General features: G+C 35.8%; 2 protein-coding genes and 1 long non-coding RNA gene across 7 annotated transcripts; 2 read left to right on the forward strand and 1 right to left on the reverse strand.

Moving 5' to 3' along the window:
• Nucleotides 1-109,420: 109,420 nt before the first annotated feature.
• KCNT2 (potassium sodium-activated channel subfamily T member 2) lies at nucleotides 109,421-241,230 on the reverse strand. Of its 4 annotated transcripts, none has more exons than XM_065072334.1 (30): nucleotides 240,792-241,230; nucleotides 208,065-208,144; nucleotides 202,116-202,215; nucleotides 199,671-199,727; nucleotides 198,757-198,805; nucleotides 198,054-198,113; nucleotides 193,713-193,787; nucleotides 193,147-193,230; nucleotides 192,453-192,547; nucleotides 168,966-169,146; nucleotides 166,630-166,794; nucleotides 164,963-165,099; nucleotides 161,839-161,902; nucleotides 154,530-154,638; nucleotides 147,765-147,873; nucleotides 145,207-145,263; nucleotides 143,895-144,044; nucleotides 142,584-142,813; nucleotides 141,652-141,868; nucleotides 140,401-140,506; nucleotides 139,954-140,126; nucleotides 137,873-137,944; nucleotides 134,623-134,757; nucleotides 129,448-129,559; nucleotides 125,387-125,488; nucleotides 122,418-122,501; nucleotides 120,974-121,102; nucleotides 120,031-120,331; nucleotides 118,386-118,470; nucleotides 109,421-113,579 (listed from the first exon to the last, which is right to left on the reverse strand). In XM_065072334.1, the coding sequence occupies exons 1-30, from the start codon at nucleotides 240,884-240,886 to the stop codon at nucleotides 113,468-113,470; spliced, it is 3,525 nt and encodes a 1,174-aa protein (XP_064928406.1). In that variant the 5' UTR covers nucleotides 240,887-241,230; the 3' UTR covers nucleotides 109,421-113,467. The 4 variants fall into 4 exon arrangements, with proteins under 4 accessions (XP_064928406.1, XP_064928408.1, XP_064928409.1 ...); XM_065072336.1 differs by lacking the exon at nucleotides 240,792-241,230 and adding an exon at nucleotides 237,949-238,011; XM_065072337.1 differs by lacking the exon at nucleotides 143,895-144,044.
• Nucleotides 175,935-240,310, forward strand: LOC110362438 (uncharacterized). The gene is made up of 4 exons (XR_010474312.1): nucleotides 175,935-176,120; nucleotides 177,760-177,901; nucleotides 210,632-210,754; nucleotides 237,715-240,310. It is a non-coding gene; the product is annotated as an uncharacterized LOC110362438 (long non-coding RNA).
• Nucleotides 241,231-250,815: 9,585 nt separating the features above from the next.
• On the forward strand, nucleotides 250,816-280,958 carry CFH (complement factor H). Of its 2 annotated transcripts, XM_065072338.1 has the most exons (24): nucleotides 250,816-251,096; nucleotides 255,086-255,271; nucleotides 257,265-257,370; nucleotides 258,355-258,431; nucleotides 259,329-259,523; nucleotides 261,054-261,224; nucleotides 263,921-264,100; nucleotides 264,615-264,815; nucleotides 266,001-266,180; nucleotides 267,780-267,956; nucleotides 269,063-269,242; nucleotides 269,397-269,570; nucleotides 270,820-271,002; nucleotides 271,791-271,973; nucleotides 273,341-273,511; nucleotides 274,551-274,730; nucleotides 276,233-276,439; nucleotides 277,053-277,229; nucleotides 277,841-278,017; nucleotides 278,152-278,328; nucleotides 278,993-279,175; nucleotides 279,862-280,062; nucleotides 280,284-280,478; nucleotides 280,619-280,958. In XM_065072338.1, the coding sequence occupies exons 1-24, from the start codon at nucleotides 251,027-251,029 to the stop codon at nucleotides 280,630-280,632; spliced, it is 3,945 nt and encodes a 1,314-aa protein (XP_064928410.1). In that variant the 5' UTR covers nucleotides 250,816-251,026; the 3' UTR covers nucleotides 280,633-280,958. The 2 variants fall into 2 exon arrangements, with proteins under 2 accessions (XP_064928410.1, XP_064928411.1); XM_065072339.1 differs by lacking the exon at nucleotides 280,284-280,478 and having other exon boundaries at nucleotides 250,889-251,096.
• The last annotated feature ends 789 nt before the right edge of the window (nucleotides 280,959-281,747 follow it).

Consider the following 281,747-nt stretch of genomic DNA (forward strand, 5'->3'; position numbering starts at 1 on the left):
GTTTATGACAAGCCTTGTCCTAACATTAAATATTGAGTATCTTTAGTTACAGTTGGCTTTTAGGCAAAAGCTGCAGCAAATATGAAATTATAGTCCTCATCTGAAAAATTTAACTTGATTTATAATGCTAACTTTATTTGTATTTAATAAAATTTCACTGATAGATTCTACATTTGTGTTGCAATGTGAGACAATTGCAAATTAGAAATTAGGAATCTGCTGGTGCTTTTGCTGCAGCTATGGACAAATGACCTTTTTGAGTACTCTTGCAGTAGTAGAGAGCAGACTTCTCTTGTCCTCAAAACTGATATTCAAGCCACTGGATCAGTAATTCAGTTTAACATCTGTTAATGTGATATCTCGTTAGAAATCAAGTAGAATCCGAGGCCTAACTTTTTAATTTATATATATTTATAAATATTACATATATATATATTTGTATATTTTATTTATTTATACATTGATTTAAATTCTGAATCAGGTGCCTCGATTTCAGGACTTTTAAATTGGTTATGTTTTCTTGCTCAGTGAGAACATTGGCACCACACCAGAATGCAGGATTTTTAAGAGAGCCTTGCTGTCTTATTTGCGTTAAGTGTCTTTTTGTGTCTCTCCGTTCAGCCAGGACAAGCTGCTTTTGGTAACCAAACCCTCTACTGCATTGGCTGTGTAGATTAACTCAGTATAGTTCCAAGCAGAAATACCTTTGCACTATATTTTTTGTTGGTGCTGAGATTTCATAGCATAGTATGTAATGGTTGGTAATAAATTTCTTTAAAAAAAGAAATGGCATCAAGCATTTGCTGCTCAGATGCCTTCTTATTAATCAATACTATCTTATCTTTCTTGTCAACAAGTCTACATAGAGAAATATCTTGTTTAAGCAGTGCAACACGTATGCAATAGTTTTGTCTGAGAGATAAAGAATAAGTTATGTAGCTGAAAGTTTCAGGGAAACTTGGAGGCAGTTTATGATTGGCATGTAGAAATATAAAGACAGTAATGATGACTTATTCCAAATGGTAGTTCTTGTTTGAATTGAAAGAAAGTATTTAAGTGTAGTAAAGGAAATTCCTATATAGTTTGTGTCCATTTATAAAAACTGGTAAGCATAAATGTGAATTTTACTTTGCATATCTCTAAATCCAAGGAATTTAATGTTATACCATTGCCATTAGCTTAAAATATATTTCTCTGGGTGTGTTTTTTACTGCTCTACACTGTATCAGACAGATTAAGAAAATTATTGTAGAAAAAAAAAGATATGTCTTACTGTCAAAGATAAAGGTTGAATCTATCAATTATAAAATGAAGCTGCAAGAGAGAGCACACATAGATAATAGGTATTTATCATTTTTTTCTAGTAGAGTGCTCTAGTTTGCCCTTGATTGCACAGTGCTGGCACAGGGAATAATTTTCAGATGAGAAAGTACATTTAAGTCAATGCAATGAAGTTATTGTTGTCATTCAAATGCTTTGCCTACATAATAGCATGGCTATTCTCAGTTTACAATGTATGGGCCAATTTTTATATAACTACTTACACTTCTGAATACTGTGTTATATTGGGGGGGATGTCCATGTCAGCAGCTACAGGATTCCAAGGTCATTTCATAGTCTAGCAAATATTTGTAACCATGGCAGAGATGAAAATATGTGGGTTTTCTTAGAGATAACCCTTTCAGTCTTATCCACAGTAGTTATCTCTAGTATCATCTTTTCTTGGTGACCATAATTCAGAAAACATTGTTTCCTATCTTTGCAAGCTAGAATAAAGTTTAGATCTTAATGCAGAAAAATGCTGAATAACTAAAATACTACTGGCCTCAAAAGGAATGTGACTGACCACTTCATTTTTAATCTTTGTATGTGGTGTGAAGCACTAAATACTATTGTTAAGGCAAAAAGTATCATCTTAAAAGCAGGTATTAATACCATGTTTTTAATTCTTTGCCTTTTTGTTTCTTTTAAATTTTTTAATACTTTATGCAATGGAGTGACAGAGCACTGGCTGTCTAGTATGCTACTATAGCACATGTTTTCTGCACTCAGCCATTAATGCAGCTTCCTTCTGAAATGCTCTAAATTTGCTCAGTCAAGGTGTGTACTTTACTAAAGGAGAGTTGAACAAATCTTACAGAGCAATTATTGTATCAATACAAAGTCAAATTCTACCCAGTAAACTTGACTGCCAACCTGGAATATGTGAAACAGCATTGGTCAACACTTTGAAATATCTAACGGTTATGTTTATGGAGTTGCTATTAGCATGCTGTGAAAAATAAAGTGGCATCCTACATTTTTGAAAGATCTTCATTATGTGCAAGAACACTTTTTTTTCAAGGAAGAAATACCTTACCAAAATCAGCTACAAGTATGATTCAGAGTTCTTTACATTCAAGATAAAGCAGAACAATAACAGTCGAAGATTTCAGGTTACTATATTTAAATACTTTAAAAGTATTTATTAGAAGATGTGTTTTGGGAAAGTCTATGAAATATTCTATGAATGAGTAAAAAATCAAAACGTGACTGAAATTGAACAAGAAATAATAGCAACAGATTATTTATTTTTTAATCTTTCTAGTTGTTGGTGGTCCAAAATTCTAAAGTGATGAAGGCAAATGGCTGCTGGAGTGTAAGATGTGTGGTTGACTATTACAGAAATGTTAATTTAAATTTGAGACTAAACCAGATATAATTAGATGCTAAGTTCAGGGTGGTAGGTTTTGGTGGTGGTGGTGATTTCTTTGTTTGTTTTTTGTTTAAATATTTTATTTTAAAAGTTGCTTTTAGTTCAGTTTATTCACGCCCACGTACTGTCACACAGAAATAGATTTGCTAGGTTGGTAAAAGAAGCTTTGGCTGACTTAAGCAAATTAGCCATACTGAGCAGAACTGTGCTCTTTCTAGCTAACCTGTTTGACGTGTGACCAGTTCAAGTGTGTCACTGAAACTGGTACCCTTTTGCAATACCATTTTCTTTCTAGAAAAAATGACTTTACAACAGACTGTTTAAGAATATGTGTTCAGAAACTTACTAGTGAGAATAACTTTCTGAGAGAATGATACCCTACCCAATGGTCTAAGAATCACCAGATGTGGCATATGTAAAACAAAGTTTGTGGCAAACTCTTGAACTCAGCTTGTTTTATCTTATTGGACTTCTACAGTAGATTCATATTTCTGATAAGCTAATCTTTGGTGAGTCAATGGCTGTAGCATTTTGACAGCTTAAAAAGATGTTGGATAAAATACTGGATGTGTTAAAATCAATGACAACCTTCTCTGTTCCCAGATTTAATCAGTAGGGTCATCTGAGTTACTCCTTAGGGCACACTCAATACTGTAGGTACATCTGGATGCATCTGCTTGAGGGTGTCACCTTGTTGGCATTTAACAAAGACCTGAAACAGAATGGAACAAGGCCAAACCGTAATAAGCGTGGCCAAAAAAAAAAAAAAAAAGTTCCTACTTCGTTTCTTGTAACAGTGAAGAAAGCTACAAAAAACCTTATCCAAGAAATTCACTTCTAAGCCTGCCCAAATAATCATGAAAGTTGAAATAGTAATGGATTTTACAGTGTTGTAATACACTGGAAATAAGTATCAACTAGAATGACATTTCTTTACTTGCTTCACAGTGTGTGTGATAGGAAATGCTTTATAATCTCATGTATTTTTACAAATAGGGAATGCAAGTGTATTTTCACGTTGATATGAATTAGAGGCTGTCCCACTGAAATGTGTGAAAACCAGTGTATATCAAATGGGAATTCGTTTTGAACAACAGAATGAAAACCTTACAAAAGAGCCTGCTTACTTGCAGGTAATATGAAGCAGTAGGTTATTTTAATTACATTCCTTTTTTATAGTCAGTGAGGGACAAGGGAAATTTTGCTGTCCACCCTCTGGAGTTGTTTCTGAGCTTCAGCAACCAGTCAGTTTTTAATAAACTGATATTGAAAAATTTTGCTTTTAACAAATATACAGTGACATAGAAATATTAACTTGTTTACGATAAGCACATCAAGACAGCAACAATTTTCTCTTTGATCAACTTTCCATTCCTGTAAGTATATTAGGAATAGTTTTGTGTGATGTTAACTACTTTAGATTCAGATGTTTTGCTTTATTGTTTGGCTTATTTTGGAATATCACATTTGCCTTTGGTTGTCAATTTATTTGCGCTGAAGAATATCAAGCAGCCCAGGTCACTTAGTTCTGAGCTGAAACAGGGCCAGACAGCCAGACAGTAGCTGTGACTATATATATGTTTTGCTGTTATTTTTTTTTTTTTCCTAAACAGGGATATACTCCTCCCCTTTCCTAAATAGGGTAAAAGCTCAGTCACTACAATTCCAAATGTAAAATCGTGCATTCTGTTTCAATCTAGGGTAAATTAATGAAGATCTGGTGCTAATACTATTTATGAATCCTTAGTTCTCAACCTTCTTGGAGTTCAAACAAACTGAGCATATCCAAGGCTGTACTAAAGGGTATGACAAATTGAAGTCCTCACTAACAGCACTTCCTCTGACAGTTTTCCCTTTGTTATTTTCTTAATGAAAGTAGAACTAGTTGAACTTTCTGAAAAATATCTTCTATTTAAACTGCATTTTTAATAAGAACAGGAGTTTACATCCTTGATATTCATGACTGAAAATGAGCAGTGAACAAGAATGGCTTAATCAAAAATCAATTTTTCATTGCATGTGACCAGATTTATCTCTTATTTCACAGTAACTATAACTAGCAGAAATTAGGGCAGGAAAAAAAGAAAAACGTATTTCCATAACACTTTGATGACTTAGCGATAAATATGAACTTCTGAGTAGATTTTACTCAGTGAAGGTCAGCTGTTCCTGAGTCAATCAGGCAAGTTGCATGTATGACTTTTTGAAAGAAGAAAGTACACAAGCAAAATCCAGTGTTTGCTTACAATGTTGCTTCTAATTTCATCTACTGCAAATCCATTGTTTTGACTGTGTACAAGCATTGACTTTCTCACTTCTGACCTTAAGTTGTCTTTATTGATTTTCTTTTGACTTGTCTGCTTAGTTGACTGTCACTCACTGCTGAAAAGAGAAGTGGTTTTTAAGAGCTTCTTTTAATCTTCAAAATATTTACAATAGTAAATGAGTTATCACATCCTACAGATTAAAAAAAAAAAAAAAAGAAAAATACACCCAAAAATCTTCAAGAGGTGTTAGTACTGTCTAAACGTCCATTAGCTCACAGAAATGTTATTGCATTGATAAAGGTAAGACTTGCCATTGACAAATAAAGCTTTCAGGGAGCTTCTAGTGTCCCTTTCAACATCAAGAACAGTTGAATGAAAATTGTTTGCCGCCACATCCAAACATGCAATTTAGCAAATATGTACATTTTTAGAATAAATTATTTTTATGTAAAATGCTTAGGTTTTTTGCTACTAGTATTAACGGTTTCCTATGGTTCGGAACGATGAAGAACTTGGATCAGTGAATTAAAACTAAATATGAGTTCAGCTTTTGTTATGTAAATAGTCTTTGCTTCACCATATGTGTGTATTCTTTGTCACTTTCTGTCAATGAAACAAAATGGTTGCAAAGTGTTTGAAATGTGATTTAGCTTATTATTAGAAGAACGTTTTCTGAGAAAATCCTGCTAAATATAGTCCTATGTCTGTAAGGATAGCTATAGAAATCTTAGGGAAAGTGTTGTCTGATAGGAACTGATGTTCCAACAAGTACAAAGACACATACTCCAGTGTTTGATTCTTAAGTTTCAATTTGCCTTGTTTTATATAACTGACATGATGTTCCTAATGACTAATGACTTGCTAATGGCTAATGACTTGCTTTGTGAATGGGTTCCATATGTGTGTCTATACATCTCTATGTCTACATAGTATAGAAGAAAAAAAGTACAATCTCTTCCTTACAGATCTGTGCCTATCTCCCTTGCTGTTCAAATCCAACTATTGCAGCATTCTTACTGTACATTCTTTGCAGATTTACATCTGTTGGCCCTCAAGAAAAAGGGTGGAGGGTGGGAGGGTGTGGAGTCAAATTGCCACTGTGGTGCTGCCGGTAGTAATTACTGAAGGGCATCAAAGAAGAAGGTCTCAGACAGCTCTTGACATTGTGTTTTTGTCTTCTGGGTTGTTTCTGTGATATTGTTATCAAATTATTCAGGTGGACATAGACCTCAGTTCAGAGCATCACTAGAGCTTTCCAGCTGCTTGTTTCATAAATAGCTCTCATGACACTGCTGAACTAACTTCCTTTTGTTCCAAAACATTATTAGAAATAAAAAGAATCGGCAATAAATCACATATAATAACTATAACTTTTCTTTATAGCGCAGGTATCTAGTTTGTTTTGAGGAAAAAGTTTGGGAGGTGGCAATTTCCACAGCTAATCTTGCAAGTTTACTTTTAGATTCTTGGGATCAAATGTGTGAAGAAAAATGTGAGTTGACAGTTGCACACTTAACATGTGCATCTTACATTAGAGCCATTAATAGTCTATTTATGACTATTTCATGCCAAAAGGAATGTTGTTACTGTAGCCTGTGGCATCTGTGACTCACTTCTATTTTTCTAAAACCTTCTTTATTCTGTTGCTCTCTGTGCCTGTGTATCCTTGGCTCTTCACTACTTTGTCAAGTTTCAGAGTTTCAAAGCACAAATGTGATACCTGAGTTAGATCTGTTGTCCCCTAACATAGTTCTGCTTTGAATATTGGCTAAGTATGTGATGACAACAACAATTGACAAGATTTGCAAGGTGTTTTCATCCTGATGAATCAAAGGTTTTGGCAAACACTCATTAAATGATCTTGAAAATAAGCTTTAGGCTTGGATAACTGAATTTACAGTATTTGGGTTTGTATCTTAGTACTTCTCAAAGTTTCAGTCGAACATTTAAGTATGTAGCAAGAGCTTAAATCATAAGTCTGCAGAACAAATGCTTTGTTAACTAATGCTTAATTTGAGAAATACCTTCTCAGTTAATGGCAAGTGAAATAAGCCTGAATGGTGCTATTTCATTCCACCAGAAGCCTGAATGGTCCATTTTCTCTGCACCTTACAGTAAATGACACAATTACTATTGCTAGCCCTGAACTAGTAGTACAGAGTGTTAGCAGCAATTTGCAAGCCTTAATAAAGCTCATGAATGTTCACAACAGTCCAGCCAAAGTCCCAAGACTACATTTGCAGTATTTATGCAATACAAATTGTTAAAGAGGAAGATTTTACTTCAGTTCATTGACAATTCTTTTGCTGCAGGAGGACTGCATTGCAGTTGGGCCTTCTTGCTGGCAGTGGAGCAAATTCACTATTTCCGAATGTGCCCTGTAGACATGTTTTGTTTAATCCACGGGGATTTAAAAACAAGCTTTAGCATAATGGGGTGATATAAAATGGCAAGTCTATCGCTGGTATAGTTCTATTGCTGAATGTCAACTTGGAAATGTAGCAGTTGTATCACTGGAGAATATGGCACTAATATGCTAAGGCCCTGAGTTGCAGTGAACATTAAATGTGTGATAATTCAACAGTCTATGTTCTATACAGTTGGACAAGGCAGCAGGAAATAGAATTCGGGCCAGCTTTTCCTGTCAATTACACCAGTGTTTTATTGTCTTATGCGTGCCTTAAGCCAGCCGACTTGTTACTATGGCCAAGTCTGAATTCTAAGAGGTTACAATAATCCGGGTGCCTTGTCTGTCCTTTGGTTAGGCTTACTCCTGTGGTAGGAAGGCTGAAAGCATAATGTCTGTATCTGAGCTACTCTGATTCCATTTAGCATATTAACTCACAGTCATTGAAAGCATACACCTCTGTAGAATACGAAAAAGTGTGTTGTAATTTGCAGACTTGGGTAATGCAACAATGAAGAGCCAGGATCAGTAATGTATTCTGTGACTGACTGTAAATGTGAGTCAACCTTCAGAATAGAACTCATCCACTATTTTACAAGCTGCACAAATTTTGTTGCTATACAATCAAATGTTACAGAAGAATGGGATTTGATAGATGTCTAAACATCATTACAAAAAAGAGACAAGGAGAGATGAATGCTGGAAAACAGTACAAACAGGTGGAAAAGATTGAGATTGGAAACTAAAAAGTGCCATAGATGAATGAAGAAAAGAGCACTTTTAAGAATGGTGGAAATGAAATGAGAGAGGAAAAGGGATTTGGTAAACAATTACATGTGATTACTGTAAAGCTGGGCAGGTTATATTCTCTCAGATATGTAATGATAAACTTCAGTGTATTCTGTTTACAAAGCACTAAACATTGAAAAGATATACATATCTTCTAGGCAAATGTTCTAAAATGGCAGTAATGCAATCAAATAACAGCCTGATGTGCTATAAGAAGCATCAATTGTATACTAATCCCATGCATGAATTGTGATAATAAAATAATTTGTCTGAACTAGAGACTGTCAATTGAAAGAAGAAAAAATATTATAGAACTTGAAGGTTCTATAAACTGTTCCAAGTTTCCAGTGAAAAGAAACAAGCTCCTCCCCCTGCTAATTGCCAAGTGACACCTAGTTTTTTCATAAGTAACAGCGTGGGGAAGAAGTACTCTAGTTTTGTAATAGTTTCACTCACAAGAATTCCAACATTATAAACTCTAAGTATTTCTTTTCTTCCCAAAATCTATAGTTTGTGAAATGGATGCAAATACTGCTTATTGCTATTACTTTACTTCTTCCTAGGTATTCCTGTGTCTAGCTTTCACATTTTGGTGAACATTGCTGTGCAATTCAGGTTTGTCATTGGTGGTGGACTTCTTAGGCTCCCTCTAACCTGGATTGAATCTTGAATGGTTTATGTATGCAAATAGTGTTCTTGCGTTTATAGTCTTTGTTTTAATTGAAGCTTTCCCCAAAGCTTACTCTGTCCTTTTTTTGTTGCTGTTGTTGGTCTTAATATGATTCATGAGCTTATTTTGTGAGAGTTCAACCACATTTCATGTCCACAGCTTACCTAACATTATGTGTAGTGAATTCACACCCATTTGTCTTTTATTTCTGACTTAAGGATTTTTTCTTTTAGACTTCTCTCCAGCCCACCTCCCTGCTGCTACCACCCCAAATTTTGCAGTCTTAAAGAGCCAGACTGGTATTTCAAGCATTCTCCTTTTTTTGCACTGCTTGTATTGGTTGCCTTGCAAGCCTGCAGCAACATGAGATGTTCTGCATGAAGTTGTGAGCTGTGCTATTCTGAGACTTGCTTCTTGTTCCAGTAGTTGCATTTAGGTTCATGTGTTCAAACTGATCTTTCCTTGTGCAATTCAACCTGTGCTCCAGAATGAATATGCAGATTACTGTGCACAGTGTTTTTCTGTATACTTGCTAGAGTTGTGATTTTAATGCCATTCTGCAAACTTTGTATGCAAGAGATCAGTCCCTAATAAAAGCCTTCCTATAATACAATGGTACATTATTAATTGACTTTGAGGAAGTGGAATTCAGAGTACCTATGTAGTGGGCAAGTTACTTTTTATAAATTTGTTTTAACTATGCAAAGTTTGAAAAACTTTGAGTGGGAACTGGAATCTCAGTTCCATAGTGTAGATGCTATTAAAGCTGTCTAATAAGTTTTGATTCTCTTTTGTTGATAATTTCCACATTAACCAGTGTCTTAATTATCAAAACGGTGATTATTTGCCCCTTTTCTTCCACACCTGAACTCAAAACTCAAGTTAGCCTGTGTTCCAGAATGCAACCCAAAGAAAGTCTGAAGGTTGGGAGGCAATGCCACTTTTGAGAGGGCTTCTAAGGAAATGAAAATGCATAAGTTGTGAACCCCTGCTGGAATAGCAAAATGCCCTGCAGTATTTTTTTTAAGCCAGCAGTGTGCTAAATACAGAATTTAATTATATCTTTGGCAGTCACAGTCACTTGATTTGAAATACCAACCTCCCAAAAGGCTTCTTTGAACTATATTTCTTTGGCCTTGTGTATTTTTTTGTTCTTCACTCAGAGTGAAGAAGGTACTGTATACATGATTCTCTTTTTACCTCATAAATATTTTCATTCATTGAAAATGTATGTTAACTTGAACTATTTTATCTTTTTTTTTTTTTAATAATAGCACTTGTCTTTTGAAAGGTATAATTTTAGCATCTGTAGGACTACAAAATTGCACTTACATTGCACCGAGTGCATAAATGAAAATTGTAAATTAATGTGATAGATAAATGGAGGACTAAGAGGAAAACCTGATGTGCAGTATGAGAAGCGACCACTTAAAAAGATGGTTAAGAAATCTGTATTGTTTATTATGTGCCTTGCAAACACATAGTATAGGGAATGTTACACTGATACACAAAAGAAATGAAGACGTATTTTCATTTATACAGAGACAATGCATAAAAAAAACAAGTTCTAATTTCACATGATTTATTTAAAACTCAAGTGTAAAACTTTATAATCTGAACTATTTTGATTTTTTTTTTGTTTTGTTTGTTTGTTTTGTTTGTTTGTTTTGGTTTTTTTTTTTGGAATGGTAGAACTTGTAAAACATAAAAATTAGGATATTAGGATGCAGAGTAAGTAATTCATGCAGACTGTTGAATTTTTCCAGTTGAGAAACTTCTTTCCCCAAAACTTATCTGCCTTTTATGAATAGTCTACATCATGCAAAAATTGGTATTGTTGTCTCTTCATTTATTCTAACCTTCCCATTATCTTGTCTGTCCTTGCAACACTTCTGAGAAATTACTAAAGCCCGTGAAGCACAGACTAGACTCCCACATCAGATTATTTTTATGTTAATTGTCTTTATTAGACAATCCCATTAGAGCCTTGCCAGTGACAAAGGAGGGAAACATGATGCCATCAGCCCCCTTAGAATGCTACACTCGCCAAAAGTTACTGGCATTAGTAAACTCATCTTGCTGCCAAAACATTTTAAAACAGTCTACACAGTAATTTCACTGACTTACAGAACTATTTGTACTAAGCAATTCATTTTACGTTATGCACTGTGGAACAAATTCTACCTTACGTTGAAGATGACTGCATTGCTGTGATACTACCCTGAGCTAACTTTCTATCTATTTTTGTGCCCCATAAGGATCTCATTAACATAGTGGAGCAGTCTCAATCAAATATTCATAACCTGTAGTAAACTGAAGTCACATTCTCCTGTTCATTGTAGTTCGACACAGATGCATGTTCACAGCTGGCATCACACGCACAGATCCAAAAATTCCATTTTTACCAGTTGGAATTCTGCTTCATAATATTTCATGTATTGCTGTTTTTTTCTAAATTTTTGCCTAATGCAAAGATTTGCTTTTATAAAATCGAGCATCTTCCCAAACAGCAGTATGTGATTACATATATTCATATATATGTTTTCTGCACTTTCTTAACTTTTTTTTTCTATTCCAAGAGCTTTGTGGAAATATAATGTCATATTACTTCACCTATAACTCAGGATTATTTGTCAGGGATACAGAAACCTATGATCTTCTGAGAGGTCCAGAAACGTGAAAAATTACATGGTTATAAGAAATAGCCCCAAATAACCATACCTGGAGCTTGAGTATAAGGCAGTACCTCTCTAGCGCTTCATAAAGACAGTAGAAATCTGGAATTCAGTTACGTACTCAACTACATTTCGGACTACAATTTCAGGAGCAGGCTCTTTGAAGTAGGTGTATCTGATTCTCATTTGCATTTTGTATATAAAGGTGACATAATGCAAATAAATCAAGCTGGCCTACTTCTATGTTTGAAGTTAGGTGGGTGTTCCTGCATCTTGCTGAATAAGATCCTCACTCAGCAGTTCGTTGACTTCAAAGCCCTTCTTCTGAATCACTCAGAGCTTTTCAGCTTCTGCACTGTTTTCAGCCTCTGCCAATTGTGAGTTGTGATCTGAGTTGTCATTATATTACTTCAGGTTTATGTTGTGACTCACCTGAACTCTAAAATGTGCTAGCACAGAACTTGAATAAGATGAGGAAGGACCATATGTTGTATAAATAGCTGTTTTGCAAATTGTCAGAATGCATTATACATTATAGTATGCATGTCTCACAGAAGTTTACGATGATGTTTCTTTATAGTATTTAGGATTTTCTCATTGAGAGTTATGGTTTGTTACATGAGAGCAGTGTTGCACCTGAGGCCAGAACCTCGGTCAGCTCAGTGTTTTTCAAAGAGCTGTACATACGTGAACGATAGGATAACTATCACCAAGAGAATTTAGTTTTGCTCCCAAGAATTAATGAAGAAATTTATATCTGTTCTTATTGTATTTAGATCTTTCTATAACTTATTTACACTGTGCAGTATGCTATATCTGTTCAAAAACCTAGAGATGAAATGTAACTTGTGGAAACTGCCAAGTTATCTCCTTTGAGTTATCCAGGAGACTAGCTGTAAAAGTGAAAATTAATGTAGGAAGAAAGGTTCAATATGTCATATATAAATCAAAGTAAGCACTGTAGTATCCATAAAAACTATGTGCTCTCCAATAAACAGGTATTTTTAAGCTGCGCTTCTCTTGACTCATGACAAAATTGTTAGTGTGGAGACTAGATGTAGTTGACACAACATTTTAATCCCAGGTATGCTTACACAGTATAATAAATAACTTCCCTGTTCTGCAGAGGTGATGGTGCACTTTGGAAGGAAGGTCAAGCAGGTCAGCAGTGGTTGCAGCTCTGCTACACAGAGACAGTGGGTTGCAGGGTTCCCTCTGTGTATACTCTGCTACTCAAGTTCTCTCTTAGGGTCTCTTTTGAGTCTCTCTCAGAGTTACTCCTGAATACATCAGTTATAGGATGAGGTACAGAATACTAAATTCTGACTTGTTTATTTTTTTGCTCCTTAAATCTGAGACATAACTGATGGAGATGGTTGTAATGTTGATTGGTAAGGTAACACATCTGTACTAAAAAAAAAAAAAATAAATCCTCAAACCAGTCAACCAACAAAACTCCCAAACTGAAACAGCATAAGAAATGACTATAACTGGCTAATTTCTTGCAGATTTGCAGTGCTTTTTTCCTTATTTCCTACATATTCTACACATGGTTAAATCCAAAGCACTGTAAAATGGCACAAATTTCAAATTTCTGTTTTATGCTGAATTATGAGATGCCTACATAAGAAAATGCCTCTTATTTCTATCACAAATCAATATTTGTGTAAATATGCAGAGGGTAATGCCTGAAGTCTTGAACTAAATGAACTCAAAAGACATTTAGAGGGATGGCACATAGACTAAAGGAATTATATCTGTGTATAGAGACAGGAAAAGTCGTGGTGATTAATTGGAATGCATCGGAGAGTGTGGGACCTAGGCATGATGCAGATGGTATAGAATAAGGGGTGGATGCAGTCCTGGTTTTGGCTGTGATAGAGTTAATTTTCTTCCTAGTAGCTGGTATAGCGCTGTGTTTGGATTTAGTATGAGAACAATACATTGAAAATTACAAAATGTCCAAGTAGCAGAATTTAAATACCAGAAAGTAATTGTTGCTTACTTTAATAAAATAATAATAAATACTCCTATTATGGTAAAAAAATGTAATTGTTCTGCTTGTAGGCACAAGCAGTGTTGAGCTTTGTGACTGTTCATCCAACACTGCCCGCATTTCGCTGACCTGGCTCAGGCTGAGTCTGTGACTGGCGGTGCCATTGGGCAGCTGGGGAGCAGCACACAGGCAGGGCGGGAAGGAGCCCAACTGTTGTTACCACCTGTGATCGCTGGCAGCCATTTTCTGTGGGCTGGCAGTCTCGTCTGGGACCGCTAACTTACGGAAGTGCTATTGACCCAACCTCCAAGGTGGAAGTTGGGGAAAGGTATAAAATATCAGTTTACCCAAAAAGCTTTTGAAGTGGATTCAACAGCAGCTGGAGTGCTGCAATGAAAAAGAAATGGTGTGTAAGGAGAGCAGGAGAGATGCCTTTGTTTGTTTGTTGAGGAACACTGTTACAGGTTTGGGAATCACGGGGAGATGAAATAATAACATATCAGGGTTTTGTAGGACAGCAGCTTTAAAGACATCTTACTAATAGGTGTACTCTATACACCAATGCAAGTGAAGTGCCTCAGGAATATAACATTGATGATAGATATTGACTGTTACACATATCATTTGCATCAGCAGTGACACAGATGTGCCTTGAATTAGGACTGATGCATTTTCTAGTTTTTCTACTGAACAGCTATCAGAAATAACATACCTGAGTCTGCCTTTTGAAATGGAGGCAATAAAAAGTGTCTTTATTTCAGAAACAATATGTTTCTACTACAATACAGTAGTGTGAGGTTAATTCTTATACTCTCCAGGGTTTTAGCATGTGAAATAGGCTCATCTGCTTATGCCCAGAGTCTCTAAAGCAGTGCTAGTTGGAGAATGGCAACAAGAAGTTGTGGCAGATGCTATTAACCCCCACCCTTCCCACTAAGGAAAGGGAATAGGAGGAAAAGAGAGACTTACAAGTTGGAAAGTTAAACACAAACAAACACACACACACACACAAAAAACAAAAACAAAAAAAAAAAAAACACAACAAAACCACAAACCAAACAAAAAAAAACAAACACCAAAACACATACACACAAACACACACACACACAAAACAAACAAACAAAAAACTTGAGCCAACTATACACAAATAATGAAAGAAAATAATGCAAAATAGGAAAAACCAATATTGAATTTCCCAGTGTAGAGCAGTGGCTGTGGCAATCTCTGGAGCTAACATTGTCTGAAAAAAAAAAAACATGTAGCCAGCTTCAAGGAAATGCAGTTACTTAGAAGAACCGAGGTGAAAGGAAAATCCACTAACAGATAATTGGTCCTGTTTTAGCCCAAACCAGGACAGGTAGTTTCATAGTGTACCTTGAATGTTATTTTTACCATCTTCCATTTCACTTTTTCTGTCTTTTATGTTTGTTCCTATAGCACTACTCTGTCAAATGACATCAAGACTATTGTTACTGTTAAGACCATCAAAGAAATCAGAATTGTGACTCAGAAAAACGTGGGCCACTACTGCAGGAAAAATTCATCCCAAGTTAGTTGCCAACAAGCAACTTGTTGGTTCTGGGCCCCAAACAAGAACTGTGTTTGTCACAAGCCTTGCCCAGTCTTCCCAGTTGTACCTCCGTGTGCTTGGAAATGGCTGGGTTCTTTGGGAAGATGGCAGTTGGAGTTCTGCCTGTTCTGTTTCCAGCACAGACCATTATTACTGCTTCCATTTCACTCCAGCTAACTGTGGCAGCAACAGCCAGCCTTCCTCCTATGCAGAAACAAGACAAAAAGGGAAGAAAGGCAGCATGATGAGAGCACGTGTCAGTTGTACTTAACAAGTACTGCTTGCGAAAGCCTTCAGCTGTGAGGGTATTTGTGGTCTGTGGTACATTTTTCACCATGTTATATCAGCACTTTTCCATTCATAATTACAAGTTATCCCAAATGTTGTTTCAAAGTGCTGGTTATTTAGACTAGTATCAGCTTTTAGGTTTAAAATGCTAAAAATCTTTTCTATTCAAAACTGCCTCTGCCTCTGGAAGGTTGAAATCTAACGCTTGATAATTCCCGCTCTCTAGCACACTCTATTCTCTTTAGGAGTAGTCACTAGCATACGACTTCCTGTAGATTAAAAAAAAAAAAGGTACAAAAATATAATTTTCTTCTTCTTTTCATAGGTGCTCTGAACTTAATTTAGTAAATCTTTCTTCCTGGACATGCAAGTCTCCCCAAACTATCATAAGCTCTAATTATTGCCATCTATTATTCCTTTATTTTCATTGAAATTTCCTTTTCTATAGTAATAGTTGCACTGTACATATAGCTGCAAGATTATGGTGCTTATCTCTCTCTATGGACCATGCAATTGCCACTTAAAGCATCTACTTTCAAGGAGACATCTGTGAGTGATACAGCCACCTCTCTCCTGAGTCTGCATACTTTGTCATTAAGAATCTCAGGGTTGATTTGCAATGTAATAGTAGCGAAGTCTCTCGGTGTAATACACCTCGTTATTGCATACAAGTTTTTATCCCTGCAAAATGTCTCAGTGTTGTTAGTATACGCATCTAAGAATACCAGAGTGTGTTAAAGTGATGGAAAGAAAATAACAATCCATTACTTTCTACTGCAGTATACAGGCAGAGTTTCATGGTAGGCATAGCAAAAAAAAAAAAAAAAAAGAAAAGAGCAGTGAAGTTGGTTATATTATGTTAAAATATAATTAAAAGCGTGACTGACACATTTGCAATGTTCTGTATATTATTTGCTGAACATTTCCTATTTATTTAATCTGCAAATCTCAACATAAAAGTTTTTAGAAGTATTTTTTCTAAAGTGATATGATTTTCCTCCTTTTAAAGAAAGACAAGAAGTGCAAAAGCTATGCTGTTTAGCATGTCACAATATCCTCCAACAGTGCAGAAACAATTTGTCGTACAGACTGTCAATATTCCTAACTCTGAAGGAGCATATTATACATTCCTCATATTTGTGACTTTATTGATCTTTTGTCATTCCCATAGAGTGAAACTGATATTTTCTAACAAAATGTAATTTGCTGGAACAAACAAGCAGTCAAGTGCTGATGAAAAGAATTCTAGGAAACAGTCACTCTATCTACAAATGAGTTATGTTGGCTGATTCTGCGTGTTTGACATCTGCTTTGTATGCACTTTCTGATGCTCATGGTCCTTAGTAGCACTGTTCCTTTTAATTAAAAATAACTACATTTACACTTATTTGCCTTAACGTTCCCCAGCTTGTTAGTTGGAATTTTCTGAAGTTCTGATAGGAATTAGTCACTAACTTCCACTGAATTTTAATGATCTTTTGATGCCTGCCTGCAGGCAACAAATATTTCCTGAGACTGTGAACTGATGGACCTGTTTGTGTCAAGTGTGTGAGTTCTTTGTGCTGCTCAGGCACGAACTGCATTAAGGACACTAGATTTTCAAATCTGATAGTTAGTCCAAATAATTTATAAATTTCTGGTTTGTAGGAAAATTGGGGTATTTATTCTAAAAACTGGGACTGCATGCCTTTGACCTTTGCCTAACATATTCACTAAGGGTTTTGAGTATTTAAGTCAAACTAAAGAGAGAGGGGAAAAAAAAACAAAACACCACAAACATTTTTACAAGAATAATTCCACTGGTTTCTGTAAAGTACTATAGTGTGATAACTCCTGTTAGTTGACTTGAAGAATATTGAGCAAATTTTCCATTTGCCCTGAACACAAAAACTAAACAAATATAAGAGAAGAACTTTTTTTTTTTTGTCCTTTGGGCCCTTTTTATTAATTGTATTACTGTGTTTTATTTCATCATTACCTTTATTTGAGTCCTTTTCAGGCTTCTTTAGCATTATTAGTTTCATTTGTAGTCCTACCTTATATTTGTATTGCCTTTTGTCATTTATCATGAAACACCTTGAATTTCTAGAAATGGCAACCGACTGGTTTCTCTGCTAGATTTTCTTGGTTCTCCTCCGTATCTACAACATTATTGTCTCTCTTTAAGATTTTAAATATTTGACAGCAAAAATAAGACCATTAAGCCTCATCTCTTTGTAACTGCTACTAAGCCCACTGTAGTTGATGATAAGGTTTGATTTTACGTTAGTTACTCATTAATCTAAGGGTAAAGAAACTTCAGTTTTGCACAGGCAAACTCAAGACTTACAGCCTGTTTCTGTTTTCATTTATCGTTGCTGGAGATCTCTGCAATGTTAAAAAAAATCTTGCCATCTTCTTTTCTTTCCATAAAATGACTGAGGATAAGAGGGGACCTAGGGAGGTCACCTGGTCTCCGTATGTCACTTGTTCAAGCCTAGCCTCTAACCACCTCTTCTTTCTTAGATCACGTAGCCATTGCTCTTACCCTATGTAAGTTCTCTGTAAAGATAAATTTAAGGCCAGGTCTGGCATCCATTTGTGTCTGATGTCTCTGACATAACTCTTGTAAACACAAAGGATCATGATGGAGAACAATACAAAACATTGACCTGTTGCGTGTACCTTCCTAAACTGAAAATTTGTGAGATTATATTCTTCCATATAAAATAGAAAGGAAGTAGGAATTTGTGGTTTGGTTTGTTTTGGTTTGTGGTTTTTTTTGGGGGGACGGGTATTTATTTTTGTCTTACTTCCCTGTATATACCTGTTACATTTAATTTCATACAGTGAGGGCAAACATGTATTGCTTTAGGCTTCTCTGAGACCGCAGGTACCAGTTGGAACAAACAAAAATGAATTGTCACTTCCCATTTGTATTATCTCACCTATTCCCACGTTTGCTTAGTTAATATTTGTGTATCATTCCAAAGCAGGTTGTGAGTTTTGCTGTTGTATTTCTACAGATTTCTCTATTTGATATGCAGGTTAAGCAATATCACTTTCAATAAACAAACATGTTTACTTCAGGCAAACTGCAGCAAGGAGATAAAAATCAGCTATGGCTTGATTAGATTTTGTTTTAAGCTAAAAGCTGAGACATGATTGAGTCACAGCAGGGCCAACTTGAAGCATCACAGCACGCAAGGAAAATGTGGAGATTTGATCAGATATTTAAATAAGTGTTATTCATGCAAAAGTGATTTGAATAATCCTCCTTTTCAGAGGTTAAAAGAGCTTTCATGACAAACAAAAATACCCATTCCCCCTCCCCCACTCCAAAACACCTCAAAACCCCAGAAATAATCAGTGGGTATTTACTATCAAGCCTAACATCATTCTCTGGGCCAAGTACAGCGTATCCTGCCATAAATATCATCCTCAGTGAGTTCTGAATGAAATATGCAATGGTGTCACCATGGTGTCCTGTCCTTTTCTACATTTTTCATCTTCTTGTTTTTGCTTCTTAGAGGTACATTCTAGAATCCAGTCCTATTGCAGGTTGAACTAACATATTACTAATGTATTTACTCAAATTTGAAGTTAAAACAAACAAAACAAAACAAACCACACACAACTTAAAATCTAAAGTTGATTTAAATTACTATTTATCTTGCAAACAATAAGAATTCCAGGAAAGAGGACAACTATTTTAACTGACTCAACAAATGAAGTCAGCAATTTGCCACAGTGATTGCACTGTGAAATTAAGAAAAATCTCAAAAAAATCATACCCAAGAATTGTGTCACCAAGTCAGAGAAGTGCTGTTGAATTTCTTCAGTGAATGGGGCGGGGCGGGGGGAACCACAGTGCTTGCCTAACTATATCCCTGGCGGTCTGTTAAGTTAGGAATATGATTCTGATTTTGAAGTAATTAAAATCTGATGAACAGATTTTTTTTTTTTTTTTTTTTTTTAAACTTAGACTTCCAGTAAAGCAAAACTTGAGGAAATTGTGACTCAAGTGGAAGTTTGTTTGTTTGGGTTTTTTTCCTACTTTCTATGAAGCTGTGAGTTCATCTTTCACCTTTTTTTTTTTTTTTTTTTTTTTTTTAAGAGGAGCTCTACAAATGTTCTCATGTAATTTGTCTTCTCAGGCTTGTGTTTTTGTCAATACTCTAGCTATACAGAAACTGGAGAAGTGGAGAGAAAGCATCTGGAATGAGGGCACATAGTCTGACTTAAGGATGTGGAGAAGGTGTTCAATAGGAAGTACCTGACAGGAAATACTTGAGAATGGAGAGAGATGGAATTTTCTAATGTGACCTAGTTCAGCAAGGGACAGGACTTTTTATGTTGTAGCAACTTGTTTTGACCAGAGAAAGACTAACATAGTGAAAGGTTTTTGGTAGTATGGTACAACCTCATTAAATGCTTTACAAGGATTACACACATCAGTATATTAGATATAGAGTTCTGTAACTTTTTTGTGATAACTACAGATCCTATCTTATAGTTTTTGTTGCTTTTTTTTTTTTTGATTCAGCCATCTGTTGTAGGACAACAATGTATGAAAATGTCAGCAGAAAGAGCAGAGTGTTGGTTTTGGCATGTTTATGAATTACAAACGCATGTTTGACTTGAAAGTGGTCAAAGTCATCTTTTACAAAGTTAATTAAGAAAAAATAAAAGCTCCCTAATGAATAAGAGACAAAGCATTAAAGCATTAAATTAAATTTGCATACTTTGTCACAGTTGGCATTCTCCACACAAGAAGGTGAAAAGGAGCATGTAGCTGCAAAGATCCTCAGAAAGAAGAGTTTATACATTGCCACTTTTGCTGCTCCCGAGTGCAATACCACTAAACATAGATAAATGAAGTATAATTTGCATTCAGAATAGTTGGAGTTCAGTCCAAGGTAGTCACCTACACTCTTTCTTCCCTTAGAGCACAATCCATACTAGAATTATGATAGCATAGCTTCAGCACAGGAACTTACTGGAAATATAATCAAAAGAGGCTTTTCCCATGTTGACCTTGGAGAAGGAGTACCCTTGCCAAAAGTCTACCCAGCTCATGTGAACAGAAAAATAAAAGTCATATTCAAACGTAACAAGCAACAATGTCAAAACTGGACTTCTGTGGGGAAAAAAACAAAACCACAAAAAACCACAACACACACAAACCTCTCTGTGCAGTACTTTCCTGATCCTCCAGTTTGGGAGTAAAAGGATCTGATTGGTTTCATAATAATGCAGCTTCATACGTAATAGGTCCTAATTTAATCAAAAATCTCAAAGTCTGTTGACCCTTTAAGTAATCCTGAATATTACTTTTTATTGACACTTCTTTTGACAGCTCGATATTATATCTAACACTTCTGGTAGAATACTTTCTTCTGGCGGTTCTGTGCTTTTTGTACGAGCCGTTATCTATTCAGAGCTCAATCTATTTCTATTAGAATTAAAAAAAAGATAGACTCAAAATTAATCCGTGTCTTATCAGTACAGTTTTATAGCCACAGGAAGGACTAAGTCTGCTTAAAAACCTTCTGTTAGCTAATGCTTGAAATGGCAGTTGCAAAAAAATTGCTGTAGATAATTTGATTGCATGGGAATGGCTGCTATCTATATGAGCATACTGTGTCAGAAAGAGTAAATAAAAGAAAGTTGTGACCAGATATGCCTTAATATGCATCAAGTTTGCCCCCTATGGAAATTTCAAATGCAACTGAATAGAAAAGGTTTTAAATATTGGACACTAAGAAAACAGATGTTTCTGTAATTTTTATTAGAATAAGCAACATCAGCATTTCTTTAAAAAGTTGACGATGGTTTCAAATCCTGCATACAATAGAGACACCAAAAACTGGGTGCGTTTGACATATACATATCACAGGAATTATATTGTTTTAAAGAGTATTAGTCAGAAAAAAATGGAATCAATGCCCTGGTGATTCAGAGCTGCTTGTTCTCTTCATACATGTGCACAGATTTGTGTTCAGGCAGAGGAGACACCAGTCTAGACATAATTCATTTATGCATACATTCCTGTTCAGCAAGACTTTTAAATATCTTAGAAGTCCTGCTGAAGATTTTTTTTTTTTTGTAACCATAAAGTGATCACTGCTCAATGTAGTGACTTTGAGTATAGTTGTTGTTTATAGATTGCAATTTTTTTATTTGGAATACAAAGCCTGTACACTGGAGTTGTTGCCTAAGTTATTTGGCTACTGTTGTTTTCTTTATTACCTAAGTCTCAGTTATATTTATTTTATAATAATGTTTTTTTTTTTTGCTTTCTTAATACTGATTTGTAGAATCTTATTTTTAATGGAGCCTAGATTTCAAAGCCTTCATAAGTGTATGTTTAATGTCTGATCTTTGAAAATTCTTCAGAGAAGTGTGGCACATTGAATATAATTTTTGGAATTTGTACTCATATTGGAAATTCAAGTCTATTTTCTTTTGTTGTCAAATAAGGCACATAATTTTTTTTTCTCTGTTTGTGACTGAAAAAACCTCTTCTCAGAGCTTGCATGATAATGTTTTTCACACCATAGAAACAGCTTCTAATCTATGATTGTGCACCTTACAATGAGAAAGATTTATTTATGAACATCTGATGAAATGCACTTTTATTACAGATTTTTATAGAATAATGACATGTAAAATTATCTTTGAATAGAAAAGATTTAATAAGCCATCGTGTTGTCTGCTGTTAAGCCTTTAATGTTCTCTTTTGTAATCTCACTTGAAAAAATTTTCCATTCTGGTTTGTTTTGTGAGCCTTACTAAATGTTGGGACATCAGATACAGCCTAGCATTTTTGGGGGTTATCTCATCAGTATTTATGTTTTACCTTCCAAATGAGAAAAAGATCCTGAGGTGTTTCCAAGAAATGCCCCTTCCCTTTTGCATGACTGAGCTGTGTTTGGTACATTGTATGAATGCACATGAAATGACATTTGGGAAAAGTGGATGACTGAACTGTGAAAGTTACTGAGAAAATCTATAGCACTTACATCTGACTTGCCCTTGTGTGCCAGTTAATCAAAATGTTAGTGTCTGGTTTCATTCATAACTTAAGCATGAATTGCTTTCATTTAAACAAAAAAAAAAAATATTGTGTCTTTGGCATTATTTGATAATCTTGGAATACAATTTTAAAAGGTAGCACTAGGAATTTTTCAGTAACAATGAAACAACATTCTTAATTCATAGGTGAAATGCCCCAAGGCCTCTAGTTTCTATGAACAGAAGTAAACAGAAAGCCATAATTTATTTTTCTTTTTCCTGCAAATTAATTATTAGAGAGACCTAGTTTCATGTTTTAGTATTCCATCAACTACAAGAATAAGCTTATGGCATGCTTTGTTGCAGAGCTAGAGGCCTATCCTTTAGTCAACTGATGATATTGTCTTTTGAGAAGAGGTAAAACCTATTGATTGTGCTACAGTGAAGCCACTTTAAAAGGGTCTGAGAACACAGAAGTAATGTAAACAATGCAGCTTTCATGAAAAAAATGTAAATGCATGAGTAGTTCTTATTTATGTGACTAGTTCAGCTGACTGCATTAATACTACCTATGTGAAAAAGAGTTATTTAAAGAATCTCAATAACTGAAGTAGTAAAACCTCATTCCATTAAAAGCATATATTCTTTTCTGCTTTTTTTAGGTAGTCCCTGAGTTATGCTTTTTGTTATAGTTCGATGTGATTCAGTCTCCTTAACAAACAATCATTTTTTCTATTGATGACTTGGGGTTGGAATCAGTACTTGAATTAACATAGCTACTGGGTCCTGCTCTGAGCATCACATCAGCTTTATGGAAATTCACCAAAGTCCATGGAAATTTTATTATCTAGGCTTAGAAGAATGAGTCCTCCAGAACAGCTTGGCTGAGTAAGGAAACAGGAGGTCTGAACAGCAACTTCCTTACACTGGGGAGCACCCTAGATTTGAATGACGTGAGAAAGGATTGAGTGTAACTCAGCTTTTTACCAGATTGCATGTTTGCTTTGTGTTCTCTAATCCATGTGTATCATTTTTACTATCTAGGACTTTTAAACTGGAAAAGGGGGAGAGAGTCAAAAAAAAAGCCTGATCTAGAGGAAATCAGGAAATCGCTTTTTAGGCAGCTTGGGACCATGAGTTTTGTCCTTGAGAGCAGTGGAGGTTTTTTGGACTGTAAAGACAAAATTACCTGTAACGGAAAGTGTTTTTAAACACATGTTATTCCAAGCTAGGCAGCTGCTCACTGCATGAGTCCTTCACTCACTGCTGTGCTCAGCAGTTAACTTTGACTACTTAAAGGCAGTAGGAAATGGAAGATAACTTCAACACATTGTTTTTCTGTTCTTCTTTACTCTCTACTCAGTATTATCAAAGTGACTGTATTTTAATAGCAAGAAAACCAACATAATGTAGCTGAGTGGATAAAGTTTAATCTCCAAGGAAACACTTATTTTGTAGATTAATGTTAATACAAACCACACTGGAAGAAAACTCCGGGGCTGTTATTTGGAACAAGAATGACCACCTTACTGGGATATGTAACAGTATCCTTTTTTTTAGTTAGTGTATTAACTTCCTTCTTTCAACATGCTCTTTCAGTTCCATGGAATGCCAACATACTGTTGTAATAATAACAAGTGCCTATTATTTCCAGTAATATTTCTCGTTACAGAATTCTAGTCTGGCAGTCTACTTGAATTTTCTTAACTAACAAAATAAGTGCAATTTAAAATGCCATCTAAGCAGGGGTTAGTGAGGGAAATTCGGAATACTAAGACTGAAGGAACAGCTTAAAATATCTCTGAGGTAACAAAAAAAAATAGAAAACTAAGTATACTTTATAAATACCACATACCTATGTAAGCTACTGTGCACTCTTGTTAAATATGATTAAACTGCAGAGGTCAGCAGTTTTTTACTTTTTTCTATCTAAACTCGGAGGGAAAAAAGTGATTAAAGTGATTATAAAAAATTTTCTCAAGGCAGTATTGTTTCCAAGTGATAAACTTGCAGCATTCTTCTTGGTATCATCTTCAGAAACCCACTATAGGTTGCTGACTTCTGTTCTAATTGCTAAGCCTAACATTTGATTGCCTAGTTCTTAGATTTACCAAAAATATATGGGTTTTGTATATTGAGTAATGCAGGTTTGTTCCCTTAAGGAAATTAAATAGATTTTTTAATATATGCAATAATTTTGTAATCAACATGGTATCTTAAAATTTTACAAAAACATTCATATAGCATTCAAATTAAGAAACATGCAAAAATTTCAAGTAATATATTTATCACAATGTTGGTGTCATGACCAAGACTCAGTTCCAGAGAAATGTTTCAGTCATTTAGTGGACAATCTATTATTGAATTGTATCATCACCCATTAGTAATCGTAGTGTTTCTCATCTAGGAAGTTGAATGATCTCTTCAAGAAGTTTGTATGTTCATTTTAGAGAGCAAGCAATCTTTTTTTTTTTTTTTTTTTTTTAAATAAATAAACTGTCTCCTAAAGACCAGGAATATGCTCTTGAATGAATAAATCAGTATCTTTTAAAATTTTTAGCACACCATCAGCCTGATTTCTGAGAACTTTCCAAACACTTATAAGGAAATATTATCTCACTTCTTTTCCAGTTTTAGATGTTGGTGGTTGTTTTTTTGATTGAACAGTACAGAGTGCTCATAAGTAGCGTGTCTAATACAGTTTCTCAAGGGAAGGCTGAGTTCAAGAAACGTCTATGCATTCCATGGTTTCTGTGGTCATTCATAGTTCTTCCATAATTGAGACACTGAGCTTTAGTTTTGTCCAGTTTTCATCTCTTTGTGTCTGCTATGAATATTCCATCAGAAATTAACAATTTTGTAAGTCATATGGAGTATACCTTCTTAAAGATCATGCTTACATAAGAGGTAATATTTAGTCCAGTGCAGCCTGCTCTAGGTGACTTTTCTTGAGCAGGAGAGTTGGACAGGATGACGTCCAGATGTCCCTTTCAACCCCAACTATTCTCCAATTTTGTGATTCTATTTAGAATACTAAATAGAATCACAGAATTGTTTGGGTTAGAAAGGACCTTCAAAGCTCATCTTGTCCAACTTCCTGCAATAAGCAGGGACATCTTCAACACAATCAGGTTGCTCAGAACCCTGTCCAGCCTGGCCCCTCAAATGTTTCCAGGGATGGGACATCTACCACCTCTCTGGGCAACCTGTTCCAGTGTTTCACCACCCACATGGCAAAAAAAAAATCTTATATCTAGCCTGAATTTCCCCTCTTTTAGTTTAAAACCATCACCCCTTGTCCCATTGCAATGGGCCCTACTGAAAAGTCTCTCCCCATTCTTATAAGCCCTGTTTAAGTACTTAAAGACCACAATAAGGTCTCCCTGGAGCCTTCTCCAGGCTGAACAACTGCAACTTTCTCAGCCCATCCTCACAGGAGAGCTGTTCCAGCACTCTGATCATTTTTGTGGCCTCCTCTGGACCCTCTCCAACAGGTCCATGTCCTTCCTCTCCTGAGGGCTGGATGCAGTAGTCCAGGTGGGGTCTCATGCTCAGATCTAATTCACTTTACAAAAGTAAGATTCTTTTCCTGCCTTGCTTCTGCAGTGAGGCAGAGAAACAGCCACTTGACTTGAAGAAGAAAATTGCATGTGATTATTTTTAAAATTTCATCTTCAGTTATTTGTGAATTGTTTACTTAAAGATCTGGTAAATTAAGAAGTAATTAATTTTTATTTTAAAATAACCTGAATGATCAGTCTTCCAGAAGTATGTTCTTGTTTTCTGGGAAATGTTGCATATTTACAAGGGAATTTGTTCTACCTGTTTACTGAGTAAGTTGGGAAAATATATTTATTCTGTGTTGTTTTTATTTATTTTTTTTTTAATTGCAAGTGTGCAATACTTACAGCCTCAAGTTTGGATCAGTTAAAATACATGTGCTGTTGTATTTCTTTATTTCTTTGATACTTACAAGAATGTTAAGTTAGATAGTATTTACATGTTCTTAGATTTTTATACCAAAAGGTGAAGGGGTATCTAAAAACAGTTGAGCTGACTAAGAATGTAGTGAACTCATGAAGTCAACACAAAAACACAAAAGAAAGTGCTGAAAATTACTTCTTTTTCACTTACATCTTCTGACTTCTGAAAGATTGTGAAATGTTTTCTTTACAGAAATAATAAAAATGCTACACCTTTACCATCTCTGAAGTAGAATACCTGAATTGACAGTCAGGCCATTTGAATTTTGAAGGTGACAGACTAAATGCTCAGCTGAATGAGTGCTTTGTCCAGTGTGCCCAGCATGCTCATTAAATAACTGTACGTCTTTGTTTTTGGAAAGAATATATTTTCTCTATTTCTGAGTACAAAAGAATAACATTAAAATTTTACCTTGCCTTGTCCTTGCTGACAAGCACTACTTTTCTCAATGGTAAACCGTGGAAAAGGAACAAATAGCTACTAAGCAAGGAAAGCTTCAAACAGGCAGCTTGTAATATAAATGCATTTGGGTTTTGCTAGTAGGAAAATGTTTGTTGTGAAGGAACTGACTAATTCTCAAGTGTAGTAAAGAATTCTGTAGGCTATGGAATTACTTAAATATGTGATATGTCCCAGGCAAAGGAAAACACTTCATGTAAAACTTCTGTATGCTTAGGACCTTAAGCTTCTATCCATTCACAGGCAAAAGAAAGTTAAAAAGTTATGGGTGGCCAGATGAAGGTGATCCTAAGGTGGTGCCATAGACTTTGAAAAAGAAGAGATAAGTTTCTCAATGCAGGTACTTTGTAAAACAGGAGTAAAATAAGTAAATAAAAGTTCTACACACCTTTGATCTGTAAGTGTAAGGTTAATTGGACAAGTGGGATTTTTCAGGTAGTCTAAAAATTATAGAACTCTCTCACCTGTTACACTCAACAATTTTAATTGGTATGACTAAGAGAGTGATCTAGGAGATGCTGAGAACCACTATTTTAGCAATGCAGTAGCCTCCCAACTTCTGATCTTTGAAGATGGCTTTTAAACAGCTTGCAAAGTATATATCATATTCTCATCAATTCTTTCATGTTTACCTAACATGCTACATATTTTGAAAGAAATTTAATACAAGCTATGGCTAGATATAAGGCAACAGGGCAAAGTTGAATTTCATCCTTATATTACAGTTAAACTTAAATTCCATAGATTGTGCCACAACTTTATTATAGCTCAGTGAAGCACCTCTCCCTTACAGCAAAGCATGTAAATTATTGCCTTTCAGTTAATTTGTCAGACAAGTGGGAATTTCAGATTATAGTTTAGTGCAGTTTTGTCAAATCCTATATAATCAAAATAACCTCTTCTAATAAAAATATCTAGTAGTCTTTTCAAGATTAATTTAGTCCTCATCAAAGATTTTGCATTGATAGCTTTTGAAACAGTCCTGCTCTCTTATTATTCAGTACAGTTTTTTCTAGAGCTTCTTCTAGTGCTTTTCTTTCTTGCCTCAGGTTGACCAAGTGAGATTAGCCCTGAGATAGGGAAGCATGGTGCATATAGGTGCTGAGACTTGGAGATTTGACACACAAAGGTATTACACAGTATCTCAGTGACAGTTTATATGAAACTGTCAAGGAATTTGCCTTGATACAAACGAAAAAAGTTTATACGCAGTCACAATTTTATAAACTCTAGACTCTTTTTACAAGTGATTAAACCAGAAAGCATATTTTTCCTTTAGCTTTTTGACAACTCCAAAATTTATTTCATGTAAGCTATTGTCAATTTGTTAAGATTCAATGAGTTAAATTTTAGCTTTTATCAAAAAGTGAAAGGATCTGTGATGCTTTGTTTTGGGGGTTTTAGTTTGTTTGTAGGTTTTTTTGTGTTTTGTTTGTTTGGGTTTTTTTTGGTGGTTTTCGTTTGGTTTTGGTTTGGTTTGGTTTTTTGGTGTGGGGTGGTTTTTTTCCCTTTCCTTTCCTTTCCTTTCCTTTCCTTTCCTTTCCTTTCCTTTCCTTTCCTTTCCTTTCCTTTCCTTTCCTTTCCTTTCCTTTCCTTTCCTTTCCTTTCCTTTCCTTTCCTTTCCTTTCCTTTCCTTTCCTTTCCTTTCCTTTCCTTTCCTTTCCTTTCCTTTCCTTTCCTTTCCTTTCCTTTCCTTTCCTTTCCTTTCCTTTCCTTTCCTTTCCTTTCCTTTTCCTCCCTTTCTGTGATACTGTTTGAAATTAGTTACATAATTCAACAGGATGAATCATCTACTCTTAGATTTATGTTAAAATTAGAGTTTTTTCATTTGATTAAATGTCTGTTAAATTTCCATTTTTTGTATCAGTAGGCTTAGGTTGTGAAGTACATAATTTTTACAGGCTTACTGGAAATTTTGTATATTGTTAATTCTCCTTGAAATAACAGTGATTGAAAAAGAATACAGACCTTCCTGAAGTTAATAAAATATATTTTCTTACGGTAATACAAAATATTTCCTGAAAATGTTTACTGTTTTTTTTTTTTTTGTGAAACTGTGTGTCACAGTCCAGCTAGAAAAATTTTATTTGTCGGCTTTGAAATGCCAATAATTTCTGCACTAGTGTACTACATAATTGAGCATAGGACTATGAATAGTGGTACTGTCCTAAAATCTGTATTCTAAATATTTACAGTCAAGATTATGTTTGACATCTCAGAGGTAGATTATATAACCCTTACAACATAGCAGTTTCTTTTCCCACTAGTCCTACTGAGACACCTACTTGAGTTATTATACGATTAACATTCTTGTAAAATCAGGCACTTTTTTTAGCTTTTCAAGACATATATACAATGATTTTGCCTAGTACTAATGCAATAGGATGTGTACTTGAAATGTCATTAAAATTGATTGATTAAACAAGATATTAAACTTGTGAACAGGTTTCTGGTAGTTTGATGTTTGTATTGCAGTAGCTATGGGAACTGAAACTCCAACCAAGATCTGATCCTTGTATCTCATCTCCACAAATAAATCTGCTAGGATCATAAAAGCCTTGACATTACCTACAACAAAATCCATTAGAAACAATCGTAGGATATTGAGAGCTTGTGTCTCTCCATATAGTTGTAATTTCTGAATTTTGACTCCCGCACATTTGCTGACAGCATTTTCTGGTGCTAGCTCTATGTGCTAGCTAGTATTTCATTAAGCTTTAAAAAGAAAAAAAAAAAATAAAAGGCGTGAAAAATAGTTGTTTACTGAAGTGTGTCTTTTTCTGCTGAGCTGTTTTTCAACCACTTATCCCTCATCATGGACTGGTGCACAGGGATATTTCTTGCTGGGTGCTGTATTTCTCTTTGACCTTTGTGAGTTCCTGTTTGCCCCTTTCTCCAGATTGTTGAGGTCCCTCTGAATGGCAGTATAACCATGTGGTGTATCAACCACTTCTCTCAATTTTGTTTCATCTACAAACTCCAAAGGTGCACTCCATCCCATTGTGTGGGCCATTACCAAAGATTACTACACAGTACTGGATGCAGTATCAACCCCTGGTGTACACCACTTGTGACTGGACTTCATGCCACTGGTTGCAGCTGTTTGACATCAGCAAGTCAGCCATTTTTTGGTCCACCTTACTCATATTTGAACCACAAATACCAGTGTCCGTGAAGCTGTGATAATGGATTTTATGTGATTTCAAACCCATAATGCATTTCCATGTCACAGGAAATAGGAGCTTATTTATTGTGGCTCTACAAGGGCAAGTCCTGCATCTGATAGCACTGTGCAGTCCAAGAGCTTACAGGCACTGCATGTATTGTAGTTCCCTTTGGCTGCAACAAGTATTTGAATACTGCAGTGTGGTTCTTCCAGCACGAGTCACACATAGGTTGTAACTGCAAAGCTATATGTATGTTACACAGTCTTTTTCACCCTTCATAGAGAATGCTGCATAGTCACTTTTGTAACTGCTTAGATGTGCGTCTTCTTTACATGGAGAGGGTGCCTGAAAGAGAGGCAAATTTGACATACTTCCTATACACAGCTGAGTTTATAGTTGTTTGGATGTGAATCAGAGCATGTAAAAGTTGCTGGGGTTTCAGATTTATTTTTTTCTGCCTCTGATTGTAAGCTCATGATTTTAATTAATTGCTTCTCTTTTCCTCAGTAATTAGTTCTTTCTTTTCATTTTATGACCTAAGAGTCTCATCCCCTATTTTTAGTTTCTTGTAGTACATATGTAATTTTATCCTCTGTGATGTGCATACACAATTTGTAATTTTGGTACTTGTCCAAACCCTCAGTTAGGTAAGCCATGTGTTCAGTAAAGCAGCTTCAGAGTACAACAGATTGAGAAATCAGAATCCTGAACTAACTTTCAGCTTACACAGTTGTTGTTGCTGCCTGTCCTTCCTTTATTTGGATACAGTGAAGTCCAGGACAACTGTGGGTACCTCATAAATTCTTCTGCACAGTCCCAAAAACCTTAATCTCTGTAGCTAGTAAAACTGTGCACTCAGCCAATAGGCATTTATTATTATTTATTATTTGAAGGTTGTTACATGTACTTAACCAACTACAGTTATGTGTGTCTTGGTGGTGACTAACCCCCTGCATTGGAAGTCAGTTCCCAAAATACGAAGGTGTCTGGACCGTTAAAAGTATTTTTAATTTTTTTCTACATGATTCAATTTTCAGAAAAAAATTGTATAAACAAATGTTTATTTCCATGTATAACAAAGAACAGAAATGAGACAGAGACCTGTGTACCTGAAATATCATTAAAATTGGTTGATTAAATAAGATATTAAACTTGTGAGCAGGAAAACAGCTATTTTATCATTGCATGACAAAGTTTAACTTAATTAGCAGTCAGTCTTGGGTAAAGGCTCTTAAAGAATCATTCCTTAGCATGGGTTATGTAAATTACTGGTTTTTTATTGCATAATTTTCTGTTGTTCTTGTCAAAGTTGCTCTGACAAGCTTTTATTACTGAAGTAATGGACGTCAATAAGTATTTCTGACATAGAAAAAGCAGAGAAACTCTTGTGGTGTGCTGAGCAGTTTCAGCTTCCTGGGACATCAGTAGCCTTGATTAAATATTTTACTGACTACCCAGATGTTGAATAACACCTCTCTTTTTAAAATACAACAATATTACCTAGTATATAAGTGCCTTGTAAAACAGAGTGCTTGCCCTTTGATCTCCCACACTAGCATTGTGCATGGTAGAGAATACTTGGGCTCTCCTTGCTGCCAGAGATAGCAGATGTATCACAGAGCTCAGTATATGGAGTGCAACCGGGATATATCTTAGTAGTGCTGACTCCATCCTTTGCAGTTTTCAGAACACGTAACTGAATGATGGATGTGATACCTTTATTATACACTTTGGTGGGTGACTGTCCAACAGCATAAAGATGGAAAATCTTATATATTGTCTGGTGCTATGTTGTTTCCTTAGGGAATTTTAATGAATAAAATGAATGTACAACCAAGAACAAATGGATGTAACTAATCTCTCTTCCAATCCCAGAGCAGCAATGATTTCTGTAATTTTTCAGAAACCAAGCTGAGTTTCTTTAGCAGAAATTTCACTATCTCCTGTCAATTAAATGAAAGAAAAGGCCTACATCTTCGTATTTTACAGCTGTTACATCTGCTCAAAGTATACAAACAATAGTACTATCTTCATTTTATTGCAAAAATGCATTCATTTTACGCTCAAGTTATTGACTAAAATAAACAAGATTAAGAGAGAGTGAGTTTTAAGACACCATCTCATGAAGCAGGGAGCAGTCAGATTTTTCCAGCCAAGGGCAGACCCTTTTGCAGATTCTGCACATTTTTAATATGTTATATCTCCTTTAGTCTCCTGTCTGCCTTGTAAACTGAAGCAGAACTCTCATGATTGCAGTGATTTTGAGCAAGGTGACTGCTAATCTTTTTTTTTTCTCTTCAGTTCATTTTTCATTGTCCCATCCACAGTTATCACAGAAAAGGAAAATGTGACTGCAAGTTGTCATACTACTGTTGTAATTTTGAACTGGTACTGAGTACAGTGTTCTGATAATATTAAAACAGGACAGTGATGGAAGTTCTAAACTTAGGCTCATGAGAAAGCCTAATCAGCCTGACATCTCTCTGCCAAAGGTGTGCAGCTGCAGAAGGTAATGCAGATCTTGACTGTAGAAAGAACTACGATCATCAGCTCTAAAATTTTGTTACCTATCCAAATGTAGTTGGAGTGAAGGCAGCTCATACAACCTAAACAGACCTTCGCTTTCTCAGTGATCTCTAGATGTGGAATGAATCCAGTGGTGATTCTGTGTGGATGAAGTATAATAATTATTAACTTGCTTATGTGTTAGGAGATTTTCAGTAATGTGCAACACCATTTAGTCGCATGCAGTTTCTCTAGACGAATCAGCAAACAAAATGTTGGGGAATAAGTGTTCAATGAAAAAAATCTAGATAATGTGTGATGTGTTAAATCTCACAATTTAATAATTGCATTTCTGACATAAAGACAAACAGAAGTCCAAAAAGCAGCTCTCTAAGGACACCTCTTTACCCATGAAAGAGAAGTCATATTTGAACTAAAGGGTGCCTCATTAGTATACTTAAATAGACAAAAAGGATAAATAAAAGCTGTACATAATATTATAGGACATTTCAGTTTATAAGGAAATTAAGGCATCTTGAAGTATCTTTAGCTGTATTTGCATTGAAAACCAACACTTCAGGAAAAGGAACAAAAGGTTATCCCCGTAAGAGACAGAATACTCTTAAGATGCTCCCTGGAGTGTTATTATGGCTGTTAAATGCCCTGGCAAGTTTCTGAATGTGATGGCAAGGGCAAGAATTTGATTTAATGTTGGTTCCAGTTTTATTTACATGTATTTTTCTTATATAATTTTGTTTCCAGTTTTGTAATGAAGAATCACAACCATTGTTTGATAGAATAAGATGTTAAATTTGTTCACAATTGGGACACTTGCACACAGTTTTCTACAGTTATGCATCTGCTAATCTAGAAAATGCTACTGAAGTAACTGGTGTTAAAGAAAACTTCTTGGGCAATCTAAAGCCCATGGAAATCTTGGAAATCTTATTTATGGAAAAGGGGACGTGGAAGAGATGTTGATCTGCAAAGATCACTTTGGAAGTAATGGCATAAAGTGCCTGGACTAGTCTCCCTGGGTTCTTGGTTTCCAATAGGAAATGGAGAAAAACTTTCTTCACTGAAAGTGTTGTCAGGTGTTGGAACAGGCTGCCCTGGGAGGCTGTCCAGTCACCATCCCTGAAGGTATTTAAAAGACGTGTACATGTGATGCTTAGAGACATCCATGTGATTCTCTTATGCAGGACCAGTGTCATTGAGTCAGCGCAGGATTTTTATTACATGTTGCATCAAAGCATTCAACAGCACTTGTCTTCTACAGAATATCCTGTGCTTCACTTACATTCTGTGTGAATATGCTATTTATGATCGTATATTCTAGAAAGAGATGTGGGGTTTTTCCCAGTACAACTGGATAAAGAAGATTATACTTATCTTTTTTGTGCAAACATAGAAGAATTTCTATTATTAATTCTATTTTTTGGGGGAGGAAGAAAAAGGAAATTCTGTAGAGTGCAGCTTACGTCAGTACACTAGAAAGGTGAAAGTTTGACTTCTTTATCTTATGGAGTATTTTAGATAATGACATTCTTTAAATTCCTCTAAAATTATGAGCTTTAAATGATCTATCAAATAATTTCTTTTCAGAAACAGTATTTTATATGTCTGCCTGGTATAATTTGTTCCTCTTTTAACCTCATTAAAATCCAAGGAGATCTCCTTTGTATGGCCAAGGGAATAGTTAGTGAAGGACAAAGTAATTTCTTGTCTTTTCAATAAAGGAAAGCAAAAGAACCCTGCAAGTCATTTCTACTGGGAGATCTAATTGGTATATAGTAGGTGTCATGAGTTACCATTGTTGTGAGAATTAAAGGATATTGGATCAGCTAATTAGGATTTATACAAAAGCCTTTCTGACAGAATAACCCAAAAAATTAATTGGAAAAATATCTATACGATAATGTAATACTAGCATATTCACAGATCTTCTACTTACTTCCTTCACTTTTTTTTTTCTTTTTCTTTTTTTCTTTCTCTTTTTTTTTTGCTTCCTCAGCAACAGAGTTTTCAATTGCAGTTTATTCATGCCATTTCTAAAAGGTGCTGATGACATGGAGACAGGTGTGTTGTATTCAGGATGGGCATATTTTACTGTTAAAATTTAAAATGTGAACTTCTTTTATAGTGAAGTTATATCTATTATTGAAATATGGAGATGGAACTTAAAACTCCTTGATATAAATGTTTTTGTGGATTAAAAATAAATATGCAAAGGTACTGTTCTTTGTTTGGTTTTGGTTTTGTGCCTCATTGCATAATTTAAATGAAACTCTTAAACTACTTCAGAATTCAAACTTTTCATGTCTCTTCTATTTCTTTTAAAAGGAACCTAGTATTAATGAAAATGAAAAATACGAAAGACAGTTAAAGTAGCTAAGTGACAACAGTACACGTATCTGTCATATAAGCATAAGCACTTAAAAGAAATACAACTAGTTTTTTCTTATCAAGTATTTGAATGAATACTTTGTCAAAACACAGTAATCTTAACTTCAGCTTGCATTTTGCAGTTATTATTTATAGAACATTAATACAAATATATAGTGTTTGATACTGGATAGGACAAGCCAAAAAATCAATTAAGGTGTGTTTTTTGGAAAAAAAAAAAACAAAAAAGCACTATATATACAGCATACCCGTCAAGCTGTGTCAGTGTGTACTCCAAGCTTGAAGAAATCTGTGAGCAGGTTGAACTCTGGTATTTTACTGCCACCAAGAAATAAGGCAAATAATGCAGGATTGGTCGGTGATGGCAGCAAGGATTGACATTGAGATGGGAGAAGCTAATTGGAGAAATAAAATGAGAGCAAATGCCCTGCACTTTTGCAGTTGGTATCACTACCTTTCCTAAAACAGTTTAGCTTGTTAACTTTTCTGTCTACTGTAACAGGTAATACTTGTTTTTATTTGTTTACAGGGATTGTTATGCTGTGCTCTTGGTAGAACTATGGCTGGCTGGCCAAGAGGGTGGGAACTGCCTCTGCACTGCTCTTGGTGCCTTCCTGGGAGAACCTGGAGACAGGCAGACTGCAAAGCTGCTGCCACGTGTGGTGTGGCTGGGTGAGTGAGCTGAAAAGGCAGATGAAGGAGGGAGCTTGCAGTGTGAGCTGGGGCATCCTGCAACAACAGGGGTACACTGCAAGGACTTTGCTTGGTTCTTGGGTAGACTGTGCTGTTCTGAAATTTCGGTGTTAAATGAGGAAATCTGAAAGGAAGGGCTTGTTCCAGGGTCACAGCAATGCCAGAGTGTTTCCCTCCCCACCTTTTTGTTTCATTCCAGATGGTTTGTGTCGAGTGTTTGTGTGTGTTTTTGTTGTTTGGTTTTGTTTGGTTGGTTTCTTTGTTTGCTTGTTATATTTCTCTCTATTTCAAGAAGTTCATACCTCAAGTTTGTCATTGTGAAACTAAGCTTTAGATTTTCAACTTTGGTTGTTCTTATATATTAAGGAGAAAAGCAAAGGCACAGAATATCAACATTAGAGATTACTTAAAGTTGCATCAGAGAGACTTTCTCCCATATTACTAATTGTTTGAAGTTAGCTATAATTGTTGCTTTTTTATAAAGGTCAAGAGGTTGATTCAGATTACAACAGTTGCCTTCCTTTGAAGAAAGGTTTTATTTAGTACTGTTTACTGTGTATATATGTACAGAATCAATCTTAGAGTGTTAAACTGTGACCTCAGTCTAAAAGTGTAGCTGTGCACTTGCTTAATTTTAGCTGTGTAAGTACTTTTTAAGACTTAAGTGGCAATATATAGCTGTTTAAAGCATGCAATTAGGAATAATTAATGTAGCATAGTGATTAATGAAAAGTCTGCATCAGAAGCTTATAAATCTTATGAGTCTTTAATAAACGAAAGTTAATTTAACAAAAAAAAAAAGAAAATCCTACTAGGGAGATGGATTTCTAAGTATGCTTTGTCGATATGCTGCAGCTGGTTATTAGGGAACCTAACAAATTAAAAGGCTAATACAGTCTAAAAACATTGTGTGTGTTAGTCTGATAACATGTGAGGAAAAGAAAAGCAGAAAAAACAAACCAAAAACAACAAACAAACAAAACTACCAAAACCAACACAAAACACAACCAATCCTCCATCCTCTTAGCTCGGGGCCAATAGACTTATGTTGGGTCAGGTACTGTGGTTTTTTGTTTTTTTTTTTTCCAAAGTCTCACCTGCTGCCCACAGCTTTCTTACTGGTTTCTTTGACCCCGCATCACAGGCTGTGGGTTGGAGTAGTGTCTCTCTTAAATGAAGGTTTGCAGCCCAGTCTATGTGCTTTCTCTTTGAATATTCTCTGCAACCGGATCTTTCTTTCCAAGCCATTGAGTTCGTATCCCATTGTGCATTTAGCGCTTTGTGTGCTTTAGACTTCCTTTCTTTAAATTGTTCTCTGCCATTTTGCAGAAGGCTTCTGTCTCGGACCTTTGCCATGTCTTGCTGTGGCCATGGCATCCAACTGCTGATGTGACAGCATGATCCTGTCACCAAGCCTGAAACAGGCCTTAAGTCAAGTTGTGTATGTTCGTCACTTTCCCAGCACTTAGTTCTAATAAACACTGGAGACACCCCAAATGTTCTTTGCATGTTGTTTCTCAGTCCAAAGCACTTATTAGGCCATTTATCCTAACATTCAGTTTCTTTCTGCTGTTTTAAGAAGTTTAAAAACATTGAAGGCATTTTTTGAAGTCTAGCATTCTGGCCTGGCCCTCCCTTTGGGAAGTTATTATTTCCTAAGAATCATCCATGCATTTGATTTTGCACAAGACAAGGGAGTTGATGATCATCTTGTTTAATGGTCAAGGAAATACAAAGCCTGATAGCTTCAGAGACCTGAGAAAAGCCCTGTGTCAGAGAACACATACTATTTTTCACTTGTTGAGATGTAGGCATAGAACTCTTTTTTACTTTTTGTTTTTCTTCCTGGTTTTTACATTGTCATATATTTGGACACTGCTGAAAGAACCTGTTTGGCATGTTCTGAAATGCACAGCAGTTTACACAAGGTGCCATAATACAATGGATTGCTTTGCAAAACTTAATTTTTGTGATCTCATTTATAATAGGAATTTTGCATGTTTGTTGTCCATGCAGGCTATTGGCATTTAAAGAATGGTCTAAGAAATTTAAATATTTATTTTCTTGGCAGTGCACTGATCTGTCACTTGGTGTCAGCTCAGGGAGCCATTTTGTGAGCTTGTGACAATTTTATCTGTTATACTTCAGTTGGCAAGAAGTCTTGCTGGGCCACATTATGATTCCCTTGTGTGTCACCTTGTCATCTTAAAGTATCACATAATAATGCAACTCCCCATGTTCTTTTCCTGTGACAGCCAGCTGAAAACTCCTTTAATCTGAAAGATGACTTCTACAGTGCAAACGGTCAGCTTAGTAGGCAAAACATTTTGCATTTCCTTTAACAACTTTTTTGTTTTCTACTAATTTAAAATTTATTTTGTGTTTTGACTAGGAAAATATCCTGAGTAACAGTCACTGTTGAAACATTTATAGCATGTAACCTATGGAACCATATTTTAAGTAAGTTCACTAATTTATATTTGACTTTACTAAATGAATATTATTCAGTAATACAAGCTGGTACATACTGCTTACAAAAAAAAAAAAAATATGTTTCTCTAAGCTTTTGAAGTATATCCAAGTGTGTGTGTACCTCTGTCCAGACTCTGAACTATGCCTCTAGACTCCTTGTATGTAAAAGGTAAGAGGAAATGTGACTGAACTAACCTCATGTCAGAACTTAAGTTGCACATAAAGCTTGCATATTGCCATGTCCCAGTCTGCTGGGGTTTGGTTTTCAAGGCAGTTCAGATGATATGGTGAAGGATGTGAGAGACAGCGAAGACAACTCCGGTAACTGTCCTACAAGTGTCAGTGTTATGTGCTTCAAGGACAGATTGGGTTTCCATGCAAAATTACAACCAAGAGAAGCACTGATGATTGTGTTCATCATGCACTTGCAGTACAGTTACTATTCCTGTACTGTTCCTGTGTGTAGAAGGTACCAATTATTCCACATTACCTAGAAGTGCAGAAGAACCAGTGTTGTTATTTTTGTGTAGTACGATGCAAAGCAGCAAAGCTTTCCATGTGCTCAGGAGGTGAAGGTTGTGCAAGTCTACTGAGTAATCTAAGCTGCTACCTGCCTGCCTGGCAGCCCTAGGAAAGAACACTGATACAATACAAGCCAGTGTGAAGTATAGTGTGCTCTTGAAACAGTACTTCTGTATTCATATGAATAATAACAACTCTCATGAGCAAGGATTTATTGGATCAGAATTAAAAACTGCAGGTGTAACCTTTTTAGCTAGGGAACACCTATCTGTGTTATTCCTAAAACTAAATATGTTAATAATGTGATGATTTTTTTTTTTATTTGCATCAACATATAAAGATGTGTCTACATCATTTCCAAGTAATACATAACAGATGATCTTGATCTTTTAAATTGCTTGAGGCTAGAACATCATTGTGTTTTTATACAAGCAATTGGTAGCTAGGGAGAAATGAAGCCCGTTTGGTTAGGAAATGCATCTCCAGATAAAACTAAATTGCATTTAACTTGGCTGCTTGAATGCCAGTAACATATGAAACAAAAGACAACAATAAAAAATAGATTATTTGTGCACGTATTTTTGGTGGAAAAGAGAGAAGGAAACGGTTTTGGAATTGTTTTTTATCTGCAGCGCTGCTGTAGCTCAATGAAGAGTAAAATCAGATACAATTTTAAGAGAACCTTCGTACTTGTAAAAATTTTATTGAAGATGAATAGACAGAAAATGCTAATCAAAATACACAGTTTTTAGCAGAAACATGCCATAGCATGATTGTATACTGAAGTGCTATTGAGGAATTTTTTTCACATACCCCATAAAAAAAAAGTGATACTAGGTAATAAAAACCTTCTCTGTTAAATTACTTCTCTGTCCTAGATACAGATTCCAGGAAAACAATTTTGGTCATTCCCAAACTAAGAATTAAGACACAAAGTAAGGGCGAAAGAACAATGGCTTCTATTCTCTCTCCTGCTGTGATTCAAAAAGATGTCACACTGTTTCCCTATCACAGGTGTGAATCTAGTTTATTGAGACACATGAGATGTCTACAAAAGAGGGACATATGTTTGACATCAATTTCCCAGTCTACAGTCAGGGGACACCAGGCACCAGTCTGATACAAAATAGCCACTGGATCAGGAAAACAAGCTCAAAAAGAACAAAAGTTTGCTAAAGTAATTTTTAAGTTTCAACTTCTTAAATGATTGGAGCACTTCTCAGCAAGTCAAAAAGACTTGATCTTCTCACTCTATTGCTGAATGAGGTAATTAAAAAATAGAAAAAAAAAAGAGCGAGAATTGCAGATAATAACATGGTGCATTTTATATTTTTGTATTTCAGTTGAAATTCTGCACTGACCGTTACCAATCAGTGATAGTTTGGTTACATGCTGGTTTTTGAACACCAAAAAATAGTAGTTAAGTCCATACACATACTTTTACACTCTCTTAAGATCAGAATATATTTCTTTCCAACAGTTATATCATGTTTTCCATTGTATAAATAAAGAATGACTCACTAAAGCTGGGATTTTTCAAAAATAATGAGTTAAAATTTCCTGGAAATTCACTGAGTTGAGTACCAAACTTTTATATCTGTTTCTATATACATTACAGCCTGATTGACCAAACAGACCATAATAAACTTGGACTGTTCCAGTGAATTGTTCCAATCAGGTAAATCTTAGAGTCCCTGAATACTCCTTAGATAGTAAATGTCTAAATGAAGTTGCAGATTTACATGGTAGGTTGTAATAGAGCTAAAGGAGATATTATAGCCTTTTTGTTGTTGTTAAGATTGGTTAATAGTACTTGCCTCTATAATTGAATGATTGACCATGGTATAGGAAGAGCCAATCAGCCCTGCATTTAAACCTTGAAACAAGCCCTGTAGAAATCTAAGAAAAAGACCTCTCAGTGACTTTTGTGGGCCTTCAGGTTCCTTTTCACTCTCAAACAATATGCAGAATGTTCTGAAATTCAATAGATGTATAATTATTTCTCATTTTGTGCCTCCAAAGTTATCCTGGGAGAAGGAAAATCATGTAATTCCTTCATATCACAATTGTGCTAGAATATACACTTATAGGAATGTATTAATTGATGTAACAAAATAGATTTTTGGATGTATAAATATCTTCCAATATGCCTCTTGAGAGGTGCAGTTATTTCACAAAATAAGCCATGCATAAGGCATTGCCTGTCCAGCCTTGGGCTGAACTGGGTGAATTAAGAAGTGATTGTTGTGATGAACAGAGTCCTTACTTTCCCAGAGTTCCAAGAGAATACAGTGTGGTACAATGCATATTTTCCTCAAATACACAGGTAATGAACCCTGAAGGAGCGATTACATATACGCAGATATTCTATGGTTAGGTATGCCCATAACAGAGTACCAATTTTGTAAATTGCATGATAGTTTTGTTCTCTGCATTACTGTGTACTTGACATTGAAAGGAGATAAAACATAATTTACTTGTTGCCTGAGGCAAATTCATCTAAGCTCCCTATAAAGTAAAAATTCAGTACAATGTTGCCATTGTTCCTGTGCTTTAGATGTAATGAAGTATATTCACCTCTTAGAGTTCTGTTGCGGCAGACAGTCACTTCAATGCTTTGTTTTAAACTGATGATGCAGTATAAGCAGCTATTTTAATGGGTGTGGATATCTTCATACAGAACTGTTTCTCACATTGTTGAGGCTTCTTTTTTATTTAATATTTCCATATATTCCATATATGGAGTTTCCTTGATTGTACCCAGGAGGGGAAAAATGTTTTCAGAGAAACTGATGGTCTTTTTTTGGTAATTTTATTCAAATTGATATTTTCTTCATCCTGAAACAGTGACAAGAACAGATATTGACAATAGGTACTGGGAAGCAGGACTATGAAATAGGCAGAAGTATGAAGAAAAATAGGACCACTGTTCAAAAAAGGTCAGCTGTCTCTTCCAGTTTTAATCATAACTCAAAGAACTAGATTGTAGAGAACAATGAAACATGTACAGGGAACCTACTGCTAAGAGAATACTCTGTGTACCCAACAGGGCTGCTGCAAAATAGGGAGGCAGGTGAACTGATTTTTTATTGGGAAATAAGCCCTCTGAAGCAGTAGAGTTAGTCAGGGAGCTGGAATATCATGGACATTGGGGTACAGTAAAATCTGAGAAAACAGAACTTTCTAAAGTTAGAAATTAGTTTTCTCACTATGCTTGTTGTCAGGGTAAGACATGTTTCCCTAGTAAGGAAGAATATGCATGCAATCAAAAGGGTTATTTTCGCTTTTTCACTTCTGCTGAAACAAAGACCCAACCTCAAATTTCTATCCACAGAAAGTGACAAGGCAAGACTGGATTGTCCAATCACCTTGAAGTTGGCTGCTCTTAATGTTCTTAGCTGTTCGACTTATCCTTTGTACCTCTACTACCTCTGGGACAATTCATTAACATCACCCAATATGCTATCCTGTCCTCTTCCTTTTCATGCTGTAGCTGGTTTCAGCCTAATTCAACAAAAGATTCATGAGAGGATAGCTATCATTATATAAGCTCTGTGTCCAATTTGAATGTAGTAGTTGGAAAACTGAAGCAGACTTAACAAAGATGCAGTTAAAAGTGCTGTGCCTTTTCTCCTGACAAAGCTTGACAGCTGACTCCTGATGAAATGTTGCCATCCTTATGCCAGGTAGCTTTGAGTCAGGCTAGGATGAAGGAAAAACCTAAATAATAAACATTAAACTTGAGTTCTTTTTCCTACTTGCAATGTCTACTGTATTTTTCACCATGCCTTGGAACATAGACAACATAGAAAGCAAGGTAATGATGCATTTTTCTCTACATTGATTAATGTTTTTAAATGGTGCAATGACAAGAAAGTGAAGGGAATCAACTGACAAAAAATGAGTGACAAAAGTGCTTAGTGATATTCGTATAGTAAGGGCAAGTACATCAGCAATACCATGAAAAATATTGCTGTCATTAACATCACAGTGTGGGAAGATATGAAAATGCTCAGAATCTTAGAACTTTGGAAAGAAATACATTATTGTGGCATTGGACTGATAATTCATTTTTATTCACCAAGGAAAATTATTTTTTCTCTTGCAATTGAAAATGAGACCTAATAGTATTGGCAAAACCAGGGATTGTTTAAATAATGAGACAAAAATTTGTCCCTTTAATCATAAAATCCTCATTCTAATACAAAAAATTCTTGATGCTGCGCCAGGGTATAGTACCATCTCTCTGTCATCTGCAGTGCTGGGTCTGATGGAAGTTGGTGTGGTCACTTCCAGAAACTTCCCACACATCTTTATGTTAAATTAATATGCCCCAAATCAATTTGCATGCAACCAGCAAAGATACAGCTAATCCACCTGATCCTTCCTAGTCCTGCCTGCTTTATGTAGCTATTTAGATCAACGTCCTGTCGCTGCATCTACTGTTCAACTTAGGGGCTAAATCTTTAAGTCTTTTAAATAATGAATTTTCTTTGAAAGGTGAACTAGTGACTCCAAGGCCCAAAACTTGGGGATTGTTTAATACATTTCAGGAATTCATTTACAATAGTTATCTTTGCGTCCCATGTGCCCTAAATACATGAGCTTAAGTATAATGAGAGCTAAATGAAGAAAACAGAACTAAAATAAGCATACCTGTGAAACAGGATATACTAATTTGGTAAATGTAATTGTAATGTAAATGGTAAATGTAATTTAGTAAATGTAATTCCTAAAGATGTACCTGCAGAAAGAAACAGTCCTCAAATGATTAGGACCTAAGAAAAGAGTGGGAATTAGTTACTTTTTTTTTTCCTTTGGATATAATAATAACTAATGCTGAAAACTACTAATTTCTTGAATAGGTTTTATGGAGTTCTGATATAGAACTGGCAATATTTTAATCTGATTTTCTTGTATTGTGAATTCTTTATCTTCCTCGTTATTTTAAAATTCCAGGATAGTACTGAGAAGCAAATGCCAACACTTTGATAAAGAAAGAGTTTCTGTGACCCAGAAATTAGGATTTAACATGATTTGATGAGGTGCTTTGCTGGTGTACTTTCAGTAGGAACGGTTCTACCTTGTTGAAGCACAAAACTTTTGTACTCATGACTTCACAGTAGCAAACTTCAGCAGTATCTAGAGTGTTATAGCTCTGGAAGTAACAGTTGGGACATGCTGTTCCCAAGTAACTGATGCTTTTTGGTGAAAAGTTTCTCCATTGGTTTAGAGTAGCAAAGAACAGAGACAGAAATTGCTGTGGGCAAAACCCGGGAAGTTGTCAGAAAGGTTTTGGAAAAAAGCAGAAGAGAAGTGTCTGTATTGCCTTCAGGATGCTGCGACCATAGGGCAGATGTGACTGCAGAATGAAATGGATTAGTTACTTGCACCGCAGGTGCTTTCAAAAATTATGGTAATGCTTCCTCTGTCAACATGGAGGTGGAACAAAATTATTTGTTAGTATTTTTTTTTTAATTTTTCACTTTATAGAGAATGCTCAGATTATTTTATTCATTTACATAACTGAAAATATACAAGATGGGCAAATATTTTCAGGTACTACACAGGTAGCAGTGTTCACAAACATTAAGTTATAGACAGTTTATTGTTTAGAGGTAAACACTGCACTCCCACAACAAAATATGCTATGTAGATATATTTACTGAAGATACAGTTTAAATTTTGTATTAATTTTCACTCAAAAAATCCAAACTTTGAAAAATATCCTCTGAGCAACCTCTGTTATGAATTGAGTAGAAATAAAATGTTTTCACTGCTTTCTGTTGCCAAGATTTTTGTAAAGTTTTCTATAAGTGCTATTTCATGATCATTCAGGTGTTACCCCCTAGGCAGCAGATAGTAGTGTAGATAGTCTGGTTTTCGTTAACATTTTCAAGGCAGAGGCAGGAGGTAGATGGGGCTTGCAAAGGACTTCTCCCTAATAGTTAGGTATATTACATTGTAACAAATACACTCAACAAAGAGTACCTTGCATGAAGCTGGGAATGGAAGAGATGATTCCAGTAGGTTTTCTCTAGAGGAAAGGGAATTTTATAGAGGTGAATTTGAATAAATATTTGTATAGTCGGGATTGCAGTCTTGTAAAGACAAATATCTGACCAGGAGACAATGATTAAACATCTTGGATATCCATCACAGTGAAGGATTCTTTTTCACTCTGATGCCTCTGTTCATCATCATTCAATTTATTGCTATTTTATTTATGAAAAAAAATAGTGGTTTATGATGAGCCTTAAGATTTTGGTGGCTGCAGTATCTGTGTCCGCACGATCAAACAGAACATTTATAGAATGTGTCTAAAAAGATGGAACATTAAAATAAGTATGAGGTTTGGTTGCACGTTACGTTAGAAAATATTACTGAAATGGGCATAAAACCAGCTGTGGTTGCTGGGCGTTCTATATGGGACTGAACTTCTTTCTTGTGCTATTATGTCTGGAATTCTTTAGAGGACTTTGTGTGAGATTTGTATACAGTACTTTAACAGCTTGAAAATAGGTTCTTTCCTTCTTTCTTCGATAGACTGATTTTTGACAAAGCTGGATCACTCTCTGTTTTCTGGTAACAGCTTTGTGCTACAATCAAAGACTGAACATTTACCTTCTGTAAGTTCTCTCAAAATATATTCTATTTAAAAACCTTAAAATCCTATAGCTTTGGTTAAGTTGTTTACACTGATATTGCTATAAGTGATGTACAGCCTGTCTGATCACAGGTGTTTCATTTACATTCACCTGACTTTCTTGCCTGTAGTATTTGTGGCTACCACACAGTTGTGTGCTGAAAAGCACTTACATTTTGAAGAGCTACATAGTGAAATTCTGCAGCTTTTTTTGTTGTTCTTACAAATTGCTACTAGCATACCAGTTTTATGAATAGATAATAATTTCTACAAGTAGGACAACCTGAAAACAAATGCTAAAATCTGTGCCTGAAGAAACAGAGGTTCACTAGAAAGAAAAAAGAGACATAACCAAAAGAATTACATCTGTGTCCACTTTTTGTAGTTAATACTAGGATGAGCTGGAAAAGACAAACTCCTGTTAAATATGCAGATCATCCAGAATTTTATTATTTTAGTGCTTAATTCACTATTCAAAACTGAGCAACAGCAAGTGCACCATCTGGATAGTTAATGACTATAATCTTTTCTGAGTTCTGTTACCATACTTCCCAGAGTATATTTTTCTCATTTATGTTCTGTTTTCAGTCAGTGTTAAAGTTGAACAGTCGTGTGGTTAATTAGGACTTCATTTTGGTGAGGAAAATTATAGATAACATTGCTCACTTGCTCACTCTTCTGTCCATTGTTAACGTTTCAGTATGTGCCACTTAAGTTTTTTCAAGATCTTCCAGAAACTATTGAAAAAATGAGAACAGAACTGGGCTATGTATGAATCTCTCATTGAAAGCTCTGGAAATGAGCTATGATGATTCCAGTACTGATTCATGACCCGTTGTGTTGTGTTCACTTGGTTCAATTGCAGTGACGTCTCTAATTTGCCGGGGGGAAAGGATACCTGGTAAACCTCACTGAGAGCACCACATGCAGAATATGATGCATTTTGATATATTTTCCTTGGCCAGAGGCAGGTTAAAATTGTTCTCTAACAGCAATGGGAAACAGCGTAAGCCGGGTGACTGCCACACTGAACAAATAAGAAATATGTAAAACAAAAAGATATATAATCAAAAGGTGGCATCTTTACCAGTGGCAATGTCTTTTCAGACTTTATATATGACAACATAAAATAGATCTCAAAGATAAGGTCCATGACTTCTGGATGCTGCTTCCAGGATTGTGTGATTCACATTTAAAACTTCCCTAGAAATTGAACCCAAGTGTGCAAAGAAATCACAGTATCCCAGTATGTTTGGGATTGGAAGGGACCTCAAAAGATCATCTAGTCCAATCCCCCTGCTGGAGCAGGAACACCTAGATGAGTTTACACAGGAAGGCATCCAGGCAGGTCTTGAATGCCTCCAGAGCAGGAGACTCCACAACCTCCCTGGGCAGCCTGTTCCAGTGTTCTGTCACCCTCACTGAGAAGAAGTTTTTTCTCAAATTTAAGTGGAACTTCTTGTGTTCCAGCTTGATCCCATTACCCCTTGTCCTATCATTGTTTGCCACCGAGAAGAGCCTGGCTTCATCCTCGTGGCACTCACCCTTTATATATTTATAAACACTAATAAGGTCACCCCTCAGTCTCCTCTTCTCCAAACTAAAGAGACCCAGCTCCCTCAGCCTTTCTTCATAAGAGAAGTGTTCCACTCCCTTCATCATCTTTGTTGCCCCAAATTGGATTGATTGGAACCATGGGTAGAGATAACATGAAGAATTAGATGCAAGGTTTGTCCTGGAGTCAATTCACATCTAAAGACTTTCTAAAAATTAATTTCTGAAAGCATGCCTTTTATGGTACTTTATTTTGTGTGGAGAATGGTATTCTGGATCGACCTGTGTAAGACACTACACTTGACAGAATTATTCTGGGAGTCTCATTTAGCTTTCCCTGATCTTTGAAGTGTTTGTGATCCATGTGCAGTACATTTTGGCTGCTGTGCAAACATTAAGACTGTTGCTTGCATACAGATTATGTATTGTACGTTACCTGCACTCTGGGGTTTCTGTTGATCTCTGCTGGTTACTTGTTTGGGTGTGTTAGGAATGAAAATTTCCTTCATTCTCTGAGTACAGTTGTCAGTACTTTTTTACTAGTCTAGTCTATCGGTCTAATAATAATTCAAGAAGTTATGTGCTTTGGATTAAATAGAAATTAATAGAAAGGTCTGACAGTTTATGTAATTTCAGTTTTTAGGAAAGGAGCTTGCTTTGTCATTTCAGACCTATTAATTACTTTGGGTGCTAGCTCCTAGGCACTTAGATTGTTTGGCTCTGGAAGATTATAAGAAAAAAAAGGATCCTTTCTGCCTACCAATTGTAATTTTCTTTGCTTCAACTAAGCAAACATTGTGAAATGTTTGAGCTAACTCTCTGTTGTGCAGAAAGGTCACATGTGACTGATGGAGAGACAGGACTGATTATATCACAGTTTAAAAATATAATTAAAATTGAGAATTTTCAAGCCTGCTGGCATTTTACTGCTACTTACAGAAGCAGAAAAAACATATTTGCTGCTAACATGTAATTTTTACCTGAGAAATTAAACCTGTATGACTATGGCCTCTGTCTGATTTTGCTAATACATTTTCAAGCCGAAGGAGGAAAAATCGATAATTGTTTCTTTTTTTTTTTTTTTTTAAGATACATGCTTGCCAAAGCCTATGCAGGTATTTAACATATGGTGTTGTGGCCTTCCTTTTTTCTTTTTTTTGTTTTCTTTAAGGCTTTTACCATTTCTGCTAATAGTAAATGTACAATCCCTTAGCCACCAGTCCTTTAAATAAGTCAATAACCTGAAATTGAAACATCAGAGTGTACCTAATACTTTCAGCTACCATTATAGTCTGCAAGATAGTAGTTTTCATGAAGAATCTTTCAGCAGTACCTAGTGCCCGAATCTGGTAAACATTTACTCTCCTGCATCTATGAACATCAATAAAAAAGTATGTGAAAACATGAAGGATTGTGAGAGTGTTGTTGCATGAGGTCCTCTTATTACGGAGTAGATTATATATTTATGTATACATATTCTGAAATATGCTACACCACAGTGTGTTTATGAAAGCCTGAAACACTGTAAGATTCTAGAGGTAGAAGCAAAGTTAGATATCATCAGATGTGATATGCGCAGTTTTGACTGAAAATATTGAGATGGTTGACTAACTGGACAAAATGCTGATTTAGAGTGTCAGCCTTCTGTGAGATTTCAACTACTTAGTCATTTTTCTAGCTTGTATAGTTGGCTTTGCAGGCCTCTAGAGATTATCTAAATCAAAGACAAACTGAAGTCTCTGAAGTATTTTTGTATTTCTACTATCCCAAACTTATATAATAGTTTTACAAACAAGCTTTTTCTTTTTTTCTTTTTCTCCCTCCCCTGGAGAGAGGCATTGTTCAAGGCTGTGTGGGGAATCTAGCTTTTCCAATTAAAGCTGTGTTTCCTCCAAACCATTTGACAGCTAGCCAGGGACTTGAACTGCTTTGCAGGATTTTACCAGTTCTAGAGATAACCCCTTTGCCTTTAATGTGAAAAGATCCATCAAAGTCTTTCGAAATATTAGGTGTTCTTAGAATCACCAGTATAGATTTCCTTCTACCAAATGACATGCACTATATGGACTTAAGCTTCAGTGTGGAAATCGTAAGTTGCTACACATTAATGAAAACAAGAGCAAGAAGCAAGGATGGAGGTTGTCAGCAGAGGTAGCAATAAAGTTCTCGAAAGAACTATAGTGGCCTTTTTTTTTTTTTTTTTCTTATATCCACAGTAGAGACTCTCAGTTCTTCATGTCACCATTCATCCAGGTATGCAAACAAAACCTTGTATTGTATACATGGCTTAAGGCCAAGAATATAGGTAGGGCGGACTGCAGAAATACCAGGATTGTGTTCATGGGATATAAATTTGTTATCCTAAACTTGTGCTGACTCTTTCTCGGGCAGCTCCGACACGGGCGGTCTGGGACAAGCTTGGAACTAATTCAAGCAATACAAAAATTTAAGATAATCCTCTAATGCCAAAATATGTATAATAGATCAGGGTTCTTCAAATGGTGGTACTCTGTATGCAGACCACCAGGACATTTTACCGGTGATTTCTGACATGTTTCTGGGGGGCTTTCTAATTTTTGGTGTTCCCTTGAGAAAGCGGCTGCAGTACTGAGCAAAAGAGGCCATGCAGAATGCACAGGTGTGTTGACACAGGGTGACATGAAATGGGACTTCTTTATAAATCTTGGTAAAATTACTCTGTGAACCTTTGTAAAAGTGATCTTGGTAGCCTGATTTAAATGAAATGCCAACCATTTGAAATGCCTCTGAAGTAACTAATGGATTCAGTTGGTTACAGACTAAGAGTGAATAGTGGAGTAAGTTTGATTTGCTGTTCCCTGGTAGGTGCCTTGGAACGATCTGTAGGGAAAGACAAACTATGATACTGAGAGGCAGTCTAGAGCACATACTAGATTAATGAAATAAGCAGAACTTAATAAATGGAAAATTCTTCTGCTATTAGATAGAACTGACAGTTATTGGAATCATATAGTAAAGCTATTCAGTTGGAAATAAAATCATAAATAGCCTACTGTTGCCTCTAGCATTTGTTGCATTGGATTGAAATGGTTCCTCAGAAAATTATAAAATATATTAAAGCATAGAAATGACCACACACAGAAACCATTTTACTTGGCATGCTGTTTATAGCCTGAAAAAAAAAGAAACTAATGAGTTTGGTGAGCTAAGTGACATCTGTATTTTAAATATTGTTGTTCCTGTAATTTTTTTCCATTTGCCATAATCCTTTGTTACTTAGGAGAAACTAGAAATGAATACTAATGAGGGACACAATGATTATTTCATGTATACTATTCTTTTCCTTTTAAGACATCTTTGTGTGTTTTTTCTTTTTCCCAGATGTGATATTTTCTCACAATAGCTTATATTGTTTGTTATGACTAAAAGTAGTAGTATTTTTTGACAATACCTCCCTTAAAACCAGGCTAACACGTATGGTCATACTGAGCCTCATAAGCCTTCTTCCTTTTTTTATAAGATATTTTGCCCCCCTGAAGGACACGTGAATCACCATAAAAGAAAAAAGAAAAAATACACCAACACAACACAACATGCAAAACAAAACATCTGTAAAACTTATAAGAAAGTCAGTAGTGACAAATGAAAGGCAATGCACTTGAATAGGAGTAATCAGCTTCACAGATGTAGTTTGAGGAGGAACCATCTAGGTTGCTTCTCAACCTTGTTAGCTCCGTAGGATTTTTTTCCCATTCTTTAAAAGCCTAAAACATTGTGGCATCTGTCACAGGTTTTTATTGCCATGCTTTATTTTAACAATTGGAAAATTCAGAATCCGTAGCATTATTATTAAAATTTTGGGAGGCAATGAAAAGGAGGAGAGCAATTTTCACTAATAGTGTGTTAGCTAAATTTTATGCTTACGTTTCCATTACAAAACCTTTTAAAAAGTTTTATTCAGCCATGAAAATATTAGATGGTGAAATTCTTTCTACATGCTCTCAGCCTAGGTTTATTTAAAAAATCAGTTTAGCAATATTGCATGTTTGGTTTGGGGTGGGTTTTTTTTGTTTTTGTTTTGGTTTTAGCAAAGCAACAATCATCATAAGCTGTAGTGTAATATGCACTTTGTGCATACTACAAATAGTATTCTGAATACAAATAGTATTCAGAATACAAATAGTATTCTGCTTGGAAAAACTGAATGTAAAAAATTATCCATTTTTGTATACTCCCATAGAAAAATAGGGTTTTGGTTTGGTTTTTTTTTTAATTATTTTGGTTTTACTCACTGAGTGCTGTATGAGATGTGGGAAGGAAGATGCTGTGCCTTTCTGGTAGATATACTGAAATGCAAAAATGAACTGTTAGTCTTCTTCATGTTTTTAACCTGAACTTGGTTAGGAAAACGGAAGAATATTGGTGCAAGCTGGAAATGACCTAAAAATGTATGAGCGTTTTGGGCCTTCTAATTTTGGTAGTTACAAATATGAGCTTATTACACTTTCTTGCTCTGATTTGTGATATAAGCTTAAAGCAAGATCCATAGCTTGTGTTCTGGTGACTTCACTCTGTGTCGCCTTTGGGAATAAAAAGAGAAAAGGTAATGAATGAGGACAGCCTCACTTCAGATGAAGGATGACCAGTGCCTCTACCCGCCCCAGTGTACAGAACTGTGAAAGTCAGGGAAGTAAAAGGCATTTTTTGGACTATGCTGTGTCCAAAAATCACTTTCTTCACAGTCTCTATATCGGACTTGTTTATTTGCTTATAATTTAGAGTTGAATTCACCTTATTGCTCTATACAATTACCTGAAAGGAGGTTGTAGCAAGGTGGGTGTCAGTCTCTTTTCCCAAGTAACAAGTGACAGCATGAGAGGAAATGGCATCAAGTTGCAGCAGGGAGGTTTAGACTGGATATTAGGAAAAATTTCTGTGAGTTTATGTCTTTACACATGAATATCTCTAAGTAATCCCTGCTAACCTATAAGGCACTTTTTCCTTGGCAGATGAGGAGGTTTGAGTGTTAATTTCATTTGGTAGTATACGTTTACTCTGAAGTTGTTAATAATACACTTTATGTAACCTTAAATTGCATGCAATTGCTCAGTGTAAGTGATTTTTTACAATAAAAACATTAACAGGAGAACTTTCCAAGTGAGCTAGTTTTATGAGGTCAATAAATTCTTAACCCTGTCAGACTTTCCTTGGTAAAGTAAGGATTTCAGTACTTCACAGGAATATGTCTTAAGTGAGTTGAAAAAGTTGAGTTAACATTAAAGATTTCCAACACCATTTGTAGGAAGGAGAAATGTTGGGTAGCAAGTTTAAAAGATTTTTTTTTTTCTCAAACAACAATATTTTTCTTCTATTTTTTAAAGAAAAACTTCTTTTTCAGCCTCACTGTTAAAAAAAAAAAAAAGCAATAACTACAGTTTCAAGTAACACAAGTAACAGTTCACTTATTTCAAATTCCAGTTCTATCATTGATCAAAATATTGGTCAATGCGTATTACTTGATATTAAAAATTAAATTAAAAAATAGAAGAAAACTATGACAACTTCTGTTTATTTGAAAAGCTATTTTAGTTGAACAAAAGTGGTAAGTGCGTTCATTTAAGTGTCTGTAGAAATATGTAGTTTCCAATATATAATTTCTCAAGAACTTTAGTAGAGGCAAGTGATACAGTGAGGAAAGAGCTTAGAATTAGGTAAAGATAACCATTAAAATCACAGAATCATAGAATCATGTGAGAAATCTGAGCACACACCAACCTTGCTTTGTCTGCTGTGTCACTGTTTTATTACAGCACCTGGTGATGAAGCCAGACTGTTCAGCAGGATCTGATAGAGTCTTTTTTCTTTGTTATTACACACTGGATTACTGTCACACTCCTCAGTAAGACCAAAAGGTTGTGTTAGAGTACTGCATTTTGAAAGGCCTAATCTATGAATTGTCCATCCTTGCAGGACAAAAGCACTGAGCAAAACCAAAATGTTCCAAAACTGACTTATACAACAAACAGGAGCAGCCTTGTGTGGAACCATTGTGTAAGTGCTAAATCAGCCATAGTGACAATAAAGAACACAGGGCAGAATCAGCTTTTCTTCAGGACAAACTTACAAGCTTTTTTTTTTGTTGAGCAGGTTTTTTCGTGGTAGCTACTGCTAATGCTGTGTTGCAGTGCTGCAACATACTTTCTCACCTAAACACGTGCTCCTCAGTCATATGTTAACTATGTCCCTACTAATTCTGCCACGGTATGTTGATATGTGGGCAAGTGCAGCTTTGATGGACCTGTCGTTACTCTGGGGACAATTGCTTATCATCCCATTTATCTTCAGATTGGTGTCCTGTAGTAGGAAATGTAGCTTTGTTCTTGTGGAAAGAAGATTCTTAAGTTACCGGTAAACTTCCCATGCACTATTCTTTTTCTGGGTCTGTTAATTGCACACCTCATAGTATTCCTGAATCCTTGCCAGAAGAAAGAAATTCTTCGTATTTCTCTGCTTCTTTGGGGCACACTCTGTTAAATAAATAAAACTGTAGATAACAACTAATTACTGAAGTGTTTTAAGGCACACGTTTGATTTAACTATGGGCATTACTTGTTGTGTCCAATAGGAACAGTATTTCTCCCAGTTACATAAGAATAATCAAATAGTATCTACTTTAGATAATTAAGTGAAATCGTACCTGGGTGCTTGGGATCAGAATACTTCTATCAGTCTTTTCAACTTCAATTTATATCATAAAATCTCACTTCTCTAGGAACTGCTGTCAGAAGTAAAATTTTTACAAGACTGTTTCACTCAGGACCCTTACTTTTAAAGGCCATGTGGAGGTCTAGTAGTAGAAGTGATTGCTACAGTTCTTCAAAATATAAAGTCCCTAAAGTATAAGGAACAGAAAGTCTCCACCTTCTTGCAAACCTTTTTATGCAGTGTTCCTAGGTAAAAAGGAGCCTTTAAAAACAAAAATAATGTACCTATTCTAAATGGCACACACATTTTTTTTTTCTATTAAATTGTGTTCTGTATAAGGGCATTTTCCAGTTGACGTTCAAGCTCCTATTTTTATGAATTAATGCAAAAATCACGATTGATTAAAAAACAATTGCCTTATATCTCATACTTTATCCAGTTTAAAATGAAAATCTAAGTACAGAATGAAGAAAGAGGTGAAAAATTAATGGAAGAATGAACTACTGATTTAAGTTAATATACATGAAATTTCATGAAAGTAAAAATCAGTCTTACAGATTTGAGGAAGTACAGGACATTTGAACCAGCCTTTATTTCTGTCTCAAATTTGCATTATGTTGCCAATATTTTATGAAAAGTAAACTTCTGCCACATCTATGTTTAACTCCACCAGTGAATCTTCGAGAATTTGTGAGAAATTCTAGAAAAAATATGGAATATGATTCTTTAGTAATAGGAAGTCCTGCCCTGTTTTTATCTTCTGTCTCTTCTGGCTCTCTCCTGTGAAATTAAATCTTTTGCTGTCACTAATAGAGCTATTTATTTTAAAATTGATTAATGCTACATATATTTACCAACATAGTTAATCCATAGAGATATGTAGATATAGATAGATATATGTATTGTGTTGGTATGTATTTTCACTTTGGGCCAAGAAGCATCCAGAATTATTAGGTGACTATTAGAAAACCATTAGTTCAAATTGGTGTGTCATACTATCACTTAAGCCTGAGTGTCCTAATTACAATATTTATGGGAAATAAATTCAACTGAATACAAAACCTGATGACCACGTCAGCTCCAAGCCATCATCTTAGTGCTTGTGTTCCTGCTAATTCTGATATTTGCTGTAAACCCAAAACAACCACTGCATACATGTTAATCTAATTACATCACAAATAGGCAATTAAAGTGTAATTAAACACAGCTCGGCCCTGAGTTCACAATGCAATATTCACAGTCCTAGAATCAACTCCCACAGCCAGGAGGAAAGGAGCTCAAAGTCAGTTTACTCTGCCTAATGTCTCTTCTGCTTTTTGTTTTCAGTTCTTACTGATATATTCACAGAAATACTGCTTAATTCGTGTTGAAGAAGTGTCCTGAAAATAACTGTCTTCTTAGATCTTCTTTGGTAGATCATGATAAGTCATGTGAGAGAAGTTTATTGCACTGAAGAGCTTACAATCAAGATAAAGATAACCTTTAAAATAATTCAGGGTATAAAACCTGGAGTCTATAGATCAGCTCCTTCTCTTCATTCAGATCCTTATATTTTCAAGGAGAGTTGACAAAAGTGGTGGCTACCTTGTATGATTAATAGGGAGCATGTTAGTAAGTGTTTTGTTTGTTTTGTGCTAAAGTCTTAGAATAGACAGGTAAGAAAAGTTGTTTACAAGCAACTTTATAACTTTGCTAATTTATGAGGTATTCCCTTTTGGGTCTTAATAGTAGTCTCTTAAATTAGAGGTTTGAACATACAGCATTTGTTGAGCTATTTCTAATTTCAGTTTGAAATGGATGTGAAATTAATATATAGTCTTATTATAAGGGAAATGGAAAATTTAATTTTAATGGAATGGAAAACATCTTTGGAAGTAACTAGTATATCTTGATTTGTGATTTCCTTTCTTTATTTTTTAGTTTTAGAGTTAGATGTGATTTTATCTGTGTTATTGCTATGTTTATTGAGAGAATTATAATTTCATTTTTCACTTGGCTGATAAAGGTGTTACATCTCATCCTCCTTTACCAAATGTCTTGTTTTCTCTTAGACATTTCATTCTAGTTTCTTTTTTTAAATGCCATACCTTTCATTTGTCACTTTTCCTACTAACTTCAGCATTACCCATCTCTTTGATTAAGTTTGTCTACAATTTAACTCTGTTTCCCCTACTTTTTGGTTTCCCGGTGGCTTTAGTTCTTGTCTACTCAACCACTTTTGATTATTTTCTTTTTATTATTCTGTATTCTCCTGCATCAACAGTGTCTTCCTCCTTGTTTCAAACTCTATGGCTATTTGCAATATTGAACCTGTTGCAGGGACCGGTTCCTTTGAGATACTAACTTATTTTCAGCACTCTGGTGTTTTCTGTGTTTATTACAGTTAATGGTTTGGTATTAATGAGATCCAGATGATTTCTTTTTGCTAAGTATTGATCAATTGAGTATTTAGTGAAAAAATTCCCTTTTGTTATCATCTTACTGTAGTCACTACTGTGCTTTGCTCTTTCATTTTTCTGTAGCCTAAATCTTCAAGGTGATGAGAATTAGTACAATAGGGAAGATTCATTGTGTCTTGTAGGAATGGAGACACTCAGTCCTTTACAGGACGGTTTGCTTGATTGTTCATATATTTTCAGTTACAGAATGGTGGAAAATTGAACTGTCTCTTTGTCATCATATGTGTGATAATGTTGTGCATATGCCATTTTTGTTAGAAAAAATGAGCATAATTTTTCCAACTGAAAGTCATTAGAGTTAATTGTTAATTGCCAATTAACAATTATTACAGAGTCGTATTATTGTCTTTTCTACCCTGGGGCTGATTTTAAAATCTTGATTTTTATGTACAGTGTATATTTCTTCGAGCACAGAAATCTCTCTTGGTAGTTGAGTGTTCCTCTTATTTATTTTCTTAACACATTGTGTGTGACACACTCACTGAAATGCGTTCCTCCCTAGTGAATTCTTGTAAATTCCTGCCTTCACAAATAACAGTATTATTTATCCATTTGCTTATGCCAATGAACTTTATTATATTTTTCAATAAGGTGGAAAAATCATTATCAGTTTTCCATATCTTTTCACTCAGAAACTCTCTTGATGCTGGTTAAGTCCTTGAGATCTTAAAATGTGGTGTATTTATTTGTAATAAACAGGTGTATATTCTGTGCTGATCAGCCTATTTTTTTGCCTAGTCCTTATCAGTATCTGGGTTTTTCTCATGGGACAGGCAGGATTCAGGCTGATTAAAACACCTGATACTATAATATTTGCGTAGTACTTAAAGACAAAATATCAAGCACTTCTATGTTGAGTAGATTCTATACTTATCTCTATTGATATACTTGAAAGTTTTTTTTTAAAAAAAAAAAAGGTAAAGCTGCAGGCATTTAATTTTAGAAGAGGAAAAAGCCTACTTAAAACTGTATTAGCAGCTATGCAAATCTGTGTTTCTTCAGAATAGGAAATTAATGGTTATTTCCAGAAATGTCAGCAAATGCTGTGGAGATAAACAGGTAATGCATAGATTTTCCTGACTGACCAGAAGTCTGTCTGTTGCATCAGACTTCAAAGGAACAGTTGCAAGGTTATCAATTCCTTATCCTAGGCACTACTTTTTCTCACTGTGTGGAGTGTCATTATGTCTTCTCATCCCTCTGCTCTACAGTGACCCCACGATGATGATGTTCCAAATTGAGGATGATACTGTGAAGAATTATTAGACAAGGTTCATTCATGTAGCCCTTTGAACATATGGAGCTTCATTTGTATGAGGATAACTCTTCCAAGCTGGTCTCAGTCCAGTTCTCAGTGGACAGGTGTCTGCAGTCTGTAAATAGCAATGACGGTGCTTAATAACCCATAACAATAGTCTCAGCAAGAAGACCTCATTTAATAAAGACAGTGAATCCATTGATTAGTTCATTGAAACTCATGCATATGATTGTGCTTGTTTTATGATTTTTTTTCTATTTCTTATTTCCATTTGGGTTTTTCCCATGCCACTGCAATAATTTTCAGTTTAATCTTTTAAGTGGCAGCTGCCTTGCATTTTTAGAACTTAAGAATGACAAATTGTACAGTGTACAAAATTTTAGGACTGTGGTTTTCATCATATATGGGAAAGATATCTTTTAAAAGTACATCTTTCCTCGAAATAAAAATGATTATAGATATGCCCCCCATACACAAAAATGCACCATAAACTAGTTATATAACTACTTGTTTGCTGCCTTTAACATAATGATAGATGGAAAAAAAAAAAAACCAACAACATAGGCGCAATATTTTAAAAGGTTTTGTGCATATGCTTCTTTCCACTTAAGTAAGCCTACCTGTAAATTAGCAGTGCACTCTTGTAATTTTTTTGCATGATGGTATCTTCTGCCCCAGATAATGAAATATTACCTTCTACCGTCACAGGTAATTCATATCTAGTCCAGTGAGCTCCAGAGAACAGTAGTACATAGAGCAGCTATAGCAAGAGACCAAAAGCAGAGATGAGGGAGAGATAGAGAATATAGCCAGGGAGATTAAGGAAGGTCTAAGACATTTTCAGTGTCCCGGCACCCTTTAGCAAGTACCTGGCTTGAACTACACCAGTTTCATCTGAAAATGCAGCTGTAGGTTTGTATCTTTTGGTGTTTATTTCACCTAAAATAATGTGATTTGGTGTAGTGTTCACAAATAGTTGCTGGATGTGTACACTGCTTTGTGCATCATTTTATTTTGCATCCATGTGTGTGTTTAGAAGTACAGCTCAGTATTAGTTTGTGACAGATGTCCTTTACAAGCAAAAGTAGTTTGCTGTTTTCAAAGACGATCTCAAATTTGCCTGTGGAATCATTTTTATTATTACTATTATTGTCTAGCAATCTGGATTTAATTGTTCTTTGGTTTTCCTGCTTCAGAGACTGAACTTAAATGTTTTTAAGAAAATCAGTGAGGCTTTTAACTTGAGTAAAACCTAGAACTATGATTAAATGTTTAGAAGCTAAGTGAAACATTTTAATGAAAAAAATACCTCAGAGCTCATTTTGGAAGGCTTATTTTCTGAATAAGAGGCCTAATTCTAAAATCCTTTATTTTTTCCCCAAAAAAGTGGAATGCTTTTCTAAAAGCGTTGGCTAGATTCAGGTAGAGTCTTTAGTTTGGTATTAGGTATTTGCTTTTTAAGTGCTTTCAAAGTTTGTCCCTTTAGAGTGAAATTGGAAAAAAACACAGACTTTTTACTGAGCAGAAAACCACTGAGAAAGAATTAAAAAAATACAGAGCTGTGAAGACTGAAATGTACTCTCTATCATGCCACAGCAGGATGGCATCTTTTTCCAGTTGTATTTTAGGTCTAGAACTGTCTCCTGAAGGAGACACCTAAAAGCAAGTTTGTCCTTTGAAGGGACTGTAGAAAAGTTACTCTTTTAAGCAATATGTTTGGAACTTCTTTATGAAGTATGAGAGAATAATTGAACTGCAGTTCTTCTCTCCTATAGCTGTACACCTTGGAAGAGAAGAAAAGGAAAAAAGAAAAAAGATTCCTTCAGATGGAGATAATGGAAATGTGCAATCACCTGTCACCTAACTTTAGAGCCTTAATGTTTGAAACTGTCCCTTGAGTGAGAAGTTGCATGACTCCACCCCTACCCCAGCTTATTGTGTGTTTTATTTAGTGATTGTTTAATGTAAAATACATTGTTTAAATTACTAGCAGAGGAACAGTGTCCTCATTCACAGATCAGTACTCAGTCTGCTCATGCAAATGAATCATAAATGTTTTTACTTGCCTACTGCTACTATTGAATAGATTTAAAGAAAGATGGAGAGTGTCACTTTTGCAGAATGGCCTAAAGAGTTTGTGATATTCTCTAGTCTCCTCGGAGATCTGTGTTATTCTGTGCCTGGGTATATGCATGAATGAAACCAAAGTACTCTGAGTATTATTTGTTTTATAGGACGGCTTTTACCTTTTCTTCTTACCTTTCTTTTCTATCCCCACACCGTGTATTTCTGAGAAAGAGTTGAGCAATTTAAGCAATTTTTTGAGCAATTAAAGAATTCTAGAGCAATTCGGTGTGACAGGTTGATAGAACCTGACCGATCTTAAGCACTGAGTTATTTGGCCATGTCAAGATTTAAAGGTTACCTGAAAGTAGAATTTTAGTTGTTGGAAGATATTTAAGACATATTCCTGAAGTACTTTAGGTACCTCTGAGGCTTAAATGGCAGCTGAAGGAGGACTTGCAACAGTGGTTTTGAATTTAAGAGTTTAGATTCCTTTTCTAATCCCTTTTTAAGTGTTGAAATCCCATTTTTGCATTTAACAGAATATGAAGATACGGGCTTGTATAATGCCTAGTTCTTACATTTATCCATTAACTATAAAAGCAGTAAAGCAATACTGACTGCATCCCATTCTACTGTTTAGATGATTTGTCCCTGAGCTAGAGACGTTTGGTTTCTTGCTCTACTAGGAAAAATAATTTACTTCATTTTTATGGCCCTTTTATTTTTTTTCACCGAATTGTATTCAATTTGTAAAAGCAGGATTTTTTTATAATGTAGAGATTTATATTCAGTATGTATGTAGGACTTAAAATCCAGAGAAGGGTCCTTTTATTTTGATTTCCGCTGATTGTTTTTGATCTGGTGCAACTCTAAGAAAACACTAAAATTAATCAGGATTACATATTGGCAGCATGGAATTTGATAGGATTACACTAGTAATCCTAAAACATAAACTGCCTATTAAGAGAGACAGGATAATGTACAAATTCTCAGCTGAGGTGACTGTGTTGGTCTAACTGCAGCAGCACAGAGCATAGCGGTATAAATTAGCTCATAATGAGTTTCATGCTGCCCTGACCCATTTATTGTCAGTGCCTGAAGTAGATAATTGGAAATGTGCTTTCGATTAAAGCTTCTCTACAGTGTACTTCAGTCTCACTGACAGTATCTAACGTAGGCTAACTCGAATTTCTCCGGAAATGCGTTGTCAAATACACCCCCCAAAAATACTTACATTTTGTGTGTTGTGGGGGTTCAATTCTGTGCCACCTCTGTTGCATTCTCATGCCTCTGAGTCTTGTGGCTCAAGAGTGGCATTTTCACTAGAGCTACCACATAAATGGCTGCAGAAATTAGTTGCAGTTCAAATACCCGTTCTTCCACTTCTGCTTTCTCCACTCTCAAAATGAACTCCTTAAGCCATTATGATTATGAAACACTTTGTCTTATTCTGTTTATTTAGTATATGTTCTTTTACTTGGTGGACAGGCTGGAGAGTTGGGCAGGGAAAAATTTATGTATAATATCCATAATTGTTATTTTCTCGGCAAGAGTGCTATCAAACTGTGTGTCTATAAAATAGATAATCTATTGAAAAATTTTATTTGTTGTCAAATTATATCTATTATATCTCTGCAATGTCATTTAATCACCATGTTATGCGTGTTAAATATATCATAGTTGCTCCTGCCACTTTGGAGTGAATCTGTATTGGCAATAAGACTGTATTGGCAATCTGTATTGGCAATAAATTCCTTTAAAACTGTAATGCTTAACCTGGAAAATCTCTATACTCCCCTGGGCATGATGCAGTGTCCTGAACAAAAGCATCTAGTGCCATTTTAGAAGTACTAGGCTATATTACCTGTCTTGTAGCTATTACTGGAAAAAAGTGTTGTCTTCTACAGGTCATGTCATGTCCATCAGCTGTGTGGAGATGTCATTGATACCCTAAAGCAACACTCAGTTCTTGTGTTGGTGCATCTGAATTGACCCCTTTCAGTATCAGATTTTGTCTGACCGAAACAGTGTGCCTGCTTAAGATAGCTTTTGCCTCATGCCAAAGTCATGGAGTCTCTGTTGCACAATTGACTATCTGAGTAGCCTGAGGGTTTCACGACAGAGCAGAATACGTTGGGATGACACCAGCTTGGGCATGAAATTGCTATATGTACAACTATATATACTACATACATACTGAATCCAAGCTAATAACCCATGAGCCCCCATCTGTGCGATGTGGTTTTAATTTCTTTGGGTAGGTCTTTTACCATACAGAATAGAAGCCTACATTCAGAATTTATGCATGAATTAGCAGAATTGACTATTTGCTGTTTTAAGCCAGAGGGACTTTGGTCCCTACACCCCTGCAGACATTTCAGATTTTCATCCCTTGAACTGAGGTTAGATTAGGGAGACTTAAAATCTTGGTATGCTTGGTTTTGCCTTGGTACTATCTGACAGCAACTAGATGCCTACATGTCACCTTCAGAGAAGTTTTCTGAGATTCATTAATGCCCTGTTTTCTACAAGATACGAGCAAAACTGTTGATGGTTTTCCATTACTGCTTTTCAAGGGTGAAGCTTCATTTTGAGATCAAATTTGATTGTTGCTTTAAAAAAAAAAAAAAAGGTGTGATTGCAATATTTTGAAAAATATTTTAAGAATGTCACATCAGGTTTGTGTTCATTAACTTCAATGTTTAAGAGGGTTTTTTTTGGTAGAGCAAAGTTATATTTTACTGTCTCTTTTTTGATAGGTTTCTGTTCATTTAGCCTAAAATCATTTTCTTTAAACAAAAACAATCAATTTTGTACACTACATCTAATGCCCAGGCTAAGGTTATCTTGTCCTTCCTAAAGAGAGTATAGATCTTAGTGTGTCTCATTTCTGTAGGGCATTCCAATGTCATGTAATTTAAGATTCTTTTAATTAACCTATTGATTTGGGAGGATAAAGGGTAAACTATTTTTCTTTTTATTGTCTTTTTCCATGATCTTGCTTTATCCTCATGAGTAAAAGAAGACATAGAAGTTTCCAGTGTAATTTTTTCACTGCCTGTTAGTATTCAAATGAGTTCTCTTGCTCATTAGTAGCAGTAGTTCATTTAAAAAAAAAAAATAGTTTGTAAACTGGTGAATCCTTAAACAGCTAATGAATTCACTAGAAATATTTTTCATAAATACTGAGAATATGAAAGTATTATGCTATAACTTGTATATTTAATGATCTATTGCCAAAAATTACAGAATTTCCTCTTGAGCATGAACAATGTGTTACCAGCTTAGGGCGGTTTTAACATGTTAATGGAAAGCCTCTAATGAAAAGAACCATTGTCTTATTTTGATTTGAAAAAATAATATTTACGTATATTAGCATTTACAAATGGAAATCATTGGAAGACCAATTCAGTATCCAAAACTGAAATGCTGACACTTTAATTTCTTAGAAATAAAAAGTTTGATTTTCAGAATTGAAATTTAAAAATGCTGTCTAAATAATTTTTTGCTCCTTAATTTAAAATCTCTATTCTAGTGTATTGTCTCTGCTGTGCTATTATTAAAAATTGCTTTGTTCTTCATCAGTAATATTTTCATGTGAAATATTCTGGTCAGCACTTCTTTCTCTGAAAATTTCTGTGAAAAATAGGTTGTAATGCATCAAGTTTTGCACCTGTGCAAGGTGGAGATTTAGCTGGTTTGAAATTTTCCATAAGTGGAGTTGCTCTGCTTTGTAGCGTGAGTTAGCTGGCTATTATTCAAGCCTGCAATATTTTGCTGCTGTTTGCCTAAAAACAGGAAGAAGTTTGTTGCTTGTAAAGAAGCTTCTAAACTCCTGTGCTTCAAGAATCATAAAACGGTGATAGGTTTTCATCTGTGTTTACTGTATGTCTGTGTTGACTAGGTAGAACCATTTAGACCCAAGGTACAGACTATCATGCTTGCTGTTGGAATACCTGGACAGTAACTTTATTTATCAGAAATACAAGATTGTTACAGAAGTAGTTGGAGTCACAGTATGTTTGTTCATGGGCAACCAGCTGGAAGGTAACTACAGTGAAAATGGCTTTTTTTTTTTCCATTTGTGTGCTCTTTATGCCTCACTGAATATCTTTGAATCTGCTGAAGCATAAGACAGGCAGACTCAGACAGGTAGACTTGACAGGCTGTCTAGCTCCAAGCCTCCATGATTTCCATGGAAGATACCTCAGTAGGTATCATTACTGAAAACCGAGCAAGTTCATGGAAGATTGGAGGAAACTTTAAGTTCAAAATCTTGGCCGAGATTGCTACAGGGTCTGCTGTATTAAAATTCAGTTTGTAGGATCCAGACTCTTAGATAATCTATGTAGATCTAGAATGATAAGTATATGTTTCAAACACCATCTTCAGAGTCTCTGGAAATTGTAACTCTGCTGTACAGTAGATAAGTTGCATTATTTTTATAATTATGTGACTCTTACATTTAAGCAATATTTTCTTTTTAATTACTTAATCTGAATATTGCTCCCAAGTTATTTGCCCCATACAGAAATTGTAATTCAGAATACACCTAGAATACATCATATCCAGAATACAGTTATATTAATAGTAGAGTATATATTCAGAATTATTAGGAAGAAGCAGAATTAATATTTTTCAAAGTTTATTTAGAAAAATATTTATTTAGAAAATAATAACTTGCTAATAAAAATATTTATAAAATAATAATTTAATAATAAAAATATTTATAAAATAATAATTTGTCTATAAAATTTTGCCTGATTATCAACATGTAGCAGAATAATTCAGGTATCAGTAACCCCATATAAGCATGGCATAAATTAATATGGAAAACAAACTAATTAAACAGAACTAAAATGAAAAGTGTTGTTTGAATTTGTGGGATTTTTTTTTGTTTGTTTTTTAAGTAGAAGAGAAGCATAGAAGAGTTTGTATAAGGGAGAGGGTAACAGGTGTAGGAATGGGCAGTAGTCATTTTTCAACATAAAAAAACTGTAATGGTAACATCAAGACGAAAATTTTGCTAATAGAAGTCATGCCTCATAGTACCATTATTACCTGCCTGTGATACATGAATGATAATGAGAATTACATCACTTCTTGAATTTCTAAATTGCTTTACAACCTGATTGTTTATACATTACATTCTGCTTCACAGCTGGTAGATTTTCAGTACTTTCCAAAGGGTTTAAATTGTAGCATCGTACATCCTTTGCCTTAATTATACATGCAGATGTTGCTTCATGTTTCCATAAAACTCATGAGCCTTTTCCCTGAGGTTTGTCCCCATTTGTTCAGCTACAGGGGCCAGGAATTTCTGGTACAGAAAGGTGAGACCACCTTTCTGCCTGTGTGGAAAACTGACTTTCCTGCTCATTCTGTTCTTGTGCTTTTGTTTTCCTCATATGTGAGCCCAGCATTGGACCTAAACTGCACTTTTTTTTCTTGATAGGATTTGTTAACATTTTTTTTCCTAATGCTATTTTAATTTCTGTTTCCAAATATACATTTTCTTTTATTTGGATCACAGCAAAAGAAGTGATAAGACATACATTTTGGAAACTTTGATTTCACAGCCTTGCAATTCCAAAGTAGTATGCACAAGATTTTGTTTAATCTAGACCTAATATGTAAATCCTACATATCTGTTTCTCTGAGTTGTGTCACAAAAGATCCAAAATTATTTTGAGGATGAGTTTAACAAGAGTAATATTTGGAAAACTGTCAGATTCTGTAATGATAATCTGTTTAATATCTGTATGCATAAATGCTCAATTTTTTTAAACCAAATAATTTCAATTAGCCTATTTTACTAAAATTCTTGTAAAATATTTTCTCATTTTAATTAATCCTTTCCTTAACACTTACAATATATACATAACTGTCATCATTTCAGTGAGGCAATTCAAATGACTCACTGTAAATGTAGAGTAGCTGGTGGTCATTTCTGTCCTACCATATGGCATTCCTGGTTAATTCCAACACAAGAGTTTGAGGTTATTTGCTTTTTCTTCTCAGAAACTAAGAAATTTTTTTTCCTCCCCTCCAAGCTCTTTTTCTGTCATGGTAAGTGCAGTGCTCATTGTTCTTCTCTTATCTAAACTGATTCTGGGATTGTAACTACTAGTTGTTCCATTTTTGTACTTCCACATGACTATGAAATACTGTTTGTTGGTACTGACTGAAAAATAACATCATTTCTAGTGGAATCAGTGTCAGCCTTCTGGATTTCTGGGACTGTGTCTTGGAGATCCTTGATTTTCCTCTTTGTTGCTTTACAATTTGGCCACTTGACCCTTTCCTCTTTTATTTTCTAAAATTGTCTGTCTACTTCAATGTGTGTGCTAGTGAAGCAAAACCACTTCAGCCTCTAAAACTTATACATTATAATGGAGGACCTGGCAAGAACATTTACTGGCTTTGCTCAGCTTCTGGATAAGCTCACAGTGGAAATTGCAGAAGGCCCAGTCTATTTACCCAGAAAGTAAAAGGTGCTTTAAAGAAGAGAAGTCCACCAGTCCGCTGAGAAATGAAGTTACTTGAGTAAGTTATATTTACCCTTTTGAAATTTACAAGATAAAAACGGCAAAAAAAAAGTTAATGACCTGTCAGTCTCTTAGTAATTTTTTGCACCATACAAGGAGGTTTAAAGTCAGGTTCTAGCACTTCTTTTCACTTCCTGTCATTCATAAATTAAATGATCTGTAATTTAAGAGGCATGGAAAACTTTCGCTTGCTGAGAGCAATCTGTTCCTCTCAGATCCTGATGAAACCTATATTTTAATTAAAAACCTTTCACACTGCATCTAATCAGTTGAATCATGCAGTTGAATAATTCATCCTGAACATGCTTAACATATGCAAACCCTGTCTTAAAACACAAAGTATTTGCTTAAACCAAAAGTAATAAAAAGGTCTTGGTATAGCTCAGAAATGATACAAAAGAATAAACAGGTCTCAAGGTAGATCCTTTCCCAATGTGAATTGGTGCAGGTCCATTTAGAGTCAATACAGTTTGATTGTAGGTGTCTCATTAGCCAAGCTTGTGGAAAGGTATGAATTTGTAACACAGTGATTTGGTGATACATGCAAGAAAATACCTACCTATAATGGATGGATATACTTGCAATGAAAAAAGCATCTTAATTTTGAATCTACTTTTTTTTATGTTTTTCAAAGCATAACATATTCTTGCTGGAACATAATGCAGATCATGCAGTAACATTTTTTTAAGGTTTCTGTCCTGATGCACAAATTCAGAGACAGGCATTTTGAATAATTAGAGTCACTTTGGAACTTCAGATGAAGGCTTGTCTGTGCAGAAACTGTACAGAGCCAGCTGTGAATTTACTATTCACTGCATGGTCCTCAGTACTCCCTAGCAAATATTTTTAGTTTTTACCAAGAGTGCATTCTTGTGCTGCAGCTGTCTACACGAGTGAAATTAGTCAGCGTATTATTAATTCATAGCCTGGCTTGTCATGTGTTATCTTGCTATGGACAATCCTGACTTCTTTTTTTTAAACTCTTTTCCATTTCTGGAGTTAAAGTGAAACTGCTGAACTTTATTGCTGTACATATTGCAAGAAGCAGTATTCTTTACCAACCTGATTGTTCACCTGCGTGTGAAGAGTTCTGGAAATGTACAACTGTTCAGCTTCACTTAAATTGTGAATAGCAAATTTATGTTATTATGGCTTTACAAATCCTCAGTATCCTGTTAATTATGCTTTATGGGTCTCTTAGGTGTTTGATAATCCTTGAGGTAGCACCGTATATTTTTCTTTATTACAATATGTTGCTTAGTAATGCAGAAATCTCACTTAGAATGCAGCTGTTTGCTTTTTTTTTTAATAGTTGTCTGTCTTTACTTAAAGAATGGCATCAGTAATATGTCTCTTTCTTTGTGCCAGCAACGAGGATGATAGTTTTATATCATACTTGTCAAAGTTGCCGCCATTAAAAGGGTGATAGCTCTCTTTATATGTCTTTTCAGACAGTGGAATTCATGAATCAAAACGCCCCAATAGAAGAGGAGGAGGGGAAGCATATACATTATCTAGGAAGCTAGCAAAAAAAAAAAGGGGGGGTTGAGGGGTGGGAATAGGCAAAAGTGGAGAGAAATTATACATTGGTCTTTAATGATATGCAGCTGGATTCAGTCACCCTTCCAGGCTCAGCACTGGCAAGCACTGGGCATTCTAGAGTGCAGTTTCACAGCTGGAACAAAACACTGTGTCTCAGCAAGCCAAAACCATTAGGGATGTGAGAAAGGACTGTTTTGGTTTTAGGGCTGGAATGCTCAGTTGACATCAAGATTTCAAAAAAATGCTAATTTCATTGACCAGTTCTATTAAAAAAAATTAAACCATTATGTGATTTATTTTTTTTTTCTTTTTAATGGGGCTCCATGAACAAGTGAAATCACAAGCAATATCATCCACATATAAGCTACTTACAGGAATGACTGGCAGTTTTAGTTTTCACATACAAATGAATCCCTTTTCCTCACTAAGAACCTTTGCACAGACTGAGCTCTTCCCCTCTGGATGTTATGTCTTATTGTAATTAGCACCTGAACTGGTACCTTGTAAGAGAAATACAATGCTGTTTTGAAGCACATTGACAATTTCTCTCTCTTGCTCTCAGAGATGGATAGCCAACTGATAAATGGTGAGTACCAGAAACTCAACTTTTCATTCTGTGTTTGCAGAATAACTTATATTTTAAGAATAACGTACCTTTGTTAACCTGCTTTTAAATCATGCTTGATACCTCAAAAAAGTGTTGAAAAACTACTCTGCCCAGCTACTTCTACAGATAATATATTTAGATTCTGACTGAGATAACTTTATTTTCAAACTGCTGCTAGAAATCTATGTGGTAGTTTGTTGCATAAAATAAAGCCTGATTCTGCTAATAGATGTCTGACACAAATGAGCTGGGCTGACTGCTGTCACCTAAGCCATGGTTTCCTATGAGAACTACATTGCTGCTGCTGTGGGTGTTTCCACAGTAGCACTGGCATATCAGTACGACACTGGCTTATCAGTATGACACTGGCTTAAAGCTCTTATGGTCTGAAACAAAGTTTGCAGAAAAAGGAAAGTGATGGCAGGGTGTGGAAAGAAGGTTGCTAAGTTAGGACAGAGAATGTGAACGGTCTTTATTGCTTTGCTGTTCCCTAGAATAGGGGTGACAACTTAGCTAGGGAGGGTCTGTCATGTTTCTGTAAGGAGGGTCACCATTCTCTATAGCTCCTGATCTGTTCCTGCATAGTTATAGATGTACAAATGATTCAAGTCTGAGTAGTTTGTGAGAAAAAGCATTCACTAGTTTAGTTGTAGATTGTAAAAAGTTTGAGAGAGAGTGGTTATAGACAATGGCATGAGTGATTAGTAACACAAATTTATAAGCTATCTGGCTAGGGAGAAGCTGCTTTTGCCTTAGACAAAAGAGGGAATATTTTCTTTGTGTACCTGATCAGCTGGCTCAAGTAAGGTTGAGAGGGTCTTTCGGTTCCTTAATCACTAGCACAATAAATGGAAGGACTTCACAATGAAATCTTTTGTGCAGAAATATTCATAGTTTGAAAAGAATCTGCAACTGTGACTCTGGTCAGGCTTTGGGTATGTGATAAGGTCCATGAAGTTTTAGAGCATTAACTTTACATTTGTGTAATGCTTTCTTTAGTCACAGGTGGAACTGAGTTTGTTTATCCCAGAGTAGATAATAGCAAGAGGAAGTCTTGAATTTCATAGGTATTTCTGCAACAGTTGTCTGTGTTTGACAATAATCTGTGCCCTTGTGTTCATGGAAGGTAGGACAGGAAATAACAGACTTAATTGGCTAAGGCAAAAAAGATCTAGGTTAAATTGTGAAAAAAATTCTAATGATAATGGTATTGAAACACTGTAATAGATAACACAGAAGAGTGGCAGAGGTTTCATTTCTGCAGCTTTTAAAGACAAATCACATCACTAGTTGGAATGAAAGGTATGAATTGCATAGGTGGGAGAAATGTTTCCTCTTTGATTCTCTGTGTGTGATTATTTTCTGAAAGTGTAGCTGTTCCAAAATAAAAATGACAAATTTGATATACTTAAGGCTTTTGTATATGCAACTATCTCAAAAAATAATTTTAAAATTACATTCCTGATAAAGTAGTTTAGAGGCAGCCTTATCTTAAAATCAGGAAGTTCAGAAAAAGGAAAAATCTGGAGGATTTGTGTTGGAGGGCAGTCAGTGAATATTTGTAAGTGTGTATGTAACGTGTAAACATCCATAACATGATGAAGGTTTTAAGTGTTTGTTAGAGGTGAGAGAGAATCATGTAAGCATAGCTATCCTCAGGAAAAAGATGAAACAGTTATTTGGAACTTGCAAGATGTTTTTGTCTGTCCTATAGTTTTTATCAAAAGGTATGTGCTCATGTAGTATAACAAATTACTTGAAATTCCTATTCGGGCTAAAATGTTATTTTAAAGCAATTATATGTAGTAATAGGAAAGTGTGTTAGGTGCCATATTTAATTTCTACCTCATTAAAATTATATGTGATCATGAATAATTAAAATAAACAGAAGAAAAGCATTGGTTTTGAAGGTTAAAATCATATTGTCCGCAAAAAGCTTTTTGAACTCCACTTTGAAACTGTGTTATGATGTAAAGAAAACATAAAATCAAATCCATTTTTCCCCTTAAATTCAGAATAGAAAATATGCAACATACATTTAGATCATGTTTAGACAAATTAACTTTGTAGTTCAGTGCAAGCTACAGGCCAAATTGGTAGAACTACATCAAGTTAATTGCTGTGAAATGAAAGCTTGTAGCTGTTCTCAAAGCCTTTACATTTATACAGTTTCAATTTGTGCAAATCAGTTTAAATTTAAAAAGGCATTGTAATTGTGAACAATACTTCAATTTTTAACTATTTTCTTTTCCTTAGAAAACAATTACACCTCTGAAGTTATATAGCTCTCCAAAATCTTGCAATGAAAAATGTTTCTCATGTGATTTTCCTCCGCCATTGTCATAGTCTATGGAAACTATTCTTAATAGTTTTAGAAATTAATTCTATTATTTTCTGCCTTACATTAAGGTTTTCTTTATTGGTCTGACTTCTGTAAAAAAAACCTCACTCTGGACCTACTTATGCAGATGTTGGATGTGAATCAGTGTTAATGGAGGTAATGGATCTTGTGAAAACATGAGAAATACATCCACTAAATTTACACTGTTTCTTCCTTCAACTGTAGGGTTTTCTACTATTAAAGTAAAAAAAAAAACTAAAAAACCACACACCACTGCCTTAAAGCTCTTAAAGATAAAAAAGCCATCATTTAATAAAGCAGAAAAAAATCTTTGGAATGACAATTCTCAGCCTGTCACTGGTTCTTCTCTTGCAGCACAGAATCTCCTTACAGGTACTTACCCAGTACTTATAGAAAGAAAAGGAGACGGGGATTCCCTGTGCAAAGGATCGGCTTAGCTTTGGAATACATAAGTCCCACCTTCCTTATGGCTTAACTTTCCTTATAGGAAGTCAGAGCAGCAGGAGACTGAACTGTTGAAAATTGTTTCTGATGAATTCTGGAGAAGGATAAAAAGCAAAAGGAATAGCACATTCACTTTGTTGCTTCCCCTTCCATTACATTCTCTCTTAACCGATATTTTTAGATTTTCCCAAAAATGTTCAAAGTCAAACTGAAATCTTTACATTAGCCTTCAGGGAACAGCTATTTGTTTTTAACAAGGTTCAATATTTCTTATAATTTATTATTAATTTCTTTCAGTGATAATAACTTTTCAAGGTAGCCATAGAGAAAAAATTTCAAAAGAGGTTGAAACTACTTAGATCACATCAGAGGAGATGAGCAAATGGCTGAGTTAGCCTTTATTCCTCTTATCCTGAGTAACCATGTCTTTCAGGTGAACCAAAGTATAATTGTTTCGTATCAGAAAAAGATCATACTTTATTTTCTTCACAACATTGTGATCTAGATTCACTTTTACGATAAAAGGATATTTTTGAATGCTGCTCAGCTCTATTTTTCTGAGATCCAAAAGATAAAGCATTGTCATACATTGTAGATTACTATAGCTCTCATTGTATAAAATGCTTTAGATATGGGAAGAGGTATAAGCACACCTTTCCGATCTAAATGGATTTCAAAATGTTTTCCATCTTTCTTTAAAAATTTCTAAAGTGTTGGTCTAGAAAGATTCAGGGTTTGCTCCAAAGCTGACTGAAAGCTGGTAGGCATTTTCTCATTACAAGCTTGAAAGGGAGGAAGGGAGAATTTTTTGTTAATGTATGAAGGGAACCAATTATATGGTTTCAGGTAATGACAAACTTTATACCTATTGCCATCAAAGCTCACAGTGATTAGTTCCAGGCTTTTGAAATTATTTCCAATAGCAACATCAGAATATTTCTATTATTGTAAAAAAAAAAAACTTTTTTTCCAATATTTTCAAGATAACTTAGCCTGCCCTGGTAGCCGAGATGATGCTGGAAGCTTTTGATAAGAGAATTCACAGTGACCACCCAAAAAAGAGGAACTTCCCTTCATCTTCCTTTTAAATTTGACTTTCAGCCTTGAAAATAAAAGCTGTTACAATTTTTTTCTGTAGGAATGGGACAAGGATCTCACAGTTTCTACAGCAGAATGTGGCAAAGAACAAGGTTTTTATCCTCACTGCACTTGTGTTTGGAGTTCTTCACGAGGCTGTCAGTCTTTTAGCAAATCCTGGCTTGAATTGGCCTATTCTGTTTCCTGTGCCTAGAATTCATAGATTTCATGCTTACTATGAAGCACATAAAACTGTGTTAGGAAATTTTACTGCAGCCACAGAAATGTTTTATCCTAAAGTAGTGTGTAGCAGAATAGTGCGGCATGAATCATACCTGATGCACCAGAGCAGGATCGTGATCTATTTATATGTTTTTGCTTTATGCCTCAATGAATTTCAAGCCTTTTCACTTTGTTGCTCAGCCTTACTTGTACTGCTCCACAATATTTACAATAGGTGTTCTTTTATTTATCAATAGAAAGCAGAAAAACACAAGGCCCCTACAAAAAAAAAAAAAAAAAAGTTTTTTTTCTGTCTTTCCATGATAACAAACTCTTGCTTTACCCAAAGTGACTGAACCCATGTTTAATATTTGATGGCATATTTTGTCTCATATCTTCTCTCACAGTTTATGAAGGAAGGTGAACTGCTAATGTGCTCTGCATAATGTTTTGGCATGAAACATCCAGTAATAATAATGCTTACTTTTCAGCTTGAGAGGAGATTTCTAAAATACAAATATTCTATTTTAATGCAATGATAAAACACCATAAATACTTTGGACACTGGAGAAAAATACATCCTCTATTATGTCATCTTTGATTTTGAAATGGAGTTAGCAGTTATAAAGAAGTTCCACTACCTAAAATACTGATTTTAAAAAAATAGATATCTTAGTGCTAATTCCTTAATGTACCATTTTTGTATATTAGAACTATGTACTGTAAGAGTTCCCATTTTCCTAAATAACAGAAAGCTTTTGATTGATAATGCTATTCTAAGTATTGCCTCTGGTTCACCGTAACTAACTTCAGAGGTGGGAAGAAGAGTTCCTTGTCTGCTAAGATATTGCTAGCCTTTTTTTCAGTAGGTGAGGGATGCTCTTAAATTCATGCTACTTGCCAGACCATGTCCCACTACCTTAGTTGAGGCAAAGGGATATTGATGACATATACTGGAAAGCCTCATTAACAATGTCCTTACGTATCTTCTATAACAATGTGGAAGTGAATTAGCAATAAGTATATGAATTCAGTAGAGGAATTTTAGCTGTTCATACAAGCTGGAGATCCAGACCTAAGGTAATAAGGGTAATATGGGTTATAATTAATATATGCACTGATTTTCAAAGTGCAAGAAAGATGTTCCTTTTGAGGATACTAAGAACACTGTTTTGAGACATGAGATACTGGTTAGTTAAGGTCTGAGATTACAGGATTAAGGGACAAAGTTAAATCTAGTTAAACAATTCTCATGTTTTAAGATTCAAGAAAGGCCTAAAAAAATGAAAGCATGATTCAATTGCTAGTGTTAAGAAATATGGGATCCTGCCCTCTTTGAGTCTTTAAGAAATTCTAAGGTTGAGAAAGTGGTGGAAGGAGGGGTAGACAAGTATGGGGATTTTCCCCCTCTGCCCTTTTAAAGGAAATGAGATAATGAACTTCGTATGAGAAACCATCTTTCTCCCAGAAATGTAAGACTTACTTTGGCTAAGGCTAAAATTCAGCCTGCCTCAATTAGCTTCCACTTAAAACAGTAGTTTAGTAATGTGCTTGAGACATCATAATTACCATGAGTTCGTGTGTCACTGAATGCCACACTCTGAGGTAGACAATGGTAACTTTTATTTGGTGTATTAAACATCAGAACTCTCATAGAAATACCATAGCAGCTGGGTTGCTTCTTAAGAGCATGAGTTTTATATGTTTCTTGAACTTATGGGCTATTTTACAAATGCTAGCACCTTGGCAGCATTCCATTTGTTTGAGATGTGGATCAAGTTTGAGGGAAATCCTGAGCACCATTATTACTTCTTTCCTCTCTAGTTATGCTTGATTTCATGTCAGAAACAACAACATAGCTACTGACCAGAAGCTTTTTGGTTCCATATCCAATTTGTTTCCTTAAAAGACAAAAAGAATCTGATCATTCCTAGAAAAAGGTATTTTGTCTTATGAATTTGTTCTGAAATGTCAATTGTTACGGTGGCTGATTTCTACCATGGAAAGGCAGTCTGGTATAATAGAGCACAGCATATAGCACAAAAAGATTGTTTGGCGCACAGAAAGATTTTTTTTTTTTTTTGTCCACATATTTTTCACACTCTACAGGCTGTGTCAAAATATGAACCCATCACGTTACAATTACACAAAAATTTGCAAACAATTTAATGAGTTATCAAGTTTTAGTAGCCTTTTTATAATGCTGTATGTTCCCTCCACCTGCTGTATGGACTGTAAGCATTTCATTCATGGGCGGTTCATGGTTGCAGAGACACAGTGACTTCAAATTGGGTCCATCTTTTTGAAACACCCTCTATCATGTTAAGTTCTGCAAGTTTCGTTTTAGCTCTAACGGTTTTTTTTGTACAAGATTTTAATTGCTTATCCAATGATGAACCAGACCTAAGCATGCACACTAACCTGTGATTATTGGTAGACAACAATCAATGTATTGTCCTATGATGAGACTATTAACTCCATCTTACAATTCCACTTGTATCCTTATCTAGCTTTCTGCTAAGGTCTTATCGTATTAGCTGAACCTACTGTGTCTGGTTAAGGAAATAGTTATCACTTGAACCCTGGTGCCTGAGCGAGCTTGAAGAAAAAAATACCTTTGGCTTGTATCCAGGAGGAAAGGAGAAGTATTTTTCTGTCTTTCTCTTTTACAGGAAGAATATCTCAGAGTTCTATTTTGCTCACATCACATGAAAAGTCTCTGGGCACTTAATTCCAAGATTTGCTGCAATTCTGGGCAAAGGCTGTTACTGAAATACATTAGGAGGTACAGTCAGTAATTTTTTCTTTCTTTGATCTTGGCCACAGAAGCTATCCTACCTAAGAGTTGGTATTAAAGACGTAGGAGGCAAACATCACAATCTGTATAGGTCTAGTGCTATGATAGAAGAATAATGTTTGATAGATCATTGACTAGAGATTACAGGTTTTCTCATTAACTACGTGGCTATATTTAGAGAAATATGTTTTGACCTAATATGAAGAAAGTATGTCTGTGTTGCCATATAGGCACATCAAACCCTCTCTCCACTGCAATATTTAAGTCTATCCAGAATTAATGTTTGGTAGACATGAAAAAGAAAAATGAGAAGGGAAGCATGCAACTACTCAAAGCTTGTTTTGCTGACATCTAATTAAAAGCTGTATTACCACACACTACCTCTTGAGGGTCTGTGAGGCTACTATACAGTCAAGTTCTGGTCCTTTTCTGATCTTGGAAGAACTCTTAAACAAAACAAAACAAAAAACAAAACACAAAACAAACCCCACACCACACTGAAGGTTTATTCCAGTAATCGTTGCAAGAATTTGTTTCTTAGATATCTCTGTATGATATTTTATTCAGGACCTCAAAAGCCTTTTTTCTGCTTTTTGTGGGAACAAAACAAGGGTAACATAGAACAACTAGTTAAAGTGATCCATTCAGAAAACACACCTTTAAAATGATACTGTATTTCCTGCAGCTCACAACTCAGGCAGCTGCACATGTATTTACCGGACATTGACTGCCTCTGTTACAGAGTCTTTTAGGGGAAGAAGCTGCTTTCTACACTAGCTCAAAAAGCATGATGGTAAAATCCACCAGGGTGCACTACAGTGCCCCTAAGACCATGTCACTGTTATTCATATCTTCCCATTCAATTTGATCCTTCTTATTCTACTGTATGCTTCAAGGGTCTTAACTGGGCATGTTTTATTTAATCAAAGTAAAAGGTCTATAAATCCAGTTGAAACAAGAATATTATAAAAAGAAAAAATGAAGTATTACAGGATTACTTTCCTAACACCTGACAAATGTTCTCTGCTCTTCTCTTTCCCCCATGAGAGAAATAGAAATTAAAAAAAAAAGAAAAAAAAAATCATATAACCAGTGTTTATTTACTGGAATACATTCTGATTTTGCCTCCATTGGATTTCTAATTCAGAATTGTGCCAGATATTAGTGGTGGAATATAGCTACAAATTTTCTTAACTTTTTTTTTTTTTTATCAGAATATAGCAGACCAAGCTTTATATATTAGTGTTTATATTTTAAAGTGATGACAGTTTACTGTATGTAGTCACTTTGATATCATTGAAACACACAGTAATGCCTTGATTATTAGAAGTCTGTATGTACTGAGGTATCCTTGATGTCCACTTCCCAGGCACCAGATCTCATCATTTAGACCTGTTACAGTGTGACTGACTGCTAGAATACCTGAAGTTTGCAAAACATATTATCATATGAAAGATCAAGTTATGTAAAAGTTGGTAACTTCTGAAGAAAAGATTATGCTTAGTTTCTGTGGCTAAAATGGGCCAACATTGTAGTATTCTTTCTAGAAGACTGAGGATAGTTGGGTTTTGGGGGTTGTTTTTGTTTGTTATTTAAGAGAGTTTTAAGGTATTTATGTTACAGATGAGATTTCCAGGTTCAAACCTCTGTATCCCAGTTCTGTTAATCTAGATACCTAAACATCTGCCCTCCAAGGAAATGCATCTGAAATATATTCAGCAATGTAGCTCACCTCAAAAGTCTTTGAAATTTAAAATAAAAAGTCACCATAGTGTAACCTGCTACTTGTTGGGAAATGCATATTTAAGTAGTTTTTGTAGTTGTTCATGAAGCTTTTAGACAGATGTTCCCTCAGGTATCTGTGAATTTCAGTGCAGTGTGTGATGTTGTTGTTTATGCAGATCACATATTAGCATTCTTTACACTTCACTACTACTTTAGACATCTGGGACTTTGTATAATTGGTTCTGTAAACTTATTTCACTCGTTTATGAACTTATTTCACTTGCCTTCAGTGTGGAAATGATTCTCTGCAATATACTGTCACACGTTACTATGGAATGAAGTAGAAGTTATGCAATGACAGTTTCCTGCAGCTTACAGTACCTCTTGCCATTGCTGGGCATGGCAAGTCCTCTTGAAATTCAGAGGCTGATTCCAGAAGTTTTGTAAGCTGACATGCCAGTAGTGATGTCCAAAATTATTTTGCTGATGAACATTTTTCTATTTCACTGATCTGAAAAGTCCAGTGAATTCCTTTGGTTTCACCTTGCACTAAGGTTTGAACATACCTAATTTTATCCTATTACATGTGATAAGAAAACATCATATTGGTCAAAAGAGATTCCTCATCTTTTATAAAGGTTGATGCTACCAAGTTCCTTGTCACCTTTCCACCTGACCTCTGATCCATTTGGAGTTACTGGTTCTGGAATGATGTTTATTTATTTATTTATTTATTTCAAAAAAATATGTTTGGGATTTTTATTAAGAGTAGTCTGAGCTACTCAAAATTTTTCACTGCTGGAAAGGAATCCACAGCTTCCACAGCTGACAGGTTGTTTGTTAAGGACTACACATCCCACATGGTAACTCACCAGAAATAAAAATATAGTCTGCAATTTTCTCTACAATCAAAAACTATCTATTTTACCTTTGAACATTGTATTTTGAGTAAAGCTAAAGATGGCACCAACTGGTATGATTATCCTGAGGTAATTGGACCCAAGGGATTAGAAGCATTTGGCTACAGGTTGTACCTGTAACAACCCAGAATGTAAATTATGATAATTACTTCACAGTAAAACTCCATATAACTGCACTTCATTTCCCAAGTAGCCTGAGGTTGGCAAAATATTTTTTGATACCTTCAGCAATTTCATTTCCTTTGTACCTTAAGGTTACTTCTATTAACATCAGTTTGATGAAGAAGTGAAATGAAAAAATGCAAATATACCTGAATTTTGTTCTACAACATATATGCTGTTTTGTAAAGAAAATGTTTATGCCCAGTGTTGTGTCAGTATTCCTATTAAAAAAAAAAAACAAAAAAACACACACACAAAAAAAAACCCAACATTTTGCTGATATCTTGTGTCTTACACGAGTGTTCAGTGGTTATTATCTGTAAAGTCACATTACACTGATATTTTTGATCAAGCTAGAGAATTTTGAGGCATTACAGTCAGAAGCCAAAGAGGTTAGGAGAAATCTATGAGGTAGCTTTAAAAACTTAACCTTTTTACCCTGAGCTTTAAACATCTTGGATATTTTATTTTAGTTAGTACTACTATGCTCGTCATACCTGTGTAGTCTCAACTGCTGACTTTATGCACTACAAAGTCTATGCATCACTTAGACTGGCAAATGTATAGTAGCCTGACCAGGGGAATGGAGAAATCTCTAGAGTCATAAAAATGAAAAGGGTGATTTATAGCTTATGTAATGAAGCAAGTAGTTCTAGCTCTGATTACACGGCCTGGTAGAAGAAAAGGACACGTTGAAGTTTTGCGAATGTTCTCTTTCACTTCCATGTGTCAGAAGAACTTCCGTAGTAGCAAGTTAAGGAGCAAATGTCCTTAACCTGTCCAGGCATCTGTATGCTACTTATCATTAGTAAAAACTGTGTATGTTCTCTGCATTTTCAGGGCCTAAAAATGGAACAATCTCAAGACATGATTAAAAAAAAAAATAATGGCTCCGTCTTTGGCCTTTCTGGTACCTCTCTCACAGAGCTGAAGTTATCCATTGGATAACACTAGTACCGTACCCTAGCCAAATCTCTGTATTTCTACACATCTCACAGTAAAATTTCCTATAGCTCTATCAACTCCAGTAGTGAGAAACACTAATGTAACAATTTCAGAGAATTTCAATCTCATAGTACTTTATCACCACTGATGTAATAATTCCACAGACACTACTAGTGGGAGAAGGACCTGTGTTTCTAAGGCCATTACTCACAAACTTTACTTGCCACACTGAATTACCATGGGGTGTTTGTATGCATATTAGCATATATATGTTAGACTGGCTGTTTCACAGTATCCACCTGCATTTGCCTCCTCTCTCTTTCATTTATTTTCCAGTAAGAAGCAAACTTTTAACTGAATGACTACCTTGAGTAAATTTGAACAGCCTGTCTTTTCATGGATTCTATTACTTCATAAACCTTGCCTTAGAACTGACTTGTCAGTGTACTTGGGATACTCAGTGTATCCAAGTTTAGTTTATCTTCAAGTGTATATTTTATGTGTGAAAGTATCAATGGAAATATTTCACTTGTAAAGTAGTTTGAAAAACTAGGTGCCTGGAATAGTTGGTAGGTGACTGATTCCAGAGTGTGTCTACCTCCATGCTAAGCATAATGAAACTTATATTAGGGAATGTTTCTGCATGTATTCCTTTAGTAGGAGACCTTATAAAGAAAGGGATTTGGTGAGAATTCCTACTTTCATTAGATTTAAGGCTTCAGTGGAGCTAATGATACTGTAACTGATGGGGTGAAGGGGAAAATAACAATAAAAACAACCCTTTGTTTGGTGGTTGTATTTTTCTTCTGGTACTTAACAACGTCTTCATCCTGTTAATCTGCTTCGCAGGATGCTGTTCAACTCCATAGATGACGACACTGTTTTACAGGAGTAGCTGTGAGTTAATGCACTTATCTACCTTAATCTTTTGTTAGAAATTATGTACTTATCTGACTGCACTTCCTTGTGACTAAAGGAAAAATTGAACCTAAAGTTTTTAAGAAAGACTGAAAAATAAAAGTTCTGCTCTGATACAAGGCCTGCAAATATGCAGGATTTTTCTTTTTTCTTTCTGAAAATATGGATTTAATTTGATTTACCCTCTAAAACTTAAATATGTGTAAGAGTACAACTGAATAGCGTTTGCTAGCACTGTAGTGACCTAAGTTGTGCAGTCATTAATTATTTCCGTCACAGAAATATATAATGCCTTTAGAACAAAAGCAGACTGTCTTTATAACTCCGGGAAATCAAACATCAGCCACCCAAAACTAATAGCCTGTCATTATGTTTCTATTTATCAGAGAATAAAATTTTGTTCTTGCTGATTTGAGAAGGTTCCCTGGAGTAAATGCTTCTGTAACATACATAAATCATATCCTCCATCAAGTAACCTAATGATGCTTTGGGGGTGGCATCATTAAGCTTCCACATAATATTTTGCCTGACAAGTGGTAAAAACTGTCTTCTAATTATCAAGGAACTGAACAACAAGGACAAATAATAATATTAAATGAGACTATTATATTTTCCTGAAAAACAAACGAGAAGAAAACATACCTTTTTGGGGTCTGATTTCACTAAAATCCTGGCACCAAAGAGTATGATCTTGCTTTCAATAGGAATGGAACTAGATTTTATCAATTTATTTATTTATTTATGTATTTACTTGCCATGATTATGTCTGCCCTCATAGATAGGGAGGATAAAATGTTTGAGGTTTGTCACTGCGGCTAGATCACTGATTTTTCTTCATGTTTCTTGAAAATTTCTTCAAGACATTGATCAAAATCTATTTGATTTTATGTGTACTGTATCTGCAACGTTGTTTCCTTGAAAACACTTTTGCTTGTCTTTTTTCTAGATGGGTAATGCAGTGTCTTTCCTTTCAGGAAATGTAGTAAGAGGCATTAATCATTTCCATATTGTATTTCTGGAAATACACCAGAAAAAAAGCACCAAATGTTAAATGCTCTTAAAACAACCAGAACTGCTAATCCGTATAGAATGTACTAATTAAGTTTATTAAATACATAGTAAAAAACTGTTAAATAGGTCCTACCATGAGAGAACATAAACTAAATTTTGCATGTGAAAAGAATATGATTTTTCAAGTTGTGTCACAGAAATAAGGTTGCCAGACTTGCCATTTCTGCTCCAGCAAGGGAGGACAACAAAATATCTCTTGATCATTTTAAGCTGCCCCATCACAGTGGGGAGGAAATATTTCCTTGTAGGAAGGATAATTTTAACTTCTGCTGCCTCTTTTAAGACTGATTTCCTTAGAATCTACCTGAAATTTGAATCCAGCATCCTCTGAAATTCATGACTGAGATACCCATCTTAAGAAAGAAAGAAAAACTATGAACAGGTAAGCATCAGATCACTGTTCCAATGAAACCACTTCGTACAGGCTGATTTACTCTCTCACATAGAGAAGGTGGGGATCAGGCAGGATAGAAAGTTTGGGCTAATGATATGGATCTCATATCTGAATTATTCATCTCTATTGGTAATGAATTAGTTCTTCACTTATAGTCTTCCAAGCTGAACCTAACTCTACGAGTGCTGAAACGTATTTCTGCTTAACCATAGTACTGTTGTTATTTTTTTCCCGGTGAGTTTAATCTCTTGAAATCTACACTATATTCTCCTTTTAGGGTTTGAGCAAATTTAACAGTCTCCTTTAGAAAAGAATTGAAAATTAGAAAAGAAGTAGATTGTGGAATAAAGCCCTGCTAAAAGCACATTAGGTATCTTGCATTATCATGATAAATCTTTCTGTCCTATCTATAAATCATATAGTCTGGGGAGTAGAATGAGCAGTCACAGTATCATGAATCATTTCCTCCAGTGTGCCTGATTGAGATTATTTGAGGATGTTACTAACTTGTACATACACACTTCTGTGTTTCTGCGTGCACCTCCACGCCAACTAGTTTTATGAAATCAGAATCATCTAATGCTCTATTAGCCTATAATGACAACCATTCATGGTTTGTTACCTTCTACTCTGCCAGTTTTCTATCTTCAGTTATAAAATTAATGAAATCTCTGACATTTAACTATCTTTTTATCCATACTCCTGATAATTACCTGTATATACTTTATTTCCTCACACACTTCATTCAATTAAAGGCATAAGTAATTTGTCTTTCTTCTAATACCTTTTGAGGAAGCATACATCTTAGGGCTATTCATGTCAAAATGTTATTTCGGTTGAATCATTGTCCTCTGTAATTCAGAAAGTTTCCTAATATGATATCCTTGGAGTATCTGAGACTAATTTAACCACTAAAAAAAAATTTTAAATTTGCCTAAGTTTTCTTTTGAATTATGATTTTAATTGAAACTGTTCATCTGTATCAATAAAGTGGCACATCTCTTCAAGCCTAGAAGGAAAATTTTAGATGTCTTCTGAGAGTAAATAACTTGATACATTTTTAGATATCTCTAAATCTTCTGTATTAATCTTCTGTATTAAACAGAAGCTGTGTAGATATTTTGATGACTGTAACTTCAGATGTGAGTGACTTGGTTGTGCCAGAAGGCATATATTTTTTTGGGTCTGGCCCTGTGAGACTTTTTGGCTGACAAATGACCTTGTTGTCTTTTTATAATTTTCTCCATCAAATACGATGGGATTTTTCATTGCATAACTTATCGTATTGCTTCTCGTCTTGGTTGTTGCTTGCCCACATCTTCTGTCACAGATGAGTGGCAATGCTGCAAAAAATTTTGGCATAGATAACCACGTGGTCAAAATATGCACTAAGTTAGAATGAAGTTTAACTTGCTCTGGTACTGTTTGGTTTTGATGCCTATTATAATAGGTGCTGTTCTGGGCTGTAGGTCAGGACTTGGTAATAGGATTTCTGTAATATCACTATTTGTTTTTTCTTTCTTTTAGAGAGATGGCTGAAATAGTATGTAAGAGCCATTAAATCAGATTCATTTATTTCACAGTGTTGTTACTTATAATGGACCAGTGTGACTAGGCAGGAAGCCAAGGAGATCACGTTCTTCTGCCTCCATTATAAGAGCATTCTTGTTCTACAGCTTAAGGCTAGTGGTTGATAATCACAGCTGTTTTAGCTTCAAGGTAATTCTTTTCTGATGATTGTTGTGTGCTAAATATTGTTCTACTACAGCAAATAGGAGCTATTAATAATAGAAGCTATTATTTTAAAATTTCTATTATAATTTCTTTCAAATCATATAAATCAAAATATTGCATATGCTTGCTTTTTTCTTGTTGTTGATATTTCGGTTTGTGGGTGTTGTTGGTTGGGGTTTGTGGTTTTGTTTTGTTTTGTTTTTTTCTTTAATTTCAAGTTCAAAGCTCATTAAACCTATGTTACTTCTATTAAAATTCATAGCAGGACTAATAGTCAGTGGCTGTGATACTTAGTAATGAGGACTGTCTGTTTTCTATCATAAATCAATAGCCAACACTCATTCATTTCACAATGTCCGTCAAAGAGCCCCTGCATGGTCATAATGTTTTCCTTTATGAATTTTAAGCAGTAAGTTGAAGACTTTACATTCGAAATTTGTTTCCAGTCCCTTGAGCTGTTAGGCTTCCTTATACAAAATAAATTTTAGTGTCATCATATGTCTTGTTACCCTTGTTCGATATCTGTAATGAGACAAGCCTTCCTTAGATTGTTAGCTGGACAAGTTTCTAAAGCTGACCAGTCATCTTTGATCCTTCAGATAGGAACAGGAAATGTCGAAGGGGCTTTTACTTACTCTGATATTGGCACATAATCACAGAAAAAAAACACCCTTTTTTTCCCCCTCCAATTCACATTCAGCTGGCTTGTGTAACAAATTATGCTAACATTTCTAAAGTACTTTGAAGTTATAAAATGTGTATAAAAAGTGTGTTCAAATAGTTGTCACACAATAGCCTTTTTGTTTCTATGATTTCAGATCCCATTGAAACACTTGCTCCTCACTTCGCAGTTTTCTCAGCTTCAGTTGTGCCCAGAAGCCATGAATTTGGGGACTCTGAATTTTTAGAAGTTTCAGAAATTTTCAGCAAAGGGTCATTTTGGGTTTCATGAAAATGGATAAAATGGTGGGTTTTCAAATGTTGTGTTTTAGACTAGACTGTAATCTTTGGTGTTACAGGAAGATTATTTCTATTAGCTCAGTAGTTCAATGCTATCTAAATTCCGTCTACGGGAGATGTTGTTGCCACTTGCAAGACAGACCTCTCCAGTTATTGCTAGGATCATAAATTTGATTTAGTACTCACTCCTTTTTGAAAATTTGTATATGAGGCTGGTATGTATGAAACTGGCTCAACGACCAAGCCCAACAAGTGGTGGTGAATGGAGTTAAATCCAGTTGGCTGATGGTCACAAGGGGTGTTCCCCAGGGCTCAATACTGGGGCCAGTTCTATTTAGTATCTTTATCAATTATCAGGATGAGGGGATCGAGTGCACCCTCAGTAAGTTTGCAGATTACACTAAGTTGGGTGTGCGTGTTGATCTGCTGGAGAGTAGGATGGCCATACCGAGGGATCTGGACCGACTGTATTGATGGGCTGAGGCCAGTTGTATAAAGTTCAAAAATGCCAAGTACTACGTCCTCCGCTTGGATCAACAAGCCAACAGCATACGTATTAGTTGTTAACATGCTTTGCAGTGCTTCTGGTAGTGAAAGATGTTACATGGCAACTCATTCACCTTCAGTTTATAGGAAGAAAGGTCTGTAGCACAACTTAGATAGTACTATGTACCAAATTATGTTACTTGAAATAATAAAGTCATCCTATCGATGTAAATTATTCTTTGTTTACCAAGGCTCATAGACACTTCTTTGGATTAAACAATTCTCTATTCATTTTGAAAAGCTATCGCTCATCTAACGTACAAAAGCATTCAGTTTCTCTAATTGCGACTTGAACTGGCTGACAGGTTGTTAAGCTTTCTTCTGTTTAGATGCTGAAATCTAAGTGATGCCTTTGCCTTTCAGATGTAGCACTTCACTAGACTAGTAAAGTTGCTACTTTACAGCAACTTTTTTGTTGTCAGCTGCTTTTTTTTCTGTGAGTGACATGTCTGTTTTTTTCAGAGTACTATTTCCATTCAACCATCTTTGACATAAAATTGCATAGCTTAATTATTGGGGAATGCAGTCCACTGTGTAAGATAAAGGATCACAAAATGATGCCATGTTTTCCCTCTACTGTCTAGTTTGGGGTTCGAATTCTGCATTACATAATATGGTAAATTACAGAAGTTGTAACTAAATATTGCATGGTGCTATGGGGAAAAAGATAAAATCCTTGTAGACTACAGCACTTTTCAAGAAAGTATAGACAAATATTATTTGCATCTCAGGAGATATAAGCTGGCTCAGCTGGGACAGAGTTGACCTACTTCAGCCAGGGAGAATTATACTGCTTCACTTCTATAGTTTCTAATTATATATGATATTTGAATTCATGACATTATTGAAATATAACTAATGGTGTGACATTTTTTTACAGATTTTGCATTAAATAAATCAATGTACATTAGAAAAAAAATGCAAAAAATTGCTTTATTGAACACAGTATTACATAATGCAGTAATCTTGTGAATTTTCTGTGGAAGTTGCTCTCTGGAACATAAACAGCAAAATTATCTGCACTGTTATAAACAATTAACTTTATGCCTTCATGATGTGCTAAATAGATCACAAAGCTTTTAGCTGTTGAGAATCTTTTTATAGAAATGAATTGGTTTGACAGAAAGTTTTGAGGTTTTTTCAAAGTTAAGAGAAATAGAATTCACACAAAAAGGTTTGATTTCTCAAGTGCTGCTTTTGCAACTATCTGGAAAAGGGGAGGAGGGCCTGCTTTTAATGTCCTGGGAAATTAGGCACTGTTTAGTATTCGAAAAGTATCTCTAATGTAAAAAGTAGCTGCTACAACTTCTACTTTTTTTTTTTTTTTTTTTTTTTTTTTTTTTAACCAAGCCTAAAAGTTTCTATTTCCTTGTTTGATGACATTGAAGAATGGCTTCTCTGCTGTCTTGGTGAGGCAAAGACAGCTCAGCTGGGAAAAAAAGGTGGAGTCTCCTTTGGCCTGTGCCTCAAAGGTTTTCCAGTATGAGATTCAGTTCTGAAGTTCTGGTCAGGTTCATCACCTTCAGTGTCTTGGTTCCTCCTTAAAATTCTTTGACATTGTGGGGACTTGTAAAACAATAAGCAGACATGATGACACTCATGACTCATGAGCACAACCTGCTTGAGACCAAATTGATTTTTAGGGCTTGGATAAGGTCTTTGCTAAATGAGGAGTACTGCAAGTAAAAGGGGGACCTTTGTTATTCAACTTTGAATTTAAAACTTGCAAAACCAGACTCATTATAATGGTACATAGTTCTAGCTAATTTTGTTAAAAGTCATAAGTTGGGTAAAAAAAGTCCTATAACTCTTCAACAAAGTGGTAGAAAATGCAGGTTTTTGATTTGTAACTATGCATTTGTGGGAGACAAGCAGTGTAAAAGATAGACATTCCAATGGAATCTGCTTCTAATAGTCAGCAATTATGCAGCAAAATGCTGCATCATTCAGATATAACCTTTCCACATCCTGTCTGGACATACCCTCTAATCTTAAAAGCACGTTAGTCACTATATGTGGTAGGTCAAAGGATAATGTTAAACTCTAAATCAGTTTCTTTTCTAATCTTTCTATGCCTTTAATGGCTTCTTTCAGAAAGAAACGCAATGGCTGAAAGGATTTTGTCAGTGTCAGAATTTGCAGGAATAGAATGGACAGTATCTTTTCACACTTTTTGCTTATAATCATTAAAGAAGAAATGTCTGTAACCATTATTTTTCCAATCCAAATAGATTATTATACCCAATGAGAAAGCGCAAGTGGTATGTTGTGACCTCATTAGAAATACTTGCTATCACTACCATGAATTGCACGTTTCTTACCACCAGCTTGCTAATAATAGTGTTTCATTAGCAGCTTTCATCTGTAGCTCTTTAAGAGGTTTAATTATTTAGTAATAGTGGTACATTAAATTAATTAGTTAAGCCTCATTATATACCTTTGTGAAAAAACCAAAACATTTTAAATCTTAAGTAGGGAGAAAAAGTGTCACAGAGTCTTTAACACTTCCCTCATAACGCATGTCTGATAAACCCAAATATGGGCACTTCAGATGACTGACCTGATTTTCATGGATGTTGCATATGTGAAATCTAAATTGACTGTCTGATTTACAGAAGAAAGACTTCTAAATTATTTGCCCACAGCTGCTCTATGACCCAGATAATTTAATTCTCAGTCCCTTGCTTTAATGATACAGCATGCTTCACTCTAATGTGAAAAGTCTGTTTTCCATTATGGTTAAGACCTTTCTGCCATATTGTATGTGATAGTACCAGAAAAAAAAATCAGTAGTAACTCATATTGAAATAAGAGAATCCAGCAATGTTTGGATGGAAAATCTAATCTACCATGCTTCACTGGTGAAATTGAATCAAAATAGGGAATAACTATATTGAAAATTTAAAAAATAGGAAGAATGGCCTTTCAACATCAGAATATATTGCTGAAAAATAACGGGCCAGATGGGTGGAAAAGAACCAGATTTTTGCCAGTCTCAGTTAAAACATAGGTGAATTTGGCTAAAGTTGATCTAGTAAAATGTGCTTTAGAATAAAATCACTGCTACTGAAGCTAATGAAAAAAAATTCACATTTTTTCAACACAGCTAATGAAAAAAAAAACTCTCAAATCAATGTGTCCTCTATTTTATCTGCAGGTTTTGTACAGTGTAAGAAGGCTATGAGAATAAAAGCAGAACTGTGGTCATCAAGAGGTCTGATAGTGCAAATCAGAGGAAAACTGAATCACACTGATAGCAAACAGTGCAGTGAAATGCTCTTTCAGTTGTTTGGTATATTTTTACTCATTGGACTTGCAAATTCTGTGACTGGGTGCAGTAACTTAAAAATAGAAGTCATGTCTTCTGCAATTAGCATTGGACTCTCAAAGAAGTTGGGGCTGAGTTATTTTGGGGAAGGAATGGTGGGAGACCTTTAAGGATGTTTTTTTTTTTCTTTGGTAAAAGAAAGGGATGATGAATGGTTGTATCTATAATATCTTGAATATATAGCAGATGACACAGAGAAGCGTGGTTTATATCGGCAGTGGTATAAACCCAGGGCACCTCTACCCTGTTAATTACTTTGCCTGGCTTACTAGAGAAGCTCTTTTACTGCATCTTGTGAGAGGCTTTTCAATAATACATAACAAATTAACTAGAAGAAGGTTAACAAAACAGTATGTATCAGCACATAAACCTTTTCCATTAAGCACTAAGTGCATGAATTGCCCTCATTTATTTTCTTTTAGAGATAAGAATAGATTCATTAAAGAATTCTAAATATTTTATCACCTTTAATGTATTCGTATAGACAAGACTTAGCAATACAGTCTCAGACATAATTTGTAAATGAGCTCTTCATAAAATCTTTCATTAATCTGTCTATAATAAGATGGATGACTGTCTGCTCAACAAGTATTGTGAAACCTGGAATATGTTGGTTTATATGTAATAAAATAAGGTAGCCAAAACTATTTAGATAAAAACAGTGACACAAAATTATAATTCCCATAGCTAGCTGAAAACCTCCCTCGTTTTCTATGGAGAAAGAAGATTCTTATTTTTCAAGGTGATGAGTACCTCATTATTAAAATGAATGGCCATAGAGTGCACTCCTTGCCCTTCGGAAATAGAGGGAAATTCTCCTGTTAGTGACATACTGCCATTCTGAATTTACTTCCAACTCCAAGGATGTAACAGATGAGCCATTGTCTTTGGAATGACTAATAACTATTTAGATTACAGGTGCTACATTGATAACTGAAAATTACCTTCTCTTTGAAAGACTTTGTCACATTGTGGCATCTTGTGGAACAAATCACTCCTACAAAAAAAAAAAATAGAGCATTGTTATTGTGCTTTCTAACAGAACTTGTGACTGAGATGGCTGTAAGGGTTAAACATCTTCAAAAGCAGCATTCAGTTCAGCTAGGAAGGCTAGCAGCGGAGATTGCCTCATACGAGTAGTACTTCATACCCCTTCCCAAATGTCTTGGCGACTCATGAGACATGAATCTCACTTGGTTCTGAATGTTATTATTTTTTTCAGGAACATTTGGGGGCAAAATAGGGGTTAAAGCAGTTGTGAGACCTAAATTTTGGAACATTTCAAGTATCTGCCTTTCAAAACAAAGTAGTTAAATTAAGTTCCAACTATCCTTCATTTCTAATTCCTCCTCAATAAGCAGGACTGCATTTTTCCCAACCAGCAGCACACCTGCACATCTTCTGCCTGCTCATGTTCACATGATACCCAATTAACAAAATTCTAAATTTTCACACCTACAATACCTATATCCTTCAGGGCACTGCAATGTTAAATTTCAGTCTGTGCTTCTATTGGGTGAAGCTACCACATCAGTAGGAATCTGGTAAATAACTGACTAAGATCACAGACTAACTTATTAGTCCACTATGGAACTGGAAAAAGGAAAATGACAGAGGACAAGGTAAACACCATATGTTTATTATACAAGTGGACTGAAGAATTAAGTACACCTTTTCTGAGAAGCATGAAACCCAGCTTCACTCTGACTCCCACGTAGCTGAAATGGAAACACAACTGGAGCCCTTCTCTCTTTCTTATCCTACAGGGGAGGAATGCAGTTCAGCACTTGGCTGTACTAAGTCATAAACTAGATAACTGCAGAGTCTGATGGTCCTCTGGTACTTGCTAGACATTAAAAAATAAGAATATTACATCTTACTTTGAATTGTGTGCCCTGTACACTGTCCACTGAAAATAAAACCAAGGTCAACAGCTGCCAAGCAGCTGTAGGAGCAATCCACTGTCAACTACCTGTTAGTAGTAAAGAACAAAGCAACCTCTATCTAAACCACTCTTTTTGGAAGCATGTAAAGCCATAGTATCTCACAAGTATGTGTGCTCAGTCAGCTCTGATACAGTTAATTACATCTTCTATCCAGTAAATGGACAGAAGTGGCTGATCCACTTGAGACTGTATCTCACTGTCTCAAATACACTGTTGTGTGGTGAAGTGGGCTGTTACATTTGTGAGACAGTGAAGGCTCTTTTTATCATAAATTATGAGTAAGCCAAGAATGAAGTTATGTGCCAGGGGCATGTCTGCTCCTTAATACCCTTTTTCCATAGATTTGTATTGATAAATTTATAGAACTGAACTTGAGAGTATATTTGTACTGATTGAAGAAAAATGGAAAGAAATGGAAAAACAAACTTCTTCCATGTTTTCAAACTTTACATCAAAATTCTTTTTTTTTTTTAAATAAAACTTTTGATGTTAGAGAGTTAATTATGATATTTTTATAATGGAGGAAGTAGTCTGAAAAAGCTTACTTTTTTTTTTTTTTTTTTCCAAAAGAAACTAAACCTTAGCTTGTGCTGATAGTTTTAGTGGTGGTTTTTTAGTTTTCTTCAATTTTACAATTTACCAAATGAAAGGCGAACTGAACTGCTTTGGTTTGTTTACTTGTTTACTGCAACAAAAATAGAAAATAAAGATAATTCAATTAAAAACATTCCCTTGCATCTGGAAGTAGAACAAGAGAGCAGCACAGATTTCCCTTTTTAGGATTACTCTTCTAAATATTTACCTATTTTGTGCAGAAATTAGTAACTCCCAAGAGAAATAACAACGTATACACCACGACATTGGAAGAGCTAATTTAAATCTCCAGTTCAGTTCAAGGACAGAGTAGATTTGGAGGGGAAAAGGCAGCATGAGATCTGAGGTGGGTGGCTTTAATGCTTAAGGCTCGTGATTGGCAGCTGTGGTGATCACTTTTCCACAGACTCAGCAAATGTGAACCAGACCCCCAGTGGCAGGTATCAGTAAAGCAGATGGAAGTCTATTTTATAGTTCTGCAGCAGGCCATAGAACACATTCCTGTTTTAAAGGATTTCTTGAGAATAGAGTCCAAACTGCACCCTCTTTCTCTTGGTTGTATTTCTTACAGTCACAGGTAGAAGTTACTGTAGAAGAAGATACAGCTAGAAGTTATTATGGCCAGATGTACGACTGAAGTTACTTCTAGGAAATGTTCCCACCATCAGTTCTCACAGCATCTGTCTTTTGCCTTGTTTGCTACAAAAAAGAAGCTCTAATGCACTGGGAAATCAAGCCCATTAACTCTTACGAACAATAGTAACTTCTTGAAGTTACCCTTGAAGATGATCAGTGCACGCAGGAAGGATGTAATGGATCAGTGAAAAGACAGTCAGAGATCCCCACTTACATCCACAGCCTCCTGTAACAGAATCAGAAGCCCTAATAGGAACTGTTGTATCAGACCTCAATCTCCCCACCTTGAGACCTCTCAATGTCTCACCCACAAAACTCAAACCTTCCTGATCCTGCTTCATGGCATTGCTCTGCTGTTGCAGCAAAACTTGGCAAAGAAAGATTTCCTCAAGAATGAGAACAAGGTATTTTTCCCCTCTCATTCTTGATGAAATAATGAAATACTATACCTTGACCTTGTTCTCTTACTGGTGAGTCTTGAAAAGATAATTTCACTTTCCTGATCCCAGCACCTTACAGTGCTAATTTCATTTGGGGGTGAATGGTTTGTATGGAGATTCTTCATTTTCTCTCTTTAGAAAAAAAATTCACACATAGATGAAAACTCAGTCTCTAAGGATTTTTCAAGAGCAAGATGCCCATTGAACACAATAGTCATCAGAGTGTCTCATTAGATGGCTCAGTGCAATGTGGAACAGTCTTTAACCTTCTGCTGCATAGAGTAAGTGACTGACTAGTAGCAGGTTTTCAAACATTTTACTTAATCATGTCTCATAATGAGTGCTTAGTGATGGAAGAGGGAAGGGGAGAGATATTAATGTTCTTTCCATTTCCTCTTTGAAATACTTTTGACTGACCTTTCCTAAGCAACACTCAGATTAAGTTCCTAATAACTTCTAATTAATATTTTCCATGTGATGCTCTACACATGAAATCCAATGTCTGTCTTCTTTCTAATACCCAGCAATTATTGTATTCAGTCGTGGCTGTTTTATGAACTTGGCCTCAACAGCGTATGTGAGGTCTTCTAAAATTAATTTTTGTATGAGTTGCAATATAAGTGCAAAATACTATGGTAGAAAAAAAATGAAGATATAATACTACTCTTTGCTGTGACAGTGAGATTATTTTTAACAGATTTTTGCTGAAGGATATTAAAGGTTATCATTAGAGTCACACTGCAAAATCTGTATAGATAGATCTTATGCTCTTTCATCATCATTGCATGTTAAGTTTAAAAAAAAAAAAAAGGTTAATGTTGGCAAAGCATTTCTAGTTAATCAGTAGCAACACTGGTTATTGCACAGCCATAATTATAACTTCATGTGGAACTGACATCTAAAACCAGGTAACTTTGTAACAGCAAATTTTGTTTTCAAGATTCAAGCAGGAGACAAAGTTATATCTGGGTACAAAATAGGCCTTTTCCTCCCAAATTACTCTATGTGAGTGAAAGAGTTTCATCTGCTCTGAGTTTTAGCTGTTTCTGATGCATCTTTTATTCTAAAATATATTATATATGTAGGTAGCTGAGGAACTGAGATATAATGATCTGTCATTTTCCTGGAATACACTGAGCAGTGGCATGAAAAAACCCCTCTAATGCTGGACCGAGGTGTTTGACCAAAAAGAAACAAAACCCAAACCCAAACAAAACCACAACACACACAAAACCGAAAACTCAATTTGAAAGTGTGAGCTGGAACAAATTGACATTCACAACATTTTAATGCAGAAAGACTTAGATGAATAACTTTCAGCACAATGAGAAGTTTTAAAGAAATCTCTTCCTACAGTTCAGGCATTTAAGAGTTTATTGTACATGACTCAAGAAGCTAGCAAGTTGGATCGTTTTGTGATATTTTGTAATAAATAGTGTTACTAAATGGTACTAATTTAATTCATAGTTGTAGAAAAGCAACTGGGTTTTGGTTTGTTTGTTTTGTTTTTTTTTTTCAGTATATTGAGAATACATTAATCAACAGAATAAAAATTCTATATGAAGCTACGAAGCAACCTACTACTGACATGTTTCTACATGTGCTGCTTTGAAATTTCAGAAATCCACGGTGCTTGTGCCAAAAGAAACATTTATAGCTTATTGGAGTAGGAGTCCCAAACTACTCAAATGCTTCCTTTTGTATTTCAAAATGATTACTATTTTAACAGTAATTTTAAGCACGGATTTCAGGAGTATCACTATTCATACCATTCTAGCAGGTGCTTGTATTTTTACATGCATGACAATAATGACAGCAGACTTTGGAACAAAATGCTTGCTTCAGACTTTGATCAATTAATTTATTTTCACCATTTGTCAATTGTGGGGATTCTTTTTTTAATTTCAGCAATTGTGATCACAGTACTTCAGGAGCTGAGTTGAGTCACTGAAACCTTAGGCTAAGGCAAATGTGAATTACTTCTTTGTACTATTGTCTGTATTGACAGTTTTTTTCTGAAAGTGTGGAAGGCAAGAAAATATCTCTTTATATGTGTATATATATTCAGAATTTCAGTAATATTTGGAGATATACAACTATCATATGAGCTCATGCTGAAGTAATTATTCAGAATAGCTTCTGAGTATATTTCTAACTTCCTGCTCTATAATATTATTCTATCCCAAAGATACAACTTAAGATTTCCCAGGAGTGTTAAACTACAAGTTGTGATTTTGAACAAGCAATTAAAACCCTCCTGTAACAGTAACCTATAGCCCACATTTTCCAAAGTCACCAATGTTTTTTTATCTTTTTATGTTGTTACAACAAACATATCTTATTTACACTGGGTATCTTCTTTGTTTTTCCAGGATTAGTAACACTTAGTTTTGGAAGAAGCAGTCCCATGTGTCTTGTGCTACTTATAGCAAAGTTTCTATTATCACAACCTCACAGGGAATGTCTAGTTCTTCATGCATTAGTTTCAAATGCAGCACACAAGAAATCAGTGACTATTTCTGCCTTTATAGTATTATCACTGTGCTTATAATAAGTCTGCACTTCATTGACTTAATAAATACACTTTATCAATTATCTACATACTTAAATATGCTAATTTATGTTTCTCTTTTTGTTTTTCTACACATATTGCTTTTTGACTTAAGTATTAATTGTTTAGATGGTTTTCAGTTATGCTGCTGATTATTGTATTTTCACATTTCATGCAGCTTCAGATCAAATACTTTCTGCAATGGTTTAACGGTTTAATGTCTTATCTTATTAGAAAATCTAAATAGCTTGCCATTCTGTGTCCAGTTCAATTTTTTTAGACAGTATGAACTGAACTGGTACACTTTTCTCAGTTCTTGAATTCGAATTCTTCAGAGCAAACATCTGGCTAATTCTTTTTGGATACACATGCATAGGCCCCTAGTAGATATAATAGGCCTGAACACTACAAATGTAGTATCTCCAAATGACAAAGTTGCCAAAATTAAGTAAACCTCTAAGCATGGAGGAACCCTGTTTTGGATGGGATGAAGGGATCACCCCCTTGGGAGACCCATAACTTCACTATGTGATGCTTTCTCATAGAAAGCACAATAGATATTCCTTGGAGTAGGGAAATCTTCCTCTAATATCAAGACACTTATTCAAGCTATGATAGCACTTACACCTCTTCTAAACAGTTCTGATAGTATGTTTTTATATATGGACAAAACATATTTTTCTCTGTATTTTGGGAATGGCTCATTAAATGGAAATATACACCTGTTGAGTATCTGCCAGAAATACTGTCATAGAAACATATCTACAAAAGCTACTTGCTAAGCAATAACATTCATACTGGGAATGCCTTTAGGTTTAATTAGACTAGTCATTGTAAGTTAATTCAATTCCAAATAATAATGAAAATTTCCAAGTTTTCAATTAAAGCTGTTTATAACATGCAGCTGAAGCAGGTAATTTGCAAAATCACAAGCAACAGATTAGGAAAAAAGTATTGCTGGCTATGCCTCACAGACAGAATTTCTGCTAAATCTCTGACCTTTGAAGTCCTCAATTACTTACTAGAACTTGAATTTTCACCTCTGAATTTCTTTACTGTGCTTCCTAAATAACTTAAAGCAATTCCTCAGCTAAAGGTCACAGTGTTGTTGGTGTTATCTGGAGTTTTATTATTTCCTCATAAACTATGACATTTATAAAATGTCAGGATCTGAGGAAATCAGGCCTGTATGAACATGGAGGAAGAACTGAACCTGCTTACTTGGGCAATTCCATCAGTGGTGGTTCAGAGTTATAAATGCAATCACAACAAACAATACAGTGTTCTCTATTGTTTGTAGTTATTAGTAATTGTCGTTCTGGGTAGAGATGCAAGTTAGTGCACTTCGAACTAAAAATTAAGCTGTATCATACTTTGTTTAGAGCAATTGTGCCATGCATGATCACAGCACTTTCTTCCTGATTCTAACCTGGGGTGACCCATGCTCAAGTAACTCATATTGGTACCAAAGTTCAGAGAAAAGTAGATCTTCCTCATACTCAAATAACCCACAGATTATTAGTGGAGGCGAAGGGGGAGGCGGGGGGAAGATAGTTGTAATTATAGTAAGATAACAGAAGGTGGTATGTCAGGTAACAAAAAAGAGACACTAGAAGGACAGGAGTAAGCACTGTCCTGAGCCTTGACAAGCTGCTTTCTCAAACCTGCTGCTGTCACCAGTTTCTCACCCTGCTGCCCTTTCTGGCTTGATCGCTCATTGACCCTCCATCTGAAATGACAATTTATGTTTCTGTGAAGTGAAAGAAAACGCTAGTGTTTCCTAAGCTCTATGCACAGGAATTAAGTGATAGCCCACTGATACTCATGAGGCATTGGGTACTTGACACCAAACCCACCTGTATAAAGCAATGGAAATCCACTGTCTTCAATTTTATTTGTTTTTTTTTGTTTGTTTTGATTTATAGCAAGGTTGGGATAAGCTCAGATGCCTAACCTGTAATTGCTTTTCCAACTTTGGCTCAGTTGATTTACTCTAGTCTGCAATTCTGAATCTTCTGAGCCTTGATAAATGCCCAATGAAATCAGAGGGATACAGCACGGGCAAAGAACATGTCTGGTTTTCCTTTTAATTTTTAAAACCAGTGGTTAGTCACTTCCAGGAGTCACTTTGGGAAAGGAAAAAGAGTTGTTATACCCATACTTCTAATTTCTAAATTGCAGATACATGCACTGACTACATACCTGCAGCAAGGCAGGAGCGTAAAAGGTTTTGGTTAGGAACCAGGCAGAGACCTGGGCTCAGCTAAGGGGAAAGCCTTGACAAGATAAGATTTACATCTCCTTCAAATTTTTTGTTGTCATGATTTTCTGTGGGATTAGATATAAGGAAAAGTATGGATTTTGCTTTGATACTGATAAGGATGGTGCAATTATGCACATTTCCCTAAATATGTTTTTTTTTTTTTTTTTACTGTTTGAATGTAGTGGGCATGCTGGTATGTTTGAACAGTTTTCCATGGTTACTGCTAAATGCACTAGTTCTTTTATTGTTACAGCATTACCACGTTGTATCCATGAACTGATAAGGCAACTTCACCTTCAGAGAAAGCAGGTCCTGTAAAGAGTCTGTTGACTTCTGAAAGGAGCATTGATTTTTAGCCATTTCCTTACATTAGTAGATGTGTATAGGAGAGGAAACAGCTCATTATTTTCAGTACTATAACAAGATTTAGAAACACTTTTCTTAACAGAAAAAGTGATCATTAAACATGATGGAAATACTTCAATACTTATTACTAGTATCTGTGATCACTCTCAGCCTTTTTGGATTAGTAGTCAGGTTGCATTATTCTGGAACTTTTGGTCTATAGATTCTCTTTACATAGGTTATATGTGACTTTGGACCTTATATGATAAAGCGTTGATTTTGTGTCATGTTATTGATAGTGCACATCATATAGTGTTTTTTCTGCTCTCTGCCTCTGGTGTTTTAAAACTGGAAAATAATAATATACAGCCAAGTCGTGGTACTTCAAAGCAAAAAATGAAAACCTGCTTTATATCCTGGATATGTCAGGAATCTGGACCTTTTACTGAATACAATGATATCACTTACATCACCAGGTTTAAGGATTCCCAATTTCACTGTGTGCATCGCACTAAAATGATTGGCTCACTGCGTCAGTGCTTGTCCTTTGAGACAGTTCTGCTGATTGCCTTGGCACAATGGCATTAAAGAACATAAAGAACATAAAGAGTTTTAAAGAACCTACTGAAAATCAAATAAAGTCTGCCTAGAAAGGTAGGTGCTTGGGATTTGTAGGGACCTGTATTATCACGTGGCTCAGGCTTTCAGTTATTTGGCTAGCACTGTGGAAAGAATCTGGATGAGTCCCACAGTTTCATATTTTTCCTTCGCAATGTAGCACATCATACTGCTGTTCTCATGCTGTTATTCTCATGGCCTCACACCTGAAAATTCCAGTGGTTTTGTGGTAGTTCTCATGGGAAGTGATTGCTGCTGGTGTGAAACTCACTCCTCCTTTCCCTTTTTCTTGACCTTTTGATAGCATTTTGTTTTGCACTACAGGACTCAAAGATATGTGTGCACAAAGTTAAACAACAACCAGTGTGTGCAGCAGCAACCCCTTGTAAAAACATCCTTCGATCAGTACTAAAAGCATTATAAGCAGGATCTGCCCATAGGGAATTTGAGTGGATCCTGACAAAAACTGCTACTGTAGGCAAAATATTATGGGGGAACCTGGCAGCAATAGATAAATGGATGGACTTGATGATCTTAGAAGTCTTTTCCAGGCAAAATGATTCTATGCCGTGCTGTGGAGGATGCCCAGAGAGGACACTCACCTGAGGACCGAATCACTTAAAACTTTGATTATGCAACCCAACAAAAGATATATAGATGTATATATATACCCCAATTTGACATTCATCTTGACCCTTCAAATTCCTGTTTCTCCTGATGATCCAGGGCAAAGGATTAGAATCAAATCATACTGTCTGAGGCTCTTCCACCATTATTCTATTTAAGTTAAGCTTGGATTTTGCCTACATCAGTTTAAGTAGCTGCAAAAACTATGCAGGCAGGTATTACTAATTCAATATCTTTGATAAGCATTTTCATAAAATAGTATGGCTAAGGGAAGTTTATTTACAAACAATTAATGAACAAAATAAAATAATTTTGTTTGCTATAAACTGTAATAAAGTAAGAAGAAATATATATTATTACAGCAAATCTTTAGCTAATTCTCCTCAGAATTGGGATTTTAAATTGTTGAAATGTTGAATTGGAATTTGAAAGTGTCATTAAGGAGTTGAGATGTTCTTCAGTTGCTTTTCATACAAACATATTTCTTAACACAGAGTGTATGTGACTTTAGTTCATAGCATGCCTACTGGTAGTGCTCTTTTTACCTTCAGTAATCACAGCTTTTAAAATAAATTGCACATAATTGTGAAGCCCACTAGAAATAAACGGTTGGAAAAATAAAACCTTCATGGTCTCACACATAAAGAAATGAATTAATATCAGCTTTGTGCCTCCAGCCGTACAGCTCCTTAATTATGTGGAAAAGAAGTTGATAAACCTGTCATCTACCAGCACTTTTTCATGTGTCCCATTCTTGCTCATGCTACTTTACCTGTGAGCTGAATACTCATAAGCAGTCTTCTAGTGTTACATGACTATGTCCTTCTACAACAGCAGGAACTTTTTGAAATCTGTTTTTCCAGCTTCTTAAAACATGCAAATATCTTTTAGCAGCTCAGACACTTTGTTAGGTTTTACTGAAATGATTCACTCTTGTTTTGATTCTCCTCAAAGCTGCTGAAATCTGATAAAATAGAGAAAATCATCCCAGATAAACACAATGTCATAGAAAGACCTGGAAATGACAGAGCCACTGTCTTAAAACAAGGAACATGTCCTATAAAGTGTGTGAAAGTCAATAGAAAGAAAACTGAAGACATAATGCAGACTCCTTTGTGTGACTTAGATAAATTGTTATCAGAATATGAGTCATATACTTGTATAAAAATCTCAGAAATTAATGGGAACCCTGAATCTTTTCATTGAAGAGAATTAATTAACTTTGGGGGGCAGAAGGGGGTGGAATTCCTTTTGAAAAAAAGGCTACCGAGTGATTTGTATATTAGTTGTTTGTTTGCCTCTTTTTTTAAGAGATCATAAATAACCTATTTATAAATGCGTATATTCTAGTAATTGCAGGAAAATGGAGCAAAAAGGCACCTTCAGAGATCATCAGGGGAATTCCTATGCTCTGAAGCAGGTTAATGCTCGAGGCTGAAGTTTATCTAATTTGTTCTTAAAGCTCTTCAGTGACAGGAGCTTCAAACACTTCCTGTGTAAATCTATTTCAATGCTTCATGTGTTCATTTGTCTCTTTTTTTTTTTACTCTCTGGTAGAAATGCATGAGAAAAACCTAAGATATGTTCTCATTCTTGTAGTTTTTGTTTTCTTTTTTTTTTTTTTTTGCTGATTCCCATAGCTCTAGTTAAGTGCGCACAGATCAGATTTTCTCATGAGAGTAAAATCCAATACCGCTTGACTGAATGCAAAAGAGGATGCAACTAGGAAGATCAAGCATAGAATTTGTATAAGATAAATCCCTGTATAGTTCTATGTAGTTAGAAGATCTAGCTAAGATGCAGCTTTATAATGAAAACGGAGCTTTGGAAAAGCAAGTAATGGTTGGCACCTACCTGAATGCTTTCAGTCAGACTCACTTTTTCCCATAACATCATAAGCATGATATAAGAAAATGAAAACTGAAGTTTGGCTTTAGACATTGTGGAAAAAGATGACATGTATCAAATATTTTCTGAATTGCTTCTCACTGTTCTATTCTGAACCTTTTGTACAGTCCTGGACTTTCACCCTCCCCAGAAGTACCTTAAGAATATTTTTTAGTTGATTTTCATTAAGCAAGGACACAACTATCCATATACCTGTTTGCCTTTTTTTTTCCCAGGATGGGACTTGAATCATCCTGTCTGCCTTCCATCTATCAGGTACTGTCACCACAAGCTCAGAAGAGATGCAGAGGCAGTCAGTCCAGGTTAAGGTAGTCATGGACTTGACTTCTGCTTCTCTCTCCTTTCCTGCTTCATCATTCTTTGTAGCTTACCAAAAACCTGTGCTTCTGTTCTTTGGCCATAGCCTCTGTGACCACAGCCTTGCATTTATAAAACTATTTTTAACCTCTTTCTTGCCTGTTACAGCAATTATTTCTTACTGCCTTTTTCATATTATTATTGATATTATAGAAATTATTTAAGTTATGTATTATTTGGGCTGTGGTGGTGTTATTTGGTTGTTGGTTTTTGGTTTTGTTGTGTTTTTTGTTTGTTTGTTTTGTGGTTGTTTTTGTTGTTTTCCAAACTTATCTAATAGAGACAAATATAGTGCTTCTTTGGGACAGACAAACCTCTTTTGACATAATTTCTTAGCTGTAACCCCATGCTGACCTCCTGCACTCTTAAGCCTGTAAAGAACAAATAACAGTATAACACTGATCACTCTCTCCACAGCAAGGGAACAGTAAACAGCATGGGCAAAACTTCAGACCCTGTGACCTATGGTGAAATCTGTTGTTTTAAAACTTGTGATCCTTCTGTCCTTAGATGCTCGGAGAGGGATGCCTTTGATATATAGCTCTGATAAGAGGCTTATTCCATTAAGCTCTAGTGATTCTAGCTTTCATGCATCATTTGACAGAGAAAATGAGAATTTGCAGAAGTAATAGCTAATGTAAAGTATATTGGGTTGCAACACAGACAGGAAATGAAGTTTATGTATTATATTATAGAGGGACTTTTGCATTTTATTGTATGTGAACAAGAGAGATCTTTTGGGGTTGTTTTTCCATATCAAATTTAAAAAATGAAAAGACCACTGTTTCTGAAGCAGGTTGTATCCTCTTAACAGGGGTTAGGATTTCTATTTCAAATAAATAATCTTATACAAGTCATAAAAGTTACATTGAAATTGGAAGAAAAGGAAAGCTGTAAGCAGCAGCATGAGGAAAATAAAACAGTAATTGACTCAGATAAGAGTTTTATTAATTCTATATCCTACCTAATATCTTCAGACACAATCCTAATGCTTAAGAAATGCTTTTTTCAGGGCTATTTCAAGACCTTGTCAAACTGTTTCTCATCCTACTTGCTGAAGTTCACCCTGAAGAGGGATTTCTTCACCATACTTTTTAACTTATTAGAAGGTGGGAGGAAAGCATTGTAAACATCAATAAAATGCATGCAATTGCATTTTAATTAATGCCTTTGATATCTGAGGAAAGATTGGCAATAGTAAAATAATTTCTTGCACAGTGAGTTGTGAAAGTGACTTCCAGTGACAAAATACATTAAAGCCTATTAAAATATCCAAATTTTTTGGACACATCATGAGCACTGAGGTGATAGTTATTTCATTTCTGCTGTACTTTAATGCATCCATAACTTGATGGCACTTGTAAGCAATTATCTGCATTGCCTATCAGAAGAACCAATTATTAAAAAAAAACCAAACAAACAAAAAAACAAAAAAAACCCCTTAGGATATCACTCTTTCTGTAAGGAAATAAAGCAACTATGGCAACTTCTATAATGAAGGAAAGCATAAGCACTATTTTACACTGTGGTCTTTGTGTAGCTGTGCATAAGAAATTATTTTTCCTCTTAGCAAATGACTATCTCCCACATTTCAGGAACAAGTTGGGGGGGGGGGAAAAGGAGGGACAAAACCTGCATTCTTTCATACTGCACCCTTGGAGGAAATTTGGCTTAACAGGATTTCATGAATAGTCCTCAATTATTTTTACTAATGCTGACAGCTTCCTGGAAACATTATCCAATTTCAAAATGTGTTTCAGCTGCACCAATTAATGATGAAAAGCTTTTGAATTTCTTTGAATTCTTTTTTTTTTCCCATATTCAGACCTGCAATAGAAGACAAAAAGCAGGAAAAAAACATTAAGAGTGTGTGTGTGTACCATTTCAGTAACTGAGGTGCTCCCCTGGGATGTGTGAAACCCAGGTTCATTTCACCACTCACTTTGTTTTGGAGGCAAAAGTTCTTCTCTAAGACCATGGAGACAGTACCAAAAGAAACAAATTAAAGGACAGGCAAAGTGAATAGCCAGTATGTAAAAAGCTTCTTTCTTTAAAATTTAGCATCAGAAACTTCCAATCAATTATTATTTTAGCCATATATAAAACAATAGAATACTTTTTTACTTCCATAAGGTGTTATTTACATCAATCCTAACCATAAAGAATAAACATGTTTGTATTAAATTGTTGCCTTAAATTTTCCAAAGGTCTTGGTCCTTTGTTTAGAATGACCTTCTTTCACCTTAGCACAGGCAAGTGTTTTCGGATCTCAATTCTCTATCCCCTCTCCTACTACCACAGCATGTTGTATTTTGTCTGAGGTTTTTTTTCCCTTAGAAACTTGTGATCACAAGGGAAGTACACAACAAAGTACTATTCTGGAAAGTGGTCTGGAAAGTCTATATGCAGTATTAATAAATTTTTATTTCTACTGCTTTTGCTGCTGAGTGTAGGTTCCTTTTTGCTGCCAGGTAAATGCTATATCTATGTGAAGAAAAAATAACTATGTCGGTTCAAAACTGCATTTTAAGTATTCTGAAGTGCAAAACTGAATTCTAAATTCCCAAGAAGTTATATGAGAGCTCAAAGAATGGTAGGAATTGGAAGAACATTACAACTCAGTGAAAAAATTGTGCATCTCTAAATGCTTCTTTCTGTACTTGCCTTGAGGAGGTGATTCCTATTAAATAATTCAACTACTACATTATTTGCTGTAGAAAAAATGAGTAAGAGAAATGTGGAGAGTATAACTGAAGAAGAATGCAAACAATCCCAAAAGTAAGAGGTTACACCCACTTTCTGTATCATTTTCTAACATTACAGATATTATTGCTTTCCTAGTTCAGCTATATATATTGAATATGTTTAAATATTCCTGTTACTGGCATAATTTCCCAGTAGCCATCACAATCTCATTTTTAAAACATTACAATATAATCCAGAACTGTGATGAAAATACTGGAGAATGTGACAAGGAGACAGTGGTTTAACTTTGTGTTTGAAAGGCCAATAATTTTAGTGGCTGAAGTCATCTGATCAGTTGCTTTTCTATTTATTGTCTTCAGGACAAAATATTTTGTTTCAGGAGACTAGATTGCTGTTTATCTTGATTTCACAGGTTCTTTCTGTTTTACATGGCACTGAAGTGTATCCAGTTTTTCAGGATTGTGACTGCTTGATATTTTCTTAGCTTCAGAAGCATAGAACCCAAGACAGTTACAGAGTATAGGAACAACATATATAATTCAACAGGCATTGAATCAGACTTCTAGATACAGCTAGAGAGATTTTTGCAGTTATATGTCTTATGTTAGAGAAAACTGTGGATTAAACCCTCTTTATTTGTTCATAAAGTGTGTGAATTAACTACACTTTTATAAACAGGTTCACATAATTCCTGTGGTGTGAATTCTGGTCCAGTCAAGAGGATTCCATGATGCACACAGTCTGCTAGGAACACACTTCCACTGCAAATACTATGGCCTAAAGAAAAGGGTATCTTATCCTTCATTTCAAAATCCAGTCTCACAAGTGATCAAAGAGATGAAAAATATCTCATTATTTTAGGTACACTGTACTGTGCACAGTGTCTTCATAAAGGTTAAGTCTATTAACTGTGGTATCCGTAACAACCAGAAAACTATTTTTTCTTTAAGCTTTGTAGAAATTATTTTGAAAATTTAGTTTCCCAACTCAGCAACTGTGTCCACAGGAGGTAAAACTTTGTATAAATCAGAAGTAATCATTACATCATTTCTGTGCAATCAGCTCAGTCATCGTAAACCGTTATTTAATACAGAAGACACATTTATATTTCTTTATATAATTTATGCATAAATTCATTATGTACTGATTAAGCTTATTAGTAAATACGCTAAACATCAAGAACAGAATAAGACAATTTTAAAGTGCTACAAAAATATGTACTGAAAAGGCTACTTGATACATTCTAAATCCTCTCACAACTTGTTTTCCCACAAAACTTTTTTTAAAGATTGCTGACATAAGTAGTATTTGTTTAGCTAGCAGAGTAAAATGGCAGTTTTAATTTTTTCCTCTAAAGAAACATAAAAAATTTCTTCATTTATTACAATGGAGCATTTTAAACCTGATCTGTGCAAGGGAATAATGGTTTGGCTGTCACAGCCAATAAGAATGCAAATTCAGATGGTGTAAACCAGAGAGTTTTCTGATAAAAGCTGAACCAGATCTACCAGATAATGTATCAGATCTACTGATAATGTGTGGATTTTATGACTACTTGGTAATATGAGCTGGTATTGGCCAGTGATAAAAGTGACAATGCTCATATTCCGTTATGCCTCATGCCATTATTAGTGGTATTACACTACCATCTAGAGGCCCAGCTAAGATTAAGCTACTACCTAGGAATAACTATTAGACCTATAGAAATTATTAGTTCTACTCTGAATTAGTTCCTTATAGCCACCAATACAACTTCTAAAGCATTTCAACAAAACTTTTCCACAGGAGTGAAAAATGTTTTCTATTCTGTGTAACCTGAACATTGGCATGAGGGCCAGAAAAGTGATTGTTGTTTATAGTTATCATTCAATTAATGATGATTACCTTTACTGAATTATTATTATGATTATTTCAGTGCATACTTGGACTTCTGCAGTTTTTAGCCAAAGGGAGAATTTTAGAAATCTTAGTGCAAAATCTTGTTTCCCCTTGAAATGTGAAGTTAAAAGAAAAAAATCAATTCAAGAGCGTATTTTGGTTTTAAGAAATTGCTGTTTCAAACTGCCTTTTGAATACCAAAATATTGGCCTTTTAGGTCCATTTTCTGACAGCTGTCAAGTCCTAACAGTGGAACTACCTGAGTACCCTATAACAACTTGCTGAATATCTTCTAAAAGAATCCTTGACTGGCAGGACTGAGAGTAAATTCCTGGGTGTCTAGCAGAGGGTGAGGGTTTTGACAGAAGGGCATAGATGTCCTCACTCAGGAAGGTTAAGATGCTTTTTGAATTTTATTTGACTCTGCATTTCATTATGCTTATAATTTTGTATCTTCTCATTATTTTAAAACTTAAATGTGATTCTGTGTTTTTGAAACAATTATGCCATAGGATAAACACCTTTGCGTCTGGATTTGCAGATGTCTTTGGTCAAGTTAGATGATGAGCAGTAAGTAGATCACTATTCTGGTATTTCTTTGGAATTGCCTAAACATGAGCATTTAATCTGGATGGAATTTGTGGCATAGTTTCCTAGGCAGGATGTAATTCTTTATACAGGTTAGTTTTTTGTAGCAAGCCCTAAATGAAGGTGATCTTTCTCTTGCATTTAAGGGGCCTTATCTGTAAAGGTTTAGAAAAGAACCACAAGCCTGAAAACCTGTGCCTGAATCAGATAGCTCCTGCTCAACAATCCTGGGAGCTCCAGTGATCAACATCACTTTGGTCTCCTTGAAATACAATGTGGCTTTAGATAGTGAAAGTATTTTACCAAGTGCAACAGATCATGGACTGTATAAAGGAAGATAAGGGTGAAATTCAGACGTACCCAGTTAAAACTGCACACGGTTACACTGGTGAAGAAACATTTCTGATCCCTCCACTGAAGAAGCCCTTTGAATTACAGCCAATGACTGCTGGACAGAAACACTCAACACTTCCCGTGTGTATGTACCCCTTTGGCAACAGAAAAAGGAGCTCATGTTTTAGCAAAGAATGAAGCTTTAAAAATGTCAATTTTAGCTGAATTAAATTATAAAAGTTCATGATTAACCAAGTGCAGGGGGAAGAAAGACTTAAATATTCTGCAGCTTTTACAGGAATCCACATAAGACATTAGGAGACACTAATCCTGAAGACTAGTTGTTTATGAACTAACCACACATAAACACTCACAATTAAATTTATGTTAAGTTTTGTTGTAATTGATCTAAGTAACTCATTATTGTCAGAACTTTTAATTATAAAATATAAATTAGCCAAACATCTCTAATATAAATTGCTCTTCCATTTTATCCTAATTTGTATAAAAACCCAGCCATGTAATAAAGTTAATAAAGAAAACTGATGTAGTTTCGGTTTTGGCGCCCATCATAAATTTAGTTTAAGAATCCAGACACAGTTGCAACAAACAAGTGAAAGATAAATTTAATAAAATTAAATTTTAACTTAATGTGTTGTTTCTAACCTGTGTCTAAGCTGTTTTGTTTTTTTTTTTCTGATATTGTCCTGATACATTTAAGAAAACAATTGCATGGACATGTGAGTATGTAAAGTATAAAATAGCTGTCTCATTCATAATGGGGACACCTCTAGGTGGAGGATCAATGAAGGAAGTATGTTCTGCAAATGATTCCCATTAGGCTACTGGTAGCATCAGCTATTTTAAAATATAATCTTTCTCTGCTGATTCCAAATTTTGAGTTGAATTCCTCCTGCTCCCACTACCTTGTCTTCATGTCTTGTTATATACACTAGTAAATTCAGATAATAGTTGAGGTGGTTGTGTGTAGTGAGGTAATACCCTTGCAGAGACCTAGGTTACCTAAAGTTAAAATGGTATGTTTAAATTCAAAAAGAAATCCAGATAGAAGGCTCTATATGGGATACATAGGTTTTAAAGAAAATTCTAGTGCCAGTTCTATGTATGCAAAAAGGTTGTGGGGATTTGGGGGCTTTGTTTGTTTGTTTCATGTGTGGTGTTGTTTCTTGCTTGTTTGGGGTTTTTTTTCCAGTACTCATAAACTACTGGGAGTTGTGTTTGGCACCTTCTGCTTGGACTTTCTGTAGAAGACCCAGCCACATGATGAAAACCTAACCATGGGGACACAGTTTTAGGTCAGGTAAAGAAATGGGACAAAGACCCACTGCCATCACATTGATTCTAGTATTGTCTCTTCACTAGGTGCCTGAGCCTAAAAATACATGGAAAAAATTAAATGTTGCCGTTAATTCTGGATAGAGTGTAATTTTCACCATGGTCACAAGATGGCATCATTACAAAATGCTTCACATCAAGTAAACTAGGAAAACTATTTTGTGTGTAAGAACATTTTATCTATTTTGCCACTGCTTAGACATATAAGAATAGCTATTAATATAATACAAACAAATCTATTTGCTTTTAAATTATTACATGAAGTTACCTGCTTACGTATATCTTTAAAGTGTCAAATATCTTATGTGATGTAGCATATAAATAAGAAATAATCAATAGAGTGGTTAATGCTCTGTCTGTAGTCACAATGGTCACATGGGTTTCTTAAGCCAAACTCAGAAAAGGGCCAAAGTGACTACAATGGCAACTGCAATATTTCCATAATCTATGTAAAAGCATTGCAAACTTTTTGAAGATACTTATTGCTTTGTCAGAAATATGGGGAAAATATGCTCACATTTTTGGATAAGCAGCCAAGGCTTTAATGACAAGGTGCTTGTCGCTGTAGTAAGTGGGGCAGAAACACTGGATAAGCAGCTGTGGGGCAGATTAAACTACCATGAGGGGATTACACAGATGTCTCAAAGGCTACTTTGCAGTGATTTCTTAGGAAAACGGAATTCTACATTGACCAAGGGCTTCTCAAGGAGCTTGGAATAATGTACTAAAATCATGACATTGTGATTTATAAAGTGGTAATTATCTGAGATAACAAGAAACAAAGGTAACATATTGGCTAAGCTCCCAGCCATGTGGAAGTAAGTCCCAGCACAGAGCAGGTCACAAGCTATACCTGTTACTGTAATAGCAGATCACGTGCACCAACAATCTAATAGTTACAAAAAAGACTAATTTTTCCCAGAGTGTACGAAGAGGGAAAAAGCCTGGAGGACACATTAAGTAATCCTTCTATTGTACTCCCCCTGTGCTAAACTTCACCTGAACTAATGAGTTCCCTTTGTCCTTTCCGGGAGATGTCAATCCATTGGAGAGAACTGAAGAGGAGGAATAAGAGTGGTTAGAAGTTCAGAAAACATGTCAGAACTGGTAATACAAGCGAAGCCTGAGAAAGGAACAAGGTAAAAGTTATCAAATGCTTTTTACAGAGAAAAAGAATATTTTTTTCAATGTAGTTAGCCGGGACCTATTATGCAGTCACTATAGGAGCTTCTGAATATGAAATACATTTCCCTTCTTACGAGAATTCAGTCTTAAGCCTTTTGATTAATGAACATAATTACCTCTGTCAAATATGTATCAGGGATATTTTTCCACCTTAAATCAGTATACCTTTTCATCTGAACTCTCAAGACCTTTTTGCATTTATGCAGGGAAAGATACAACTAAAACATGGACAAAGGTCCCTTAGGGCTTTGCTGGACCCTCCACTATTTCTCTAAAATTTTCATAAAAGATCTACAGGATGTTGTGTTCTTGACATGATGATTTGTTAGTAACCATGGAAACTTGAATACCTGACACCTGTACCATTAAGTTAAACAATGTAATAAGCTGAACCCTGCAACTCTACTCCCTTTACGTGCAGACGAACACCACATTACGATTGTGCAGTAATAACCTGTGAAGCTGGGAGCAGGGGTGGGGAAACAAAAAACAAAACCAAACCAGTCCTTGAGGATGTTGTAGTACATGTGCCCTTTCCAGATTCTGATCTTGAATTATATGTAGACAGGTCCTCATATTATCTGTACGGTAGCCAAGTTACAAGTCTGCAGATAAAACAATGGAGGCTTCACCACTCCATCTGAAGCTGAGTGTGCAACCAGCAGAATTGATTGCATTAACAAAGACTTGCCAGCTGTTCAAAGAAAAGAGTACAAATATACTGATTCTTTGCATTTGGAGTCTGCTACACCACTGGACAGTTATGGAATCTGTGAGGGTTTATAACTTCCAGTGGGAGTAAATACTGAACTGTTAAATGCTGTACAGTTGCCAAAGTAACTAGCTATCATTCATCAGCCAGCCTATACTAGCGAGAAGACAAGAAGATGAAATAGGAAATGATCTAGAGAAGTTTTACTATTATAAGTAATTGGCAGTACGGGTGTTCATGATTAATGAAATCATGTTGTACCTGAATGCTTTAAAGGTATAAGAGCCCTATGTAGAGACACATTCGGGGTGCTCCAGTTTGGCTGGTACACCTCATGAACATGAATATCTACTCTTTTAATTCCATACTTTGCATCACATCCTCTCTCCTCGGTTGGTATGAGCCAGTTGTGAATTTTTCTAACAGTATACAGAAAACCTCCATTTGTAGAAACTTCAGATGCTTTTATTTAACCTTATGAAGTGGAATTACTTGCTTTTTTAAGCTTCTTGGGAGGCCATGGGAGTTCATGCTTATGTTGAATTACCATTACTGACAGCGTTCTTCCATTAGCAGTGTAGGCAATAATGAGGTATATAACAAAATCATCATTAATATTTTGGACTAACTTCACAAGATGACCATAAGCAAAGTCTTGGTCATCTCTTGTAGCTTAATATGAATTAGTAACTCTTTACCTGTCTCCCTGCAATGCATATTCTGCATCAAGCACAAGGAACAGTGGCTGAAATTTGAAGTGCAGCTCTTTAGACATTTATTCAAGATATGTCTGTTTCAAAGTGGGGTGGGCTGTTTCTAATATAATATCAAGAATATGCAACAATATTTTACACGGATTGTTTTATTTTATAAATTCTGCATTTATATCAGTGCCTGAAAAAGTATTTTTTACAACCTTGTACAACTTGATGTCACAACACAGTGCTGCTTGTTTTTTTATTAATTCATTTCCAGATAGTAGTGATTGATTTCCCTCAGATATCAAATGGAATTCAATGCAGCAAAACCTCATGCATCAGTGCTCCAAAATTACAGAATGGTTACTGTCAGCCCTAGCTTCCTAGAAAATGCAGAACTGTGTGTTACTTCTGGTGCACTTGATGTCATTTCCATTTTCCTCCACTGCTGAAGCCTGCAATCTATTCTTTAGTGTTCCATTGGTGCAGTGTTAAACAAAGATGTATAAGAAATATTCAGTAATATATATTTTTGTACTTTAAAGCTGTTAAAGAGTAGGTGTAGTAGGAAGTTGTTTGTGGGAGGGGAAATATATATGCTGGGAAACAATTGTTCTTTGAATTTCCAAGTCAAAATGTCATGAAAACTTCACTAACTCATTCTGCTGGACATTTTAAAAACTCAAAACTGTATGCTTTTTCCTTTGTGTGTGACTTTATGCATGTTCTGGAACTGGAGTGAAATAGTTAAGGAAACACACCACATTTCACTGAAAAACGCGTTATGACTTTTTATTGTAGACCAGGTAACACCTTTTCATAGGTAGGTCTCGCTTTGTTGGAGAATCCTCTTGTGAGAATGGATCAATTATTATTGGCTATCACTTTCTCCACCGGGATTGTGACATTGGGTACTGAACTGCTTGGTGTGTGTTAAGGTAGTGCTGGGGAACATGGATATCTTTGAGTTATTGGCAGAACTGAGTCAGCAAGAAAAAAAATACATACAGTTAAGCATAAACTGAAAAATTGAAATAATACTTTTTTTTTTTTTTAATTGAGAGAAACAAATATGGGTTATCTGACTTTTGACAACTGGTTGAGGATTACATCTGTTGCTTATGTCGGTGATCTAAATTCTTTATCTACTGAGTGAATTATGACCAGACAAAACTTTTCTGTTCAACAGTCATTTGGAACTGCTGATTCTAGAGATTCATCATCCCTTCTCCAGCACCAAGCACAGAGATTACTATTCCTCAGTCTGGTCTCCAGTCCAGCTAGACTTGTATTATGTTTCTGCTAATCATGGTGAGAAGAAAGCATGTGAAGATAAGATTGCCTGCAGGATTACCATTAGGGAATTGCCTCCCTGGCTGTGGAAGGTATGTGCGTACAGTCTCATTCTGTGTTAATGTAGAGGTGCTTAGGATGGTTTCTGAAAAGCCTAAATCCCTCTAGAATGGCATCTGTCTGTGAAGATAGGCCAGAAGAAGCAAAGGTGTTCTGCTTTCAACATGAATAACAGTATATTCGAACAACAGTACTTTGCGCTGTATTATTCAGGGGTTATTAGAACTTCTGTTTCATAAGAAACTGTTGTTAGTTTTTATTACTTTACTGATCTCCAGCAGATTTGGAAGAGAACCAAGTCTTTTGTTCAGAAAGATTGCCATTCATTCATTTTAGAGACTGCAAGTGTCTTCAGCTCTCTTTGTGTTTGCTTTAGCAAATCTTCTGGGGATAATAAGCAATTAGAGATTCATGAAGCCTTGGAGAAATATCAGGTCATGTTAAATGCTACTATTCAACTCTAGCTGAGAAGCAGTTCCTCTCAGTTGGGTGGGAAAATTGATACACCTGACTGCTTGTTTCTTCTGCTTTATAGGCTGCCAAATGCGAGGCAACAGGTTCTAGCTGTAGATCCCCGGGGCAGAGAGTCCTTAAATCCGTGGTGGGTACAACAAGCCGTGTACAGGAAATGCCTGTACCCAATGTGTAAATCACACAGAAAGCAGAGTATCTAGCTTGCCAGCTGAAGGGTAGTCATGTTTCTGGAATCCTGTGCCTACTTGAAACTCCATTAGGAACGCCTTCAGTACAAAACAAAGGACCCTTCTAATATTTTGGAGTCAATATTTTTAAGAAACTTGCTTTTTTTTTTTTCTTTTAAACATTCAACTGAAATACAGTCTTCTTACTGAAGGCATTAAAGGTAGGAAGTTATTCACACTGCACATGCAGTCTCTTCGGGGACAACAGATCTTGGACAAGACCGTGTACCATATACCATTTTTTTAAAAAACTGTAGGCTTTAGTCCGTGCAGCTGGTCAGATTTATTTTTTTCCCCACAGGGAAACATTTGACATACTTTGTCTTTACCTGTAAATAATCTGATAAATGACTATTGTATGTGGAAAAACACTGAACAGTTATGGACTCTATGCAGAATCACTGAAACCTTTCGAACTTCAGTGTGTCAATATAAAAAAAATGCTGAGAAACTCTGCTTTTATTTACCTTTTTCCCTTAAAATCTGGCACTCTTTGTCTTCTGACGGCTTCAGTTCACTCTGAAACCTCTGTGTTCTTTTATAATTGTGGCTGTAGGATTTCTGACTTACTATGAAACACATTAGTTAAGTTTTGGAAGAATTAAGAGTAAGGGAGAGAATAAAAGCAGATTTACTGTCGTTCCATGTGACTTGATTTCAACATCCTTTACAACACTGGTAAGTGTACTCACATCCATGAGTTGTTTGCTGGGCAACTTGGTATGTTATTTTTCAGAAGTAAATTGTAGTTTTTCTACCAAATAATATAGAAGAGAATACGAACAATTTTGACTGCTTTTTTGTACATGTAGGACATCAGCGAATTCAAAGAATTTGCTTGCCCAGTTCCTTGTATATGGATAATTGTAACAGGAGTGGTTTACCTTAAGCATGTTCTTCCTGCTGTGTGACAGATGGCAAAGCAAGAATGTGATCTTGGAAGATCATGTATGAGCGTGCTTAATTCTGTAGAAAGCTTGACCAATTGCGGCACTCTCATCTGTGCAGACCGGAGATTCTGTAGCAGTTTCAGATGTTTCATACACTACCAGCTTCTTTCTTGAGTACTTAAAGCCAAAATGAAGTCTTGATATCCATGGTGCCTTTTCACATGACATGGTATTACATTAATTTTATTGAACGGGTTATAAATTTATATAATATTTAATGTGATGCATACTTCCATATGAAAACGTATCATATTTGAGTAACCTGAATGACCGAGCATGTACATACTTTGGACAGTTGCAGTTCTGGCATATTCAGAAAAATGAGAAGGACTTATGGTTTTAATTGTTCCCTTGAAGGATGCTCTTACTTTGTATCATAATCTATTTAGGCCTCTGTTGAAAAACTAAGTTTAAAAGGGTTATATTTCACCTGAGCTGCCATCATTTGCAGCTTTGCACAGATAGTACCTTTGCAGTTTTTGCAAATGTGGGGGGTTGCCTGTGTGAGATGACAGGGACTTTCCTCCAGGTAGGCTCCTCTTAGCTACTCTTGCCGTGGATGTGTCTCAGATCTCAACCTCTAAGGTGTTACTAGGCTGTGTCATTTAACCTGGTCTGCATAAACCCAGAGACCTAACACTCAAGTCCTGGAGGCTAAAATGGGACTGGAACTAGCCTGTTCTAATACAAATGGGTGACAAGCTGAGACAGAAAATTATTTCAAAGGCTGGATTCTTGACACGCAAAGCCTTGTTGGCAGCTTTAGGCGTTAACTTATTTTCTACTACAAATTATGCATGGTCTCTCTATGGGCATTAGATAATCTTTACAGATGTAGACCAGAAGCTTAGTCACTGACATGCTCTCACCTTGATTAATATGCTTGGAAGCATCTAAGCAAAATGCATGATGGAATCTGTCACTTTTTAAACCATTTGTTCATATTATTTAAATAGTAATAGGTGTCATAATTCTGTTAAGCTAACAAAGTTCAACTACCATACTGATCAGGCCACAAGCCTGATAATCCTTAAGTCAGAGTTTCTAGACAACGCATTTCTCAATTTGGTCACTTACCAACTGTCATTTTGTTTCCAAAATCTGAATAAAATGTACCACTCAGTTTTCAAAATTGTTAGTGGAAACAACATATGTATAAAATTGTCTCTTAATTTTGTGATGAGTTACGTATCAAAGCTGTGTTTCCTCCCTGGTGTCTTGCCCCACTGTATTGCAGAAGCTGTCTTTTCGGCTGGGTGCAGTATTTGGAACATAAGCCAACGGATCAGGTCGGATCAAGTATCTGTAAAAAGAAATTATGACTCTTATTAAAAAGACTTGGCGTGAGCAAGGATAAAATAAGCACATAGAGTTGTAATGTTGAAATGATCTGAAGAAGCCTTATTTTGAAGGTCCTTAGTCTAGTTCCTGTTGGAGAAGTTGGACGCTTGAGTAACATCAGATGCTAATAATAAAGATTTTCACATTTCATCTGCCTAGACATCATCTGTATGTACAAGGCACAGCTAAGCCTTAATTTTGACTGACAGCTCCTTTGCCAGTACCTCTGTATTTCTTTAGGCATCTCCTTTATTCATTATGCCTTAAAGAAGGGATAAGCAGACCACAGAGACATTTTTAAAATAATTTTGTGAGAAAACAATGAATAATTCTTGTCTCTGTGGTCAATAAATAAAAAGTATGATGTTGATAATCTTGATGTAGGCTGACGGTCTGGAGACAGACCAGGACTAAGAGCTTCTAGGACATCTGAATACTTGAGGAAAATGCCTCATGAGTTTGAATCTAAACTTGAGATGTTTAAAATAACTGCTTTTCTTAGGATAACGATGGAAGAGCTTCCCATTAATTCATAAGTGTTAATTCTGAACTGTTTTCTCAGCTGTCCCAAGTGACAAACTATCTGATCTTGGAGAGCTTTTGGCCCTGATGCAGCAGCAGATTTGTGCTGCTGTAGAACTAACATTTCAGTGTTCTATCAATCAATCAATCAATGCTTTCCAGTGCCGCTGCACTCCCAAAGGAGCAGACAGCTCGATTCAATGCCAGTATCTTAAACTTGTCCAAAGATGGGAAGTGCTATTGAAGCTACTAAAAATTGTATTTCAAATCCTGGTTTTGACTGTTTTTGTTTTTTTTTTTTTTTGTTTTGTTTTTTTTTTTTAAAAATTAAATACTAGAAAATGACATGTGAAAGAATCCTTTCTCTCATATCCTCAAAAATCTTAGTTCTATATGTCTATCTAGCCCTTCCTTCTCATCATCCAAATGAAAATGCTTAAATGTACAAATAGAGACTATGTGCATGCTGTGTGGTGCTTTTAAAAATTTGCTGTATTACTTTGCAGTGGCCCTGAAGAAATTTTCTGTTTTTACAGGCCATGAACTTCTCCCATTCAGTTGTTGTGTTTTAACCTGAGCTAGCAATACAACCACGATAGCCGCTCGCTCCCCACTTCCCCAGACCCCCAAGAGAGGAGAGAATCAAAAGGGAAGAGAGAAACTTGGATTGAGATAAACACAGTTTAATAAAATAACAAAATACTAATACACTACTAGTAAATACACATATATATTTATATGTGTGTATATATATGTATAAAATAGAAATAAAAGATACTCAAGGCAATTCCTCATGAGCTCTGTCCACAACTGAGCAGCCAGTCTCAGCAAGCCACACCTGGTCCCACAGCTAATCCCAGAGAGAGAAAAGAGAGGAAAAAGGCAGAAAACAGCAAAAAGCCAAACTAACCATCCCACACCAAAAACTCCCCCGGCTCTGACAAAAAAGAGCAAAGAAGAAAAACAATGCACACAAGAGAAAGCGCTCAAGAGAGAGATAGCGGAAGAGCAAAAACTGGAAGGCCCTCACTTCTTAAATCTGGAGCATGATGCTAATGTGACGGAATACTCCTATTGATCAGTCTGGATGTCAGTCAAGCTCTGCCCCATCCATGCCCCACTTCCTCGATGCCTCACAACCATGGGCAGAGCGCTAAGAACATCCTTTGCTCTCAGACCAGAACAATTAAAAACACTAGCTCTGTGCTGGGATGTTATCTGCTTGTTCTCAAAGTAAGTCCAAATAATGAACCTTCTAGCTATGAAAAAGAAAGGTTTCTAACTGCATGAAGAAAATTAACCCATCTTCTGTCAGACTAGCACATCAGTATAATTAGTATGTTTTGCTTCACACTTAATTCTGAAAGACCCTGAAAAATTCTTCAAAGCAGCGTGAAATAAGTAAATCACAGCATCCCTTAAGTAAAAATGAACATACTGTTACAGCAATAAACCTCGATAAAATTGTAAGAAGCCTAAATATGTGATAAACAGCTGCTAGAGCCTCGAGGATTTATAACTGGCCAGGTGTCACAGATGCCAAATCTCAGTGGTCACCTTCCTCTCATAGGCATGTCCGTAACACTGTTGCATAAGCCATTCCTGCGTGTGATCTTTGGATGTCACTGCAGATTGCTGAACTCTGGAACTGACAATTGCAACTCTTGGATCTGAAACTGCCAATCTCACGTTTTTACAGGGCATCATCGGCATCAACCCCAGACCAAATAAGGAGAGTTCTAATCTCCAGAAAAAGAAAAAAATAAACAGAAAAAATTGCATATAGATATAGATATAGATACATATATATATATAGGAACAAACATCCAGTAGTGGAGTTTTGTGGTGGTTTTTTGCTGTGTGTGTTTTGTTTTCAGTTTGGTTTTGTTTGTTTGTTGTTTGTTTGCTTTGTTTGGGGGGTTGGTTTGTGGGGGTTTTGTGTGTGTGTTTGTTGTTGTTGTTTTAACTATTTTTTTTTTTTTAAATAAGGAAAGGGCCAGTGTTAGCAACAATACATGTACTAATTCTGGAATGAAGAATAAGGACCGTTATTGCAAGATCCATTTTCAAGTACTAAACTCTGATATAGAAAAGAACATAATGTTCTACTGAGACCCAAGATGTTAAATGTTTTGATACAAAAATCTCATGGCTATAAAATGAAAATGCTGTAATTCAGTACCTGTTTCTTAAGGCAAATAGGCTAGATAAAATATGGAGTTATTAAGGCAAAGTCTGAACATACTAAATACTTCAAATGTAGGCGCTTTTGTTTTAATTGTTCGACAAAAAGAGTGGGATCATTGTCCTTTAAGCTCCATCAGGTCACAATACAAAACATTAGCTTGCAAACCTAAGAAATGTAAAGACAAAAGAAAGATTTTTTGAGCAATCAACTGCTGTAAACGCTGCTTTGGGTGCAACCTGTCTCTAAAAGCTGAGAAAACTTCCTCATATGGTGGTTCAGGGTTGTATGTTACATAAGATACTTACAATTAATTACAAATATAATAGGATCATAGTGAATGTAGAACACTTAAAACTGTATAAGCATGTGAAATCAGAAAATGAAAGTTGCACCTATAGGACTTACAGTGAATGCAGATTTTGGCTTCTGTCACACATATGCTTAGAAATATATGGTTTGTATAAGAATAAACCATGTTGGCATAAAAGGGCAGCTAACAAGTGTGATGAAAGAGTAACCAGCTGGAGGAAGTCTGTGAAATGGAGAAGGGGAGGAAGAAAACCCCAGAAGACTAGTCTTCCAGCTGTCAGCAGGAAGGACAAATAGAAAAAGCCTTTTAATTGCTCTGGGATTTGTGACTAAGAGAACTGTACAAAGAGAACAACCTCTTCTTCCTTGACTCTGCACTAATAATCCCCCATTGCATGAAGGTGAAGTGGCTGCCTTGTAAAGAGGACTACAATCAGATAATGATCTGTGGTATTGAAGCATTAACAGTTATCCAGATACAAAGATCATGATCCTTGTGTCAAGTTTGAAAAACAAATAAAACAAACAAATCCAAGCTTAAGCTGAGACACAGGCCCACTCATGAAGCATCACGAAACCGAATGTACATCAAACTAGGTAACTAGGTGCATTTACAGGCTAAATATGTGTAGGTAGCACACTACAAGTTCAGTACTACTCCAAAATTGTGCAATAATGGATTGTTGAGTATCTTTGGTTTTGCCAAGAAAGAAAAATGGAATGCAGGATATCTAGGCAGATTAGGTAACAGTATGTGAATTTACTGTTTAAATATTAGTATATATCATACCATGGAGTTCCATAAAAATGAAAATAGTATTCCTAATAATTTCAGTAAGTTTTATAATAATTGCCTCTGCAGTGTGATACAGTTAATATTACGCTGTGCTTTTCGTATACTACAGTCCTACACAGCACTATGATGATTCTGTATCAGGAGGGCTAATAGTTCAAACAGTTTTTCTTCTTGTGAGCAAGCAGTAAGGTGGGTCAGCATTGATGTGGAACACCCTGCACAACTGGGCTATGTGGTTTCTTTGGTGTGGAGCAGATGGGGCATGTCAGTAGAGCACGGCAGAGGCAGAAATGGCCCAGGACCTTAACACAGCAATCACACTGGATTTCAATATGACAATACCAGATAGTTATCTAAAATTCTGGACTTTCAAAACTTTCTTGACAGGTCAAATCTGTGTTCACATTTATTTATTTTTTTTCCTTCTATTTAGTTTACAAAATTCCTGGAAAGCAAGTGAAAAGATTTCCTGTGTTAAGGCACTGCCATTTGTATTTGAACTATCTTAAGCATGAATTTGACATGATCTTCAGGGGTAGAATGCTGTTTATTTTTATGATTTTTGAATCCCATTTGAAAACACTGATTTCAAAGTGATGATCTTTCTATTACAACTGGGTAGCTAAATTATAGTCAAGATTTTAATAAGAATACATATTCTGTGAAGCTATCCAGTAGCGTGGTTAGATTATCTTTTAAATACACAGAGTAAAAGAAGGATGAAAGAACATGCAAGAGCATAACCAACGTGTATATTTATGTGTGCATTTTAAATATACACATATACACGTATAATTAGGTAACTATTTAACTAGAAGTCTTAATATTTTGGTGCATGGGAAGGTTTAGGGTTCTTTTCCAGCAGAAAATAATAAAATAAATTCTGGCAAAATGTACAAACAAGACACTTTGTAGATCTTGTGATTTTTCTTTGGATTTGTGCTTTAACTTACACTATATCATTCAGCTCTAATCTTGTATCTGGAGAAGGATTGATCAGGATGTAGGAAAGGGTGTTCTGATGATCATTCATTTCATCTAGAGGACCAAAAAATAAAAAATGAATCATATTTACAAACAATCTGAAAAGTATGATTTCCGAGAAACAAATGTGATACGAGATCATCTTTGGTTCACAGAGCTATCAAAAAGTGTCAGGTATCAAAGTGATTTCCAGTAAGTTTAGCAACTTCTTTTCAACTGTATGTGGACTGTAACTATCTGATAGAGCATCGTTTGAGTTAACAACTCTCCAAGTATCGGTTTTCTTTCTGAATGTTCTAAAAATGTTCTTTTGCATTTTTTTCAGTCAAAGCAATTCTGAATGCATCTCAGTTTAGTGCAATTTACCAATCTGTCATGTGGCTTATGTTAGTGTGTGGGAAGAAGGGAATTCCAGCCTCAGTTGGCACTGAGTTCAGGTGATAAGCAAGGTTAAAAGCGGGTGTACAGCATTATCATCTATTTCCAGATTTAGTAAACATAAACCTTTTTTCCCTTTCCTCACTCAACTAGTAAGCATTTTCCTTCTATCACCTGTGCCAATGGGTTGAAATGTGAATGCTGTATAAACAGAAGTCAGTGTTTATTTCTTGACTTTTAATTATTCTTCTAATGGTATGTTGCAAATGAAAGCTGACAGATTTTTCTTTTTTTTTTTTTTTTTTTTAAGGTTTTTGCCTAGTTGAGTCTTGCTACACTTTTGTAGGTGCCATTGCAGTGTTTTTCATACAGCTTTCTCTTGGCACTCTTCCTGGGGTGCTGCAGTCAGACTAGTTTTAATGTGATAAGACGAAAAAGGAGAGGCATTGCTTCTGTGTTATTTTCCCTCTTTAGCATTTTACAGAAAATTATTTCTCAGAGAACAGCCTCATTCTAGTTTCAATGCAATTCCGAAATATTTTGTTAATGAAGTATTCTTAATATACTGTCTGTAGGCTGTAAATGACTATATTGAGTATTTTCTAGTATGTATAACTTTTTTACATGCTTTGTACAACTTTGCACATATTTGCACCACTGTAAGTACTTCTGTCTAGAAAACAGTTAGATAAGCTCACACAGGCTCTTATATATACATTAATGTGACACCTTTTTAAAAATTGTAGGGAAAATCCAATATCCTTCATATATAAACTACTCCCCACCTTGACACATGTGTGAACTTCACAAAAGTTCTGTCTTCATCTATATTTCAACATGTTTATGGAAATATGGTGCAGTTGTTCAATGACAGGGGAATGTTTATATATTCGGCATACACAGATTGTATGTGCTAAATATAAATGTAACTGACATGCTGCCTTCTGAGCTTTCCATCTGAAAACAGGAATAGGTCATAATAGAACTAATTAAAAACACTCCATAAAAACACTCCAGGAAGTTTATCTCAGTGGAAAAATAAAAACCAAACTTTAAAAAAAAAAAAAAAAAAAAAGAAAACAAAACAAAACAACAACAAAAAAACCCAGCCAAACAAAAACCCCCCACATTATCATAAACTTAATATTTTGTTTATTTATGGCCCCCTCAGTTTTAAAAAATAAGTTCACCTTGCATAATATTAATGTTTATATTAAACTATTACAGTAATCATACCGTAACCTGCTGGAGAAAGGCCCAGATGCTTCATCCTGTTTTTCACAAGCTCAGCAAGCTCCTGTCTTTCTGACCTCCTGTAAAGGTTCATTCGTTGCTGGTTTATTTTTTCTGCTGTTTTACCCGAGTGTCTCGGTGCTCTTCTGCTCAGCCGTCGGGCCCACTGCATGCTTTTTCGTCGCAACAAGGGATGGTCAGACTGATCACTAGATGTTGAGTTACGATGATTACTACGATAACTAATCTGTTCTTTGGTGTCTCTAGTGTCTTCCCATTCTTCCACACTGATGGAGATTTGAGACTTGAAAGGAAAATGACAAGAGAGATTAAGGCAGCAATTAATTAGGAGAGGTTGCATAAAAGAACAAGCCATTTGATTCTTGGAATCTGTAAATCCTTAGCTTGAACTTTTTGAAACACTGGGATAAATTAGCTGAAGCCATAAATGAAGGTGATAAAGTTAAATATTTACTTAGGTGAGTATTCAGTTTCTGCAGTGCTCATTGAGAAAGGTGTGCAGAATGGCCCTTCCCTGTATGCAGAATGAAAAAATTAAACTGCTTAAAGACAAAGCAAAACCAAAGAAACCCAAACCGTCTTTCAAAAGCAGCACAAAATCGTGCGTATCACAGCCTGTCTGCGCCTGAGCTGCCCTGTGTTTTCCAGCAGCCAGGTCTCTGCAGGTGAGGACAGGAATGAAAGTCAGTATGTAGGCTGGGTCTGGGTAGTCGTGAAGTCTGCGTTGAATGCGAGCCACGAGTTAATGTGACCATATATGTGTCAGCAGAGGCAGACCTTCAGTGGGTTATTGGAATTCCATGCATTTGCTGATATGCCATTCACAATATTCTTTAAATAAATAGTTCCCATTCTTATGAGGACTTAAGAATGTTGTATTCTCTGTAACCAAATCTCCCAAAAAAAGTGTAGTAATCTAACATACCTCAGATGTGGTAAGCTTTTGAGATTCTGTCCTATAGACTCCAATTGGAATGTCTCCTGTAGAGGAACAAAGTTTCTGATATAGTCTGGCATATGTCCTAATCCATAGATCCTCTTCTGTGATTTTCATCTGAACAAATAATAATATGAAGGAGGACTTTTAACTCTTGAGGGCTTAATGCTTGTTCACTATACTACTCTTGAAAAAATTTTTAAACTAAACACTAGCTGGAAATGATTACATTGTAGTAGTATTGCACCTTTGCTCCACAACAAATCTGGAACTTCTATTGAGTTTGTAGACACTGTTTCTTTTGTTTTCTCCCTATTTGGGAGACATTGCAGTATGGTTCAGTATTATGAAAATACTTCTGTTCTTATTTTAAAATTACTTAAAAACATACATGGCATCTTTCATCCAGTCTTCATATCTGATTAAATTGTATTAAAAAATGAACTAGATATTGGCAGCAGTAAGAAACTGGTGATGAAGGGACTGAGAATGCACAAGTATTTTGAATGCAGCCAGATACCTGTTGACTAGACTGTGGACTGGTATCTGGGGAGAAGGGAGCAGGGGAAAAGTAATACACTAAGCATAAATGGCATAAGAAAGTCTTAAATTAATATCAAGTATTTCATTATTATTGCACTAGCTTCATTTCAAGATATGTGAGCCCTTTTCCAGAGATTCAACTGTCTTGCATTCACTTAACAATGCTTAAGTAATTGACCAACAAACTGATGATTGGATTCTTTTTTTGAGAACAACATCTTGTAATTCTTTATAATTTCCCAGAAGGCAACTGGTACATAACTTTTCTTTATCTGTTTGCCAGCTGGGGTGCAATGGGTGTGGGAGAAATCTGAAAGCTGGGTTTGATTTTTAATAACAAACAATTTTTATGATTTTATTTTTTATATGTGTATACATACATATAAAAATAGATATAAAATTCTGCATTAGAGAATATTGACATATATAATAGCAAGATGATTTTTCAGCTTTGTCACCTAAGCTAAAGTAATTTAATACATCTTATCTTTACATAAAATCGAGTTCTGCCCTTTATTGCCTATGATAGAAAAGGGTGTTGTGAAATAGCATTGTGTATGTGTTAGACAGGCTGTACAATATAGGTAGTGCTTCCTTGGTTTTGTATACTTAATTTTTAAAACTGGTTGCTGAACTGTCATTGCTATTTCATATAAAATGCACTTTACCTGTGTTTTCCTGTCTTTCCTATTCTCCATTGTCCTTTATAGAATATGTTTTCAGGGCAGGATGTTTTTTGCTATGAAACTAAAAATGGGTATGTCTTCTATCTAATGTGTGGCCTTTTTTGGACTTTACTGAGATAAAGTGCTGTACAAAGAAAGTAGAGGTATTTTGCAGGCAGTACAGAATTTTTCGGGTACTCTGTAACATTTTTTTAATAACTTACAGAACAAAGAAACCCAGATCCTGGTGTGGTATCAAGTCCCAGCAGAAGTCTTGTGATAGAAATCATATAATCTTTCACAAATGACTGCAAGATTTTTAACAGGAGAGACAGAAAAGAAAGAAAAAAGCTTTAATGAACAAATAAGTAGGTAACCATTAGCACCATCTGTGAATTTCAAAGAAATTGTACATCTGCATTCACGATCAATCTCTTTAAGCATCTTAATCATTGTAGAATTAGCTATCCCTTCCTTTGTGCTAAATCTACTTACATAAAGTAGGTTTTCTTATTTGGTTCTGCATATGAATTCAATTACGTACAGGATTCAAATAGACTAAGGCATAATAAGGCACTGTGAAAGCAAAGATGAACGTTAGATGTAAGATCCATGGAAGTAAGGTGTTAGCTTTACTAGGTGTGAAGTTATAATAATGAACTCTTGTGCAAAATAAATGCTGTTGTATGTTAGATGGAACTGCAGTACTGAGCAGTGGGTGATACTAAGGTGAGACTGCTCTTGTGTTAATTCAAATGTTGTTTTTTTTAAGGGTTGATCTGCCTTATCTGAGGTCAGCCTTGCTGCTCTGCTAACTAAAGTGTTTTGCTGATGGATTAAAAGGTAAAAATAAAGATAAATGTAGAAGTGTAGACTAAGATGGAACAGACAGTACATCAGCTAAAATGAGAGGTATTTCTACTTCTCATGAGTTGGGCTGCTGGAATCAGAAGGCCATGTGAGTGCTCTGCTAACTGTGGAGGGACTGTTCATTGCCACCTCTTTTTCGGTGTGGTAGGGTGGCATTCGAGGCAGGCTATCAGTCTTTTTTGGAACACAATTAGCTGTTTTGTCTTAATGCAGATATGGAGCTAGAAAATGGGTTTTAATAAAGAAATACCTTACAAAAGTGTTATATAAATCCTTCAGAGTTCTGTCATCTGAATTTGTTTAAACTCAGAAGCTAGACAGATTTACTTCAATACATAATGATTCAACTATTTTAATTTTCGTACTGGTAATCTTCCAGTTGTGATGGGGTAAATGCCAATGATCACATTCTTGAAAAGCACACATATTTTGTAACCTTATTAATTATCTTGGCTGCATCATTTATGCTATGGGATTATCATTAGATTACCAAATGTATTCAAAAGTATACACTAGACCAAGTTTTCATTTTTCAGTCAGTGTCCTAAAGATAACTCAAAGCTTTTGGACCAAAATAGGAAGCACCAGATGAACCCTGCTGTTTCCCATGTCATTTACTATGTTCCTTGCATGCAGAAGAAAACGACGTCATACAGAAAAGGGTATGACCATGAAAATGAACAGAAGAACTTGCTGTTACAGTATTTGTAACTTTGAATAAGAAAGATAATTCTAGGAAAAAAAAACAGTTCACCTGAGAAGTAGGAGTTCAAAGAAGGAATGTGTGGAAATTGAGTGAGAATTAGTGCAGGGTTTTTTTTTGTTTTAAACACTTTCTGGTGAATGGTTTTACTCTGTCAAGTCATAGCATGACTGATCATGCCTAGGAGCAAATATAAAATACTGAAGTTACTTATGTGCTGGCAGGAGTTGATGATGACAGATCTGTTTCTACCTAGGTGTCTTAATCTGCTTCTTAAAAAAAAATTCCGCATGTGATGTTGATATTCTGGGACGTGATTAAAAATATGTTTTATAAGCAAATGCATTAATTTCAAAAACATATATAATTTGCTAAATGGCTTTACATCTGTTGGCTTATCTGCTTTCAGTACCTGTTCATATACACTATTGTTTTGTATATTAATGACTTTTTTAGAAAAGCTTAGCTCTGGGAATTTTTCTGTTTATGTTGAATTTGCTTTCAGAGAATTTATTTGGAAGTAGAATTGAGATGAAAGAACACCTTTAATGCACTAAATACCAACTAAACTAATTTTCCTGAAAAAATATTTAGCACCTGAATACAAAAGCATCCACAGGCTACCTCTACACATAGGCAAAGCAGGTGGCTGCTTAGGTGAGCAGACTACATGGGTGACGGTGGTGTTGCTGCTTATTCTGCATAGCTAGATATTTGAAGGCTAGTGCTAGTGACAGAGGCTGCTGCTTGGGCACCCCAGTGTGTCAGGGTGTGCAGAAAGGTGATCATGGCTAAGGAGCGAGGGCAATATTCTCCTTTTTTTCCACCCTGAAATCAGCAACTTCTACCTTCATTTGTACTGACCACATATTGTCTGATATATTGTTCCTTCAGCTGTCTGAAGCCATTGCCCTTCCCTTATCCCCACTTACTGTCATCACTTCTTTTTCCATGAGGAGCTCTGTCCTGGATTCTTGGGCAACAAGGTTCAGCACTGCCTTGTCTTCCCCCGCTATATCTTTGTAACCACTGCATGTGTTTCTTTTTAGGGCTAGAACAGGTTACTTTAAGATAGGATGATTGGTCATGTGGTGGTCTAGTCAACATGAGTAAGAGGACAGGACACAATTAAGTAATAAAGGCCTCTATCAGCAAATGCAGATGACTGATAAATTACTCATGAAAGTAATTCTGTTGATTTTCATGGTTAGAGACACTACTTTGTGGGAATGGGCACTGCCTTTTTATTGCAGAGTAAAAGGGTTGTTAGTCTGTATAATCTGTATTTTGTCTAGGCCTTATCAAAACTTACCCCTGTGCCGGTGAACGAGTGTCCGTGTGCACACTCCAGTGTCTCTGTGCACATCCCCATTCACAAACAGTATTATACTGTTTAACAACAGAATTTGTGCAAGGACGAGGTGATTTTTGGGTTCATAACTGAGCTAGTACTGTTACGTGGAACATGCTCCATTATCTTTTACCTTTGTTCCTGGTACAGACATGCACATTAATGACTGGTACGTAGGAAAACAGGGTCATCTAACAACTCAGTACAATGAAATAGGTGTTAACAATGCATGTCTGTGTTAAAATAAGTCACATTATTGTTCATAGTACCTGATAAAGCAGTGTATCCAACATACTGATGCTGAAAACCCTGCCGGCAGCAAATGGCAGTCGAAACATAAATGCCAGATTAGATCCCTTCTCCCGCTCTTTCTGTTAAGGAATGAAAAATGAGAAAATACTTTTATTGCTGGATTTGGAAAGACTATAACAAAAACATCAAATTATTAGTTTTCTTATTAGTTTTATTTTGAAATGGAAGTTTGGAAGTTTATTCTCCCCACTTTTAAAAATTTATTTTATTGTATCATTCTATCTCTTATTACAGGCTTGTGTGGTTTTTTTTCTTCTTTCTTAAAAGAAATTTGTCAGAAACACAATCTTTACTTTGCCCTGAGGTTTGCTTTATTACTTGCAGATTTATTCAATTCCCAGGGACTGCTGTAGAAGCCAGAGTGCTCCAGCAGTTTTATTTCATGATAAGTGTGATGCCCAGCAGACACTTTTTGGATTAATGAGGAAGGAGATATAACTACTTAAATAATTTCTAGGAATGCAAATAAAAGATCATGGCACGAGTGCATCCTGTAGGACTTCACATACATAGACGACATTTTAAGACACAGCTATCATTAGATAGAGATCTTTACTTCACCCTGGCTCTTCCTATGTTTGTTGCTTTGTTCAAGTAATGAAGTTCAGAATTTTTACAGCTTCTTTCTAAGTAATAACAGGTGTACACACTTGTGGTTTTGAAAAGTTCTTAGTATATGCTTCCTCCATACAGGCCATTTCATTTGAAGTTAACTAATTTATTTCCTTTTGGGTTTGCATATTGTCAGACTACCAGAGAAAATATCTGTCCAGAGGGCAAGTACATAAGCTTTTAAGTTTATTTCTCTCTTTTCTATCCCCATCTATATTTGTATAAAATCCTTTTTAGGGTTCATTATCCTTTTAATGTTTCTAAATAAATACCTATTCCTTCAGAACAGTTAATTCTGGTATGAATAAGAAAGTACCAACTCCAGACTAACCTGAAGCCTTGTTTTGGCCACTCCATCAGTGACTGAAAGAGACCTAGGGCCCATCGTGATTTAATATGTTCTACTCAAATATAGACAGTAATAAGGGAACTGCCATGATAGGCTCCAACTGTTGTATACAAAAAATGCAAAGTTGCTTTAAGAAACACACAAGGATTTGGGGGGTGGGAGAGGCCTTGGAGGTCATGCTGAGAATATATAAAGGTGACAGAGGTAGTGGCTTATTACAGGGCACAATCAGTGCACTGCTAGTTTTGGCAAATGTCATTTTTGCCCATGTCAGATAAAAGACTGATCAGAAATCTGGGCATGGAAACCTATCTGCAGTACCTTTCTTGACATCAGGGAGTTTGGATCAATAACACTTCATCTCTAGAACGGTTTGCAATATTTTGGACTATGTGGTCTTAATTGATTCTGTTCTACCCTTTTTCCGGGAACAGATTCATTTTCTGTTGTTGATCTGGAACAGCTTTCTAAAACCTGCCAAATGTGTACGTTAATTATTTATACAGTTTCAGAATTGTAGCTGATTAAATCATTAGAGATCCATCTAAAATAAGAAACCAATTAAGAGGTACCAATTTATATAACCCATTACTGTCTGCTATTACTTAATGTTACATCAAATCTACTTAAAACATGAACAACATGAAAAACAAATGGAGGACAGCATGCTCTGTCCTTAATTGAAGGAGAAAAATGTTTGGCTTTGTGTGTATCACTGCAAATATATTGGGCTATCCCAGACAGATTTCTGCTGAACTAACAAGTACATGCTTATCCCTGCAGAATATATGAAATCATAGTGTTGGTTTGATTAAAAGACATGAGTTTAAACATATTTTACAATGATCACTTAAAGGTTTAGAATTTTTATCCTTCAGTTAAGACCTGAGATATTTAATTGCAAAATAAAAAAAATCATGGGAAACTAAAGCGTGAATGTTAGCCAAGATATTCTAAGACAAATGGAGAACATAACTTTTAAGTTTAGATCATGGGTATTTTGTTTTTCCTTTTCTCTATTGTATAAGGGCCGTTGCTTCCTCCTACATCAGTTCTGAGTTTGTGTTCAGATTTATTTATTTCTAAAATGAGGAAAGCTGCAGCTGCAACAGCAGATGGACTTCTCCCATTTGCATGTCTTTCTTCTGCAGCCCATTAGGTTGAAGTCAGTTTTGCACATGTGTTTCAGTGCTACCTGAAGACAACTTGCCCAACTTTTGTAGTCTTTCTCAAAATGAGGTGCTTAATGCAGAAATAACAATCAACTGTACATTTGACTGCATTAGATAATTTTTACTCGAGTTTTTAATGGCCTTTCATTTTGCATGAGGGAGTTCTGAAACATCGAATGAACTACAGCACCACCTGTGAAGTGCTCCCTGTAAATGTTAAGATGAAATGAGTGGGAAATATCACCAGCAGGCAACTTCAACAGCAATAGAGAAAATGTTCTTTCTTTAAGGTAATTTATCTACCTCTATTTTAGGATAGTGTAGTTTGGATAGGAAGTTAATTAACTGTTTAGCTTCCAACTGTATTGGCAACTTCACATTTGCACAATAAATTAATGAAGTTAGGGAAGAAATGAAACTATTTCTAGTGATTTCCAAAACCTTTGCTGGAAAAATGTAAAGCAAGAAAGAGAACTGAGATAAAAACCCTGGTTTCACTACATCGAAGCAGACTGCAGCCCATGGAGTATTCCAGAAGCAACTTTAGATACCACATACTGGGAAAGCTCTTACTATTGTTATCTCCCCTTATCACTAAACTATGCAGATCAAGGGAACATATTGAAAAAAAGTAAATTGTTGACAGCTATAGTACACCAAGGAACTAAGTTAGGTTGGAACATAGCCTTGAATTAGATTCCTGTGTAAGGAAGTGGGAGATGGCCTATAAAGATATGTTTGTATGAAAAGGCTGGTTTTTATTAAATATATATTAAAGTTATGTATGCGAATGTTATACAGTAAATACTGAAATATTTGAAATCCACAAAATCTCGGAAATCTACTCTACAGCTAGGAAACGGAAATTATATGCTAATTCTGTATAATGACAATGATTTCATCATGAATTCAATTTTTCTAATATATGCAAGATATCTGAGGTAAAGAGACTGGGAGGCTACATGAGAGAACCTAGCAGCAATAACTAGACTGATAGCAAGGGGAGAAAGAGATGACTGGAATGAAAGATCCCTGAACACTGGCACAGTGATATTATCTGTCTCACGCTCATAAACTCAGAAAAGGGCCTGAAAGACCACGAAGGTGATACTGTAAGGTTTGTGGGCTGCAGAGGTAGGTAGATCAGATCACCAGCTAAGATCTATGAAAAAGAGGCTTATCCTGGAATTTACCAAGTTAAACAGATGCACAAAATTAGTTTGTATCTTCCATCTAATATTTTAGTGATAGTATTTTGGACAAACAAATGAAATTAAACTTATATCTGTACAGCCTTCCTGTTCCATAGCTTGGAGATGCCAACACATGCACTAGTATATATAGAATATGAAGGTTTTATCTAGCATTTAAGTTGTGTTACTATCCTTATGATCATTAGGACTGCCCTTCGACAGAGAATAATTGCTGGTCTCAAATTGTCACAGTATTGCAAATACTCCATACAGATACATGGAAATGTATACAGAATATGGAATAATAGTGCCTTTAAAGTGAATCACAATAAAAAAAGGCATTATAATAAAACCTGTATATGTTTCAAGTGTTTAGTCAGTTACAATATTTTCCATATTAATTGCCTGTGGCAGCATCTTAGAAACCATATTCTCTAAATATTCAGATATCCAAAAATATTCAATTTTCCTTGAGCAAATTCTGTGTCTACCTCTGTCCAGAGGGTTGGTGGATTAATATTATGTTGTGAAGTGATGGAATGCAAATCAAATTCATTCTAATTCGGAAAAAATAATCTTTTACATTAGCTCTGCAACCATAGAACTATTTCACCATTTCCACTTGTTATAAAATCAGAAAGTGTTAAAATTATAACACTTAAATTGGGGGTTGGGGAGGCAAATCTCCTTACCTTTTCCAATTTGGATAGAGCAAGGGAATAGCAGTCTTTGGCTCTGAACTGCATGAATCTCATATTGGCTGGGTGAGTTAGTTCTGTGATAATGCTTAGGCTTGAGAACAACCTGTATTTTAAAAGAATGTAACAGTTACACCTCTGATTATAAAAATTCACAAATACGAGGCTCTACATGATGCTATATAGCTTGTGCTCTTGTTCATGCTTTTAGTGAAGTGCCTGAAACCTGTGGTGGTTTTTGGCATAAAGAAATGCTGGTATAATAGCAGAGGAAACTATCACAAAGAAGCAAACATACATTCAAAGGTTGAGCTTATAAAATATTTTAATGCTAGAAAGGAACCACTTAATTTCGTTACCAGAGATTTTATTGAATAACTTCTAAAATGACAAATGCAAACAACAAAAAATGCAAAACTATATAGCCTGCACTTGGTATCTGGTGTGTGTAAACTACTATTTTATTAGAAAATATTTTTATTATCATGTACTCTTTCCATTTTTTTTTCTGACTTCTGTTTTTATGCTCTATGTCCACAGACTGATCAATACAGATGAAAATTGATACTTCTTGAGAGTTCAGCAATTTAAATTGCTGAGAAAATCTGTGCTTATGTATGCTTACATTGTCACTTTTAAATATTTACATATACAAAACATGTATAAGTTAACACTAATCAAGGCTTCCAATAACAATAAAAGAGTGAAGAAAGTTTAACACTGATCTGGCTGAATTACATAGATTTTCATGAAGGAGACTAATGAGCCGCTCCCCATCCCTCAGGGCAACAAGAACTGGAAAGAAATTTATAGTTTATGATAATAAATATTAAACAATGTGAAATAGAACTCAGATTATTTATTTTCTCTACAGATCAGTATCAGAAAATGAGATGTGCATTTGTAGTCTGTTCCGCAGATCCTGAAAGTACTTATCTACATGTGACAAGAAATAATTGTAGTACTAATTATATCATTAATGAGCCTTCTGTTTAATTGAGATAAAAATTAAAGTGGTTTTCTTGAAAGCTGAATTTAGTAAGTTAGCGTCAAATGGAATGCAATGTACCTTTTTGCAAGTCTTTAGTCTTTTTCCCTCATTTTTGTAGGGAGGAACGTCACTGAAATGACAATTCAAGCAGAGCCTAAATGTGAGGAAACGTATGTAAAAACTATCTGTCAGTAAGTGTTAGTGTCATCTTATTGCAATAGTTTCCTAGGTGTGTTGATGTCCAAAGGTAGACTGGTAATGATCACACAATCCCAAACATGTTCTGATCATATGATGGTAGTAATGCCAGCCATCCTTATGTTAGCAGTTATCTTGTCCCCATGAGATCATATAAGGAAAAATGGACTTGGCAAACTGGCTGAGAATGTGAATCACTTAACAATGACCATTTGTGTGCACTGTAGTTTGAAAGGCATTGTGCATGCTTGGGAATTTCCACACCTTTTTAGCTCTTGCAGTCAGAATTTGATACAAACTGAGCGGTGCGGTATTGTTATACAAAGTCTACTTACGTCCTGCTAAAGATTAAGCCCCTAGGGAATTGAGTCTACACATATTGATTAAATACATGATAACCACACCCTTGAGATACAACTGTGGTATGTCTTCACTTTTATGCTGTTATAAAAATCTGTGAAGTGCTCATGTAAATTGAAAAAAACCCTGATAATATCACACTTGCAGGTATGAACTTGTACTTACTAAGTAGCTTAACAAATGTGTTAAAGTTCTGAGGAAGGAGAATAACTTTCCTCTGCATTAATTCTGTATCATATAATTGCTTAAGCTTCTACTAGCTGGAAATTTTCTTGTATTGCTGTACTAAGGGACAGGCATTCATGTTTGGAGACTAACAATATAACATGCAGAACTAAGAGCAACAGGAAATTATAAGCTGATCTGATGATAAAATATACACAACTTTCAGAAAAAAATGCAGGTTACTAGGTTTCTGTTAAAAATGGGTTTAGTTTATCAGCAAGATATGAAAACCGATTTATATTAGGAAATCAGTTTCAAACACGGTATTGGTAAAATTCATATTTTACTTTGAGTGCCTTTTGGCAGGATTAGGGAAAATGAGTTCACGGCAGTCAGGGCCAGATTGCTTCTTGCCCTGGGTGTAAGGCACACTGCCCACAAGCTTTCAGCACCAGAGCAGGCTACTCCTGTGCAAAGATCCCTCTTTTCTATCCCACTCTGGTAAAAGAGGACTGGATGGGGTAGAAGAAGCTGTAATCAGCCTGATGGAAGGAAGACTTGGGTTGCTGCTGAACTGGTATTTGGGAATCAGACAAGCAAAGTGTACATTTAGTTCTTTCCTGAACCAAAAAGGATAAACTAAGAAAACAATGTTATGCCTTCACAACACCCCATTTGATTTATCTATATGTTGCTGCTGACTGCTAGATAGCAGCCAAACTATTGACTTGTTAGGTGTGCTGCTGTCAAAGGGCTTCTTGAAGTACTTGAAACACAGCCTTCAAGACGTAAGCTCATCAAAACTTAAAAACAGGGCCTCCCAAACACCAGCATTTAAACCCATTAATTAACAGAAGGCGAGAGTAAATACAAACACTCCTTCTAGTACAGAATTAGTACCTGATGGAACCCACTCTTTTGCTAAAGTGGACTCACAACTGTCAAAAGGCACTCAATGGTTGGCTTTCATATTAAAAACTGAAAAGCATGGCTAGGACACAGTCCAAAACCAGTAATTTCTCCTTGTTCTTTCCCATCCAAAGGATTAAAGATTTCCTTTCTTAGTCAGTGTGATCATTTGAGTCACACTTCTTTACTCCTTTTAACTGTAATTAAGTCAGATAAGCTAGTTGTGTGTCACAGTTCTAATTGGTATGGCACAGTTTCTAGCCTTAAAGGTATAATAACCCTGTCATTATAAACAATGCATCTATCCTTAAAGTGTGTGTGGGGGGGCAACTCTTCTGGTAAAGCAAGATTACTAATTTATGTAATCAGGAAATAATGCCAGAGCAGGTATATGAGAATTGCTAAGCGAGGCCAGACAGTACTGCAGCACGCTTAGATCACCTCCTCGGGCTTGTCCACAACCCTTGATGATCTGCGTCAATCAAATCAATGAGGTTTAGGTTACCCTGTATCTTCTGATTTCACTTGGTGTGACTTAAGTGGAATCTTCTTCATTGATGTGTATTCGAGAACAGTATATATTAGCAAAACACCAGTGGTTTAAAATCCTTTAACGCTATGGTTTGTGTTAAATGCTGTTGTTCCCCACTATGTCCCACCCCTTTCTCATTAGTTTCTGATATTATTAGCTATTATTAAGTAACAAAAAAATCTTTAAACATATTTACCTTAGTGCAATGAATGTAGTTTATTGTGTAGAACAGGTAAATGCCTCTACCTTATGCCTCTTCCCAAAGCTTACTTATTTCTACAACTTTTAGATAAGATAAAAATGCAGTGAAATTATTGTATGTGTTCTAGGGAAAAAATAGAAAAAAATATAAAATACACTACCCGTGAAAGTTCACAAAGTTTTCTGTTAAGTGGCGAACCAAGATTATTTATTCAGAATTCTTTTGATATTTGTAAAAAGTATAATGCAGTCTTAAAATTATACTGAACCAGACATATAGTTAATACTTGAGTTAAAGCTGCCATCTAGTTGTAAGCATTGTGCTAGACAACGGAATGATTATATGCTAAGTTGTAGTTGGATACCTATAGTACATAGTGTACTGCTATGATTTTTGTTTGTTTGATTTGGGTTTTTTTGTTTAGTAGCTTTTACGACATAGAACACAACTACAGGAAAAATCAACTGGTGCTTTGTAAGTTTTATTATTCAGCTAATCTTTCTGTTTTATATCTGGGAGTAAAATACATTTCTGAAAAACTGAGGTATGTCACAACCTCAGTGAGATACTCTAGCCCATTCCATTATTGTTTCTAAATTAAATTTAGGTGTGATTATGAAACACACACATACCTGTGTTAGTATTAGGTACAAATTCAAAAACTCAGAGTTAGAAAAAGACAGATCTAAAGTTTCTCATGTAAGATAGGTTTTCCTTCTTTTGAGCACATTCAGAAATGCTAAAAGCATTTAACTGCATTCTCATGTGGTTGCATTAGAAAAAGAAAATCTCTTCCTTGAAATAAAATTTTAATAAGTTGAGCTTTCTGAAACACAGATTCAGAAGACATATACTATGCACCTCTCTCTGGTCTCATGTGGAAAGCTTTTGACACAGAAAAGGTCAGCAATGCTGAATAATACTGCATCCCCTAGGGAAGGAACTCGTTTTGTCCAGTTCTTAATGGGATGAACAAAGGAAAGCATGAGGCTTAAGCCCCAAATCAGGGAGGCATTTCATACGTGACTGTATAGTGTGTCTGGGGTTTTTTTGTGTTTTGGTTTGGTTTTTAAGTAAGAACTTTTCAGTTTAAACAGACATGTATCTTTTAGTATTTGTTGGAACAAGTACCAAAACGCAAGTGAGGCTTTTAACACAAAGTGAGGGTTTAATCAGGAGAGGTTCCCAAAATAACAGGAAATCTCAGTTAAGCTCCTCATCACAGCACTGCCTCATTGTCCTCTTTGCTAAACTGACCATTTTTTTCACTCTGTATTCAGTTATTCCTTCATGACTCTTATTGATAGTATGTTGTTGTCATATGTAATGTTGCATACATGTGAGGTTTTTACCTCATTTTTGTTCAAAACTAAATATTCAAAATGTGAACACTTACTACTAACTTCATAGTGATGCATTCCTTACCTTTTAGAAGGATCTGCTTTTCATTCTGCCTTTGTCATTACTGTGAAAGACTGCTGCAGTGAGGAAAAATATATTTTCTCAGCTATCTTTGGTGCTAAGTCTTCAAGAGTAATTTTATTTTCCTTCCTGCAAACCTCACAGCTGACTTTTAAAATGATCACCCAGTTGTGGGATGCACAGAATTTAATCTGAGCTTTCAGGAGAATACCTCAATACTCTGAGTGTACTGCTCAGCAGGGTGGGAAAAGGTTTGCCCATGTAAAACACAAATCCATATAAGAGAAAGCTTAAATAGAAGAAAGGAAAAAAAATTATATCTGAGTACAAAAGGCATCAAGTATTTCACAATTAATGAAGAGGTATAGATAGATTGCCAAAATGCCTTACCTAAAGAGTGTTTGAACATTTACAATAGTCTTTGCATCCGCCATGTAGTCTTCCTCAGCACTCATTGTACTTTCTTTGTCCACCACCACCATATTAGCTGCAAAGGTGACCCCACATCTTAATAAGTCATCTAGGCTTTTGTGAAGAGAAAGGGGGAGAAAGAAACAAACAACTTAAATATGGAACACTTAAATGATTAGGAATGGTTGGAATTTGCTGATCACAGGCTGAGTTGCTGGTTCCCTTCATCTCCATGTACATAAGTTCAAATCTATATCAAGCATAACATCTCAATTAATTGATAGAATAGAATATGAATTATTATTTTCCTTGAAGTCATACAGAATGCAGTAGGTTGTTACAGTCCCTCTCCTTTTGCTAAAATGATAAATTTATTTCAACTTTTAAAAATAAGCCTTTAAAAGTTACTTGGGAAGACAGCATGTGCTTACATGCTGCAGCAACTTGCTTCATTGCAGTTCATTTTGGCAATAAAAGGCCTGAAATAAATGCTTTGAGTTGCTCTTTCCCAAAATTATATTTTGGTTTCAAAAGGCTAATAAAGGTTCTGCAAGAACATTTAATACATTCCTCTTTTAGGTTGATCTGTGAATTGGAGGGTTGTCATGAGGTTTTTAGGAGCAGCTGTACGTCAGTAAAACTCTGCACTCTGCTGGGCAAAACTTGCTGTGAAGCCTGACCATAGAAAGTACTCACAGACCACTGAGTTACACTTCCAATTATAGCTTTGTTTCCAAAATGAAGCATGTTTGTTGTTTTAACAATAATATTTTCCCCAGGAACCAAGCACTTTTTAAAAAGTTTAGAAAACACTTTTCTGTAATGATAAAGACTGCTGGGAACCTAGTAATGTGAAATTCATTATTTCCAAGGGAAACTAAATGTTTTGCATCATTCTGTTTACTTTCTAAGGTGAAAAGCTGTTTTGTCATTATAATTGATTCTCATTTGGCAATCTGTAATATTAATTAATTTTTAATTGTCCTGATACAGTTTTTCTTTCAGCAATTATCTTCTTAGGTTCCTACGGTTATGCAACCTATTATAAATTCTTTTTGAAATTTTGGATAAGGAAAACTCTAAAAATTAATGGTATTTACTTTACACCTTATACATATTCTTCCAAAACAAATGCATAATGTAATTATTTTTGAATCTGTGCAGTATTATCAGTGGTTGACTACAAAACCAGAAAGGCTGTATTTTATATGGGCTATATTAACAACTTCAGTGTACAAGTAGAATTCTGACCTATAATTGAGTATGTCTGCTTTTTCTCTTTGAGTCGATCCCTGAAAGTAGCAGCATATTCTGAAATATCCAGATGTTCTGCATTTCAAACTTTCATAAACTCAACAGTTATTCTAATTTTACCAGTTACATTCAACTGATTTGTGTTTTCAGGTAACTCTAGCTATAGCTTTCTTAGTACTAAATAGATTTCTACACAGTTGGGAAATCTGTTCAGTTACAGATCTCTCATCATTTTTACCTGAAGACTGTAGAACACATTTCTACTGCTTGATGACATATTTTTATGAACTTCATCCCAGCTACGAATTTTGGTAAAGCTATTTTTCTGCAGACCATCCTCTTCTAACAAAACAGAATGGTAAATGAGAGGAATTCCTTTGGTGTTTTTCTCAAATATCAAATATCTTAGACACTTAAAAGGTAGTAGGTCACAGTTTGGGAACGTATTCTATACCTCTCAAATAAGAAAGGAAAATTTGTATATTTTAAATTGCAGTTCTTAACTAAAGATGATCAACTTCTACTAATTGTAGGATTTAAAAACATGTTTAGGAAAACACAGGGAATAATATGATATTTTATAATATTTTTTAAAGTCTTGTTATTGATGAAAAGAGATGTCAAAAAAACCCCAACAAACAAACAACAAAAAAACAAACCAAAACAAAAACCCAAAACAACAAACTACAAAATATAATTAGTTATTGCACCAGGAGTTAAAGCAATTGCATTGTCAGAAAAGATACAGAAGTTCATGCTAGCATTACTGTAAAGTGTACAATTCTGTATTATCACTTATTTCAAAGACTATATACTTCTTTTGGTTTTTTAATGCACTCAGTTCTAAAAACAAAAGAACATCTTTAGGGAGGGATGTAGTGGCTTGCTTTTTCAAATAAACTCAGTATATTAAATTAAAGCTTATTTTTCCATGTTAATAAAAACAGGTTAACATTTTTGAGGTATTAATTATTTCGGACACTTTGAGTCAATGCAATTATTCTGCTGGTATGAATTCTTTTTATAATTGTTGTGGAATTAAGAGTTACAGAAGTAATAGGTCGTAACAACCTGAGACAAATTTTTTGGCTTAGAGGAAGAAATGTAGCAGTTGAAAAACATTTCTCTAGATGCTTGGCAAATCTCACAGTGACTGTGATATCAACAAGGTAAATATTTAAGTCACTGTACCACTATTATAAGAAGTTTCAAAGCCCTTGTTACAACAGCTTGAGATAGAAAAACATTCAATCTCCAGAATTCCCACTGAGAAACTGGATTATTTTAATTCAGGGCAGGAAATAAATTATTTTATTTCTACCCAGGAAATTAGTATTATGGGTTTGTAGCCCCAGCTCAAAATTAGTTACGTAGTGAAGCAAATAATTTTCTTTTTTAAACTGATGCTCTACACACAGGAGATTTACTAAAATGTCAATGAGTCATTGCTCTTCTCTTGTTTCTGCCGGATTTTCACATTAAATTTATGTTGCTAAACCTAGATATGCAAATATATATTAGCAGAGGTGAAGACAGAAATGTAGGAGTAGGTGATATATTAAGCAGTGGAAGATGAAGACTGTTGGACACATTCAAGACTGTCAGTACTGTCTGCATTCTGTAGCCATCTTTACAAAACACTAGTCAGTAAATCAAAACAAATTACAACTAAGTACAGAATGACACTAGAATCAGAGCTATAGTCTCACAATTTGTAGAAACACGTTGATGCATCTAAATAAGTGCTAATCTTATAGTTTTTGAAGATATTAATGTGTGCTCTCTGACATACTTTTGACTAATTATATCCTTCATAAGTCGTAAATTTGAAATCCCAAATTATAGCACACAGACACAAACCATGCATGCAAAAAGATCATCTCCAAATAGAAGACACTTAAACATGCAATGACAATACACACAACAAACCACTGAGCACTACAATGTTAAATTTTCTAACAGTTATTTCACCTACTTGTCGATAGAGCCCACCATGTAGTAAACCATTGGAAACCAACAGATTGCATCCAGAAAATGCATATCTGGCCTAAGCAGCAGATGGGATTACAAAATGAAACACAGTATCACAACAGCAGTATCTTTTCTAAAACATTTTGATAAACTGGTAGCTTAAAACAAAACAAACTATTTTAAAATTTGGTAGTATAATACCACTTTAAACAGGAAATAGGATTCAGAAAGCTGTGAATCAACAGTTTGCTGTGATCATAAAGAATGATCAGATTTACCATGCTTATGTTAATAAGTGCACTTCTTAAATCAGAAATTTTATGGCACAGTACAATTTCAAATACAAGGATGAATGACTGATGTCAAAGACACACTACCAACTTATACTCCAATCTATGAGTTAGGAATACATGAAATAAGTAGTGAGAATTTTTAATTAAAATGTGGAAACCCAATCATTATTTATATTTTGTACTAAGACCTCCATTCAAGTCAATGAGACAATCTTAGATGAAACCTTAACTGTATTTTATTGCATTGTTTTTTTAATAATAAATTTTACTGTGTTTATTCTTATATACCAAGAAACATCAAAAATCTTAAAACATGAGATGTGTAGATAATGGAATAAGCATACTGTAATAAATTGTCTTGATAAATAGAGAAAATCGAATATAACAACAAAGCACAGAGAATTTAATTGAAGGTGGCTGATTTCATTCGTCCAATGAAGTAAATTACAAAATTCTAATTGACTTGAATTGCAGCCTGAATTCCACCTCGTGCATGGATGAAAAGCACACTGGCTTTTTAGGTGGCTTCTGTCATCCCATGAATTCTTGCCTTTTAGAGGACTCATTGCAAATGTTGCATAGAGAGATACAACACTAAGGGTATTAGTTTAATTAGCAACCATAGCTTTTACTTTATGCTAACAAAAAGTGGTTTTAGCCATAAAATGTCACAACAGCATGAAGTATGTAAACTCAGGCACTAAGCTGCAAAAGAGAATAAGCACTAGAGGACGCTGTGTGCTCACATTTGGAATCTTAAAAAAAAAATCACAACTCGGAAATCCTTAAACCCAATTTAGGCTTTTAGTAATCTGTATGATTCACTTTGTGTCATATGTACTTTAAAAAGCTTCTGTTTTGCAAACGCAGGTGTATACAGCTTCACTAAAGAGCTGTCTGAGGCAAAAGTGGGACACTTCACAGCAGGCCTTTGTATAATATATCACTTCAACGAGAACATACATATGCAATGGGAAGTGTCAGCATGGAGTTGGAACCTGTAAGAAATTTCTGCTGCTGCCATTTCTTTGAGTTATAATTTGATCTGATTTTATGTATATGGATAATCTCAATTATTTTGTCTTCCAAACTGTGATTTTAAGTACTTGAGCAGTACCAAAGTGTTGCGACAAAAAAAAAAAAGATCTTTCATTCATAGTCAGATTATAAATGAATCAATCTTGCCAGGGAAGAATTTGTCTTTAATGTCTAACAGCAAATGTAAGAAAGGCTAAGAATTTCAGTGATCTCTAGACAGATACGGTAGTAACAACAACATTGCAGGTTATAATTTTCTTCCATGAATTTATATAATTGTAGATAAAATGTGTGTGTGGGGGGTGTCCTACTGACTTAAAGAACTGATTACTTCAGTATCTAAAATTATTAAAAATATACCTAACTGGTCCAGACCACTAAATGCCTTGTATTAAGTAGGTTACTGTTGTCTGAAGTGCTGTCATGTTGCTATAAAACTGTTACACAGTTTGCTTTTTACAGTGTTGATGAAGTTATTTAATTTTAGCAGTAACATTCACATAAGTTTGTGTATATTTAAGAAACACTTAGCTGAAACACTGGCCATGAAGAATAAAGACATTTAAATTCACTATGGCCATTTGCAGTCAGTAAAAAGTCAAATTTCTATATGACAGTGTCATCAACTTTTCTCAAAGATAAATGTGCCATAATGTTTTTGATTTTAAGCTGGCTATGTGAAGAGTGATCATTTATTGGAATAATGGTAAAATGAGTTTAAAACGTATCAGACACAAACAAAAGAAATACTTACGGGTTATCCAGGAGTAATACAATGGGATTTAATTCTTTCTTTGGTCGATAATAGGCTCTGAGTGGAACAATAAAATTATATAAGCCATTTCCAGCAGTTTCTGCTGCAACTATAATCAATTTATTTTTGAATCCATAGGCTTTGGCGTCTTCATAGTAGTTATGTTGGCATCCCTAAAATCAAAATAAGAAACAAATTCTGAGAATATGAATGATTTAGCTGTGATATGAAAGGCTTTTACCCTTAGAAACAGAAAATTGTATCAGATTACCTGATATAGACCCGATTAGACATAAACAAATGTTTGGTGATGACAAGGACAAGAAAGTATTGCAGCTTAGCAAGTGCTGAACAAACCTCATTTCTCAGCAGAAACCAGAATTTAACTCTGTTCAGATGCAAGAGACAAATGAGAATGCAGTTTTATCCAACAGAAACTCCCTGTACCTTATCTAGCCTTAGACAACAGAAGGGTACTTTTTCATGCAGAAGATGACAAAATGTGGGAGAGCTTCCAATATATGGAGAGTAAGGAGGATAGCCTTTGGCATACCTAGAACAGAACAAACATTTTTCAGTATAGCAAATCACTGAAACACAGTTGACTATATAACTACTTTATGTGACGTTTATACCTATGTCTAAGGTTTGCAGTTTTCTGTAGACTAGCAGAGTTAAGTACGTGAAATGAACTATGTTTAGTAAGGACTGAGGGAATATATTTTGTTGTTTCAACGAATTTGATATGATTTACTGAGAGCTATCTTGCTTTTGTGAACTAAAGGAATTTTGCTTGGGTTTTTTCATATAGACATGTTTGGAAATGAGCTCACGTATCACAGTGTGCTGTCCTACTGCTTTGAACGTGTGTACTGGAAACTTCGAAGGAAGGAAAGAAAACAGAAATACCTGTGGAACTTCCTCTCTTCCTTCTCCATCTTTCAAACACTTAGCAAGAATGAGTGCGATCACTACCTTCTTGCTCTAGTAACATACTTCCAGCATGGCTGGAATAAATTTTAAACGTCAAATCCTCTTGCTGATGAGACGGTCTTTCTAATTGCCATTAGTTTTTAATAAGAGGCCTTTTAAATCCTGGTATTTCAGTCTGCAGATTTAAGATGACTTGTTATTGGAGCTTTATGATCTTCCCTGGGGCATCTCATGCTTGCCACTGTTGGAGATGGGAAACTGGTAGGTGAGCCACTGGCTTAATTGTGTATTTCAGTTTTAACATCGCTGTCAGTAATCCAAATAAACATAATTGCTTATGTGCATGGCAGTTACAGAATTGAATCTTTTGGTTTTGTCTGAGTAATGCATCATTACTTTCAGTAACATGCTAACAAGCATTTTAAATCGCATCTAATACTTTTGTTTCATACTGTTGGTGGGGGGCGCTGAGATTGGTTGGGTTTGTTTACCATTCCTACATTTTGAAGTCAGACACTCATCCCCAGTGTTCACCTAGCCCGTTGAATAATCTGATTATCAGTGCATTCTCAGGACAGAAGTACTTATGTGTTTACAAATTACTTGGTGCCTGTCTTTATGGAGTGTAAGAAAAAACAGGTCATAAAAATGCTATTAAAAATGATTCATGCTTGCATTGATCTGTATGTAAAAAAATTATTCATGCTATTTATATAGTAGTAGCTTTTCAAATTATGTGGTTTATTTTATATTTAATATACGTACTCAAAGCCTGCAGAGGCTTCATCATCTGATGGAGTAGTTTCATCTTCTGACTGGTCACTCAGCAGGTCACATGTCTGAAGGGAGGACGCATCTGCCACCTCCAAAACAGGCGCTATACTGGGCCGTCTGCCCTCTTTACTTCCCTCAGAAGGAAGAGCCAGCGTAGGTCCACTGGATGTCCGGCAGCCGGTGTCTTGCAAATCGATAGCCACTGTTCCTGAAGTAGCGTTGAAAGCATTTTCTCAGTGTGGTTGTCAAATCCTTAGAATGAGATTCTCATTTTTATTGGGGACTACCTGGCTATGCGGCCAAAGACTGAAAGCAATACTACATTGATTGCATTTATTACATTAAAATGTAACAAATATTTAAACCTGAGGAAGCATTTTCCTGCAAAGTAGCACTTCTTTTGACCAGTAATTTATATTTTCTTGTTAGCTACCTTTTTAAAATCACACCTTATATATTTAATTCATACTTAGATGCATCAACAACCTGTACATTTTTTATTAAGCAAGGGCAATTTTTAATTAAAGAAGCTTTTGAAAACTTATTACAAATTACCAGTTATGAACGACAAAGAGATTGCCCATGTGATTTTTCCAGGTTTTTTGCCTTGCATACATTTTATGATGAGTTTTTTTATACGACAGGCTTAAGCAGTTCAACTCCATATTGTCAAGTAAAAGAAAAACATAACCAAATTCCATTGGTTTGGGGGAGGGAGGGTTATGTCTGTTTTTTAAACATGAGGGCAAGTGTTTAGTATCTTTTCTTTCTGCATAATATTATAATTTCTTCTGTATTCATTTAAATTATAATTTTTTTTTTTTTAATACAATGTTAAAAGCTTTAAAATGCACTATTAATTGAATGAGAATATATTGTGAGCAGGGTGGTTGGTTTGCTGGTTTGTTTTTTTTTTTACTTACCCATGCTGGCTATTATACTGTGTACGGGTAATCTAGAAGCTCCATGATAACTTAATTTTGATTCATGGTTTTTTCTGTTATTTTCTTGCTTCTTAAAAGCAGAATTCTCTTCTTTGGTGATATTTATATAAAAGCATATATCTGTAGAACTCATGATATATCGAGGACCTGGATTCAGCAAAATGTTTTTGTTATCTTCCTTTCTAACACCAATCAGACAGACTCCAAACCTTAATTAGAAAAGGAAAGGCATGGTTCATTTTGCATAGTCCTGTATATACCAGAATCACCACTGTCAAAAATGAACCTCCAGTATATGTTTTGCAGATTATTAACATTTGCCAATTTTTGGACGACAAATATGTTTGAAAAATGTGATCTCCCAAAAGGCCACTTCTGATCAAATACTTCCATGAGCTTATGAATCCCTAGGCACTTGAATCCAGCATTTTTCTTAATCTCCATGATATTCCTCTAATGCTCTTGATTTTTTTTTTTCTGACAGATGAATACTCCCTTCTGGGAAAATATTAGTAGAAGAATGGACATATAATATGAAAAAGTATTCATCATGTTAACTTGTTCCATTATTCATATGTAATTGAAACCATTTTCAGAATTCATTTTTGCAATTCACTCCTAGAAATGTGTTTGATTAGTGACAGAAAAATAAGGAATTAAAGCAAAAAAATCTTTCTCTCATTTATTATGAGAATAAACTCAGTTTTCAGAGTTTTATATATATATATATATATATATTCATTTTGTTAAGTAGACACAACTATACATTATTTGTGTTCCATTTCTATTTTCACCTTGCAGAGCAGCACTGAATAAGTGATTGCATGATCTGGAACCTAAAGAAGATGCGTTATATCTAACAGAAAAACACGGTTTTAATTTGAACCATCACCGGAATATAGCATGTACCACCTCTAAATTGAAAATTTTGCATAAAATGAACATGCTACAAAAGTGGTCAGATTTGCAGCTGACTCCTAAATTAAAAAAAAATACACTGATGCCCTCCCAGCCACCCTTTTGTAGGTTGTTTTGGACAAGGAAATGGACTGGTATTCTCATATAATCTCTCTGGTTATCAGGTTTATCCTACATATCCTTCATATTCTATTCTCTCAAACTGAGCTGGCCAGATATTTATTATTACTTATTAATTATTAATGTATTTATTAATAAACCCAGAAGCAGAGTAATGTGTAATATTGCACCTTTGAATGCAGAGCTACACTGCAGGCAAAACAAATAATTATTTATTTGAACATTTAATTGTTGACAGGAAAACAAACATACTTTTTGTGTGCATGGAAAGAAGCATATGTGAAGCTTTTCCCTTCATACTCAGCAAAAAAAGTACTTTCTTCCAGGTTAATATGATACACTTCATTACCAGAGCATCTGCCATACATTTTCTGCCACTGTTCTGGTGATTGCTGACTCTCTCTGAAACATGTACAGATAAAGAGAATAATTTAAAACTTAATGTAAAATTCTTATTAATCATAATGGTATTTCATGGCAATAGAAACTACAAATGTCTGTTAGAAAGGTCCCACAGGCTAATCTGAAATAAATACATGAGATCAAAGCTTGGTAACACTGTAAGTACAGAGATTATTTTAATGAATTAAAGAGCATTTTTCTGCTAAGTATTCAGCATATAAGATTATGTACTTTAATATCAGGAGAGATATGGCAGAATTACTTTAAATTCACATCATAATAAGTAGATTCATTGCAATTTAAAGATGACGGGTGAAACCAACAGCATGCTCCTTCTGTTCATACAGGTAGTCTCTTCAGATGCTCCACGGCAGATTTTCTGGTTCCCATTTGAAGATAGGTAACGAATCATCAAAATAATTTATGTAGGAAAGACCCAATTGGTCTAGGTCACTTTGTCTGTAAGAAAGACTTTTTCTGCATTTGCTTATCAGTTATCTTCAGCATTTACCCTGTGGATGTTTTCAGTTACTGTGCCTTGTATATATAACAAGTATATACCTTCTTTAGTGCAAGAAAATAGATTATTACTTGAACTATATTAGGCATATAATCCTTTACTATACTCATCTAACATTCTTTATTTAAATGGACTATTAGTGGAAATGTTCCAAACTTCAGCTAACACCAAAACTTGAAGACTTGGGGCTTCTGTGAACTTCTTACTTTATTAAGTTTCATCTGGAAACAAGGTTCTGTCTGTATGAGTTCTTCTGGATATAACACATGCATATATACATATATATATATATATATATGTATATATATATATATATATATACACGCAGATAGTTCATAAAACTGACAAATGTTCTGGGTGTTTTGCCACTTGGGGCTAAGATATCAAGATATCAGGACACATTCCTTTGTGCTCATTTATACATTTTCAATATCTTAACACAATGTCTGGTTTTCTTCAATTTACGGTTCTCCATTCTCAGTGTAGAAACATTTTGCTTCAAGATGGAAATAAGTAAACCATTTTTATTGCAACACTGTTAACAAACAGTGCACTAGATGTAGAATAGCGGAAGTAGAAATGTGATTGAAGGGAATTTTTTCCATCTTTTATCCCCCTCCCCCCAAAAAAAGAAATGTTCACCTGTTTAAAGTCTGCTTGGTTCCAGTTAGTTGTCTAAAAGCTTCCCATGGGGCTGCTCTGTAAAGATCACATTAAGTTCAAGTCAGAAAGGCCATTTTCTTCCACTATTCTGTGTCGTAATACAAACCCTATTAAAGCTCTATTACTAAATTAGATAATTAGGTAACATTTAAAGATAAATGTTGAGGTTAACAGTTTAGATCAATAATAAGATTAGAAATAAGACTCAAAGTAGAATTTTGGTGTCTTACAGACTGAGGTTTTGAATTCCACAAACAGCTGAGAAGACAATGGGATTCTTTACATCTAGTTTGTTTATTCTGAAGAGCAGCATTGAAGTCTAAAGCCAGACCACATAAACAGCAGCAAACTTCTCCTTAATTTTAATAGCAAGCTGATCTGGCCAAAGTTGCTTAGAAAATGAACATTTTCCCTAGTCTCCTCACAAATCAATACCAGAAGATAGGGCGTTTCTAACTTACATACATGTGTTTCTTTTAGTTTACTCTTTAATGTATTATCATTCAAAGATACCTTTGTCCTCACTTCCTGATTTTGAATGTGAGACTTGGTTAATTTTATAATACATTGAACAGATCTGTGTACTTGTACAAAACAATGAAAAATTAAGGTCACATTAAATTAGACTTTTTTAACATATTCCAGCATTTCCAAGGGATTTTTAAAAGTTGTAAGGAATAAAAAGGGGAAAAAACATTACCAGTTTAGGAATTATGTAACTTTTTAGCAAAAATGAAACCAAGTAGTAAAAATATTAAATTTGAAAGCTTAGAAAGTGATATTTTGGTAGAGAAATACTTGAATTTTGAGTGTTTTATTTTTTAGCACTGTGAAGGTCAAGACTGCTGAAATCTGGAATAGTTTTGAAGGGGTTTTTTTTGTCCAATGTGTCTGTTTTAAACTTCCACAGATAATAGTGTGGTTTTAAAAAACAGTCATACCTCTTCAACCATTTTGTTCAGTGTTAATACACATGCTCTCAGATGTCCAAAGTTTGCCATTTTTCAGTATTTTGCAGCCCATCTGAGATTAAATGCTCTGATGAGTGCTGACTGAAGTAGAAGAATGACGACTAGTCATTTTCACTTTTCCAGTTTTTCTGTATTTATATAGAAAGCTTGTAAGTTTCTGTAAGGATCCAAAGTAATGCTGACAACTATTTGTGCAGAAAAATAAATAAAATTTGCTCCTAGTATACAATGACCAGACAAGAAATCAGTTACTTTAACAACCCTGACCACATCAATTAATTCTAATTGCAAAACAATTGCTTTTGAATTCTACTATAGTTACTTTGCCTCATAGCTGGGAATCTGTAGAAATGGTTTTGTGCTGACAGAAAATTCTCTGCTAGCTGTTAAGAGTACTACTCTTGTTTTATGTATGTATATGAAATAACTAAAAAAGGCTCTGTACTGAGTGCATGTCAGATAATGACAGCTAGGCAGATGAAGAATGTATTTCACCATGGTTCTTGGGAGGTAAGGAAAAACAGTATTTTGTTGTCATGTTATTCACAAATTCCAGTACAGATAGTGCCATTAAAATCATCTTGACTTTTGTTGTTCTTGGTAGTAAAAGTTCTAGCAATAATTTCAGTTTTACCCATCCTGGGCACAAGGGAATACTACAAATGCCATATAGAAAGTTAAATAACTCTGCTTGTGAATATCAATATATTACTGGGTCCATGATTACTTGAAAAAGGTATGGATTTTTACTAAACTCTCAAATGTATTCTTGTGCAGTTTATATGTACACATTCTGGTTCTAAAGGATATATTTATATTTGGATGTTTATTCTTTAATGCCTCTCTCTGCCCACAACATTTTAATAAGAATACCTTATTATTCCAAGAACATATCATAACAGAGACATTCTAGATGTGGTAAAATTATTTTGGTAAATGTAGAGAAGTTCAGCTGTAACTAATGCAGTCTGTAGAGACACCATAATTCCATATCCCTTCCAGCAGTGTGGTTATTTTAAAAAACACCTCTTCACGTGTATGTTTGCTTGCCTCTTAACGTACAGGCACTGAATAGCAAATAATATTTTATAAGTTATCAGAAAAGCATTTCCTGAGCTCAATATATGGGAATATTTATATGTGTACAAAAATAGACCTTCAAATTAACATATTAAAATAGGTGTTCTTGGGTCTTGTTGGTGTTCTTACATAGAACTGTGTGATAGATCCACAATTTAATCTACTGAAATGGAAATACGATTGTTTCATATCTTCTTTTGTGGAAGTGGCACAACAGCATGCAACAAATGTCTAAATATTTTTGGGGTGTTTCTCCTTGAAGTTATAATATCTTAAGTAAAACTTCTTGCTATTTTTATCAGGCAGAGAGTTCCAATTTCTTTTCAGAAACCGTAGTTGTCTGGGAGTCCAGGGTAAGCTATTTTCCAAAGAATATCAGCTATAATTTTATGAGGGGTTTTTTGTGTTGTTGTGGGGTTTTGTTTGTTTGTTTGTTTTGTTTTTCCTTTTTTGTGCATTTGTTTTTTAACAGTAGTATGTACTTACTGTCCCCTAGATGTATGAACCAGCAGTGTGATTAATGTAGAGGTAGCTGGGCATATACAATTTAGAGCTAGCATCGCATATTTGAATTCCTCTTCACACACAACGTGATCTGTAAAAAAAGTAAATATATATATATATATATATGTGTGTGCATAAATTGGTTTATAAAAATATTTTCCATTGAACAAAACTATAATTTCTTTTCTTTGTCTAGGGAAATGATGAAGATGGAGACAATCAAAATTTGCTTCCAGATCTTCATCTTCTACTTGAACCTGGAGAGCAGCTGTTCATGATTTGCCCCATCTGTGCAGTCTCAGATTGTATGAGTAATTTTGCACCCAGTTCATACTTTCTGTCCTGCAGCTACACCTGGAGAGTATGCAATGGCTCTGTGAATCCCACTTCCACTCTCTTGCTGTACTATTTGTATGAATAAGCCATGTAGGGTGGTCTAGTTTATATCACCTTCTGCAGTTTGTTTGTTTTTGTTGTTCCACCTTCTTCAGTTTTGCAGGAACTGGTATAGAGACAAGACACATTGTACAGAGACATAATTTGTGTTCAGGAAATAGCCTACCTAGGATACTGCAATGCTGGGGTGCTGATCAATGACACAGGCTGAACTGGCTTGCAGACCAGCTATTTGGCAGTGGCTCTGGGATTCTGCACTGCACTTCAGTGTGTGATGCAGTTTTGGCTAATATGCCCTCAGGAACCGCTAACAGCTGCTGCCTCCTTGCAATCTGGGCAAGGGGAGTGGTTTTTTTCCCTTTTCCGTTTTATTACAATTTTGTATTATTTTTACTCTAGTCCTTGTCTGCACATTAGTAGTTGCCGTGATGGAGCAGCACTATAGACATACCTATTTTTTTGTCTTAAAATTGAATTTAAGGGAGAGGAAGTGAGAAGAGAAAGCAACAGGGGCTTTACATCTAGTCCTCTATATTGGCTTGTACTTAAAACTGCCAGATCTTCCGCACATACTTTCAGTATTGTAGGAATTGTTATTCAACTTGGATGACTAGCGCTTAAAACTCAGATCAGCGTTTAATGGTCTCCAGTGTTGGTAAGGACATGAAAAGGAAATAGAAATTACTCTTTAATGTAATACACATAACCTGACAGTATTAAACTAGATATAAGAAAGGATAAGCACAAAATTTACAATTTAACCTTCTTGTCAGTATAGAAACCTGAAGTAAAGAAGTTTTTTCCTAAGGTCATGAAGGCATTTATTGCACAATAAGTAATTTTTTTTCTTCAGTCTACATTACTTTCATTTGATTCAGTCTACATTACTTTCAATGGGAAGAGAATTTGCTTCTGATGAGAAAGAATAATACAAGTAGTGCAGCTGATGATCAAAACATAAGCCATTGCTGAGTGAAAGTAAGCAAATAATCTCCCCACCTAGATGTGAACGTATCTCTAGTTCTAGTTGCACTAATGTATCATTGAAATCCCTAGAACCACGTTACCTCTCTTACTGAGCTACATTCTAGTTAGAATTTGTATTATTAACATAGCTCTAAGCATGCCACTTGCTGAAAACAGAAGGTCATACTTTATATTCCTTCTTTTGAAATTTCTAGAGGCTTTTCAGCATCAGAATCATTCACTGCTGAAAGGAGAAATTCGTTCTCTCACTTTCTGAAGATCAAGGTCTGAATTTAGTTCTATAAAGACACTGTCAAATATAGAACAAAATGAGATTTTTCCTTCCCTAAATATATTTCAGTTAGAGCAATTAAATAATTCCTGCAGAAAACATTTCAGTCAGAAATGTGGTTTTGGCATTAATAAACCTATTTGAATTTTAAACTAGAGATTTTTGAGAGAGTAGGATGTAGTCTACTGCTTGGATAGAATATTTGCATACGATTACCATTAGTCAGATGGCAAAGATTTATGAAAGTGAATACTGACTTCCTGGTATGGAAGGAATTAGAATTCTCCATATTTTTGAATTTGTATACAATTTTGCCAAATGAAGTCCCCTTATTTGTTTAGAACGTTGTTATATTATAAATAATACTTTTGAAAATAGGAGCAAGAAAAAACATATAGGAGAATTATTCTGTCATCTGTCAGATCTGTCAGATCTCATACTTACACCAAATTCTACATACTAACCTAAGTATATATAAATGACTATTAATAAATCATGGATGGCTCAATGCAAATCAAAAGTATAGCTCAGACTTAAATCCTCCATATGTTCTATACTCTCTAACAAATATGGTGGACTTTTTGAATGGATTTTAGGTAAAATATCATGTTAACAGAGAATACAGCAGACAGCAGAGATTGCTGTCCTATAGTAGCCATCTTGATCTCACATGTGTAAGAGATTCACATTGTGTTGTCAAGTGTTTGTACATCAAGAGCCATAGAGCTGGGACTTGTAGGACTATTTCCACTATTATTGTAGACTTTGACCTTATGTGAGCTACTTATGCCCTTCATTACTTTTTATGCATCTGTAAAATGGCTATATGAAAATAATATCCTACTTACTTCAGAAGTGTTTTGAAGCTTTTGAATTCTCAGAGGTACTTTGAGAACATCAGGTGAAAGATTCTTCAGTGATCTAATTACTGTGATTAGAAATATTTTAGCCTTTTGAAACATGAGGTACTGTAAGTTTCTCCTCTTGGCTGGAGTTAATTTCTTGTATTAGACACAGATCAGGTCAAAAATAACTCATTTCTTCAATTATGTGACAGATTATAGCTTGCCTATAACATTACTGTGTTTTATTCAGGACTTATTGTGGAGCTGTAGTGAGGGTTATACAGAATTTTATCTGGTGCTTTCTCTTCTAAAGTGAGTAGGGTGGCAGCTGGGTGGCCTCCCACTCCTCAAGTCTGGAACATCAGGTCCTGTGTCAGTGGGTACTATAATCAATGAATTATTCATTCAGTGTGGCAGTGAAGCAGCAGAGGAAACTGCAATTTATCTTGAATTAAATATTAAATATGTCAAATCAGTTTACCAAACAGAAGTAGTTTGATTGCATTTATACTAAAAAAAAAACTTCATCTAGAATTTCCAGAAGCTGTAGTTTCTGTTGAAAATATATTTTGACAGAACATTTGTTGCTAAGTCTGTCTCAAATAGATGTAGTAATGCAGTGTGGTGAGTTCTGACTCCTGTAATGTTCTTGAAGATAAAACATACTCAAAATACTGATTTATCCCTGCAGCATCACCCATATGGCAAGAATGTCCTAGACCTGACACAGTTATTCTGAGAAACTTTACTTTTATCAATTTGGTATGTTAACATGGTCAGTACCAGACCAGATAGAGAAAAATGCCCGTCCATTATCTCCATTATCTCTGTAATTGGATAATCATCAGATGCATTCAATATCCATTTTGGTGAATCTGGACTATGTTCCTTTTAAATAAGCTACTGAAGGTTTAACGTCAGACTTCGCCAATCTGTGCTAATTCATTGACACATTTTGAATAAATAGAGAATGTCAAAATGTATCCCCAGCCCCTGAAATTGTGATTGCACATAAGTTACGAATATTCTAGCTAAAGGTGATTAATTTATTTTCTAGCTAATATACAGAAGTTCAACTCAGAAAACAGGCAATTTACTCCAGTTCCTGAGTTGCATAAAAATATTGTTCTGCTGTGGGCAATTTCCACTTTATTTCATGTTTGTGCTGAAATGCAAGGCCAGATGCATGTATTAAGGGTACATGGCCTTTTGTAGCCCCATGTGTTTGAAGGGAAAGCAGGAAGATTAAGAAAACGGTATGTAACCGCCAGTGAAGGAAAATGCAGTGTTACTAAAAAAAAAAAAAAAAAGGGCATGTCAAGGCATTTGTATCTTGTAAATTACTAAGGAATTATCAAAGCACTTCAGCTGAAGACTTAAGATGGTTAACAATGGTGATACTGTGTTTCCTTGCCCATCTGGTAACTGTCATGTTGCAGTGACTGTATATTTATAGTGTTCACACCCTGAACTTGAAAAGGAGTTTGCTGGGACAAATACTTATGCCCTGTGCTTTGAACATTCCACTGAATAATCATTTTCAAGCACAAAGAGATATTTCCACTGTACTAATATAGGCTTACGTTACCATTTTAAACAAAGCACCTAAACTACACTGTAAAAAATACATGAGAAAACAAAAGATGCAAGGGTGCGTGTCTGGCATCAGGTGAAAAGGCAGGAAACATTCCTTTCTGACAGGCCATATTGCCCAGTGCCACTTGGCTCTGTTCTCTTGCTGTGATGACAAGAATAAGTTCTTGTACTCTCATTAAAGAGTGGAAGAATGTAAAAGTTTTGTCTACAAGATGGGAATAAATTACTTGTCCTGTATCACGTTTCTGAAGCCCTGGGCAGAAAATCTTCAGGATGATATTCTATGGGGAAATGCAGTCAGGGTCTCAATTTCAGGACCATCTCATGCAATCTAGGATGACTGGTCACCCTAATGTAAAGCTGCTGAGAAACTGGGCTTCTAGTGCTTTATAAATTTTCAATATAGTTGAAAGTTAAACTTTTGTTAGGAGGGCTATCCGGAACTCTTTGTTTTGTTTTTTTTTTCCTAAATTCAGAAACTTTCTTTTTGACAGTTATATTCTCTAAACCTAAAAACCTATTACTGAGTATTTCAGGTTCATAAAAATGCACAATATTGTTTTGGGAAACCTCCAGAAGAAAGGAGTCATTTTTTAAAGAAATATAAAATTTAAAAGAAGCTTTTGCATCAAGGCAGTAATAAAGCAGCCCTGAATCATAACAGGAAAAGCACTTAGAAAAATCTTCCACATGGTTATGACAAATTTTATTCGTAAGCAGTCTGGACAGGGCTATAGTCTGCAGCCCCCACTGGGTAAGTATTTCAGAATGAAGAAGAGTTGGATGAGATTTAATAACCAAAGTAGAGTCCTTGTTGGAAAAAGTATGCAAACAAATGTTCCCATGACTCTATCAGTGGCCTAACTATTTGCAGTAGGTAAGCATCCTGTCGTGGTGTTTATACCATGTTCATAACCTTACCGAATTTAAAACTGCATTAAAAATTTCCTGTGCTTCATATGAATAAGACTACACTAATCTTGAAGGAAAGCTTGTAATTCTCTGCTTTTGCTGCTGTGCAGTGTGTGTGGAAATGGATGCAGTGATCTCGGTGATCCACGTGAAATTCTTTGGGGATGTAAAGTGCTATATAAATATTTAGACTTCAATACAATACTACTGTAGTTAATATTAGAGACAGCTAATGACGCACAGAATATACAAGGTCTATTCAAGCCCCTGAAAAATGAACTACAGAACATGAAGGAAGGCACTAAGATACCAGATTGGTTAAGCTTAGTTGAAGGAAATATTACAAATGAAGTTTTGTTGTTTTGTTGTCATTTGCTTTTTAAAAAAAAAAAAATGGCCTGGATTCTCAATCTGAGACAGAACAGATATAAAAAAAATACCTGTTTTGTATGCCTAGCTTCTACAGAGACAAGTCATTAAGAATAATGAAATTCTCTTAAAAATACAATCAGGAACAACAAATTAACACAGTTAGGATGAAGAAAAGTGGCCATGGCAAGGGAGAAGAGATTATGTTTGTGCTGTGTGCTTTCAAGGGGGAGATGAAAAAGCACTATCATTTTTGTCACAGCATGAGTCTTATTCCCTGCTGTGCCATCTCATAGTTTGAGATTACACTTTTATGACTTCAGAACTGCTATTGATGCTTTTTTCCTTCTTTCCAACCTAGTGGTAAATTCAGTAGCTTTTAAAATTACAGCTTTAACTGTTGCTCTGGAATTGTTCTGCACTGGAATTTACTTTTTCATCACATTCTGGGATGATGGAGGGAACTAATATTTTTCCATAGAGTTTTTTTTGAATTTTGTAGGAATCAGCAATCTTTTCTTCCTTAGAAACCCTTCAAGAAAACTGAATTTTCAAAATTACAGTTGAAAAGGAAAGCTTTGCTTCTACTTCAGAGGTATTTTTCCAAAGACAGGCAAAATTAGTTCAATATAAAAATATTTGCGTGGTTTTGCACATGAGCATATATATGTCTGTATGTAAATAGGTATATGTGTATTTATATAGAGAGACCTACCCACATGGTGCAGAGAAGTAGTTTGTCAAATTAAAGCTGGTAATCTCTTCTTAAAAGAGAGGAATTTTTTTTATTTCTTAATATCATTTTGCATTCATGTCATAGTTTCTAAGATATGCATTTTATTGGAAATAGAATTAAATTATATGTCTCTTTCAAAAATATTTGAAAGTAATTAAAAAAATGTTTTTCATACCACTTAGAAAAAAAATCCAATGGGAAGATTTATTTTTCTTTCAGTTGTTCGTTGGATAAATTTGGCCTTTTCTGAGCAGATCTTCTCAAATACCCCTTTGTAACACTATGTTTCAGTAGACAGAAGTGATTTAAAGACACAAATATAGCAAGCTGGAAACCTCCCTGGATCTATATAATTAAGGATTCACAATCTGTTATATATAAAATCATTCTACTCTGTATATTATGTAATATAAAAGAGTAATAATCCTTAAAAGTGCTTTTAAATAAGACCTTAATGTAAAACATGGCATTTTAATACTGTTAGGATATATACAACCCATATTATTTTTAAATACTGCACTCTTAATCTGCTTATAACCAGTAAAAATGCCTAGGGAATCTCACGTTGCTAGTGCCTATGAAACAAATTGCCAAGTACTAAGAAGTGTTTCAAATGGCTGAAATCTCACACTTACCTGCAAACTTGATGTGGAATTTATTCTCAGGTTTCAGTATTTGGACATACAAAGGACAATTTGGAGCAAAGTCTTTAACTGCCCATGCTCTCAGAATGGTTTGATGATCCTAGAATGAAGAGTATGAGATGATGACAATGAAATAGAAACAACCATGTTATATTAGGAAAAAACCTCTTATCAGACTGACTCCTGAAGAAAACTCATTTTAAGACTCTATAACACCAGCTAGTGTGGATGTTTACATACATGTTATATAAGTATTATGTATATTACATATATTTAAATACATAAATATATATACACAGTCACAGACAATGGGCTGGCAGCATACCCTAGTGGCAGAGGCTGACAGCATTGTGGGCTGTTTTAACAGGAGCACAGAGAGTAGATGGAGGGCAGTGATTATCCTCCACTCAGACTGTATCTAGACACTGCATTCAGTTTTCAGGCCCTCAGCAGAGCAAAGACACATGGACTGAGTTCAGCAGAGGGCCACTGAGATGGTCAGGGACATAAGCAGAGGCCCTGTGAAGAGAGGCTGAGGGAATGGAGCTAATTCAGCCTACAGAACAGAGGGCTTCAGGAGGTCTGACAGCCACCCCCAGTACCTGTGGGATGGGTATTGAGCAGATGGAGCCAGGCTCTGCACAGTGATGCACAGTTGGAATACAAGAGACAATGGACGTCAGTTGAAAAGAGACAGGCAGGCAGTGGAATGGGATGTGCAGAAAGGCTGTGCTGTCTCCATCCTCGGACCCTTCACATCAGCCTAGATAAAACCTTGGGCAACATGGTCTGTGATGATAACTGACCCCTGGCAGAACAGAAACCTCCTGAACTTCCTTCCTTCCTCCATTATCCTAAGATCCTAGTATAATATATTCTATTTGTTGGAATGCAGAACAGAGGGTTTGGTCCTAGAAATGTTTTACCAATAAGGTACTTTGCCTCTCCCCTACCTTTCTGCACGTGTTGAGCATCATATAGTTTGGAGGGGGTGGCATTTGGATGTGGAAGAATTATGTGAAAGCTTAGATGGTAGTGACAAGTCATGTCTAATTAATCAAGAATGATGCATTAGATATGTCCAAAGAGACTCAGAATTTAAATAACATGAGGACATCACAGATTAAGAGTTTAAAATTGTGGATAATTCTAAAAAAAAATATAAACTCAATTAAAAGCAGATTTACATGTTTGTTCAACTAAAATATTTACATAACCAACACCAGATTTTACCCAGCTATTGACCAAAGGATTCCAGCAGATTTCCCAGCCTGTTAGGTTTGGTACTTGTTGCAACTTCTCAAGAGTGAGTTAACCACAGGATTAATTTTGTTATCCCATAAAAGCAAAGTATGTGATAAGACATTCATATATTGAATTTCATGAAATATGGCTAATTTCAGTGTATCAGCCATCAGGTTTAATTTATTTCAGAACTAAAAAAGGAATATTTGAGAGCTGCACACAGGAAGCAATTTTGGGGCTGAAATGCCTTGCCTAGTCATGAAATTGGTGGCATTAAAAGATAAAATATAAAGAATGATTCATTATGTTTGCAGCATCAGCAATAAGAAAATCAGACTCATGAACACAAGGGAAAATTCTCTGCCTGGAACAGAGTGTAATTGACATTTTCAAACCACAATATTTTAATGTCAACTGAGATGTTAGCAAGTAATTATTCTACTATAAATACTAGAATGGAGTCATAAGAGGAAGATCTTTTAAGGACGGCAAAATACATTATTTCATATTTTTCTTATTAACAGTTTCATAGGTATAGAACTGCTGTGCCCCTTCAGGAGATTTCAGAACTTGGAAGTACCCTGCTATAAGTTTTCCTTGTATGCAGTCACTTTTTCTTCAATTTTTCTATAGCAACTTAACCTCCTTGGTTTTGGTTTGTGTGTTTGTTTTGTTTGGGTTTTTTTTTTTGTATTTAGGGTTTCTTGCTGTTTGATTTTAAATGACTGAAATGCCAGCACACTTTAGAAGTAGCAAATGGCTGGCTAATGGGATGGATGGTGGTCATACGGATATACTAAAGGAGAAATAAAGGGTTTGGGAGTGGATTTGGGACAGATTTTAAAAGCCTGTGTTGTTGAAGATGTTACCTAAACTTTTTAAGCAGAAGGTGCCAGGGAAACACATTCAGAGTCACTTGCAGTGATGGTGTGGCTTCACTGTATAAGGTTTGATATTACTAGTATCCTCCCTTCCCTTCCATAGCAATCATTCACAGACCACCTTGGCTTGCAAAAGTAGTGAGAAAAGGCTGTTTCTTGTATGCCACATGCATAGAAATATAGTTTATATTCAGTGACATTTAGATGATTTTTTTCTTCATTCTCAAATACCACATTTATGGGCTAAGATTACATTTACCATGGTAAACCAAAACTGAGGCAATAAATACAGTTTTTGTTGTACATTTCAGACAAAGTTTACTCTTCCATATTTTCTTAGATTTTGTAATAAATTATTTAGTCTAAAAAGCCTGCAAGAATTGTTAAAAATAAGAATGAAGAAGGCTTATTAAAAGGATTCAAGCAACACCATTTTATAAAATAAGCAAACCTAGACCTGTGTAAGTGAGTGCTTTAAAAGCAGAAGTCTGAATCTCAACATGAAATATTTTTAGATAATTGTATAGGAAAGGGAAAGGCTCTTTAAAATTACAATCTCTTGATGATTATTTGGCACATTTGCATTTTTAACACTGCAAAATATATATTGCTTTCCATTTGCTAACTCTTTTTTTGAAGAAGCAGTCTACAAATATATATTATCTATAAAATGGTTGCTTAAATGCCCTGTATAGCTTCATAAGATCAGCTCAGTGTATATGTACTGTTAATATAATAACCTTGCATTATTGTTCAGTTTTTCTCTTTTCTCTTGGTATATACATGTGTTTGTGTACAAAAGCTGTTTATTTGGGTTTCTGTTTTTTTTTGCTCAGTCACTCTCCCAAATTTCACTCTGGAGAAGCACTCCAGGGGAGAGAAATGAAAACACAGGTAGGCACTTTAATTCATTTCTTTGTTTTACAGGTGTACAATTTCTATACTAGATTTCAGCGACTTCAAAAAATTTTCACATTTCTCCCAAGTAAAAAGGAGGTGTATACGTACACACTATAAACAGAGATACCTGGAACAAAATATGCTTCTGTTCACATTATAAAATATATGCTTCTTTGAGAGATGAAGGAAAATGTGTTCTCTTCTGTGTGCTTTTCTACACAATGAATGGCAGTCAGTGATCAAAAATTACCACTGATACCAATGGTGAATAATATACAGGTGATATTTAAGTTCATGTATCAAAATCTGTAAGTTTTAAAGTGGGTGTAACAGAATTCAAATCATCAGAACTCAAAGAAAGACCTTGATTTAATATCTATTTTAAAATAGTTCTGTTAATTTAATTTTTTTCTTGTCACACGTTTGATAAATCAGTTATATATTCCTATGCAGTGTGTCCATCTTGTGATGCTGTTGAGGTAGTGTAACTTAGATTACCAGTATAGTAGTGTTGTACAATTTGATTAATGGAAGGGTGTAAAAAGAAGGTGCATGCTTGAATCCAACTGTCTCTGAATTTTCAGAAAGCATCAGAACAAAGCTGTCAGCAGTAGAAGTGATCTTTCTTATACAGCCTATTAAAGAGATATCAATAGGATAATTCAAAAGAAACTTCTCTTCCCACCTCTCCTTGGGTTAAAACAGCAGATGCATTGCACCTTAGTTTTGTGGAGCAATTTGATGTAGGCAGCCCATTGAAAGTCACTGGCCAACTTCATGGTGTGGCACAGAGTACTCTTCTATACTTGCCACTCAAATTTTTAAAAAAGTCATCCAGACTTAAGTACAATTTGAACTCTCTTTAAGAGCTCATCCTCCAGAATTAGAACAGATGTCCGTCCTGCTTGCTACAGCAGATGAGCAGCTTACATCTTGGTCTGAGATGTCAAAATAGCATTGGATAGAACAAAATTTGGCAGAGCTTTGTCTTGCTAGAGAAGAGAAAGTTTCCAGGAGGAGACTGGAAAGCTGGCAAATGCTCGATGAAGTCCCTATTCCTACAAGTGAAAAAGGAAGCAACTGACATTTTTTATAAAGTAACTGCATGTCATCTGTTATTGTACTTTACTTCTGAGCTATAATTGAGATTCAAGGGGCAGAGGGCACACAGACTTTGCACTAACACTTAGTAATTAATGAAATAGTAAGCAATAAACAGCCAGTGGTATCCATGGCAAATAAGTAGATCCTCTGCTGAGGACTGTAGCTGGAGAGACAAAAACCCTCATGCACTTTGAAAAATCACATGAGTTGACAACATCTGTTCTGGTTGGGAATCTCCTCAATGCATCTGTTAACTTTCATTTTGACGCCTGTCAGGTGTAGGAGAGGATCCAAGGCCCTCCTAACAGTTTGTCAGCTTCTCAAGCATAGCAGGGTGAAAAATCAGTTCTAGTTATAAAGACTGATACCAGGATGAAAACTGAACTTCCTTCAGCCCAGTGACAAACTGAAATTTATGTACTACATTACTGAAGTTCTCGGTTGTGACTAGACCTGGAACAGTGTAGGAAATTAAATCCATTTCTTTTCAGAGCTCTAGAGGGCAGTCAAATAAAACAGACAAAAAATTAAAACAGTTGTCGTTTTCTACGTGCAGTACAAATAATTGCATTCCCTGTGAAAAGGAAATCTAAACAACAAAACCAGAGAGGTGACATCTTGTTTAAAAAAATTCAGATGACACTGCCCCTGAGTATCTCTGCTAGAGTGGAGATACTGTGCCATTAGGACTAGCCAGTCACCCAACAGGGCTTTCTGTCCCAGAGGAAGGTAACAGGATTGTGTCTTTAGTGAGAATTGCCTGTATGCGCCAGATACAATGATAAATGAGCTTTGATAATAGACTGTACTGGAAGCTGAGATGTGCCAGGTATTGGTATTTGGTATTTCCTGGGGCATGCCGGGGGCAGAAAGGCTGCCTGGAGAGCGTTGTAGCTGGCCATGACTCTGAAACTAAAACTAGATAGTGCTGCCCAGAATGGCTGGAAGCACTGTAAGTTCACCGTCTGCCATGTAGGAATGTTGAGCAGTGCTGAAAATTGTCCTTTCTTTCTATAAATTCTGGAGAGGTTATGAGCTGAGATGAACAGCTTACCTCTAAGTGAATCCTGAGATGGTACAGCTGTCCTTAAAACTGCATACACATACCAAGTGCAACGTAAATCACATGCTCTGCTTGTATGGGATTTCTTGTTTCTAACCATTTCACAACTGTCAAGTGTATTTTGTGAAATGAGATGTCTTAGCTGATTTTTTCTGAACTTCATGGCTAATTCAGGAAAGGCAGTTTGGCTCTTTGATATTTTTCAGTCTCACAGAAGTTACTGGTATTTTCTCAGGTATTTGCCTGCTCTTATCTTTAAGCACCCTAGAAACCCTGTCCTTTCCAAACATTGTGCTTGCCTTACTTGACTATTCCAGGATCACTTGCTGCCAATTCAGTGGCTTTCGCTAGTTTGTTTTCAGGAGTCTCTTGCTGATTAATCAAGTTCAAAGCTCTTATTACAGTAAGCTTGAATATTATAGCAGGAACACAGATTTATTTCTCAGGGAGTTCAGTGGCTTTCTGCAAGTGATGGGTCCAGCATAGGTCTTTAGCTTTGAATAAAGCATGTTTTACAGAATGCTCATAGTCTACCAAAAAATTACGTTATTTTTGTTTACATTTGCTTCTGGGGGGCTTATTTGCTTAACAAGGAAATAGTACTTTCTACTTGCTAGCTGCAGCTTGTGTTACTTTTTTGTTCTTTATTCTAATAAACCATATGTGTAGGTATGGAAACAACTAAGTTTTGATGACAGATGAAGTAATTGTAGCAAGATAGAGAATATATTATTAAATACTATATATATAACGCAAACACCTTGTTTCTTATGTTTTACTCTGTTTTTAAAAATCAGAAAAATAATTGCTATTTGTTTTATTGTAGCAGCAAACCAGTATTTTTAAATTTAGATAGCTTAAAACATAATTGCTAGTTTGATCTTGTTAGGTGATCTGTAAGCATCTTAATTTGTGAATATTCAGACTTATTCTGATCTTCCTTTGGAGTTCAAGACTGAACCAAATAGGCAAGTGTGCAACAATACAGCATGCAGCGCATGGTGTAAAATTTAAAGTTCTGTCCATAAATCCTTCCTCAGTTGACTTTTTTCCTGGATGCTTGTGACTAGTAGGTAATTTCATCAGTTTGAAGAGTTTTAGTTCATATTAAAGAGTTATTATTTAGAGTTTCAGTTCTTATTAAAATTGATTTATTCTTTTATCACAGATACACTCAGTATTGTATTAGTGGTTTTTCTTTGTAGACAGTAACTTACCTGACAGCAAATAACTAATAGCATGGGCAAAACCACCGTAACTTACTTGAAGAATCATGCCTTTTTCCATATTTAAAATTGGTTAATATGAAAAATGGTCAAATGCTCTCAGATAAATTGGTTATTTGGTATTAGTCACAAATGTGCTAATTAATTTATTTATTTTAATTTATCCACTCTTTAGTTTGTTAGTAGTAAACTTTCAATACTTCAGTAGTTCTGAATGGAAAAACCAATCTGTTGATATATGTCTCTTTTCTGATTTATTAAATATAACTCTTTGACTTGCATATCTAGAGCAAACATGGATATTAGTATTACCATTAGTAAACATGGATTAGTATTACCCTTCGGAGTGATTATTGACTGAGTTATCCATATATCTATAAGGTTTCATGATAGTGCTTACATGGTATTCTGCTGTTGACCTTAACAAAGGAGAGAATGCATAAAAATTTATTTTATTCAGCAGGAAAATTGTCTTTGGAAAGTACTGTATTCTTACGGTGCTTTATTTTTAAAGTTCTGTAAGAATGTATAAATTCACATATTTAAAAAAATAATAAAATGTGCTGTTAAATCCTAACTTCTTTGGTAGGCAGGTCATGTAATTAATTTTCTAAATACATTAGAAGTATGTATGTTATGTGAAATGAGCCATTACATCATGTTTCATAAGTTTGTGAAAACTGGCCTTATAGAATCCAATAGCAACCTTTTTGATATCTTAACTGAGACAAGAAGTTCATCCCACATGCAAAGTCTCTGTGTAAATCAGCTGATTTCAATCTTCTGTTCACAGAAGACGTCTGAGTCCCTGAGATGGAATAAGGGCAGTAAAAGTCTAAGTAGCATGCGCACTCATTTTTAGTTATTTCTTCAAAACTTACAGCTGCTGTCCGGTCCACCTCACAGCGGCTACTCAGAATGAAACAAGCTTCAGCATCATCCATCCTAGAAGTGGGGAGAGACAAGCCTGTTACATACCAACAAAATAGTTCAGTGGACTTGTGTTTCACAGTTTATAGTCTTGTACGCTTATAAAAAGAGAATACAGAGGAAGTTTAGTCTGTCTGTTCTCATGCATTATCTGAATGTCAGCAGCAGTCACCTTGTGCAGTAATTCACGGTGTACCAGGACTTCTTGACTAGGTTCCGGGAAACTTTCTTTCCCTGATGCCAGAAGCTGTGCCAAAGTAACAAAAGCAGAGTGGCCTCAAACCAAGTTGATTTGCACAATAAATATTTATCTGCCATGAGTATAAAAGGTGAATAAACAGTACCAGTCTTTATAGTGTGTAAGGGTATGACATGTACAAGTTGTTATTGATAAGAATGAATGACACGGGGCAGATAACTTAACATAGACTTGTCTTGCCTAGTGATAGTAGAAAGGTCGATAGATGTACTAGAATAATGCATTTGGGATAAATAACAAACATTTCAGTGCAGGTATGCATTAAAGGAATTAACTGTTTTCAGATTGTGGTCTCTTTGACAACTTTTAATGCCCAATTGTTTGCTAGTGGGTACGACTGGTTATGTAATAAAAAGAGTGGTTATGGAAGTGCAGAGAAAAACTGTCTGACTCGAGGTTTCATCAAAGTTTCCTTTTCCTCTCTTGCCTCAGATTTTTATATCCTTCTCCACTGAGTCCTAGTACGTGGAAATAAAGAAATAAGGACTTGGTTGACCTCCTTGGGAAAAGCGGACGTTCTGGGCAAAGAGGCACAGGTATGATCAGAATGCATTTCCTGAGAAGGCAAAAAGTGAGACAGAAGCTGGGAGAAATGAACAGGCACTCTCTGCTCACTACAGCAACTCTGGAGTCTGGAATGGGACCTGAGATTCCTAAATCTTTGGTTTCTCTGCTGCTAGAAAATGGAACTGATGGTTGTTAGTAACAGTTTAGACAATTGGGACCCTAGGCTGAGACTGAGAGCCCATTCTTTTAGGTATTATATAAACATAGAACAAAAATACAGTCCTTTTCATATAAGCACCAAGTGACATGACAAAGGGCAACAAAAGTATTTGCAAACATGAGAAGCAGGAAGAAATGGTATGACAATACCTGAATATAAAAATTATCATGGTAGAAAGCAGTCTCACTAGATATCAGAGCAGAGAACTGTCTGAAGAGAGGATGTGATGGAGAATACTGGGCTTACTTTACAGATGTTTCTGAGAAATTCATCCTAGATTGAAGGGACAGCATTGGGTGAAATCATGAGACTTGTATGCTGATGAGCAGTGTAAGTATCAATGTGATTCCTTGTGACAGAATTAGTTCTGTTTCTTTTGTTAAAGCTGAGCACATGAACACTGTTCAGAGAACACCAAAAGTTTGCACAGTGAAGCTCTTGAAGGAAGCAAGACAAATATAATGTGTTTAAATGCAAATTGTGTACTAGGGTATATAAAGAAAAATACAGTATAGTTAACTATTTACTACTTATGCAGTCAGCCAACTTTTGGTATTCCCTTACTTTTTGGTGTGACTTTTATCATGTTATTTTGACATTGCATTTCAGGTATAACATATGTATAATTTTTGATAATTAGACACTTGCATATTTTGGTGGTGGTGGTAGTAACCATTAGTTTATTTATAAGAAGAAGTTTACCACGTGCCTTGTTATCTTCTCAGTACACTATGTTCTCATTAAAAAGAAACACAGCAAATGTCTTAGGCACTGAGTTATATTTCATATTAAATGTTCTATTAAATTCCCACTATGCTGCTTCTCTCAGGAGAGGCTGAAAATTATTCTCTGACAGGTACATTCAATTATACGTGCTGCAGGAAAAAGCACAGGTCCACAGCTGACTACCTCCAGGTTATCATAAGTGAAATGCAAGATTATCTTTATGGAGCAGCCTAATTTTTCCTTTCTAATGTGTAGAACAAGCTACCAGCTATATCCCCACAGGAATTCCTTCTTGAAATCAGGAAGAAAGAAAGAAGAAAGGAAAAAACAAAACAAAACAAAAACACCCAACCCAAACACCTCTCTCTAAAAGAAAATTCTTAATCCTGAAAAAAAGATTTATTGAATTTTCAAATTTTAAACAGATTTTGCAGTAACTGTTTACTCAGTGGCAGAAATCTGAGAAAGTAACACCATTCACTAGACTGCTCACAGATTAAGTTATTGGAAATAACTCCCCTGGGGTGAAGAAGGCTGAATGACACAAATACTCAGACAGGCATTGGCTTAAATTTAGGTATCTATATTAGTTGCTAAATAAATTCTTATAAAGAGCAACACATATAGTGAAATCAGTTATTTGCCAAGAATCACCTTTCTCTCTCTTTGGAGAGTTTAAAGAGACAATCTTCCTACATTAATTCCACTGTGAATTCCATCACACCTTCTACACCTTCTAGTGATTGGGCAATAATGGGGGGAGTGGGGTGCGGTTAGCAATTGTGACTGAAGTGTTTTGATTAATGTCATTCACTATTAACTGGCAGAGTGGATTTTGTAGAAGTGGTGAAAGTATGTGGTAAGAGGAAGGTCCTGAAAGAAAGGTATATGGAGGTATAGTAGAGGAGTTGATTATACTACCGGGCTGAACTTAGAAAGAAAACAAAACTGTACAATGGGTTCAAACTGTGACAGTTAATTTTGTTTACTTTTTTTCCCCTTCAGTTGGTCAGGAGAACTAGCATCACATTTACCATCTTTGCTCAATGGACAAAAACAAAATCTAGCAGTTTTGGAATTTACAGTGCTGCTTTTTCAGAAGAAATCACAGGCACACTGTTTCAATACCTTTAAAAATTGAGAAGTAAAGACAGTGAAGAAAATTTAGGTCAAATGAAAGAACTTACAAATATTTTCCTTTAATAATTTCAGATATTAAGAAAAACAAATTATATCACAAAGAGCCTTGCCTTCTAAATACACATGCTTTCATTGTAGCACAACTTTTGTTTGTCAAACTTATTTATAGAACAGTATGAGTTGAAACAAAAGTAAAAATCAAGATTGATCAGTTTTTGCCTACTTAGCTCTCAACAGGTCTTGATCTTTTAGTGCTGAGCCTTGCAGATAGATAACTCTTTGGGACCACATTGGGATTTGTAACACCCTTCGGACCTGAGCATCCATCTCAGTAGGACACAAAATAACGACATAATAGTCCTGTCAAAAACATAAGGGGGAATAGTCATGTTATTTTTTTTATGTTACCATCTTCTGCTGCTAGAGAATGAGTCAACAGAGACTCAGGATGTTCAAAAATGTCGCTGATAATTCCCAAAATTAACTGACAAAAGTTATTTCAATACACATTTTAAATGTTGAGTTATTTAATAAAAATGGCTGGACAGTTGTCAACTGCTCACAAAAGACTCCAGGGTGACAACTAAAGTCCATTTAGGAACTTTTTTGCTCCCACATGAGCATGTTTTTGGGGTTTTTTTTTTAAGAGATCACTTAGATTTCTGTCATTCTAGCTGGAAAATGTAGGAAGTTTTTCACAAAAAGGATTTTTTTCCTTTTCCTTAATGGCCAGATCCAAACTCTTGTTGCCTGTGCTACAGAAAGTCCTTGTTAGGAAAAATAAGGCTGCTCTGAAGTATACTTGTTTGTACATGTGAAAAAGAAAGATAAATGAAATATGAGAGGAGAGGCTTGTCATCGAAGTCTTCCTTAGTGCATACAGACTTTTACAGAAAGCTTGGTGCACTGGGTGCAGTGCACCATCTATATCTTTCACCTTCCCATTTCAGCTGTGAAGGGAATGTATATAAGCTCTTTTAGGCTACAGAAGCAGCATTAGGACTTTTCTTCTTTGTCTTCAGTGTATTGCAGGGCCTGACTTGTTCAGGCTAGTTAACTAAATTTTGGATTTCAATGTGTTTGCATCTAGAAAGAACTGGATTTCTTTGTTTTTTTGCTTATGCCTCTTACTAGCTAATTATTTTGGTGAGTATTTTGGATTTGGGATTTGTCAATTGCTGCTCAGCAACTTGTAGATTGTATTTTTGTGATTTTTTTGCACTAGTTAATGAAACATGGTACCACAGGTAACTTAGTAAAAGACATAAAGATATAATAAAAGAAATGGTCTGTAGCAAAGCTAATTATAATTAATCAAAATTGCTATCCCATATAAATAAGCTTTTATATGATCAAAACAAGTGATATGACATCTGTTTGCATTAGCTAGGGAATATATGTACACTAAAAAAAATCTCTTGTGTGTAATCTTTCAGGGTCTTCGTCCTTTTAAGCATGCCTATTTATTTCTTAATGTCGACAACTTCAAAAGGATCTCATCTTCCTAATGGTGACGAAAAAATAAAGCAAAATGCAAAACCCAAAAGATGCATTGACTTGTGAGGACTTTTAGATCCAGTCCCAAAACAACAGGAAAAAATAATTTGAGGAGTTTGGGGTAGAATAGAAGGAATTTGCACGAAAATATCTGTTTCTGAAAGATCTGGCATAATTCAACAAGACAGTATTTATGTCTATTTAGTCTGTTTACCTCAATTTAAAATTAATGTCTCCATACTGTATCTCAGCTGCTTATTGCAATTACAGATTCCCAATTCAGTCAGCTATTCCCAAATTCAGTTTTACAAATTAACAACTATTTCAGAAGGCTGTCTACAACAAATCAGCGGTTTGAGGTTTTGTTGTTGTTTTTTTTTCCACTCTAAGTACCTGCAATCTGGGATGAGCATAGAATTCATTTAAGAAATCCATAAGTAAGTCAATCTTCAGAGAGCTTACACACAGCACAACATGTTTTTCTGTCTGAGCTCTGTGTCGACTGTAGTTACCACCGGACTTTTGTCTCTCCATCCACAAATACGCCAGCTGTTCAAACTGCAAGAGATGACAATTGTCAGTGAAATACAGACAAGCTGATGTGCAGCACAACTGTACCAGCTTAACAACTGTATCAACTTAACAATGCATCATTGATCTCATGCCTCTATGAAAAGCTGACCTTAGCCCACAATGTCTTTTTCTTTGTAAAAACTTCTCTAGTAAGTGGACAAGAAGAGTGTAGGGTGATAGAAAAACATGGCATAGAGCCAGTCTCTACCACACACAACTAGCAAGGTAAATCCATTAAAATATAATGAGATTGCAGTAAATCTCAAGATTCAGGAAAAGAATGGAGGCTATACCTTATTTCCTTTATTTATTTTATACCTCTGACCTCTCTTTTTCCAGTGCCATGTGACATAAATGCTTCCCCCAAATATAAGATTAAATTTTCACACAATTAAGTGTATACTGTAAGTACAGATACTTGGATAGAAGCACTATTTTACTTAGTTTAGGCAATAACTCAGAAATTCTATAATGTTCTGAAGGTGACCTTCTGTATACTCTCTTATCTGTCTCATAAATTTAGATACAACTTAAATTCACAGCAGCTGTTAATACAGTAAGTTTGCCTTTCCCAGCTAAACAATATATCCAAGCTAACAGTAAACATTGCTTTATTAGTCTGAATCCTTTGAAGAGCATTCAACAATCGATGCCATTGTAACGTGTAATCAAACATACAAACACCATTTCAAAAGTTCTTGTAAGTAATATGCATTTAATACTGGGTTCAATGTAACTATATATCTGTGTGATAACTGCTTTTTCTCATCCCTTTTCAACTAATGGAGAGACTGAATCGTGAATAATAATTGATTGCATATCATAGCAGGACAAAAACTCAGGAGAGAATGCCTCCCACATTCCGTGTATGGAAAACTATATTAAACCTCATTATTACCACAAAGCTATAAAATAAAGTAGCTAATAATAGATAAATTTATGTGAAAGGGCAGTAGATTCCAGGTTCTTTACTGCAGCATTCTTATGCCTGAAGTGTCTATCAAAACTACATGAAAGATGCAATTTCTATTTCCTAGGAAATTCCAGATTTCTTAAACAAAGCATATTTTAGTTTTTGCTAGAATATATATTTTACTAAATTTCCACTGAATGGGAATGTAATTCTGGTAGTGCATGTGTCTGTGTATGCAGCCATTAAATATTTAGGCATAACTAAAATGTTCAAATACTTTCAAGAAAATTAATGCTGAAAGCTTGAGCTTCCAACCTCATGAGGTTTCTGTGTTGCCTGTTCACAGTGAGATTTAGTTCCCTGTGAAAGAGGCAGAGTCTGGATACCACAGCTGTGCAAGAACCTTCAGAGCTTCTTGGTCTAGCAGCTCTGCTATGAGCTTTGATAAGCATGGACGATGCCTTTCTACATCCCTTTTTGTGGCAGAAGGTCTGGGTGATCACCAAGTGTGGAACAGCTAATAACTTGGCAGGGCTTCCTATGTAATCTCAGGGTTTCTGTCATCAAGCCTCATCTAATGAGCTGAGAAATGTTTGGTACACATTTAATGAAACTGATTGACTCCTTGAAATACTTGGATTTTCATAAATCAGCCTTTTACTGTTGAAACCATTAGAAATCCTAAACTTAAATAGGTACCAAAAATTCCCGCCTGTGCTGTTGGCTCTGTGTGTGTGTACTGCCATACACAGCTGTGAAGTCAATTTGCTTGAGTTGCAGATTTAATGAGATTTTTTCAAGTTAGCACTGAGCTGTAAGAGTGAGAGAGGAAGTGGAGAGACCAAGATTAGAAACAGGGAGAGCCTGCAGAGGAAATACTATACTCATAAAGAAAGTGCTGGCTACTGTTGTTTGGTGGTTTTCGGGTTTTTTTGTTTGTTTTCTAAATTGCTCCATTAACAACAAACCCATCTCTCAGGATGAGGGAAGGGGTCTGTGCTACACGACAGGAACAGAAAGCTTTCAACAGCACTTGAAAACTGTTATTTGTGTTCTGGTTTTTAGTAAAAATCTAGACTATAGGAGAACAAAGAAAAAAGGAAGGAAAAAACCAGAATAGGAGTTACAGAACATGGTTATTTCTTCTGACATTTTATATGCAATAATAATAGCAACAATAAATTATTTCAGTTATTATTTTCTTTTAAAAACAGTTCTAAAGAGAAGAAAAATCCACATTTACCTGTATGGGCAACACCACAAGAGCAACACAGATCATAATGACAACAAGCAGCTTTGAAGGCCATATCCTGGGTGTAACATCCCCAAAGCCCACAGTGGAAAATGTCACTATGCAGAAATAAAGGGAGTCAAAGAGAGTCAGCCTGTTTCCTGCTCGTTCCAGATGCTGAATTCCACAAATACTATATAGAAAAGAATGAATAAAGACACGAAAAATAAAAACTGTACTTTGGGTCAGTTCAAGTTTGATGATTATATGCGCAAAGAACTACATATTTTCAAAATTCATAAATTACTTAGCAAAGACATTTTTTCAAAGAGTAAAAATTAGTATCAAACCAGAAGTGTATTATTAATATAATTTTCAAATGTCATTTGTCATAATAGAAACTCATATTTTGATTATTTCAACATGATAGTCACTACTTTGTTGCTAGTTTTTGCTTAGTGGCTGTTGTGAGGGAGAGCTGGTATATAGAACATCATGGATTGATGCAATTCCTTTCTAAACCAGAACAAAACAGATGGTGTATAGTTGCCACCATTCAGAATTTTTTATAAACATGTTTTAACTTTTTCAGGGAGAGTTTGCTGGTATGGCCAAGAAAATGTACATACTGCTTTCTTTAAATCTATTGCTCTTTATGGTGGTCTCTGTCCCTTTCTGTGGCAAGAGTTACTAGCATGAACTAGTTATGAGCGTACGTGTTGCATATTAGAAGGATGACGTTGGTACAAATAGGTACTGACTGTCTAGAATAAACTGAATGTGAGAATTGCAGACTATCGAATTGTCAGAGGAATAAGCATCCAGGGTCAGCCTTCAGTGGAAGATGCCAACTGATATGAAGATTCAGCTGGCTAAAAGTACAGAATACAAATATAAGGCTTGGTAGCAGATAGCAAAACAAATGAAGTTAATTCCTTCTAGTCACACACTCCTGTGCACAAGTAAATGGTAGCCCAGTTTAACTGGTAATTTCTCTTGTAATCAGCATGATGTGCTTTTGGTTTTGAGCAGCAGTATGAGAATCTGTGCACAGGTCTTACTGCTACTTCATATGTCGCAGATTTTAAAAATATTTCACTTTGAAAAAATATACCATGATAGAGCCTCCCAAGCTTAAAATACAATCTTCCCTGATACAGCAGAATTACTTAGATCAGTTCAGGCTTTTAAATTGTATTCACCTACATGAAGAAAATCAATGTGTGAAACACCCTGAATAGTGTTTTTTTCCCTTGGAGTTAGTGCAATGATTTCTCCTTGGAGAATTAGAGAGATAACTGATAAATAATATCACATTCCATAGTAATTATTCTAGAACATACCAAAGATGATTTCTTCATATATAGTATCCAGAAGGTAATAGTCACTCATTAATATCTACCAAGGTAAGATCTTTGCATCACCAGGGAGACCCTGTGTTTATAACAGCTTTAACAGTTGTTCTTCTGTTCTCTGTTCTGTTCTCCAAAAATAATTTAGCTGTGGGCAGTGGCATTTCCAGAACATATGGATCAAATTCCCAGTTTCCTTTTCACAGTTCTAGCATTTGTAGTTTTCACACATCTCAAAATGTTCTAAAAAAATGTTCTTAAAAGGATAGAGGGCTTTTTTTTCCTCCTGTTGTTTGCATAAGTTTCATACTTCCGTCAGAACTGATTTTTCTACATTCTACCCAATTTGTCCCACATTTTTCACTGGAGTTGTAATCTAGATCTTCCATAATTTCACTATGTTCCCAAATTGCTGCTTTTTTTTTTTTTCTTTTTTTTTTTCTTTTTTTTTTGACAAAAACAGTAATTATATTTTTGACCCTGAGAATATTAACAGAAGGACTGAAAGGAAGTTTTCTCTGGTCTCAGACATGGAGTATGCTGTAGAGGCATCCAAGTATGAAAAAAGAAGCTATTTTAATATCATTATTCACCTAAGTTATATGTAATTTAAAAGCAGAATGGTAATGGGTTTTTAATTCTTCATTGTTATTATTCCTGATCATCTTGATGCAATTTCTGCTCTTCAGTTGTCTTTTGTGGGTACATCTCACATAACCTTGACTTCAGGAATTAAGGTCATAAGGCCCAGGAAAGCAGCAATATACAGTGATATGGCTCCTACAGAGCAGAACTATTACACCACTGCACTGTGTGTTAAACATCTGCAGATGGGTTTGTACTGAAGCATAGTGCATGATCCTATCACTGGTAGAAATGTATTTTCTCTGATGCTGGTGCTTGTGAAATTGCTTGGTGTTTGTATATGCAAGGGTCAGTTATACCCTTTGTATTTAACTGGATGGATTAAAATGTAAAAAAAAAAAAAAAAGGTAAAGGTACCCTAGGAGTTTTTTCACATTTTTAAGGCATAAGAATTTTTTCTAGGAAATCTCAAATCTTGATGAAGGAGATATTTTATTTACTATTATTTTTTTAATGAACTTTCTGTAGCCAGCCCACCCAATCATACTTTAGCTTAACTAAAACAAGTTCACGTATCGCAAACCATTTCAGCCTTTTCTAAGTGAACAGTAACATTGCCACTGAATTTAGCGAGACCAAGATTTCATTTTATCAGATGTACTCCTTATAGTCACATATATTCCTATTCCTTGAAGCCATCAAAATAATTTTGTGCCTGATCCAAAACGTTGTGGATTTAAGCTGTTTCTTGTTGAACTTGGTGGGCATGAGCCAGAGCTTCTCACATTTAGTTAACAGTATTAAAGTCAGTAAGATATGGGAGCTATTTCTTCTCTGCCAAAGCAGAAACTTGGCTCTTCTAGCAACTCATTGAACAAATCAATTTATTTCCTCAAAATTATTTGCACCTTACTTGCAGTTCTACCAAACTGTACTTGAAGCTCTAACCCTGAAAACAAAGGAATGATAAATCCAAAATTAGGTTACCAAGTCTTGATTTTACCAGGTGCTTTGCTGCTCTGCCTTTTGTTTTTATTAGAGCCAGAGATCACAAAACTGCACACAAACTTGGCTTTCAAGAGACAACTTTATGGGAGTCTAATTACCAAATGAAATATTACATCTTTTACTCTTCCCTCAAGATTATACTTTAATCTCATAACCAGTGTCTGTAAAAAACACTGTTCAGCATCTACAGCATTGATTTGGGCTACCTGATTGCACCGCATAGTATATGCAGTGTAACATTACTGGCTGTCTATGAAGTCAAGCCTACACGGATTAGTTACTCCACTCCCCACAACCTAGTGACATCTTTTAATATAACCTAATTCTTTATATGAATGGCAGTATCAAGTTCTTTTTTTTTCTTGTAAATTAAGTGTTAAGCATTGTTTTTAAAAGATGCATTAATACTGCATGTACCAGTACAGATAGCATACATTTTTGCCTGCTTTCTCATATTTCTTATAGGGCAACAAAGATGATGAAGGGAGTGGAGCATCTCCCTTATGAGGAAAGGCTGAGGGAGCTGGGGCGCTTTAGTTTGGAGGAGACTGAGGAGTGACCTCATTAATGTTCACAGATATATAAAGGCTGAGTGTCACGTGGATGTAGCCAGGCTTTTCTCAGTGACAACCAGTGACAGGACAAGGGGTAATGGGTTCAAACTGGAACACAAAAGGCTCCACTTAAATTTGAGAACAAACTTCTTCTTAGTAAGGATGACAGAGCACTGGAACAGGCTGCCCAGGGAGGTTGTGGAGTCTCCTTCTCTGCAGACATTCAAAACCTGCCTGGACACCTTCCTGTGTAAGCTCATCTAGGTGTTCCTGCTCCGGCAGGGGGATTGGGCTAGATGATCTTTCGAAGTCCCTTCCAATCCCTAACATTCTGTCATTCTGTGATTTCCTGACATAATGAAATATATGGTAACTTAGACTTCATCTTTTAGCTGTTTTGATATTTTACAGTGACATAATGAAATATATGGTAACTTAGACTTCATCTTTTAGCTGTTTTGATATTTTACAATGGTATTTTTATTTCCTTATTCTTGTTTGCTTCCTCCTCCTCTTTCATCCCATGAAGAATCAGTAATTTACCTGGTCATCCCTGGACAAACATAATGATTTCAAGTAGGAGAGGAATGTTCAGCAAAGGCAATGCTCACACCAAATTGTTCATGTGGAGAAAATAAACCACTGTAATAATAAGTACACAGAAACTGCCTAATTAAAGCTTAGGGCCCAACTCAGCACCTTCTATACCAATTTTAGGTTTCCTGTAAATCCAGCAAATGTGTCTTTTCATAGCAGATCTAAGTGAGCAGTTACAGTAACACAAAATTGGTTTAATGGAGTAGATTAGTGTTTAAAAAAGCCACAGAAAACCAAACCACAGGTCTGCTAAAGCAAAAGTAGTATCAGAAAATTTATTACAAGCTTATGGAGAACAGAAGTGTGATTTTAAACACTCTGCTACCACTCCACTTATAAAAACAAAAAGTGAAGATAGTAACATGTAATCTCTGAAGACTAGTCATGTTTAGTTTAGGTAGCATTTCAACTTTTGAGAGTTCAATCTTTGTTTTACTGGAAGTCGTCTTTCTAATTCCAGGAATCTTTGTTTGTTTGACTATTTTATGTGCCAAAACTAACTTCTCTTTGTAAATAATCTGTCTCCACATGCCGTACATAAGTAAACGCTGTGGAGTAAAATAACCCCTGAGATTGTCGGATTGTCATGTTTCAGTAGCATATTGATAGCAATTTGCAAGTATTGTATATTACCTGTCCTTGATCAGAATCTTATATTGGTTAATTTCATATTGATTTGTATTTTAATTTGTCATTGTTGCCAAACATGTTTGATTTCTGCCTTTTTTTTTTTTTTTTTTACTTTTAGACAAAATTATTGTTTGGGGGTACAATCTCTTGAGGTCTAAAATGTACCAGAGGCTGACGCCAAAAATTGGAGATACTTAGTTGTCTTCAGAATTAACTAGCATCTAATAGCATTTTAATTGGACTTTAACTTTGAGCTTCAACTTGTATAAATACTTTGTTGTGTTTTAAGTAGCTAGCTGCAGGGACTAGCTAATTAATATGTTGAAATCAATGGGGATTAATTTTGTTGGGTTCAGTGATATTCTGTGGTATAGGTTCAGAATTATGCGATACAGAAGTTATATCTGAAATAACTCAGAAATACAGCAATTCTGCATATTAAGTGTTCCCAGTAGTTTTTCACACCCACAACTCTTCAAAGGTTCCACATATCCTACCACAGGATGGTGATGTTGGAACAAATTACATATTAAATTACAATTATTTGATTGGTCTGTACTGCCAATTGCTGTTTGTATTATTTTAAAAATCTTCTGATGCTACTGTCAGTGACTTTTTTTTCTTTATGAGAAAAATTAGAATGAACCATCAGTCAGCAAAATTTTTGATAGACCATCAGGTGTAGCAAATATGTATGGGTAAAATTCAAACACCATGAAATACTGAAAATGACGACCATGTTAGCTTTTCAGGCATGGTCAGGCATTTGTGAAATATTTTACCACTACAGTGGCTGTAACTATGTGCTTAAGGAAATAAAGATTTGGAAGAGTTCACCCAAGATGGTTAAAGAAATTTCCTCAGTATTTACACCAAAAATAAAATGTGGCCATAGAACCGTTCATACTTAAGTCTCACTCCAGGCAGTACGTATTATCTCTTAGAAGTCTGATAAACGCATAAAAGTTCTGCTTGAAATTGGCAAAAGGTGCACACAACTTGCCAAAGTTGTTAATATTAAGCTGGTGCCAGTCTCAATTCCTTGAAATGAAAGTGATGTTAGGGCTAATGCGGTACCTGGAGAATGCCTTGCTTTGTACAGAGGCAAACAGTTTTTCCTACTGGAAGTTGTCTCTGTGGGATGTTCTGTCTTCTTTAGGGCACGAATGTAATGCCAGATGCAGTTTTGTCTGATATTTTAAAACTAGACATTATTGGAAAAGCAGTTCTCAGTGCTTGTAAAATTAGATAATAGAATCATAAAACACTCAGTTTACACCTCACAAAACTCTGTGTTGAATACTGATATAACTAGAATGACATTAAAGTGGCTTTTTTTTCATTCACTATACCAGATACATATGGAAATATTGTATGTTGTTTTCTGAATGATAATATATGTCTTCTGAATTTTAATTATTTTCTTCCTATGAGACACTACTGACCCGTGTAGTCTTGGCCTACAAAAGGTGAAGGTGTTGCTGAGCACTTTACCCATGACCTAGAAACCTAATGATCTCTGGCAGAACCTCAGGTTCTTATGTAAATAATGAAGAATAGGCAAAGAACAAAGGATGAGTGAAGAGACAATAAAAAAATACTCTGACCAATAATAAAATGTCTATCCTGTTCAAATGCCCTGAAGCTGAGGTTCTAAGTTGATGAAAACCAAATGCTTCCATATTTTTCAAACCCTGTGATGCTTTCTCAGGTCTTTTCTAATACATGTTTTATTCCAAACATTTATTTTCTGGAAATCAATTTTCTGTAAACAGCATTAAAATAGAAAAAAAAATGACTAGTTTAAGTAGATATGCCATTTCCAAAATGTTAAAATGACTGAATCTGATACAACATATCATGTATCATATATCAAATTTAAGAATTACAATGAGAAGTTCCAATTTGCTCCTTTCATTCCATATAGGTGGCCTAAATCTGCAGAAATAACCGAATTCCAGGACATACAAATGATTCATTGCATACAAGGCAGTGAAAGGAATGTGGGAGAAATACTGATTGGAAAGATGAAGGTTTTTATGCTGCCTTTAAAGTAAGTCAGTAGAGAAATACACTTGCTATTCTTAGTTGGTAACAAATGATCCTATGAATACAGTAGATCATGCTAATATGTTTTCAGTGACTGGGCAAAAAAAAAAAAGATACTGGTGGACATTGTGGCTTTTTAATATTCAAGGGCAAAGTTAATGTTACAACAAGTATCTCAGGTATTTTTGTAACTCTAATGCCTCTTCATCAGACAGTCCAATGTAAATCTTTCTGGTTTTCCAGGATATTTCCTTTTCAGAGGCTGGCATATGTTGTCATATAACACTTTCCATTTTTTTCAGAATCAAGTGTAGGGAAGGAAAGGACTCAGATTACTTCACCAGGCTTTGAATCAAGCTCTTCGGCTCTGTGGGACTTTGAATAAAGCTGAGGTAGGGCTGCAGAACTCTTTCTTTCACTACACAGCAATCCTAACATATCAGAAATGAATTCTGAATTTCTCTTCAGCTGGAAAGGTCACCTCTTCCTGTATTACATTGCATTGTTATCCTAAATAGTGGTGTTTGATGATATCATTAATGTCTACCCATAGTGTCTAATATAAGCATTTTCCTTCCCCAAAGTTCAGCATGTTATATGCAGCTCATGTTTGCAAAATCTCAACTTATAAAAATAAACTTCCACTAGTAAGCCATGTGACTTCCAGAAACTGCAGAACATCTTGTTAAGCAGAACGGGATATTATGAAATGACCAACTGTATATAAATATTTGTTGAAACTGAGTGAGAACCTTTCTACTTCTGCTACCGAGTTTTGTGAAATAAGAAGTGGAGCTGCAATAAAACAACTGTGGTCATCGAGACTGCACAAGTAGAGTCCCACTGTGGGCAGCATTCAGCTCAGTGTATTTCCATAAAGACGTCTGTGCATACTTCAGTCCAAAGAACTATCTGTATTTTTGTAGGCCTTCAGTCTGGCCCAGAGCTTTGATGGTAAACAAGGTAACCCCTGGCATTCCAACTCCAGTGCATCAGTGCTGGTTCAGATGAGAGCATGCTGGGTCTGAGGTTTTGGACTGCTCACAGGAATCAGTGATTATTCAGAAAAAGAATCATGCAGTCAGTACTTCAAACACCAGATACTCTTCACCCGCAGGGTGTTACAGAATAAGGTAATATTACATACCTGTCCTTTCATAGAAAAAATAACTAAGTAATCCATTTATAGTATTCAGAAATTATATGTGTTGTGCTGGAAAATTCAAATGCTAAATTCTTATTTAATACACCCGATATATTATGCTTTGGAACATTATGCTTAATGTTTCTTACAATGGTTTTGAAACACTCCTCAGGGTATAACAGTTGTTATGCAAACCACCCACAGTCCCTCGATCAAACTGAATTAACAATTGAAAGATTTGTTATCTGAGTATTTGTTAAATGTGCGTAAGAAGCAACTAACCCACTGTGTAGAATCAGGATAGGAATTAAAGACAGAGGTATTGATTTATGACCAGATAGACATACATTTCATTTTCTAGTGACAGAACGCAGTCCACAGTATTCTCTTAGCACAAGTAATAAAAATCCCTATAAATATGAAGGAAACTTAAAAAACATAACCTAGCTCAATGACTGTGTTTGGATATCTGTCTGAACCTAAGTTTGTTTTGAGGTAACACATAAAAAATTATATTGAATTTCCAAAGCCTGGTATCGTATCACAGCCACTACAGAAGTAAATTATGTACTTGCCAGATTTTAATCATGCTAAACTTGGATTTTAATCATCAGACTGTCAGGAAAAAAAACCCTGAATCATAGCAGGTTGGCTAAGAGAAGCCAATAGTAATCAAGAAATTTAAACTTGATCTTTTAAAACTCCGAGATCGGGTATATCTACTATGGAAGCATTACTTTTTGTCTTTTTTATTACTTGCTCCTTTTTGAAGGAAGTAATCATTATTGGTCAGATTGCTACTGGAGAGATGGAAGGTCTAACATTATAATCATCCTCTATGACTGTGAATTCAAACCCACATCCTGTTTCTTTCCTCTTTACGACAGTGATAGAGATTGTAAGAAGAGGCAAAAGATTCTCAAGTTGGATGAAGTTTCTAAAAGGACCGACATGGAAAAAATGGCCAGCATCCATATTGGATTAGGCAGAAGACTCCTCTAATTCAGTGTTCTGCTTCTACTGAGTGAGGTAACAGATTTTAATGAAAGAATAAACAAAACCAGTATGGAAAGATTCTCCCCTGAAATGCTCTGCCTGCAAAAGAACTTGTAATAATAATTCAGTATGCATACCTTAGTTGTGGCCCAAGAGCAGACTTTCTCTGATGGAGGCTGTCAGCTCTGTGTCCATCCCAGCCTTGGTATGCTTTCTCTCACACACATTTATTTGCTATAAACAAGCCTGCAGTTCCTGACCCTAAAGAATCCTCTCTAATGTTCACATATATTCTGTACTAAAGCCTTCTACGATAAGAGCATTTCCAGATCTCACTGAAACGTGTAGTATCTTTCAATGCCTGGAAAATCCAAGACACCAATATTCCTTTATGGCAGCTTATTCAGTTTCTGCAGCTCCCTGTGTGCATCTACAGTGGTAGAACACTTTAGCTTCAGGCTATTTGGGTAGCTTGTCCGTAACATATCTAGTTTACCAAATTTTTTATTCCCATATAACTAGGTCATGGAATTAAATAATGTTTAGGAAGAGAGTTGATTAAATACGATTTTACAAACACTCAAGGCAGTATCAGTCTTAAATGATTTACAACCTTACAACTGATACAGCATTATGATATAGTCTATAAACTACTGCTAATATGATTTTATTTTCAACCTAACTCAAGACATAGCATATTTTAGTGACAAATTGATTTAATTTTATTATATTATTAAATATTCATTTTTATCTATCTTACACTCAAAACTTGACAAGTTCTCCTTTCCTAGTTCCTTTCTTTTAGGACAGGTTTTTTGTGGAACAAGATTTTGGAATTTTCCTCCTAGTTTTCCTTCAGTTCTGGTGGTGAAAGTTCTCTCCTTATTGGATTTTTATTTTTTTTTACACTTCCATCCATTTTTACATCCCCTTGACAACTTCTCATTTGTTTGCATTGTGAGTGCAACTCTCTTTTGCTACCCTCATTGCTTTTATTAAAACAACTGCTTTCGGACAACACAAATTACTTTCCTCCAGTTGTAAAGTTATCTTGTTAATAGCATCATAAGAAAAGATTAATTTCTCAGAAATTTACAGATAAGTAATATTAAGAAAGAATGGTCTTTGTTGCACTGCTTATCCTGCTGTGAAACTCAGACCAATAGTAAATACAGGCTGGAGAAAAACAATAGAACATGCACTTGGAAGATTAAAGGGTGAATAAACAGAAGACCCAGACATGTAGGCTGCAAATTGATGAGAAATAACTGTTTCTCATGGCATCTGCTTGCTGTGCTTTAAATAATCTTTCTGAAAAAAAAAAAAAGAGAGGGTCGCAGATATGAAGAGAAGACAGGTGGAACATGATAGACTGGCTTGAACATTTTGAGAAGCCCAAATGAAGACCACTGTGAAATGCTGGAATTATGTAGGAACACAGAGATAGCGATCTGTTGTGCTCCTTCTATTGCACAATGTTTACACTTAAAATGAGGAGTTCATTTTGCAGGTGAATATGTACAGATCAGTGAATGCCAAAGCTTGGTGATAACCTAAATGAAAATGTAATCTACTTTGGTTTGGATTTTATTATTGCACTAATCTTTACCTTTCAAGTAGATGTGTATATTCTTATGAATTAAAGATGGATATTTTAAATAATAGTTCAAGATGCTGAAAAATGAATCTAGGCACATTCTCTAGTATTTTTAACAATAATTGAAACTACCAATGAAAATAACAGCATTGCATATTATTTAAATTATCACAGAATCATAGAATAGATTGGGTTGGAAGGGATCTTCAAAGCTCATGTAGTGCAATCCCCCTGCCATAAGCAGGGACATCTTCACCCAGCTTAGGTTGCTCAGAGCCCCGTCCAGCCTGGCCTGGGATGTCTCCAGGAATGGGGCATCCACTAACTTTCTGGGCAACCCGGCTCAGTGTTCTACCACCCTCACTGTAAAAATTTTCTTCCTCATTATAAAGTTGTGTTTTAAAACTCCCGTATATAAATAATTATATAAACATGTTATTATATTATTTTACATTACATTATATATTACATTATATATTACAGAAGTGGCTCCTTTATGGTTTGAGTTTCTGCTTGGAAACCTAGTAATTCTTCTATTAATAGCAATGAGCCCGAAGACTTGCACACCTCAGAATATCTGTGTCTTGTCTGGTCTGATGAGCAAGCTCCATCATCATTCTTCTCCTGCTCCTCACTGTTAACACTACTGGAGTCTTAATGTTGTTCTCAATGAAATGTTTTGGTTGAGCGAAAAAGCCTGAACTTTACTGTAACTAAAGATCTTTCTGAAAGTCATGGAAGTTTTTATTATTCCATGTGAGTTTTCTTCTTTAGGCCACCTGCTTGGACCAAATGTTTGCTTGAAGAAAAGCCTTTAAATCTAATTTGTTTGGCGAGAAATTCAAATGAGTCTATGTATATAACTCTTTCTAAAAATCAATGAAATCCAAAACCTCACAGGACTGTTCTGATGTGTGAGGTGTGATTGTAAAAATAATTTTGATTGTTAAATAATGGTTTGTGGTAAAATCCCAACCAGTTGCATTCTCAAAATTGCATACTTGATTACACTCATCATTTAAAGGAAGAGCACAGCTTATATCAGGATGACCAAAAACCAGCAGATGTATGAGTGAAGAGGGGACCTGATTCAAGTAGGCAGCAAAATATTATGGGATTAATGATCATAATACTGGAAAGATGAAGGCAGGGAGGGTGAAGAAAGAAGATCACCATGACTACCAGGACTGACAGCACACTACACGGACGGTTAGTCTTTGCTATGTTTTTTCTGGCATATTTTCCCCTTGATTGCTTAGCTGATTGAAAATATTCAGTAGGATTTTATTCTTCCTACATACTCACAGCCTTTAAAATTAGACTTCCACTCTGAATATTCAAGATGAAGTATTTCATGTTTGCCCTAAGGGTGACTGAAACTTTATTTGCTGCATTTTTTTTCTATTTTTAGTTTTAGAATATTAGCTTAGTGAACAAAAAAAGATTGAGTGAAGGAGCACAGTTGAAACATGACTCCCAGTCACTCTTTTTGCCATATTTATCCAATTCTACTAAACGTACATACCTGCCCACATGTAGCTGTGGCCTCTCATCAGTAATTTTATTCTGAACTTCTTCGCGTAAAATATTTGCATTTACTTTGTTTTCACTGCTCGTCATTAATGATAACAAACTTGCAAAATATAGGGCTGTATTTAATTTGTTAATATCATCACACTGCAAACTCAAAACCAAATTAACTACAAGTGCTCATTCTCAGCAGTTGTCTTAGGTTTGTCATAAATGTAAGCCAGTAATAACAGATGTCCTGAAAATATGAAAAGGTAACTCAAAAGTTTACTGGAATGCCATGAAGAGTTTTGTTGTTATACTGCAGAGTTAAGCAATGCAGTAGAGAGCATGTGATTACGAGAGGCCATAATGTACTGGATACCTTTAAACAGCCTCATCTCTTATATGATCTCCTTCTCCTTTTGTAATATATTAGTAAACATACTGCTTTGCTGTGGAATGTAATTATATATGGTATTCTGTGCCCAAAGGAAGGGACAATTTGATTTCATGCCTGTTGTTAAGTTTTCAGTCTGTAAAGTCAACCCACAGTTTGTCCTTAAGTGTCTACTAAGTGAATACCAATTATTTTTTCTTATTGCTGTGACTCAGGCACTTCCACACTAATATACAGTATATATAATTTTTCATAGATATTGCAGAAATGTACAACTTTCACAAACATAAAAAATAGAGCTGTGTTTTTGCAAAGATTGGGAGCATATATTTAACTTTAAGCTTATGTTCTAGTTTGTTTGTAAGTATACAGTTAGACATTATACTGAGGTTGAGAGATAACAAGACTCAATAAAACTTGTTTTAACTTTTTTAGGATAAGTTTCTAATTGCCAATGGAAGTACAAAAAACATTAATCAGAGGGCTGTTTATTTGATTTATACCCTAAATGGATTTTATTAAGAAAGTTCTGCTTTTGGGGGAACTCCAGGAGAATGGAAAGCAATATCTTCTAACAGTGCTAGAAATACAAATTTATTGGAGCTGAGATACCATTTAGAGATTAATCTAACACTCTTTGACATCAATTTGATATTAAGTTACTGTGACCAGGTCAAACAATTGACAGAACTGTGTGTTTCGGTAAAAAATTGTTTTGAATTCCCAATAAATAATCAGAGATTGAATTTACAAGTAATGCTTTTGTAATGAATCATACTGTTAAGTCTTTACTTCCTCTGTTTAAGCTCGGTAACTGATTTTGGCATGTGACAGCATGGGGAATGGGGTCTGTACTGCTCACGGAAAGAATATGACACACAAAGGTGCGTTAGAGGAGTTAGAAGAATCCATGGACATTTAAATTTTAAATGCATTTATCACCCAAATGTGATACTATGTGTGAATGACTATCTATGCCTCTAGTCTTCAGCTGTTCAAAAAACATCTGTCTAAATATTATAGTAATTTCCAATGTATACAGAAGTATACAGAAGAGAAAAAATAGACTTTTTAAAAATTATTTTTAAATCTATTGTAAATGCACTAAAATCCATCTTCTTTTTCGATCATCTCATAACATCTTCCTAGCTCTGCCAAAGCCACCGTCCTTTCAATATTCCATAAAGTTATGCCTCATACAAATAGAGTGTGAGTGAATAATTCCTGGTGTCTAGTGCCAGCTTCTGTTAGTATGGCCAAAGTTTTATCAACATCTTTCTTTACTCTTCCTGATTTCAGAAATACGAACTTTGCTAAACTTCACACCCTTAAAATACAGTTGGAATATGAAACAGACAATAAAAGTGAACAAATCACTGAAGAGTTGTGCTGATCACAAATCAGCATAATGAGTTACTGCTCATCAGAGAACCAGAATAACTGATGGTATCTAATAATACAGTTAAATGTGTTAGCATAAATCACCATAAACGCCAAATTTTAGAAAAGTAAAATAAATAGTTTGTCAGCCTAATGAATCAGTCAATGAAAAAAAAATATATATATATATATGTATATATATATATAAAGTCTGCATGCTAATGACAACTTCCATTTGAGCCAGGAATTGTGAGTGATGATGGTTTGCTGCCAGGCATTGAATTTTAAATGGTGAAGTAACATCCTCAACATAATTAGTCATCTGTTGTTACACATGGCATTCTATTTGCTACTGCCTAAAATGATACAACATTCTCAACGACAGCATGCGAGTATCTGTTATTACTGCAAAGATAAAATGAAATATGTGAAAGGTAATGCCTTCCTCTAATGAAAGAGATGGAAGACAAAGGTTTGTGATATTTTATATATCAAAGTGCCCCTCTAAGGGGACCTTCACCTGCTTTTATGATATCCTCCCAAAACCAAAGCAAAACTTAAGATTTTTGCTACCAATATCATGATAAAGTATTTCACAATACGCAGGCTCTGGTTGGATTCCAGATCTACTTTTAGTCTAACATTTTATTTTACCGAAGTTATTCTTGTCATCCCTTTTCTGAAGGTAACATGCGTATTTTGCATATGTAACATACGCATTTTCACACAATATATCTAGTTACAAGCCTGTGATCCAGCAGCAGGTATATGTGTGCGTGTTCAAGCTTACTGAAGGACCCACATCCTAACGACTTGCGTGCCCATTGAGTTTACCTCCATCACCCCCTGTGTCTCAATCTTAAAAATCTTTTCTCTAATTGCATTTTTTCTGTGGATCTTTTTCAAGTGCTGATACTTTTAAGACGTACATAGCTCTAAAGCATATTGCACAGATTAAAATATGGTAATTGATTTTTGGTAATGAAATATGGTGTTCTGTTTCTCTTTGACATTCCTTATTTGTCCTTGCTCTTTGGATTATCACTTCTAGATTTTCACCAAATCCCCCTTTATTATGTCATGGGGTTCATGTGACAAATACAGAATTATATGTTGTGGCCCCAGTTTTGTCCTTACGTACATCAGTGTGACACAGAAAATTAAAGCAAGCTTTTCTAATTTAATTTTTAATTTCACTAAGACTTAGAGTCATTCCATCTTCTACTATGTCCCTGCAAAAGAACAAGGACAGGATTGCAGTTAGATTAACTTTGAAGAATCCTATGTGTTGCTTTGCATGTGTTGGCAGGCTATAATTAGTTAATACTAGCAGTAGCTTGATTTTATTTATCTCTCACAAAATTCAAAATATGATTCCTAAAGAGAAGATGCTGTGGATATGCAGTCTTTTAGAACTGTATTTCTAACAGTCCAAACACTATATGACTCAAAATCATTTACGTTTTTTCCTCCTTTGGTAATGGTAATTTTTCTTTGATGCCAGAACAACCTTTGCTTGTCATGGTTTCAGGTAACGTTATTACTGTATTACAAGATGTCATGATAATAAGAGCAAAAAAAAAATGTTCTCTCAATGGCATATTCAGAGTGCATAATGTTTTGCAAAATATTGTGTAACCCTCCTAAATATTCTCAATGCATTATTATTGTAAATAATAGCATCATTTGATATCTGTGAGAGTTTTTTACATCATGTGAAATTTATTGGGGAAATACTGAGAAAGAACCTGGGTGACATTTTAACTCCTTCTTGGGCAGAAGTTTGGTTTTGAATCTATTTTTATACCTTACTTAAATACGGATATTCTGAACACTGAATTTTCAGTACCTTCACAGAGCAAAAAAAATTATTAGAAGAGAATGATCATAACTGATTCCCAGACAGAGGCTGGAACTTTTAGAATGGAAAGTAATTTAATGTCTAACTCCCACCAAGAGTAAATGTCTTGCAATCCATGCTGAAAATTCTTCCTAGGATAAATTAAAAATATTGATTTAAACACCACACTACTAGACTGTGAAATTGCCACTGCATTAATTCTCAAAGGATGATTTATCTGACCTATAACATCAAGTTACATACCATATGAAATATTAAATATTGTGTGATACAAACATAGAGAACAAAAAAATGTACATAAGTTTAATTTGTCTTTCAAAATTTTCAATTTAACTTTGCCTACCTTTATCTAAATTCACTTTGGAACTACTGATTTTCAGGTTAATAAATGATCTACAATCTGTGCTAGAAAGTCACAAAGCTTTGAATGTAACTTGGAAAGATCACAAGTACCTGAAGCCCCAGATCATCTTCCAGGGTGCAATAAAACAGAAGAAATATCTCCATCATATTATTTTTTCCTTAAGGAAGAAGGGTTTGCTTGTAAATAATCTGTTGTTGACACTCCATTTTACCAAGGCTTTGTGAAGGGCAGCTTTCTGAGCTACTGTTTAGTCTTTCTGATTACTTTTTATTTTCAAAAGAAGACAAGATGACTACAAATATATCTCTTACACTCAGAAGACAATTTAGACTGAACTCTCTATTCTTTATGACTTTGTTTCACAGACCACAGTAAATAAGCTACTCAAATTATTATTAATTTCACTGGTCTCTGTGTTCAGTTTTAAATGTTCCATTACATCAGTTGTGCAAAGAATTCCCTGCATGTGGCATGGGAAAGATGCTGACCTGATTATTTTAGAAATAACTATGTAAAAACATCTAAAAGGATTAACAAAGGAAATATTATGTCACTACCAAATTAATAACTAAAATAGCATGAAAATCACTGTATAATTTTGTAGGTTTCCATAGAAACCATGTTTGACGGGTAGCCAAAAAGACTTCTGATTAGGCCACCATACTTCTGCTCTCCCTACAATAAACATGAATTCTGTCTGCTTTTCACAAATAACCAGTTTTTCAGTAGCGTAAATCCTTATCCTATACTCTATATGCAGCACCGTTTAACGGCACAAATCACTCATATGCTTTTCTAAGATCTGAACTCTTCAACTTAAACATAAAAATATTTTTTAAAATGTATTATGACAAATACCACACTATCAATCAAATATGGTAATATTTCTGTGTTTTCACAATACAATAGTTGTATAAAAATAAGCAAAGGCATTAATCCAATAAACAAGGTGGATTTTTTGTTACAGTTTTATCATTGTAATATTTCATCACATTTTCTCATCAAGCCTTCTCTAAGGGTTTAGCCCCTAAGGACTAATAACACAGATGTAAGCAAATGATCCCCAGTGCTAGCTAATGTGACAGGGGTGTGGCCCATCCCATAAAACGATATTCCATTAGAAAAGGTAGGAGTTTTATCTGAATTTGCAATCTAAATTGACAACTATTTGTGGCAACACTGTTTTCACAGGCTTCTTACACAGCAGATTTTAGCAAAGCCACCTTAGAAATTTCTATACCTAAGAAAATATAAACTCTGCATACAATATGTTTTTCTCCTACCAAAGTTGATGAAAATATTGTCCTTGTGTTCACGCACACAGTTTTTCCTATAAGTAAATAGTTCAGATAAAATTTAATTAAATGTATAGATTATTTGTTCACAAATAACAAATGGATATTTTATCAAATATTTTGTTATTGACTTCCCAGAGGCTGCACAATCTGTCAAATTTTCCGTAACTTAAGCAAGAGTTAAGGTAGTGTCTGCATTAGACCTCAATTCTAACTGCATATACTTACAGGAAAACTAGCAATACATGCTGCCCTGATTCCAGCAGTTGAGAAGCAGGACAAGGGTAGGGTGGTAGTTGGTTCAAGAGACTTGGAAGGTACAACATGCTACCTGGCCTACTTCTAGATATATTTGTTTATGTTTGGAGAGCACTGCATGGGAATATTTCCTAACAGAAATAGAGATTCTTCATTTGTAACAAAGAAGGCCCTGACAGATCTGCTTTATTTCAGAGAAAGAAAATTGCAACCACTATTATTTTTATACTTTGCAGGATTCTTGAACAGTTGAATAATTTATTTTGGATTATTTATGGTTACTTAGAACTTTCAATAATGTTCTATAATATTCTGGGATTTAAATTCTCCATCTCCTGTTTAGTCTGTTAGATGCTGAGACTTTGTGTGCTATACCACTTTAGAATCTTTGGATTTGATCAAATGAAATAACGAAATTACAGTTTAACTGTGTGCTTTTTTTGAATGCAGAAAATCTCTCTGAGCCATAAACTGAGGTTGGGCCAAGCACTGAGAGTGCTGTACAACAAAACATAACATCGCAGAAAGAACTGTAGACCCAAAAAAACATGTTTTATTCTACATTATATAATCCACCAACACTCTTCAAGTTCATCCTACTAAATGCTAGGCATCTTTCTTGGAGAGCTGCCATTGTAGGCTCCTGATATAATCAACAGAGAAGGGCAGAGAAGCACAGACCTCCATGTGGCAATTTATTTCCCTGCAGATCTGCATCGCCCTCTCAGGTGTCTGTCTGTACTTATGGATTGTAAATGGAACTGGAGCACTGAGATGCCTTGCTTTCTCTAACACTACATAGGATTAATACTTTTTTGTTTGGTGTTTGTTTTGGTTTGGTTTTTGTTTGTTCATTTGTTTTCAGTAACATAGAGTTCCCAGTCTAAAGATCTTGATTTGTCTTGTTTGGACTAGATCATTGTCTGGATCTGTTTTCATCCCTACAAGCAATTTATTCGTACTGTTTCCTTCAGATGAGAATTTTGACTGTGTAATTGATATTTAGGCTACAGAATAGGCATACTACATTTATTAGAATCTGTAAGTCAGTGTGTAGAAACATCCTAATCTGGCGTTGAAAGCACTGAAGGGTAAAAAATGTTAGGATTAACCTCAGTGACCTTTCAATGAAGACATAAGCAAAGTTAGTGCAGGCTTCTTAGTCTTCAGTATGAAAAAAAATAAATGTCCATTTCTAACAGTTTGTAGCCACCTTTTTTTCACAAGCTAATCATTCTACACTGGTGATATATGACTAACACTGATTTAAAAAGCAAAATAACTCTTAATAGATGATTCACTGTGTCACAGAAAGATGCCTGAAATAGTCATTCACTGTTATGTCTTCTTGTACAGTTTACAGAAATAATTAGTATTTCATTTGACAAACAAGTGCAAACACCATTAGCTAAATGACACAACATATACTTTGACTACGTCTGTAACTTTCACTAGAACTCTATCAATAGTAACTGCTGAATGGTCTGTCATATAGGAGTACACATCTTTTTGTGTATGTGTAATTGCTCTGGTTAGAAGGGTACTGAGGTATTTAAAGAAAGAAAAAATCATGGATAGCCTAATCTGACTTTGAAACCAGAAGAAAAGCAACAAATCCCTTTATGCAATCTGTCAACTACAGATACATGGAGTTAGTCTTAGGAATTTATTTATCTGCAAATGAGTTCTACCCCCAGATCCATAAACAATTACTATAAAAACTGAAAGAGTAGAACAAGACAAAAATTCTGTTATGCGATTACCGTTCTGTAATAACATTGAAAATTGTCAGCTGTACACAAAAATACAGAAGGAGCTTTTTCCCACTATATTCTGAGGACAGCTTGAATCATGACATCTAAAATTTGTGAGATTAGCCAATTAGCTGTAAACATTAGATTTTAACTTTTCATCTGAAAGCTTACACCTGAGTTATAAGACATAAGTTGGAATGCACCTACATTTTTAACCACCACTTACAAGGTTCTGTTGTGGAAATGTAACTGATGGGTTTGCTGATGATGCATGAGGCAGAACTTAATTATTTATCTGTGGGTTTTCTGCAGGTTTTCTGCTAGCTATGGGAGAAGTTATTTTGAAAATACTTGCTACATGCAGATAGGAGCAAAGTTGATGAGGAAGAGCTCCTTTTATGCATTTATAATTTGAAATAAAGTTTTCTATAAATATACTGTTTTCTTGCAGGTATTGTACATAATATAGATCCCCAAACTGAACTCTAAAGTAAACTGCTGTTGAGAAAGGCCACCAGTCAAATGGTAACAAATGCAATGCTGTTGCCTACACACTAGAAGAAAAAGTAAAAATGTACTGGGCTTAGACATACAAAATTTTCTCCCTCCATTGTAAGCCACTGGGAGACCAGGAGGTTCAGCCAGCTTCTTGCCCAGGGTCCTGGGTGTGCTGAGGCACCTCTAATGACCGGGACTGAACAGTTCCTCCAGATCTGAGAGGTCAGAATTTCAGTTCCAGCTAGACAGACAGACAGCAAAGGCATGTTCCTGCTCACTGAACTTGCACCCATACAAAGATCAGATATAAGTATCTTCTCATATAAATATCCTCTTACTCTGTAAACTCACGAGCTTTCAGAAAAGATCCTGTAATATACATTCTGCAGCAAAATTGTACTTTCAGAATCATCAGTGGAGACATGTCAGCTCCAATATGCTTGTATGTATCCAGCGACTTTGTACTCTTTTCAGAACTACTGGTTTCTGTTGTTTGCACAAGGAAGTAAAGAAAGCATCTCTTTCACACATCAGCAAAAACCAACTTTTTAAAAAGTAAAAATATACACAAAATTCTGGAAAAAATTATTAAGGAGCATATCTTTTAGATATAAACTAATTGCTGGAAAGTAGTTATGTTTCAGTATTTGTTTTCAGCTTTCTTACAGAAATTGCTATCAAAAGACTTACAAAAGGTTTCAGTCTCACTCGAAGCAGAAAAAAAGCACTTTTCTGCAGTTTCTCAGTACACCAGTCTAACTGAACAAGTAAAAAATGAAAGTGAAAAGAGAAGTCCTTCTGAGCTTCATACCATCTTGGACTTCTTATAAAGCGGTGTAATCCCCATACAAAGCTATGTGCAGTCTCTTTTTATGTGTCTGATGAAAAAATCATGGTTTTGAACAGAACCCTGTGTTGTAAAGTTATAGTGACTTCAGAAATGCTGAGAAGCCAACGTTCCTACTGAAGCAGATGGTAAAAGCAAGCCTGTCAACCAGGAACTAAGGGTGGCTGTGGTGTTACTATTTAATCCATACAGTGCCTGGAAGTGGTTATTTCATTAACCTTAAAGGTCATTAGGGAGGCACAGTGAGTGCAGTTATCAGTAGTGCCAAAAGCACACCATGAGCACGTCCCCACAGTACTGAATTTAGTCTAAGGGGAAAGTGCTCTGAATTGTACTCAAGCTACTAATCTAGGTTTATTAATTTTGCATTACTGAAGCTATAGTACTTCATGGACCAAGGCAGTATCTCTAAATGTAACCAAAACAATGTCATGAAAACAGATCAGTGCTAGCTTAAAAGTTTTTTGTGCTGTGCTCCATTACATGTATGGATAAGTCTAGTGCTGGCTCCCATATGTGTTTGGGAGGAATATGCTTGGTTACTCCTTGCCGTTGCAGAAAATGTGAAAGATCAGCCTGGTGAAAGCCATCCTTAAGTGGACAGATTCCAGAAATGGACTTTGCTCCTCTTTCAGCATGAAGAAATTCATGTAAGTTCTAAACTATATATCTTAAAATGAAATGCTGTCTCAAATTCACCATAGATGTAACATAAAGACATTAAGCTAATTGATTTTGACTGTTTATAGAGAATTTTTTAGATCTTTAAAAAATATACTCTGTAATATAAAATCATACACAGATGTGTAAAAATGTGCAAATATGCCATTATGTGTATTCATGTAAGCAATACTAAAAATTGCCTAAATAGAACTCCAGTCTTAGGCAAGCTGCAGGTGCTTGAACAGCTATTCTTAGTCATTCAAAAAATGCTTCATTTCCTTATTTATTGCATTACTGGGTGTTTTCTTCCTATCTTATTTTGCAGTCTAGCAGGGTCAGTATTAGGCCAGTATGTATAATGAGCTGGTATCTGTGACTGTTGAGACCAGACATAATTACTGCACGTGAGTTTGCCATTTTCTGCATGGTTTACTGTCAGTTATCAAAATGCCTGCTGGTGAGCAGGATGTTCTGTTTAGCGGCAGCTTCTATACCTTATTCAACCAGGGACCATCCCAGCGATTTCTTAGGAAACATTCTTGTTACTACCTTACTTCAGTGAGAACTGGATACATATTTTGTTCAGCAATTCAGTAAAATATTGAAGTAGCTTAGTAAAAAAAGGTGAAGGCATATTAACTCAAGAAAGCTTTATATTAAAAAAATTAAAAAGCAAAATTAGAGCAAATTTAAAATGTCAAAGTGCTACAATGATAGAATTTTATGCATTTTGGTTCAAGTATTCATATAACATTTCCTTTTAAAGGGCCATAATATTCAGTAGGAAATTTAACATCACAAAATTTTGTTACTGTTTAGAACTGGAAGAATTTATTATTATGCAGTTGTGTGGCCATAAGACAAAGGGTAAAATTGGACCACTCACTTAGCCACTGGTTAGAAGAAATTCCTCTTCTTATAAAGAAAAGAGAGGGACAAGACTGGAAAAGGCCTTGTGTTATTTTACACTGTTATTACCAGAAGAATTAGGCAGCACGTAACAGTGGCTATAAGAAAAACAAGCTAGAGAAATAAAGTAAGAGAAAATCAATTGGTGTCTCCAAAATGACAGACCAAACTTCATCAGTGTGCTGACCCAAAGGCACCCTGTCTGGCAAAATAAATCCAGGTGATTTAGCCTTTTCACATAGAATCATCTTCTCTGTTCACTGCTCCCTTGTACACAGTCTTGTAACAGACACACATTCTTCCTCTATATTTTGTTTTCCTGTATACGATATTCACTTCTCAGGCACTACTGCTGAGAAAACTCTCTATGTTAAGTAAACTACCCAGATACACTGTAACTACCTCCATTTATATGAACGTAAGCATGACCATACTGGGCAAGACCAAAGACTCAGGTAGTCTTATTTGTTTACAGGCAAGGACAACAGCAGATCCACAGGGCATAATATAAAAATGGGGCAATCAAGTGATGTTTCCTTTGGATCTTTTCCTAGGGTCCAATAATCTGCAGCTCATGAATGCCACTAACTGCATATGTTTTTATTTAATGCCCTCAACAGATTTTTGCCCATACTTTCCAAACTCCTGTAAATTAAGTTTTCAAGGTCTTGGCAGAAAAAACTTCCTCAGAGTAACACATTTTGGTTGTTTGAACCTACCGTCCACCACTTTCTGCCATCTAGATTAATAAAATCTAAACTTTCTGCAATCTATGTTATTAACAGCTGTTCCCTGTATTCCTCATGGGAAACTGACTTGGTCATCAGAGAAATAAAGCTGAGATCATTCATATTTTTCTCTTGTTCTCACCAGTCAGAGGAAGGTGACCTTAGTATGGGTACTTCTGTTAATACTCTTCGAATTTGAGTGACTTTTCTGCTGAGATGGCACTCTTGGTACATATGTAAATACGGTAATATGTAAATCTACCCTCACTCCTTTCTCCCGTGCTTTTGCATCATCTGTATTTCCTTCCTTAGAGTGAGAAAGATTTCCTTTCCCATGCATGCACATTCTGTCTTCAAACCCAGTGTTATGAGGACCCCAGTAGTAGCAGATGCTAGTTAACAGTTTCACTGCAAGCATATTACTGCAATGCATGATTTCCACAATGCCTGTTTTAACACCATGTAGTAAAGGAAGAAAAGTCAATATATATAATAAAAACAAAGGAGTTTTGGAGACTTACCAAGTGAAGATAAGACATAGTAAGGTAGATATTAAAATGAGGACTTGGTTAAACATTGCAGACTGTGTGCGTTGAATGGCTCTATGAAGATCATTCTATATTAATGGAAAATAGGTGTTATTTTTAGTTTTGAATTAATAAGGCATGAACTGATTCTTTGGAGGAATTATATAGTGCTCTGATAAAATGTAGTCATTCAAATGCACTTAGAATTTGCTGATCATATAGAAGGGTGCAAAACAGCCAGCTGTGATTCTGTGATTATTCAACTAACTCTTTGTTCATCCTGGCACAACTCTGATACTATTGCAAACTGCATTAAGGTCTGTCTGCTCATGTCTAGCTTACAAATTACAGGCTGCGAGGACCAATTAAGGCACAGAAGCTGAATTCCCTACAGCTGTGTATAAATGGAAGAGTAGCAAAAAAAACAGCCATTACAACTTTCCCTTACCATCAAAGTAACAATTTATACTAACTGAGATTTCACTTGAAGTCTTTTTTTTTTTTTTCTGATTTTGATGCAGAAAGCAGCTTAGCAATGCTTGACCATTTGTATAATCTACATACAGATCTGGTTAGCTTCCTATTAAAGCTGGACAGTGGACTGTACTGCCAAAATCCCACTAAAGACAATATGTTAAAAAAAAAAAAATAGAAACTCTAAAATAGTTATTTATTTTGTCATACTTACAATCATATTCTCTAAAGCATGTTTTGCCAGCCAACAATTTAAAAACACAGGAATAAACAGGTTTCTTAAGCCTGGCCAGAAAATCTGAAAGAAAAATTAACAAATTCATTGAAAGCTTTTCTCTTCAAGCAGCAATAAAACACTTGGGGAAAAATACTTACTATTAATGTGTGAGATATGGCTTTAAAAAACATTTTAAATAACTTTTTTTTTTTCTTTGTGATGAACTCTACATAAGATAATTTGATAAAATAAGGGCAGTCAGTTTTTAGTTTAGACACCAGAGATTCTTATATTTTAATATCTAGCTGGTTTATTTTATTGATTGTGCTGTATTTTGAGTGAGAGGGTTTTGCTTTTCTTTGTCAGGGAAGAAGGGGAAAGTTATCTGTATTATTACTTCATGCAAGTAGCAAACAATATTCTTCTTGATGACAGATTTCTGTTCTCACAGGCACAAATTTGCCATCCACATATAAGTTCCAAATTTACTTCAATTAAAATTAAAAGTGTTTGTGCAGCTATAAAAGTGCAGTGTGTAAATGTATTAATTCAAATATGTTTACCGTGATGATGAAAGGGACAGCATTAATTATTTCCAGGAGAAAGGGTATTCTCAGAATTTGCTCCCAGATATTTCCCTTCAAAGAAAAGGAAAAAAAAAAAATCATGTTACAGTAGGATTACGTCTAGTTCTGATGAGAAATATAGGTGATATTCTAATGCCACTTATAGATTCTCTCCCATTAACCGAATTTCAGGAAGCTCATTCATTTGAGATTTAAACACATATGTCAAATGTGGATATAGATTACAGGACACTTTGGACTATTTTTCTTACTGTTTATCATTATGTACCTCATAGACAAAAATACATGCTTTTAAATCTATATTTTTACTAAAGCAGTTCTCTGTTTCAGTATGACCATATATTTCCTTGATATAAACTAGTAAGACAGCTCAAATGAAGAATTCTAATTGCATTAACTAGTCAACTCATTCTCTCAGCTAATTAAGAGCTTCATTAAATTAAGTTTGCATTTTTTCAGAGAATAATATGCTCCTGTTTCCTTCTATTGCATTTTTAGGTACCTTGGAATCATACACAGACATATTGTCTCTGCTTTTTCATTCTTCAAAAGTTAGTTTACTTCCATTTTTTACATGCACACTTACACACGGATAAAGATGTAAGGTTCCTGTCCTAAAGAATTTATCTTTTCAATAATTCTTTTTCAGTGACTCCTCATACAAGTAACAGACTACCTTGCTGGCAAATTATTTTATCTGCAACTATTTCTACTTCTTTTTCTTAGAAGCCTCTATGACTTTAAAATCCTGCATTGTAATGTTTTAGCTTTTCACTGTGCTAGTTTTTCTTACCTTAATGCTTATCATCTAAGAGTGTCTAAAAATCAGAGACAAAGTCCTAGTACAGCATAAAAGTTGCAGAGACATATATCTAAAGGATATGCCTTGCTCAGAAGACTTTTCCATCAAATCAACTGTTCTGATTACCCCTATGCACAGGTGACTGCCCTGTATTTCATATTAACGCTTATTGTGAAGGATGAGCCACTCTGTACATCCTTCTGATAGAACTTCATGGCAAAATATAAAGTAAAAGAGGAATCAAATATGTTGTATTTTCCAAAGAAAAAATACCAGCTCATTCTCCCTTAATCATGTTTTATTATGCTCTGCATGTTAGTCACAGAAGTCTCTTTATTAATTCTAATCCTGCTATTAAGCTATTAACTTATTAAGAAGTAAGTATTAAAAATATGAATGAAATTAAGTTGGGGAAAGATAGCAGTATTCTATAGTAAGTCCTTCCTTCCTGTATCTTCTTTTATCTCTATTTTGTATTTTCTCTTTTCCAACTGTTTTGGAGAGAGAAGTAAGGAAGACAATCTAATGTTTAATATTTTAATTAGGACTACAAGATCAAAGTTCTGTATTTCTGTCACAAACACTTCATTACATTTCAGGGCTTCTTGGAAACTGGTCCTGCTTACATGATATTAGAAGCCTTCCCACATATTTCAATGGAAGTGGTACTGAACTTTTCATTTGCTTACTGATAAATACAGGATGGGAATAATACTACTTCTGTTCCACATCTGAGTAGTGATTGTGAATGATTAAATGTTGGGATGAAAATCCATACATTTAAAAAAGAAGGTATTGAAAATTCAGTGACTTACAGCTTTACAAACACTGTATATCAAGACTTCATCATACGTAATGCAATAACAATGTAGCATATATTACGGAAATATTGCAAGAATTTGCAGTCAAGCACTATATTTTCAGTTGCAATTACATAATAATCTTTGCTGTTAAAATAATAATCAGATATAACCACTGAAAATTAAATCAAGTTCGATAGCATATGATATTCTTTTTCTATTGTTAACTTTTCACATTTGGAAGCCATTGGACCTATGGGGCAAGGATCATTGTCTTCCATGTAATTGTAATTGGTAGGAGTTAAGACACACTTGAATAATCTTAAACATTTCATGTGATAAGCAATTCTGTAAACCGAAGTGAAATTATGAGACCGTAAACTGAGGTTTAATTTGTAGGAATAATAAAATCGAAAGAAATTTGACTTTCCCAACTAACCCATTCTATATTTTCACCAGTTTCTTCATTTTTAATGTTAAGAGTTTTCTTTTCTGTGTTATAGAAATGTCACATAATTTACTTGTGCAGGCAAAATGCCTGTGCAGATGTGCTCCAGGTACTTAGTGATGCCTGCAGCTCTAAGATTCTGGCTTCCACATACAAAGACGTCATGTCTTCTGCAAAATTGTCTCTTGCAGTGAGAATGTATGCTACTGGCAGAAGCAGCTAAGACTGCCTGTGTGCCAGTGATACAGTAGGATTGCCAGATATCTATGACAAGTTTTGGAAATCAAAATTTCTAATGTAGACATCTCTCAGAATTTCGGCCAACGGTAAACCCTCGTGTAATGGATTAAGATGTGAGAATGCAGATTGTAAACCATTCATTCTCAGATCCAAGTGATCAGCAGTGCAATACAGTGCTACATTCTTTGCATTCCTTCCCACATAAAAGCAATCAAAAATGAAAAATTACTGTAACCTAGTAGCATCACATACTATTATGTCCTCATTATTCTTTATGTTGAATCATTTCTCATATGTCATTAACCAAGTATTAGAAAGGCAAATTCCTTGGAGTATTCTCTCAAATGACTGCTTTATTTATTTTACAGGTTATTTGTGAAATCCCAGGAATGTGCACACAAATGCAAACACAGTCAACTTTTTTCTTGTTTCTTCCTGGCTTTTCCTCTAACTTGTTCCTAAATTGTAAAAGCTTTGGAAGTGTTGGCATGAAATAAGAAATGTCACAGATATACAGGAACCAAGTCTCCTTTGGCCATCCTGGCTGTATAGAAAGGGCTTACAGTGGGTGAAATAACAGCTGCCTTGGCTTCCTGAGACTGCTGTAAAACTGGGGTAAGTGGCTCTATCATAACATTTCCAGGACCAGAGGGAAGGAGGTGTTTGCATCAGGTGGATTGCCAAAGTGCATTTCAGTACTATCATTTTTCCTTGCATTACTCTTATTCCCTCATGGAGACTGGAAATATAGCCATCATAAAATTGTCTCAACTTCTGTGACAGGTATATGCAGCAAATCAAGACAGCAAAGCTTTAAGCCCATTGCACACTAATAAGTAACTTCTCATGGGAGCTGACTTGCCACTATCTCTCTCAACTTCTGTACTCACTAAAATTGTTGCAGACCACAAGCCAAATGGATACGGATAAAATTCTGCCCAATAAACTCAGGAACACTACAAATTGTGATTGCTCTTTACTGTTTGGGCACTAGATTTGTTAATTTTTGATTGTTTCTGCCTATAATTGATTTGCATTTGTAACCAGCAACACCTTCATAGTATACACTACAAGGATTAAGAAGTAAAGTTTCAAGCCTCTTTGCATTATTGGGTGCTATGGAAAACATTTATGCCATAATCACTGATAAACACACTAAAGTACAACTCTCTAACTTCAGTGGTGGCTCTGGTAGATACTGAATGTCAGTAAATCAAAAATTACAAAAAAAAAAAAAGAAAGAAAAAGAGTGCTCCAAGATATTTCCAGCTTCAGAAATGCCTCTTTTCATATTTACTTGGATAAATTATTTTATTAATAGTATTTTTCTCCTGAAGATACTAAAAATGCAGAGTACTTAAAAAATTGATTAGGCTAGCACATAAAATATAATGACGAAAATTGAATAAAAATATTAGGAAAGTATTATAACTTTTTAAGGAGAATGCAAACACAAAAATATACTGTATGCACATCAGATTATTTCAAGGCATTTTGAAAAATGTACCAAAACCATCAGAGAGATGGATAACACAAGTATGTAGGTATCCATAATTAAAAAAAAAGAAAAAAGAGTACTGTCTTGGCCTAGTTTTTTGGTATGTAGTTTCAGAGGCCTGAAATTTGAGTTATAGATACTGAATAGCTACAGTTTTGAGATCAATGACGATCATGTCCATTGCAATATGCATAGACATATAAGACTGTGCACTTGGAAAATCCGTATCCAAAAATTAAGGTCACTTTTGAGAATCTGTTTTCAAATTACAATGTGTAAGTGAACAATGAAAACAACCACAATTTCATTTCTGACTTCCACTCTAGATATTACTGTTTGTTCATAAATTCGGGAAACATGAGGAGGGCTTCCTGTGACAATATGCTGTCCCGTATATGTGTGTTTTTCTCAACTTCTTGCTTGTGTATCAGTGTGGGCACAAATGGGGGCACATGAATTTTACAATGAAAAATTTAACTCAGTTAATTTTTGTGATGAACTATGCCTAAAAGTAACTAACAGTACTTACCTTGTAGCTTAGATAACTCAGCAGCAGAGTTTCAAAGAGACTTATTACAGCCACAGAAACCTTACGTGAAGTGACAAAACATGTGTATTAATATTGACTTTGAAACAATATATGAATTAACTATTACAATGAAAAATAAAAGATAATAAAAAGCAGCTTTTGCATGCATCCTGTGAAGCCATCTCGGCTAACAGCATTTAGCATTAAGCTTAAATATTATCATTTTTCTGACTAAAGCACCGGCTGTGACATGAGTCTCATTGCTCTTTTCCAAGAATAACACCACAGGGAGCCTGCAGGGTGGCCTTTCCATGGTTTTTAGAGAGCTCCATACACGGTCTGCCAGTATGTTTCTCAAGTTTCAGTTGTCAAAAGCTATTCATAAGCAGTTTATGAAAGTTAAGCTCATCATTAGAGCAAACAGTGACTCAACAGAGCTTGATAATTCTAGGAGAAAAACCTATCTAATTCTACAATACTTAGATATGGCTTTAATACTTTGTAAATATATTTTAAAGCTATATAAATTTGAAACAGTTCGCTCAGATCAGCTTATCTTTATGCTTTTATTGTACTTAGTCAAGTAGATTTCTTTGTTAACATCAACTTTTCCAAGTTTCCTTCAACTTCACTAAAATGTTATAAGTCATTGTTGTCTACTGTTATTAAATGAAAATAGGTAAAATGGCCATTTGCATATTACCTGTAATCCCCATAAAGGCAAGCTTCTATTCACCCAAATAATAGGAGACCTGTTCATTAAAATAAGAAAAAAAAAAAAAAAAAACACTATAAAAATCTGGTTACTGTTTTGAACAAAATCAAGAGAAAAAAAATTGTACATGTGAATGGAAATTAGAGAAGCCTTATTTTTTAGAAACATTCCCCGTAATAAAAATTTTAAATCAGTAGTTATCTACTGAGTACTGACATTGCTTGTATTGCTAATCCAGAGCCAACCATTGAGTCTCCATGGGAGTAATCCAACACCTAGTGACACCAAAATCTTTCAATGGATTCAGTGGTGCTAGTTAATCCCCTATGATTCCAGAAAGAAAAAATCAATTTGCACATATGCAAAGCAATAATATTTATGGTGGAAAAAGAAACTTGTCAATTCTTTTGTGTGAACCTTTTGCTACCTATGTAATGATATAAATGGTATCTAACTCATAGGGGCTGACATCTTGGAAAAATCTCATATTGTCTTAGTATTTACTAAACACAATGGTAAGAGGCACTTTATACAGTACCACTGGAATCTGGCGTACTCAATGGTACAATAGCTTGCTGTTAGTCATTTACTGCTAGCCATAATTATGTTTTAAATAAGGACATCCAGTTTTTTTCAGCAAGGTATAAAAATTGATGGAATTCAGACCTTACAAGAGCATCCAATCCAGCAGTTCACTTATGCAATCAGAGAAACAATTAAAATATTAAAGGCAGTTTTGAATATTCAGGAACACAGAAGTAATTGCTTGACAGTTATGGAAACATCACTATTATATGTTAAAATGTCACCATTCCAGACGGAAATGGATTTGTCTTCCTGTTTCCATCCCTTCCCCAGTATTATGTGGACTTCTGGTTTGCCTTTTTAAATTAGGAACTCACCAATCAATTGTTCCAGGTGTGTAGTTTTGATTGGAACAACTCCAGTTTAATTCCTTACTGATATTTGTCATCCCATCCATGCAAAGTCCATTTTCATTGGCAAATGTATATGGGTACATGATTGTAAAAACATATGGGAGGAAAGGGATATTAGTTACATTATTAAGTGTTATGTAAAATGCATGCAATAGTTTGAAATTCTAGGCAATGGATATAGACATTTTAATAAGTAAAATAACTTTTAGAAAGTAGTTCTGTATGTGTTATGTATCTGTAGATAAAGGTCTATGAAGCATTTCAGGTTACATTTTTTAAAGATTTTCAAACATGTTCCAATTTAAAAACAAAAGAACTGAAATTATACTTTCAAAAGCAGAACTAAGTGCACAATAAATACTGAAAATCCAGAGATACTAGAAACCCTATCACATGGATAGGCTGAGGTAGAAAGAGCATATACACCTCCCATACTCTCAACAGGAAAGATTGCATCAAACTACACTTTATATCCTCTTGTGAGGGTGTGAGGAGGGCTGGAGATTCATGAGTAGAAGTAAGAAACTGGTGATATCTATGTAAAATAATAGCTGCTAGGTACATGTGATGTTATCCTGCCTTGAATTGCTGGCACAAATCCTCCCTTCAAATGGTCATGTAAGGATCTGGGAATACATATTTGTGTAAATGACGAAATACATGCTTGTTTATCCTTGGCAAGCAAGGTCAGCAGAAAAGAATTCTCAGACCACAGAATAGTCATAGCTGTATTTTTACCAACTGAGTGGGACAGGTGATAAATGGTACGCACTAATAAGGATGCTTTATGTCTTAAGCTCTTCCCTGTACACCCGCTATGCCTGAAGGAGTAAATGAAAGATAGTAACCTGTGCAGGCATTTCTGAAAAGCAGGAAATATATATGCAGGGAGGGTCTGTGATGAAAGGCATTCCTCCCAGAATTGTCACTTTAAAAACAACCAGATGATAACGTTTTCTGTGGCTGTGCTCTCAACACATTGAGTAATTTCTTTCATCAGGCCATGACACAGTATCTAGAAAGAACATTTTTCCATAACACTGCATTTGTAATAATGCATTGTGGCAGCAGTTCAGGTATCAAGCCCTCAAGATTTCTATGGCCAAAACCATTGACATTGATGGGGTACTATTTGGTCACAGGGCTGGTTTATCTGGCATGGCTTCTACGACTGAGCATGCAGAAGTGACTTACCTGAAAGAGATATAACAAACTAACGAATCTCTTAAATGTACCACAACAGAATATAAGGGAATTATGTATATAGAAAAGACAAATACACTCTCTGGCTGTTGAGTTGTTAAACATTTACACTGAAGGAACAAATATGTCAGGAAAGGTCTGGGGAACTAAGCAGTCTCCAAGATGCAGAAAAATCTTTGCATATGAATACAAAAACATGGAAGTATGACTGTGGCAGAAGTGCTAATGTTCTAATCTGTTCTGTATACCTAGACACAACCTTGCAGTATAATATGTTCATCTGGGCTCACTAGAGTTCTCATAACAAAACAACACCAGCAGCTTCTTCATGCCAGAAACTATCATTAGCTGTAAAATTTTAAGTCCTTGAGTTGCTGTGGTACTATGTCCAAATTTCCCTTATCCATCACTGTTACAGGTTTTGCAAAATCTGTACTGCTTGTTTCCTCCCTACACGTTTCCTCTCCTTGAAGAGACACTTTCTAAGACACATGTGGAGTCAAGAAATAGTTTTTGCAGTTCTTGTTTTTCCAGGGAGATTTTTTTTCTGGCCCTTTTTCAAATGTTCTAATTTCTTACAACAAATTTCCACCAAAATAAAAAAATCTCAAATGCATCTTCCGTACTTCCCATTCACACATTCTTCTCTCATGCACTTCTGAGTAAAGCTAATGTACTTTTGGTCTCCCTTCTAAGTGTTTAGAGAAAGCAGAGGGCTAGAAAATTGTCATCAATGTCATCTGCATGAAAGGTCAGTTTCACGTATTTGTCTGTTTTCGGGGTCTGGGGTTTTAAGTAAAATTATTTAAGTAAAATCCTGAAATTGTTGTTGCATAAACTGGCAACCAGATATTTTTAATTTTATTTTTATAAATATAAACATTAAAATTATAAATAAAAATGTTATGTAGAAACACAACTACAAATATAAGTTTGCACAACTATATCTGATGCACAGTTTCTGAGAGAATAGCCAGAATGATTTTAGCAGTAAAATGAAAAAATAATAGTTCTTTTAGATCCTATTTCCATTCACAATGTAAAAGTAGCCTTATAATTCTTTCAAAATACCTGTAAGACATAAAAGCAAATCCCTGTTCACAGAATATCAAAGATTTATAAATTAAATTCGTTTATTTCTTAGAAATTAAACAATGTTTTGAGAGCAGAAATAACAAACCAAACCAACCAAACAAAACACATTACCATCCAAGTCCTTGCTTCGGATCATCCAGGAGCACACGAATTATGTATAAGAAACAGCTTAGTAGCTTGAGAGAAAAATTGAATAATCTTATTCTCAGACCTATTTTAAAAAGAAAAGAAAATACAAAAATAAATTTAGGTTCTTTTCTGTTTTAACCACTTTTAAAGTAAAACTAAAAGGAACTAGAATAGCCATGCTGCAACAGACCAATGGTTGATCTAGCCAGTAACTTGTCCCCAATATGGGCAAGTAGCATATCATACAGAAGAATAGTAAGAATAAGCCTGTCAGATACACACAGAATACACCTTTCCAGCTTCCAGAAATCTCTGAGTTAAGACTCCATCTGTTTCAATGTAAAGAACTACTCAGTCATTTGTTTGCAAGCTGTTCTATGCCATTCATCATTCCTGATGCCATTCTTTGGGTCTTTTGACAAGTTCACTTTTTTGAAGGGGAACCAAAACTACACATGGTATTTGAGATGAGAGATATAGTGACATGAAGAAGACATACTTTCAACAATAAGCAGAGGAGATACAAAGGCAAGCATTTAAATATTAATATCTGGAAGTCTTCATGCAGTAGCTTCTCATACAGAATATATTAATACTATCCCAACTTATAAAATATTAAACTGTAATCATTTAACGTTGAAGTTGTGTAATTATGCATCCAAGGATCAGGATATATGAAAGTCATGCTGAATGCACAACTGAACCGAATCAACACCTTCTACAGACCATGTAAATATTGAAATGTTCTAGCTGAAAGGATATATCACAAATACGATCACAAAATATTACAGTATTTCCCACAAACATAGGTCGACTGCACAAAGACAAGATTCCTTCAAAAAGATCCACATGGATGCTTGCTTCTACCACACGGGAAATATATTTCAGTGCTAATTGAAGCCTTTGTCTACTACAGGGGAACTTAGCTTTATTTTAATCAGATTTTGCAGTAATGAAAGGATTAGAGTTTAAATTCTCAGTCTTGTTATTATATATGTTATATATATTACATATATGTTATTATATTCAATAGTCTTTAAATTTTGCCAGTGTAAATATTTTTATCTATTTCTTGGTTGTAAGTTTTCATTCACAAATTAAGGTAAAACTGTTGGTTCACTACAGTTAAGTGAGGGTAGGTCATTTGTGAACACTTCTGTCCAAAGCACAATACCATTAACTGAGTCTTACTTCACTTGCACCTAGTCATAGTAAAGAGGGTATCTTATATCATTGTGTTGCAAACATGTTAGCAGGTCTGCTGAACTCAATGTAATTACTTCTACGATTTAAGACCTACAGCTTCATTATGCATACCCAAATCTGTGAGTATACATTCCCTTTTAAATAAAGAAACATAATTATCTTATGGTGATATTACATACTTTTTGACTTCACTCAGTTTTAAGTTCAAAATGAACACCTTACAGAGAAAACTAATAAATCACCCTTTCTATCTACTAGTTCCCTTCCCATTAAAACACGGTGTACAGCAAACATAGAAAATAGATTCTTAAATATTCGGCCATACAATTGCTGAAAAAAATCTTAAGATTTGTTACACAACACTGCTTACTACTTTTACCTATGAAGTTGCTGCTGTCACATTAGAACTGGATGGACTTTTACAGCACCTTGTCATCTGTAAACTAGGGGTTAAAATCCTGTGGTCCCAACCATAAAAAGTACTGCAGCTGTTATCGGCAATTAGGTTTGTGAACATTAACCTAATGATTCTTGCTGTCCAATCAAGAGTAATTAGCCACAGATTATTTATTCTCCAACATGAGTGAAGAGATTGAAGCAGTAAATGGATTGAGAGGCTGTAAAAGGTAGCCAAGTGTGCTGTTGTGCTATTATTTGACTAGGAGGAACCCCAGTACTTTTCCTGGACAATGCTAAGGGTTTTTTTTTCTGCATTCTTTTAAAACTGTTGCTGAAGAAAACATGAATTGTCTGTACTAACCCTTTTGTGGAATTCTGCTGGGGTATGAATGGTTGCCACAACAACTTGGCTATTAAGCAAGAAGAGCAGATAATGTTCAAAAAACAAACAAATAAGAACTAAACTCAAACAAAGAAGTCCACCAGAATTTCTTTTCCATACGAATTTTGTGTTGTCTAACTTTCTTAGGTAACTGCAAAAGTCTGTTGTTTGTTTCTGCTGTTTTTTAGTTCTTTAAACACTAAACTTGGTGTGAAACACTACTGCACGGATAATGGACTCATTTCTAATCATGATTTGAAATTATATGTTGGTTTAAATGCCAAAAGAAAGTGGTGCTTTTCTGATTAACAACTACATCAGTACCAGGGATCCATGCTCCTGCCTTAAACTCTTAACTCTCAAATATCAGTCCTGAAATATCAAGAACTACTTATGTATTCAAATCTTTAAGTTCCATAGCTCTATTCCAGGCTATGCCTAAAAGCGCTTCTGGTTCTTGGCATCTCCACAGGAATGTCTGTTTCCCACAGAATATAAGGCAGGGCTTTCACACCGGACATGATTTTGGCTAAGGGTTCTCATTAGCATAGAGTGCATATCATGGACTGGGTTATATATAAAGCAAGGCAATAGGATACCTCTTGTACATATGTGATTGGGTCACTTATTACAATATAAATAAGGAAGATTTCAGATCTATCCTGTTTCAGAAGGTCCCAGTTCTGTATGCTTCAGCCTTCAGAAACAGGACGCACTGTCAGAGGGAGCATGTTTAGCCTCATTCTGGCTAAAGCTTTAATAATTAATGTAGGACTACCAAGTGAGTATACTCTGTGGTCGAAATTTTCTGTAGCCTGACAGTTGGTACTGTCACCTGTGAGTGAGAATAAATGCATTTATTCCACTGTCATGCAGATCTAGGATTTCAAATATGGGAAGGGAGGGGACAGTCACTACAGAAGGTATTTAAAATAGTGTTAATTTATTACTATGTTACAAAGAAAATATTTCATATTTTGGTTTGCTGGCTGATTATTTTTGTCTTCTATTTTACATGCTGCCAGTGGATCAACATGGTGTGCTACACTTAATTTGTTTTTTTCCATTCACAGCTAGGTTGTTCAAGTAGCAGGGCCATTTGCACAGAGTATCTCTGTTTTGACACTGGTACCTGAAATTTGTATTCAGTTATATCAATCATACACTGTTACCCAGTTATGTTATCCACTTTAATAAGATTGTAATTTCACTCTGTCCATGTAACCATGGTGTTATATCCTGTGTCTTATTTAAAAGAATATATTGATAATAACAATATCAATTGTTATTGATATTAACAGATTAAAAATGTTTGTTTTGTGAAAGAAATATAATGTTAGTGTTTCCTTCTCAGTCTGAACATGTATTTGCTACTTTTTGCAGGCATTTTTAAGTACAGAGTGCTTAAGTACATTATGCTTCATTAGTACTGGCTCTGACTTTCTTTCATTTTCATTATAAATTCTTGATGTTTCCCTTGCAAGCATTTTTAGAGATTAAACCTCTGATTTAAAGAACTGATCTAAATCAAAATGAGAGTGATGGAGACAGCAGTTGAAGATTTCACTATCACCTTCCATTATTCTTTTATTCTAAGTCTCTAACTTGTTTTGGGGAATTTTTAGCAAAATCATCACAGTAGCAGCCAGCTTTAGGAGCTGGATCAAAATATACTGTTATTAACGTATATCGTGATGATGGTTATCTTTTACTCCCGCTCCACTGAATTGAAACTTCACTTACTTTTTCCTTTAAGACTTATTTTAGGCTGTGATAATGTAGTCTGTGAGCCTGGCAAGTACAAGCCAGACATACTGATATGTCGTCTTCTCTTTTTATTTTTTTTCTTTTTTTTGGCAGGGACGCAGGCATGCTGGCTGATGCATTTGTAAAATGCTTTTCCTGTATTAGTTGAACTTGATTAGACATTGACTTGCAGAAGTTTGAGTGGAAGCTAGGTTGAGAGTATAAGTCTTTTTTTATCAGTTTATAGAAATACTTTCAGAACCAGAATAATGAATGAACCAGTTGATATTTCATGCTACCGGTCTGCGTGTGATTTAGATCAGATTAGTAATCTGTAGAAAATCCATATAAATTCTAGAGTTGATTGCTCTGGTTGACAAAAACCATGTGTTATTTTACTCTGTGTTAAATTCACTTGCAACACCTTAAGGATTAGCAAAAACTGTTTGAACGTGTGTAGTTTGATTTAGTTACACAATCTGAAAATTTGCTGATACTACTGACAATTATTTTCTCGATAGCAATTACAACTTCAGTATGTGAAGGAAAGTTTTCAGTGCTCTCACTGAACACTAAGATCTGTATATATGGGGTTTTGTTTAAATCTTGTTAAGATTGAAGTAGGGAAAGAAGTTCTTTGATTTATCTCAAGCAAGAATGTACTATTCAGAATCTTACCAGTGAAAAGATATTTACAGTGAATCAGGTCCTAAATTTATAGATGTTCTTAGTAAGTAAGCAAAAGTGCATCAAATCCCTGTTTTGTGGACTAGGTTAGGAACAAAAGGGCTATTTATTGCTTACAGCTTCTCAGACTGCCCTTCTAGCCAGGAGGAATATTCTTTTCTAGTTTAGGATGTTTTTTCTGTTTTGTCTCTTACTGCATTTACACACTGCATCAGGCACCTGAATGAAGATGACTTTTCCCCTGTGTGTCTATGTAAGTGTAACAAATAAAGCTTTCCCCATGAATGAACTTCCAGCAGCTTTGTTAAACCCGATTCTCCAGCTAGACACTGTCAAATAACTCCAAAGCTCAAATTGAAAATATCAGTTATTCACAGTACAGTGCTTTCTCTTTATCTTTTTTTTTTTTTGGTTTAGGGAAATATTTTGCTTATCACAAAATGGAAAGTTAGAAAACCTTAGGCAATAAAAAGATCATATTCTGTGATGTAAAACTAGTAGTTAATACTAGCTGTTACAGATAAAAATATTATGGTCTGCATTATTTTTAAAAACTCCCCAAATTTTGTTTGTCTGAGCTTTTTTTAGATAGGGACACCAAAAAAATACAGTTATTTCTTTTCTCCTAACTGTCCTTTCCTAGACACAAAGCCGTGGAACCATCTTAACTGTATTACAATGGCCAAGATGTATTCTTTCTATTCTAAAAGCTTTCTGTATTAAGGTATTGTAATTTTAGTTCCTTACAGTTGTAGGGCAAACGGAGGTAAATTCGACCCTGCTACACAGAGGAGAATTGAGCTCAGTCACTGCTCTTCTCAGCTATGAAATTCACTGATAATATGCAATGCTTCCATCCCCTTGAACTTGCTACATGGATGTAGATAAAGAGATTATTATCTTAGTTCCTCCACATTATTCTCTTCTATGATGGTCTATAAATTTAAGTGTATATGTCAATGAAGATAGTATTAAATCAGACTAAAGACAAGGAATACATTTCCAAGGTATCACACTCAGGAGAAAGAGGTATGTCTGTCCTCCGCATTAGTTTCCTTTCATATTATTTTTTTTTTCTTTTTTTTAGTATAGATCAAGTTTGAAATTTATTTAGGAATACTTAACAACTGAACATTTCAAAAAGATAGGTACTTCTGCAGCTTTTTTCCTCCAGCATCTTAGAGGCTCTTTGCTTTCCTAGACATAAAGTCATGGCTTGTCAATTAGCATTGCAATGTCAGATTCATACAGCTTAGTCAGCTTGATCATGATACAGAAATAAAATCATGCCACTAAGTACTTGATCCTACAAAAGAAGTATGATGTTGTCTTTAAGTTTAAATAATACTTTCTGAATTTATTTTGGATATTATGTAAAACTGACTCCTCTACTGGGTAAAATTTTAGCTTAGAACAAAACTGATGATAATTTTTTTTGTTGCCTTCAATGGAACTGAATTTTACTCAAAGTATCACAATTATGCTTAACAGAAATGAATCCAACTGCTTACTTGATCTTTGGTTTTTGATGAAGAAGAGCTTTAGTCTCTCTTTAAATGTATTTTCATTCATATAGAATTCAACTTGCACCCTGAAATATAAAAGGAAGTATTAGAATTGAATATGAAAGATAACAGATTATTTTTTCAAAATTATTTGTTCCCCTAATCATCTGTTCTTTATGTATAACTGCAGGAATACATACAGGGTGTTCGGCCAAAAGCTCCCTTGGATTTGAATGACTAATGTTTAAAGATTAAAAGCAAAACAAACAAACAAACACAATTTATTTAGTTTGTCCCCTTTACAGGCAGAATCATTTTCATACTACTTGGACACTCTACACTGCAGAATCAGAAGTGTCTATAGCTTTGGTATTTTCATTGGAAAACTGTTCTCATATCTGCATCTTTGTAAGGAAGATTTCCTTGATATTCAGGTTATACCTTCCATCTCAGTTTAATTCCCTTCCTGTATCATTGACATTTTAATGATTCTTCTGTTTTCTGTCTTGTTCGTGTCTCTGTTAAGCATTTACATCTCAGTCTACTTGTCTGTGTTCACCTTTAATCAAATGCTTATTTACCAAACAAACCACCCCCTCTGAACTTTGCTTTTGTCACAATGGAATACTGAGACCCAAAAGCAAAATTATATTGCAAACATACAATACCACACAGAAAATAACTTCCCTTCCTGATTATATTAAAGCAATAGTAACCTCTTTTTTTTCCTCCCTTGCCCCCAAATTTGCCAGGATGTATTTCATGTTTCTGTCCCTCAGTTCAGTCCAAGCACAACTCTGCAATAGTTCTACAGACCAGAAGAGGCATTGCAGGGGCTGGAAAGGGGAAAAGAACGCATGTATTCACTGTATAGCAAAACTTAGACCACTCCAGAGTTGTGGAGCTAGACTGCTTGCAGTAGGATGAGTGCAGCATTTCCACTGAAGGCTCTGCTCTACCCAACTGACTGGATCTCCCTTTCCTATCCCATTTCTACTCCAACAATGAATCACTTTACCTCGGCACAATTTCTCTGCCGCCTTGAGAAGTCAATTCTCAGTTTCAGAACCGTTCTGTTATCATGTGACATCACAAGTGAGATACTTCCTTCTCACTTTCTCTGTACACCATCACCTGTTACAAAATTGCATATCCTTTTTCTGTTCAGAGGCATACTTGATCTTTGAGTATTCATTTTCAGCAGTCTTTCTTTCATCAAATGACTGTACTTCAATTACTTGTTCATAAATGTAGTCAAGTTTTTTCCAGCAGGATCCTGACTTCAGTTTTTCCTTTCTTCCATGTGAAGCCTTTGCTGAAACAATTTTTATCTAATCTATTTTATCTATATAATCTATGTTTTCTATAGTTTCTCTCTTCCCCTCAAATACTTGCCTAATAACATATATATATTTATAGAATTGGAAGATTATTTAGTTATGGGCTCCAAAATGTATGGCATCTTAGGTGATGTGACTTTTTCATGCTTGCTTACTTACTACCAGAAATTGAGGCTTATCACTTTGTAGGACAGCATCAGCACATCATAAGAAGTCTCTCTATGATTCACTTAGTGAGGTCACTTAATTTTAGCTAATCACTTAGCTTTTGTGTGGATTATTGTAACTGTTCCTTGTAGAATGGAGAATTACACTGCTTCCTATTCAGAGGAACCAAAACCATAACCTTATTTTTAGGAATCTGTATTGTAACTAAGCTCTATAACTAACAGAATTTTGAATTTATTTCTATTCAATGACACATTTGACACAGCAGTAAGAGCAACCTCTACCCTGGACCACCTTTTCTGCACTATCTGCTTTACCCCTTCTGTGGTAAGATCTTTAATTCGTTGGAGTTAAAGAACCCACCTGCCCTCTGCTTTTTAAACTAAGAGTACCTGCAACTGCATATTTCAAAGAGCTAGGGCCCAGAGGAATGCCCTAGAACTGACACCAAATTAGAGGAAATGGTAACAAGCAACTTGTTTCTGGGCTTCTATTGAGCTTAAACATAGACTAAGTGGTGTGTTGTTCAAGACTGTGGGAGTCATTGCCATTAACATAAGTACAATTTAGACAGTTGGTAACCTTAAGGCAAGGCAAGGAAGCATGTCTAGGGGTTAAGTAGTAGGTAAGCAGGTTTCTGGGGGCCTGAGCTCTGCTTCAGTTCTTTTCTGCACATTTCCCAAGATACTTAATATCATTAATGCAGTGACAGTTATAGTAAGAAACACTTCCCATGATTTGGCAGCTGCCACAAGCTAAGTGTATATACTTCATCTTCAAGGACATATTTCAGTAGGTAAACAAAGTGGCATAAGCTATTGAAGTAAGGGATGTTATTTAAAAGGAGCACAGTATCAGTGATTTTTTACACATTTTAAACTAATCTCAGATTTTGCAGTAAGAAAATTACAGTAGTCACTTATCATGAAAGAACAACATATTAACAGTAAGCTGTGATTTAATGATAATGAGGAAAGAGGATGTGGGAGCTAATCACCCTCCTATCACTACCATTATGAATTGCTCTGATAGCCTTCTAACAGCTGTCTACTTCTCTTTCCTTAGCAACCTGTGCTCACAGCAGACTGGGATTCCACAGTGAAGCAGTTTCCATGGCAAAATGGATTACAAATGCTGCTAACACCAGTTCTGTGGCTCAACTCCTCCTTCCCCTGACTTTTCGTAAATGTAAGTAAAAACTATATAGGCCTTCTACCTTTTCAGGAAATACATTATGCTGTCTCTGTAATTATGTATCTTTCCTTATACTCTGGCTACCAGACAGAGAATATTTCACTTGGTTTCTTAAGGGTTACTATTTACTAAGTAAAGCTAAGAATGAAGGGTTGAAGGAGCCACTGGTATGGGTAAGGGCAGAAACTTTCAGGTACTGAAACCTTTGTTGTAATCTTTTAACAACTAAAATTTTATCTCAAGTATTTGCTCTTTTCTGTCTTTTTCCAACTATGAAGTGTAACCTAGAAAAAGAGTATTTCAGGAACACAAATTCTGATCCTCACTTGCACTATTAAGATCATTCAGGAGTAGTAAAGGGTTTGAACAAGCTTTTTTTGGACTCAATTAAGTATGAGTTAGTAAGGATGTTTCAAGTGAGTGAGTGAAATTCAATGCTACATCCTTCCATAAAACTTGATTATTCTGTTGCAGGAAAAATACTACTAGGAATTTGATCCCAGGCAAATAGTTTTGATGAAGTGGCACACATGCAATACAAGGCGATACTGTATGTGCATGCAGATCATCCAGCCTATGGAATAGCTTAGGTTTTGTTCTATATTTCTAGTGTAAGTAATTTAAAAGTGTAGTTTTAAAAAATTGTGCTTCATGTTTTATCTTCCTGTAAAAGACAGTTGTAGTTCAGTTTACCCTGACCAAAACACTGTTCCTTGCAGATGGTTACTGGGACAGAAATGTTTAATGAACATAAGATTTTGTGTGTGCAATCAGTTAATTGCTTCTGACTTTTTCTGCGTATGTGGTAGGCATTGAATATTCCATGTTTCTTTCAGAAGTTAAAGACCAGGTCTTATGCTTTACTGCCTCTTTCTTCAGTTTTACTGAAAATGCACAAATATGTAGCTGACATACCTGTGGCAAAAACAACTGAAGTTATATGATTCTCTTAAAAACACAATTGTTGTGGGGTTTTGTTGTTGTTGTTTAACCTTCTTTTTAAAATTAAATACTGTTAATAGTGATCTTCCCTAGTTTAAATTCAACAAACCGTGATGTCAGTGGAATCCTTCAGTTTGTAAGAATCATCTTCAAGTACCCGAAGTATACATTGCATTCTTCTAATTCAGTCAAGATGTAATTTGGGTAGTGCATTTTAATGTAATACAAAGTATAGCAGGAAAATACTAATTCATGCCAAGGACACTAATGCAAAGCACTTATTCTCATGACGGTAAATCACTGGGACCAATCTGTCTGTACTCCGGTTACTTAACTGATTTTGTCTGTACTTTTCCATTGCTATTTACAATGTAATTCTAACTCTATAGCCACACTTCGCTATAGTAACAAGATTGCTTTGCACCCCAAATCTACAGCTTGTCTTTCTTTTGTGTTAAAAAATAGCAGATTTGGTAGAAATAATCCCTTCAAAAATGGAAGTTTCAGTTGGATTTATCACTATGTGCATGCTGACAGCTGTATATGTTTATGCTTACTACTTCTTGACATTGGAACCAAGAAAAGGTGTTAACTGTAACAATTGGACCAGTCTGAAGAAAACTATATCAATTTATTTAAATCCATCTTTATAGGAAGGGACATTTCATGTTTTTCCTATGGAAAGAACCTTCTAATATAGACACAGTATGCTTTTATTAGGATTTGCCAATCCAGTATATGTGAAATCACGTTAGACTTCAAACCTGAAAGTTTAGTATGTAGTGTTTAGATAAGTGCTTAAAAATGAAGCATTTGAAGTGCTAAAGTGAACCACTATTGTCAGAGCTTATTTTACCAGACGTAAGGAAAAAAAAAAAAGGTCATTTTTTTTTCTTAGAGCTTTTAATAAACAATTAGTGTATTTTAATGATTACTATCTTGGGTAGCAGCGCTCTTCTTTTTGAAGTTTTGCAAGTTCTGATATACTCAGAACTCTGATTTCTTTAGAACTTCACAGAGAAATGGTCATTTGACTTTCCAGGCCTGCTTGTTCCATCAGAATCAATATGAGAGATCAAGACTGCTTGTTGAACGATACCTCATCTTGTGCTCAAGGAAATGTCAGTAAGACAAGTAGTTTTCCATTACTGGTTCTTAACTTGGGGGAGGCCTTCCACTTGTTTCTGGTAGGAAACTGGTCATCAGTTGCACAGGTCATGATGAACATTGAACAGATAAAGTTTTGAGTTTTTCATTTCCTCTCCATGCTGAATGACAGCACCCCAAAACAAATGGTAGTAACTGGGGGAAGCAGGGTGCTCGTTTCCTCACATTTATTGGTAAGACAGAAAAGATGCTCTGTCTTTTGCAGTCTCCTAATTAAGTAGTCCATTCTCCCAGTGTGAGCATGATATGAGAGCTGTGGAGATCAGAGCCCCAACATTTTTCTGGGTACTTTAGGACATAATCTTTAAAAGTTATGAAGTTACTATAGCCGTTTGCTATGTGCTACGCTGATCAAATCTAACATTTGCAATATGGACGTGCATTTTTTTTCAAGATGACTTCTAACAAGTGTAGAATAATTAAAGATGACATGTGTAAGGTATTTTTCTGATAGGGGAGTTTATCCATGTACTATAAATAAACCAATTAATATTTTCAAGATCTCTGCAAAATTACATTCATGTAATACTGTCATGTAGATTCTTTATAATATCTAACATTGTGAATGTACATGATAGAACACAGGTTCCACACCCTCTAATAATTGCCTTGTAGTATGCAGTATTACTTATTCACTCTTTATTTTTTCAAACTAAATTCTTGTAGTACTCCTCTAGAACAACTTATGCAGTATAATTGTATGGTTCAAATTTGAACTGTCATGTAACAAAGACAAGTTTGGTCATCTTAATACTTAAAGTGTCTGCTATGACATCTATTTCTTTTGTTCTTTTCTTTCTACAAATATATTTCTTTAGAAGTTACCTTCTGAATCAGTGAATCTGAGTTAATCTATCTAGTGAAGTTTTTCCAGACATACCTACATTCACTTGACTGTGTAACTGGATGTTACCATAGCTAATGGATTTACAGAGATCAGGTGTTATCAGTGTCACTGTAAAAATTCCCTGTATTATTGAAGATAGAAATAGCATCAACTGAGTTCACCTTAATCACAAGTTACAGAATAAAGGATCAATGATGCATAAATAACCTTGTAGCTTAGAACTGTATCTGTTCTCAAACCCTTTTTACTGTATCTTTCCAATGACTGTTGCTTGTTTCAGTTGAAACAAATCCAAGACAGAAAAATTAGAAAATAGGACCAACAAAAATTTTCAGATTGCAGAGTAAAAATTTTTACCTGAAAGCACAAGAAAATGTAAAAGCTAACTTTTTTCTCTACTTAATGGTTCAAAAGCCAAAATGCTAAAAATGTCAGCTTTTAATAAATATGTTCTTCCTTACAATTTAAATAGTATATGTGTATCTATATTTTTATGTATATAAATACTAATGTATTTTAAAACCTGATTGTGAGCCAGCCTCATGTTCCTTTTTTACAATCAGCTAGCCTCAGATACATAAAATTATCTTTGAAACCTATACGGGTCTGTGGCAATAATTTAATATTACCACAACAGAGATGTGAAATGACATTGACATTGTTTTCCAAGCTCTTCTGTGCAAAATACCTTCCTTTTTTCCATTCCTCTGAGGGGAAGATTTTTAAGGGAAGACTGATAGCAAGTGACTTGAGACTCAGTGGTGAACAGTATGCATGCTTTTCAGTCTAATAATTATATGTCTTTTAAATTTCCCCATTCACAATCAGCCTTACAAATTCAAAAAGGAAATTATCATCCTAGTCCTGCACCCATGAAAACCAGTGACAAATTCACCATTCTAGTAATGGTGCAGTAATAAAAAATGTATTTGCAATTTGTATTCTTCATCATTAGAAACTTCTTTTTTAATCAGAAAGTACTATGATGTTTTACTATGGGGAATAGATAGAGCAATCTCTCTCTCCATTTTAGTGGCTCTGCGAATACCAGATGCTTGACTTTTTACTGCAAATACACTTTCCTTTTGCAAGTCTATTACCTAAGTTCAGAAAGTTAATAGATGAAATGTGAATGATGCATTAAGAAATAGTGCACTTTCAAGCTGAATTTTGCAAGAAAATCACATAAAATACTTGAAGTTCAGTAAAACTTCAGGTTGTTTTGTTTTTTTTTTTTTTAATTCCCAAAGCATACACGTTTTGAAGTGAATTTTTTGCATGTGAATATAGCTCTTTTTAGGCCCTGGACAAAAATACTTCACATTTAGGATATATACAGCACAGAGCTACTGCAATGAAAATCCATTATGCAAGGCTTTTTAACTGCGTAAATCTAAATACCAGAGAACTCTGAGTAATAGGGAGCTTGATTTCAGATGTTGTTCAATTCTATGTAGTTGTGCCAATCAACCATACCTAAATAGCAGGAGTGTTTGTTGGGTTTTTTGTTTTTGTTTTTACAATGTTGGCAACTACTTGGCAAAAAGAGACTTGAAACAAACTTGTTGAATATCAAGCATACTGTGAGAAAACCTTTCCATTGCTGTCAGCCTGGTTTTAACTCTATATTAGAGTGCTAGGAACAAAAGACATAGTAACTCATTACCAGCTACCATATCTTTATTTTTTTTTTTCTCTGCTCAAATTTTGATTTCACTTCAGCAGGGCAATTTCTCTATTGCTTTCCTGAAATTATTTTTCTGTACTAACTTTCCTCTTTGCCATTCAAAAAACGTTTAATTTTTGTTTCAAGGGAAAGGTTGCTTTGCTATGAAAGGCAACAGGACAGCTGGTGATTCATGAGTAATGAAACTGCATTAGGAGCGAGACGATTAATGTGCTTAACATGCTCGATTTCTCTGTATCACAACTGTGATGTCCCTACCCCCTGTTGATGTTCTAAAATCAAAGTTAGATGACCGATCCTCCTCCTGCAACTACAGTGGTCAATTCATTCAATATGTCCCCTCTGTGAGGGGTACCCTGTATACGTGGTATGAATGAATTAGAAATTACTGTTCTTAGAGTAAAAATATATGGCTAAAGTTGTTGATTTACAGTTTAACAGTATTTTCTACTACAGTATTTTAATACTAATCATTGCAAACCTTCCATTTGAAGATATTTATTCATGCTTCCCAAACTTGTTTGTTGTAACATTGCCAACTAATTGTTACCTTAGTACCTCGTTCTCTCAAAAAACCCTTATTTTCCCAAGTAGAGACACTTTCGTCTGCACTAAAGACAGTCTGCAGGGTCAGGGGTAGTTTTAGGAGTCATTTGAAGCCCTCCACCTATTTACCGCCTTGCCCCCAACCTCTTTCTTTGGTCCTCTGAGACCCCTCTCCTGCTACTCCCTGATAAGCTCACAATTTACTCTCCACCATCCCCTCATTCCATCTCCTTTTCCTTCCTGTTCTTCCATCCAAATTTTAAGAATATATCCAATCCCTTCTTCAACAGTTCCTTTTCCCTTGCAGAATTCACCCTGCCTTGCCTTCCTCTATGCACTACAGAATTTCACTATTTCACTTGAAAACACTGAGGAAATGGCACACTGTCCCTCCTGTAGTTTCTTCACTCTAATTCCCTACATTGACCTTTGCTTTCAACACTTCTTTACACTCTCACTGCCTGGAACTGTAACTCAGGACTGTTTTTCTTCCTTTCGTGTCCTTTTCTATTCTCCTTTGGAAACTTCCTACCGTGGTCAAAGTCTCAGTCTCTTATTTTAGCTCCTGCTTTTGCAGGAAGAACTCATTCTCTCCCACTGTACCACCACCTCTAACTCTAACCACAATTAAAACAGAATGTATAGCCTTCTCTGTAGGCTTCCTTCTATGCCACTGTTAGCAACGTATTTGTCACCGAGTGTCATTAATTGAGTGTTACATCTGGCAACTTCTCCTTTTTCATCTTCCATCTCTTCCAGTCACTTTATCTTTCAGCTTAATAGTAAATCTAAAGGTCATTCCTGTCCTGAATTCCTAGTGTTCAAAATCTTGGTCTGTGCCACAGGTACCTCTGGACTTTACTAATATTTAAGTTATTATTCTGTGACCTTGAGAAATCTCAGTCCTTTGAGATGCTTGGCTTTCCTCCCCTCTACAATTATTTCATTAATTTTCAGCCTACTTCCAGTATTGCACATTAGGATAGCCCACAAATATCAAGGCTTTAATAAATAAACTTAATGGTGACCACATATTACAATATCCACTGTACATTCAAAAACATGGATGGTAGTGATGGAGTTGTATCATTCCTGCTCCAACACTTAACATGTGATGTTAGTTCTCTGTAGATTTAATTTTAATAAGTTTGGAATCAGTTTGCATGCTCCCCATTTAATGCTTTTCTCTTACAAAGCAAGCAGCTAAACACTATGAGGGGCATTGTCATGGAGATTATCCAGATAAAGATATAAACAGGTGTTCAGATAAATAGCCTTAAACTATTCTGGTAGATTTTGTCATCTCTAGAATATTAAATAAATAATAATATTGAAGACTCATCGCTCACTTTAGATATTACAGTTTACAGGTACACACACTTGTACTATATATAAAAAACCCCAAATACTTGTGAATGAAATATGTCATCTTTGTTTAGGCATAGGAAGTATTTATTACTTTTATTTCCTTCTTTTTTTCTGGTGTGGGTATAGTAGTCCAGGGTTTAAAACAGCAAAAAACACCGTGTGTGCACAGGTCTCATGTCTAATGAGAGAAAGGGTGAGCCCAACATGTCCTGACTTTAAGAAAATGCTGAGCAAACACTCTTCTTCAATTTGGTCCCTTGCAAGCGATTCAAGTTAGCCTCCGATTACCAGAGAAATCCAAAACACTACTCATTTAAACTCTGCTTCTCACACGTAGGACAACTGCATCTGACTATTCTGTTACTGTCCTCCTGTAATTTGTTTTTATCTTCCTTCTTATTTTTCAATATTGCATTTTTCTTCAAAAACAGCAAGTACTAAACAAACCTGAGAGCTGTTTGTACATGGTATCCTCACAGATTAGATCATTTACCTCTGTTTTATTTTTACTTTAAAAAATAAGAAAGTAAGATTCAGCTTTCTGAAAATGCAGCAGAAGGGAAAAGAAAAAAAGAGCAGATGGACAGGAAAAAAAAATCCAAAAAAAGGAACAAAAAAATTTGTGGGTGAATCCAAAACTGTCATTTTTTCAGTATCACATGGCCAAGTGTAAAATACAATTTTTAAATATGCCTCATTAATATGTTACCTGAAACAAAGAGCCAGCCTCCTATTCGGCCTGATCCAAAGCCCACTTAGATAAATGGAAAGATTCTATTCACTTAGAGTTCCACAGCTTGCTTTATTTTTACTTCTGCTTGTTTTTTTTTTTGTTGGTGGTAGTGATTTTTTTGCTGTTATTATGCTAGTTATATCAAGTCAGAAAAACAAATTTTGAATTTTTTTCCATAATGAATGACATATTGGGATTCAGTAACTTAACCTACAGTTTTATCAAAGACATAATAAATCATAGGGAAGTATTAGCCGCACCTACACATAAGGAAATAGAAGCTTATGAAAAATACAGCATTCAGTGTAAACAAATTAATTTACTTTCTATGGAGTCTTACTGATTCACATTTTATAAGGAGAACAGAACACCTGAAATTTCACAAGTCTTCGTAGCCTTAAATTTATTTCCTGTACAAATATGGTTACTATGCCAGATATTATGCTGCCTTTTTTTACCACACTGACCTGGTGGGATGTTATCTATATACTGTGTCCTTCCTTTTGGGAGTTGTATTCTTCTCGTATTTCTCTGCTCAAACTTAGTTGTCATGATTGCTTTCTGAACAACTGTATGGAGATGATAATACAATTCTTAGTTGTTAAACAGCTTCCCACAGAGTTCAGCAGTAAAAATGGCAAAAATAAGGCCATCTTTACTGAAAATACTAAGTTTTATAAGAAGCGTCAGATGAACTGGGATAGCCTGCAGTTTCAAAAAACATTGTGTTTGTCCTTCAAACATGGAAGACTTTCTTCCCAAAGTTAACCTAAAAATTAGTACATTTACATGTAAGATCCTACTTTTTTTTTTAATTGACTACCAACCAAATAGATAGATCTAAGCAATCTGAATTCATTGACCCCATTCAGACTGACCTGGGTTGTTGTTTTGTTGTTTTTTTTTTCATCTCCTAGAGCTGCTTCCTTTAAGACCCACAAAACGTCTATATTATGGATATTTGGAGGAGAAACAAAGCCTGAAATTTAGCATATTTCTCTGAAACAATTATATACCTGAAGCATATATAACTATTAACCTTGAGAAAATAACATCTGAACATATTGCAACTGCTGGATTTAAAAATCCAGCTTCAAAATGAAGCCAGTGAAATGTCTTCTGTATTTCCTTTGATGTGATCCTAACACGATGCCTTAAAACTTGAATCAACACAATTCCCTCCAAAATATTTTGTCTGCCATAGAAAAAACCTTGCACGTAAAATTCATCTCTATTCAATGAAAGTTTGGAACTCAGTCTACAATTCACATGTGCCTATTCTGCATTAGCAATCCAGGTATAAACTACATTTTCAGAAACTAGTGGACTTTCCTGCCAAGTCATAGGAAAGTAAGCAGGACAATTCTTGAGACACTATAACCATCAAGTATGTAGACCTCTACTTCACCAGAATGAATTTTCGAATTTTAGTCTCCAGTGAGGTCACCTGTAGTCTGTATGTACATCTCTATATACCTGTGATACATATGTCTTTGATTCCTTGATTATTTGTGCTCTTTCCTGTTTACTTCAGCAAAACTGCAGAATGTTTCTTCAGGTTAGGAGAGATGAAGGAAGAAAAGCACTCAGTTTCAGTTTCTGTTACCACTGTTGCCATTTACTCCCTTCTTTCCACCCTTAATCCTCACAACTTCCTCTTGCCACCCCCAGCTGTCACCACAGTTTTCTTTGTCACCTCCTAATCCCCTCCAGAGAAGGATATGATGAGTGTGGAATAAGTGCCAAAACTGCTCTCCAGGGCCCTGCGCAGCAGACTCAAAGCAATTTATACAGCTTGAAGAAGGCTGGCTTAGTTTTATGCTATGTGGAAGGTAAATCCACGTACACACCTACCTAGCAATGTAAACAAAAATACCTGGGTGGGACTGGCAAGTTAAGACATTATATATTCAGAGAAGTTACCCAAAACCTTTATTTGACAGGTGCTATATAGTGCAATAGAGCTTAAATAAAAGTCAGATAGCCAAAATCACTATTGCAGTAGTAATCCACAAAGGCCAAATTATAAAACTTATTGTTTCTTCAGTTGTGTGTTAGAAAAAACAAACAAAAAGCAAGATGTACACCCCCACCTCCCCCCCCCTCCCCAAAATAAAAAAATATAGAAAAGAGAAACAACTGTTACAATGGAGACATATAAAAGAGACTCACAAAGCAGCATACAATGTGGCAAATAAAAGGAGCTGCCCAGGCACTGTGGACAGAAGCTACTTTACACAGAATCTTGGGCTCAGACTGACAGAACAGAGGGGCTCTCACTTTTGCAGCCTGCAGTGGAGGGGGAATAGCAGCCCCGAAAAGAGGAGAGGCCCAAGCCTTAGCTTTTGACTTGAGCTTGCTATTACCTGCACTACAGAGAAAGCGCTGCTGCCAGGTACCTGGCAATGCGGAGGTGTTTATGACATGAGGCTATGCTTAGACTGCACTTCTATGTCTACCAGTTTCAGTTTGAACTAGATGAACTCTTTAATGTTGTGATATGTAAGGGATAAACTTGCAGTCAAGTGTATAGACAATATGGAAAATATGTATGTGTTCACTGTGGAGTCCTTTACTAGTCAGATTTGGGATCTCTCTACAGAAGTAGCAAAATAAGTAAGGAACATTCAGATGCATGTCCTCACTGAATCATCTATTTGGTATTTATCAGCTTACTACTGGCTTTCAGGAAAGTCATATATGCAGATTTTAGTTTACAGATGCTGTTTGTCTTATATTTGGAACTAGACAGTTGTTTATTTATCAACATGTAGTTCAGTGCTCTCTCTGCTGCTCTCAATAGTGCAATTTCTTGCCAACTATCCTTAAATCTATCAGTACTGACACTTGATTTGCTTAGTACCAGATAAGCCAGTGGTATAGACTAGTGTATGAATTAGATGTAAACACAAAATCATTTATCTGTCAACCACATAAAACAGGCTTGTGCTGACTGTTGGCAGACAGCAGTAGGTGCCTTGTCAAGTTAGGATCTTGTTTAATGACCAGTGTAAGGACCTGCCATCTCCACTCATGTCACCCTTAAAAAGGTGTGATTTCCAGATCAGTCTAGAGAATTTGGTCTAACTGAAGACTATTTATAGTCTTTCCTTTGGAGAGAGAGAGTTTTCAATTGTATCAGTTTGTTGATCAGACTCCTGAGCTGTGATTGTCACAGCTAATGCAAAGGCATAGTAGGAGCAAACACTTTGGCATAGTGGAAAATGCAGGATCTTAGTGGGATATATGTGGGAATGCACAGGTTGGTTGTGGAGTCTCCTACTCTAGAGGCATTCAAGACCTGCCTGGACGCCTTCCTGTGTAACCTCATCTAGGTGTTCCTGCTCTGGCAGGGGGATTGGACTAGATGATCTTTCGAGGTCCCTTCCAATCCCTAACATTCTGTGATTCTGTGAATGGGATGAGTGTTGACGGAGGAAAAAGATATAAAAGAGGGTATACCAGAATGAGGCTATATTACAATAAGCATGAGTGTGTTACTTGCTCTGCTTTTACATTGTCTCCTCTTATCGCTTACCACTGTCTACTAAATAAGTGATCAGACAGAGCAGTTCAATCTGCTAAATAAGAGACTAAATAGTCTGCCTCAGTGTAGACATTCTTCGATTTTAAAAGAAACCTAATTGAGCTAAAACAAGTATGACTTGCAAAAAATAATATTGCAAGAGATTTTACTCTTTCAAAAATGGGAGTTACAAAACTTTACAGTCTTAACTTTCAGCTGTATAAATTCATGCAGTCAACTGAAGCAGCTTTATACACTGCCAGCTTACTAAAGTATGATATAGTTCCCTGTTTCAATTTGTAACACTCATAAAATCGATCCTTTTACAGGCATAGGCAGAACTGTGTTTGAAAGAATTACAAGAAATAAGATGCATAAACACAGTATTCCCAAATGGAGGTCTTTATGGGTTATGGTTTTTGTGCTAAACTGACTCTGGAGAAGCAGTAGTTACCTGCAGCCAAGAGCTGAATCCCTTGCCCTACTCTAATGCACAAATATGTATCTATACATGAAGGTTATCAAGCCACAGTTCTGTCTAGAGGAAGGCTGTGTTTCATTTACTGCTGGAACCTCATCTATTTACTTTTCCTTCAGTCATTCTTTCATCTTCATGTTTGCTGTCTTAAAATGTTCTTGTCTCTAAAAGTGCCTCTCCAGTATCAGTCTTTTATATGTCCTCAGGATTAGAGGTAGTTCAGCACCCTGAGTTCTTCATTGTTTGATTAATACTTGATCTATGTCCCGTTCTCCATCTATTTGCTGCACATCGCTTGATTTCCACCGCATTATTTTCGAAATGGGAATCATGTGCTCCTCTGTTTCCCTACAGTACTTTTCTACAATGGACTGACCTTGATTCAAGGTCTCTGAATTGTATCAAAATACAAGTAATAATAAAAATATAAGGCACGTATAAAGTTCAAAATCAGATTTTTGTATATTTCCTTCCAATGTTCTTTTGTTCCTCCCATTTTTCTCTTTATATACTCCTAAGAATGCTTTGTCTTAATTAAAATGTAGAAGTCTCAACAATCCAGTTCTGTAGCCACTTAAGTTGGAGAGCACGTTAATGTTTTAAATGGATAGGAAATAATGCTCAATGTGGATTGATTTCAACTTCTGTGGAGCTGCATAAGCCATGTTCTTAGGACGAATATGTCCCCACAATTCCTAATTGGACGTGAACAACAAGCATGGGTATAGTAATCTCAGATATATGGTTAATATTATTCAGTGAGTATCATAATTCTGCTTAGTTGTACATATATCATACTCATAAATTTGCTACGATGTTAGGAGTTTCCAGGCACAGATACTAGGCTACAATGTCAGACACTGAATTGACATATTTTGTAACCACAATATTAGAGATAAGAGCAAAGAGTTAAAAAAAGCAGCTAAATAAAATCATGGCAAAAGGCAAACAAAAATATTCTTATAATGTACATTAGGGATTATTAAAATGTAAGTACTGGTTAGAATGTCAACAAGAGATGAAAAAGAATAAATGCTACCTTGCCAAGACCTACAAGTTGGATTTAGCTTGGGAACAAACTAAGAATGAAGCAAATGACAGATATAAATAGAGTATGAGCTGTAGCACTCTGCTCCATTATGAGATAATTGGAAGAGATAGATAAGGGGGAAGTCTGAAGTGAACATCATGTACTTAAATTTTTATAAGGCATTTGAAAAAGTTCTCTGGAGATTGATACTGAAGGTAGAAAATCAAATGTTTATAATAAGAAAAAGTAAACAACCCAAAAAGTAAATAAACAGGGTTGGAGTAACACGAAGTGAATGCCTATCTTCACAGAAGACATTTTCTTTTGTAAAGAATGTATAGTACAAATGCTATCATGGCTACGGGAACATACTGTCTCTTTTTTACATTTTTAATATAGTAAATCAGGTTGAAAGTCAAACAAGAAAAGAACCTACAAAATAGGAAGATGACTTGAAAAATAAAATAGTAAAAAAATCCTTTTTCATAAAGGAACGCATAGTGTTTCTGTAGATAGAACAGAGCGAATCCTAATAGAATAAGCCAGATAACTTCTTATAGACATAGCAAAGCAGAGGCTGATTGTACCTATGAAGCAGACTAAGCAAGACAAAGTTAATTTTTACACAAAAATAACCAACAGCTATTAATAAGTATTTTGTAACTTGTATACATATATTCAGTTGCAACACAGAAGAACTATAAATCCATATACTTCAAACCTCTTCCTCTGGTGTGAATATACTGATCATTTAGGCAGAAATGTGTTCATCAGCATTCATTAAACAGACTGACTTCTGTACATCTGGAGGAGTTAAAAATGATTTGTGGTCAAATGGGACAGACATATACTTCAGGTATAGAATAAACTACTTTGGAAAAGGAGAAGAAAAGCAGTTGAAACAGGCTGTCAGAAAACCACATATTCCTAGGTATATCTGTTAGGTGTTCAGATAATGTAGCTGCAGAATAAAATTGCTAATGATTACCTCTTATTTTTCTGCTGTCTCTATTCCTTTGCTAGAATAATACACAGCTGATACGCAGGTGATAATCTAAACATAATCACATCTGCTTTTTTAATTATACTTATATATCAGTACTGTCTAAAGCAAGCAAAGTACTTGGTACACCCATAGTTGGATGTAAAAGCAATCAACAGATCACCAAATAAACACTTCAGTTATGCTAAACATTGGTGGTTCAGTTCATCTGTAAAACAGTGATTCAGTAACTATTTCTAGACTAGTGCTGGGGCAGAGGGAGGGCTTTTTTTTTCAGTGTTGTTTGTTTGGTGTGGTGGTGGTGGTGTTGGTTTGTTTTCTTTCCAGAACATTAAGAATTCCAGTATGGGAGGACATCACTTTGCTAGGTATTGAGACAAACAGAATACACAGGAAAAAAACAGTCTTTCCTATTAATAGTTTATGACTAAATATATGAAAGAAGATAAAGAATTTCATGACATTAACTGTTACTATAAACAATGGTCTTAGCATAGTAGGTGTTAAGAAGGGTATGAATGGGAAACAAAAACAAAATACTCTATTATTATTATTCTAGAAAAGACCCATATATGATTCTTCCACATGCAGACTGATATCCTGTAGCATAAAGAGAGATTTTTGCTGATAATCTCACTGTGAGCTAAGATTCCATCTTCCTATCTCATAAGGCAAAAGCAGATATAACCGTTTTGATTTGCACTCGCTTTTCAATATTCATCCCTTTATTACAAGAAAATTAGTATCTTTTGGTAAATTTTCAATCTCATGTTTTCTATTATTCTACTGCATTCACTCTTTTCTAGGAGCTTTTGTAATGAAATGGGAGGGTATAATTTTTTTAATAAGGGAAAAGAAATATTAACAGTTTCCAAGCTTGTGTAATTCAGAAAACCAGAGTTCCAAGGCCTTCTGGTTTTGTGTTTGTTTGTTTTGTTTTGTATTTTTCCTTTACTAATAGCTCAGAGAAACTACATGTATCCATCTTCCTTTCCTGGTACCTCTGTGACTGAACTGAAAAGTCTAAAATTGCATTGTTACAGGTGGAAGTCTGAGAAATTACCTGAAAGACAATGAAAAGCTTACAAGTTGTAGTCTACTGCCTGCATTGCAAGAGCAGAAAGACTGATTATTTTGCTTCTTACATTTTAAATATGCTATCATCTAATCTACCCATCTAATAATAGGCAAGTAAGAGAAAACATGGGCTTGTTGCATGTTTTTGAGATCCTGATTCAAATCCCTTCTGTAGCCTGGACTTCTTGTATTGTCTGTGGTCACTTGCTTATTTCAGGACTCTACTCTCCAACTCTAAAATATTACCACAAAAATTACAAATGGATAAAAGTTACAAAATCATGCTTTCATACTTCAGTGTGTTTTGAAATATACATTATAATCACTAATGTGAAAGAAACCATCTCAGTTAAAATGACCAAGTGTAAAATGTCTTGTCTTTGAAAAGGTCCAGATTCTCAGATTCTTATCATTAATGAAGCTATGAGATAATGACTGGTTTGGGGAAGTTTGCTGAGGAAGCTGTAGCCTGACTTCAGTCTAGACTCAGAGATCAAATAAACTGGTTGACCCAGAGTTTTGGAATTTTTTCTCAGATTTTTTTTTTTTTTCCAATTCTGCACAGTTGAAAAGAAAAATAATATAATTTTTCAATATAATAACTTTGTTCCAGTTGACTGTGTTGAACTATTTCTCCACTGGAAATGGAGAATTGTATCTCAGATATATTCAACTATACTGTTAAACAGTGTTCTTACTCCACTGATGGAGTCTATTTATGTCAGGATTTATCCACCAATCCTTCTTACGCTACCATATTCTGGGTGAGATTATCAAATACTAATGGGAAATTCTCTATACCACTCTGGCTTTTCTCCTTGACGCCTTTGAAATTCACCAAACTTTAAACGAATTTACGAAATTAACTTTAAACACAACTACATCTTTTTTATTCTGAATATCAACTTGACAGTGTAATTTTATTTTTTTTGTTTATCTGTGTAAAATTTTATCAAAACCTCAGACTTCAGAGTAAGATTTAGATCATCTGTTTATTGTTAGAGAGCTATCCAGTAATTTAGAAGAGCTTGCTTTGTAATGTTAATGAGAGCAAAACACCCTCTTAGCTACCACCCCAATGCCAATTACTTAAAATGTTAGCTTAACTCTGATTCCAGATATTTACATCATGATATAAAGCTTTACACACAAAAGAAATGTTGAAAGTTTCAAATCATTATTTGACACTAATCTTCAGCCTGAGGTACCTTCCAAATTAAATTAAATTAAAAGAAATACTGGACATGCTTTGCTTCATAATATAACTAAATTTCCCAGACTCCTGCTATTCCATATTAGCCAGTTTACATTCTTTTAGACAAAGGGCAAGACCAAGTGCTAGAATGTCCAGTTGTCATTTTCATATCTGCTCCTTCTTTAGTATTGGACTTATAGAGCAATTACATTATCAAAAGTGCCCAAAGCATCTCCATTCTTAAAATACTGAATAACAACAAATTAACATTTATTTTCTGTATTTTGACAGACAGACTTATCTGTGAACTTATCAATCTTCTATAATATTCTTAGATTGTCAAACACTGGTCACTAAGATGTTACCAGCAATATTCTCTTTAGGACCTAAGAGCACGTACTGGTAGCACCACCATTTAAATGTATTATATCACGTAACATAAAAGAGAAGGGTTCATTGGCATAATGCTTCATGAACCTTAATACAGAGTAGCACAGAATGGGGCCAGTAATTACTAGCTTACACACATCCCAACTTTGTAGGGGGTGAAAATGTACACATATGTGTCATTTATCAAACGGAGACTTTAAATAGAACAATAAACTATTATTTCACATTTTATAATAAAAATATCAGCATATGAATTCATAGGACGTTTGTTTAGTTGTGTTTATTTTTTACCTATTATACCTGTATTTATGCTAGTGATAAGGGGAACTGAAGCTAACTTTGAGTTTTCCGTATATTCAGAAATCTGTGCAGTTATATCTGGTGCCTTAGTAAGTTACACTGGGTCAAGGTGCAATGAATAAAGCTGTTCATAAACCCCAATACCGTATTGCCTGGTGTGCTTTCTCTGCAACAGAAAATAACCTCTTCTACTCAGACTAAGATTCACAAATATTTCCATTGAAATAAATAGAACTAGTTGTAGTAGATTATATTTAGTGTAAAAAGATTAAGATCTCTCTGTGAGTTATTTAAAAAGTTCTGGGTCATGTGTATGTGTGTCTCATTTCTCCATAACTGTCAAAACACTTTTTGCCTAACGGTCTTCATGTGGATTTAGTGCCTTTACAGTATTTTGATGAATACCTAATGATAACAGGGAATGAAACTGTGGCCAAAACAATGTTGTACAATACTGATGTAGTATTCTATAGTCTTGCTGCATGGATCAGAATTTTTACAAATCCACTTAAGATAGCATGGTAATCTGATGGCTAAAATGTTGGTGTTTTGCTTCTACAAAATATAATGCCAACTCTAAATCTGTTGGAGGTGAAGGAGCAATAATGAGAAGAGGGGAACATGGCAAATAAGGAACAGAGTTGGTGTTTGGGTTGTTTTCCATTTGTGCACAATTCCTAAAGAACAATGCCTTTTACAGGTTATCCACATTAAGTTTTGCAATAGGAAATAAATGCTGATTTTTTTTTTATTTTTTTTTTTGTCCTATGACGGAAAGTGAAAATTGATACAGAACTTTGTGGAGCGTTAATCTTGATCAGAGAAGCAGAAAAGCATTTGAAACAGATCTTTCAGCTTAGAAGAGATTAGCCTTCAAATTAAAATCGAGGTTCGTGCTAATTCTCATTAAACCACTATTCTGTATAATAATTTAGACTTTCTTCATTTTATTTCGTGGGAAAGATTAAAATAGCTTCTTCAGAGATACTGGAAATTTATTTACCAAGTTGTGTGGTAAATACTCGCAGTCCTTTTCATCTAAAATAAACGTCTAGGTAATACTGATCACTCGTCACTTTCATGTAAACTCCATGAGGAAGAAAACTTCCATAAAAATCCACAATGAAGTCTAGTTTTTATAGTTCCTTCTTTACTCTTGTCATAGTCAGCAGTATTCCCAAAAGAGAAATTTCACTAGTTTATAACAGTCCTCTTAAAAATAATACTAGATTTGCTATTTTTAGAATTTTTAGGAACTATTAATAAAAATATTACCCCATTATCTTTTGGATTGTATTCCAGAAATGTGTACTGGTCATTGTCACAAAACACACTGGAGCATGGAATAACACTTATATCAGACTGTTCAAACTAATTTTTTCTTGTGCAAACATTTATTTCTTCTGCAAAGGTACATTTTTCCTTCTACTGAGAGAAGTAATACTAAATTAGGTAGGATGCAAGAATATGACATCCAAAACGATACAATAAAGTTAGTTTAAGTGTTTCATTCATTTTTTTCTGTGCTTTCCTTAATTCCTTACTTGTCTACAGCTTTATTTAGATTAGCAATACTTGTTTATTACAGAGTAAGAAATTATGGGAACCATGCCTGATCTGAAAAGAAAAAAAATAGTAAAAAGTCAAATTAAATTTGTCAGGAACTTCCCACAGATATTTTAACAAGCCTAGAAAGAACTTATCTGAGATTCCATATATAGCTGAAGTGTTAAGAAGTGAAGAAAAAAAAAAAAGGCATATCGCACATGCTTTTTACACATGCTCAAGACCAGGGTAACTTTGGAAAAAAGATTGTCTTTTTTTCTTTTTTAAAACTTATATATTCAAACAGTCCAGACTTGCAATCTGGAAACACATAATGCTCCAAAAGTTGCCATTAGAATGCCAACAACTCTGAGAAATAAATATAGAGCTGAATCTGAGATTGTCACAATTTCCCTGCAATTATGGGAGCTGTATACTTTTTCAGTCTCCCACGATTGTGTGTTAAACAGCTACACAAAGGAAAAGGGCAAATATTTAGGACTGGACTGGCAGTATTTGTATGAGGAATAGTATTCAGGCAAAGACTCAGAACAAGCTATAAAACAAAAGCCCAAGACTGATAGTAGGTGTCTTGTCTGTTGTTTCCCATAGAGGAAAGTTGGTCAGAGATTCCATTTACTCTACCAAATCAACAGGAGAAGAGTGCTGATGACATTTCTTCCTGATGACACTTCCTAAAAGAATTGTGCATTGATAGATATGTATCTTCATTCTCTAGTATTTAAAGATGCTTTGGCTCCTATGACAGGATTCCTGAATACTTGCAGCTTAACATACGTACGTAGTGTAATATATCTAACAGTGGTTTGGCATTACTTTCTCCCTTTCAAACGCAGCTTGCTGTGCAGTACAACCATAGTATATTATTATTGTTTTACATTAAAAAAAATAACAAAATTCTAATACAAATTGTAAATGTCTCTTTAAGGAGTGCAAATTATTCAAGAACTTTGAACACATAATAGAACAAGTATTTTAAAAGTCATTATTATCTCTGAAGTGTCACCTGTCTGATATGTTCTCTCCATGGCTAATAGGGTACATATAATTACGGAGCTCATATAAATCTCAGTCTTCTTACTCAGACTGAGCTATTACACTTCCTGATTAATCAGAAGGCATGGTTTTGTCTTTTCATTAGATTTAAAAAAAAAATAAAACATCAATTTTCACAATATTTTAAAAGTTTAATTCTATTATCTAGATTCATATTAAACACCACTTAACATCTCAGTACTCTGTGAAGTGCTGCTCATCAGTAGTATGGCTGGTAGAACAGTATGCCCAATAATTAATTTTTCAAAATAATAACTTCAAACTTCCATAATATGCCTTGTTTGTGTTTAGAAAATAATTTAGCAAGTGCCTTAAAAAATTGGCCTGTTCAATGCAAACACTATTTTTTTTTCTTTAAATGTGACTTCCCAAATGAATGCAGAAATTTCAGAGTTTACTGGCTTTGGTGGGAGTCAAATTATTTAAAATCTCTTTAGGTAACTGTATCAGTGTGGTGGGTTAAGACAGATATTGTTCTGTCATCTGGTTTTGAAGTTCTCTATACATCTTGCTGCTGATCAGACTTAGGTGGAATACATGGATACAATGAGGAGAGATTTGTGTTTATGGACTGGACTGGCAGTATTTGTATGAGGATGTCTGATAACCAATCGTCTAATGTCTAGGGCGATACAAGAAGGCACAGTAGTACCTCCAGCTCTTCCGTCTCTCCATATGACCATTTCTATCACTGTAAAGTGGCACTGCCATCTAAGAAAATAATTTCTAAATGCTCAGTTCACCTTAGCCTGAAATCAAGTAGCAGCAGGTTGCTAGACAACTCTACATTTGTGTCATTTCTGTCTTGGAAGAAGACATTCACCTCATAATTTTTATAATGGTGATCTTCTAACAGGTCATTTTTGCCTGAAATTAAGAGCAAAACCTGAGGTCTTCCACAACAGTCTCAGACTAGCCCACCATGGGCTAGTATGTCAGAAGTCTACCTATTAGAGGCTCACCACAGTTTCCTCTCCTGCACCCTCAGAGATACTTCCCCTGTACTCTGAAGCGTCTCTGAAACAAGTAGCCAGCCTTGTTCTTCCCACCACATGCAATGCTCTGCCAACATTACACTAAAATCCCAACATTCCAAATGACCAATTGAGCTAGTCACAAATACATAAAAATAACACCACTTGAGTTTTCATAAACAGTAACTGCCACAATTAATTGTATTAAATGAATTCATAATGTCAGCGCAAATGTAACTTTGTTGTTTTTTCTGGACTCAAAACTATGATCTGTGAACTGCCAAGTAAGAGGAAAAATGGGAAGCAAAAACTAATCAAGCCTTGAAAATTAATCCAGTGCACTTTGAATGTTGCTATCATTTTAGCTAAATTGTAATTTTTTTGCAATCTGTGGTCAGTCTCAGTACAAAAACAAATGATCATGTGGGTCACAGTTTGAATACAGTTTGTAAATTAATTCCTCAGTGTCAGTAAGATACACGATATCAGAAACTACTGTTATGAGATAAGCTCCACTTTTATGATACTCTTAGGTGGGTGAAAAAACTACTTAGATTTTGATAGTCTTTATAAACTGTGTTGACTAGTCAACTAGTTCCACTTTTTAAAAAATTGAACAATATCTACAAAAATGTCTTTTAAAATGTTATTTAACTGATTAATCCCCATTTGAACAAGTGATCAAACGCAACATTTTTGTACACAGTGAAAACATAGCTTGCTCACTTTTCAAAAGGGTACATTCAACCAAATATAGACCTCAGCCTTTAGACCATCTCTGTTATAGCTGTCTGTGCTTGATAATGAGAATTATACAGCAATAGTGATTAAGTGACTTGCACCTTTAGCTTCTTTTGAATTTGGTGTGAAGATGGGACACTGAATCCCCTTCCATAGTCAGGGAAGGTTGTGTATTAACAAGTGCTGTCACATAAGGAACAAATATAACCACGGGCTTCCATTTGCAACTCAGCTTGTTGTTTTTCCCATCTGTATTTGTTTCAGATTTGGTTTGGTAGCACTGCTTTCATCTGTGCTGCAGTTTTCTCTAGTCACAAGGGGAAGAGAAAACAAAGTGAGAAAAACGTAAAACCTCTAAAACATTTTTGGCTATTTAGAACAATAAAAGAGTGAAGCTATTCTACAGTGTTTACTCCTTATTAAATATTTTAACAATCACTACATTTTGAAGGAGCTCTGTAACTTAAAGCTGCTGGAAGTACGGTAAATGCTATTAACTTAATATCTTAAAAAGGTAAAGGACAAACACTTTTATTTGCAAAAAGCTAAAGCACTTTGACTTTCCTGGCAGAGCTAATACGTAGTGAGGACTGTTGTTCAAATCTTGTAATTGCCTCTGCCAGGCATATGATCCTTGTGCTAAGCTGTTAGATCTGCAGTTATTAATGGCTGAAGCGAGCCGAGACTTGTAAGACCCAGGTAGAGGGGTAGGCAGTTTTCTTCTTTTTGCTAACTCAGTAGGTAAATTGCACTGATGTTAACCTAATGCCTTCCTTCCCGATCTACCATAGCTTGTTATTCAGTGAGCCAAGCACAACCATGTCAGACTTAGCAACCTGCTTTCTACCACAAAAATTCAGCACTTCCTAACATTTCTTTGTAAGTGGAGCCAGGATTTGTCCCTCAAGAGATACTTCAGAGTAAATAATAATATCACTGTTTTTATCTGTGAGTATAAACACTGGTTTTTGTCTCATAATGAGTGTTTCTGTTTTACTGCTACTTCCCACCAGGAAGCTGACTGCTAACATAATTAACAGATGATTGCACGGGGGAGGCTGAAATCTTTAACAGCTGTTTTAGGGCATTCTGTACTAAATCTTCTGTGCTGAAGAACATTTACAGTTTTTTAATGGCATTCTGTCCAGTGGCCCAGAGATTATGGGACCATGGTGTGTGTGCCTCCAGGAAGACTTAACTTTTTCACTTACTTCAAAAAATATGAAGAATCCACTTTTAAAGCACGTAGTGGATTAGTACAAGTACTTGAGCATACATATCAGAATTCAGTACAAAAGATCAGCTTTAACTGTGAACTCTAAAAACTGAATGTGTAGTGCTGAAATGGTTGGCAGGTTTATTTTACAATAAAAGTATTTTGAAGCTTCAGTCATTTCTGATGCTCCAGGTGATCTATTGCTTTGTTGCAGGATAAAAGGGAGACAATATGAATCCATGTTACTATTTGTTAATTAACAGAAGAGTCATTCTGAGAGTAATGCATAGCGCAGCACAAAAGTTTCCTGTTATAAAATAGAGTAATTGTTGTCTGTGATAGAATAATAATTATAAAATTGAGAGAGAAATCATTTGGGAAAGAACTGCTTCAGTTCTCCAAGGAGTATTATAGTGTTTGCCAGAAGTAAGGTAGCATGCATCAAATTCTAGATAGAAAAATAAGAGCTTTAGAGTAATAAGGGTATAATTAAGTAATGATTGAAGTACGAGTCACATTTACAAACTGTGTATCATGTTGTCCAAGAGAAAGAAGACTACTTGATCTGTGGGAGTTTTTAAGCTGAGACACTGAAACATTTTCTGCACTAGTAAGCTTTTGCTGGGGCATACCACCAAAGTCTTCCTCTGACAGACTTAACAGCACTGAGATGTTCTTCTTCTCTTTTCATGACCCTCTCCCAATTCCAGTGTGTGCTAGTTTAAGTAGAATATAGAAACAAAGCATTTTTGCTTCCATTGTTGTTGCAAGGATGATGCTAAAACAGAAATTAGCATGAGGCTGACAGAACTACTTTCTACAAAGCATTACTTCTTCTTCCTTCCACACAAGTAAATTGATTCCCTCTTTTATCTATAAGAGGGACCCAATCCTAAAATAATTCAGAAGAAAGGTGAGTATAGAGGTATATTAACAATTTACTTACGTGGGACTGTATGCCTAAACCTGCCACAAAAGTGTAAATTTGAACCTCTTGGTATAGCTGATGCAGTGGTTTTATAAATGTTAATTTTTTTCTTTAATGCTTTTTTAATTTACGGTGTTTTTGCACAGCGAGAAAGGGCTTGGCATGTACATGCAGCAATTTTTTTACCCAACTCAAACTTTCCAACTACTATGCGGGTCTCACTGCAGATGTGAAAACACTTGCTCCCTTAGTGAATTAGACCATTAAGATCTTGAGCAGTTTCAATCAAAATAAAGCTTTTAAAATAGAATTTAGGCTTCTAAATCACTTATTTTGAAAATTTACTTACAAGGACAAATCAAGATAAATTTGACAATATTTGCTTAAGTTCTTTTCTTTTGTAGCCTCTGTTAAATTGAAGAACTCATAAAATTTAACACATTTTCTAAAATGAGGAGGCAAAAATGACAAAAGTATTTATTGAAGGAAAGAGGAGGATTATTTTAAAGAAATCTTTATAAAATTTTCTTTTGAGGAAATTGTAATAGATTTTTTTGTACAAGTTGAATCTAGACTCAGATATTTTAAATCAATTGATTCAGAAATGTGTGGGCTTTTTATCCCCCTTTTAGATTAACAGTCTCAGGTGATTTCCAAAAGGAAAGGCAAAAGAAGGGCTTTACTCATTAATTCACGCTGTGACAAATGCCTATTAAAGTGCCTTCTGAGATATACAGTAGGGAGTTGTTCCTTTAAAGTCACCAGTCAACATGACAGCCAGAAGTATACAATTGTCCAAGTGATGTGTGGAGGTGTTCTGAATTATCTGAATCTCTTTCCAGATAGGTGGTGATGTTCATTTATGGAGTAAGCACATTAGAAGGGAAAGGTGATTTTAATTTATTCCTTTAAATACCCAATGTAAGAACAGTTCTTGCACAAAAGTAATATTTAGCTCTATAGTTTCATCATGAAAGTACATACTGTAGCAAAATTACTCCAATTTTAATCTCAGTACAGGAGCAGGATTTCAAATGTATTTCCAGTACCAGTTAATGTGTCATTATTGGCATTGGAACTGGTATGTTCCAGTACCAGTTATGTGTATACATACATACAGAAAAAAATTATAGACTTGGAAAATGTAAATTTTTGTTCCTTTAGTGTGAAATTGTAAACACTTACTGCAACAGCACATATAAAAGTTATGAAATCCGATGCTTTGAGGGTGGGGATTGGAAAATATATTTGGCTTCTCTGTTGACTTTTTGTTCTCTCAATTCCATTTGTTGTATGTGATTCTGAAGTGGCACAGTAATAGTGATTTTTTTTCCTAGAACATATACATACATATACAGTGCTAAACTTCAACAGGCAATAGAATGAAATAGCAGTATAAATAGATATTTATGACTGTCAAATGGCTTGTTCATATGACAGACTGTATTAATTTAGCAATTCAATGCTGGAATGTATACTTCAGGGTCTCTTAATATTGCTAGAAATATTCAGCATTGATAAAATCTACCTTGCTGTGCAAGGTTCAAAGAAAGCCAAACATACTGCTTAATCTTACTTAAACCCAAAGGGACTTAAAGTGTAAAAGGTATATAAATCAAAAAATAGTATATACATTTTTATGCAGTCAATAAAATGAATCTCACTCTGCATATTTTAAAAACATCCATATGTTTGTTTGTTTCTTTCTTTCCTTCTTTCTCTAAAATGTTGTGTGGAAAGAATTATTCCAGTAATCAAAGTTCTCTAACAGCAAGTTGTTCGTTTGGGTTTTTTTCATTTTTCAAAGACTCTGGGACACAGCACGCTTATTGCCTATGTATAAGCGCTATACTGCATATTTCAGGAAGGAAGGCACCAAGCCTAAGCAGGTCTGTACTTCACAAATGGAACTCTCTGCACCACAGTCCACCATATATGCATTATCTGAATGTGTGACTGTGCAGAAAATACAGGAGACCAGAAAGAGAGGAACTAGCAGTACAAATGGGAGAAGCAACGCGTTACGTTAAAGTGTAGAGATTACCTTCACAGTGACTTTGACCTTCTCTGGGCACCTCTTTAAGAAAGTTAAATTTGCCCAGGCACTGATGTTAAATGGCAAAACAGCCTCCATATGTATCTGAAAACTGTTGCAGCTTCCCATATTGGGTGACTCTCTGCAACTTGTCTGCACAGAGCATTTCCTTGGATGCTCAAACTACCAAATCATTCCTTGGCTATGGCCAAAGCATGCAAGTGAAAATTTGAACAGTTGTATAAGCAGTTGTGCCTCAATGGTGGGAAATACTCCTGGCTTGCTTGCTTGAATTTACTAAAACAAATGCAGCTTTTATCTAAGTTTCTAAAGAATGGACTACACATCTGTACATAACTGGTTTAAGAAATACGAGGTAAGTTGTGCTCTGAAAGATACTCAAGCACTGAATTTACATGACTGATCTTATTAAAAAAAGCAGTGATATCATCAGAACATAAATAAATGCTTTTTTTTTTAATTTTTAACTTAGAATTCTTTCTTTACATCTCTAATATCCTGTTGTTTTGCTACTGTGAAGTACATGGTAACTATATATGTACACAAGAAAACATTTTTTGTGAATAACCTCTTCACAGTATCTTGCCAAGGCTTACAAGGAAACCTAAAATAAATAGCCTCTTTTTTCCCATCTTCTGAAGCAAATTATTTATCAGCTTTGAGCGTGTCAGGGCTTCTTGAGTAGGTAGGATATTTTTTGCTTTTATTTGCATTGCTCTTCAACACAACTGGTAGCACTAAGGACTGGTGATCAGTAAGTTTATGAAATATTTTATTACATAATTTACTGCTACAATCCTGATTCAGTAAAACTTCACTGAATTAACAGGTGAATAACTTGTGTTGATCAGTAAATTCCTCCTTTATTTCTGCACCCTTCCCTAGCAGCCAAATTGAAAGACAAATTGCATTATGATGGTCAAGAAACATCTCAGTACATCCAACAAATCAAAGGTTTATTTCAGATACTTTCAATAACGAAAGCAAAATGTGAGATTCACGAAAGGAATCAGTGATACTTACAAAATTAGTGAAAAAGTCAATGACTGAATCTTTTTACCCTCAGAGCAGTGACTGGGATATTCACATGGCCAGAAGAAAACTGGTACGTTACCCTCCCTGCCACAGAAATCACCCATTTGACACACACACAGTCTGGATACAGGGCTGATCTTTCACATGCTATCCTGTGGCAGATTTTCAGATTGATCTAGGCAATATTTAAATATTTCACATAGTGACAGGAAAACAGGTGAGTTTTTCTCAGAGTTATCTCTCTGAGTAAATGAATATTTAACTATTCCATATAAAATGTGTGTACTGTAAGCATCAAGCTTCAACTGCACAGTTTTCAAAGGGAACCAGGTCCTTTGAAAATCTAGTCTTTCAGAAACTGAAACAGGTTTTAAGATCCATTTTTTTCAGAAAAAAAAAAATCACTAAGCAGATTCATGAATGTTAATAAATTATTCAGAATAGTTTATTTACTGAACAAACGCATTTGCCAAAGACTCACCATGTTCTTCTGCACAGAGCAGCTTCTTTTATGAAAAATAATATACAATCCAATTTGGCAGTTTGTGGGATATGAGAGACCAGAACCCATCTGTTACTGAACCTAACTGCTTGGTTAGGAATCTAAGCTATGCAAGTAGAATTATTTGTCTTAGAGAGAAATGCAAAAGCAGTGAGATGGACATTACTGTACTGCAGAAGTATAGATAAGAAATGGATCACAAGCTAGACACCAGAACAAAGAAGCCTGAGTGAAGTTCCACCATAGTAGAAGTTCTCAAGAAAATTAAGATTAGAAATATGTCTCTAAACAGGTACAAATCTAAGAACCAGACTCCTGAAATTAAAGTCCTGTTATATTGAGCTAAGCATTTTAGCATGTGAGCATTTTATAGATGAACAGGATCATTTAAAAGAAATAGCTGATTCTTCTCCTAAAGAAACATAACCAGTAAGGTTTTGAAATGGTATAGTATGCATATATTACAAATCCATCTGTCAGCAAAAGAAAAAAGAGGAAAGGTCTGTATCATTTCTATCATATTTATTATTAAATACTATCATATGACTTAATGGCAAACTATGTTATCAAAACTGTGATTTGATGATGCAGGGTGGTTCGTGGCAGATGAGAGGAATAATTCCATCTCCTCTCCACTTTGAAGAATCAACAAGCATCGGAAAACCCAGAGATGGAACATATGCCTCCCAAACAGCAAAAAGTGAGCATCTTTTCAGAAAGGGCATAATGGAAGGAGAAAAGAGAGAACTCAAGGATGAACAGACTGGGAAGATCAAAAACAGAATGGGACTAGACTAAGAAGACAGAGTTCAGCTGGTAACAGACCTGAAGTTCACAGACCTCACAGACGGAAAACCCTTGATATAAATCAGATTTCTGGAGTTGAAAACCTGTGGAAGTAAGAAGTTGCAGTGAACCGGAAATATGCCAAAAAATATTTCTGTATCTCAGTCAAGGGCAAACAACCTCCTAAAATGAACTATCTTGATCACTTGCCGTTATATAGCCATACTATGAGGCTACTTCAACTGTATTTTACTGCTCAGATATTCCATTCATAGTTAATAACCATTCAAATGAAGGGGGTGCAAGCAACACCTCTGGCAGTATCTGTATTGCACACTAAATACAAGAGAATACAAAAGATATGCTTCATCAAAACCAAATTTGAACCATTTACATAATGGTGCGAAGAAAAGACAAAAAAGCAAACAATTAAAAATAAGATATACTTATGTAATACTAATCGTTATGAATTAATAAGCAATTGATCTCAGGATCCCCACAGGTCTGCAGCCTTTCTCATTAAATATTTCCTGAAAGTATGTCTAATATTCTAAATATTCCTTTTGACAGTATTTCTATGTAGAATATATATGCTTTTTCTATAATGGACTGTAGCAAAGTACAAGCAACATAGGATTGGATTAAAGTGATATCCTCCAGTACAGAAAAACAAGAATCTGGACAGGCCCGTATTCTAAGGTGGACAAACAAAAGACAATACTCAAGATTTTTTAAGAATGGACTTTGTTCATTTACTGGAAAGTTAGCATCAGAAGAGACTGCTATGGTAACTTGCAGAGCTGGAGGAGAGAGTGCTGCTAAAACAGCCTCATGTAAAGTACAATCCTGATTGCGTTGTGGGGAAACACCTGCACAGCCTTCCTGCCACAGTGCACCTGTGTCCAGCCTCACCACAGGACAATACCTGAAGACCTAGAATGTAATTTCCAGCAGCCATTTTCAGACCTGGGTTCATATTTTATATTTCAGATTTGCCAAAGATCTGTCTTGTAATGCTTCCATGAATATTAATAAAAAGAATTAAAAGTAGCTATTCATTTTCCACTAGTCATTTGCTGCAATTTTCCGACAATTACCATACTCTGTAATAGTGTTATGCTATAATTCTGCTGTCAATATTTTGTAAAGATTATTTGTTTGCGTTTTGTTAAGTGCACACAAACTTGAAATAGACATTTCTATAGCTAAATGGATGCTATGGCTTGTGCAGTTGCTTATACACTGTTTCCTATCTGAGATCAGATCATGCTTCTTCCATAGAAGATAACTTCATAAAGTTCAAGTCAAACAACTGGTATCAGTGAAGTGCTTGACGGAAGCTTCAGATTAGAGCTGGTGAAAGTGTTAAGCCACAGTGTGGTCCAGAAAGAAGTAAAAAGAATATTTCATTTATTTTAGCCATCAAAACCCTAGCTAAATAAATAAAATTGATAAAATAAGACAGGCTGCAGGGTCTTTTCCTATTCCAGTAGAAAAGAAAATGTAGGTATAAGATGCTAAGATCTACATTTTCTAAAATCTCAAAGAATACTGCAATCAGAAGTTATGAATACAGAAAATGCTTGTGGTTTAATTATTTTTTAAACTATAAAACTACGCTTTGATAAATATACTCTTTAACTCTCCATTATGTTATTTACAATGCTGCCATTTCCAACCGACAGCATTCATATTTGTAACTATGTTAAGATGTTATTCACCATTTCATAACTCTCTGAATAAACGTTTAACTGCTTCAATGTACAGCATATTCTTCTAAACAAAGGTAGTAATTAGTAATGTGCATGATCTTGTGATTACCAATAAAGGAGAATCCATCTTTCTTTAGGAAAGTAGCTAAAATCTAAAATATGTAGACCAGCATTAAAATCAAAGTTTCTGACTGTCACATTGAAGACTCATTCTGACAACATAAATATATTGAATTTAAATCAATCAGTATGCTGTTATACATTACCAGACAATTTTGCTTTTGTGTCATTTGACCACAATAAATTGTTACTACAAAGTAGACCTCACACATCGTTTTGCAAGATGGGATCGTGTAATAGCCTATTGACACACTAGGCTGTATGGTAAAATAGCGGCATGATGCTCTTGGCACTCATGAACGCTGTTCATTTAGCATTTTTAAGTTAAACACAAATTCCTGGTTGGTTTGTTTGTTTTAACATAAGGGGGACTTGTATTTTAAATATAGTATTTGACTTGAGGCAAACAAATACTTTTTCTATCGGATTGTAATTACTTATTCTGATAGTCCTTCAAATACTTCATAAAGGAATAAATCAATGGTAGTTACATACAAGCCTAGGATCTAGCATGAAAAGAAACTGCATGTAAAGAAGCATGCATACTGGATAATAAAAACAGTCTGTGACCCTGGCAGTTAGCTTTTCGACAAGCAACAAAAGCGTATTTTGTTTGGGGTTTCCCCTCAGTGCATGTTATCCTCCGGAGATGGTATTGTACCTCTTCTACTCTCCCTCCTACTGTAGCCGTAGAGAAGAGAAAGGTATTGCCCTTCTGCCGAGACAGCAGTGCCCGAAGGCTGCGGGATGCCCCGTGCTTTGCCGAGGGGCGCCGGCCGTGACTCGGCTGCGGGGCGGGGCGGGCGCCGCATCCCTTTCGCACCAAAGTTTCTCACCGGGGCTGGCCTCCCGCGGGCGGTGTGCGCCGCTGACCCGCCAGCAGCGGGGCCGAGCAGAGCGCCCCGCCGCCGCCCCGACCCTCCGCAGGGCCCGCGCCGCCGGGCCGCCCGTCTCAGGCGGGCTGGCCAAGGGGCAACGGGTGTCTTTGGCGGAGCACCCTTCGCTGCCTCTCGGGCTGTCACCGCGACCCCCCGCGTACCGCGCAGTCACCTGTCGTCGCTCTGCCAGCCTTGGTCGCCCAGCAGCAAGTCCCGAAACCGGTATCGCGGGGGCAGCGGGGGCACCTCGCTGTCCAGGTCCACCATCCTGCCCGGAGGAGGAGAGCACCCGCCGCCGCCGCTCCCCTGCGGAGGGGCGGTCACCCCCCACCCACCGAACCGGGCGGGGGGAAAAGCCCAGCGCGGCAGGAGGAGGGACGGCAGCGGCACGGAGCAGTCGCCCCCAGCCGCGCGCGGGGGCTGCGCGCACCAAGGCGTTCGGAGCGCGCGGCGGAGCCGTCTCCCGGCGGCTGTTGACGGACCGCAGTTGAGAGTTCCCGTCCCGGGGGAGCCAAGTGCCGGGGGCGGCGGCCTCGGAGGCGCGCGCCCGCCCGCCCACTCACCCGGCACGAGCGCGCGCGCGCCGCCCGCCACGGCTGACAACAAAGAGCCCGTTCAGCGCTATGCAAGTGGTGTTCGAGCCGCCGCGGGCCGGCGAGCCAATGGCAGGGGCGCGTATTAGCATACTGGAGTGACGGCGCGGGAACCCCCGCCTGCCGGCTCATGGCAGCCCCGCATCAGCGGCCGGACACGCGCTGTTCGTTCCGCGCGGAGCGGGTAGGGGCTACAGCTTCGAGCCGCCACGGAGACGACCCCGCGGCTCTGCCACGCTGGCCTGGCGGGCTGAGTGGGGCGCGCCGGTCCCTTCGGGGTGGCGGTTCGGCCGACCTTGTCGCATGTCGCCGGGACTCGGGTGGCCCCGCGGCAGGGCAGGGGGCTCCGCGGGGGAGTACCGTGCAGCACCCGTTTCGGGTATGCACAATAGCACTTGGCTGGAAGAGCCCCTGAGCACCGGGTCAGCCCCAGCTCCTCCTTTGGGGGTGTTACAGTGGCTTCCTCGCAAGTCTGTCTCCTCTAGCCAGCAACCTCCTCGTCTACCGCTTCCTCAGAAGTGCTTTCCTGTAAGCCCCGAAATTTGAAAAAACGAGATGTCTTATCTTTGCGAGCTATAGGTGGCCCCTGTGCAGAGCCCGTATTAATGGTAGCAAGTCATCTGAGCTTACTCGGGTCTTTCTTCCCTTTGCTTCTTGCTCAGCTTCAGTCAATCAGGCACAGGTTTTTAGTGCCGCCTCTTCTGAGCTCCCAGGTGCAAACGGGAACGCCCGTGGTCAATTTCCACTCAATTAATTGGGCGTTGTAAATATCAGGAGTGGTGGCTCAGGCTCCGTAAAAACTCAGGAAAGTTGGATTCTTCCCATGGTTGGAATTTGTAGGCGATACCTGAAAGTGGGAGACACTGATATGATTTGCTTGAATTCACTGTCACCAAACCGAAATAGTGAATAATTTTTTTTTAGATTTGGTGTTAAAGGTCCACTCTAGTGGATTAACTGTCATACTTAGTATCTAATGCCACAGTTCTGGCAAACATAAATATTACTACATTTTTGCAGCCTGTCATGATTTGTCTTCCTGGGTTAGGTCATCACCTAAACTATTCAGTCATAGCATTCCTTTCCTAGAATGAAGTCATGCCCAGTCTTAACACTGGTGCCATTTTTAAGTGTGGATGGGGTTTTTGGACTTTGCTGGATCAGGGGCTAAGTGATAAACAAGAAGTGATATTCTAAATGTAGTTTCTAGACCATGTACTTAATTAGGTGCTTGCTTTGATGCTGTGCATTGAAGAGCAAACCTTTTATTTTCCTTTCAGTTGGATTTCTGTGTAGAAGGTAAGCTAGTGAAAAGCTGATGTGGCACATACAGTAGCAGCTGAAGTATGGCAGCCTGAAGTGTATCACATAATAATGTGCCCTGCTGAGAATCCATCTCTGAGCTTCATGCTGTGATGCAAGGATTTCTACAGGTAACCAACAGGTAATCCAATTCAAGACTCAGATTGTCTCTGCTGTTGTTACAGACAATGCATCTTTGCTTGCTTCTTTAGTAGAAAGTTCTGAAGCATAGCTTCTCTGATTGCTGTTTCTTTAAAGAATGCAATCTTGTATCCCAAGTCCTGTAAAATGCTGGGATCACTGTGGTATCACACTTACCCTTTTTCACAGCTTGCTACATTCAGCATTTACAATGGGCTTCTCAGAAAGGCTTGTTAGATGAAGCAAAACAGATGTGTGTATGTGGCAAGAGTTCAAAGGTAGCTCTTCGCTTTGCCTGATATAGGAAATAAATAAAATAGTGCTGCCATATTCTTGCCAGTTTTACAGTGTTCTGAGGTCAGAGCTCTCTAAAAGTCTAATTAAAAAAATAAATAAATAAATCAGGATCTTCCTTTATTTTCTCTGTGCGGCCATTTTTATTCTTCCTCAGCAACTTCAGTTGAACAGGCAGTCCCTTCTAAGAAAACCTTGTTTCTCTGCCTGGGTATCTTTTCATCTTGAAAAAACTTATGGTGGGGTGGAGCCTGTATGTATAGGCTAACTGTAGTCCTTTTCTGAAGCCTGTGAACCACAGATTGTTTGGAAATTGATGGTGTTTCTACTGTGTCTTCTAACAGTCTCACTATTTTTTTCACCTTAATCGATTAATTTAACATTTGTTTTAATATTTGAGGAGCTGAGCAGCAGTAGAAGCTTTTGCAGTTTTTCTACCACAGAAAAGCATTTTAGAATGGTGATAGCTGACCGGTAAACTATCAATCTGGTCAATAGTTGAGCTGAGGTAATAGAAAGCAAACTCATAACTGAGACCATAGTCATGCAACTTATATAGAAACTTAATTTGTGTTCCTAAGTAGTATAAACTCTGCAATATAAAATTAGCCACTTGTGAAGCCTGGTCACTCTGAAAAGTTCTAAGTATATAAAATTGGACAGAGATGAGAGTTTAGTTAGCTAAATCTCGCATTTCGATTAGCAACTCAGAACGCCTAGGAAATTTGTCTTCAAGCTGAGGAGATGCTTAATCATCTGCTCAGAGGCAGGTGCTGTTCTGTGTGAACTGTGATACGAGGTCACTGTGCTCAAGCCAGGCATTCCTGCTGCTGTGTTTGTGTTAAAGAAAAGCTGGGAGCCATGAGCAGTTCTTGCAAAGAACAAATGTAGGTTTGTACTCTCTGAGAAGTGTCAGAAGCATCTGTGGTCCTGACTTGGGGACTAAAAATACACTTTTAATACCTTTTTTTTTTTTTTGTTAACTGGCTAGTAACAGGTGGGTACCTCTTTCCAAGTACTTGACCCTGAATTTGGGGATGAGGGAAGAGAGTTAAGACCTGTGTTACTGGGTTTATTGCTATTGACTGCATATAAATCTTGGATCATAGTGAGGTACAGAGAGAAGAAGAAAAAAAACTATGTTTCTTTTTTAGGTTACTTACATTTTTGATGGCATATAAGTAAAACAGTCTGGCACAATGCAAATGGCTTCTGGACTTTTTGAGCAGTAGCAGTGTATATGGAGGTATAAATAGGCTATTAATCCTGTTCTTAATTCAAAAAGTTCTGCCCCTTTATCTAAATCTGAATTATGAATTTTCTGTAATAATAATAAATCAGATGATGGGGTTGGTTTTTTATATTTTCCTCAAAAAGCTTGTAAGGTTTACTTTATTATTGATCACTTTTATTATTGACACTTACTGGGACATTCTTTACTGTTGGTATTGATACCTAAGATTATTCAAGTAAATCAAAGCTAAACCTGACTGCAGGGGGTTGGAGAAGAATCTGGCCCATGACAAAGTGGTGAATTTCACCCTCTTGAGGTGTTGCTGGTCCCTCTCCACTGCGGTGCTGAAATAGTTCTGCCAGGCACAGTTCTTACGCCTGTTCCCTCCATTGCTTTTCAGCTATATACCATGCCTCAGGGACCTGTCTTCCCAGCTGAAAAGCTTCTCACCTAACTATTGTTTTTATTCTCCTAAATAATATTATGAGATTGTGGTTGAGGTAGGAAAGGAGACTGGTAAAGATAAACTTAAAACAAAATGTGAAGAGGGATGAGGCATTTATGAAACAAATGCACACTAAATCCTTTTAAACAGTTCTGTAATGTAACTTGTACTTATTGTCCTTTCAAGAAAGATAGTCTAATATTATCTGGATGGGATTCACTTACTGTAAGGAGCAGTCTAGGCTGCAGTGAAAAACTGTAAGCAGAAATGCCTGCTTTGCAGTTTACTTGCTTTCTGCTATTTGTCTGTTGGTGCTAGTACAGGATTAGGCAGGGTGAAAAACTGATTGAAAAATAATATAATAAAACTCAAGCTAGTTTTGAGGCTTTTTCACAGGTGCTCACTCTTTCTACTTTTTTTTTAACCCATAATTAAGGAGTATCTGCATGTTTATGTCAGTAATGAGAACTTGTGGATCTCTCACATTTCTGCAAGTTGATCAGTTCTCAATTAAGTCTATCTGTGTGGTTTGGGGTTTAAGACCAGAACTGGGGACTAGAGTACTGACAGCATTGGAAAGCACACGAGGCAGTTCTGCAACTTTGCCGGCTGAATAGAATATTTAGGGACTCAGCGTTCACAGTTCACCTTTTAGTAGACTGTACTTAAACAATATGTGATTAACTTTAGCTGCAATTTCATTTCTGAAATAGTCTGCAAAGGTAGAGTCTTCTGTAGAAAAAAGCAGAGTGACGTTACCTGTTAAAAATGTGCCTAGATGAAATTCTGAAATGAAGAGTCCTTGCTGATAGTATTGTTTATCTCAGAAAACAGACATTCAGCATTGAAAAAGGTATACTTCTCAGTTAGAAAAACAACTTTTTTTTTTTTTTTTTTTAAGAAAGCTGTTAGTTTCTTCTCCCTTGATGCAAAGGAATTGCCACTGCAATGCTACTTTTGTCTTCCACATCCTTTTCTCAAAAAAACATGCTAGTGAGTTAGGTCAACATGAGCATATTGGTTTTATACTTTTTTGTTTGTTTGTTAGTTTAAATGTCCATTTGTTTCAGCTTACCTGATTCTTGGCTGTGTAGGGATGAGGCCCATTTTTGTTTCATTCTGAATCTTACAGTACAGTCAGGGGGGGTCTGATTATTACCATAGCATAAATAATAATTATGTTGTCCAGTAGTTTCTGCAGAAAGAAATGCCCTCTTTGCTAGGTAGCTGGGTTGTCTACTCTAGTAGTAACAGGAATAGTTGATGATAGTTTTAGTTGTCCTTTAAGAAAGCACAGCCATTGATGAATACTACTAATACAAAATGAAACTTTAAACAAACAAAAAAACACACACAAAAAAACCCAAACAAAACACCACAACTGGTATTCATAATTTTCTACAAGCAGCAGCACAAGCTCCAGACTGCTCTATGTGGTTTTTTTTTTTTACCAAAATAAGTATTTATTTCTAAACAAATCTTGCTATTCTAACATACCTTTAAATCTTTAATGACCCTATATACTTTTTATTGTAAAAATGCATTTTGATTTTGTATATCTCTTCATTTTACTGTCTGATACGCCTTCCAGAGTACAATGTTACAATGTCTGGAATTATTTAAACTTCAGGGCAAAATGTTCTTGGAGTTCTCTTATCTCTCAACTTGGTGCCTATTTTTTAAACGGCCTCACAGTAGCAAAATGTTCTGCTGGCGTGAAAGGTTTAATAGTGATTCAGAAACAGTAACAGACTGAAATAGCCCGAAGTGGGAACAGAGTGTTAGGGTCACTGTAAAGCTGGGGCAGAAGGAGAAATGTGAGGAATTTCCAATTTGATAATGCCTCTGAAAGGATTAAAAAAGTTTGGAGGTGGCTTGGGATTTTTTTGTCATGTGTCTGATTAAACTGAAACCTTGGTAGGTAAAGGGCATGTTTTCCATAGCCTGGTGAGCGTGACTCTGTACTGCAAGCACGGTCCTTCTAAGGCTGTTTCAGACATGGGGCACACAGCATGATCTGATCTTTGTATTCTCATATGCAAAACCATCATAGCTCAGACCCAAAAAGGAACAGCATCCACTTCAGGGCTACCCATGGTCCTGGTGCATCACAGTCCTGTGACTTCTCTGTTGACCTGGAAAGAAATAGCAGCACTGCAGCAAGGGAGAGAGCTGGTGAGAAATGGTGATAACCTGTGAGCTGCCTTCCAGTACATCTCCCCTTGGCTGTGAGTAGGAGGACTTCATTCTATATAGGAGAGCTGCTCTTTTTTTTTCTTTTTTTTTTTTTAGACTAAGAACACCTTTTCAAGTAATTTTCACTTTGCTTTTGAGTACAAAGCACCAAGACAGGAGAATGACATGGTACTTAAACAAGTGTAACCACAAGTGTGGTAGAAAATACTTTTAGAATTGGACAAGATATGTCTCCTGTCATTGCTGCAAATCTGTGCCTGAATACATTATCTAATTTGCATTAGAAGAAGCTGAAGGACTATTCAAAGAATTTCTAATATTGTTTTTCTGTTTGCAAGGTTGCTCACATGGCACATCCTTGGTAAAATGGCCTAAACAAAAACAGCTGTCATAATGGGAATGTGAGTTCAAGCATCCAAAAGTGCCTGAGAGTGCATATGCCACAGTTGAGTATATTAAAGGAGATGACGACCATAAACCAAATTAAACAGTAACCAGGGAGATACAGAGCGAATTTTGAAAGAAGGCTGGTGCCAGTTTGGAAAGAAGGGAAAAATGAAACTTTGTAACTATGGAGAGAACAGTGGGAACAGAGCAAGTGGTCAAAAACAGAGGAGTTGTGTTTGACACTGTTATATGTTCACCCACTGGCACAAAAAGCTGTGTATGGGCCCGGCAGAGCATCCTCCCTGACCATGCCAGCGCAGGGTCTCACACCCAGGTGTATGTGTGACCTCGTGGGGTCCTTTCTCCCTGTGTTAGCAGGGTGCAAGGCATAGCACTGGTACACGTAAAGCACCCACATCTCCTACAGAAGGTGTGTGAGAGGGGGACTGTGTGCGTAACCGTGGGTGGGCAGATGCACAATTCTGTGTGCTTGGTTAGAACTCTGGGGGATTGGTAAAGAAAGGCCATTTAGAAATTTGTTAGGTGCTCATTAGCCTTTTGTCTCTTAACAGTGTCTTCTCTGTTGTACTGACTATACTGAATCTGAATGTATATTTCACTGATTGCCAGTTAATCATGTGCTATTAACAAATCAATAAACCATTTTGATTGTGATTCAGTTTAAACTAAGTGAACAGCGCAGTTTCTCCCTGTCACACTGTTAGGTTGTAATCATAGATATTACATGCTGTGTAATGGCATTGTGAGTTAGAGAAGTTGCCTGCCAGTGGGAGGACAGACAACTGTTGACAATGAAAAGAATCTCACTATTAATATAGTCAGATAGACCCTTTCATTAAGATTTTTGGGCAAAACAATGGCTGGTTCTAGAATTTGGTATGCTGTAACAATATCATTTAACTCAAGTGTGACAGCAAGCGTGCTGTTAGAACATGCTGAACTTATACTGGTCAGAGATGGTATTTCAGCAGTGACTACAGTCCTATTACCAGTCATAACTAGTTCCCTGCTGGAAGACCCTGACTTCCTTAAAAATGTGTCTTCATAACACAAAATGGCTTCCAAACACTGTTGCCAAAGTTATTCAGGTTTGAACAAACACTGAACTTTTATGTCAAAGCCTCTGCATTGAGTAGGGAATGAATAAAGTCTTGAGTAACCCCACGACTGACACTTCTTTGTGCAGCTGCCTTTGGTTGCACACCTACTTAGATGTTCTACATTTCTTATAAACAGGAGGCAAGAGTATTCCAGGGATGACATTTTTCTGTCTGCCCTAGATGTCCTGAGGCATGGCTTGCCTATGCATTTTGGTTTGTTAGAGGCTGGAGGTGGCAAAGGAAGTCAGACATGATTAAAGACATTAGCTTCAAATCTATTGATAGCCCATGAAAGAGGTGAGGAAGGGAAGAAAGATTAAGTTGTTGATTTTATTTCAGTTTGGTTAGGGTACATTTAATTGATGACTCAGGAAGATCACAAATATAAGACTGGAAAGGACCGAGTCTGGTCCCTTGCTTTGTGATCAAAGGTGATTTCTTTGTATCAGCCTACATTATGCCTGCACAAAGATTACTTCAAAGCCTTACTCCTTAGGTGAGTCTTCTAATTTTCAGCTTAAATTTATTGATAGGATGTTTATACCTATCTGCTCTTGTGTGCTGGTGTTATCTTTTAGCTTAAATAGTTTTAACATTGCCTGTATTCATAGACAGCAGCCAGGAAATTTATGGTACATTTTCAATTTGGTTCCCATTTTGGTTTACTTGTAGCTGAAAGTATCGCTGACTGTTTCAAGCCTGTAATTGTTTGGCAAGTGCTTTAGTAACCCAAAAGCAGTTTAATAAAATCAGAACTACTTTGAGCTTCATAGCATCAGAACATAAAACATTTAAAATTGTAGAAATTGTAAGACTCATGCATGCAGCATGAATTTTTACAGCTAATTGGTTTGAGCCACAGTTTCTGGGTTGGAATCTTGAGTGTCACCTAGCTCGCTGCCTCAGTGTTTTTCCCTACTCTCTGAGCTTCCCACAGGGGTTCAGGAATTGGAAAGCAGCAGCGTCTCTGCTTCATTTGAAAAACAGTTAGTACCACTGCTGTGACAGTGAAGGTTAAACCGCCCTAACTTCCTCATCACTGCAAGGAAACTAGCTTTTGCACCCACCAGCCCACTGGTACAGAGCTTGTAAATGCAGGCACGGACAGTGATGCAGGGGGAAGCAGGACTGTCATGGTGTGTGGTTAGAGCACTGCTGTCTGCAGCACCATGGGATTCTCCACACAGAAGAAAAGCACTTAAAGATTTGGTCAGTGAAGTTCTGTGCACAGCTGTTTCTTAGAATGCAGACAGGTGCAAAAAATACCTTTCTACTGATTAGGTGTGCACCACTAACTGCAAAATGGGTGCAGCCCCATCATCACAGGGTCATGGAGCAGAGTGAGAGTTTGTTCTCCACACATATGAGTCACCTGGCAAGAGAAAGGGGGAGGGAAAGGAAGGGCTGTTATGCTGTCTGGAAGAGTCCTGGGAGGTGACACAGCTGAATGCCGGTTTTCACTAAGACCGGTCCTTTGAATTGGTAACTGAAAACACAGGCCAGGTTAAAAGAAAAAAAAAAAAAAAAATCCAGTTGCATTTTGAGAAGAAAAAAACCCTTTAAACTGCTGTGGAATTCAGGTTTTATTTGAGATATGTTCTCTCAACACACTCTTATCCTATCACTCTTATCACTCTTATCCTATATGAGTAGGTTGACTAAGCCAGTAATTTTAAGGGTATGTTATGTGGTCTTTTGGGTGCATATACAAGGTAGGCCTGGGTACACTCTGTGCCGGTCAGACATCACCACTATGGGGTATCTGGTCTGCAGCTGGTTTGTGTCCATCTCCTGAGAGCACTTTGTACTCTTACCTTTTTTTCCCTGACTCTCAGTATCAAATAATTGTCTTCATATGATCCACATTTCCACTGGAGTGCACTTCTTATAAAGCCAAGAGATTTAATGAAAATATTAATAAGTCTGTTACTTACATGAATATATGAGGAGGTCCTCTGTTAGTCCAGTTTGACATATAGTTCTTTTAGAACAAGCTATTGTTTTTCTTTGGACAGGTCATTATCCATATTATAATTCATTTGCATCTTCTCCATCTTATAATTTCTCATGTGATACTGAAGCGTTTCAACATCATTTAGGTGTACTTGATAAGTATATTTCCTTTGCTCTGGGTAGTTGGTTATCTTATGCAAGAACCAGTGAGTTAGTAGATCAGTTTGTATTTTTGTCTGATTTTTATTTCAATTATTTTCAACATAGATCTGCATTGGTATGTATAGTAGAGAAGTTCAGTTTTGCACACATTTAATGTGAATTTCTGGCTTTTAGCTGAGCATATCAGACACAGGGAACCACAAAATAACTTCTTTTGGATACCAAAAAATATAAGCTTATCTTAGTATGGAAGGGGTTAATATGAAAAAAATGAGGTACGATGTACAAACAAGCATACTGCAGGGAAGGACTCTGCCAACCAAAATTGCCAGACATTTATTTATTTATTCATTCATTCAGCAAAGTTTGGAGAGGAAAAAAAGAAGGGAGAAAAAAAAAGGCAAGAACAACAAAACTCGTGTGTTGCAAGAGGATTAGGGGAAGTGACTGCTGAAATCAGGGTATAAATGCTTTGCAAGGTCAGTCCTGGAGCAGACAGTGAGTAAAATAGAGGTGGAAATAACACAAAGTAATCAGAAAAGTAGGCTACAGTCCTATATGTGTTTGTTGAGTTTCTGAATGTGCAGGATGTCATTCCTGGGTTATTTATCTCTGCTTTTATGTTGGATGTACTGTACTGCAGAAAGAGGTAAGCTTTCATGTAGAAAAAAAGAAAAAAAAATGTTTCTTAAAATGTAGGTAAAGATGGTTACTAAAAAAATATGTAAATAAAATGCTTGCATTGTAGCTTATTTTACTGAACTTATGACAACAATTATTAAGATTTCTTCTGGCAGTATTTAGCATATTTAGTATTTTGTATCCTGTCATAGGTATTATTTCACCTGTTTATTTGGATAACAACTGTTGTTATTTGTCTGTTGCATAAGTTTTTTAGTAGTTACTATTCTTTTAAACTAGAGCCAAACAACTAATTTCTTATTAATAATGTTTGTTAATTATTCTAACATCTAAAACCTGTAAACAGCTGGTAGATTAAAATAGAAAATATTAAATAACTGTGCATTTCTTTCTGTCTGGAATAACCTGTGAGATAACGTGAGAAAGACAATGATTACTAAACTGACTAAATAGCTTACAAAATACCTGTTGAAGGACAGACTGGTTTTAATCCATTAAATGAGATAAATGTTTACAGGTATGATTTAGTACATGTTTGAAGAGGTAGGTAGTATTCTGGATATCTTTTCAGAAGCCTCTGGTATTTTCTGCTTCACTGTTCAGTTTATTTTTCTTGATATGGTGTTTATGTTGTTTAAGGTATGTTTAGTAACGTAATTCTTTTGCTTTCTGTCTGGGTTTCTTTACATAGACGGTTGTGGAAAGGGTGCTGTGTGTTTTTGAGCTAGTCTGTCTTTTCTCAGTTCAGGTTGTTTTCAATTTCCGGTGAAGATTATGAAGATCTTATTAGTCAAAGCAAACGGATAGATTTTACTTTGAAAAATTGAAAAATTTGGACTTTAATAAAATGTATTATTGTTTTTATTTCTACTTATAGTAAATACTGCTCCAAAGCAACTAATAAAGTCTAATTCGTTTGCAAAGTAGTCTAGAAAAGTCCTGGAGTTTGAAAAGAAAGTTTGCCTGAATTTGCACTTCCTTTTCAAAATGCTTGGTTTAGATCAGAGAGATTGCAAAGGAATGTGAATGTAGCAATATTTGATTTATCCAGGACAACTATTACCATGGGTCATGCAGGGTTCTTAGTTGAAGCTTCATCTTGAAAGCCTATGTGAGTTGCTAAAGAGCTGTTTTTTTTTGCACAAGGGCTGAAAAATACTTCTACCTGAATTCATAGTTTGTGCTTGACTTTGTGGAAGTTGCTACCAGCATAATAATGACAGGAAAGCAGCTTCAGCGATTTCTAATTGAGGTCAAGTCACGTATAAATAGTAAATGATTAATTCCAGCTCTTCCAGTCTCTCGCTAAAGGATTTGAAGGTATGCATTTAGTGGATGCTTTCTAATATAAAAATAAACCCCTCCCAGTTTTGCTAAGTACACATGGTGAGTGCATGATGTAATTTATATAGTTTTGAAGTACATCTTGTCAGCAGATTTATTCTTCTGAAGCTACTGTATTAACTGCATTTAAAAAAAATAATTAGCTGTAGTCAGAAATACACACACATGCTGTGACACTTGATGAGAACACATAGTTCAACATCAGGGCAGGGGTGGTAAAGAGCAATCAGAGAGCTGAAATAAAACCCAGAAAGAAGCATGTCTTAGTAACAATGAAGAGACTGTCAGGAGATGATATTTTGTGCTTTTTTTTATTGTTATTGTAAATGAGGAGGAGTTGAGAGGCCTCATTCTGCACACAGACAATAAAAATATAATACAACTCAGAAGTAAAAAGTAAGGGAGTATAGAGCAGAGTAGATAGTAAGGAGAACAGAGCAAAGCAGCTCTCTCTGTACTAAATAGTCTATTTTAAAAATCATAGAATTCAGAGCCCAGTTTTTCATCTTGCAAACTGAAAGCACTGATTTTAAGAAACTCTAATTAAAAATAGGTAGAATTAGAAAAATGCATTTTCTCACCATAAAAAAAGAACTTCTGGGAGGATAGACTAAATATTTTCAGCATGTTTGAAAGACAGAACTAGCTAGAGGAGCCTTGTTCATTTCACTTATTCATGCATTTTGTAAATATTTTGTTAAAAAGTGAATGTGTCTTAACATTACTATGTCCCTACTGCGTTTTTTGATAGTAGGGTAATACCCTCTAGTGGACAAACCCGATAATTTTTACCTAGATATTTGTAGGAGGAAACATACTAGAGCAATTGGAAAAAAGCTTGAATATGTGGGCATACCCTTCCTTCAGCACCTCAGCAGTATCGTCAAAGCTTGTCTGCTTCTTCTTGCTACATAAGACAGCCAAAATAAAGTTTTTAGATCTCACAGCTAACATTCTTTTCTTTATATTTTCAAAATGCCATCACTACAGAACACTTAAAAATATACAGGATTTGGTTTGGTTTGGTTTTTCTTGTAACAACTATTTTTCGTTATTTTAAAACATTTTTCTAAACTTAATTCTCCAATTTGGTAGGTATTCCACTGACTGAAATAAAAACATTGAGTGTTCAAGCGTATGTCTTTGTACAACCAAAGTACAATTCACTTTCCACACCTTGATGTGCAATAGTGAATATATAATCTGCTCACTTTGTACTAGCAATCACAGCTACTTTATCTGTGTTTGTGATCTCTGCAGTTTAGTTCAGCAAACCGTGACTCCACATCCTTCTCATAATGAAAGATCCTAAATATTTTTCCCATAGTCCCACTTTCAGGCAGCACCTGGACAACTCCTAGGAAAGCTCTTGTGAGAGTATTGCTGCCTTTTCAAACTCATGACCTTACGACTAAACTGGTGAGAGGACTTCTGTGCCAGCTCTCTACTGAGTAATGAATCTACTCACCAAGAGATTTCCTTCCTTTGTGGGCATTTATTCTCCCATTTATTTTCTGTACAGAGGTTTAATTTCTTTTCCAATACTTCATTTCTCAGAGGTTGTTTTATTTATTCTTGATGAATTCTCACTTTTCATGTTCATGTGTAAAACAGACTTAATTGCATCTAATTAGATGACTGTCCAGACTCTGTTACTCTGGGTGAAGCTTCAGCCTTTAAAATAAGTACATTTCAGTCACCCAAGCACAGAGACTTAGTCACTGAAATTAGCTAAACCAAAAGTTTCTTAAGAAAGCTGTTTTAGTCTTTCATTAACAGCTACCTAATGCTTGTTTCTTTCCCCTTTAATCTGCTTTGCCTTGTTCTCAAACTGTTGAGGAACTTCTTAATAAAATTAATTCAGTCCCATTTCTTGGAATTCATATGGGCTTGGCTGTACATTTCATGGACACTGAAAAAGGCCCAGGAAGGAGCCTTTGGGGGAGAACTGTATAATAGTGAGCTAATGAGAAATATCAGACAACACCATCCACCCCCTAAACTGAGTCAAAATGCTTTGAAGCTATCGAAAGTCAAAGTGAATACCCAAAATTAATTAAATTATGTAATAAGTAACTTGCCATAAGAAGTAATCTCACGGACAGGAGTAAATAAATTTTAGAATATCAGGTGATCTCAACCTAGAGAGAAAGTTTAGGCAATGTGAAGGTGAGGGGAGGTTTGACAGAACTTGGTCAAGTGATAAATAAACTTAATGTCAGTAAGGATGACAGTGACTACAGAGGAAAATAGTTTGAAAGGAAACTCCACAGAGTGCACAGTGTTGTTCTCTGTGGTAATGGAAGGACGGGCATGGAGGAGCTCCCGCAGATGGAAGAGATGCCCATGACTAGTACCAAGGCAGTAATCTCATCTCAGCCTTTCTAACTAAAATCTACTTCATGAATTACAGGTGTCCTGTATGGTTTCTTGGCACTTGCTTGACTGTTATTATGTCCTTCTAAATGCCTACTCGTATTCCTACAAAATGTGGCTTCTTGGCAGTTTTCTATTTTGTGATGATTAAGTAGAAAACATGCTTGTTTGATTGCAAATATCCCCAGAATTTCTTGCTACATTTTCTATTGTAAAATTATTTTGGCGTTTGTAGCATGTGCTTCAGTCACCAATATTTTTGTTTACAATTTTTAGCTTGTAAAGAACCTCCTCCTAGGCAGGCTAAAGAAGAGCCTACTGAAAGATGGGACAAACCTCCCTATCCACATGGTACTCAAGTAACATACAGATGTCGGCCTGGATATATGAAACTTGGACGAATTGTGTTTGAGTGTGCTGATGGAGCATGGAAGCAACAGCTCCCAGGGGCGGAATGCAGAAGTAAGTACTTAGCCAAAATTTGTGTAGGGATTTGACCTGACAGATCACATTCCTTGCCAGTGATGTCAATGTGAAATTGCCATTGTATCTTTACATAACACTTACTTATGCAGCATCCTTTAAAATATCATCCTAAAAAGTTTGCATGCATAAGGAAAAATTTTTGGAAGTTCCTTTTCTCCAGATCATTTTTTTATTTTCTTTACAGGAGACTATCTTACTCTAGGCCAGCCTTACTCACCTAAATTATGTTACATTACTAAGTTATTAAGAGCTTGCTTCCAAAATTTTAGAAAAAGTCTAATGTGGATGAAATTTACAGTCTAAACAGAATAAAGCACTAAACCAGCTTCTGAATGCTAGTCAAGAGACAGTATTTTCTTCCTTTCAGTTTATTCAACTAGTTCTATGAAAGCTATAATTTCTTGGAAGTGGGAAGCTATTTTTTCCCTGCCTTCTCTTTTAATCTGTGAAGGAAAGGTCATGATTAGGCTGAGACCTGCTATTTATTAGCTCTAGTAAACTGTTCAGAGTTTAGAAGCATCTCACACTCTCAGATAGAATTTATTAGTGAAGAAACTGAATTTTATTATTTTTAGTCAGCAGATACTTCTTTTCTGTAATAAATTAGTTTTAAACACAAACTTTAGACACAGAAGCTTTTCTTCTCATATATCTAACATGCAAAATTTTTGCTAGTAGACTATGTTTGGTTTGATAACATAAAATTAAGTCCCAAGTGTCAGTTGAACTGACATGAATAGAAATCATGAGTAAAAATAAATTAATAAAATTGTAACTAGTTTCTTTTACATTTTTTATTTAGTCACCTTCTCAGTTTTCATATGTATCTGTATAACTACTCAGTGAACACAGATCTTTCAACATATACAGTATTTTGTGTTGCTATTTAGTAACATTTTAGTAAATACTGCCACCCAATGAATAGATACTGAGACTGGCAAGGTGCATGTGAAGGAGAAAAGGGATGCTCTGCCACAGGTTAACCACTCATGTTCCCTTTGCAGGACAGGCCACACTATGCATTTTATTTTGCAGTCTATATTGTGATATCAAAAGTGGATGAATGAGAGGGATGGTGTGTTCGTCTTTACAGTTCTATTGGGAATCCACGACAAATAGCTAGGGCCAGACTACAAGAAATGTCCTGTGGTGAACTTTGTGCAGAAAGGAGCCGTAGTTCATTCCTCTTTACTCATCAGAATCCCCATCAGATTGAAGAAATTTGATTTTCAATCATAAATAGATTCTGCAGGGGAAGCTTTGGACCATTTTACATCACAAGTGATATGAAAAGCTGAAGTTACATCCTGCCATTACATTTGTTATTAAAATTTAAGGTGAGCTTAGCCTTTTTAAAGGGAGGAGGAAGATTAATTAAGCTAACACTAGCCGGTTTTGAATTTTTGAAAAGCCCTTACTGCTAATTACTAGAAAAGTGCTATCTTTTACACTTTCACATTTGTATATATGGTATAAGTAATGCTGCTGCTTCTTTCTTTCTCCTTCCTTTCTCCTTCCTTTCTCCTTCCTTTCTCCTTCCTTTCTCCTTCCTTTCTCCTTCCTTTCTCCTTCCTTTCTCCTTCCTTTCTCCTTCCTTTCTCCTTCCTTTCTCCTTCCTTTCTCCTTCCTTTCTCCTTCCTTTCTCCTTCCTTTCTCCTTCCTTTCTCCTTCCTTTCTCCTTCCTTTCTCCTTCCTTTCTCCTTCCTTTCTCCTTCCTTTCTCCTTCCTTTCTCCTTCCTTTCTCCTTCCTTTCTCCTTCCTTTCTCCTTCCTTTCTCCTTCCTTTCTCCTTCCTTTCTCCTTCCTTTCTCCTTCCTTTCTCCTTCCTTTCTCCTTCCTTTCTCCTTCCTTTCTCCTTCCTTTCTCCTTCCTTTCTCCTTCCTTTCTCCTTCCTTTCTCCTTCCTTTCTTCTTTCTCTTTTTTGTTTTGTTTTGTTTGTTTGTTTGTTTGTTTGTTTTGTTTTAAACCAGATAGGCCCTGTGGACATCCTGGAGATACTGAATTTGGTTCCTTTGAACTTACCAGTGGAACTGCATTTGTATTTGGTGCCAGAGTTGAGTACAGATGTAATGATGGGTAATACTTATTTAATTCAGTATATGAGGGTAAACATAAGGTGTTAATGTAAAAATAAGTGTCAGTTATAGATTTATGGTCTGTAATGGAGCTGCAACTTACTAATATTTAATGCTTCATTATTGTTTAATTTAAGTTTCTATAATTACAGTAATATTAAACATAACTCTTTCTCATGGCTGGTGCTATTGGAGTTACTGAACTCATGCACCTGGAGCTGTCATCTGAAGTGTCTAAAACATATAAGACTGTAGCTAACCTGAAATTGTGGTGGTCTGAGTAGAAAACAAAAATAGTGATCTGTTTGTAAAGCTGCCTCATGACTCCACTGAGCAGTTGAGATGGAGATACAGCTTTGTATACTGGAATCAGTGCTTTCAGTAGGCAGCCATGATGCAGTTATGTTAGCAAAGTCATTAGGTGATACAACAGAGTCTCCTATTCAGAACCACAACTCATCAATCCTGCTTATTTTTTTTTTTGTTTTGGTTTGGGGTTTTTTGCATTATGAAGTAAAATGTGTTGTAAAAAATGTTTGAAGGAAGACATTTCTGTTAAAATCACTAACATGTCCTCACTGAGCACTTGGAAAAAATTCCTCCTCTATTCATCTTCTCCAATGAAAACTGCAGCAAGGCAAATACATAGTATTGTGCTTAGTTAAGTATGCCTATGGATTCCTCCCTCTTGAAATGCAAATCAGCTATAAGCATGGTATGATCATTTAGCTATGCATTTGCAGTTGCAGTCTTACAGATTTCTTCCTACTTTCTGATTTTTTTATTTTTTTTTTTTTTGCCATATACAATCTAAATAAACAAAATAGGCAAGAAGCAGGCCAAAAACCCACTTTTCTGTCATGTTTTGGTTAGTCTGTGCAAGAACATATGAAACCTACTTCCTTTGCTTCAAAAACAGCAGCACTGCTGTTTCTGTCACATAATGAGACCATATTCTAGCATTATTTATTTTTTATTCCATAAGATACCGGATGGTCAGCCAAAGAAATTACCGTGACTGTCAGGCTGATGGATGGAGCAATGACATCCCTCACTGTGAAGGTAAATGGAGATGGACATTTAATTATCTTTCAAACTGTCTTTTTATCTGTCTGATACTATCTAGAACAAGTGTGTGATCTCTCTACTAGTATTAATTCACAATTAAAAAATTATCAATTCAAATTATGTAGCTGTGAAACTCTTACAGTGACTGCTCAGACTTTTTAGTTGAAGGAGCACTGAAGCATTTGTTAAACAGCATTCACAAATTGGACTCTTGTCATGCCTTGCCTAAAGGCCCTGATAGAGTAGCTGTCTGCAAAACATGGTGACAAAACACAGCTGGGGTGAGGCATTTTGAATGTTTGTGAAAGCATGTATGCATTTAGCTGATTTCCTCCTCCACTCTTGTGAATATCCTAGCCATTAAAATTTCATTATAAGTTCTCTCTATTAGCATACTATCGAAAAACTTCAGTAAGTAGGAATGAGAGCAAGATAGACCCAGACCTCAAGAGTTAGACTGGATGGCTTAGATGATACTTCCCTGATTTTGAAAAAATTTCACCACTTCCAAACCTGTCTGATTATGAAAATAAGTTTCGTTTCTTCTCAAAGATAATTTTTAATTGGTATATTTAAGTGGAACTTTCTGTGTTACAGTTTGTATTCATTGCCCTTTGTCCTGTCATTGGTTGTCACCAAGAAGAGCCTGGCTCCATCCTCATGACACTCACCTTTTACATATTCATAAACATTAATGAGGTCATTGTGTCTGTTGCAAGTGGTGTGCAAATATATAAAAAGAGTCTATACTTTTAAAATGTGTAAGGAAATTACAGTGAGTTTTCTGTATTTTTAACTTTTTTGTGTGACAATTTATTTTACAGAATAGACCTCAAAAATGACTGCTTTTTCCTTTCCTTTTGTGATGTTTTGTTTTATCTTCTTTTTCAGTGGCAAAGTGTTTACCTGTACAAGCACCAGAAAATGGAAGAATACTTACGACTGGTGCATTTGAGCTGGGCCGAGAATATTCCTTTGGCCAGGTTGTGAATTTTGAATGTAATGCAAAATACAGGCTTGTTGGATCTAAAGAAATAATTTGCTCTTCTAATGGAAAATGGAATAGTGATGTGCCTCAGTGCCAAGGTAAAAAGGACACTGTTTATTATCTGTAATTTCAAGTTTTATTCTCACAGACTTCTAAGGACTGGTTACCATATAGGAAACTACAAAGCTTTCACTTGAATCCACAGCAATTAAGCATAGTTTGTCTGTAAACAATCTCCATTGCATATATACAGAAAAAGTAGGATAAGAAGGAAAAATTGGAGAATATCAGGTGCTAATATAGTCATAATGGACCATCTGTTTGTTCCACATTTTGTCTACAAGCTGTATGTTTTGCCAGGCTGCAGTCAATTTCTTTGAAACTAGCTTCAGTATGTCACTATAAAATTCACTTCAGTGTTGATTCAACCAAAGTAATTACAATTTTGAATCTATGTGAACCATGTTTAAAAAACAAGTATGATTTTAAAACACTCATATTGTTCAGGTATATAAAGTACAAAGAAATTATGATGTTTTTTTCTTTCTTTAGACTAATATTTTTTGACAGGTTAAAAGGTTAATTCATGTTTAGTTTTTACAGAACCACAGAATCACAGAATAGGTGAGCTTGAAAGTGACCTCTGAAGGTCCATCAAAGCAGCCAGCTAGGGCAAGGAAGCTTATGGTAACAGTAACTGTTAAATATTCAGTCCATCAAATTTCTTAGATTGTTAATATGTTATCAGATTGGGAAGTCAGAAGAGCTTTTAGAAGAGCAGTACATATGTCAGAATGTCAGATGCATGTATGGATTTTTCAGAATTTCAGCACTGCATTTTGCTGCTTTGAAACCCCCATTTATTATAATTTGAACAGCATAAAGTGGGATTATACACACGTGCTCACAGCATTTGCAGGATATTGTGAATTTTATTAAACAATGACAGTTCCACTGAGCTATATTTCATCCTAAATATAAAGTAAATCCAGCAAAGGAATCCAAGAGAACTCTTTGGTGTCCTGCTCTGTGCCCTAGAAAACAAAGCCTTGAATATTTTCTGGCTTTAGGAGTGCAGTTTTTGGAAACTGCAAGATCTTAGTGGTTTTATTTGATTTGGCAAGGAGCTGGGGATGCTGAGCACAGCCTAGCCTCAGTTTTCCAGGTGGTTTAATTCTTTTTTCCCTGTTGATGCTATGATTTAACTGATCGTCTACTGGCTATGAGAGCACTTTAGGTTTGCTGGAAATTACAAGGAATGAAATTATCTGAAAAATGGAAAATCTTAAATTTCAGCTAGCCTAGCTGCTTATTTTACACTGTGTCCTGCCTTATATACTGATTCTGACATCCATCAAAATCCAAAGCAGAGACCTCAAATCTGTTTCATGAACCAATTTGCTATTGATGCTGCACTACACCTGGCATCCATAATCAGGTCGTTGAAGAATTCTCAAATACCTTTCAAACACTTTCTAAATTAAAACATTTTTTGGAAGTAAAATTAAAAAGAAACTAACATAAACAAACAAATAAACAAAAAGAAACAACCTAAATTTTATTCCCATAGGCTTTTATTCTCAGCAAATCAAACAAAAATAGGTGGCTTTTGTCTTCCTCAATTTCAGAGATTATCTGTGACGTGCCAGAAATTCCACATGGATATGTACATTCTCCAAAGGAGTCTTACAAGGAATCTGAACAACTCCAGTTTGCCTGTGATGAAGGATACAGATACGGTGAAAGAGCAGATGTACGATGTACTGAATCAGGATGGAATCCAACCCCCTATTGCACAGGTTAGCCTCGCCTAAAGTTATTTTGCGCATGTGTTGTGTTTGGAAGTAATTTCAGAGATTAGTAATGACAAAAGTTAGTTTATTCATAACAAAAGAAATCCATTATCATCTGACTAATGTTGCATGAAGATCTGGAAGGATTACATGTTACAGGGACCAGATAACTAGATAAGAATTTTCCATGGAGACCAGCCGCAAAAACAATTAATTCAGTCTTTTGTCACTTTGATGTAGTTAAATAGGTCTATAAAGCAACAGTTGCTCTGTTATACTCCATAAATTAGTCTGTCGCTAAAATACTTCATGCAGCATTAGTAGCTGTTGTTATTTTCTTTTTTTTATATATGATTCTGAATGAGTGGGCAGAATATAGACCATTCGGATAAATAGGAAGGAAAAAGCTGAATCTCTTTACCTTCAACAAAATACTAAAAAATATTTTAGCTAAGGAATGGAAAAATCAGATGCTAAAAATAATATTTAAGCATGCAGGAAAAGCAACAGCAACAGAAGTATTAATACCACAGAAATTAAAACTACAGAAGGAATCTGAAGCTTTTAATGACATGGGAAAATTAACATTTGAACCCAACTTCTTAGAGAAGTGATACGCTTTTTTAAGTCCTATTGTCTTCACATCAAGTCTTGATACCTTTTTAAAGAATGTTTAACATGAGCATAACTGGTTATTGGCTGTGCTGTATGTTGGAAGACTGGGTAAAGAAATGTTTGTTTGATACCATAAGAATTGCAGCATTATTAATAAAACTGGGAGAATAGTCTTAGCTTGATGACCTATTGCATACCCTTTCAGAAATGACTGGAAATTACAGAAGTATCTTTCAAAGTATCTTTCAAATGAAAACTTAAGTTTGTAAGCTGCCTTTCAAAAATTCTTCTGAAATAGTGAGATGGTGTTGTAGGAAAAACAATCTGAAGTTGACATGGCCATTTCCAAAGGAGTTCAAGCAAATGTGGAGTAGTTGAAATTCAGGATAAGTAGTCCATGGAGGACCATAAGTGTCTAAAGTGAAAATTACAATGGAATTGTAGTGCTGGATTATACATAAAGCTGAAAACAATAGCACTTTCTCTACAGCCATTGTGTCAAGAATTGTGTACAACATAGATTTGAGGTTCACTAACCGAAAGAGCCGTGGACATGAAGTAATGTGTAGACAGACCAAAGTGACACAGTGTGTGAATCCTGCAGCTGTTCATGACCCTTAGTCTAGGATGAAGACAGCAATTTTTTAAGTGTCATTAGAAATGTAATTGCTCAACTGCATGGTGTTCAAGCTTCCCATCAGAAACTGCCTGATAATCCCTACAAATTAGTATGTTTATAATGCTGAAACTCCACCTTGCTTTCTAACTTCCAAATGCCTTCTGAGCAGTTAAGGTGACAAATCCATAGTTTCTCAGACTAGTCATGTTTGACATCAGCTCTCTGGGTCATGGATTTTATCTTAGTTTTTCATCAACTACAGCACTTAAAGATTATTATTAAAGCTTGAAATCCTGTAAACAGAAATATGCATGTTATGACCCAGTTGCAATAGTTTGATGTAAATTTGGGGGAAATCATTGGTGCCTTGAATTGTATTAAAGAAATTGCCAAACACTTGAAACTGGAAAAAAAATGTTGTCAATATGGCGACATTATAGGATGTTTTGTATCACCCACCTTACTGGTACCTCTTCCAGAAAGATTCCTTTAGAAATAGAGAGTAGTCATTCTTAGTGCCCATCCAGTTCTTCACCTTTCTGCTTCAAGATTAGTGATGATATTGATTAATATGCATTGCCTACAGTTTAGCAACATACTGTTTTTGAGAAGTGCCAAACAAAACATTCTTGCAGACACTGATCTACTGGGCTCTGATACTTGGGGCATTTTCAGATGGTGATTCTGGATCCTACTTGACTCACCACTGAACGCAGGTGACTCAGCAGTACATGCAGACAGATGATTCACCCCCCTTCACTCCACAGCAAGACCAGCCCACAGTTACCTTATAGTCATCCCCTCCCAGCCCTGAGTGTGGTGGTGGTGGTGGTATTATCTAAACTGGAAGTTAAAACATGAGAGAAAGAAAAAAAAAAAAAAAAAAAAGATAGGCTCTGGTTTGTAAAGAATGTTTGCCTTGCTGCTCTGAGCATTGAGAGATCATGAGCTTTTTGGAATAGCGTTGTCATTCTTTCTCAGTTGTTGAAATACTTCCAGTGTCAGTGCAAGACACTAATCTTAATCACAGAGCCTTTGAATGATCGGTTCCTAGTTTAGTAATTTTTTTCATTTGGGACCTGCCAGTGAACCTGCCCTCCTTTGGGACAGTGTGAGAGCTGTGAGTGAGCCCAACAGAGGTCATTTTGAGCTCAAGCTGTGGAATCACCTGCTGGAAAAGATTATTCTAATTCAGTTTGATCACCTCTAGTTCTTGCTCCAGCCATTCTCTTTGCAATTAAGTTTTAATCTTCTAGTTATCGTGACATCAGTAACAGCAGTCACTTTCCTCTTATAGAACCATAGGTTTCTAAGAGTGGGAGAGTAATGTAACCTTTTATTTGCCCTAAGAAACATCTTTTTAACAATTTTATGCAGTTATGGTCAATATACCATGTAAATGAGAACTTATGCATTAAATAGAAATGCATTCTTCAAATTCACATCCAATTTTTCTCTTTTTATTTAGAAATTGTATGCTCTCCTCCAAGAATTCCTTATGGGAACTTTAGACCTCAAGAAGACACCTATGTAGTAGGTGATATAATCACAGTAGAGTGTAATTCTGGATATTATTTTAAAACAACTACTGGCAAAAACACAGCTGAATGCACCAAGAATGGCTGGGTTCCTGATCCAGGTTGTGTCCGTAAGTAGCTTTCATGAATGAAGAAACAATATGCAGAATTGTTTGAAATATCGTAGTGAAAAAGAAGTCAAGAGAAAAACTTAAAAATCATGAGACTTGAGAGTTGCTTATTCATTGTGTTTCTTCATGATGTAAAGCTTAATTTGATGGTTTAGAAAAATCACCTGTAAAAATAATAAATAAATCTACATTTACATTATGTTTATAAGCACAGTATGTTTATAAACACAAGTATTACCATATTTGAAAAATTTTGTGATAAAAAGAACTATAGCCAGCTCCCTGTCAGGAAGATTTGTGGTCCACCTGAGGAGTAGCATGCCAGTCAAGATAAGAGGGCATAGTGAGTGTTAAAATTTTCCAAAAAAGGCAAAATATAGCTAATGGTTGGAAGATATCTTTCATCATCATTATCACAACTTTAGATTTTTACTTGTAGTTGTATGTTGGTACATCATGGACAATCAGTTGTCAAGCATGTGTTGATACTGTTGGTGTTGAATTCTATTTCAAGAGAAGCCGTGTGACTACCCAGTTATTGAAAATGGCAAATTAAGTGATTCATTGGAGTACTACAGAAGCTACTACTTTCCAATGAGGTTTGGGCAGCATGCTGATTACCACTGCAATGATGGTTATTCAACCCCAAGTGGACGGTACTGGGTTCAAGTAGTCTGTTCTGAAAGGGGCTGGTCTCCAGAGCCAAAATGCCTCAGTAAGTACATGTCCACTATATTTGCAATTCTGTTATAATTATCAAAGTTCTGTGCAACAGAAATTGTGCTGATGGAGCACAAGGTTTGTTAAAGTAGCCCTGCTTTAGTTGACCCCTGGAACTGCACTCAGACTCTCAGAATATCAGCAGAGCTTGAACTGTCAGCTGGTGACACTCTGCAGTGTGTAAGGCTGAAATGATGCTTTTGGATTTTGGAGCTCCTATATGCCTAAAACTATCCATGATATTAAGAAACACATAGGAAAAGTTTATTTTCTCTAATTCTGGGTCCTGTGCATACATCTTCTTTCATCTGCACACACAGCCGCACATACTAACAGAGAGTTTCCACTCTGTGTAAATACGTTCTTCCTTCCTTGGCTTGGGTACTTCACCTAGAGGTTCCTCTCTGATATCCATTGCCTGGTCCCTTTGGATAACCTTTGGAGCTGAGAAGGTGGCACACACTCTTGCAATAGGTCAGATACACTGACTTAAGGTTTAAACTAGAAAACAGATTTAAAGCAGTGAGCTGAGGCCTCCTCTGCTAACACACATGTGCATTCACAGTAAAGTTCCTACCTACTGGTAGGGCTTGGCAAGTTCAAACAAGAGGTTGCTCTTTCCCTGCTGCCCTCAGTGGAGTGGTGCTCAGTGCAGGAAATGAGTGGAGTCTGTCTCAGAGGAATTCCTTCAGGCATCTTCCTCGTGTCTGGACTCCTGGGGCACAGGATGCTGGAGAGCCTACACGCTTGGGTGCTGCTAAAATCTCATTTGCACAGAGATATTAACACCTCCTGGAGGCAAATGCTGAAAATCACTCAGGGCAGACATCAGCATTCTAGAGACAGAGCAGACAAACCAGAGCTGGTGTACATGATGCTAGATGCACAGAAGTTAGCCAGCCTTGCTTATGCACTCTAGGTAAGTGATATTGTTTACTAGACCACTTCTTAGCACTTTATGTAGTGACTTGCACTCCTGTTCATGTGATTCGTTTACCTAAGGGCAGTGAAACAAAACATGCTTTCATTCAGGTTTGAACATGAAGGTCTTTTTGGATTAGAGGGATACAGAAAGATGCCAGGAGGCTCTATTTTAGTAACTGTCTTTCTAAGAATTAATTTTCCTCAGTTCTTGCTGTACTTATTACTGTAGTTGAATGTACTTACCTTCCTTCTTCAGAAAACTGTCATATCAGACGCCTGGAAAATGGTTACTTCTCACATAACAGGAAGTACATTTACAAGGAAGGTGAAAGAGTTAAATATGTCTGCAATGATGACTATTATACTGAACGTGAAGATGGGGAAGTCACATGCACAAAGGATGACTGGTCACCTCCTCCAAGATGTATCCGTAAAAGTGAGTGTGCTTGTATTTTGCTGAGGTTTATAGCTAAAACCAGTAAATCCATCATCACATCACCTACATGCATTGCCACTGCTTAGCAGCTCTAAGTCTGGGTGCTCTACAGCTGAAACAGAAGGCTGTGATTCTCTCACCTGGCTGATGCAGCTCTCATGTCCCTGCGTGCTGCTGAGGTCAGTCGCTACACAAATGTGCAGAATGTAACCCTATAAGATGTGCACATGTGGCTAGTTCAGATCTCCTAGAACGTAAGCTCTGATCTTCAGTAGTGAAATCTTGTTGTTACATAGGTGTGCAGTAATATAATAAATAGTGATCATTCCCCTAGCACAGCCTATCTGTAATTTCTTGTCTTCTTTCATCCTCTCTCTGTCCCATGTGATCCCTGTTTCTCTTGCTTCCTTTCCAATTGGCATCATGCTGGACGAGGGGAGGCATGGGAAGGTTACCTCTCCTAACTCTGTTTTCAGCTTTTGTTCCTGACTCGCGTTGAGCCTGATGTTGCTAGAATGTCTCACAGGAACTTTAAATACTTCAGGTAATGATTCCATGTGGACAAGATAAATAATTCAACCTAACTTTTCTTAGATTGTAAAAATATTTTTTTAGGAAGCAATCCCACCCTGACATAGACACCGACCACAGGATGCTTTGGACCACCACCCACTGAGATTTGGACGTAGCAATGAGCAGGCAAAATAGAATTTTATGATTCCTAGTGTTAGGCAATCTTAAACATTATTTTTTGTGTGTTTATACCAGTAATGTGAAATTTAAACTTTTCAAGCTGTTGCACAAATGTATCATTAACTCTGCTCCCAACATTCAAATACATCCTCTAATGTTCCTCGAAGTCTTTTTTGTGTGTGTGTCTTTATTTACTTGACCCTCTAATGTGCAAATATTGCTATTTGTTGTAGTGTTAGTTTCTTAAATTATTCTGTGAAGGAGTTTGTTTATTAGGAAAGAATTTAGCATACTGTAGAAGTTTTCTTTCAGGATACAAGACCAGAATTTGCAACCAATACGACTGTTTTCCAACTGTTTAGACTGGCTTAAACAGTGTATTCTAAGTGATGTGAAATCAGTTACAACATTGGTTCTGTCTGCGTAACTGTTTTAGTGTGCAAGAAGGGGTCCTTTGGTACACACCTGCTTTAGTCCTGCACTGTGTGTGCACTCTGAATGGTTTCTCTTTGGTAGAACAGAGGCGGTACCTGCACACTGTGGTGATTTCTGGCGTGCCCCTCCTTGCCAGAGGGACAGAGCATCCTCTTTATGCATGCCCAACATGAATTTCATTTCTAGTGAAGACCAGGTGTGGACACACAATTTTGGAAGCTTACAGGATTGCTGCAAATCAAACCTTTGTCTATCCCTGTTTGTGCTGCATGAGTTTGTATCTGTGAAATTTGGCTTTTCATGTTCCACTTGTCCCCCAGGAAGAGAGCTCAATGCAGAAACAAAATTTCGTTTGCTCCTAAAAGTGTTCTAAATCCTATGGCTGTTTCTTTTGTCCCCCTCCTTCTGTGTATTATAAGCATGCAGTTTAGCAGTGTTTTACTTGGAAAAAAATCTGTCTATCTCTTTCAGAACAATGCCGGAGTATCTATTTTGACAATGGTTATTTCACCTCGCGAAAGGAAACATTTAATTTACAGGAGAAGGTCACCTACAGTTGTCTTACTGGCTTTGTAACTCCAGAAGGACAAGAAAGAGGAGTGATACGGTGTCAAGAGAATGGTTGGACTCCACCTCCAAAGTGCATCAGTGAGTAGCATAAACATTTCAGAGGTCCCTATCATTGCTGGCACAGACGTGATGCTCTGTGTTCTCAGATTTTTGTCATCTAGATTGGTAGTTTTCTTATTAGGCAAAGAAAGACTAAAATAGAGGACTCCAGAGATTAACTTTTCTGGGGCTCCAAAAAATAAAGCGAGAAAACATAAATGAAGTTAGTAAGGCAGGAAAATATCTACTGTCTTCTAGGTGAGTTTTGGTTTTGGACCTCTAGCACAAAGTAGATGATAATCACTGACCTCTCCAGTGATTCCTACCTGATACAAGGTACATATCGGCCCAATTTACTCCTAATTCTTCCTCCTTTCACACTTGTGAGGGAAGATTTGCAAAGAAATGCCTGTGAACCAAGGGATTCTGCCAAGAACTTTCTTTAAATGTGAACAAATTAGAGAAAAAAGGGAATAATTGTTTGGAAATATGTTATCACTATGCATAAAAAGCACTATGCATATGTCTGCCCTGGTGTTAAAAAGTACATTTGTTAAAAACACCAGAGTGCTTTTTCCTGAAAATGCCTCAATATTGTTGTTGCCTTTTTCTTCTTAAACTTTCCTCCCTCTCCTCAACATGGGTATAGGATAGTAAAAGAAGAGACTTAATCTTCCATTGTTATGATACCGAGGCTCATAATATTGACCAACTTCAGCTGAGATATATATATCTATATATAGATATATCCTGTCCTTTTGTTTCAGACTGCCTTTACCAAGGATTTTGCACCTTTTTTTCTGACCTCCTTACAAATGACTATGGAGAACAGGAGTACAAACTGTTTGCTGTGGCACTAATAATAATAATATGTAGTATAAGGAAAGGAATGAAATCTGAGGAAGAAATATTTATGCTAGATATTAGCTCTATAAACATTTCTGAAGAATAATGCAATAGATATAGTATGAATATGCTACATATGATGTTCTACATTCATATTCTGGCAATGCAGAATTTTTGATGTTTCAAAAATACTGAGTAGTTCAATAGACTAGCACATACTAAAGCACCTACAGAAATGATGGTTCCAAGGGAAAATTATTTTGGATCACAAAATGCTCTAACTTTGTTCTATTCTACAGAATCATGTCAAACACCTCATTTGGACATTTTGAATTACCATGCAAATAGAACTAATTTCATACCTGAAGACACAATTGAGTATGCATGTTTGGAGGGATATCAAACTGCAAATAAGATGCCAGTTGGTACCTCGAGGTGTGGCATAAACGGCGAGTGGAGTCCAACACCCCAGTGCTTTGGTGAATATTGTTGTGTTTACTAATCAGTGTTAACTCTGTATACACTTTGTGAAACTTTTTTCTTTAAGGCTTTCTTTAGTTGTCTTCTGATCATTAGTATTTAATGTACTTTTTAAGAGTGTACACTTTATGCTAAAATATTTTCTCTTTGTAGCAATAGAATGTGACATGCTGACATTGCCCAATGGAGATTTTTCTCCCAAGAAGGGTAAATACCACAATGGAGATGTTGTGAAATTTACCTGTGCAAACAGTTATGTGAGAGTGGGACCTGCCTCTACTCAGTGCTATTACTTTGGATGGTTTCCATCCCCACCAGCATGTAAAGGTAATTCTTCCTTTAACTTTATTGTAGTAGAAACATATGAAAATACCTCGGTCCTGAAGATTTCCATGGGCACCTTCTATAAGCCAGTCCTGCTCCCAAGAAAAATTATTCAATCTTCATCTATAAAAGGGCAGAAACTGGTCCTCTTTGCATCATTTCATAGTGTTTTGCTATTTTATGTGAAAGGTTCTGAACAGTTGAACTTACAGTGTTGAACCTTTTGTTAGCTTTAATTATGCCCATTGGAGTTCTGCAAATAACTGAAAGCTGCTAAATGGCTTGTGCAAAATTTCACTCAGGTTATTGATTATAACATATGAAAACTATTTATTATTCAAAAAGGCATAAATAATGTGCAATATGACAGCCAGGAGAGATTAATGTAATTCCTCTCTTACTGTATTGTAAACGTCCTAAGTTTTGCTACTGCCCAATGTTGACACCCAGCAGATATTGTACTCTGTGTTCCTTTTTATGATCACTTGATATTGGGGGCAGGGGGGGAATAAATAAAATTGGAGATGACACAGAGCTGGACTCAAGCAAAAGAAATTCAGTGAAAGGTTTTCCCTGTGATATTCCTCAGCTTCATCTGGTAGGATGAACAAACTCATGCAAAAGGGAAGCTACGTGCCTCTGTTCTTCTCACCTTTTTAAGGACAGAGCACAATTTCTTGGCATCTGAAAAGAGTTTATTTTACTGGTTTATGCCCTTTCATGACACAGCTCAAGAGGATGAAGGCATCTCATATTCCTTACCTTACCTCCCCACAGTTTTCTTGTTGTCTTCTGTGATCTTATCCTTCTTTTTGCTCACTCTCTTTTACATTTCAAACCAGGTATATTTCATATAGTTGGCTCTTTAGCTCAGGAACATTTTAAGCTCCCTTAACAGGAGTTTCATTCACTGCATCAGAAGTTAATTCCTTTAATATACAGTACATATCACGTGCTGGTTGATTTTTATAACACAAGTTATAATTGCAGAATTTTTACCTTAAAAAAAAAAATTGAAGTTTTCATCTATGTAACATCTTTTTTCTCTTAAAACTGGGTTAGTTTTATAACACACTTCCAACCCAATGTGAATCCAGATATTCAAAGGCAATAAACCAATGACCTGTATAACCTGTTCTACGAATATTTCTTATCTTTAAACAACAAATTCAATTTCTTTTGTGTTGCACTTAACAAATAACTGTGCTAAAAGGACTGAGTTCAGAGTATAAACGTGATCTCTTGATTTCAGTGAATGCCAGAGGCTGTGGACCTCCACCCGAGATTACCAATGGAAGTATCACTGATGGCTCTGTGGAACGGTATCAGCATGGGGACAGAAAGCAATATGAGTGCAATGTCGACTTTAAATTGGTTGGATCAAAGGAAATAGAATGTGTTGATGGACAATGGTCATCTCCTCCCTCTTGCATTGGTAATCTATATAACTCTTACTTTTGAGAAGTCTATAATTCACTGTAGGCTAATACTTCACAGCTGTTTTCACAATTTCATATTTGCAGGTAGAACATTTTATGTTCAAAATCATTTTACAGATTAAAAGTAACCAGACACTATTTGTAAAGCCCAAACATTATTAGTAGTATAATTGAAATCTCAACAATCCAGCCACAGTTTTTGAGTCCAAATCAATTTATTATAGAAAGAGAAAGAAAATTAATATGTAATATATAAATAATAATAATAAGTACATAAATGTACAGAATATCTAACTAATACAAATCATTTATAATATATAATTACAATTGTTACACACAGACTTTGTCTTACCACTTTTTCCGGTGTTATTCTCACCCTTCCACTGTCTCTTTGGGTCCTAAGGTCAATGGCTTCAGTCTCTGGTGTTTTGGAGGGAAGCTGCTGCACCTTATCAATACCTCAAGTAATTGACTGGGAGGAATAAGATATTGATGATGATGATTTCCTCTTCTCCTTACAGAATCTGCTTGGGGCAATTTTTAGGTTTGCCCTTTTTACACTAGTCTGCAAGTTCTGAATTAGATATGTTAAGTGTGTTTTAAATATGTTAGGTACTTGTTCTTTGTCTTTGTGTTACCCCTAAAACCAGTTGTCATCAGATCCAGGTCTAAGCTGGTCTTCCGACTCACCAAATGGATATATAGTTACTTTTATTTAAGTTCTTTCAGCTATTCTTATATGACTCCAGTATTATTGTGGAATACTTCTGCTCTTTTTCAACAGAAGACAAAACGCCATGTGGATCACCTTCCTCTATTCCAAATGTTGTTCTTCAGCAGGAAGACCAGACCCAGTTTTCACATGGTGATGAAGTAATTTGTGGATGTAAACAGGGCTCTGGCCAGTCTAAGGCTATGAGAATAAAATGTCATAGTGGAGAATGGAAGCCTTTACCTCTTTGTGCTGGTAATCTATTTCCATAATACTTCAAATAAGAGTGTAACATAGTTCTGCTCAAAATTTCAAGGACTTCAACAATCAAACCAGGACAATATGTAGGCAGAGATACTAAGTTTCACCCATCTTAACTAAGTTATTTTTACTTATTCCTCTTTTAAATGTGAACATGTCCTTCATCCTGGACAGACTCTACACCTACAACTTTGTAAGTGTTCTGAGTAGGTTTGGGGAAGGAAAAGGACACTTGCACAGTGGGTAGAATAAAGTATGGGGATACATCTTTGGTGTATAGTGGCTTTTATCCATTTTCCAGTGTTCTTGTCCCTTCAGAAGCCTTGGGACATTCTTGCAATAAAGTAGTGTGCCTGTTGCTTTAATTACTTCTAGGTTTATGTCTCTGTATGCTATTTGGCTTTTTAAAAATCCTGCTGTGAATAAGCCTAGCACACTGTGGCTACTAATATTGCTTTTATTAGTAGCCACAGTGTGCTAGGCTTATCCCATCCTCACTATTTCATGTGGATTAGTCCTTTCCATTTCTCATCAGTAGTTTTCTCCTTTTTATCATCTTCCAATTTAGTTTTGCAATCCATAAATTGAATTAATGTATTTTAAAAAGATCTACAACAAAGCCTTTTCCGAAGAAAAAGGAAAAAATTATGTTGAAGTCAATAGTTTAAGAAAAAAGTGATAGTGGACAAGGAGGAGTGTTGTCTGGGAAAAATTATTGCAGAACTTCACTTAAGAGAACACAGATTACAATATAGCTAATTCTTGGTTGCCCGTTTCTTCAGAAGTGTTTTTGTACTCATCAGTGATTTGGGAGACTGTACCTTCACTTACAATTATACTGAGGATTGAGTCTGGCACAAAACACAGTCTGCTCAGCTTTCAGAAGTAGCTTGTGTTCTGTCTCTCAGAGTCACCAGTCAGGGACACAAGACCTGGTTATGATTTGGATGTACTTCCACAGGAGAATGATACCTGGTACATATTTGGTGTTCAGTAGTACTTCCTTTATGCTCCTGTTTCTACAAGCAAAAGAAAGTTTATTTTCTTGCTCATCTTACTACCTTTTATAGGTTTATGGAAGAAGTAAATGGCTCTTTTTTATAATATCTACTGCATACAGCAAAAGATATCCTGTCAAATTAAAAATAAATGCTTTGTGAGTGCAAACAATGTCTGCTTTAGATAGTGGAGGGAAAAAATCATTCTGTGGTCTATGAATCTCAGGAGTTACTTCAAACTACAGTAAACAAAAAAACCCAAACATTAGGAAATTGAAGACCTCTTCATCAGTGACTGTGCATGTACATGTTACCTGACCTAAATCTATTTTTTAGCTTTTTATTGAATTTTTTTTTTTTCAGATCCATCTCCTCGGTGTGAACTTCCAGCAAATGTTGACCTAATATCTGCCAAGCCAAAAAAGCAGGCTAAATTCCATAGAGTTATACATTATGTATGTAAATCAGCTGACAAAAGCCTTAAACAGGCTACTTGTGTCTCTGGAAAATGGTCACCAGAGATTGAATGTACAGGTATGGTTTTGGATTTGCATACAATTTCTTCTTTTTATGTAGGAAATATAAGTGCTCTATTAAAGCTTCTTAGCATTGTTGTGTCACTAATCTGAAATAGAAATGTTTACATGCTTATATATATATGCTTACTTGATTCTATGCTAAAATATAGTCATGAATAATTATGGCAATAATTTGAAGTTATATAGGCTTAGAGACACACTATTTTAGTGAGGCAGATTTATAATCTCTTCTCTGACAACTGGAACAGTTATCACTGTCATTTCTGATGTGAGAAAAGACGCAATGATAAATTTAAGCTCAGTTCTTCCAAAGGGCTTTACCCTGGTGCAAATGAGTGTAGCATGTAGCTCAAGCTCCAGCTAAAGTAGTTCCTTTATTTCCTGTAAACATTCAAAACTTTTCTATTCCTGATTTTTCTTTTTTTTTTCCCTTCTTTTTTTTTTTTTTTTTTTTTTCCCCCCAATTACTTCCTAGTGAAACAACAGAGTTGGGCAACTCAAAAGCGCAGACATAGACGAGACTGCCCTTATCTAGTAGACACCAGAGATCAGATGCCTGCAGGGACTGCCTTTCTGAATAGCAGAGCAGGATGTTGCCTGTAGAAGGCATTGACTGTAGAAAAATCATTGCCTCATTGCCTGCTTTGAGTAGGCCAGGTTCATGGGAAATGGTGCATGGAAGTGGGAGAAGTGTACGGAGTGGCATCAGTCAAGGGAGCATTCCCTTTCAAAGCCTAGTGTCCCTACCTTCCCAGTTTTCTGGAACCACTAGAAGCAAGAAACTAAATTCCTTGAGGTCTCCTTCTTCCTAGATCTACCTCTTTCCCTCACTTTTTTTTTCATTAGGCAGGAGCAGCCCTCTGTTGCTTTAGAAGGAAAATTTAAGTTTGTTTCTTTGATAATGATAATAATTAAAGCTTTAGATAGCTACTGAAAATTATCACCAGTATTGTCTTGGTTGTTATTGTTGTAATCTGTGATGAACTGTTACATTTTATGTTATGTTCTACTATAACGTGACTATGCGTCCTCAGCTGAGGAGAGCACGTGCCCAGCGCCACCTCAGGTGCCTGGCGCTCAACAGATAACAGCCAGAAGAAATTACAAGAACGGGACTAAAACAGCTTTTTCGTGTCTGAAGAGTTTCCAGCTCATTGGTGCAAATGAAATAACATGTATAGACGGCAAATGGCAGTCACCACCTCACTGTGTGGGTTAGTAGTGGATTTTTTATCCTATTTATTTTGTTATTAATTTCAGTGTTTGTTATGCATTTGCAGTCATCATTAGCAGGAGGATGATATTATTTATGTTAAGATTATCATGAGCAGGTAACTGCAGAAAATAAACAGAATGTATGTTGGTAAAGAAAGTGCAGTTAACCGACTGCTGGACAGTAAGTCTTTTTATTTACACAGACTTATCTAAGACAGCATAGAAAACTTTCAGGTAGTCCCTCAAGAACTGTGTGTTTATTTGTTTAGTATGTTGCAGAATGGAGTCTCAGTTTTGACTGAGGACATTCAATAGTATCCTGTTGGAAAAAAAGCAAAACAAAACTATTAATTTATTGTGTAGTTGTGGTAGTAGCACATTTTAAATTCTTTTTTTTTTCTTTTTTTTTTTTCTTTTCTTTTTTAATGGCTTCATCCTGTAGCAGAAGTATAAATGATATGGCATAACTCAGGCCATCTATTCTGAGAAATGGTGAGGAATCCGTAGTCCAGTTGCTAAAACATTAGCAGTGCAGGAGATATCTTGTTCATTGAGAGATAGAATAAAGTGTCTTCAGAAATAAATAGGAGATAAATGAGCACAGGAGAAATGAGGTGCCAGCTGGTGACTGATGCGCACAACATGCCAACCATGTCTGTACTTTTAAGCTGCAAAATTCTGATGCCACGTCATTACCCTTCTTTTGCATTGCCTGTGAATCTTCATCAAGTGCCAGACATAAGGAAAAACAACAACAACAACAAAATTGCTCGAGCTGTTCATTAAACAGCTTTACTGAAATAAAACTCCCAGTCCCAGTTACTGAACAGGAACTTTGACTGTAACTAGATATTTTGCATTGTGGAATTTAGTGCAAACATATGCTTCAACTTGAAATTGTGTCAACTAATAAAACCTTATTTACTAATTAACTAAAAATGCACATAAAATGTAATTTAAGTCCACCCTCTCTACAGCACTGTAGGAGAAGGTGGCATTGGACAGCCCTAACTCAGGAGGCCTTCATAGAGATTTATTCCATTGTCTATATTGGGAAGTACATTACAATGCTTTCTAAGTTCTGTTCTCTTTTTTAACATCTCATCACAAACCCCCTCAGGACATGGGTACAGCTTCATTACTGGTGGGAAAATGTAATAGCTAACATTCTAGAAACTCACTTTCAGTATCCTAAAGCAAGATAATATCCCTTCTGTTTCTCTGCCCATGAAGTTTTCCCCGTTCGTCATACTAAGCTGTAACTGCAACTCCTTGGTATGACCTGGAAACTAGCTTTAATCTGTTTCAAAGGAAAACTAAACATTCCCATGTAGGAGAGAAAGGAGAGAGAAGTTTTGCTTTGTGTATCTTCATCTTCATTTCAAGCTATTTTATTTAGGCTTGGATTATTTTTTTTTTCTTTTCAGTTTTAGACAACTTTTGTCATTGGAATATTAATTGGTTTACATTATTGTTCATCTGTTTTTTCTGTATTTTATAGAAAGACCATGTTTGCCACCAGAACCTATAGACTGTGCTGATGTTCGCAGAATGGAAAATCAAAACTTAAAAATTAAAAAACAAGGGAAAACAATTTATCTGGCTGGTGCTAGACTTAAATATGTTTCTCGATCTGGATATATGTTAGATGGACCATTGGAGATTACTTGTTCTATGGGAAACTGGACTACAGCTCCTATATGCTTGGGTAATATCAAACCATACTTTTTTTTTGAAGTACATTTAGCAATAAAGTTGAAACAATTTTAAACTGGAAGTTGACTAATAAGAGCCAGGAACTCCATATTTTGCTGTGGAATCTTATAATACCTTGTGGATGTCTTCAGAGCAATCCTGATTGGATGCAAGGCGGACTTTTTGAATGCAGTTTAATTTTTAAATATTCCTTTGTATTCTTGCAGTCTTTGCTCAGTTCATATCTCTGCCAACTAAGTCCTGGGCACATCCTCATAATTCAAGGACCTGTTTTCTACAGAGTCCACTAGTGTCTAGGAGTTGCTTTGGCGCTTTAGTTGTGGAAACCACTGAAGTGTAGTAAGTGACACAAGCCTTTATTAACATTTCCTGGCACAGTTAGAAACAGGATCTAGGTATGTGAGTGACTGAAGTCCATGTCTGTTTATGGAAATTACTTATTTCATCTTCTGTATGCTACCTTTTACATAAAATCCACTGTCAGTGGATGACTATGCTGATGTTGTAATAGAAAAAGCTCTCCAAGGCATCTCTTTGGTGGAAACAGTACATTCATTTTATGTGTATCACGTTAGCACAAGCATCAGCTTTCTGTGTCTTTTCAGAACGGCCATGTGGAAGTATTCCAAAAGTTGCCAATGCTCAAATTGAAGGGAGAAACAAGGCAAGTTATGAGCCTGGTGAAACAGTTAGCTACCAGTGTGACGAAGGGTTCCTTATTGTTGGCACACCAGAAATTATTTGCAGAGAAGGAAATTGGACAGCACCACCGTTCTGTGAAGGTAGAGGTTTTACTTCTAAGTAGTCCATAATCCTTATTAACCTTTAATGTTGTGAATTAAAATAACGTCAACACAGGCATGCAGATGAAACAGGCCAATAGAGTCAGCAGGTGATTTGTTTTGAACGGGCTCTTACAAGGCCTATTTTTCTGGCTCCTGAGAAATAACAAGCAGGGAAGGTGAGTAAAGAAATAATTTCCCCCGTGGGCTGAAGTTGGTAGCTGGAACTTAGCTCACTGCTAACTGGTAGGGTAATGTATCTTATTTTCACATCACCAAGAATGTCAGTTGCTGAAAGTTGCCTTCACATAGTCAAAAAACCCTTTCACTCTCCAGCCCTTTGGCACACAATGCTGGATAGCACCTATCTGCGCCTTTGGCTGATCTCTGCGACTCCTTTTCTCTTTTTAGTCACTATAGGCAAAAATAATAGTGACTGGTGAAGAGTTGCAGAATAAAGACCATAATATTATCTTCCTTTTCCCCTCTAGAGAATTATCCGCATTAGGCAAACAATTTCTGCTTCTCAGGCATAATGGTGCTCTGAAATGCAATATTTTGTGATTGATATATTGCTGGACTACTGTTCTTAAATGCACCTCTCTTTTCAGATGTTACCTGTGGAACTGCACCTGAAATTCCCAATGCTCATATTACAAGCACTCAACAGGAGAGGTATCTGCCTGGTGCCAGAGTGCAGTATGAATGTGAAAGCAATTTTCAGATGATGGATATAAATTATGTCACTTGTACAAATGGACAATGGTCACGAGCACCAACGTGCAGAGGTAGGAATCTCTGCTTTCATCTTGCCTTTTAGCATAGAGGGGACTGCTTACCAAAATACTCTAAAGACTTTACCTGTTTTAACTCTCTTTTCTTCATGTACCTGCAAACATGACTGCACAGTGTCTCTTTTCAGATGTGACGTGTGAACCTCCTCCAGAAATTGCTGGTGGTAAAATTGAAGGTGTTAAAAAGTCAAGGTATTTGCCCGGAGAGAGTGCTCGCTACCAGTGCTGGCGAGGCTTTCAGATGACGGGATCTGCCAGTGTAACGTGTCGGACCGGGAACTGGACAGAGCTGCCAAAGTGCAAAGGTACCATTTCTCTTTCTCTTCATACAGTTGCCTGTCAGTGAGACTGTCATGGAGCTGAGTCAGTGGCATTTACTTCTCCAAATTTCATTCTCAATACTGTGCACAAATGCAAGATATCTGGCACACTCAGGAAAAGGCGTTTTCCCAGGTTTCTCTTCAGATGAATTTACCAGCTGCATGACCCAGGTGGCTCCACAGGAGAGGGCCCCAGCTGGAAAACCACCCCGAGGCTGAGAACAGTTGCTGGCCAGGTGTAATTTTGAGACTTCTTAGAATCTGCTTTCTGTGCCTGCCTGATGAGAAGCGAGAGAGAAATGTTGCTGTCTGTATTGGACAATCAAGCCCGCAGCTTCCCTGCGACTTAACATTCAGTTGATGCAGGTGATGCATTGCTATATTGTATGTCGTGGAGTCAAATCAACTATTAAATGAACTGAGGGTAGAATTTGAAGCGTAAGCCAATCCCAAAGTACTGTGTTGGTGCCTCCTAGGCTTTCATGAGAGTACTGAAAATGTCACCTCTTTTCAGGTATTTTCTTTTCTCTCTGCTTTCCTCTGGGTCTCTCAGAGGATTGTCAGCATACTGTCTGGTAGTATTTGTGGTCAAGCCACCATTGCAATTAAACTCTGGGGACTTGATCTCTGATTGTGAATTTTCTTCCAGGTGAAGGGGGGAAGTGTGGCCCACCTCCAGTTATTGAAAATGGAGACCTTCTTTCCTTCCCCATGCAAGAATATTCCCCAGGTACAACTCTGGAATACAAATGCCCCAGTCTCTATCTCCTGGAAGGATCTCAGTATATCACGTGCACTGATGGGCAGTGGACAAGCCCCCCGGTTTGCCTAGGTAGGTTGAAGCTGTGAGGCCAAAGGCTGTGTGACTGCTCCGCTTTTCTGCTTCTCAAGATCCTGAGGGCATTGCTTGTGCAGCAGCACATGTGCCAGGGTGTGATGGTGGCCAGAAGGAATTTTGTCTTGAGGTTAGCTTCTGTAGTCCCTTCTGCTGCCTGCTGTCTCTCATTGGGTTCAGGAGGAGAGGAGCTGGTCAGAACCCACTTCTGCGAGCGCTCTCAAGTGCTTCTGAGCTGTGGACACTGCTCCGGTCAGTGGCTGTGAGCAGGGAGGGTGGGTGTGAGTGCATGGTGGTGCTGGGAAATCCTGGGGTGCATCCGTGATGTGGGCGGGAGGAAACACATTTAGAGAAGTGCTGGGCAGAGGCAAAGGAATGATCTAAAAAAAGACATGGGGAAGTTCATTGGTGCCTGGTGACTTTCCCCACCCATGCTTTGAACTTGCCCTGAGTGACTGTCAGAGTGAAAAGGCTTCTCCATAGCTCTGCCAGGAGTCTCAGCTGTGGTCTTTTCTCCCTCTAGCTTGGGTGCAAATGTCTTTCCTGTTGTGGCTAACAGATGCACAGAGCAAATAGCTGGAAGCTTTTTGTGATGCAAAGAACTTGTGTAGGCTCTAGGGGAAAAAAGTTACCCATGGTGCATGTGTATGAAGTGATGACACTCTGCTCTTGCCTTTTCCAAGTGGCCTGTACAGCATCTGAAGAAGACATGAGGAGCAACAATATTGAGCTGAAATGGGTCAGAGGAAGAAAGCTGTATTCCACATCGGGGGACTTTATTGAATTTAAGTGTAGAAGAGGATATGTGAAGGACCCAGCATCTTCTCCCTTCAGAGTGCAGTGTGTGGAGGGGACGTTGGAATATCCACGGTGCAAGCCAGGAAGTAAGTCATCTGCACTCCAGCCACAGCTCAGCTGCTGTGTTGTCGGTGAAGCCCAGGGGAAAGTCTTTAGCTTTTCTGGGGAGGAGCCGAGTGTAGGAGCCTGAACTGGAAACACTGCTGGGAAAAGGGCTCTCAGGAGCTTTCAGCCAGTGCCAGCAGCTTCAGGGCTTCATCTGTCCTGTGGGAGGTGAGCAGGTATATAATGGAAGTTCTTTTTCCAGGGAACTGTATATTGGATAAGAGTACTATGGAAGGGAACCATATTCAGCTACAGTCATCAAGGTCGAGCACGTCCACCTATCGCTCTGGGGATTATATTGACTTTGAATGCAAATGGTGGCACCAGAAAGTTTCACGTGCTGAGTCATTTCGAGCAGAGTGCCTGGATGGAGTGATTCAGTATCCTACATGTGAATGTAAGTGCTCGGTGCCAAGGACACGAGAGGCTGTAAGAGGCAGCTTTGCTGAAACTGCCTGTCCTCTGCTCTGAGGAACCACTGCGGTGTGCCACGCTTGGTCTTCACACCTTTCCCCCTTTTTTCTCTTTGTGTTGCAGATGTGTTTGGATAAATGGAAATGGCATGAAGGATCCCAGCTGTGGAAATGGATGATCCCTCACACGACGTAGTGATCTGAGCTCAGTTTTTGCTGACGTTTCCTGTTTTGCTGTTCTTTGTTTGCAGCTTAGCCAGTGCTCTGTCTTGGAATTAGTTATTTTTTTCTTTTCATGATTCAGTGATTGTGTTTACATTTTATCCATCCAAATGGTTGTGCTTACATTTTATCCATTCTCTATTGATCTCAATTTTTATTAACAATTGTGTCCTGTAATAGGCTGGCCTCACTGGCATACTGAGACAAGAATTAAAGCCTGCAGGCTATTTGATTATCAGCAAGTAGAATGTGTTTGGTCGTGTCTGCTCCTAGCTTAATTTCCTTGTGCTTGCCTGGAAACTCCCCTAGGGTCATGGCAGAGGTGAGCGTCCTGATTGCCTGATCAGGATGAGCGAGTGGCATCTCCTTTAAAGACGTGGCTAGAGCAATCTCTAGATAGCTCTAGATGTGATCTAGAGCAATCTCTAGATTGGAGACCCAGTTCCTTTGGGGGACTTGAGCCTCCCTGCTATTTGCTAGAAGGGCAAAATGATGGGATGCAAGTAACTGGGATTTCTGGATGGAGGCAGGGATGGCTTCTTGGTCCACATCCCCGAATGAGACCTGCCATCCTTATATTTTCCAGGAGAGTTTGTGATGGTGTCTTGATGGGGCCTGGTCATTATTGATTTTTTGGTAATTCCTCCGATGATAACATATTGTAGCTGATTTATGGGAACAGCTAACATGTTTGTGTATCATTGGTGTCTTGCTGGGCAGGGGAAGGTTGAGTGGTTTTGCTGCTTCCTGCCTATTGGGCTTTGTAAATGATAAGCAGGTTCTTTTATTGCTCTTCACTTTACTAAGAGTTCTTTAAAATCCAGAGTGGGCAACACACCTGGCACTGCAGCAAGGGGTCATTTTGCATTGGCCTTTGGTGCCTTCATCCTGGAGAGGTTTGGTCTTTTATTTCTTTAATCTCATTTAATTCTGCTATGGTTATGAAAATCAACTGAACCAGAATGCTTTATTTATATGGTTAAAGGAGCCTATCTCAATATTCATGTGGGGTATAAATATGGATTGATTTT

This window comes from Columba livia, chromosome 8, assembly GCF_036013475.1.
Source record: "Columba livia isolate bColLiv1 breed racing homer chromosome 8, bColLiv1.pat.W.v2, whole genome shotgun sequence".
NCBI classification, from domain to species: Eukaryota; Metazoa; Chordata; class Aves; order Columbiformes; family Columbidae; genus Columba; species Columba livia.

Coding starts and splice junctions, on each gene's coding strand:
- KCNT2 (XM_065072334.1), bottom strand. CDS start 240,886: ATGGTGGACCTGGACAGCGAGGTGCCCCCGCTGCCCCCGCGATACCGG. Junction 145,264..147,764: donor GTTCATACATCTAGGGGACA/GTAAGTACATAC, acceptor TGATCTTTACAG/AGCAGCCCCATGGGAAGCTT. Junction 140,507..141,651: donor GAAGCCTCTGCAGGCTTTGA/GTACGTATATTA, acceptor GTTCTGTTCTAG/GTATGCCAAAGGCTATCCTC.
- CFH (XM_065072338.1), top strand. CDS start 251,027: ATGTGCAGGATGTCATTCCTGGGTTATTTATCTCTGCTTTTATGTTGG. Junction 258,432..259,328: donor TGACATCCCTCACTGTGAAG/GTAAATGGAGAT, acceptor CTTCTTTTTCAG/TGGCAAAGTGTTTACCTGTA. Junction 267,957..269,062: donor TCCACCTCCAAAGTGCATCA/GTGAGTAGCATA, acceptor TCTATTCTACAG/AATCATGTCAAACACCTCAT.